At 42.6% G+C, this 288,358-nt stretch overlaps 6 protein-coding genes across 18 annotated transcripts; 1 reads left to right on the forward strand and 5 right to left on the reverse strand.

The window, feature by feature from the left end:
- Positions 1–31,733: 31,733 nt before the first annotated feature.
- LOC118770567 (pleckstrin homology-like domain family A member 1) lies at positions 31,734–33,628 on the reverse strand. Its single transcript, XM_036518315.1, has 2 exons — positions 33,007–33,628; positions 31,734–32,247 (listed from the first exon to the last, which is right to left on the reverse strand). Exon 1 carries the CDS (start codon positions 33,479–33,481, stop codon positions 33,035–33,037), a length of 447 nt encoding a protein of 148 aa, XP_036374208.1. The 5' UTR covers positions 33,482–33,628; the 3' UTR covers positions 31,734–32,247; positions 33,007–33,034.
- Positions 33,629–35,679: 2,051 nt separating this feature from the next.
- LOC118770267 (nucleosome assembly protein 1-like 1) lies at positions 35,680–58,976 on the reverse strand. Of its 2 annotated transcripts, none has more exons than XM_036517833.1 (15): positions 58,874–58,976; positions 52,431–52,469; positions 50,573–50,661; positions 48,693–48,795; positions 46,638–46,779; positions 42,872–42,964; positions 42,338–42,466; positions 42,003–42,074; positions 41,755–41,894; positions 40,831–40,976; positions 40,473–40,492; positions 40,169–40,291; positions 40,033–40,065; positions 39,845–39,895; positions 35,680–37,299 (listed from the first exon to the last, which is right to left on the reverse strand). In XM_036517833.1, exons 2-15 carry the CDS (start codon positions 52,445–52,447, stop codon positions 37,261–37,263), a joined length of 1,197 nt encoding a protein of 398 aa, XP_036373726.1. In that variant the 5' UTR covers positions 52,448–52,469; positions 58,874–58,976; the 3' UTR covers positions 35,680–37,260. The 2 variants fall into 2 exon arrangements, with proteins under 2 accessions (XP_036373726.1, XP_036373727.1); XM_036517834.1 differs by having other exon boundaries at positions 42,884–42,964; positions 58,874–58,975.
- Positions 58,977–79,787: 20,811 nt separating this feature from the next.
- Positions 79,788–160,603, reverse strand: LOC118770297 (oxysterol-binding protein-related protein 8-like). Of its 11 annotated transcripts, XM_036517885.1 has the most exons (24): positions 160,250–160,603; positions 155,886–156,056; positions 142,137–142,259; positions 116,136–116,276; positions 97,185–97,255; positions 94,263–94,340; positions 91,950–92,051; positions 91,060–91,263; positions 90,595–90,679; positions 90,084–90,255; positions 88,935–89,178; positions 88,126–88,310; positions 87,475–87,556; positions 87,240–87,338; positions 86,951–87,047; positions 86,593–86,691; positions 86,266–86,363; positions 85,729–85,818; positions 84,103–84,239; positions 82,787–82,972; positions 81,454–81,607; positions 80,694–80,799; positions 80,082–80,187; positions 79,788–79,983 (listed from the first exon to the last, which is right to left on the reverse strand). In XM_036517885.1, exons 4-24 carry the CDS (start codon positions 116,266–116,268, stop codon positions 79,848–79,850), a joined length of 2,664 nt encoding a protein of 887 aa, XP_036373778.1. In that variant the 5' UTR covers positions 116,269–116,276; positions 142,137–142,259; positions 155,886–156,056; positions 160,250–160,603; the 3' UTR covers positions 79,788–79,847. The 11 variants fall into 11 exon arrangements, with proteins under 11 accessions (XP_036373778.1, XP_036373787.1, XP_036373777.1 ...); XM_036517894.1 differs by lacking the exon at positions 155,886–156,056 and having other exon boundaries at positions 81,520–81,607; XM_036517884.1 differs by lacking the exon at positions 155,886–156,056.
- Positions 160,604–162,641: 2,038 nt separating this feature from the next.
- Positions 162,642–196,868, forward strand: LOC118770243 (palmitoyltransferase ZDHHC17-like). Its single transcript, XM_036517794.1, has 17 exons — positions 162,642–162,722; positions 169,849–169,952; positions 173,273–173,395; positions 176,028–176,105; positions 177,601–177,745; positions 180,414–180,478; positions 182,033–182,195; positions 183,083–183,208; positions 185,256–185,398; positions 185,614–185,714; positions 191,109–191,233; positions 192,205–192,267; positions 192,754–192,847; positions 194,091–194,174; positions 194,735–194,892; positions 195,550–195,644; positions 196,356–196,868. The coding sequence occupies exons 1-17, from the start codon at positions 162,660–162,662 to the stop codon at positions 196,492–196,494; spliced, it is 1,869 nt and encodes a 622-aa protein (XP_036373687.1). The 5' UTR covers positions 162,642–162,659; the 3' UTR covers positions 196,495–196,868.
- A 3,362-nt stretch (positions 196,869–200,230) lies between these two features.
- Positions 200,231–208,370, reverse strand: LOC118770308 (cysteine and glycine-rich protein 2). 2 transcript variants are annotated; one of them, XM_036517906.1, is made up of 6 exons: positions 208,296–208,370; positions 206,161–206,279; positions 204,444–204,612; positions 203,003–203,132; positions 201,565–201,658; positions 200,231–200,410 (listed from the first exon to the last, which is right to left on the reverse strand). In XM_036517906.1, exons 2-6 carry the CDS (start codon positions 206,270–206,272, stop codon positions 200,334–200,336), a joined length of 582 nt encoding a protein of 193 aa, XP_036373799.1. In that variant the 5' UTR covers positions 206,273–206,279; positions 208,296–208,370; the 3' UTR covers positions 200,231–200,333. The 2 variants fall into 2 exon arrangements, with proteins under 2 accessions (XP_036373799.1, XP_036373800.1); XM_036517907.1 differs by lacking the exon at positions 208,296–208,370 and adding an exon at positions 208,143–208,284.
- Positions 208,371–218,317: 9,947 nt separating this feature from the next.
- LOC118770684 (transcription factor E2F7-like) lies at positions 218,318–228,014 on the reverse strand. Its single transcript, XM_036518444.1, has 12 exons — positions 227,922–228,014; positions 227,163–227,447; positions 226,710–226,872; positions 225,564–225,806; positions 223,855–224,010; positions 223,309–223,443; positions 222,534–222,716; positions 221,953–222,037; positions 220,933–221,341; positions 219,656–219,815; positions 218,869–219,227; positions 218,318–218,467 (listed from the first exon to the last, which is right to left on the reverse strand). The coding sequence occupies exons 1-12, from the start codon at positions 228,012–228,014 to the stop codon at positions 218,318–218,320; spliced, it is 2,421 nt and encodes an 806-aa protein (XP_036374337.1).
- Positions 228,015–288,358: the final 60,344 nt, after the last annotated feature.

Raw genomic sequence — 288,358 nt, forward strand, 5'->3', positions numbered from 1 at the left:
TTCACTATAGACTGCTCATTCTGCTTGCTTCAGGGTGTCCATTTATTTCTAACATTTTACATTTACAGTACACAATGCGTTTTGAATAATAGACTGTATGTCTAATAGACTGTTTTGAATAGTAGACTTGTTCCCTTTGTATGCAAGTGTGTGTGTGTTTTGCTATTCATCTGTCATGTCATGGACATGGAAACGTCTGTTTGTACAACTGAAATAAACAGAATCCACTCAGGACATTCTCTTCAGCCAACAAAACACAGTTAAATTCCATCAGCATTCTGATACATCCACCGCATGGAGTGTGTCCATGAACCCTCCCCACAATGCGCATGTTTAATTCATGACCACTCAGATATTTTACATGATTAGGACTACTTGGCATACGTTCTCCACCATCTAAAAGAAGTATTTGAACATCTTTACACTGATTGCACTGCACAAATATACATACATTTTACATTCGGATATCTTTTTAAATAGAAACAGAATTATAGCAGAAGGGCACATTGTTTATGAAATACAGACAGTGAAAAGTGCATAGTGGACTTGATATAAAACCATGGATATATTTTCTAGTACTAGACAGGAAGCGTGAACTGGACTTGCAAGCAGACAGATGGAACATTTCAATCCTGGGTAGTGCATAACCTCAATTGCTTCAACAAATATCCAGCTATGGAACTTGACAGTGTGTTAAATGCAGGGTGTATAAAACACCCTGGATCCTGGTGTGTGCAAAGAAACACTGTGCACAATATAACAGAGAGGAGTCAATAATACATATTTGATATAGCACCCGATTATTAATGATGTTTTTGTACTGAACGGTCAAATATTGTCTGATGTGTTTGTCAGTTGTTTCAGCGAAAGACGACTTTGGTTTATTTATTCATGAACAGAAAGTGGGATTTTTTTCACATGCTACATCATCTGCATCATCTGATTCCTCTTTAATAAGAAGCATTTCAGTGTGAAGCTCACTTCTGAGACATTGACCATGGATCACATGACTGAAATGTATGAAACTCTTCCAACAGCACCTTTGCTAAATGCTTTGGGCACTCCGTCTACTCTCACAGCAGTACAGTATGGAGTCTGGTAGAGTGTCCTGGTGTTAGCAAACCAAAACAAAAAGATATATACACTGAAATGCAGTGAAAATTGCCAAAAAATGTCAAATATGCTGCTAATTCAGCCATGTTCCAAACACACCTCCATCTCCACATTGCTGATAAATTACATAATTAAAAGAGTAGTTTTTCTGAATCTATTTGTCTTCATTATGAAGAGGTGCCAAGCAACCTTATATTCTCTGTTGGACATGAACTAATATACACTTTCACATTGTTCATGCTGGTTCCATAATTGTTTTCCTGCAGAAAAAAAGGCTGTCTGCAGTCTTTGAGTGGCATGGTTTCCACGGCAACAGGAGCTACATATGGCTTCCAGTTCATATGTTTGGTCACATATGGATGCTGGTTCACAACGCAGAGATTACACCCTCCAGCATCAGGGAAAATTGGATAGCCACGGGCTATGAGAATCCATTGTTGCAGAAGGTGATTATTAAAATTAAATCTCTGAGTTCATATAATAGTTTACAGATCCTGATTATGTATTTATTTATGAAAATTTCAAAGGAATCACAATTAATTTTGAGATGGGGACTTTAAACAAAGCTTTCATCTTAGAGTGGCTCTATGGCTAGTCTGACATGCTGTATTAAATACATATCACGGGGCAATAAAACAATTAAAATATATATATAGTAAAAGGCAGTGACACAGTGGTATATAGCTGGGGGGGCTCTATTAGAGAAAAAAAATCCATATATCAAAAGTCTGAGGATCGAGTGAACACTGGAAGGAGCTTGTATGTTGAGTGTCTGGTAAGAGTTTGGGAGGGGTCTGTGGAGATGCCTTCTTGTCTAATCTATGAATGTAACTGTCCCGCAAATGCCTGTTCAAGTGGAAGACAGATCATCTTGAAACCTGGATACACTGAAGACATTTTTAATCGATCATTGAACACTGAGGTTATCCCACATACTCTAGCCACAAAAGGGGAATCTTTACACATGGCTTGACTGACTTATAGCTTTAGTAAGTGGACATATTCGCAGAATGTGACATGAGAGACATGAATAAGTCAAGACTGTATTTGTTTTATGACACATAATTTATTGCTTTTGACATCAATGGCACTCGCTCTTTTATTTTAGTGTTTAGCAATAAAATTCATGAAGCTGTCAATCAACCCCTTTGTGAATAATTGACTGAGGGGGGTAGATCAAACAGAAGGAGGAAGGGGTAAAGAGTCTACAAAGACTGTTATCCAATCTATTACTGAGGGTTTAAGAACACAGTGCATAATTTCCTTAGACATTCTAATGTAACATCTGCAGTTGTCTTTTAAAAATATTGTTCCTAATTAAAATATTCTTGAACCAACTCTATTGAGCTTTCAGTGCCTTTCTCATTAGGATCTAGTGGGCGGAAAAGAACTGCAGCAATTAAATAAGACAGGCTTAAAAAGATGCATGGACGGAACATCTTAGCTTAATATTGTAAAGAATATTTTCACACATTTTAAATGTTCTTTGAGGCAAAAGGCAGCATGTTGAAGATTTTTTAACAATCAAGGAACTGAATATTTAGCTCAGTTTGTACTTTACTATAATGTTCAATGTTCAGTAATACTTGGTATTGTCATTATCATTAAAGCATTATGCATCTAGATGAAATGTTGTGCTCATAGGTGACTAAGTTTATTTATTACTTTGATGCATGTAATGAAATAATGGCCAGTAATGCCAAGTAATGCTGCAGAAAATGCTAAAAAATCAAATGGTTCATGTTCTGGTCCTTCTTATTGCTCTGTCTGCCGTGTTGTGTTATTGTGATTAGAATTTAATTCCTGACAATATTGTTCATATGTTTTCCCATGAATCAAGTGAAGGCTTTCCTATTTAAGTACCATAATGCCCTTTAGATTGCTTTTGGATGCTGTTTTGATGAGAATGCTTACCATATGCTGGAGACCCAAGGAAGTGATACACTTTGCAGCCATTTTCATTTGCAGCTATTTTCATTTGCCATTAGAGTCTTAGTCCACACTGCACTGCAGTAATAATACCTGGGTCCTGTGCTTAAAACAGCTTCCAGCTTCTGCTGCTATAATGGTGACATTGCACCATATGATACAATTATAAGCCAGTAATTGTTCAATTGTAACCAATTCTTCTGGTATCATAAATAATGTATTAAATCAGAGCAGGTTTACGCTCTGTCCAGGGGACCCCAGCATTCCCCAAAGGCCGTACTGGTTCTCCAGGCACGTGAAACATTCTACAGTAGTCAGAAAATGAGTATGGCAAATATGGACTGCCTATTTAAAATCACAGCAGAGCGCAGAGAGCAAATAATGCAATGAACATTAGTGTTTAAGCTTCACTGCGTTCACAAGCAATTTATTCAACATCTGGCACTCTCTCTCATATACTTACATATCATACACACACACACACACACACACACCAGTCAGCTGTAAGCAAAGTCCTCTGAGCAACAGCTCCGAGTCACGTGCGTCATCGTCGCCATGGTAACCTCATGAAAATTCCATCTGGGCAGCATGAACTTCTGGGCAAGGAGTAAAGTCAAACAGAGGTGGGGTGGGGAAGAGGGTGTTTTTTTTTTTTTCCATTCTGGTTTCCTTGTTTTGGGGGAAAGGCTGCCATCCTCAGTGGGGCACGGCCGCGGTGCCCAGCGGGAGCTGTCCGTCTTTGCTCATTATCTCTTCCCCTCGCCGCGCACTCTCCCGACCTAACGAGGACTCTGGGAGGCTGGCAGAGAGCAGACCCTCCAAAGACACAGCCCGTGAAGCGATTCAAATCACGAAATGGACCTTTACGGTCAAATTGTTGTCCCGAATTTCAATAAGGAATCGCTGGGGAGCGGCAAAGGGCATCCAGTTCCTTTTTGTATTTGTGTTTTCTGCGCTTGTGAAAATGAATGGACATAGGTATGATTTATGGGAGAATGTTTACAATCTGGTCAAAGAGTCATCTGTTTCTGTTTGTTCATTTCGACTGCCCAAACACTTACCTCTTCAGTGATCTGATTTAAGGAAACTGAACTTACCAGACGAGCACTGTAACTGGTGGAAAATAACGTCATGCATCTTCAGCCATTGAGGGAAATCGGACCTTGCACAGAAAACAAGAGACTGGTCACATGGCTGTAACTGTGAATATTATCTGCTAAGAACAAAGCCTCAGTCATCAAGCACTGCATTGCGCTATAATATTGAATTTTTGACACTTACACACAAAACAGAGTATAATTATCAATCACAGCCACATTTAACAAAAATGAGTGCACCGGACAGCATGGATATATTGACCTGTATACAAAACCAGAAGCAAGAGTGTCAAATCCATGAAACCTTTGTGGAATGTACACACTGTGTATGTAATACATCTACATAGCAAGTAAAGAAACAAGCACTGTGTAACTATTCAGTGCACATGAGTGACTACAGTTAGTTAGATTCAGGGGTACACATGGTATGGGTCATAGATAAAGTTATAGGCAGGTATACAGTTATTCATCTCGGTTGTAGATAGCTACGTAATAGTAACACATTAGTTGCAAGTTTTATAAAGTGTCATCTTGTTGAAAGCACAACATGCTATGAATTGCTGTGAATACAGGTTTATGAGGGTAAAAAAAGTTGGGTTTTTTGTCTCTGTCTGCTCCTAGTGTCTGTGCTTACATGAACAGGAAGGTGACAGGCAGCATGACTGATGAGGTGTTTTGATTTCTGCAGAGCCAGGTGGCGTTTTGCTGGACAAAGTCCACCAATTCAAGGAAAGGGTCATGGCCTAGAGTTCCCTCCAGATTGAACCAGCAAACATGTGAGACAGAGATATGGGATTTCTGCCTTTCCAGCTATGTGTGTGCATTTTTGTGCAGACAGAGCACTATTGGATTAAGTTATTTATATCTGTTTTCAAAACACTGTGACTGTTGTGTACATTCAATAAGCCATTATGTAATAAATTTTCACTCTTAATTCAAAGTTTTTAATTTGTTGCTGTAAAGTGACTCTCCGATTCTTTAAAAGGAAAAGATGTGTTTGAAATGAATGATGTTGCCAAGGTTATACTGTGTGAATCAGTAGTGTTCGTTTTCTACACTACGCCTCCATTGAAACCAGTATGCCATTTAGCTTGCTCCTCAGACAGATCAGCAACGTGGTTATCGCCAGGCTTTCCTACTGGTCCCAGCATCACCAAACGACATCCACCACTTAAAGGTCAATTAGCAGTTGAGAGCAGTCCATTCGTCTTGTGTGGTAGATTGCAGTACACTGACAGGACAGTGAGAGATGATCTTCTCTGTGGTGTGTTTGCCTTCAGCAAGACAATTATGGATCATTAGAGGAAACAAATGTTTGGCTTTTGAGTCTGTGAGCTCAAGAAGAAGTGCAAAACATAGCTACAAGCAAGAGCAGAATAATCTGCAATAATTATGATGAACTTTTGGGAGCTGGGATGGCTGTACTGTGGGAAATAAAGCAATGGCACCTGGGGCCTGTCATTCTCTGACTTATGAGAGCAAACTTGATTGATTGTGTAATAGCACTGAAAAATATTGAAATTTTACATGAGGAGTATTTGTAAGCTATACAAGTCATCTGCATATGGGCTTCTGATACTAAAATAAAGTGCATTTAATGTGATGACAAAAATTGGGAAATCTGAAAAGTGTAAGTCAGCTGCTGACAGCTCCACCCATTGAAGACTGAAATAGCTATGGTTTCATGTCACCCATCTAAAAACCTACTGATTATTATATAAAACAGCACGCTTATAAATATCTGCATGTTAATTTTCCCCAAATCAAGGAATCAAGATCTTAGATGGAGTGAAAATGAGCAATCACAGCCCTCAGCTTCCAGAATGGCCTGGCAATGAAGGACAACTACAGTCTCAATCAGCAGCAAGAGCAGGGCCAAATGAATGCCCACATTCACCATGTACAGAAATTCATTATTTCAGGAAAAATAGGTTTCTATTCTCATTTTATGAGCATGACTGTGTTGCTGGTAATTGTGCTGGCTGGGAAGCTACAGTATGTAAAGGATACAAGAAGCAATATGGGTAATATACTGGCATTGTAAACACTATCATTCACATCATCGCTGATGCAGTACCTGGAAGCATTCGCTAACCATTACCTACAATGACTTCAAGGAGATGGCTGCTACACGCTACAAAAAATTAGCTATGACTTAACGTAACACTGCAATTTAGAGATCACTGTTAGGGTCTGCACTTACTTTAATATGATGTAAGCATGTTCTTGTTTTTACTATTATACTTTTTTTATTTTAGCATGATTGTTCAGCATGATTTGTTCAGTATTTTCCCTAATCCTGGTTTCTCTGTACAAGGGATTGATGTTCTTGTTGCTTCTGTTTGAGCTATTGAATGTATTGGCCTTGTACATCACTCTGCATGATATTGTTATCAAATAAATAAATACATATTTCATTAAAATGCTTTGGTGACTCCGCTGTTACGAGAAACATCAGGCAGCATTTTGAAGGAAATAAAATTGGCTTCTCGATTTCTTTGTTTCTTTGTCAGCAGCACATGGGGTAAGCTGTGTCATTTCCAACAGTGCATAATTTAAGTTTTTTTTTTTTTTAGCAAATAAAAAGTGAATAAATGAAGTGAGGAGTTATTTGTATAATCCTTGCTTATTTTCCCTTTTGTTCATGCTTTCTTTCCATCGCTTTAGAAAGAACACGGTTGTGGAATTATGAAGAAACAGTCACAATCAACAAAAGGATTACCTTTTAAAATTTATTGTAGATTATGCAGGGAAATGTTTTTTTTTTCTTTTCATTTTTAAGTGCTTTCAATTACAGCTCAGATCTGTCAGTTGGTGACATTTCAGCAATTTGTTTCACAGTGACAGCAGAAAGAATTGGATAAAATTTGGAGCTGGCTGAACAAATACAGGCCCCAGTCCCCATTTTCACAATGCAGCGCAATACTTGAAACCAGGTTTTAAACCTGATCATTGGTAATTAAATCCTATTTTCAGGACATGATGGTAAAGATGGAGATATTAGAACAAGATAAAAGCACACAGGGTTTCGTGAGGACAGGGCATGGCCATCTTACCAGAAGGACACTTTGTTTTATACATCAAAGCGGTCAAAGATATACAGCAGGGAATCCAGCAGTGAATACAGAAGGGAAAATTTGAAAATGAGATTTTTAACCAAGGCCAAGTTAGAGAAATCTAAAGTATTTAATACAATTATGCAACCCAGCGAGCAATAAATACTTTATTGAAATATTTAAAAGGAACAGAGAGTAATTTCGGACCTTGAGGGCATAAGAGTTTGGAGTTTTCATTTAACTTCTGATTTGAAAGCGGTCTTTATTTTATTTTAAAGCCTCATTAGGAAAGCACATCCTAGCCTAGATTACCTTTTACGATATGTCTTAATTTGTCACAGATTGAATTGAACCTATAAAACCTAAAAGTTGGAACATACTGATTTTAATTGCCTACCGCTGGGCAAAGCTTATAAACTCTCACAAACGGGAAGGCCAACAGCATCACTATCAGAATCAGTATAAAAGTGTGTACATGGTAGTAATAAAGTCCTAATTTGTTTGGTTGATTTTTTTTTTTTATTTACATGTGTTAATGCTCATTGCAGATATTTATTTCAGTGTCAGGTGTAACCAAAGAGGAAAAAATAGTTTGACGGTTCCCCTTTTAACTTTCAAGTTAAAATAAAAAATGTTTTCACAGAAATAGACTGGGACTTTATAACCATTGTGTGTATGACTCAAGTTACTGATTTTGCCAACAGTGCTTACTAACATGCTGTGAACTCCAAAAATCTTAATGCTTAATGCTTGATCATCATCTCTGAGGTCGGAGACCCACGTCGGTCATAAATCATAAATAATGGAAAATCCAGGTGAAATCAGAGGCTGACATTGTCCATTGGACTTCTGTTAGTTGTGTTTCACCTGTCATCCCCTGTAGAATCATGGCTCCTTGATTGTGGGGTTGAAATGCAAAACACAGGGTGATACCTTTGTGTTGTACTGAGGGTAGCATTAAAACCGAACAGTCTCATCCAGGCCAAGCCTACAGGCCATTTGCGGTGAATAACACTGGCATGCTCCAGCAGGATTAAAGCCGCCTCTCTTTGATTTATGGGCCCACTGCCTTCCCTCAGATTCCCATATGCAACATGTGAGAGCAACAGGGCTTGACCGTAAATAATGAGGCTGGTATAATGGTTTAAATCTCTGGGTTGAGTAAATAGGCATGAATCATCTGGAGTAGGACACTGTGGCTCTGGGCATTGTGGGATGATTGCTTGCTCTAGCACCGAATGTGTGAGATGTGTCATAACCAGGGATGGAATCCATAGACTGTTTGGCCTGCATTGGTGTTATACTGTACCTATTGAAGTGATTTTGAAAGTGGATACGTGTGCATTCCAGAGATTCATTTTAGTTTTGGAGATTTCAGGTATCAGTATTCATTTCTAGTTTAGCTTTCACGGAGAAGAGAGCACTATAACTAGATGTCTTTCATTATATTATCCATATTTGCATGAGCTGAAACTTACCAGTTTATCTATCAATAATTTGAGCATTCTTCCAACACACTGACAAAGATAAAGTGTGCGAATGCTATTGCTTGTATCACTGTATCAGCTGTGAACAGTGGTTATTACTTTAGATTGTGACACCAACATCAGTAGGAGAATTACCTGAATATAGGATTTATTGTCTCATACTGTATCCTAATTACCTGGATATAGAATATACTGTATATGATTTACTGTCTGCTGAGCTGACAGACTGACAGAGAGAGAGCAGCAAGAAGACTGTGAGTTTGCCGTAAGCCAGGCGATGCTGGGTGTCGCCAACACAGCAACGCTGCAGCTTCTGAAACAGAGAGGCTTTCATACACAGCAGGACCAAAATAGCCTGGCCAATCTAGTATAATAATGTACTTTTATGTTTCAAACTGAATGGGATCCCTGATCTTGAAATGTATTATGGGAACAGGAGGGAATGAAGCAAAAAAAAAAAAAAAACAACTAATGTAGGGGAGACCAAAACCACATTGCATGATACTGCTGAGATAACTTATGTATTTGAAATGATCCCTCATATTTACATATGTACATTTGTACATGAGGGTGTTAAAACTGGGAAAAACTGTGGCTCTTTAAGAATCCTTTCACTCTGCTCCTAATCAAAGTTGCAGTTTTAAGCAGTATTTCAAGACAGCCATTATGCAAAAATGTCATTAGCAATTTCATGCACCGCTGAAGGGAACACATGTACAAAATCCATCTGAGTCGATGGAAAGTAACACATCACCTGTAATGAGCCAATAACTTGTATTAAGAGAGAGAGAGAGGAGCAGGGGCCCATGTAATGGGTCACAATTTGTGTTGCTTGGTCCGCCTTTCTTTAGGACTGAGAAATGCATGCCTCTCCCGAGAGAGACTAAGCAAAATGGAGACAAGCCACTTAAACAGAATGAAAGCTCAACTGTTAGAGTGGAGTGCATCTGAATCAGAATACAATTAAACTGCATGATTCGGACTATTAATGAACCCAATGCACAGGCTAATAAAATGTGGGAAGAAATGTGAGAAGTGCTAAATGTAATGGGGAAAATTAACTGCAGTACATGCCATATTCCAGTATTATGTTACGGTGAAAGAAATAAATGCGAGTTTGATGTTTGTGTGTGTGTGTATAGTAGGGTTGTCACTTTATGTCCTGTCACTTTAGTATATTATGGGCCGATGATTGACTTGTCCATTGAATATTGAACACTGAACTGCCCAGTGACTGAAGTGTCTCAGACAACATAGCCAGCTAGCTACCAAGCTAGCTAGTAGAACAAATCTCTTGCAAAGTGGTTCGGACCACAGATTCCAAAATTCCACAACCTTTCACTCTGATGGAATGTCAGAGGCAGTGGAGACCCAACATAGCTTGCAGTGGGTGTGGGTTAGGCAAAAGCAAAACCCCAGGCCTGGCTTAGCTGGTATGAGTTTGGCAGAGTGATAGTGTCCAGCTCTTTTGGCTGGACAAAGTGGTGATTTATGGCTTGTACTGGCTCTTCTCCAATGACCAGGAAAGCCCCATAAATCAAGCCCCTGCAGGCCTGGTTATAATGGGAAAACTAGTCTCTGTCTCTGGAGGATGTCGTTGGCATCTCAGAGCCATCAGTGCTATCTGTGTCCAGTCTCCAACCAGTTCCTGCGTAGGATGTCACAACTCACAGATGAATTCATAAAATCCCACTCAAATTTAAATTGATCATTTTATATACAGAACACAACCTAAGGGTCACTGTGGTTATTTATGTAGATAACCCATAAAAGGGTCTAATTTTCAGTGCTGTACATGTGTGGGATATGCCCTGCCAACCTGTAACATATGCAGACAGCACATGTGCCATCCATATTGGTAGCTGGAAAGCAAGCAGTACAATTGCTAGTGTTTGAATGACACATCCACTTGACTGAGATGAGGTCCTCCTTTTTAGCATTGGTACTGATGAAAAGAGAAATGAGGCTGTTGTTGTTAAATCTCATTCATGTCTACAATGTCTTGAGCCAGATTGATTTACAAAATTGCATTAACTGATGAGACTGTAAGCCTTGGCTTTGTTATGGATATATTTTTACATTGCCCAAGGCTCATCTTTGTTTTAATAAATAGCCAACGTTTTCAGTTCCTTCAGATGATCTGAATTTATTCAGTGGTCATAAAGTAGCTGACACATTCCCTAAAGGCACCAATGTGATTGCCAAACTACAAGCTGATGTTGTAAATAACATGTATTCTCATTTACTAGAGAAGACAAGAAAACATTCTGGTTGAGATTTTATGTAGTCTTTTAATTAAAATACATTTACTACATTGGGGAAGAGAATTAATCATCAGTAAATTTAAAGAAAAAGCCTCATACAGCTGGAAAACCAATGATATGATTTAACGAGATTATTGGTACTTGCCAACAAATGATCTTTTATGCAACAGCCTCTTGGCTTTTATCTACTCAATAACAATAATGAGCTGCTATGGGCACACTCATTTCCCACAATGCAAAATTAACAATAATCTGGTTCCATTGTAGGCATTTAAAAGAGGACTTTCAAAGAGACCCTAAAACCTTATTTCTTTGGGCTTTATCTAACAAACATGATTCCCCACCTATTCTTGTGCCACCTCACTCCCTCTCTCCACTGGTTACTGATGACAACCCATATCTGCTTGAAAAGCCTCAGCCACACCTCCTCTGCCAAGAACCCCTCCATACAGACTGGTTCATGCATAAGCCTCCATGTCTGTTAGTTGTCCATCTACCCCTCCCTCCACTGTGAGACTTCACAATGAGGGCCTGCTCATTCTCTGGTTTGTCCCGCACTGGTGCAATGACCTACCTGCCTCATGTACAAAGAGGTCATGCTAAAAACAGAATTTCCATAACCAAACAACAGGGATTAATACAAATATGACATGTGCTTCAACTCCTCTCACACCATTCTGTGAGTTACCCCTTAGCACAATTATTACTCATTCCATTCTTAAAGGGTAATCAATTAACATACATGCATTCCTTAAATCATTTGAGCCTGTAACACTTACATATGCCAATCAAAAGTCCAATCAACACATTTTACAGGAACACCGATTTGTAATCGATAGCTACTGTTATATTGGCTCATCTGTCGTCCTTTAGCGTTCAACAGAAGGTACAATTACTCTGGTTGAGAAATGGCATGCAGTGCCTTCAGGCTATCTGAAACAGACCATTTTAGAGAGGTTTTTTACTATTAAGGCTTTTCCTGGTTCCAAGCGCCCAAGGCTTTTGTTAAAGTTCAGATTTAACACTGCAGCAGATACATGTCATCTAAATACCACCCCTTCAACAGAACCCAAATGCAGTATCAAAGGAGACAGCATAGTATATTCATTCAAGCATTCTGAAAAATAATCATGTCTTTTTTCATTGGATGGTCTAGCTGAATGCAAGACAATACCAGTGGAACATTAACAGAGTTCATTTATTTATTGATTATCTGTACCCCAGACCACAGGACTGAGATGGATCTACTCCATGCTTACCCGAAATCTTCCATATCTTTCTTAAGACATTGATGGCATTGAAGCGAAATACAGGTATGGATAGATACACCTTTCACTGCTTAGTGCAGTCAGGTTCACACACAGTATGGTTCCATATTGTAGCCACAACCACACTAGACAGTTTTGCTAGAAGCAAATAGCAAGAACTGTTGCTAGCTCCACTTTTGTATGCAAATTAACATGAACTTAGATGTCTGAACCAGTAAAAGCAGTTGATTATTGGAAGTAGTTGCACAGTGAAAAAATTGTGCAAATAATAATTCCCATCCTGCTTAGAAATGATAGCAGTGGAACCTCCATGCCATAATCTAAAATGAGGAAAAAGTGTTCTTCCTAGTTCACACAGTCAGCATCTGTACTTTGCACTAAACTGTTCCATGTGGACAGGTATACAACAACATTGTAGTGTTACTAGTTGTTGAGCTGCAATATCTGTGATTGAAAGTAGCCTTTGATGGAATCTCAGAGCTATGAAATGCTGATTCCAGTTCACAAATCTTACATCTAATACGTACAATCCAAAACTTCTAAATCACATTTTTCTGGAGAGCACCTGCTCCCTCCTGAAACATGCTGTTTCACAAACGTCACAGATGTACAGCCTGAAGGTCCATGCATTGACACTTCTGAGGTCAGTGATACATATTTTCCTCTTACAGCATTGCCCTGGAAAGGTAGCATCCAGCACTGTCTGCTCCACTGATCACCATCAACCTCAAGCTCCCTTATGAGTCAGTGAGGTTTTTAGAAATGAAAAACGCCTTCATCTGAATAAATGTTTAAATATCACTCACTTACAAAGAACCAATCAATTGGATGTGGCAAGTAAGGCTTTCTGATTCAAACCTAAATCTGACTTCCAAAATTTCTCTCAAGGTCTTAGAGTACTGCAGAATAGTATAGTAGTATAGTATAAATAGTATAAATCACCCATTTGCACAAATCTAAATAATTTATCAGGATTAACACTGGAGATGTCAATCTACAAATCTCCAGAACCCCCCCCCCCCCCCCAATAATAACAAAGTAGAATGCGAGAATGGTAATTTATTAGCCACAAGTAAATGCTGCTTAATTGGAAAGAGTGGTAAAGTTACAAACACAAACAGCAGGCCGGAGGCGTGGAATTCTCAGCTGAATTGAAATTCAGATGATACAGTTATGGAGATTTGTGTCTACACATCCATACAGTACCTCACTGACTTTATTCCCTGGAGACTGCAGGGTGGAAAAAACTAGGAGGTGAACATGGTGAGCAGGGTGAAGTTTTGGACATGTAAAAATGCACTGACGAATTTCCAATTTCGAGCTCGGTTACACCATGCTCATGAAAGTCAAGTCATCGTTTCTTATTATAGGTTATTTACAGGCGCAACTTTTTAATTTAACTGAGCACAGAACTGCACGGTTTGAGCGCAGCTCCTTAAAAGTTAAAGTAATAGGAATTAACTTTCCATGGTTGCAGTTTTACTATGTTGCTCATAAATCATGTAGGTTAGTGCCTACTTAATTTTCCTGCTGTAAAATAATTACAGCCAGATATTAAATTCATGAGAGCAAGGGAACCAGAGTGCTACAAGCGTTTACAGTGAACTGGACTACAATGATGCATGTTTATGACAATTAAAACTGCTGCAATTAATTGTTTTACAAGACAAATTCCTGATCCGCAGCAAGAGAGTGAAAGCAGCACAAGAGAAGAGCCAGAAAAAGCAAAGGGAGGAATAAAATCTGAAAAGGCAGTACAGTTTGCGTTAGTTTGTCACGCTTTATTCTTTCTTGTCTTAGTGTTTTTTTACTCAGTGAACCCTTGTGGGAGAGTTAAAGAACATGTATTTATTTTATCCTCTGTGTGTCTGCTGTCTCACTCACCCTTAGAATAAACGCTGATCCAAAGATCGTGATTTGCATCTTGCTGTTGTGTGAACTGTCATTCCCCAACAGTCACAGAGTATTTGTCACAATGCTAAATAATTATACTGTAGTTTTTATATGTAAATGTATGTACATATAGCATGTTTACACAGTGTTCATATCTTTTGAATATTAGACTTAACCACATATTTATGTATTAATTTTTGTGCAAGTGACCAGGACCCACTTCTTGAACATAAAATCTTAAAAATGGCCCTTTCCATCCCCATCAAGGCTGATAACCCATTGTCTTCTAAAAGTGTAATGCCTTATGGTCTTACCTTATCTGTTCAAGAGATTGCAAAGTACTCACAAGAAGAAGAAGTAGTTCAGCCTCAATGTGGTGTTGTCAAAGATAAATAGTTACTGTCTGTCATTGTACTTCCCCTATACACTGTAAATAGAAAATGATTTCTGTTTCTGTGCCACCAACTCGTAAAAAGATAACATTCTATAAGCTGAAAGCACTGCAGCCTTGCTACGCATGTGGTAGTAAGATTGTTGGCTTCCATATGCACAGAGTAAATACACTGAGAAGAAGGAGAACAATATAAAACAATATAAAATTTTACATATGAATTCCATGAACTCTCATACAGACACAGAGTACACAATCATCAACATATGCTGTATGTTGGGAGACAGCACTGATAACCTTCAATAAAGCCACTTCCGGCTTAAGCCCAAATGAACCTCAAGCATAAGCAGTAGAGAGCAGACTGCTATCGTTCACTGATGTCATTCTTTCCTCCATTCCCTCCAGGTAAAACAGACTTCAGGAAGAAGCAATGGATCCCAGATTGTGAGGGTGAATATGGAGATGTGATTAATCATAATACCCACTCCACCACCTGTTCCAGATGCACCTCATTCAAACTAGGGCATGGCATATTTGTTTTGTTAATATTTTGTGTGGATTAGAAGGGAAAGGAAAATTCATTAAATCCAGCTTTTTCATTTGGCTGAATTATTTATCGGGCTTTGTTTGGGATTTGTTTTGCCATCAAAGCAATCACTCACCCCTTTCCAGGCAGATTTGATCAGATATGGAAGACCTCCACAATATCTCGTTCATCCACTCTCAGAAAGAGGACCTGTAGGCACAACTCCAGCAGCAAATGAAAAGATCCTTCACACACAGTCAATGCTGACAGTCCTTATATCAGCTCAGACCAGCCCCTAGCAATTATTCTGCATGCATTGAATATAAAGGATTAGACAATTGCAAAACACTTTACAAAAGCTTTTTAATTAAAGCATTTGTACAGTCACAAATAAAAGGAGATCAAGGTTACTTAGACAGAGAGGGCATAGTATTTCATGTGAAGAATATAGTACTCATACAATGTATTTTTTTTTTCCACTAGCTGTGCCGGAAAGCAGATGCGTTATCAAATTGCCCTCTCTCTCTGTCCTGACACATCCGCCCACTACCTTCCCCTAAGGTCCATTTGTCACCATTAGAATAAGAGGAAAATCATCAGCATGCATAGGACATGACAGGGATGCCCATCCGGAACCGTCGGCCGAGGATGCTACCTGCATGCAAATAGTCTTATTGAGATCTCCCTCCTCCCCTCCCAAGCACACGCAGAGACAACAAAGGGGGAAGTCAATAACACCCCTCCATCAGAGAAGCTCCCCCTCGCACCCGGGGCCGTGTCAGTGCAGCGGGAAGGAGCAGCTGGGCAGACAGTGGGGCGCCGCGGCAAACAGGGGCATCTTAACACGAGGCCTCCGTCCAATGCCGAAATGAGTGACGCGCAATAATGATGGTGAAGGTGATCAAAGAGACTGGCGTGGGCGTCTGCTCAGTGACAGGGTTAGCCATCTGCTGTGAGGTCATTTTAATACACACCAAATGAGCGAGGACGCACTGCAGTTCTAAATAGCAGATGATGAACAGCTCTTATCAGTGTACCATACAGATGCTTACACATACAGTAAACACATAATACTGTGTAAATACTTGTCACATTGAAAGCTTTCCGCTCAGGCCTCTATTCAATGTGTCTCCAAAGCCATTTGCCAAGTAAGAGAGGCATGAAAACGTTACCTGTTTGCTTCTTACCCACCCTGATGAGTTTTTGAGAGACATAAAAAAACGTTATTTCTCAAAATGGGTTACTTCAAGTTAACCACAAAGCACATGGTGATTAGACTAGAAACAGGTTTCCTTTTGGCTTATGTAATACAGGATCATATCCATTCACAGGACATGTGAGGGTTCTGTGCGGCAGCAGAGGGTGAATACAGGGAAAAAGCAGCAGGTAATGGAAGCAACGCCCGTGGGAGAGAGGTCAAGACGGGGTGAAGATGCAGGAGGAAGGAGCAGGAGGAGACGCCTGCCATCCCTTCTTTGATGCTGAACGGTACTGACAGGAGCGCTCCACTGAGGTGCAGCAGACATGGGGAGTATAAGAGCTGATGGACAACTCTACTGTCAGCCGACTGTTCAGGGGTCACCTTCACAAGTGTGAAAGCAATCAAACTCCTTCATTATTTATTGCAAAAGGGCCTCGGAGCACGCCGTCGAGAGTCTCTTCCCAAGCAGAAGCTTGAACCACGTCTCGGATGGGATGCAGAATAATCTGAGAAATTACCCAGATGTAACACACGCTCACACACACATACACACACAAAAGGAGAGTTCCTGCACCGAAAGATGGAAAAGCAAGAGCTGAGAGCTATCTGTGCGTGAGGGCAGCTGCGAGTGGATTTCAGGGAGGCAGAGGGTGGGCCTTCTCCTCTGAGTGCCCTCTTTATTTTTGCAGCTATTCAAAGCTCACTTCAAAAGCGAGGCGGAAGCGTTGCGGATGTGTCGGCGGCGCCCGAGAAGAGGGGGAGGGGAGGAGGTTGGCGGAAGGAGCTCGACGACGCCAGGAAATGGAGACAATGGCGAAAGATAAAAGTGTATCAAACTCTGGAGGTCAGCTTTACCTCAGGTGCAGGGAGAGGCGAAGCTGTAGCTTACCTTCCAGTTTTCATCTAACGCCTGATTAGGACTTTAAATTTAATTTACAAAACTTGCTGCCAGCGAAATGCCACAAAGTGTTTGGAAATAGTCTGCAAGGTAAAGTGTACAGTGAAGAGATCTGCTTTTCATCTTTGTGAAGTGCACACACATCCGCCAGGGTGACAACCGATATGAAATATAAAGGGCAACACAATATTACAGGTGAAAAAGTGACTGCTGATTTGATTGCATTCACGGGTAATATGTATTGCCATTGAAAACTGAAGCTGTTAATATATCCTGGGAATCTTCCACTGTGAGTGAGTGAAAGTGCATGGACTTCATTATTTAATGGAGAATATTCCCCAGGGAGGTCCTGTCGTCTCGCTGAAGTGTGCTCACCGCTGCCAGCGAAATGTTAATCGCCTCCGTGTTCGGTTTCCAACTTAGTATTCAGGAGTTACAGCGTGGCCTGGCCCCCACAGCTCCTCTGTCTACCTGCTCTGTGATTGAAATTCCAACCAGCAGATCTCTCCCCCAGCACAGAACAGTCTGAACATATTCTCCAGCCCCAGCTGAAAATGAATGGGGAAATATTAATGACTTTGGGGGGTGAGAGGAGTTTATATTGATTAAAGTGCTGTAAAGGAGCCGCTGAATGTAAAAGACCACAGAGTTGCAGTTTACACACAAAAGGCATTAACATCTTTCGAGGTCAGGGTTAGCTATGGTTAGGATGGAAAAATAGAGAAATAAAAGTGACACATCAAGGATGTATTAAAACTTTCAATGATTAATTACATATTACTTATTATTATTCATAAGCCTTCAATTACATTTACATTTACATTTATTTATTTAGCAGACGCTTTTATCCAAAGCGACTTACAAAAGTATCTTTTGTCTTTAAAGTATATTTTATAAACAATTAATCAGATTGTTTATAAAATGTGATGCCTCTTTGTGTATTCCCAGTCCTTAGGCTTGGAGGACTGGAGAAAAATACTGCCTTAAGCTCATGAAAAGTTATTCATAGGAAGAAATCCCGTATTGGCAAAAACAAAATAAATCATGAAGAGGGATCTGAGGGCTGTTGCCTTGCGTCTTATGTTGAAATTGTCACTGTTTCAATGGATTGGCTTCCTGTGGATTGGGACACAATGACAGTGCTGTTTCTCCTGTGCTTTCAGAGACATGCCCGGGCATGCTGGAAACCATTACTGAGCACTAAAAAAAAAGGAAACGAAATGAAATACAGAAATCTATGAGTGAGAATATGACTTCAGAGCCTGAGAAGAAGCAGTCTGCCAGCAGTTATTTTGTTATAGACTGTTGAATTCAATTTAGTTCAGCTGTTCTTCAAAATATTTATCATGTATCTCTACTGAATAAATACACATGCAATGATCGCACTTTGGTTATGAACAATCAGTTCCTTGCTGGTATTATTATTATTGTTACATCTTTTAGCATATACCCTTAAACGGCCATTATTATCGTACAACTTTTTATATAATTCATTTTTATGTGCATGAAAACAAATGTAGAGGGCACACAGTTATGTGTGTTCAGCTAAACTAAACAAACTCCCACGCAGTTTATATGGGACATTATACAGTTTCACAGTTGTATTTGACTCTTTGGCTATGTACACACAGACGGTGCTTTTAAGGTGCAAATGAGGACACTCTGACACTCTTTTGGTCCTCAGTAGCGGTGATTGGTCCTCAGTAGCGGTGACTCAGCTGGCCCGTGTGTCCTGTCTGTGCCGTCCCTGAGGGACCAGTGCCCTACAAACATCTCTGCAGCAGATTGTCAGCTCAGAACTCTGTCTCTCTCTAACCCCAGTGCAGAGAGTGACTCCTCTGAGCCATGTGATCAGTCACCTATGAGTAACTTCCCAACGATGTTGCCCATGGGACCGGAGATTGCCTGTTTAGCTGCGCCCAACATAAACAATTCCAATGCCATTCAGTTCATTGGTATTTATTACTGGCGCGGTGATAAGGAACTGTTTGTCATCTTTGATATTTAAATATGAAATGGAGCCGAATAACATCTGCTATCGCAGATTGGAGTATAGAAAAATGAAATGCCACCGCACTCATAAAGTAGACATGGTTTCCATATGCACGTATTGCTACATGCAAGTGCAAGCTTGAATATTACATTCAAACATGCCATTAAACCAATGATCATTTGTGCATGCCCACATTCCTTAACAGGACTGCTGGCAACTAATTAGTCATTTCAGTTATACAGATAGAAAGTCATTTCAGTGAGGCCTAAACCTGCATTATTTACTTCATTACAGCTCTTTGTAATTCTCTGACAGACGTTGTCATATGGAAATACAACCCTAGGATGATAACAGAGCGTGTATTTAGCTCTGTATGCACACTTTCTCTGGTTCTTCACTTCAAGTGTTATTTGATATCAAAAGCACAACTGCACCCTCTGATGTTCCATTGAATAAAACCAAATCAGAGCCTGGGAACTGATACTGGATGATACTAGCAGAAAGTATGAAAAGGTCCACAGTAGCTAAAAAGTGAGGATCAAGGAGTGAGAAGGTAGAAAAAAATATATTACTCTGTGTGGAACCAGCCATGTGGCACAGTAGTTAAGAGAATAGGTTTATAATCCAAAGGATGCCCCATTTGATTCCAGCATAGGATGCCACTGTTGTTCATTTGAGGGTGCTACTTCACCTGAATGTATTCTGTATATTTCAAAACGTATGAGGAGGTCACAGCGAAATGTTGACTATGAAGGTCCCCCATTCTAAGGGCATCTGTCAAGCAGTTCAACGGTGATATCAAGGATTCACAAACAAATGGTGAAATGTAGGGGAAATTGTATCAGAGTGAGTTACTTTGTTCTAGCCATCCCTTTCAAAATGACTGTAGTGAGAATACCAGATTTCTCTATTAGGTTTAGTAACTAGTAATCCCCTTTTTAGTGGAACAAAGACAATGTCCTAAATAATGACTATGACAAGCAAATGTCCAGACATGTTCAGTTGTGATTAACTGTCTGACGTTTAATGTGTTAAGTTTTATTGCTGCGTCGCTCAAAGATGAAAGTAAGGTTTTGATGTTATTTGAAGACACTTGTTGATGTCATTGAAGCATGACTCTTCAAAGGCCAGATGTGAAAACAGGGCATTCAGCCCTGAACAGGCCTGCATCGCCCCCTAAGCAGGCAGCTGCCAGCCAATCAGCTAGCAGTGTAATTTAGACCAGGTGCTTTCTCAGCCCACACCTTTGATAGATGTCTGCAGCAGGAAGCTGGGGCGAGGTGCCTTTTGTTGGTTTAGCTTGTGTCATGTAACTCTTTGACATGGCCACACAATGAGACGGCAGCCCAGCTAAGGATGTGGTCAGCCCTTTTTTAACAGCAGCTGTTGCTGTTCCATTGATAAGCTTGTGAATGTCTCGCTCGGCTATTTGCTTTTCCGCCTAATCGCACGATAAGTTCCTCTTTCAGCAACCTAACAGACGGCACTCCCTGCTACCCCTACATAAACTCAAGGATACAGCCCAACATTAATCTGGGTGAGGCTTTGTCTGCTTTGAAGGGAAATTGTGACAAAATTCTGACACTCACCATAATTACAAAAGATTTTTGGTTTTCTCTGTTACATCATATAATGTACACTGCAATTTGTTCTGTCAAATGTATTACGGGTTTCTTCAGATAAAACTCCTCTATTTTCCCCCATCACATGGAGGGGGAAAGTGGAATGTTGTATTTGATCATGCTTCAATAATGTAAATCTGAACAACTTGTGAATAATTCAGTTATTCAGTGTCAAGATTTGGTCAATGTTACCTAAAAGTATATTTTGAAACTTCTCAATATGTCATTCAGAGGGATGGGAAAATGAACAGAACATTTACAGATATATCAGCTGCCTTTCTGAGTTCATCATTATGTGTTTTCCATTTATATAATTTATGAGATAATATCATGTGAGTGGCATCTTAAGGCTCACTGCAGAGGCAGATGCATTAATTATGACTTTGCATTGAATAATTCATCCAGAATTTGTTTTCACTCTTTTCCAAAGGAAGCTGCATTCTGGGTATCATCTTTAATGAATTCAGGGATAGATTTCATAGAGTCTCTCTGTCCAGCAAATTGTGTGTGGCCCAGCATGAATTAATCAATCTCCTTGAAAATGAGTTGCCTTTGTCATATGCTACTGGCTGGGGAAGTTGGTTGCTTGGATGCTTGTAAACATGGCACAGTCTTCAATGAAAAATAAAGGTTGAATGTTATCAACATATAACACAATGTAAGTGTTAGCTATTCTGAAGTTTCAGTTGACCACAGTGCATAGGGTATATGTTTCTCTGTTCTCTTTTAGGACACAACAATGTAATGTAATGTAATGTAATGTAATGTAATGTAGATTTCATATTTTATTATTATTATTATTATTATTATTATTATTATTAATGCAACCTGTATGTTACAATATTACTTTATATAATTTTTACAAATCAGTATAAGAAATAAAGTATTTTTTAAAAACCTTATGGTACATAAATAAAACATACCACTTTTGTGTAAAATGATTAATATATGGGCTCACTTTGTCTTCCCCATAAAAGATTCCCAAAGGCAAATGGATGTCAGCATCTGCCACACTGCATCGCACGGGCTGAGGGGACACTCTCAGGTTAACAATTTAGTTAGAGGTTGGTTCACATAATTTTGCTGCATCAAAACTGTCTGCCGGGCAAGTCTCCCCCTGTCAGGTGTCCTTTTCAAATGTTATCTCACAGCATCCTAGAACTATAAATACTACAGGTAAGTAAGACCGTCTACCAGCCAGAGACAATTATGATTTATGAGCTACAGCTCTGTGTGTCTGCCTTCAAGGAAAAGACATGAGCCTGTTCTTATCATTTTGACAAATCTTGACTGGGTCATGACAAAGTTGTATTATTTATTGTCTTTATTTCCTTATTAAGCCAGTCAATACAAAGGAAGTTTGTGTGAATGATTATGTGACCATATTTTGTAAAATTTAATCAGGACATGAAATGTCATCTCTCTATGGCAACAATCCACAGATCAGGGAATGTCATATGATCCTTCGCTTTCTATTTACACTGGAACTGTATTTTTGTCCCTCGTGGGACAAAGTTGTCATGGAATCAGGACCCACAACAGAATGCCTGGAGAAAATCTGAAATATTGAGAGTATAAACTGATCAGTCTCTTTGGCAGTGCTGACCCACCCAGAGTGTGTCAAGAGGGTTGATGAGAAAACAGCCCTCCTTAATAGTTGGAATGTTCGGATTGCATCACAAAAACACTAAGACTAATTCCTTTCCGTATCATTCCTGCGGGTATTTTACCCGGCAGAGAACTTGAGCTCACCCCTCCGCTGCATGACAGCGCTCTGTCAAATCCAGCATTGTCTTCTTTCACTTTGTTTCCATAGAAACGGCAAGCGGCAGAAAAGCATACAAGGAAAGGTCCTTTGAAGAGCAGAGAGGGGAGGTAAACCGAGAGAACAGCTGCTCCACACAAGTGGGAAAAAATGTGGAACTTAAATTTTCCAAGGGTTTTTTTTTAAATTGACATTGACAGACTAAGACTGTGAATGTGGTTCTTTCACTTTCAAGTTACTTGTATTTGATCTAGCTTCAATAAAGAGCACAATAAAAGTGTCGTCCACAGTTTATAGACCTGAACAGCTGGGTGTGGATTGGCACAGTATGGCCCTTTTCAGCAATCCTGCTGGGCTGCACCAGGCAGTCCAAAAGTCGGCACACAGTAACCTAAGTTACCCAGACAGCATATGCTGCGGGTGTCCTTTCCACCGCCGGTCATCTGCAAAAACTACAGTAAAACAGGTTGCATTTCAAAGGGCTCTTATACTCGCCACTGCTTTCTGCAGCCCTGATCTCTGATCAGCACCCTGGAAAATAAGGGTGACCTCACAAAAGTCAGAGGCTGAAATTCAGTGTACTTGAGGGAACAGCGCTAATATGAACAAAGCTGTGGTTTAGACCTATCTGGGCTTTAGGGTTTGACCAGGCTGGGTGATTCCCTCCAGGAGGGGTGTGCACACAGACACCCAGTTAAGCTTCACTGCAGATTGGTTTCTGATTAAGAGCCTCCGTTTGGCATCCAGCAGCCCTCAGCCCGGGCGGGCAGCAAGAGCCGCTCACAAATCCCCAGCCTGGCCTCACTCCAGCCCCATGGACCGGGTTCCAAAAGAGCCACTCTCTCCCCCCTCCTTTCCCTCTCCTCTCCATTGGAATGTCACATGAGCCTCTGTCAGCACTCGAAGGTGCCACAAACATTGTCCCAGGTAAATGAGGTCGTTCTTCTCCACTGAAAGCTGGGGAAGACATTCCTCCCAGCCAAACTTGTCTCTCTGGTAGCTAGTCGGGGAGCTTGGTGTATTTGTGAGCTGCCTTCCGACAGGTTTATGCAGCTGGCCGTCCTGATAAGGTTACTGGCGTGAAGCTGAGCAAAGCCAAGCCCTTCATTAACAAAGGGCAGGCCCATAATCTCCCAGGATTCTGATGGCCCTTGCAGTTTCATGAGAACTGATGCATTTGCCTTTGATGGGAGATTTTATTAGCTTGCGTGTCCCTTAGTAGGGCTTTCTCCACAGTTCAGTTCAATTTGACAAACGGTGAATTCTGACCCATAAAGTTTGTTGTCCATTTTAGAGGTGTAGAAGACAACTTTGATTTTGAGGGCACACGTGAGAAGTGCGCATAAAAATGGCTTCAATTGGAAACACGCTTTAAATATTGGTACGATCTTATCAAAATTAAGATGCCCAGGACATCTTGTTCCATAACTACAATTATTAAAAATTAGACACCTAATAATTATACAGTAACTATAAAAATTATTCCAACAGTACAACTTCATGAGGGACAGACCAAAAAGGGAAACCAGGTGCGCAACAGTTAAACTATACTCTTGGTCCAAGGCAGAGGCCATTTATTTTCATACAGCATTGGTTTTTTTATAGAGGTGCTCTTCTGTGGCTTCTGTTAGTTTTTGAAGTTTATTCCCAGTAAGGTCAGGTGGGGTCTTTCCAAGGAATATCTCTGTAGTACCAAATTTTGATGAATGTATATAAAGGGGAAATTTAGCTGTCATTAACATGAAAGCACGTACAGAAAAATGAAATTAGTAATGCACCTACCACCAACAACTGTTTGAGGGAAAGGTTCGGTAACAGCTAACAGTCACCTGCGCTCACCATGCAATTGCAGCCCCTTCAATTTCACTGTCAATCCTTCATCTGCCTCATGCCTGCACAATGAATACCCTCTACAGCCTAATCAGCCAGTGTTTGTTCTCTGTTGACACACTGGGCACAGCCAACAATGCTTTATTTATGGAAGAGAAATTTGTGACAGGATTCTATTGTTCACGTAACTGATTAGTTCATTGACGGAAAAACACGAGGCACTCCACAAACCTTTAGTTTGTGTCTAACCTAGGAATGTTCACAGCATGTGTCAATGTTTATCAGCAACAGCAGTTCATCTGGAGCCCATTCACTGCTGCTTTATCATTTTGTATCAGTTCCAAAGTTGTGTCTAACTCCATACACCATATGCTAGATTTTAGCTTTCAAATAATCATTAACTGTTATAACAGTTGACAACAAGTATTATTTAAACACAATAATAAATGAATGTTGCTACCTTCCCCCCCCCCCCCCCCCCCTACTGTTTCCCCAGAACTCCCATTAAAAACTCTGTGGGCTCCTTCAGAGTCACATTCTGCCTGAAAGGTAATGGATCAGTGTGGAATGCACAGCTAAAAAATGTTGAGTGCCTGCCTCTCCTCTCAGCAAAGTCAAACACAGCCACTTCATGTGTGCTTGATTCTCAGCTATCATGTCATTTTTAGCTGCTTGTTCTATTAGCACTATCCTGGACTCATAGTTCCAGAAATGCAGCTCAAACACCTACCAATAACAGCTGAAACCTTAACAAACTGTAGGTTATTGAAGTCAGAGAATACAAACTTAGGCAAACCATTATCTTTCTGATATTTCGGAGAACACTTGTTATTTACAGATGGCATTGGAGCTTGATAAATTGTGGAACATGCAGACAGATAGAAAAGACTGGTTTCTATGGATCTTTTCTCCATTACTTGCTATGTATTCTCACAAGACATCCTTTGACATGACATGTTTAAGGGTATGCTTGTGTGGGGTCAAACACTGAATATTGGTTCATTACGGAGCTCTATATTAAAGTCTATTTTTAAGACATAGTGTAAGACGAATCAGCAGACCTCTAATTAAAATGGTTAATATTATGAAATTTAGCTGATGGTTACATTTTCTGCAAAACTTTGGAGTCACACAGAGGTCAGATCCTTTGAAAAATGGTTTCATGAAACGCATTCAAAACTATTCAGATGAATCCAAGGTTCTGAGACGCCATGTGCTCAAAATGCATGCTACTATAAGCCAGATGCCTCACAAGGCTCTGAGAGGGTTTCCAGTGAGCAAGCAGCAGAGGAGAGACAAAAGCGAAGAGTGGTAAATAAGAAAATAATTCACTGGCAGCAGCCTGCTGACTTTAAGAATCAGTCAAGCTTGGCCGAGCCACTTTCTCTGCTGTCAGCAAAAGGCCCGTGAATTATTTCCCTGCGTGGCATTCACAGCTCCGTTATTTTCCGCTCAGGGTGTCATTATTACCCATCAGCCCAGAGACTGACCTGTGGTAAGCGCCAGAGAAATTACCGTGGTAAGTCGTACATTTGTACCAGTTCCTCCGTATTTCACAACAGATATTTCCAATTTTAGGCTTTCATAGAGCATCAGTGGTAACAGATTCATAGCAGACGATTTTCTTCTTGCCACCCACTTCTTTTCCTGAGATCCAGATTATATTCCTCATAGATACACAACCTGAAGCACAGTTCATTGGTTAATTGTTTCACCTTAAATGTTCCTCTGTTATGACATCACTGGCCACAGTAATAAGGTTTTCAAAGAAAAAAGTAATGACATTTTCTTCAGCATGAGAGCTTTATGAATTAAGACACTCTTGGTATTCTTGCACATCCAATGGGATAATTTTCTGCAAAATGCAATTTTCACACATGGACAGATAATGGGCATAGACATTACTTTTGCTTGATTCACTTTAAAGATAAATGCTCTGATGGGCAGCATTATTGTTTAACAAAGTTAGATGCAGCTGAACAAAATCTCAGAGGGTTGAAATATTATCAAAGTAATTTGTAAAGGTTCAGAGGTCAAAAAGCCTTAAAAGTCATGAATTATGCGCTTCCATGGTGTGTGGATTTGGTAATACTAAAATAATGACAGATTTCCTGTTCTGTTCAGTAGCATGCTAACAGGGCAGTGCTCTTGTCCTGACCACAGGCGTACTAACAATAGATAGAGGCAATGATTTATCTGTCATTCCATTGTGAATTGGATTCAGTAGAGATAATAAACAGGGCGTATCTTACTTCTCATGAAACGCTGTTACAAGGCACATGTGAGCATTTACCCTGAAACTACATTGATGTGAAATGTGTTGTTTTTTTATCGCGAAACATTAGTGTAGAATGCTTCCCCCAACCCAAGGCAGTTTATTTGTTCTAACATTTTTCCATTTTAAAAATAAAAAAATACCATTGTATGTTACTATTATGCTATGTTATAATGTTACTACTGGGAATACAACAGAGGACAAGCCTGCGTAAGACTTAGCTTTGGTATAAGAGAAAGAGGAAGCTAACAAGGTTTTAAGACAAAGAAGAGGCTGGGGAAAGACCAAAACTTGTCTTCCAAGTGACGCTGCCTTCCTATCTGTGACCTTGAGCAGCAGTGGGTGAGTTTGCTTTGGCAGGTGATTAAGCCAGAGAGCGCTGTGGAAAGCTGGGTCCGAAATGCCACCTGTGCGAGGGGGGAACAGACAACGTGAGATAAATAACAAAAAGGTTTTTAAAAAGGTTTCCTAACACAACCGTTTTTTTTTTTGTTTCTGTTCTATTGACTCAGCGGTTCTGCTAATAGTACAGAGTATTAAAAAAGAGAAAAGAAAACCCCTCTGTGGATTTATGCGTGGGTTATTTCCCATCTTATATGACAGCGTTTTTTTCTTGGTAAAGGCCTTACTGCTGCACTTTTTAGCAAGACCAGAAGGTAGGTATAATAAGGAAAGGGATGCTTTTCTGCAGTATGAATTATTGTATATGGCTCTACCAATCTGCAGTGTTCTTAAAGAATTTAGCAGGATTTCATTTTCAATAAAGTTGCAAATTTCTCCATATTTCCATTTCTCTCTCTATCTCTCTGTAGAGATGGTCCATGCTTGTGCAAAATTGTACATCTGTTCAATCACACCCCTTGTATTCCCCATACATCCTTAAACTTAAAAAACTTAAAACCTAAAACTTAAAAAGTTGGTTTATCTGCCTGTTTTCAATGCTGTTACAGCATTCAATTTAAGCTTTGCTCCTAATTAAGGAGTAATTCAAATAAGGAATTATTCATCAAGGTTGATTTTGTTCCTTTATTTTTTGTTAAGCAGTATACCCCTATACACCAATGCACCATCATGCATTGAAAATTCCTTGCCAAAATCATTGTTCCAATTTGAATATATATCCATCCACTATCTTAAGGTTTCAAGTTCCAAATTGCTTCACAGTACTCGCTAAGACAACTCTTTGATACGGTTTTCATTTTTCATTCTGGGCCACTGAGTTGGCTTTGCAGTGAGTGACAAGGTGACATGCCTATTATCTAAGACTTCCTGCCTAAATCTCTGGGAAGAGGTGACAGCTGAGATCCCTGACCTCTGCGAAGCTACTGGGTGGTCTGGGAACAGTTGCGAGGACTAACACGTCCCATAAGCAGAGACAACAGCACCAAGCAGTAGGTTATTTTTTTCTCCTTGCAATTATGTAGTGCAAGCATTAATAGTTATCATTTTGACTCTCTGCCTAGCAGGCACCTTTCTTAATTCAAACTTTAGTATAGTACAAATATAAAACACAAAAATAATAATTTAAAGACATTAAAGCAAAGTACCTTGTTCAAAGATACAACTGTCATTGTTATGAACGAGATAACTTCTGGTTACCAGTCCATCTCTTCTCCTTACTACTGATGGCAGGGCTATTATGCTAGACAAGATGAAGAAGTTCATACTTATCGGTAAAATGGCCAGATGTTGGGTATTTGAGGGTCCATTTTCCTTTAATGTTACACTACTTATCATGCATTCCATTCAAACTTGCCTACAGATGTCCGACATCAATACATAACGAGCACAGTGTAAGCACAGACCAGATGCAACAGTGACAGATGGAAGTGTCTATTGATTGCAGTATGTTACCTCTCCTGCATAAGTAATTACAGAAAATGTCTTTGTGTACTTCCTAAAATGTTCTCTTTGAAGCTGATTTTACGAGGTTTATAGCACATTCATGACCCAGATACATCATTATTTTTTAACAACAAAATATTTGTAAGGACATGCCTCTGTTTTATTGACTGGGAGAAGCTGCACAGGTTTCTTTTCAGCACACAGTGTAACTTCTTTATACAGTAATGCCCTCACAGCCTCCTGGATGAAACTGCAGAATATTCCCTTTAGCTCAAGCTGATGCCTATCAGTAATGGAGTTAGGACTGCTGCACCCAAGATCAAAACAAAGAAGTCCAAACACTGGGCTGTCACCATCTGCTTACATGACTCCACCACTGGCGCTTTGGACTAAACCCAAGCACAAACAACTCGTCTGAGTGAATGAAAACATGAACATGGCTCCCTTAATGTATGGTTAAGGGTAAAGAACTTCTCACACTCCCGTAATGTTTTGTCTCCCTCTTGAAGGTCTTGCAGAAACTTAAAGGTGGAAAAACACTGTATGGTGTTGTTAAAAAATGCATAGCTTAAGAACACAATTTTTATGTCAATTAGAATTTCCTGTTTACTATGTTATGTACAAATAATCTTCTTAACCGTTACTAAAATATAAAAAAACATGAATTCTTGAATTTCAAGATGAATTAAAAAACCAATACCACTGTTTTCTCACAAGAAACTTTGCATGCATTGCAGTCCGCATAAGGTTTGTCCTTGCTTTATTTCCAAGTCTTATTTAAAGGAGGCTTTTCCCCATGAGAGTGCATGTAAGGCTCTGAATCTACCCATCAGTTTTTCCAAAGTGTATCGCACATTTCACCAGAGAATAGAGTAGATAAAGCTCAAGGTTTTCCCCTCCTAAGGCACGAGAAGAAAGGCCGTTTATCCAGCGCTAATCTAACTCGCTCTATCTTACACCTACACAGCATTTCACAGAGGAGAGAAGGCAGAGTGTACAGTTTGTCTGGATTTCGTTCAGAAGCCGGTTAAAAAGCACCCAGGGTGGCTCTGTGAGAAAATGAAACCCCAAGAAAATGTTTGGCAGCAAGCACTGAGCATTTAAAAATTAGTCCTGCAAGGGCCAATGGTCTGTTGTCCGCTTGGTGCATCCATCCAAAGGCTTTCCCCGGGGTCCATTTCACATATTGACTGCTTCCAGAAAGCGTAGCATTCGTTCCAAGCTCCAGTTAGCTATGTGTGTTAAATTATATTCTTGGGCTGAATTACTGCCAGTTTTCTTTCACAGAGAACAGTGTTAGGTGCCCTTGAACTATTGCTTTCCCCACACAGAGATCTGGGAGAACACAGACTCCAGAGGAAGCTACAAGTTCAGTGTCTTGGAAGGAGAATGAAAAAATGTTCAAAATACTTCTGCAATTATCTGGCCTCTCAAGTTTACATCTTAGTCAGATCCTGTTTACAGAAATAAAGTGTTTTTTTAGCTTTTGAATATCCGTCTGAATAGTTCCAGTTCTGTAAACATTACCACAATGAGTCCTGAGACTAATTTATCTTATGAAGCCTAGGTATTAATAACAGCTTTCCTTAAATATTTATCTCGGACAAATAAACAAAGCTGACAGCTAGTGCCTGTAATTGAAGTTGCTGCATACACCACATTGAACACAGGCCTCCTCAAGTATCATGCTACTGCAGTCTCTTCAAAACTCCCTAAATGACAATGAAATGAAGAAAAAGCTTTTTTTATGCTTTAATAATCGCAGAAATCTTGTGGAACCCCAAACAGGAGTCAGTGTATGTACCCTACATGAATGAGTCCCTTATGTACAATCATTGTAGCTGCATTTGAGTAACTGCACAATGCTACAATGACAATCTACTGAGATGCTCTTCTCTCTTATAAATCATTTGTATACAGCGTTCCAGGGTCCTGGAAAAGCACTTAAATCACTGATGGCCTTTCGCTGTCCGCTGGAACAAATGTTGAATGTGAATCAGCCGGACGACTGTGTCCGCCTCGTTTCCCGCGGTTGCCCTACCAGAGCCTTCAGGAATGCCAGCCCTCCCCGCTGCCACACACTCGTCTCTCAGCATGACTTCATCATCCGTGAACTCTGGGCAATTACCCACACGCTGCAGCAAGGCAGCGCAGGGACCACGGGCCAAGTCATGAGTCTCTGGGCGCAGAGCGGCAAGAGGCACCGAGCAGCAGACATTTTAATGTGTGCGTTGACAGCGCGGTTCCAAGGGCCACTCGCTAGCTGCGTCTTTCTCTTTGGCAGGACTCAGTGCAGATATGGAGCGGAAGTGTGTCATGTGGTTGGCAGGTGTAAATTGTAATGGCTGCAGATCGGGGTAGGACAGTGCAACTTCAGCATTGGACTAGTTTATGAATCTAAATTGCTTCAGTAGCCTGTATATCCAGCTGTATAAGTTTATTTTATGTAAGATATGTCTGTGGAACTGGCCAAGGGCATCTTTTACGCAAACTTAAATAACGTAGTTACACATGTTATGATGACATGTACACATTTATGATTGGCTTGATTGTGAATGAACAGAAATATATTCACCTGCATGTAGAAATTAATTCAAGCACAGTAATAGTGTAAAGGGATATATGCTATTTTCAGGTTTGTGTTTCCTAAGTCTCAGGAGCAAGAAGTGAAAAGTTAGACAAAAGGGAACAGTTGTATATATAAGCCACAGGACGAGGATGCTATTCTGTTTCAATCTACTTCCAGCTGTCTCCAGGTTAAAGAAAAAAAAAGACACAAAGGAGGCGCTGTTCGTTTGAAATGGAATGTATATTTTAAAGGTATGAAAATAGCTCTCACATTAAAATAAGAAACACACTCATGCTGCATAGCACACACGACAGTTTCTCCGTAAGTGAAATGGCAACATTCCGTCTGAAGTGCACACCTCGCGCGGTGCATCAATCACAGCAGCTGCAGCTCACCGACCTCGGGCAAAGCGTGTTCTTCAACTTGACCAGATGACATAAATATAACGCTAATGTAACACAATTGGCATGGCAAAGCTACTTACTGTAACCGCTAATAAAATACACATTTCATGAAACTAACCACACCAAGCTTAGGTTTTTTGGCATGATTTTTCATCATTTCTAGCGTATTTTTTTATGTTCTGATGATACATACACAAACAATAAGAATTACAGCATTTAAGTCTTTGGTTCAATGAATTAAAAAAAAAAGTAATTTTATGTTTATCCAAAAAAGGCTTAAGGTCAATAAATGATACGAGGCCAAGAGAATGTGCGTTAACAAGCCACGCATTATAGACAAAGTCAAAAACATTTGCCGTAGATCCACTGAAAAATCATTCCTGAACTGACAGGTTTGTGCTATGTATATTAACAGTATATGCACATTGGCTGTTACAAAAATGTCCGTTGAAAAATTGCGTGAACATCGAGTCTTTCTGTACCTTAAACCACAGTTTTTTTGTTTGTATATATCCAAGAACAATCTCACATTCATACAGTCAGACGCAAGAGAAAATGTATAAAACTAATAAATAAATGAAATACCACACGGTAACAAGTTATAATACAACAATTTCCTTCCATGCTTCAAACTCCCCGATCCGTTTTTTTGTTCATAACAAAGTCTACGAGGAAATAAGGACTTCGTGGAGATGCGGTTGCCGTTCTTGAGAATAAACTATCGATGCATTTGCTGAGACATGACGCCTCTTTTGTTAGCTCAGCGAGGGCGACCACAAACCGTGCCGCGCACTGATCCTTCCGTAGAGTGTCCCATTAACCTGCGGATACAATAAATTAGGTTGATTCAGCCGTCGGAGCACTTGCCCGCCTCGCAGTAGAAATTTAAAAAACAGCTTCAAGATCAATGCTAATGTAGCGTACTCAATGTTTAGATAAAACGCGCAGATTTTGCAAGTGTTGCAATACTAAAAGTTAAGGCAGTGGTATTATCTACACTGAAATTTGAGAGAGATCACCCAAAAATGGTTCTATGTCCATTGGTAGTCTATAACTCATGCGTGATTACACCGACGGTGCTTGGACTTGGGTTTTATCACATATTTGGTAATATAATAACTTATTTGCATATTTGCGCGAAATATGATTTCATATGATACATTACGTTTCAAGAATAACATAGCCTACCTGAAAATGTTTTAGTATCGCATATTTCAAATGATAAAGTTGCTTTCGAGAAACCGATTTAATTCTAAAAATGATTTCCCATAGCTATGGCAATTAAAATTACTATCGTAGTTCACATTTAATATCATATTCACATATAACATTTCCATACGATGTACACTTTTAAAAACTGATTATTTGCGTGCTAATACGCAGAAATGAAACCAGTGTACAACAGAAATCAAGAGCTTGACGTTTTGATGTAGTCTGTCCAGACCACCGTCAACGTGGTGAGCTAAATCAAGGGTACACTGAATTCAGAGCCTTGCTTTGTATCGAAGTTTGTAGTAGAACACGACCCGTTGGTATCAGAAATAACTGAAGAAAGAAAGGACTTCTCACGGCTGACTTACCGGTGATGTGGCGCATCCTGGGTTCGGCTCAAGCTGCATTTTGCGAGTTCCTGGCGGTTTTGTGCCCTGGAAGCTGCACCACAAGCAGTTGCTGCTTCTGTCTCGTTGACTTAACCGCCAGGATAGCCTGTCTGTTCTTGTACTGCACCATCTGCAAAGTTATCTCGGCGTTCCAGACCTCGTCCTGCGGACACCTGAAATCAATCTCCTTGCCCTCTGACATGACCACCGTGAAGTAGACGTACTTGCCCTTCCTCTCAACGCAGTCCACGGTTTTCATGCTGGAGAAGTGCAGTTCTTTGATTTTACCCCCGGGCTCGCCGGTCGGCTGCTGGTTGTCGAGCTGTTTCGGGGGGTGCAGCAGGAGCCCCTCTTCCGTGAGGACGCAGTGTTTCTTCTTCCACAGCTGCAGCAAGCCGTCGCTCCGTTTCTCCAGCAGACCCTCTTTCAGCACCTTTCCCCCGCTCTCCAGCATTGTGAGAAGTGCCCCAGTCTCCCAAGTAAAGAGGGAAAAAACCGCTGTGGCTTCTATCGGTAAGGAGGGACGCGCAGAACCCGGTCCGCTGCCAGTGTTGTTGGCTATATATAGCTGCGCCTCCTATCTCCGGCGGAGCTCCTGTCGGCAGCGCTCACGGAATTGACTGATTCTCTCTTCCCAGCGTGACTGGGGTTTTCCTCGAACTCGTCTGGTGCACCGCCCCCCGACTGACACCCAGCGGAAAACCGGCTCAGATTGCTGGCCTTCGTAACACGTACCCTGTGTCAATGACAAAAGGGTAGTTTTAGAGTGTACTACCTTGGAATTGACCGTTTTTCATAGGCTATATCTATCATAAATGTTCCGATTAATAAATAATTTCAGAGTTGTAGGTGTTGGATTGAAATGCATTGTTCTGTATTAATATAGATATTTATAGATACTATACATATATGAAGTTCATACATCTACAATAAGGGACCTTCAAATTTAAAGTAGGCCTAGTATTTAAGAACATTAAATAATATATGTTTATTTGAACTAACAAGAAGTTGGTCCAAGCCTTCAGAATAGCATCAGTCCATCTTGGATTGTTGTTAAATTTTGAACTGTTTCTAATGGGATATTAGTTCTTAAAGAGATGAAGGGGGTGGAAGCCTACTCTGTGGATTGTTCCATAAAAATTCAATAATCTTAAGATCTGATCATTTGAGAGGCCACAGATGTTTGACTTCATTCTGGTGTTGATGAACCACTCTTGAATCAGTTTAACAGTCAGGGGTGTCATCAGCTTGGAATATAGGAACACCTTGGGTAAACAAGGTGTAATGGGCCATGTAAAATAGCATCACAGTTCTTGGCCATACTGCTACCATGCAAAGTAACAATTGGACCAAATGATTCCCACAAGATTACTGCCTGTACTATAACAGATCCATGTTTAATAGTTGGGAACAGACAGTGTGGGCTAAAGGATTCCTCTGGCCTTTCTCCAAACATAAATTCATCTGGATGTAGGGAGAAGAGATGACTTATCAGACCATACAACTTTCTTGCACTGCTCAGAAGTCCAAGTTTTGTGCTCATTATGACAGGTTATGCATCGTTGCACATTGGCCTTGGTTGCAAGGGGTTTCTCAATGGCAGCTCTACTGTGAATATCAACTTTTTGAAGCTCCTGATGTAGTTTTTGTTGAGACTAGTTCACAGATATGCAAACTCACTTCTGTGGAAAATTTTTGGTGTTTTTTTTTTGTACGCGGGTAGCTCAGTACCTTAACCACTCCTTGTCCACCGTGCTAGGTTCCGGCATCACTGAAAATTGCACTGCTCTAATGCGCTTAGTGAAACCATTCTAGGACAAAGGCATCCTCACACAGAGGGAATGGTAAACAAGCATGAAAAAGCTTTGACCGTGCATTTCTGTAACCCGCTGTGATCACACACAAGCTTTGCTACGCTGCCAATTCGGTAAATATGTGCAATGCCTTTGCTAAATTGCAAATCTTTGAGGCTTTGCACACTGTATATGGGCATAGTGAACATAAAACAGTCAACTAGTGTGACACCAGCACCCAGTCAATTGATGACGTATAATACTGAGATTAAATTGTTGCATTTCATAGTATTCTTTACTTCACTGTGTATAAGAGACCTTATTACAATACCTACTGTAGAAAATATAGCGGGGCAAAGCGATCGCAAATGTAAAAAACTAGGAGCAGAACATTTATGCTATTAACACATTGTTATAGCATAACAGGAAAATTGGGTAACACCATGCAAATTAAGGGATTAAAACACTAAATACAGAATAGTAGATATGAAATATTAACTTCAACTGAAAAGGTCACACAGGCAGACGCACGTTTATCCATTTTATTCATGAATATACATACACGTACAATTATTGAGTACATTAGTATTTTGTAGCATAGCATTTTGCTTTGACAACAGCTGCTCAAAGGATCCAGGCAGAATCCGGCTTTATTCCTACATTCAGACAGTATTGATCTCCCACCGCGCCCAGTCGGTAACTGTGGAGTTCCAGCATGGCAGTGGCTGGCAAGCAACTGTGGTGCATACCCATGCCAGTTCAGAACCGGGATTGAGAAACGGTGCAAGTGGGCCGCTTGATTTGATCCACTGACACTGGCTTCCTCCCACCCCGACCCCCCACCCCCCACATACCCCCCCATCCTGTCATACATTTCAGTTCACATCACAGTGATAACCTGGACATGGCTGCATTCAAGGGGAAACGGACAGGTCCTGCTCAAAAATGAACATCTGAGACTCGAACCTTGGCTGTCGCCTCTGCATGCAATTCGGCTGGCTGAAAGTCTGACCCGTGTTCCGCCCCAAGACTGGATTTGGCTAGTTTTTGGTTAACCATTCAAACCTATTCCTTCCACAAAACCAAAGTGCGTGCCATCCTCCCCCCCCCTGAACATTTTAGTTTGGTTAGTTTAGCTAGTTTAGCTGCATCCTGTGACTGACCCATCTGTCAGAACTTAGACTGGTTCCAAGTAGGAAATGCTTAACAGCTGCAATAATAGCCAATGGGCGTCATGCATCAAATACAAGCCAGTTGCCTTCATCAGTACATGTTCGGTGGTTAATTTATGACCAGGATTATCTACCCATAACAAACCTCTACAGAAAAAAAAATACAAGTGAGTGAAAGTTGTACAAAGTGCTACAAAATGAACAACAGCTCTGTTACGTTTCCTGGTAATATGTAGGTTATAGAGCCAGCAAAATGTTCAGCAAACACCCCTGTGAACTACCACCTGCAATCAACAATTTGGAATGTTAAAGGTATAACTAGTTCACACGTGCCACGTTTGCCAAAAATTTTGGGTCCACAAACGAGCCATCTTAACGTAAAGCAAGCCCCTCTGTTCGACTTATCAGGTTTTCCACCAGTCAGTTTATCCTCCCAATCTCAGATGAAATAGATCAATGTGGTTCCCAATAAATTTTTTAATTCATAATAATTTAATTTGTCCCATCCCATGTATACTGGAATGTAGAGGCTGAGAAAGACAGGATGCAACACTTCAGAAAAGACTGCTTCCACAGCCAAATGGTACACTGTTTAAGCAGTGATTTAAGAAGTGCAAGTTCACCCTTTTAGATTAAAAAAAAACAAGACAGGCAGAAAGTGCATTGAGAAGATTCCTCAGACCGCATCACGGGTTCAGTTAAGCAGAGGTTCTAGCTACGTCACTGCAGCACGGCATTTTCTACGACAAAGTGATGAAGGCACAGCTACAAGCACAGACACACTGAACTCACAGATAGCCAGAATCAATAGCTTTGTTTGGTTGCAAAGGAAAGGAATAGGTTGGAAAAAGGTACTGTGCGTCTCTCATCATTCCCCTTTCCGTCGCCCCATTTCAGTCTTTCCACAGCTGTTGTCTAAAGAGCAATACAACAAAAGACTTCACAAGACCCCAAACTACTTAGCAGTGAGGAAAGAAGTTCATGCTATTTGCGGGAGATTTACTGCATTCTAACCATTTGTACAGAGGGAGGGGGAAAAAAAAAAAAACGTAGTCTAGTAAAATGCTATGCAGACTGAGCCGAGATTTGGAACTGGCCCCCTGATGAGTTTTGTAACAAAAATTTGTTGAAACCTTTATTTACTTATTTATTTATTTTTTTTTATTTCTACCAAGAAAAATACAAAACATTATAAGGCGGTAAGTAACTATGTTTTGTTTGAGAAGCCGTTACAGTGCGGTCGATCCTCAAGGCCACAGACTCGGGCTTCACTGCTGCTTGCACTCAGCTGGCGGGTTTGCGTCCTTCTGTGGGGGGGGGGGACAGAGGGAGAGAGAGCGCGCCGTTATTGGCCCCGTTTTGTGTGGGCTCAGAGCACACACATTGTCTGCCCAACAATGTCTTCTTCAATTTCGGCCTTTCTGGCATACATTTGAAACACTGCCTCCTCAAATGCTCCGGGTTCACTTCCCTCATAAGCCACTAAGGGCAATTCTCAAAGCGGTCAGCGAGTTCACTTAAATTACTACTTAATATGTATTTGAAACTGGAGCTTGCCATGCACTTCAGGTTTTTTGAGGAAACAGTATGCATTTGGAAGTGAACCCTGGGAAAGCGCTTGGTCGGACAAACCATAACAAAGATCCTCAGAGGACCAACTTAAGCTTCTGGTACATTCAGCCCAACTCTTTCCCTGAGTGCCTATCCTCATATAACATTCCAGGGTTTCCTTTAAAGCAGTGAACTGTATCGTACCACTTGAGATCAAAAGGCAAAGACTGGCATTCAAAAATGTGTGCCTTTTCTGACATTCACAGCTGTTGAGCCCCTTAAGGCTTGAGAGATTTTTGAGCAGCAATGGCAAAGCAATCCACACTCAACATGTCTGGAATGCATACAGTAGAGGGGTGCGTCATTATGACATGAAGTGGCATTTGCACAAGAGGTTACACACAACTATTCTGGAAGGCACTGGAACACAAGGAAAATGGTCCCACAGAGGCAGCCTAGAGCTGATGAACTGTTTTTGAAAGCCAGAGACCATCAACAGAAATTTAAAAGGTGATGCTGAAAGTTTGAAACTGACAAAGAAGCGGGAAAAAATACTCCTTCCAGGATATCCAATAAAGATGCAAAGCACATCCCCCTCATTTTACACATCACGACAACTTAAAAATGACACCAGACTCGGTTTCGACTGCATCCTTAAATCCACGCAAATCCATAAACTTATGTTATGCCACCAACATCCTAACTGTCGAGGAACAATGGGTTATCTAATTGTAATCTGAATCAAATTTTAAAAATAATAATAATAAAAAAAGAAAAGCTTTTTTGAAGAAGTCTGACCAGCTTCAACATACAGAAGAAATACAAAATGTAGCAGCAAAGCATATGGCAAATAAAAGAGAACCCACTGCGTTAGTTAGGGGTGGTGAGGGGGATGAGAAAGAAATGGAGGGCGAATGAAATTAGGGGGTAAAAAAAGGCGGTGCAGTGTGCTTTAAGCAGACAATTCACAGGCTGTACCTACCAGGATAGGGTTATTTGTACACACACCACTTAAACCTAGTGAGGAGAAATTTAGAGAGCAGCTGACAAAGTGGCAAGTGATCGAGATGAGAACATTAATACAACGATTTAGGAAGCACAGAGCAGACGACAGGACTCAGGCAGGCTCAGTCAGCAGAGAGAAGGGAGGAAATTAAATATGCATTCATAAAATTTAATAAACTACACAGCTAAAAATATGCATGTGTAAAAACAGCCTGAGACACAGCAAGAAGGATCTAAATCTAACAGATTAAAGAAAAGAAAAAATGTATGCAAATAAAACTTTCATTCTACACCCTCCAGAAGTTTAGTTTTCAAAAGGAGATTCGAGCCTGAAGTCTCTCGAGCCCATTTACATTCCCACTTTTCCCCCCAAATATAGCAAATCAAGAAGAAATGCAGATTAGATTTTCTCTCCAGTGCATTAAAAGCAATGCACTGGAGAGAAAAAAAATACTCCCCCAGACCAATTTCTACAAAGCCTGACCAAAACGTGAAACGTTCCTAAGGAATTCATTTTACTTCAACAATGTATCAGACTAACTCTCCCGTGAGAGCGTCCAAGTCAGCCTGCCTTCCTGTCACTGCGGCTGAATTTACAGGAGGATGGAGAACAGCCAAGCCCTACTGCCACAACACACATATCTCACCTTAAACCAGAGCAGAGGATAAGAGCTTATGGGCAGAGCTTCAATGTAAAACATGAGCAAGCATGTGCATTTTTAATCATAAAATAAGAATGTATAGGATTTTTTTTCCGTTTGTTTTATCACACCGCTACATGGCTCCCACTTCTCTGACTTTGAGAACATTTTTGGTAGAATAAAAACTAGAAGGAAAAACTAAAGATGCCTAATTTAAAAACAAAATCACTACAGTAATCCCATACATTGTTATGTTTATAAATGATCTTGTTTCGAGTGATATCTCCTTGGATGGCAAAGTTTCAGTGTTGAAACAAGGAGGTTGCTTGTTCTAACCCCAGGTAAGTCACTGCTATAATACCCTGGGGTCAGTTTCAGTCAGGGAGCAGTCTGAGCGTTTTAGTTACGCTATGTAAACACATCTGCCCCCTTTCGACATTAATAGATAAATCTTAAGTTTCTTAGCACCTGAGAACCCATCCCCAAATAAGGAAAGAAGAATGGTGTTAATGAAATGCATTTCAGCAGTATGTGTTCTGTATGTTGAACATTTTTCATTTCAAGAAAGCAGTTAAAACTGAGGTCAACAGTTACTATATCTGTTATAACTACCTATTATGTCTATTGCATTCTGAAAAGTGAAAGGTTTCCCCACCTTGGGATCATACTCGGGGTCGTTCTCTTCGTCGGCTTCCTCTTCGCCTTCCTAAGTTAAGAGAAACAAAATCAGGAAAAACTTGAATGGAAAGCACCCATGCTAAAATACGCCCAGGCACAAATACTGATCAAACAGCCGGAGCATTGACACTCATACAGCAGCTGGCACAAGCGAGGGGCCCTTACCTCGTCATCGGCCTCCTCTCCCTCTTCGTCGTACTGAAAGTGACAAAAGAGGCGGGGATTACAGTTCGCCTGAGACATGCATGCCACGTCACACAATCTCATTGGCTCAAGGGGAGCACAGATACGCGGCACTCACGTCGTCGTCGTCGTCCTCGATGGCCTCGCCTGTGAAGTACAGCACCGCTCTGGGGACGATGCGCTCGCGCAGGAAGTGGCCGATCTCGAAGTCGGCCGCCAGGACGGCCTCCGAGTCCTCGTCCTGAAAAGGCAAGACACCTCAGGCCCCGCGCAGCGCAATGCTCTGCACGTCCGTTATGGATCATTCACGTTCACTATGCTTGACCAATACTTCCCCTCCTGGTGAACACTTTAACACATTAAACTGGATGTGACTCTGAATGGGTGATAAGAGCTGAACATGAAGAATGAATTTTACTCACCAACTCTCCACTTTCAGGGACTGTAAACAAAAAAGTAAAGAAAGCAGTTTAAGCAGCTTTACACACACACACACACACACACAGTTGTGTGCCATTATAAATACATACAAGTCCACATATAAACAGAAGCCTGCAACGAATTAAAGGCACACTGAAGTTATCGTGTTTGATACCCTCACTAAAGAGGTTCTTAGGAGAGAAGCGTGTAAGTGGATCTCAGGATGCTTTTTTGATAATCAAAAGCTAGTGTGCAACACGTAACACGTAACACGTTTGAAGCACTGCAGCCCGTGGGAGAACACGCGTGACCTTCACTGGCTCCTGCGTTCCACCTGCCTTCAATGAAAGATGTGCTCACCTTCTGGCGGGCTGAAGAAGTTGAAGAAGGAGTCGTTGGGGACCGTTTTGGTGACCGTCCGGACCGTGCCTCGCCCCTTGTGTTTCTGCTTCTTCTTTATGGTTTTCAGCGTGACGTTCTTTCCCTTCGTCCAGTCGATCTGGCATCTGAGGAGGGAAAGGAGCGGCTGTGGGGTCTGTTCCTGACAAAACGGGAACGTACCCACAGCTACATGCTCGCAGAACAGGCCTGACAGCACATCCTGTGACAACCATGCTCTAAAGTGAGATAATGCAAGTACAATGGCCCGGCAACCAAAAGTGGCAGGTTGATTCACCCACTCAGCCAGTCTTCAGCTGGAGGATCATGTAACATAACAGAAAGCAAGCTCCTCTCTCACATTAGGGGCAAACTCATCTGAGCATATTTATCTCAGTTAAAGGAAGCTATCGTTAAAATGGATATCAGGCTGTCTGATACACACACTCCACTGATAGAACTATCTGCCACCAGTATAATGAAGCTATCCAAATTTAGCTCGTATTGTGAACTTCAAACAAACACTGCCACTTCAATGGCTCAAAGTAGTTAAGCAAGAGATCGGTCTGGATCCAAGGAAATTTCATCCAGGATGTCACCTCCTCAGCCCAGGTTACACACACCAAGGCATACTGCACTCAACCGCAACACAGGAGGTTTTGTATTGTGGACGTGACAGAATTAATTTCTTATTAGCTATAACTACATCAACAGCGCCACCTACTGGTGGGTAAGCATTGAGACCAAAAAAGCAGTTCCAGCTTAGGGGGTAGAGTTACTGAGCTGACCTGAGATGCACATCACTGATATGTTTAAGCCAATCAAGACCGCTCTCTATGGGAAAAGTATCCTGGTTCGTTCAAATCGCTGTTGACAGGCATCACTAGAACAGGGTCCAATCCCTACCCTGTGCAGCTCATGATCTCAGGCCCGTCAAAGGAGAAGGGGTCCGTCTCATCCGGCTCCGACCTCATCTTGTAGGTTTTCGTCAGCACTTGATTTGTGAAGAAGTCGTTGGGTTCAAAATAAAATTCTAACGTGAAGCTCTGAAAAGAGGGGAGAAAAGCCAGAGCAACAAACCATGATGCTCAATCTAACCACTTTAGACGGGTAATTATAGGCAATCAAAGCAGAAAACATTCGTTCAACCTTACCATTGGCTGGCCTGGATCTGAGAATTTGACTTTGATGTCTTGTAAGTGCTTGAGAATTGGCTCGTCATGTTCCTGGAAGAAATGCATCAATGCTTGGTTAAAATATATACTATACATTTTTTAGGCGCCCTTCAAACCAAATCTATCTCAAGCGTGCAATACCAAGGAACCTGTCAAACAAATGAGACTCTGGGCAGGGCCAGCAGATGGCAGCACCTACCAGCTTTTCCCCACACAACGCTTTGTTTCTCTTGTAAATTCATGTTGCGTGACCCACATTCCAGAAATTTCTCGTCACCAGCCCTCTCCCCCTCCCTCCCTCCCTGCGAAGGTACCTGCAGCATGTCGCTGAGCAAGTCGACGTTCTTGAACACTGTCAGCCAGAACTCCGGGATTCCCTTGGGGTCCTCCTTCTCCTCGTCTTTCTTCTCTTCCTCCAGCTTGGCCTTTTCCTTCATTTCATCCTAAGAATCAGACAACGAGAACTAGGGCAATTAAAAAGGAGGCACTGGCGTACAACTCAAGTCATTCAATTTCTACATTTGTTCCCTGCGTAATTCAGCACATTCGCACATTAAATTCGTACATCTTTACATTACGTTGCTGCCATAAATCTCATAGGGGTTAACTGTGGAGGAAGCTGCAATTTTTAATAATAGTAATACGGACAAAATGGATAATTACACATAATGTTAGAGCTGAGCAGGGAGATCCCGGTTCATAACCAAATAAAATAATCCTATTTTAGCTTTACGTAAGCACTTCAGATGAGCTTTGATGGACCGGTGTATTTCGCACCGTGGAACAGCAGCTCCAGCTCCCTGCACCCCAGGTGAAGAGAAGCATGCAGGTATGGGAACCACCTGTACCTGCTTACTTACGGTCAGCTCTTCCTCCTCGTCCGCCTTCCACTCGCACTCCTCGTCCGTGGGCTCATACGCCGCTTTGACGATTTCACACCGCTGCAGAAAAGCAGCAGCATTATTCAGTATGACTGCTCAGTGTCATTATCAGTGCTAGCAGATACACATGGCAAAGCTATGGATTCAGTATGGGACACTACCATCACTGCTATCAGATTAACATGGCAGAACTACGGATTTGCTTACCATGGTATTTTGCAACACATTACATTTAGTAGATGCTCTTATCCAGAGCGACCTGCATAGGTTACAGTTATTACATGTTATGCATTTATACAGCTGGGACTTTACTGAGGCAATTCTGGGTTAAGCACCTTGCCCAAGGGTACAGCAGCAGTGCCCCAGGTGGGAATCGAATGGGCAAACTTTTGGTTAGAAGTCCTGCTCCTAACGACTACGCAACACTGCCACCCCAACCTCACTGCCACTTGCAGCACAATTGCCTTATTCAATTTACATATCTACCATTTCATACAACATTTATTTTTATTTTATTTACAAAAGCAAGTCTGGTGATGTACCTTGCCCCAGAGTACATGACAGCACCTATCTAGGACTGTACAAGCAACCTCCTAGTTTCAAACCCAGTTCTACCACTGCATCACAATGCCTCCCCATTACCCGTCAGGGCACCATGGGCTGAACAAGGTGCACCAACACTGACCACATAGTCAGGCGCGGTTCAGATCATGCAGACCGAGCTCTCTGAGACGTCTGTCACACACTGCACACAAGCATAGCAGGGGCAGGACACCAGAAACAGCCAATATCCCCTCAGTCTCTTTAAAGCAGGACCAAGCAAGCACACTCTTCGATTATGAAGCCCCACACAAAAAAAAAAACATTGACTCCACATCAAACAGGTTGGATTTCCCTCTGATACTGTTCCACACACCAGAGAAAGAACCTGGCACTTCGTGCAGGACGAACTTTGTGAAGGCTCTGGCTGAATTTTGATAAAGACTGGCCCAGATTAAAATGCAGATTCATTTATTCCATTTGCAGAAGGTTTAGGGTCAAACACGATTGTTACAGGATTGCTTAGAGGAAGCCTTTTTTGGACAGTTTTCCTTCCTGCACCAAAACAGAGACTTGTGTAGTCAGTGTAGTCTAAGTACAAACAATGTAAGCTGGATACTGGAAGATAATGTGGCACATATCTTGCCAAAATGCAGTATTAGTTCTCTAAGACAGCCATTTGGCAGGTTTCTGTATGTCCCAAAGTGACCGCTTTCAATGTGTTTCTGCTGGATTCCTGGAATGATCTTAATTCTCTTGCTTTGGGGGCAGCAATAATTGCTTGTCCAAGGCCCAGAATCCTCAGTCAAGAGTTCAAGCATAGGAGAAACAGTCAGGTGACCGGCAGATGGTGACTAGCCAATCGGACCACATTAAAACAAATATACACCCTACGTTTAGACAAATGTGGCATTCCAACCCATTCATCATCTTCCTCCACTTCCTCCAAATACGAACCTTTAACTCTCATTTAACATCCCCCCCAACACACACATTTAAACACCCATATTATTGTCATTTAGCAGACACACTTATCCAAATAGACTTGACACAGATAACCCTTTTTTATGCGTTTCTTATTTATATACCTAGATATTTACTGAGGCATTTGTGAATTAAGTACCAGAAACCTTTTGGATACAAGCTCTGCCCCTTACCACTATGCTACGCTACCTATATTCACAAGAAGAAACACACACAGCCAGTTTCTCTTCCAACAAAACAACAACTGTGCCCTGGCGCCGCCTCCCGACTCTCTCCACGGTCCCCAATGCCCCCGGGTACAACCACTTTTCTTACATCCCGCATCTATCCAATCAGCTTTCACATAATCTGCACAAATAAAAGAGCCCCTGGTCTCAGCACCACGCTGCTCCTCCCCCGTCCTCTTTTAGATACAAGAGACGCGGGGATGCAAGCATAAACAAGCAACCAAAGGAAGAGGGAACAAAAGTGGCAGTGCTAACGGGGGACAGGCGCTCGGCGGGCGCGAGCAGAGGGACACACGGCCAGCGCAGATTAGCGCGCTCCGTTCCACTACGTTTCCCCACAGTGTAGCGTAGCGGTAAGGAGCAGGACCGGTAACTGAAAGGTTGCCGGTTCGATTCCCCGTTGGGGCACCGCTGTTGTACCCTCAGGCAAGGTACTTAACCTGGAATTGCCTTAGTAAATATCCAGCCTTATAAACGGGAAACATATGTAAAAAAAAACACTAACGTATGAATGTCGCTCTGGATAAGAGCGTCTAAATGACAATATTGTAATGTAATGGAGGCAAGAGCGAGAGAGGATGGCGAACAAGGCAGACGATTTGGGGGAGAGGGAAGGTGGCGCAGAGTCAGGGTGTCTGGGAAAGAGGTCGAATTCTCTTCACGTTTTTTTTTTTTTTTCTTTCCATGGCTAAGGAAATGAGAAAGGCTTTGGACTGGTCGAGTGAGAGGTTTAGGTTGGATAAGTCCTGGCTGGGTAAGGACCAGACTTCACTCACAGCTGCAGGGTAGGGGGTTCCTGGTTTATGTGATGAGGAAGGGTAGGTCTTTAAACGGGTGAGAAGAACACATTGCTCTTCTAGCAGTCACACCCTTTTGGGGGGTGTGGGGATATTCATTTCACAGTAAGAGAAGGTCCTCACTTTCTTGGAGATGTTTTTTTCCCCTAGTCCTATTAATCGATGCCTTTGTTCCGTTTTATTGTTTCCAGTCCTATTAATCAATTGCTTTATCTAGTGATGTGAACCGGTTCATTTGTGGAACCAATACAAATAAGTGGTGAAATCTCAACAAAAATGGGATTCTAACTGTTGCGAACAAACCAATAACTGAAAACGGGAGACCCTTTGTCCAAAATCAAACAGTAAGAGAAAGATGAGGATACATCAGGCTGGAAGACAACAGAGCAGAAGCATCTAAATCTTGCAGCATTCCATCTTAAAAGGGACACTGAGCCTCAGAACACCTGGCTCTATGCATTTTGAGGCCCTGCTTCTGACTGGTACCGCTCGCCCAGAGCTGTGAATGAGGGTGAGCGTTAATGCTTTGTGTTAATAGGCCTGCGCGTGGGCGGTGCGCGGAGTAGCGCGCTGCCTGCGCGTAGGCTTTTTCTGTGCTTGATCAGGTCCGTCCCCGCACTGTGCCACAGCTCAGCCACGGCGCTCCGCATACAGAGAAGCAGGTGGGACGGAGGGCGTGCCTGTCTGGACGCTGGGATCAGCGTGAAGGGTGTGGAAATTTGGGCTGTTGGGGACAACTGCTGATGTCGGGGGAGAAAAGGTAGCCGTTTGACGCAGTTTTTTGAAGTTTTTTTCCTTCAAGAATCATTAGCGCTGGAGTACAAAGAAGAGAAAATGGCAGCCTACTTCTGCCCATCTAATGGGACCATTATGTGCTGGCCCACTGGTAAAGCTGAGAGTTTTGTCCCTTTCGCAACTCATTAATTCCGGGAACACCGTGGCTGCAGAAACAGAACAGCTTGGAAACACACTGATACACACACAGATGACTGGAATAACACCAGAGTGCCTTCCAGTATGTTCCGTGCACGGAGTTAGATACCAATTTTGATAATTAAAAACCGAAAAGGTCAGCTCTCAAAAAAAAAAAAAAAAAAAAAAAAAAAAACCCAGAACAGCACTGTTTCAGATGTTCAGCCCACATTTGGGAAGACGTCCCAAACCAAACGGAGCCGGAGTGCTCACCTTGTCGAAGAGAGGCTGGTAAAGAGCAGCGTACTTCCTTTCCAGTTCGTGGACTTCTTCGTAGAACTTGGCTTCGATCTGGGCGCATTTCACCTGGAGGTTCTTCAGGGCATTGACACGTCTCTTGACCACTTTAGGTAAACTGAGGAGAGAAAAAAAAAACACATTCAGCCACTGCGCCAGGCTAGCAAGGGCTCTTTTCGGATCAGAGGGACTGACCATCTCATTAAAATGTACATACACACTCACACTGAAGCTTGACATTTAAGGGCATTTTAGCTGACCTATAACAGTCCGTCCACATCACTAGTTTCATTCAGAATGAAAAAGGAAAAAAAAAAAATGGTACTTGAAAGTGATGTACTAAAACCGACTTATTCAGATAGTGATAACATAATCACAGGACCAAGAAGCATTTGGTTTGAAGTACCAGTAAAAAAAACAAGTAGACTCCTTTTCACTGCTGATGGAAGGTACATCCATATGACAATTTTAGGTGGGTTTATCACACACAATAACCTTATGGCTTGCTCTTCCACTGACCAACTGACTAACTGGCTGCATGGCTCATGCACTTCCCACTCTGGTGCTAAAAGCACTAGAGTACACAAGCCTAGCAGGTCTTCCATTATGTTTTACCACTAGTGGTGAAAGAACCCGGGGACTTCCTCAGCTGCTGCCGGCCTTAAAATGACATTTAGGCACTCGCTCGTTATTCCCTCAAGTTCTTTCTGTCACTACATGCAAATCAACTCCTTGTTAACAAGACTGCTGCCTGCAAATGGCAGGCCTCTGGCTGATGGCTGTTCCCCTAAAGCAAGGACAGATTAGCTGAAAGCTATCGGCATATCACACTGAGGCAGGTAATGAAGTCTATAAAGCATTGCTGCTACCTACTTTTTTTAAAATGGTACATTCCTTCTCTATGAACATGGAAGATGAGCCAATGTAACCCAGTGGCGCACCCCCCCCTCCTTGTATAATAAATGGTACATTCATCCGTAGCATAGTTCTTCCATGCGGGCACTGAGGATTCTATACACAACGCTTGAATCCTCTCCATCTAATGAGACACCTGGGTCTCAGGCCTCCTGAAGGCGAAGCCGAATCTCGCCTCAGGCGGGATGCAGGAGGGACACCGCTTATTCGTCATCACCCTGATCACGCTCGCACAGAGGTAAACAGCAGGCCGGGCCCAGAGCACCCCCTCCGTTACTGATGGTGTCGGAGGTGTCCTCCAGGGGACAGCAGCGGGGGACGGGGGTAAGCGAAGGTCTGCCCTCCCGGTCCCCGCTCCGTGATGAATTCGCCGGTGCGCCAGGTGGCTGCTGGCCTTGCTGCACACCTTCCTCTTCAGGGGAGGGGGGGGTTGATTAATGGCTCAGAACGAGGGGACACGGCACCGAAGTCACAACCGCCTCCTTGACTGGGGGCTGCGATGTCATGAATCTGCCCGGCGGTTTGTCATGCTTAACGCCACGCTTGTGTTATAGTCCCTAGCAATATCGCTACAATGGAGAGTACCTAGAACAGAGTGCCAAGAACAATTTTATGGACACATGTATGCTTTAATGGTAGAGAAAGGACAGCTTGTTTAAACAGGTTTATGGGTCTAATCCTGCTTGTACAGCATTTTGCCTTTATGGAGAAAATTTACAGAACACTCAGAAGAGTGACACTTCCAGAGTGGGGATGTTTGTTAAGTAGAAAGGACAAGTCTGCTTAAAGGGATATGAAAGAACAGCCACTCCAAGGCCTCAAACCCTCAGCCAAAAGGCACTGCTGCACGTTTTAATCAACACAGTTCTCCTGGACTGAGTTTAATGGGACAGTACTGTGTAAGGTTTCTTCTCTGTGCTGATGTAAGGCATAGGCTCATCACTACTTTACTCAGGTGGGACACGCATACATTCAACCCACAAAGGTTTGTGTGTGTAACAAGATACCAAATGTGAACACTATTCTCATTCACCTCAGGGAACCCAGGTTAGCCCATGGAACCCAGGTTAACACAGCAAAAGTGACCTGTTAGATTCGAATACTGTGGTGTGTTACCTCTCCATGTAGCCAGACGGCGACCCCACCAGCCCATCCAGTCTCTCCTGCAGCGCCGCCAGGATCTGTGGGTTCTGCATCATCTGGGCTGTGAGCTGACGAGCTGCGGGCAGAGAGGCCGAGTCAGACATCCCTAATCAACCCCACGCATTCCACCTCTAACAGGGTAACTGGGGAATCGGACTCAGGCACAACGAGCCAGGCATCTTAATCAATCCCAGAAACAGCACTTTATTAGCCAGAATTGATCACTGACAAATGGCCACAAAACATGAATAAACCTTAATGTTCACAACCAATTCATTTATCACAGAGAGAGCAGTCAAAACATTCTTACTATCCATTCATTTGTATGTGAACTCATTTTACAACTGACATGATGGGGGAGATGATGGAATGGGTAATTATACACTCCACGCCCGCTGATTTTACGCTTCTGGTGAGACCACATGCGCAACCTGAACACACCTTGCTCAACAGCGCCCCCTTGTGTGCAGCTTTCATATTCCATAGCACCCAACGACAACATTCTGAATCATCCCAGTAACCAAATTCATATGGGGTCTATACTTCAGACCATTTCCAGGGCCGCTGTGAGGGGCCACAGGCTTACTCAAATGGAACAGGAAGTCCAACCCAAAAACACTGACACCAGGAGGGGGCGGCTCAGAGGAGGAGAAACAGGATTCCTCAAACAGACCGGTGGGGCGATACATTATCAAACACACTTCCTGAGTGTGTTTGGATGCCGTGCACCACCTCACCCTTCTTTTCTGAGGATCTCTGAACTGTCACTCAACTCCACTAGACTGCCAAGAGGTACAGGAAGAAGCCGGAAAGGGAGAAGAGACAGGGGAGGGATAAGCAGATGAGTGGAAAAAAACTATGACAAAAAAGGTAGATAAAAAAAAGACAGTTTACAGGTGCATGCAGATGCAGACATACACGCACGCCAAGGCCAATGCCGAACACCGTGTTCGGCGCCTGTGGTTACGGATACCCTCATCCCTTAGGGCATAACCTTCCCCTACACGTACTGATATGACAATGTCATGGAACAAGACAATCGTCTCTGGGATACTACTAATCTCAGCCCCACTAGCTACTCTTCCCAACAGCCTATAAATAGGAAGGGAAAGAGCCGTTTTAATTCAGGCAGCAAACGGAGGCCAAATATTCGTCAGCGCAACCCGTGCGAATAAATAACAGGATGTAGAACAACAACTGTTTTGTAAGAGGAGTGTGAAAGAGAAGCGCAGGATCTTTTTGATGCAGGACCGTTCAGTCACAGAGAAGCATTAACTAACAATTAAACAGAAGGCCAGGCTTGATTAAGCTTTGCATATTAAATAAAAGTAATCAGAGTTCTCCCAGAGGGCATTAATGTTTAATAAACTCCTACCCTGCGCTGGCAAGCAATCACAGTCTGCGAAAGGAAATGCTTTTTTTGTTACCTACAAAAGGCAAATGTTTTGGGTGAAAACAAGAAATTCACAGTTGCTCCTGGCATATTCACCTCCCGCTTCCTGAAGTGGCTGATCGGAGGCTCTCATTTCCATTGACTGTCAAATATGAAGGAATTTCTGTCGCAATAGTAACAGCAGGTCCCGACTGCACACACTAACCATCGGAAGGACCATCCCAGGGGGCCCTTAAGCACCACTGCACACCCTTTGACACCGTACCTTGTCCACCATGTAGAGGTTCTCCACTTTTGTGTTACGATCAAAACAGATGTTGCACACTGTTCATTTGGAAGCCCCCCCCCCCCAAAAAAAAACCCATCCAGATCGCTACATTTTGCGGGTTACAATGCTCCTTTCATATCTCATTAATCCTGGTGGTGACCTGGATTAAGAGCAGGGGTTACAGGCTCCTACCTTTGTTGTTGACGTCCTCTCCTGCTTCCTCATCTTCCACCTCTTCCACGTCCTCCATGTCTGCCATGTCCAGCTCGGCCTGGTCTTTACTGCGCAGCGGGGGGGGCAGCCACAGACACAAGCGTCAGCTCACGATTGTCACCTGAACAAGCAGTCTCAAGCCTTCTGCAAGCAACTCCAACAGGGCCCAGACAGACCGCTGCAGAAATGTCTTTTCTGGATTTGTAATGCTCTGTTACATCTGTACAACATGTATGCTGCCACGGATGGACATAAAATGACAGGGTCATAGGAGGGTAAAAAATTAAACAAATATATATTTAAATGTTCACCATGTTGTCAATTCAATTCAAATGCATTTTTTCTGCATTTTTACCCTCAGGAAAGAACACCGTTTAATGTTCATTTCTAGCAGACAATCCTGTTCACATAATTACATAGTTTAGGACAGTCAGGTTTTGCACATTAACTGCCTACATTTGCATCATTTGCTTACCAGACACCCCTATCCAGAGAAGGCTGCATATCGTGCGTTTATACAGCTGTACCTTCCTTAAAGGTACAACAGCAATGGCCCACCCAGGAATCAAACCGGCAACCTCAGGGTTACGAGCCCTGCTCTTTACCACGACGCCACCTTGTTCATATCATATTGAACTGTTCCTCCACTAAACGCTCTGGACCCTAATATCATGCCATAGCCTGCGCATCAACATATGCACTGTTCTCTCTGCCACTCAGTGGCTGCCGAATTTGGATAAGCACTGGACTTGATGATTATGTACGTATTAATGGCTACCAAATGTCAGGCTCTCAAGGTAAAGGCTTTGCTCTTCAGAAAAACAGGCCAAGGCTGAGTCAGAGGCCTCGCATCCATGCCTTTCAGAGGCGCTGGAGAGACGCCAGCAGCGCGGCGGCAGCTTTGATTATTTTCCTCTGCTCAGCGCAGACAGAACACAAAGGGATCCTCTCTCTCTGCCTGCTCCAAGAGCCCTTTAATCCGCCTGCGTTTGTCAATCAAAGCCAACATTAACACGTTTAGATTCCAGAGGTGGACGCAGAGGGGAAAAAAAAAAAGAAAAGAAAACCACACGGTCTCTGCAAGGTTCTGGGTGGCATTTAAGGTCACCGGCACGAGATGTGCTCAGTCATTCTGTCTATACAGAGTAACTCCCTCTGCACGCTCGGTGACAAAGCACTGCTTCAGCTGTTGTACGTTAGGAGATCGGCCGCTCTGCGGACCAGACAAAGGGCTTAACTCGTGCCATGGTGTCCCTTCCTGTGGCGTGTGCCACTGACCCCCGCCTGCCCGGGTGATCTGGCCTTCGGTGCCAGTCAAGCCCTATTAATCAATCTCAGAGCGGCGTCACCTCGCTGCTCTAGGACTGTGAACAGCCGTGAAAGGAAGGCGCGCCAGGCTCCGAAACCGGAGCCGTGGCATCCCAACCAGTCCAGACACCCGCGCCCAGGTCACCCCCACTCTCCCCTGGTCAGGGACTGTGTCATTATTACACACCGCTGCTGCGTGAGGGCAGCGCAGCCTCGGCTCCTTCTGCCAATCAGATCTCAAATGAAACGTTCATGCCAGTTTGCACCCACCCTCCGCAGCTCTGAAAAGCTTTGGCTTTTCGGCATGGTACCCGAGGGCTTTCAGAGGCGAGAGGCCACCGTCACGCGACACCTGATCGTGTCATTTGAAGCCTTGGTGCACGCATGGCTGGGCCTCAGCCAATCAGAAAACAGTGGCGAGAGCAGCCATTAGGCCACTTTTGTGCGCACACAAAAGTGACACTTGAGCCGGGATCGCGTTGTTTACTCATGTCAACACGGAGAGCCCAGTCCAAGAAAAGGCACTTACTTGTCAATGTCTGCCATCTTGGTTCAGTCCAGGGAATTCCTAGAGAGAAAAAGGGGAGGGAGGGAGAACATTCATTAATCTGGAAAACAATTACTTTGGAGGCATTCTGAAATGTCAGCCACTTGACTGCTTTGCTCCAATTAAAGGCCTAAACCCTTCCGAACGCTTACTTTAGGGTCTGCTGAACACCGACACGTTCAGCCCTAATGCATTCTATGCAGAGAGCTTGAGGCAAAAGTATCTCTCATCTGAAAGCCACACTAATCCCCGGTCAAATCCCCACTCCATACATTACAATACCACCTGAACACCACTATCAGCCAAACAAATAAAGAAAACCTCTTTTAAACACCCCCGTGTGTATGGAAACAAATAATCCATAGGGGAAATAGCTGACTGACAGCACGTTCTATAGGAGACTACAACAGACCCATGTTAAATCTCACCGCTGTTTCCTCATCAGAATAAAGCCACACTGCAGATTACCCTCTTGAAGTGGGTGCTACTTTGTCATGGCCACCATCTGGGACACATCTTGTGACACGATATGCCTGGCCTTCCGATCTGGTCTGTTCACCGATACCCTCAGTTAGCCCGATGGTGTTGCTAATGCCAGGGCACCAAGGTGCGAGTGGGGATTAGGGCTCGTTTATGCCCGCCTTTCAGCGGCCGGGCACCCTGCCCAGGGCCCAGAGGGAGACACAGCCGCGTGGCGTGTAGGGAGAGCCAAAGGCTCAAACACAGACAGAGAGCCTGATTAAAATCGCCACTGACCCGGTGTCAAACAGCAAGCTCACTCTAGCACGTCTCCTAGCCTCCGATGCCCTGCTACATGTAAAGACTGTAAAATGGCTCTACATTAATAAGGACATAGATAATGGGTGGACACAACAGACCAGCTACAAAAGGTGAATTCCTTTTTATTTATTTATTTTTTTTTAATTAACTAAGGCCTACAGTTACTACACAAAGAGTTTTGTGACTTCAGTCTTCCTGTTTTCAGATAAACCAGCGTTTTGGGATTCGGTGTCATGTTTTTAAAAATGCAGGCTGACCCTGGGGATTTCATGGTTCAAGCTGTCCCTGTAGCACGGCTTACACCTTTCAGAGGATACCTCTGTTACATTCAAATATATAATTTAAGATGGTACCAGCCTCCAAGCAACTAGCCATTTCTTTCCTGCTGGGGAAGCACAACAGAACAGTCTTCTTATATGCAGAAACTACAAACAATGTTTTCCTAATGATATAAGGAAAACATCTCAACCTGCAGTTAGCTCTCACTTAATTACACTGAAATAGGTGATACAGGCATGCACTGCCCACTGCTCTAAGTTCAGGTCTCAGTCAGACAGAGGAATCCCATTCTCACAAACCAAACAAATCAATATTTTAAACAAAAAAAATGCCTTCAGGCCAATTCTCAAATGAGAGCATCATAATTAACATAAGTATCCAGCTCTGCAAGAGATGAAATATTCAGTGTACAAATGGCAACTTGTAAGATGTTTCTCGCTCGATTTATAATAGAGCCATGTAGCATTTCAGCAAAATGCACGCCAATACGTTTCTAATAACCTTAACTAAAATAAGGAGGAGTTACTGATCTCTGGTATTAGGCATATAATCCGGATAATTTGACCGCAAATATTTCTCTTTGTGAGCAGAGATCCAATAAAACTTCTGCAAGATTCTCGTTCCACCCTGATCACGGCTTATTGAGGTTGTGTCACAAGTTGGCCAACCCTTTCATCCAAAAATCAACCAACGGCAAAAAACATCCACGACAGCCTTAAGGCACCAGCTTTGACCACCGAGTCGCACGCTATTCACATATTTTACTTCTGAAAACTACTTTTGTGGAAATGAGAGCTGAGTTGAATGAACGCAGAGTTTCAGCACAAAATTGTTTCAGAATATTTTTGGTGTTCGACACTTAGCAGTCAAATCCCCAAAGTCAGTTCAATATGAAAATCCCAAGGAAAGGCCTTGCAACCGTGCTGATAAGAGGTCTACAGTCCAAGAGTCTGGAGGCCTTTAACATTAGTTCTGGGCTTCATTCCCCATCCGCACACAGCAATCCAGGAAGAAACACTGAAGCTTCATGCTGGAATAATCCTGCCCCCAAAGCACTGGCCCTGGTTCAGTTGAGTTAAAATTTTGGGTTGGGTGGTCCAATTCAAGAGTTATTAGGGGCGGAAAGTACCTCTGGTTCATGCTGCTTTGATCTCTGCGCTTGATCGGACCCGATAGGCCACTTCATCAATACATGTTGTTTCAGTGCTGTTTCCCTGAGCAGAAGAACTGAATAGAACCACACAACACTTCAAAGCCGTTTTCCTGGTATTTTTAAAATGGTTGAACTGGATCTGTTAAGAACGTTTCCCAAACAAAATGTTTGTCAGCAAAATTTACATCAGCTTCAATGCATGCCGACATATTCAAACTGCTTAAAGCTAGACATCCCCAGATAAAATGGCCAGCTTCCTATAAATATAAAAAGGAAAGACCCATCTGAAACTGACATGACTGTCTTCAATAGAGCATTTGCTCTGAGAGTGCAGCAGCTGAGTGCAACTGAATTCAACTGCGTGACAGTCTTAGAAAGTGCATCGTCAGGTTGAAGCACTGCAAACCTTCGTCTGGAATGCGGTCAGAGAAGCAAAGGAACATTTAAAAAGCTCCCGAGAGCACTCCCATTAAACAAATTATTCATGGCCAACAACAAAGGCCTGCAAATGTATTGCAACAACTGACTTGGCCCTTAAAAAGAAATAGCAGTATTGTCCTTTATTGTCCAAGCCCATCAGCTTGCAACATTTCAGACCTTTGGATGACTAAGTACCCCTACTGCAATACTTTTATTTAATGATATTCAGATTTAAGTTAAGCAATGCTTTACATTGCAATAATGTTAGAGGGCACAGGACATCTGAGGACCATTTTAAAGGAGAGTCATCTCACAAACTCAGCGTAGGTGAGGACAACCCTTACCAAGAGACATGCCAGCATTGACCCATTTTACGATGCCACTTCCCTTTGTGTGGGAAACTTCAGTTGGAGGCATATTCAATAGGTTTGGAAACCTCTTCAATGCCATTTTCATCTAGCGCCCTCAGCTGCCAGTATGAAGTTCACAATAAAAGTAAGGTTTCAAAGGAAAACCCTCCAGACCCGAATCCGACACACACTCTTCAAATTTCATCCGCAGCTGCGAATCCTGCCACTTTATTTTCCAGGGGAACATCCAGTAAGGAGGGACTGTAATATTAGAGTGGATGTTAAGTGTTACCTAAGCGCTCTTCAAGAAGTAGCACTTTTTAAAATTCAGTTTTCAAAATTAATTCATGGGCTTTGTCTCATTTCCCCTTAATTGTTCATTTCACATAACATCTTGAACAGAAATGTTATACCACACTGATGTTACTGAGATGTTGCTTTTGTTTGTGTTCATTTCAGAACGAGAATGGACGAGGCTTAACCATACGATAACCACTGAAATGGACCAGGGGTTTATACTGAATGCTACTGTTGTTACCACTGCTATACAGGCCCAAGAAGCAGCAAGAACCATACCACATTTGGGCTCTGGTGCTTGTCACACAGCCCGTTGGGAAGAAAGCACTGTTGGATATTTTACATTTACAATTAAAGTTAGGGGGAACATTTTACCGAATTGAGCTTGTCCTGCTGATTCTTACCATCAAAGCATTCATTTCTCCATGCAACAGAACTAATGGCCAAAATACAGGCTTCCCAACAAATCTGATCAACATTCCAGCTCTGTAGGTGGAGGTACCTGTGTAATGGTTTGCAAGCTGACAACACTAAAAAAAGTAAGACCTTAATACTGGCAGTGCTGTTCAACACATTCACTAGCCAAGGATAAAAACTTATAAAAACCCACCACCCAGTCTGTTCTGTCTAACGATGCCTGAACTTACAGCTGGAACAAGCTTGTCATCTCCCAGCAAAATATTAACCGGTCACCAACTCCTCACACCAGCACCCACTAACATACCAGCAGGGTTCTGCACTCTAAGACTACGCCATGTTCTTGCTAACAGGGAAGGTGTGTGGTTCACATGAGTGCTTGGACCATAAAATAAACACTTGCAGCAAGTGGCTGATGCTCTTTATTTAAATGTCAGCCTGCACTGGGCGCTGGCAAGTTTCCAAGATGGAGGTGAGCACGCAACAGTCAAAAGGTGTGGCCTGTTGCAGACAACAGCCTGGACTTTTGTTTGGAGAGCCCACAGCACAGTCAACAAAAGGGAAGACGTTAGCATTTCTGCCATCACCAAAAAAGACAAAACACAAACACACATCAAACACACACACACACATGCACACGCCATACACACAGGCTTCTAACTCCCGTCAACTGTTGTTCAGATGACCCTTTCACAGGGATCTAATTCACTACAAATGATAGTAAAAATAATATCAGTCACGATACTTAGTAGTGATTCACTGGGAGATGTTTTCTCCCGCTCCCTTTTCTGTGTTCCTACTCCTTCGACGTCACTTCCCAGACCTACATAAACACCTGTGCAAATGGAGCATGACTGGATTCCAACTGTGACACATGAGTTCTAAACACAGAAAAATCACAAGGCCACAGTCATCACAGCCTACACTATATCATAGCTGGGGCCTGAAGCTCTTTCCAAGACATTCTCAGTCAAGCTAAATCACAGCTCCAGTCATAGTACAAATAACACATACCTCAGCACTGGGGTGATTACTGAAAACCTTGACCATGCTACCCTGGGTAAACTGTGGTGATATACATAATATAAATAAGTTGACATACTTTTTCATAACTCATGAGAGTAAAAAACATCTCCACCAAGGAATTTCAGTTGGAATCACGACCACAGTCATGCCCACATGAATGAAACCCCATTAATGCCTGGGGATAAAAAGAACTGGTGGCTGGTATTTATGTCTGCATTACCTCATTTATAGCCGGGCTAATGTTAATCAAAAGAGCCATTTTCATTACACAGCAGAAAACCGGCCTGTGTGTAAGGCAATCTAATTTACAAAAAAAGATTATTTTTACGACGCTACTCAATGTGAAGACACTTCAGGGTATCGGCCAACTCCACTCCAAAACCTAAAACCGTAAACACTGCCAAGTTTATGAAAACGTACGGAGGGGAAAATAGGCTTTAATTAGGAGTACCAGGACACCAGCTCTGAAGTCAGGACAGGCACCCGCGCAGTATGCAAATCGCTTTCCTGTCGTGACAGTTCTCTTTTCATCGCTCAGAATCCACATTTACCTTACTGGCAATAGCAATATGATATGGAAATACAGTCAGTAATATAAAATATGTGAAAATAAGCAGACCTCGTTCCTGTAGCTACTTTTTTTTCGTTAAGAAAGTTAGACTGCTAGCTATAACCTTTCAGTCACCAATCAACCACGTGTTGCCCTACGCCCCGGTTAAAAAAACGTGTTGCTAGCTGGCCAGCTAGCAGTGCTGGGCATGTACACAAAATTTGCGAGCGTGCTAGCTGGATATTTACCTTGCATCCACACAGATAGCTACTTTAATGCCTATAATGACAAGATTTCGAGCTAATCAAACGTTCAAAAGTACTCTTGTCTGCTACCCAACCACACAATTCGCTACCAACTTTAAAACTACTCCCTACAAGATAGCTAGCGACAGTGTAAGCCTTCCAGCTACCTAGTTCCAAACGGCTAACGTTAGCTAGTTGCGTACTTGTATAACGACAAACAAATTAGTAAAATATCAAGTTAGCCAAACGTTAAGTAAAAAAGCGTCCCCAGTTTCTTGGTGGTAAACAACCGTGAGCTAGCATGCTGCCTAGCTATAGCGATTCTGCCGTGGAATATTAGAAGTATTATATAGCTAGCTATGCACTTGCCCTGACAAGCAGCCATGATTTCTATTCTCTACAGCATGATCCGATCTCAAAAACTCCGTCGCTCACACTCCCATCCCGTTACTCAAGAAATAAGGTCAAGTCCAGATTTAGGGGGGTTAATATGGACAACGACTGCGTTTGGATCTCAAAAATGTAGCCATCAGTCATAACCCTGTCGTCTCCCAAAAATATATATCTTTCACTTACGTTCAGTCAGAGCGAATTGCAAAATGAAATGCCTTTTTAGTAAGGTCCCCGTGCACAGCTAGCTTACATGCATCATGGTGGAGGTTGAGTCAATGGCTGCTGTCTCTGACTTAGCTCGCTAGCTACCCAACGTTAGCTCGCTACCACGTTAGCTAGCTAGCTAGCTAGTGGCTAAATTTTACTCGTTTCGATCATTATCACGAACGTGTCTTTACAAGCCGTCCACTCGGACCCACGTCGTAAAAACGGCAGCTATTAAAATCGAGCCGTTCGATTCACTGTAGGGGACTGAACTGAGCCGATTTAGCGGACGATGTTTTTTTTCCGCTTACCTTTTCCTGGCGGCTTCGCTCAATGGCAGTGCGCAGTGAAGCGGGTCTCAAGGCAAAGAGGTCCGCGCTGATGGCGGTAAAGGGAGTGAGATCCCGCCGCTCGCGCTCATATACATCTAGCGTCACCACGTAACCCGACAGTCGCCAGGGCAACGTTCTGCCTATGGGAGGGGCTGGGTGGAAATTTTAGGAGGGGGAATGTTATCGTGTTCTATACATGTGGCCGGTGGCACTGAATATTGTCAACTGCGTTGACCAATCGCCATATAAATATGTGGTGGTTATTGAAATACTTACCGTTCATCCAAGTCAAAAACTTGGTAATGGAGTGAAGTGAACGGGGCTGTTAATTTGTCCCACCGAATTAGCATGCCTGCGTTCTGGCTTGTGAAGAAAACCATGTTTTGGGGTAATGGAAAGCTGACTGAGTTATCTCCACAAAATAGCAAGACGTGATTTTGGCATTATTTAATATCAGACATTAGATCAAAGCAACACATCTCCCATGAGGACAGACTGTCTGGCACGTTTTGATGATGCAGGCATTTTGCATTTCTGGAGGTCTACAAATACCACAGAGAGTGTGTTGACTTTATTGGTCTGCGAAGGAAATTGGACATGTAAACGGTACCATCGTGCAACTTTCACCTCGACTTAAGATTAAGCCATATCTGTGAGGCAGCATACTGTGTGAGTCACAACGTACCCAACAGAGTGACTTATCGCTCAGATGGTTTTACAATTTCCCATTTTCTCAGTGTTGTGGTCTAGCCTTAATGGACTGAAGTTTGAGTCTTGGTTCTGTGCAAAAGGAAGTTTCTGCGTGGGTTTTTGAATTCCCCCAGAGACTATGGTTGACTGTCTTCATTGCGAAATACTTTTAGCCTTTTCTCCTGTAAATAGAGATGTTATCTGTCGTTATAAGCGAAGCCAGAAGCATGAATTTAATTAATAGTGAAAACGTTGCATTCTTTTTCACTTATTTAATCACGCTGGCCTCGAGAGCATCTGGCTCGGGAAACACGTTGTTAAATAGCGAAGACTCATCCTATGGTTTATTTGCAGCATGTAATATGTCCTGTTTATTTGTCTATTTCTTTCTTTGACATTGACCGAAGCTGAGCAACATTACAACCCATTGTTTATTTATGTCCTTTCACATTTTGCCCCCTGCATAAAATAAACATTTACATTATTAATGCCCCCGCTATAACATGCACTTTACTTTCATAGTATTTTGTTGTTGCACAACGCAGGAGATTTGACTCGTCAAACACATTATGATGCTTGTAAATTGAAGGAGTTCCATCTTACAGCAGATGCACACAACTTTGAAGAGTTGCCGTTACACCTTTGCCTTATGGAGGCAAGGGACTCTGGGAAACGTGTTAGTTGCACAAACACTCAATAAAGGGATGCTGATTGTTCAATAGAAGCTTACACAAATGTTGGGACAATTGCCACAGGCTTTGTTCTGTTCAGACTCCCACCTGAGAGAATCAACTGACAAGAATACAGGTCTACTATTCAAGAGTAAGCGTGATATACCAAGTACACATTATGTGAATAGCCAGCGCACTGCTAGCTTATAAATGCTTTGCATATTCAGCCAGTTTTATTCTCTCACAAACCAACCTGGGTGCCTCTTCAGGTAAAACATGCTTTCATAAGGCCACTGAAACATGCCTGGTTGCACAAAGACTATATTCTGTCATATGGAGCACAAAAAAAATCCCCTGTCAAAAAAAGTACCCATGGTAAATTCCCTGATTGTAACCCTGTTGGCTGATTTCATTTCCTTGTGTACTTCCTTTCTAATAGCCCATGTACATTGTTGAGGAAAACCCTGACGCTACCACACTGCTCAAAAGCAGCTATGCATGTTTTGCAAAGCTGTCGGACACCATGGGAGAATAGAGCAGCAACAGTTATGATGATTTTGAGTTTGGTCACAGTTGCACACTGCCCACAGCACTGTTTTCACCTAAATCAAACAATGAAACAAGCAACTTCCATTCATGCACCTTGTGTCAACCAATCCAAGAACATAAAAGCTTTCCTCAGAACAGTCTGTAGCATAATGCCAACAAAATAAAATATCGTAATTCACTATGATCAACCTGTCTCACTACAAAATTGAATGTAATGTGTAGTGCTAGCTCATTATTTACATTTACAAATGAAATTAAGGAGGCACTATTTGTAACGCTCTTAGCATGTTTTGCCTAGAGGATGATATTGTCTTCCTGTGGGGCACATGAAATTGAGGAAAACTCCTATTTTCAGCCATTAGCTCTGTATTAATGTACCCCATGGTTTTACAGTAGTTTAATCTGCCACTGGGTATTATTGGCATAGCGGAGACATAAGTTGGTGGCTATGGCAGTACTGTTCAGGGAAGTCTGCCTCAAACTATAAAGGTGAGTTATTGTTTGAACTTGGTATTCCCATTTCCTGTTTTCAAGGTTTTATAATGATGCATCTCAGCATTAGGTAAACAGGGCTAAAACATACCAGGTATCAAATAACACCATATGATTTTGTCTGGCGTTTTAACTCAATGAACAATGTGTTTTATTGTTAACACACAACAACTAGAAGATTGGGTTTTTTATTTTGCACTCTTATTGGGAATTGCACTCTATACCAAGCAAAGCAAAATGCTCAAATGAATAAATGTAAATGTCTGCCAAATTAATAAATGTAAGAGATACCAAGGTTTGTTCGATGAGAAAATGAACACCAGGGAACATTTTTGGTTGGATGTGGACTCCTTGTGTGTTGGTTTGTACAACTAAACATTTTCCCCAGGGTTAATTTTCAAAAACCTGTTAAGGTTTATAGCTATTCAGTAAGATGTATTAAATGATAATTGCCATGTAAGTTTTGATGTCCTTTCAGATGATAGCCCCTGATGCCTGTGAATTCATTTACAAATTAGCTGAGCTCCACTGGAATTTCAGACTTGATAAGCTTGTTAAGACATACATTTTACCAGCAGCTGCACTTCTAGACATATATATAAAGAAATAATGTTAAAGCTTGAACTTTATCTCTCACAGCTGTAACTAAACAGATGTCCCAGACACCGTGCCAATCATATCTATACAGATCAGAAGGATTAGAATTAAAAACTCTAACCTTACCTCTCACTTTCCTGATGCCATGGGGCCATTTTTAACTGTAATGTTTCCTTTCCCTACCATAGATTTGAATTGTTTTATGAAGCAATGAGGTGAGACAGAGGAGCAATGATTAAGTCAAGGGCGTTGATAGAGCAATTGTTTTTTGAATAGTTTGAATACAAATTCAGGATATTCATAATGATGCCGTGTATACAGGATGCATAATGTAGGCTTTTGTTTTTGTTACAGCTTATTAAAGATGCATGATGTGTCATAATACTTGGATCAGAATTGTAAGGGTGAGATATTCTTTCGTCATAACAGTCATAAATTCTTTACTGTGGCAAGGTTTTTATTTGTGGTGGTTTGAATTATTTTCAACTTAGGCTTTTTGCACAGTTGTTACACGCAAAATTCAATGGACAAGATCGTTTCTAACTGGACTGAATAAGACAAGTAATTGAGCATGAACTGCCACCTTCCTCAGTGCTCTTCCCTCAGGAGATTAAAAAGCTTTTCAGCCTTGTCTCCAAAGCACTGTTATTCCATTTTAAGAGTTACTGCAGTGTTGAGCCTGGCTGTTAAAGAGCTACATTGTGCTCAACTCAATGAGTCATACAAAAACGCTCAGTAAAGTCCACTACAATACATGCCAGAGCATTTGAGTATTTGTGATTCAGACAGCCTTTTTCACTCCTCGCTGTTTTATGAATGTGTTTGGAAAGGCACTTTTACAGAAACCCATAAGTTTGTGCGTTCTCACCAGTCATTGCCCAGTGGGTCTCTGTTTGGCCAATTCATTCAACAGCTTCCCACACTTGCTGCCCTTGCGTATCATGTGTTTACTGTGTTGAAGGGGTGGGTGGGCGACGAAATGACAAATGTTTCTTTTTCATCCTTGATGTTAAGCACCTGTTGAGAGATGTTTTCTTGAACGCCAGCCTAGCGATAATCACAGGAAGTCTGGGAGTGTTGTTGCGTTCTGTGCATCTGTGTGTAGGATAAGTGGCATGCCCTTGGCAAATAAACCGCAATCATAATTGGTGACATTATCGCTTCAGACATGAAACGCAGAAATGATGAATCACCACTAAGAATAGTGCCTTCCCCTGTAACAGATTTGCATTGCAGCGTGACGTGTACTGATGCGCGGTGTGTCACCGCTATCAGTTTTAAGGGTGGTAATTGGCCTGCTTTGTGCATAGAACTGTGACACTGACCTGGATGTGCTCAGCAGGAAACACCGGAGAGAACCCGCACAAACGCAATCAGTGTGAAAAATGAAGCTGCTGCCTGGCTCTCTATTATTAACGAATGTCCTTAGCTGCAAGGAGAAAAGGGAACAACGGAAAGGCAGGATAATTGTTCTGCCTAAAGTGGTTAACCTTAACGTCACTCTGGCACGGGTATTTCACGAACGGTGAATGCAGAGCTTCGTGCAGCGGTGGTCACAAGGCTTCACACTCCCCAAAGAAAAGAAATAACTCGCGGAAGTGAAGAATAACCGCAAGAAAAGAGGATGCCTCACGGTATGACCTTTGACCTTTTCGGTGAGCCCTAACCCTAAAAGGGACTTGCCTGTTGTGCGCTAGGCACACAAAAAGTAGATCAGATCCAGTGAGAAGCGCTGACCTGGAAAGAGTGGAACAAATGCGAGCTCCATGGAGGTGTTTTTTAAAGAGCGGGGATTCTGAGGAGTGCCCTACTTCTTATTCAGAGAGCCTTCATTTCCCAATAGAAAACTGACATGAATACTTAATAAGCAAAATACTTCTGCTTTTCTTAACCATGATGCAACCATCCCCCCAAGATTTCATCCCACAGTTGTGAGTACAGACTTCATCCCACAGCTGTGAGTACAGACAGCGCTCGTAACAACTTTTGACACTGTTGAATTTTAGCATAATGTGCTACTGATCTCTTAGTCATACAGAAATGTATAGGTCTTTTATACTAACATTGTCCTCTCTCAAAATCTGTGAGCAACAGCTCATCTGTTTGATATGGTCTTTGCACTTATCACACCAGCTTATACTGGTAATGAACCAGATACTCTTGTAAAAATGCATCCAAGCTGGACACTTGAGTGCCTTTAACGTCTACCTCAAGCTTTCAACATTTGGTCCAGGAGGTGAAACAGATCCTAATCCCTACATATCCTGATGTTAACATATGCAATGAACTACAACCATCTGACTGGATCAGCGATAACACAGAGGACCTGACAAGGTCATGCGATAAAAATGGTTGTGACTTTTAAGAAAATGAACTGACTTGACTGTTGCAAAGTGCTTTGCGGAAGCATGAGCTACAGGCAATTGGAGTGTGGGGAAATGTTCTTGGGTACACAACACAGCAGCAAGTTAGGACCTTAAGAGCTCATCAAAGTATGGAAAAGAATTTAATAACTCTACCCTTGTCTCCCAATTGGTAATGAGTCAATACAGAATGCTGATAACCAGCAATGCTCGTCTAGACCCCTGGGTTAAAAGGATGCATGTCTTTTCATACTTCGGCCTGACCACACCCATTCAGAATAATATTTGTCATTCCCTCTTGAGTGGCTCAGTCAGCCAACTGCTTGTCTTGAGTGCATCCCAGCCATGCTGGGTTCAGTCTCAACCAAAATATTTGGCTGATAAAAAATGGGGCCCAACAGCAGCGGAACAAATTAGCTCCATTATGTGTCAGTGTTTCCTCATCTCATCACTCTCAGGCACATTGCTATTCATCATGTGCCTTTGAGTCATTCAGATGTCAGTGGAGTGGCGTCCACCCACCAATTAGTGCTGTGGTGCAACTTGGAACTTGTAGTCCATTGGAGGATATGGCTTCAGCATAGAGCACAAGACAAACCTAATATACGATTGACAATTCCAAGGGTAGGGTAGCAAAAAGGTGCGAAAATGCATTAAACAGATTTATCATTCAGCACTAGAAGAGAAACAAATAAAACAATGATCAGATGACTATTTTGCCTTCCTCTGTCCCGTCATACAGTATATTTTCAGGGAGAGTGCCCCTCCCCCAACTTTCCTTGTCTCTGGCAGAACCTGCCATGTCATCCATTAGAAGATTTTAAAGCCTGACTCGTCAGCTTCCTGCATGTCAACTGTAAGAAGAGACGGCATATAGATCACCGATAGATTTAAATATTAATTGCAGCAGCCCACCTTTTAAACCTTAGCAGGAGCCCCGCTTTCTGGGCTCTACATCAGCGTCTTGCCAGCAAGAGGGCGACGGCTCTCCCCTTCACCACACAAGCTGCCACAGCAGAATGCCGGGGAGCGAGCCAGCGCGCTCAAGGCCGAAGCGTGCCGGAGACCACATGTCGAGAGAGCATCTACATAAATTAAATAAAGCCTGCAGAGCTCAGAAAGACCAATGTGCTCTGCCTCCATGGGGTGTTCACCCCCCCCCCCTTTTGGATGGAGGTCGCCTGTCCACTGCTCCTTCAGCCTTTTGGAGACTGACTCTTGTGGATGGAGTTAATTTAGATACCGGATGGCTCATGCTGGGGAATTATTGTGCGCGCCGGTGCCTCGGGTTTCATGCGGTGAGAAGGCCAGCGTCAGCTCAGGACGCCGTATCGGGTGCCCTGAGTGATCTGATTCTGGCGTGCCACGTTTCTGCAGAACTGCTATTCCCTGCAGGTCAGCTGTACCTGAGGCGACCTGGAGGCATTCCCGCGGCACATTTGTGACCGGGGTCAACAGAATGTCAGCCAATCCTGGGCGCGAAAATTACTTTCACTCCTTGCAGTTTGAGTGGGAATAAACATGTTTATCTTGTGCTGTAATGTGACATCGGTAATGTAATCAAATGGCCTATATCCACCTAATGGCCGTATTTGAAACCTTCGCAAACATGGCTCATTATACAATTAGCTATGAGAAATACACCTGTAAAACTCTATGGAAAGTCAAAAAGTAATTCTTCTCACAAGGTAGCATCTCTTATTAGTTTTTGGGTTGAGTAGGCCATTTAAAGTGACTTGTACAGAGCAGTGGTCAGTTTGAGGATATATGTCAAAATATAGCATTATTAACACAGCCATCACCAACATGGCAATTCAATGTTGGTAAAGGGATTTAAAAAAGGTAACAATAATAATGAAATAGTGAAATAACGTACATGGACAGTCTCTTTATTAATATGATACATGTACACACACAGGAATGACCACATGGTGATGAATAAGGTCTTAAATATAGTAGTGTTGTAAGGCTTTAAAGTGTTTGTTCAAGCATAAGCTATGGCATCATGAATGTCGGATTTATGCAGGAATATTAGGATGAACAGCTGACCATAAAATACCAGAGCTATAAGCGCATGAATTTCAGTTGATGTGCAGCATTGCCTGTTTCTTTTCAAACAAGAAGGTGAGACAAAATCAGACATCATGCTGACACCCGCATCAGAATGTATCAGAACTGTAGACATGCACGTTGGCCCAGAACATGGAAACACTCCAGGAGTACACCAAGGCTGAGACAAGCATTGCACAGCACAAAGAAGGAAAAAATATTTTCATGACAATGTTGACCTTTTAAATAATATCCCACCCTGCAAAATGAGTCTTCCCCGACAGTCTCTAATGAACATAATCCATTTGTCATCTTACACTGAGTATTTGGTACATGCCGTGTTGCTGGTGCTGGGGAACAGGGACAGCATCCATTAAGTTGACGCAGCTTGTGCAGTTGCAGGGCTTGTTGCTTTTTTCACTAAAACCTTGCAAGGAAAGACAGGTATTTTATCATTGTTGCTTACAGTTTAAGCTCTTTTTTTTGCTGTGATTAACTCTTTCAGAGATTCTGAATTCCCTTCTCTTTGCTCCTGCTTTGGTTGGCAAAGTGTAAGGCAGTTCAGCCAATTGTTTTTTCGAGAGGTAATTTTCTCACAGAATTGAATTTGGTGAGATGGTTACTGTCTGCCCATCGTCCATCTCGCCTCAGAACCTCAGACCATTTGATCTGTTTAAGAACAGCTTGGTTGCATTTGACACTGTATGTCCTCACTTCCCTTCTACGGCACCCGAGAGGTACAGCATAGAAACCAGGTGTTAGCTAAGTCCAGGCTGGTAATGGTCTTACAGCACAGTGATGCAGCGGCAATGGGTTTACCTGCTGTGCATTATGGGACTGCAGTGCATCTTGGCTCAGGGGAGAGCACTGTGTAATTGGTGAATGTCTGTACATGCAAAATTAAATAGGGAAAGTAAGGAAACATTAAAGGAGAGGTGTGCACAGCAGTAACAATGAGCTATAGCTGTTTCTGATGGATTCTTGACTGGGCTCCAAAATTAAGGGGATACTGCTTGTTATATAATTCAGAATGAAAGAGCTGGACCACACCAGACCCAAGTGGTCTGTTAGGAAGGTTCCACAGAAGGATCCATGAGCATAGAGGTAGAGCGAACCGTGACCTCTTTACAGATGGCTCTAAAGCCGAGCCGGAGTGCCCTCCCTCCAGCTGTGGGATAATCTTGAAACATCTGGAGCACCAGTGGGCAGGCAGACGGCAGCCCGCAATCCCCATAGCAACGCGCCTCGCCTCTTTAAACAGGCTGAACAGAGAGTGCTACCCGCAGCCTAATCGAGGTTGGAATAGAACATCCTCGACCAAATGAAAAGAATTTCCTCAGCCCCAGAAGGCGAGATGTGACAGTTCTTAAAAATAGACACGGAATGATGAAAGGTGGCTATTCTCTTTCTTCGGTTTCTTCTCTCAAGCAAATAATCCCCTTTGCAGGGACAGCTCCGTGTAGATATGTTTTGCTGGAGCAAGAGCAATCAGTTTGCTTCTGTCTGCTGCCACAATATCAACAACTGCATCATCACCTATTTATCCCTTTTTTGCTTGAAATGTACGCTCCAGGAAGGTGTGGCAAAGTCAGCAAAAAAATAGACCTGTCTTTGACCCTGTTTTGTGGGGGAGATAGAAATGACCATTAATTCAATTACATCTATTGTCCGTCTCTGCCATTCCATTCCAAGGAATATTTTGAAGTATTCTGATTTGACCTGTCTTAACTGAACTAATAAGCATTCTCATGAAAGTACTGCCTCGTACTACTGCCCTGCCCCCTGCTGGCTGGATGACTCATTTTTGTCTGTGCTCACCTCTGCTCTGCTACAAATAATAATGTGTAAGAGCTGTGCTATTTGTGTAATTACAGTCTGAATAATCTTTGCCTTCCTCCTCATCCCAACCCTCAATCTCAGCTCCACCCCTCACTCTTAAACCATTATCATTACCCCAGTCTGACATCTAACCACAAATCAACCCAAACCTTTTTGTAATTATGCACCATACATAACAATGTGAAACTAAATATTAGTTTAAAAGCACTTGTTTGCAGTTACATAACACATGTTCAATTTCAGTGTAATACTATAGAGCAATACTATCTGAGCAATTAAAAGAAAGAAGATGCTTTCAGAGCTAATATGCAGATGGAAGCAAGCTTAGTTTCTTGTAAAAAGAGAATGTCAATAACATGAATGTTGTGTTTGTAACTGGCTGAGAACTGCTGACTGCTGTCACATGAAAGAAAACAGCTTCTAAAGATTTTCAGACCTAATTGGTTCAGAACAGTCCTCTGATGTTTCAAAGTTAATTTAGTTCTGATAAGTAAACATTATTCATATTGAGTAATAACATACTGAGCCTCCATTTCGTCTTATTTTATACTTCAAGGATGGCCTATATTTTTTAATGCATGAGTGAAAATTAGTTGGCTGGCACTAATCAAGTGCATCTTACTCAGAAAAAGCCATTTTAGCCATATTAATAAAAGTATATAATGGCAGATGGCATTGTGGCATAGTGGTAAGGTACAGGGTTCATAGCCAAAAGGTTGCCAGTTCAATTCCCTGCTGTGGCACTACTGTTATACCCTTGGGAAAGGTACTTAACCCAGATTTGCCTAAGTAGAAATCCAGCTGTATAAATTGATAACATAAAAATTGTAACTTACAGTTTTCAGCATCTGCTAAATGACAGTAATGTATACATATATGGAAGTATTAATGACAAGTAGAAGCTAGTAGTTTACCCTTTTATATGTTGACACATATATCTAACCTCTATCTCATGTCTAATGTGTACCTAACAGTGACATTTAGTGTTTTAGTTTTTTAGAAAAGTTTCTCAAAGCCATCCCTAGCTAAAAACTTGGTTTTTTAAAGATGTAGATTTTCATGAAAATATGTCCATTCTCTGCCCTTTCTCAGGAGTTTTGGTTATTGTGAACTGTATTACAAAGGAGAAAAGAAAACGAAAAGGCATGCAAATATTTTTTGGGAAGCATGATCACATTTCGGGGGGGTCTCAAGCGCCTCCAGGAAGCCTGCTGACATTTCCCAGGGGCTTTGATCCAGCGGGTTGCTGTGGCGGGTGTGCTGCTGGAGTCGCGGCCTGACTTCCTGCCGCATTCCGGAAAGCCATGGGGCTGAGAGGCTGAGGCAGGGGAGAGCCTCCGTCACCACGGCGGTGACACCCGCCTCCCGGAGACTCATGTCCACATGCCGTTGAGTCATCCCATGAATCGATCTTCGCCAGCTTCGTCACCTTGATTTCCCCTGCAAGGCTCTCCTTTCCAATGGGCGACAATGGGCTGTCGGGGGGTTGGGGCAACGTATTATTATTTACAAACAGAAACATCCTCAGAGCTCAAATAGCATTAATGTCTAGATTAAACAGCAGAAGCAACAGAAGAAACATTGTTTTCACCTGCAAAATAAGGTCTTGTAAGAAAACACATCACCCTTGTTACCATGTACTGGCAGATCAGGAATTTGGCATGTATCTGTAGAAAAGAACCTGGTAAACTCATAGCCATGGGGAGATATAATAGTGACTACCAGCATTTTATTTTTTTTATTTTTTTGTTTGACCTGATATTATCTTGGGTGTAATACAGACAAATCTAAATGAGAAATAAGTCAAGGACTGTATAATAATCCATGGGAAAGAACAATCAGTTGTGCACTTGCTAAATCAAACTGCAGTGAATATCGAGCAAACAAGTCTTCTGCTGAGTCATACCCACAAAGACAGCAGTAACAAGCTCACGAAGCATATCAACCAGCGTCCTCAGCTCTGAAGTCATAAGGAAGTGACCCCCCCCTTCCATTGGAAGCAAGCACTGTGTCCTACAACAAATTGGCCGTCACAGTGAAGCTGCAGCTTTCACTCAGCTGTGCCGCAACACATGAAAACTCAAAACAATAGAGCAACCCCCCCCCCCCCCCCCCCCAATGCCCCCACCACTGCAGTCCCCATTATTTCGGATTCCTTCCATTTGCAGCAAATGTAAATGTGCCTCTTCAAAGCCATCTGCGGTAAGGAGCAGCTCGTCCCCAGGCACAATAGGATAAGGCAGAGCTCCCGTGAGGTTAACAATCCCAGAAAAGGGAGCAGAGAGAAAGAGAGAGAGAGAGTAACGTCTCTTCATCATAGACATCACAGTCCTCTCTGCACCAGGAGAAGTCCTACTAATCCATAAAAGATGGAAGGTAGCCAGCTGGTAGGTGGTTATTGCTGCATCTCTTCTGGTCAGTGGATCACCTGCAGTGCACGTTTCAGTGTTTTTTAACCCACCCTGGAGGCCTGCGACTGATGAAATCCATGTGTCCTGTAAAAGAGCTGCTCTTTAGAGAGGGAGAAGACTGTACGTACCAGCAGCTGGATTATCTACTTTTCCCTGCAGGGGTGGACTGCAGTGCTCAAAAGCTGGGGAACCCTAGAGGCCAAAATGGGCACAATGAGTTACAGATAAGGGGGTCAGATATCAGTGGCCTCCAGCCCTAGTTCTGGAGAACCACTGCTTATTTTCTTGTCTGTATCATCCTTAATCACCTGTCTGAGGCCACCCAACAAAGACCAACAATTAACCAGTTGCTTTTTTAAGAGATATAGGGAGGTCCAAACAGTACTATCTACAACAGAGATATATAGCCCTGGTGCAGTGCCATAAAATCTTATGTTTTTGTTCCATTTAAACAGTGAACTTCATATTGAACTTTGTAACAGTTTTGATAATGAGAATATACAGATGATGATGGACTCTAGGGCTGTGTAAAGATACCTAGAAGACCTTAAGGCACTTACTTTAGGACAGGTGAGGACTCACCTGTATGGTACTACTAAACTGAAAAAATGCAAGCACAGGGTTCATGATTTCATAGTTTCATTTGTGAGTTGGTCAAAATCCTTACACAGAAAGGGCAGACATAGCCTGTAAATTTGGTTTAGAGCACAATGGCAGTGTTCAGATGTGGAAGATTACGGGCTGGTGTTCAGTCAGAAGGACTGCTTGCGTGAGCTCCACAGTGAGAATGAATTTGTGGGATTTAGCAACATTTGCAGGCCGTACTAAAACGTGTCTGGTACATTATTTATTTCACTCAGTTGACTGCCGTTAATCCCGGCACACGTGGCGTGGCTTCATCCACACGCAAGGCAGTGTGGCGTCACCGATTGGGAACGTTAATAGAGTTACGCTGTCTGTCATCAGGACATTTACTATCTCAATCCAGTTTGATTAGCTTACATCTAACGTTGCTTTGGTTAATATGATGTCGCGCAGATGCACGACGTGTCAGAAGTGGGCTGGTGAAGCTGGCCCGAGTGGGGCTGTGTGTGGAACAGCTGTGTGTTCCCATGGACCGGCGGCCGCACGGGGCGGCGGCCCGGCTTTTCGGGAACTCATCCCTCCTGCGACTCTCCAGCGGGCGGGGAGAGAATGGTAATGCTCCCCCTAATCCTGCTCTGAAAGAGAGCTTGGCAGCAGCAATTCTTTTATCTGCAGCCGATTCCATAGGGGGATAAGTACTGTGCTGAGCTAGCGGTCCGTGTGCTGAAATGTTGTGGATTACCCCTTTTATGTTTGTTAAGGGCATTCCTGTGTGTGTGTGTGTGTGTGTGTGTGTGTGTGTGTGTGTGTGTGTGTTGGGGGGGGGCAGAGGAGGCACCTCTGAACAAAGGTGTGCGCAGTAGCTGCTCAAAAATCTGGCCCAGGATCAGCGTTGGATCAGCGTTGGATCAGTCCACGCGCTGCTCCTCTTGTCCTGCTATGAAAAGTGAATTTGATTATTACGCGTGCATTTTGAGGCGAGCCGAAGGACCAGATCGCAGCCGAACATCTGCCGTTCCCTGGCACCCTTGCGCCGGGGAAGCTGGCATGGGCGTGATCCTGGATGGCAGAGGGGAAATATTACGTAATAACGCACGCACAGCTAAGCATTTGGAGCAAGGATCTCTTGTTCATCCTTCAGAGTCTCCTGTGCTGCCCTGCTCACAAACACACACACACACACACACACCATAGTTAGTTTGGGTATGTGTGGAAGAGCTATTATCATTTCATAAACATAACATTTGAATGATGATGAATGGATATCTTCTTTCTCCTTTCAAAGCACAATCTCACCAAGTCAGAGGAAAAAGGACATCTGGAAGAACTACTGTATGTTTGGTATTAATTGGGAGGGGTCACTTGATAACAGTCACCAAGGTTATGGCAGGAGTTCCACACCTAATAGACCTATAGACCTGTCCAAATACAGATTTGTGTTGTCATAAGGGCACAAAATTTTACATTGATCCTACCAATCAGATATTTTTGATGATAACAGTGTGCTGCATTAGACCAATTACAAGGGCTTTCCTTTTTCATAATTTTGTCTTTTCATAGTATTTACTTGCTATATAACACTTATTTTACTCCCATTTCATCTTCAAATGAATATAGAACATGAATATGTTTCGATGTGCTACTTACTTTTTGCCATTCATTTTACAACGACTTCTCTGTCTCAAACGGAACGACGAAGGGGGACAGCCGAGACCTCTGACCCCTCTGATGTCACGGTCCACACAGCAGCTCTCTTGTACAGCACACGCTCGTAGCCACGGCAGTGCTGCACATGGTCCATCCTCCGGCAACGGTCTCCATCCGGGACAGAGAGCAATCTCTGGAGTCATGGAACATGACTCATCATCAGCTGGATCTGAATAAACTCCTGCTCCACTGAAATATTCAGGGCAAAAACAGTCACTGTGTAGCACTCACTGGTGCAGAGCTGGAGATACACATGCCTCTGGTCTTTGTTCCGAATCATTAGGGTCATTGCCTGGACATGGGCTTGAATCTCTGGCTGCTCCGCGTGGATCAACTACTGATAAACATCTCTAAACCCACTGGGGACTGTGGACTTCGAGGACCAAGAGTCAACACCAATCTGCTGTAGTACGTCTGATACATTCTAATAGAAGTACCAAATAATGTAAACATAAACTTTGATTTAAAAAGCATTTGTGGTCAACATAGACACTTTCTGTGTGTATATTGCATTGTTGTCATTTAGCAGATAGTCTTATCCACAATTTCTACATGTTATACATTTATACAGCTAGATATTTACTGAGGGAGTTGTGAGTTAAGTACCTTGCCCAAGGGTACAGCAGCATTGCCCCAGCAGGGAATCAAACCAGCAACCTTTCGGTTACAAGCCATGCTCCTTACCACTGTGCTGCACCACCACCTGTATAATCTGAATCGTTACATCTGGACTGTATAAAAGCTCCAGTAATGTCAATGAAATATAAATAAAATATTTCTACAGATTATTTTAGCTCTGACATGATATATTCACGCGATAGAAATATTCCATTCTCCTTCTACAAGCTTCGGGACAGACAAATTGAATTCCTAGCCCTCTTCATTTCCCAGCTCAAAGTGATCTGTGAGTGCACTGAAGGGCATTGCACAGAGAAAGCACAGCTTCAGTTTCAATCAAAGAGAGAGAGAGTCAGTTATCTGCAATCGTTTTCATTTATCTCTGAAATTCAAGAGACTGCTCTCGGTTTCATACCGTCAGCATTAAACAATACGGCCATCCTTTTTCATTATGGCGAAGCCAGACAGCTATTACAGCCGATGTGTTGCACCAACAGTGCCAGACAATAACTTTCCTTGTGGAATATTAAAGTTAAGTTTGCGCACAAATTTAAGCTATTTTCAGAGCTTTAAATGCAGAAGCAACCACTGTAGCATATTTTGTGATATATACAATATAGGAGAGAGCCCTAGACATAGTCAGAAAAGTAAAACATTTTGCTGGCTCTGTTATATATGATTGACTGTGTTACCCTACCACCTATTAATTTAAAGACTCAGCTGTACCATACGGAACTTAAATGTGTGGGAAAGGTCTTATTAAAATGGTTGTTTCAACCTGTACTTTGTTTAGGGAGGAGTGCAGCTAATGTTACCCAACAGCCATTGCAACTCTGCAGGCTGCAGCAGCAGGAACCTGTGAGTACGCAACAGGGGCCACTGGCACACAGGTACATTGTACTAGGTTCTGATTGACTAGGGGGAATCAGTGATTTGTAATCCTCATAAAGCGGCCGCAGATTGAATTGCTGTGGCTATACCGTGCTTAGCCAACGTTTCCAACCTGACACTCTCAGCCTGTAAGCTCACCATTCAATGCAGCTTCTGTGTTCGTAAATCGACTTGATCTGCGGCGCGGTGGCCGATGCTTTAAATCCAAGGCTGTGCCCGTAAAAAGTGGGGAGCACTGGGCCTGTATGCAGTGTGGGCCTGATCCGCTCCTAACCCAGCAACACCACTGAGTGAGGCACCGCTGCCACTCACATTCTGAGAGCTGTCAAGGTAATTTCATGAGCAAGAAAGGATATGTCTTTGTGTACAATGAGGAAAGTGAACAAAATTCTGCTAGAAAGTGATTTTTAAAAATGGAGCTATTGTTGTGATGGTATTGTACAGTCAGGGTGGGAACAAGGGCTGCCCTCGTCGCTGTCAGTAAGTCTGGATGTAATATTGTCACCAACGCACACCGAAGAGTCCGGCAACCCCAGATCTTTCCCTTCCAGTTCTCAGCGACCCAGTGGCCTCGTCCCTTCCGGCTCGCGGCACATGTGGTTAAGATGGTTCAGTCACGACTACAAAGCAAAGTGAGAGCCAGCAGTGATAACATCATCAAACTGCGACAGCACAAGCAGCTTGAACTGCTGCAATATTTCCACCTGCTGTAGGCTAGTTGCCACATTCATTGTCCCAAATCTGTACTTAGCTGGTACACGTGTATGTGATTTGTTAGTGAGTGACCCTTAATAGAGGATGTTCCATAGACAGAGGTCATGTTTCATGTTTAATGACTGATTAATTACATGCTTAATCGGCACAATCCACTGAACAGATTCATGTTGTGTTTAACAGCATGTTTTGCGATATTTGGCATGCATTTAAGTTTGTGTGCTGTGCATCAATATCTGCTGAATTCAAACCTCTGTCAAACAAGAGTATGGTAGAACTAGTAATATCATGTATTTTATCCTTTTAGTATTTTTTTTCAAATTTGTAGGTACAGAAATCATTACTGTTGTAAAGAGCTTGTTTATATAAACCCATTGCACACATTTACGCTAATACTGTACCTTACCCTAACATACCTTTTTATCAGGGCACTTGATTTGTATCATCTCTGAGGCTGCCATAAAAACAGGAAATATAGAGTAATGTGTTCACAGTGCCCCCCCTGCTGGGCATAATAAAAAATGAACCAGCATGTTATAATCGGTAACAAGGAAGGATGAGGACAGCCGACTATGGAAGCTTTTGGTGCCACACTGAGGATAAAAAAGCAAAGTAAAAATAAAATGCAAAGAAAATGTACTACAGATCTTCCACTGTACATTGTTTTTTTGAGCATTGATCACACATGCAAAAAAAAAAGAGAAAAAAGGCGAACACAATGTTCTAATCTGACTTGATTTTCAATCTGCCCGAGTGCATTGGTTTTCAGTGTACTATACTGAATTTCACTATGCTTCCCAATCTCCTCATCTGCATATCATTGTTATTCCTTTTTGTTCCTCTACTTTGGATAGGTTGTATATGGTTGTCCGAATTTCTGTACTCTCTAACATCATGACAGATTCTGTAAACAGAGATCAATAATTGTAAAACATTTGAATGTAACAACTTACCCAACGGACTTTATTCCAAATGTATATAAAGTATAATTACATAATCTAATAACAGGCAAAGCGTGATATCTGCAAATTCAAAATGTAAAATCTTCTAGGAAATTGCTTAGTGTTTTAGTTCACCATCCCATTCAAATGCACTGACAAAATCATTTGTGTGTGACTGCACATTGTGAATTCATCTGTACAAGTGCAGTTTTGGAACCCTTTCCCCAGGGATGCCGGACGAGTTTCTGTGATGTCACATACAATACCAATCACAACAATAGCTCCATTTTTAAAAATCACTTTCTAGCAGAACTTTGTTCACTTTCCTCATTGTACACAAAGACATTGCCTTTCTTGCTCCATCGTGAAATTACCTTGACATCTTTGAACAAGACCAAATGTTAATTGCTTAATATATTGTGCGAGAACGTGGGACAAATTCATCTGAGTCATCTGAGGGTGACCCAGAAATCAGCTGGACAAAAGAAGTCCTGCAGCCAAAGTGATAAAAAAGGAGGAAGAGCCCAGGCCTTCCGGCAGCTGTAAACACTCTTTACCTGCTGTCTCCACCCTGAGAAACACAACAAGCGCTGCAGCCATGAGTCACTTGAAGATGTCAATGGCAGTAACCAGGAAAACAGTTGGATCCCAGTGACGGCAGGACACAGCCAGGACCATAATGGCACAGGGGAAGTGGCAGGGCCGATCCAGAACGGCACGGAGTGGCTGTGGTATCGCCATCACTTCGATTTTTTTTAAGTATGAACCAGAGAAATTGAGATGCAGAGGAGATACTGTAATTGAATTGTACTGTAATTTGAAAAATGCTCTATTCAGTACTTACATTGAGCAAGGTCTATACAAGGTCAATTCATGTTTTGAAGGATGTTGAAATGTTGAATGAGCAAGGTCAATGGTAAGGTAAGAAATATATCCGGTGTTTGAATGAGGCTCCTTGTCATTAGCTAAGATGTTATCAGTGTATTCTGTCGATCCGAACTGCGGTCACATCTGATCCAACTGGCTTTCAACTTGATGAAATACTGATTGCACAGACACTAGACGGGACCTAGTTTCAGACTAAACCCTGGAGTCTTTCCCAGACAAACGTTCATTATATCTTTAGTCAACTACCTTCTGTTTTGTCCGTCTTTAACCACATTTTTCATGAAGGAAAACAGAAGTCACCCGTTACTTCAGTGCAACCTCCCTTATTGTTTAATGCAGAAATACTGATGGGTGTCCAGCAAAATCTTGCCAGTTTATTTCTGGAGTGTTAATGATGGATTTATGACAGTTGTCATTCAAGAGGAGTTGTAGTTGTTTCAGCAGTTTTCCAGAATAACAGAAAACCACATGAAGCTGACAGAAATTCTGCAGCTTTGGGAACTTTGACACAAAGTGCAATATCCTTGAACAGGTAAATCTCTCTTCAAACTGAGTTGATATTAAAATGGAATTGCAAACAGTTATTTGAGACAGGCAAAAAACTACCAAACAGCACACACAGCGGTAACATGTTACAGTGAAATTTTTATAATTGTTTTATCACAAACTAGATTCTAGATTCAAGCAGATGGCACAATGAACATAAACAGCTCCAGTATTATGTGCCTAATTTATCTGAGAGAACAGGACCCACATATGACACACAGGGGCCCTTCAACAGAACCGGTATTTCTGACAATAAAACATTTTCTTCTTCAGTCAAGCATTTCAACAAATATGTGACATCTAACAGCCTTTATTGACCATGACTCTGTGCTTGAGTATGAGAACTACCACAGAATAGCACAAGGCCCTTGTGTTCTGTAAACTTACCGTTACACAAAAATGGCTTAAACAACAAAGAGGCCATTTACTCAAGAAAAAGAGGACACAATTTGTTGATGATGCAGATGTCGGAGTTTATTTGATGACATGTTAGATGAGACAGGAAACTTACAAGAAGTCGCTTTATCGTATAAATAAGTATCTAATGTATGGAGAGACGAGGGTTTGACATTCACGTGAATTGGACGGTCCCTCTTCGTGTCGGCGGTCAACGTAACATCTATCATCAAAATACATACACAGGTATTAAAAACAATGAGCCACACTAGGAGCAAAATGTGTGATGTATAAAACAAAATTCATATTAACGACAAACAACACAGAGAAACAGACAATGGACTCTTCCCCTCCTTCTTGCCTTTTTGAATAAAGGACAGGGGTTAATATATAGAAAAAAACAGGCCGTTGCGGCAGTAGCTCAGCTCAGGGAATACGGAATAGATGCTGTGCAGATCCTAGCCTGTAAATCTTCCGGATGGCCCGTCCCACTCACCAAGCCCATTACAACAGCACCAATCCAAGTGATATAAGGATCAGGGATTCTGCACAAAATATGCACTGCACTGACTCAAAAACGAAACAAAACAAAAAAAAACACTGCTCAGGTGGTGGAGACAGGAGGAGCCACATTCGTGTCGTGGGAGACTCTTCTAAGGCTAGTTATGGCACGTCCAACTCCACACAGCTACGGTTAAGGAAAGCATCCGCGCTCCCATCAGCCTCTTTATAAAACCCACCCCAGAAGGCACTGTTAGACACACATTCTACGGTCTGGCTTTCTGCAATGGGCTAGGAGGTACGGCACGAACGAAACACGGAGGTCAGCGACGACACGTGGTTAGGGAGAGGAAGAGACTGGCAGATACAGAGATTTCTGTACACGTCTTAAAAATGCCACTCCTGGCAGAGTACCATTCTGTATAGTATTTACAGCTTGTGTACTAATGTACTATTCTACATATGGTACTTAGCTATTGTTTTCTAATAATATCGGAGTCGGGAACAAGTGGTAGGTGGCCACTAACCTTAAAAATCAATCATTCCCCTTCTCACTTAACAAATTCCAATGTTGGTACGGTAAACATTCGATATGAATTATATGGGATAATGAAGCATTCGGCATACTGTATATATTAGCCATACAGTAATAATAAATGACTAGATTTCATTGCACATTCAAACCTATTAAAAAGAGTGATATCTATGAAAAGAGGCATTCTTTTGTTATCTAAGATTATGACTTAATTTTTTGGGAAGTGAAAACACTTTCCAAAAAAAATGTAGATTTTCTTTCCGTTTACCTTCACGGAACAAACCTCAAGTCATACCAAATGACAGAAAGCAAAGTACTTTCTTCTAGTTTTTTCTCTCCCATCCCATTTTCAGAACAAGCGTTCAGGTGCACTGACACAGAACACAAATTCAAAATTGTAAAAAAAATGAGGAAAGAGAGGAAAAAAGTTAAAAACATGGTAAAAAAAAAAGTTAAGGGTGGGAGATGAAGCAGTCTGCAATGTGGAGGCCTGGGTGCAGTGCAGGGGACAGACCTTTCTGCCTCCCCCCCCCGCCCCTCCCCCTGCCACACATTATGTACTTCCTTACCTTTCACACACATAAGGTACTCCCTTCCCCCTCACATATTCTATGTAATTCTGGCCAACCAGAGGAATGAACTACTTTCACAACAAAACGTGGACTCCACATCCCACCCTTTAGCCACTGAAACGCATGTACCTTTCGGATTGCCACTATAACGTCAAATCAAACAGTAAACTTCATGTACAACCAAAACTGGGAATCCTTCCGCTTGTGATGATTGTGTGTGACTTTTTTTTTTGCAGATCTATGGGGCCCTTGGCGTGATCAGAGTAGGAAGAAGTTCCGGGGACTATACTCATAAAGGCCCCTCCCAGTCTGTCTCCCTCCTCTGTTCAGAACCCCCCCCCCCCCTTTCAAGTCCTGGTCCTCTCTCTCCCTCTGTCTCTCTGCAGATCGGGTCGGCGCTACTTAAAGAGGAAGTTGATGACGATCTGGAGGAAGATGAGGAGGATAATGACGATGTAGTCCCGCTGCTGCAGGGCGTGTCCCTCCGACGGCGGCGGCGAGACGGACGCCCGGGTGCGCAGTGTGGCGATGCTCCTGAGACGGAGAGAGCGGGTGTTACAAACTGCGCCCCGTCAGCATGACAGACGCAATTAGCCCCGAGCCGCGCCGTTATGCACGCGGATGCTAATTACCTGTTGATCTCCTCCTGAGTTTGCTTTATGGACTCAATGGCACTTTGAAGCTCGCTCAGGTCCGCCCCTTTTTTCCGTAATCGGCTGATGTGCTTGGTTTTGTGCCCTTGGGAAAGGAGACGCGACTGGCATCAGAGAGAATCCGCACACACACGCGCACGCACACACACACACACGCACGCACGGATGCGCTATACAGGAAAATGCAGACGGGGTCATTCCTACTGCCGCATCAAAGCACAGTAAATGTAGAAAAGATGATTTACATTACATTACATTTATTCATTTGGCTTGGGATTTATCCAAAGCGACTTACAAGCGAGGCAGAGTATAACACAAGTGAAAGCCATACACAGATTCACAATATTAGAAGCGCTCCACAAGCAAGTTTCAATAATTAGTCAGACAAGGTTCAACTGGTACAGACACAAATGCATTAAACCATTATTTTTAATTTTTTTTTTTTTAAAAAGATGATGTTTTCTGGAGATTTTTCCAAGTGAGTCCTTCCATTTATATAACACGTAACTAAATCTGATAGTCTGAATGAAAACTCTAAAGACACTCTGGATCTGTCCTGCGCCGGTGTGGTGACTGTGGAACGGAACTTACTTTCGCTGCAGGAGGAGTCACGGCGGTCGAGCTCTGGCGACGAGCAGCGGACCCCCCGGGTCTTGGGCTTATCGCTCTGTTTGTGCTTGCGTTTGGGGACAGTTACCTGTGAGGGAGGGGTCACTCATCAGCACAGAGTGCACACAGATGGCACTCACAACATCCTGACACAACAAACGCACATAAGCATGTACGCGCGATCAACTTCCACACGCATGCGCACACCAACCTTGTGAAACCAACCTTGTCAAAACCCACACACATACATATGACGACATGCAAATACACCCACACATCAATATGACACTACTCAGAACACACAAACACACACAAATGCCAACCTGACAACTCTGACCACGCACAATCACACAAACCAAGACAGAGCATCAGTGAACACGAACACGGGCAGGCATGCGCACGCACTCACAGAACGCCCAGCGCCGCTGTAAAGCATGCCGCATGCCGCATGCCCGGCCAGCCGGTACTGCCGTGCACATCTCAACGGACAAAAACAGTGCAGAATACAGAGCAGAGACAAGGGCAGCCTCTCTCGCCGAAACAAAGGACAGACAGGTTTGAAAGAAAGAATAAAAAAAAAAAGACCACGGTGAAAAGAAAAAGGACATGACGACGAGGCGGCGAGGCCACAGAAAGCAGCTGGGTCATGGCGGCCGGTGAACGGTTCGGGCGGAGGCACAGGCGGCGGCGGCAGCGACACGGAGGCACAGGGAATTCTGGGAGCTCGCTCGGGCCAACCTACCTGGCACTTGCAATTGTCCCTCCTGGAACCCTGGTTACTGAGACTAATTACACTGCCAGAACGTACCATCGGGGTGCGGTGCCGAACCTTGGTCTGGACGCAGCCGTCTTTCTCAAACTGAATTAAATCGTTCAACGGATCCCACGGCCGAGTGCTGGGGGAGACAGGAAATGGAAGAAAAGGAATCAGAAGAGAGCTGCAGTCCGGCATGTTTCCCAACTCTCTTTAAATGACTAATGCTCTCAGTACTGCGGGGATTGGTAAAACTCATTTCCTTCAGGCAACAACTGCTTGAAAAAGTACATATAATATACATAGCACATATTACATATACTTGTATATGCATTCACACGCACATCTGTGTAGTACAAGAGTATAGCTTGTAATTATAGCAGCTTGATACCACTGTTGCAGCTGGCTAACAATAACATGCTACTACATATCTTATAGCTAACATCCATACAATGAGGAATTCACATTTTGCTCTGCACTAGAAATTCAACTCAGTTTGAATCTTCTCACAATACATAAGAGGAAATTAGTTCAATTCTGCCTTGAACCATGGCTGTGTGTATTAAATGACTTTATTTAATTTAATATTGACCTGCAGTATACAGCCAGATAAGCGAAAGACCAAATTGTAAGAATGTCATTTTTCTGTGTGAATGGCACATTCTTCATTGTATAATGAAATTGGAAATTGGTACGCAGGTACAAAATGACTGTTTCTAACCAGTTTTGGGCAAGTAATATTCCATACTGTATATTCTCTTTATGATACTGAAAACTGAAACTCTGGAAGCATCATTCTCTTAAGTCACCAACACAGACCTTAGGTGTCTCCCATATTGTGGTCCCATTCACAAAATCTATTCCTCTGACCTGAAGAATCTCTGAATATCCACTAGGTGTCACTCTCTTATAGATTTTCACCCTAGGACTAGTACTAAGAAAACATTGCATGCAAAGCTGCCTAGATATAATGTATGAAAAGTTTAATGTAACCACACAAGCAATCTCAAACATGGGGCATTTTCAGAGAATGAGAACTTCATCAGTCTAAATAACATTTCAGAACTTTAAAAGAATAGTTACAAGTTACTATTTCACAGTCATGACGGGAAGGATGTCCCTTGAGCTGGTTGTTACTAATACTAACAGTTTCAATCTTGGGGGCCTATTGAAAGGTAATGATAACCTAGGCCTTGTTAAGGATATTCTAAACTTTAGCCACTCATGCAACCTCGTGCAATCCTCTTGCCATCCAGTAGGTGTCACTCTTGCGCCTGAGTGTTCTCTGTGGTGTGTGAGAGAGGGAAAGACACACACTCACTCGGCATATTTATAATGCCACTCTCCAGAGAGGGCGTCCTGCTCGAAGAGCGCCGGCATCCACTCCTCGCACTTAGCCTTGCGCTCGCGGGTGGACTTGCGCTGCGCCTCCTCCAGGATGAACTTCTCGTTGGTGGCCTCCGTCTGGTCCTTGTTGTTGATGGCGCGCGTCACATGCTGCCACAGCCTGTGGGGCGGCAGTGTAGTGTACCGGTAAGGAGCAGGACTCATAACTGAAAGATTGCTGGTTTGATTCCCTGCTAAGACACTGCTGCTGGACCCTTGGGCAAGGTACTTAACCCACAATTGCCTCAGTAAATATCCAGCTGTATAAATGGATAAGATGTAAAAATTGTAACCTACGTAAGTCGCTCTGGGAAAGAGTGCCTGTTAAATGACTGTAATGTGATGTAATGTAATGAGGACCAGAGCACCAGCAGGTCTGAGATTAGAAGGCATCTGTGTTCTCCATCCACTGAATTAATCACCAGGCGCCGGAACAGGCAACTGTCTGAGCTGCTATGTACCCAGACTGGATATCAGCCTGACACATGCTGAACTCACATGTGAATATAATATTTGACAAAGGCTATCATCAGAGAGAGCATCCCAAGATGAAACCCAATCTGCCTCAAAATCCATGTATAAAGACGATTTAGCCACAGGTAACTTGACCATAACTTGTCATGCCAGGATGGCATCCCCATTTATTTTTTTTCATGTGTTCATTGTCGATCTCTAAATTGCAAATTGAGTAGAATAATCTCTTGCTTCAGAACGATAATTTGCCATAGGAACCTGAAAATTTGTACTTCTGATTTTTTTAATTTAACAAAGAAAGTCATGGTAGGGTAAAGCATACCTGTCTGGATTAATCTGAATTCTGGATATGAATTAAATCTGATCTGTAAGATCGTATTAGCTGTCAAGATTGCATTCATGTTTGCATTTGAGTGCAGGATCTTTTGGCAGCTCTTGATTTCCCCTCATATGCCTAAATGAGGGCATTATAAAGCAGTCTTACCCTCAGCGATGCACTGCTGGAAGCAATTCACCTGAAATAATTATGAGGTCTGCCAGTGCAGTACATTTCCTAAATTAGATGCAGGCCTGCAGGTATATCATCATGATTAGAAAGCAATCGCATCGTAAGGACAAGTCTTAGTGATGAATATAAACGTCAAATTCTGCCCACCCTACAGCTGATATAACGATCTACCAGCCGCAGATCAGCAAATGCTTAACATGAGCTCTGTAAGCATAGCAATGAGAGGGCTCCCTAAGACAGGGCCTGTACAGTATCGATCCAGAACTCACTTCTCGGACTCGAAGTCGCCCTGCTCCTCGGGTGGAACCGTGCAGCGGGTCAGCCGGCTCTGTCGCAGCTCGGGCGTGGGGTTCCAGAAGGTTTCCACCACGCCCGTCTTCTTGTCATTGATGAAGATCTCGCTGTCCTGAAGGGGGACACAGAGCCCGTTCAGTACAATGAGACTCTTTTTATCACATCATTACATTCATCAGTACATTACATTCAATTGCATGGCAGAGGCCTCTGTTCATTAACGCAACTTTTACATTCTATAGTTTCTCTACAGCTCAGACTTTAATTGACAGTTGCATTAAGATACCTCCCTCCAACCCTTGACACCAGAGTCCTCCTCTCTAAGCACAGACTGACACTCACACCATCCCACAGAGTATTGCAGTATATCCCACTACGAAAGCACTAATGCATTTCTCCTCACACAATATGATATCAAATATAATATCAGTCCTGGGGCACTGGTATTCAGAAGAGTAAAAAGCAAGAAGCCCTCTCAGGGCACCCCCTGGAGGATTCGGCAGCGTCGGGTTTCCACCGAGCCTGTGGCCCGCATGCAGCTGGAGGGACATTCGATGCGTGCGGAGATAGATAAAAGGCTGCTGGAGTGCTCCTTCGGTGAAACAGAGACTCCGGACAGGGAGCGATTCCTAGCGGGCCAGGAAAGCGCACTGCAGCAGAGCATTGATCAAGGCTGTGTGGAACAACCTGATCCTCTGAGCCACTACTATTCTACTAATCTTTAACGAGGAGCACCGGAGAGCCCACAATAGACCCAAGCACAGCATCTCTAACCTCTGCGGTCAGACTCCCATAGCTGACGAAGGAAAGCATAAGGCACTTTACCGTCCTTTCATTAAGAACATTTGTGCCTGTGCCATGTTCCCTGTGTTTTATAATCCAGATGCTCAAATGGTTTATGCTTTTAGAAAAACCATTTTGTAATACATACCGAGAGGCAGAGAGAAAGTAAAATCAAGCCGTTAATCTGAAAGTGCATCAACCACTTAAAATCTGAGCATGCTCATTTTTTGCACATTAGGAATACGCTTGTTCTCATAGCGGTTTTGTAATGATTCAAAGCCCTGCACTCTCCTCAGTGATAATGTGTTTAAGTGCAGGGTGAGGAGTTTGAAGAGTGTTTGCTATGAAAGGAAGTCTCCACCCAAAAATCTAAAATGTACTAATCGTTTATTACCTTTGAAATAGTTTGGAGAGGTCTCCACTTGTTGCCTGCTTTTCAAAGGTAGGAGTTAGGCTAAAATCCAAGATATGTGTTCTATACAAGGCCAGGCTCTTGTTCAGTGTCAGTCACAGAGTGTGGTAAAAGCAATCCAGTTCACAGACAGCCGGGACAACCCAGAGTGGCTTTATTTGCCCACTTATGCCTGCCAGTGGCTGGACTGCACTGAATTACCGGCACTGAGGAACCAAAATTATGCACATACCTAAAATTTGGCAGCCTTCAATAACAGCTACAGGCTAATCTGAATTGTTTTAACAAAAAGATGATTTAATTAGTGTTTTTGGGTGGCGTGCTCCTCTGTGTCTCTGTCTCTGTCTCTGTCTCTGTCTCTGTCTCCCCTTCTCTTTCCACGTAGGGTTCAGTTGTGGCAGCTCACCCAGTGGCCCTCCAGGGTGGCCAGCACCTCCTTCCCCAGCTTGATCTTTCCAGCGATTTGATTGACGCTGTCATCACTGCCTAAAAATGGCTGCGGACAGAAACATACACAGGTCAAGCTTCATGAGGAAATGTAATTAAAAACAGGTTGCAAACGCGCCATAAATCTGCTTCAGTAACAGCTTCGTCTTGATTTTACAACTTCTTCTAGTGAACACTCATTAATTACTGTTATATGACTGTTGTCAGTTTTATCACAAAAATATAATTCTTTCTAATCTACCTTGGCATCTGTGTTGCCAACAGTCTTGACAAAATGTAATAATTTGTCACGAAACCTCGTAAATATGTCCAACAGAATCTGTCTTCTGGATGACTCTCAAACAGCTAAACGGAAAACTACAGCCTTTTTCAGTCCAGACACCATCCATACAGAAAGCAGGAAACGCGTGTGGACATACTGTGGCCTACCCAATAAGCTTACATACAACATTCTCACAACATTTCCCCAACCCTGAAACAATTGCAGTTGACGCACCTTCAGCTTGAATTCCAACTGGGCGCTATAGCCTGTCTTTTCGCAGGCAATGGTGACCTGGCCAGCCAGCTCCAGGGTCATAGTGCCATACAGGATTCCTGCAGGAAAAGATCAAGGCGATATGAAGCATTGCGCTTACCCTCAACACAGTGCATTCTAAGAAAAAATGCACAGTACATGTGAGAGGCCCAAATCTGTATATGTATAATGGGGCTAAATCTTGTGCTTTCAAAATTCAAGTGAAAAGGTCACAGGGTCAAAAATCAGACTAGTGAACTTGATCCAACTCAATTGTTTCAAAATTCGATGTAACAGAAACAGCCGTACCTTTACAGTGAGCATAGGGCATATTCATCACGTAGTCTTCCCCTCTGTTGAGGAAGGTTAGCCTAGCTTCCCCATCCAGTATGGCAGACAAGGAGTTACCTGTAGGGAGAAGGTGTAAAGAACATATCTTCATCATTCAGGACAGACATCAGCCAGTAGTTAGCAAAATCACAGTAAGTGTGATTATGCCGTTTCTTGATTCAAAACCATTACTTATATAACTGATGATACTGTTATGAGTCATTCTGGGGAGAGACAAAAGGATGCAGATGTAGCTGGGCTCAGGGTGGGATCCGTTACTCGGGTGAAAAAGGAGAAGTCATGGACTGAGGAAGTGGACAAAAGTTGCCTGGCTCACCATAAAACTTTGATTTGGCCAGAATGCTACCACTCAGGCAGAAGCCATCCTTCCTGTTGCTCACATAGAAGGCTGACACTGGAGGATGATGGGAGACCTGTCAGTAGAGAACCCGATTAGTATGTACACTACTTCCATGTATACTCACAGAGGGCAAAGACACCTCCCAAGCAAGTGTTAAGCGTAGATAACTGTTATTTATGGACACAATTTGGCAAAGTAAATGTACCCCTACTATACCAGTAAAACAAACTGAATGAGCTGAATTCCCCTTACACCCCCAGGTTACCTGCTCAGAGATGTAGAAGGTCTTGCTGTTGGTCTTGGTGTGTATCCACATGCAGCGGAATGTCTCGCCGATAATGGGGTTGTATGGCTTCTTCAGGCCCTGGATTAGAGTCGGGGGGGGGAGAGAGAGAAGACGTGTCACACCCCAGCACTCGTGAGCAGGGTCCTGCAAGGGTGCCTTGCAACGCCCCCAATGGCAGGGTGGTTGCTGTGGTAGCGAGCACCATTTTAATTACCTTTGGCTTTTTGTAAAAACCAGACAGGTACCACTTCACCACTTTCTTCATTCGGTTGTAGGCATTCTCCTCCACTGCAGCCCTAGCCACACAGACCAAGGCACAGCTTTAGACAGTCAGTGTCAGTCTCTTTGAAGCCACCACACACACAGAATGGATCCCATTGAAATTACAGACAATTAACAGTAATTTTATTTACAGTGAAGGCCATCTGACTGCAAAGCGCTCTGTCATTTCCTTGAAGCCCATCATTTAATCATTATGTTTGTCAGTTTCATATACAAAACACTGTTCAGTTCAGTGACCGCTAATGGTGTGTGACTTCTGAAAAGCACTTACTTAAGTGCCGCACTCAAAACCAAGAGAAAAGAGCACTCAAAGTCAGACTGAAGGCTGAAGCTACTGCACAGTAATTAATTATCAAAGGGAGCCCTGAACAGTTGCCTGTTTATACATTTACTCATGAGAATGACACATTTTAATTAATAAAGAAAAGCAAGACAAAGAGCAACAAAACATATTTTTCAAAGGACTGAACCTTTGGTTGAGCATATCAGAGAGAAGCTGACTTAGATATTGAGGGAACGGGGTTCCCCACTGCCTGCTACTGAATAACCAGTATGATTGTAGAATGGAGGAGGTGGGGCTCACTCAGACAGGAAGTCGGCATGGTAGTAGTAGTCGGAGAGCTTGTCCAGGAAGGAGCGCGGCTCCAGGATGAAGGTGGGCAGCACCACTTTAGACAGGTCCATCCCAGGCCTGACCTGCTTCAGCAGGGTCCAGATCAGAGACTTGTTCTCCTCAGACACGGTCTCTGTTTGAGACGCTTCTCCCGCCTGGAAAACGTGCACACAAACACAATGTACATAAGTGCCTACACAGCACTTCACACAGAAACACCATGGAGTGGCTTAATGTAGTAGTACCTACATACACACAAGTAACTACACATACACACCCATCCACATACACACACATCCTCATACATGCACACCCACCCACCCACACGTCCACACACAGACAGTTATGTCCATAAGTGCCTACATACCACTACACACACCCCCACTTACCCACAGACACGTACATACACAAACAGGTATGTTTGACACTGCACACACATACACCCAAGTAGTGGCTGCACACACGCACGCACGCACACACACACACACACACACACACACACACACACACACACACACGCACACACACACACACACACACCCATTAAGCCTGCTAAGCACTTTCCAATATTTTAAAATGAAAAGGTCACTGCATAAGGAGGAATGGGTCTCACAGGACTGCTCGTCGGGAATGGTGCGATTTTTAATTCAGCCCACCTCACACCGATTGGCTGAGAAGCACCACACGGGGGGGGTAATCCAGGCCAATCAGGACAGGACAGCAATTTAAAGGTCAGCCAGCTGCAGGCTCCGCCCATCTACACAAGGCCCCTCCCTCACCTCCCCCAGCTCCTCGTGAGACTGCTCCAGGTAGGACGTCTCACGCAGCGCCTCGTTGGAGTCCAGGTCAGCGTACGAGTCGTCCTGCCGCTCTGACGTGTCGCTGTCGCTCTCCTCGCTCTTGTCCGGCCCCTCATTGTCCGACTCCTCGTGGTCATGGTCGTGGTCGTGCTCGTGCTCGTTCTCCCGGTCCGACTTGTCCGAGTAGAGGTCCGGATCCTTGAAGTGATCGCTATCATTGAATCTGTGGGGGCACAGTGGATGACCTCAAAATCACACCAGAGAACATTTTATAATTTGGCTACATCCAACAATGATTACAATGGTGATTTGATTAATTTGAAATATAAATCTTACACAATACTGCATGAATACTGGTCTGACACCAATGCTCATTCAACTTGAATGGATACACTTGTGTTCTACTGTGCTGGAAGTCATTCTGGATAAGAGCGTCTGCTAAATGAATGTAATGCAATATATGTAATGTAATATAGTATATTACATGTAATACAATGTGATGTATTGAGTATTTTAACTGAGATGACTTGCAGCCAAAAACAAAGCAAGCTAGAAATGTTTCAGAATTATAGACACTTCAATTGGACATTCTGCATCCTGACAGCTCTACGCCATGTATTTCTTTCATCTATTGCTTAGACCTTGATACAAACGCATGGATTCATCCCATAGGATCTCTGTTTGGATATTAATGGATACAGTATTCTCACAGAGGAAAAGAAGTCAACTACAAACGAATTCTATTAAATCTCAGTTTGGTGTATTGGTGATGTGAAAATAAATATGTATGAAACACACAGACAGAAATCCCTTCCAAAACTCCCTTCCAAACTGTGAGGCATTGATCCAGATGCTATTTTGAGAGAGGATGTCCATAGGGTCCCTTGGAGTAGTTTTACAGCAGAAAGGCAGTGTCGTGTGCAAGCAACCAATTTGCAGCATGATGGGTACTTTCTTCCCCCCCCAACAACTGATCCAGGATCAGCTTACTAACCTCTGATCCTAGTCTCAATTGTTTTTTATGAAAGAAGGACAGTGATACAGGTCAGCGCTTGCTGGAAGAATCTCTGTATCTTGTGGTATGGTGGTGATGTGAGAGGTGAGAGGTGAGAGGTTGGGCGCGCTCACTGGAAGCCTTCGGTGCCCTGCATGTTGTGGGCGCGCAGCAGACTGTAGAAGTTGACGTGGGAGGGCTGCTCCATGCTCACGCCCCCCTCGTCTTTCCCCTCCCGGATCATGGTGCGCTTCAGCAGGCTGGAGCACTTCAGAGCCAGCTCTAAGGCGTCCATCCAACAGCGACCTGGAGAGGAGACACACCATTTTACCACCACACCTTACAATACTACACTAACTGCTCCAACCCATCCATTCAGTAACATCCTGGGGAACAGACACAATTACTACTACACCTTACAACGCCACACTAACTGTGCCCCTCACTTAATGCTAAAGTTAAAACACATATACATGGACTTACACTCATTTTGCACAAAAACAGGTACAAAACAGAGAGCCAGCCTTTCACTCTAATTTTGTTACTATAATTTAAATACAAAATCGACACCTGGCTCCTAAATTTCAGACCTGTGAGGGAAGCCCTGCAGGGGCACACCCATGTTTCTGGTGTATGAGCTCTTACCATCAGACTCGGAGGCAGCGCGGAAGATGAGATGGCTGCTGGGTAAGGGCTGTGTGATGGAGCCCACAGCTTCCCCTTTAGGACCCTGCGAATGAGAAAAAGCTCAGCTTTCACAAAGCATGACATACACACACATAACATTTACATCACACACACGCACGCATGCACACACACAATCAACCAACACACTCAAACAATCATACAGAAGCTTACTTTTGGCATAACACACAGATACACATACACATACACATCTTTGGCACACGTGTTCACGGTCACCTTTTACATAACAGAAAATATACATAGTTAACCTTTCAAATAACACGTACATATACACACAGAGATTCACACTCCCCTTTAAAATAATACATGAAGGCTTATCTTTTACATAACATGCATGCATAAACAAGCTGACCTTCACCTCAATGCACACACGACCTGACCTTTCACAGAGCAGTGCGGCCTCACCTTGACAGCCCAGATGGACTGTTCCAGCGGGTGGTAGAGCTTGAAGCAGAAGCCGTCCTTCTTGGAGGGCCTCTCGATGAGCTCGCAGGCGTTGAGCAGCACCGTGCCCACCCACTGGCCGTTCTTGTTGGTTTTGTAGATGAGCAGCACCCCCGGCTTCAGGACGCACCACAGCTTGGTCCAGCTCTTCAGCGTGCCTCGGATCTGATACACACACAAACACACACGCGCACACAGACTTCACGACTTTTTCAATGAACGCTGTGCCTGGCGTTTTGCAGGCCATACCCAGACACCCAGACCAGTCTCCATCTTTATGGCTTTATGCAGTACCAGTCAAAAGTTTGGAAACAACTTAAACAAATAAACACTATCTTATATATTAGATTCTTCAAAGTAGCCAAAAATAGTTTTTGAAAACAATTTTTTTTAGAAAGAAATTCATACATAGGCATGAGTGTCACTATTCATATTTGTGTATGAAACAAATTTCAAGCATTTAAGCATTTCTTTGAATGCATGTTTCTCATTATCTTAAACAGATATGGCCACACTTTTGACTGGTACTGTAGGTCTGTATACAATACACCAAGATTTTGGGTCCCAGCATTTGAGCTCAACTGTCAATGAATCAAAATTCATTTGAGCATTTGGACCTAAGAAGAGAGGTTTGGTACTCTATGACAGAATAAGCTGGAGAATAAACTTGGAAAGTAGTTTACTTTACTGGTACCATGCATTTGTGGTTGGTCAAAATTCAGATGTTATTCCAGCCAAGGTGCCATTTGAAGTGAAAGAAACAGATTCTACATTTACATTTACATGAAACTCATTTACGTTACATTCATTTTATCTCTACATGTGTTTACATTGACAGTGTGACCTCTGACCTTGAGCCAGTCGGCCATGACGATGACAGAGGGATCGGTGATGGTGCTGAGCAGCTCCTTGGTGGCCCGTTTCTTCTCCTCCCTGTAGTTCTTTTTCTGGACCTGCAGGACCACGGACAGCGACATGTAACTGACCAAGCTATTAAACCGGCCGAGCCCTTCCTGCTTTGCATTTTTTTCCCTTAAATTTCCTCAATTTACAGGGAAGTGTTTCTTTTCAGTTACTATTGTTGCTGACAAAAATGATGACTAATATTTGCTTGGTTTCAAGTGTAAAGACAGATCGACAGCAGTGAAATTGAACGTGGGCTCTGAAACTGCTCGCTATGAATACTACATTTTCTTTTTTTGGTTGGTGTGCAGAAAAACACTTGTACCAATGTGCAGATACACGTACATTTAAAGGTTTTTAAGGGAAGGTAAATACTATTGTGACAGGTCAGTGGTCACATTAGAAGTACATAAGAAGTGGAATGGAAAAAAGATCAAACTATGAGTTTGGGAGTGCCACCATGAATAACCATTTTCTAGCCAGCACTAACGGGATGTACCCTGTTATTCACTAGTGTTTAAACAATTTTGCGCACCTGGCCTGCTGACAGTATGAAAACACTGAAGTTAGAGCTTGGAGAAAAAATTAGCAAACCCAGGTGCTCTGGCAAAAAGACAGAAAAAATAAACTCTCTAAAATCCTAATGAGACATATCTCACTATATCATAGTCTATTCTGATTATCAACACCCAAATCTTTTTTAGTTCAATGTTTGGCTTTTATCAGATAAGGTTCATTAAATTCCAGTATTACTGTTAGTATTCTTAACATTAACAAAGAGAAAAATAGCTTGCTTGGCAGATGTCCTTTTGTAGGAGGACCTACATACATTACATTTCACATAATTATCTATAATTTGATCATTATATAATACCCCTTATTACGAAAGGGGTCTCGGAAAGGGGTCTCGGTTCTGCAATTTTCCAGTACCATTTTGTTATTTCCTTCAACGTTTCCGAGGGAGGACTGAACAAAGCCGGGCGGGCGACCTCAGCGACCGGTCATTACCAATCATAATGAGAACATAATGATGAGCTCGTCTGTCTCCGCAGTGGCTCGGGAGGCTGCGGGGATCACACAGGCCCTTTGCGCTGAATTACGGGACGAGGCGGACAAACGAGACCTCCGCAGCGTTTAGGACCCATCAGGTCCGGCTCCCAGGAGCCTCGCGGGCATTGCGTAACCGCGCAGTCAGAGCCCGGGCCGGCTGGAGCTGGGTCGTGAGCCTTTCCCATAATGCCGCGGTGACGGCGCTTCCATTTTTAGTCACCCAACAAAGATGCCCTGTCATTTAGGATAAAAAACAAACCTAGCGCTTCCGCCCCCACACTTCACGCCTGAGGCTAAGAGAATTGGACAGCCCGTTCTCCTACCATGCATTCTACCCTTACACCATCAGGCATCCCTGCGGCTACCACAGCAGAAGCAAGTGGCCAGCAAAATCTCATCAGAACATTCGGGTAGCAATTTAGCTAGCATTAACAATATCACTTAAAATTCTCACTACATTTTAGCAACATCCAGTTTTAAGTATTCATGTAATGCTACTATGTTTATGGGGTGTGTTTTTGGTATTAAGCATGTTCATGTCTATTGGTATGACATATAACACCTGGGAGTCTCATGTAAGGTATTGCTAATTTGAGGTGAATGGAAATAAATAAAACCTATGATCATAAAGCCAGAAAACAGTTATTGAATGCAAGATATTTGCCAGAAGGGAAATAAAGCGCAAATAAAGAAAATCTAGTCATGTGTGTTAAAGTAAAAGGAAAAGGAAACTAATCAAGGCAATGCATGGTTGGATGAATTAAGATGTATACATATATTGCAGGTGTTGTCAAAACATAAATGAAACTACTTGTTTAAAGCCATATACATCAAATTTGGGATACTGATGTAAAATGTTTGGGAAATGTCTGCAATAAATGTGGATTAACAATCATACATGTATACGTATATATTAAGTACTGCATATTCTGCTCATGAAACAACTACACAAGGCCACCCACAGTTTTATTATAACATTTCTTCTAGTACAAGTCATTGATAATGTTTATTGATATCAATGAGTGTCAATTCTTGAGCACAGAATCAGAATGACTGCAAGCCACTAATTGCTGATAATTACCGAGGTGAACTTCACTGCCATCTTGAGGACGGAGGACTGAAATGCAGTTTGAAAAAGACAAGGCGTTTGGTTCATTCATGCAAGACAACATGCAATGACGGCAACGTGAAATCTCTTTGAATATCCTTGCCTTGAGGGATTCCTTTTTGGCGAGTCTCCCGGCCGCTGAGAGGTCCTTGTCTGACCCATTGAAAAGTTTGGTCTCAGACTGTGAACACACACAGACATTGTGGGTTAAACATTGGCGTTATCAGACATAATACCAGAATGCACATCGACAACTTTCAACCACTATGCCACATTCGTGTCAGGATATCATAAAGAGCAGAACAGTGATCCTTTCAGCTTTTGAATTTAGAGTCATGTTTATGCATTAACTTATTTTATACCAGGATATGACAATGTTTGTGATGACCATCATGTTCCTGCTGTAATTAATTTCTGTGCCTGCATCATAATCAGGATGAAATCATTCTTAAACAAAGCTGATGGAAATTCCAGAGAACATCAGTAGGAAGCAGGGGGGGTAAGACACATTAAACAAAGCACAAGTACACATGCATCACGCCCCTGCACCTTGGCAAGACTGCTGATCTGAAATATTTGAGTATCTTGCCATTCCTCTTTTAAAGCTACAACAATATATATGCGCAGTGGGACACAAACCGTACCTCTGCGGGATCTTTCACACAGTGTAGGCCTAAATCCCAGCTGTAGCTGCAGGTTACAATTCATAGCTTTAAACCAAAGCTTTGACACTTGCTCATCTTTAATACTCCCTGCTCCTGCAGAGTAGCTGCATAAACTACATAGAGGTGTAACTGACTCCAGATCTAGCCTGCCCAGGTGCTCCAGCGAACAGGACTTTATAGATGTGTACTCTCATCAGTGCCTGGTTTAATGAGTGCTGTCCAGGGCTGCTTTGCTTATATTGATCAATTTAACTACTTTGTTTTCCTGCAGAGGAGCTGCATAAACCATGCACATGTGTACCAGAACTATGCCAGCGCTGACTCCAGATCAGTGAAGACGCAGGTGCTCCGGCAAAACAGGACTTTATAGATGTGTACTCTCATCAGTGCCTGGCTTAATGAGAGCTGTGAGGGGTTGTCCAGGGCCTTTAATTGATCTTAGACCCAGAGACCGGGCTAGAGGAGATAACAAGGTGTCCTCAATCAGAGGGAGATGACAGGGGAGAGAAGTGATGTCACAGGAGCTCCAAAGAGCACTCAAATGCCGAGGGGCAAGGCAACAGGACACTGGTGATTGCCAATGAATTATCCTCCTCCACAATGTTTCGTCCCAAAAATACACAGTACACCATAAGAAATATATTGAAAAATATGTTGTTCAGCCCAATAATATATTGTAAATATAATTAAAATATATTAATTCAAATCAGAAACATATTACAATACAGCAAAATGGAAAAAAATCAACATAATTTAAACATATTAATCAAGCTAAAAATATATTCTATAAGATATATTCTCAGTATATCTCTTTGTAAGGGCATATATATTTGCAGGTGGTCAAACTGCATCCGACAAACACACATATGAATCCATTAAGTACGTTTCCAGTATCCTGCTATTGAATGACAACTTCTTGATATTTCTAAATCAAGCTGTCATGTAACCAGTGCCAAACGCCAGTGCACTTATCCATGACTAAGCTCATACTGATGCAAGTTGAAAGGTATGTCTTCAGAGCCAAATTCAAGGAGAATACCCTGGGTACAGCCAGGCAGACACATCCAAAAAATAGTCCCTTTAAGCAGAGTTCTGTCCATGTTTGTAACTTCCCAAACGCTAAGCAACCCCGACCCAACCCGAATTTATGGAGACTGACAAGACAGTCAAATCTTTGGACAGGATCACATGGGCAAGGTTTCCTTTTTGATTGTGCAATTTATAAATACTGCATTTTACAAAAAAGAATCACTGCTGTAATTATTATAACTATGTAAATATGAGTCCAGCAGGATGCGGAAGACAAGGAGTGCTTGTATTTGTGCGGCTGTGAAGCAAAGCCTGACGCCGATATTTCATTTTTGTGGGCTGAGACTTCATCATATGCCTCTGTGGAGTTTACTGGTTGCAAGCGCAAGCTATGAAATTCTGAGAACGCTCATCTTGAAGAACTTTGAACAAACCAGCGTTGAAGGCTATTTTATGATGCTGAAATGGGTGAGCAATAATCTCTCCAGAGCCCAAGGCCCTGATTGATTAAGGAGTACAATGCGCATCTACGCTTTCAACAGGGAATCCGTCTGGGATGTGATAGCAGTTCTCTCGTTTGTGGACTCGGAAGGCCCTCTTCACGTAGTCTGTGCAGACCTTCCGCGGAGATGCTAACTCTATTAATGAGGCTGGGTAGCAGAGGACTCTTTACCTGATGGTATGACTCAGAGGTAAATGAGACTCAGATCTGCCCTGCCAAGACCATCAACTCCTTGCACATGCATTGCCTTAAACTAAAACCTTTAACTAGGATTCATTCCAGATGGGAATGTTCCATAAAAAATCTCAAATTCCAATTAGATAAACACGATAACGGTTAACATGGTCAACGGCTGCAAGGTAAACCACTGATCATTTGTCAGAGATCTTCCCTAGGTGCTTTTTAACTGCCTCTGGAGTACTAGATGATACAGGACTTCACAGTGAGTACCTACATTGTGCGGATGTTTTTTGGTCCATGTACAATGTTAGGCTGACACTTGGAGTGATGGCCCGGGGGGCTGCAGGATTGCGAAAGGCAAGCCCCGCTCACTCCCCAAGTCCCACGTCTCATTTCAGCCTTCACTTCAGCCTGCACTTCGGAGCGGTAACTTTAATACACTCCAGCCAGCGCCTCATGTTCAGTTATGCTTGTTGGCGTACCAAAGTCGACGGGGGTGAAACTCTTGACGCTCAACGCTCTAGACTGCTGACAAGAGGCGTTACAAAGTGAAACGTATTTCTTGCTTTTTGTTGCTTTACTGGAGGAGAACACAGAGGGCCACACCAGCAATCCCAGAATGCCTCACAGCAGAAACGGCAGCGCCTACCTTGCTCTTGGATATAGATAGTGTGGAGTCCTCTTTCAGCTGCAGGAGGTCTTCCTTTCCCCTGTCAAAACCTGCAGACAGAGAGGGACAGTAGTTAGTCTTAAAGGCCATGCCCCGGACACCGGGCTCAGGACAGCACATCTATCACCTGTCATGGTGTCCTCATCAGAGGGTGTCATCAGAGTCCTTTTATTGACAGAGAGAGTGACAGACTGTAATTAAGACACAACTCCGTCCGGTCATTCCAAGTGCCCTGCGGAACGGAGACACCCGGGGAGATATGAACTCTTTATATATAGCAGTTATTGGATTTCTACGAGAAGGAGTTTATTGATTCAGTGCAAAAATCTATCGCACCACTCTGGAAAAGGAAAGAAAAAATATTTTGGCTCTTCAAATTCCATCACCAAGGACACAAGAAATAGCTGAAAGGTCCATAAAAGGAGAAAGCGTGGTGGCAGTGATCTTAAATAAAAAAAAAATGGCTAGACTTAATTCAAACTCTGAGGCTTCTATAACAATCTGAATGTTGAGGGTTGGCTCAACATTTCAGAAGCTTTTAGCAATCTCTAGTCTGGACCTTATTCCCAAAGGTTATCCTTTTAAGTGGCACTAAACCGAAAAAATTACTCTAATATTGAAGGTTTTTAGATGCTCACTTTTCAGCAGAAATAAAGGTACAGCTTGCTCCTGTGACTGCAGCACATCTAATTTCCACTCCGGCTGGAGTGACAGAGGTGGGTGGAGGCGTGATTTTGGTACAGCCGTTTTGATGGTTGAATCAAGTGCATTTCAAGTACACTGATCACAAAGACATCTCCATGAAGAAATCCAGTTCTTCCACTGGTATAAGTACACTAGTATCAAATCATTCACAATGAAGACGAAATATAACAATGAGCAGAGGCCCCTGACTGTATCTGGTCAGATTTAGAATGCTGAATAGATCTATTGTATCATTTGTTCTCTGACCAGATGGCCTAAGCAAGCACAACTACATTTTTACATATTAACCACAAACACGGCTGGATTTTCACTAAAGCCATTCAGACACAGTGCTTATTCCAGCACTGCAACAGCAGTGCCCCACCTAAGGATCAACTGTGAAACCCTCTAATTAGTTGCCATACTTCACCACTACATCACACCACCGGCACTCTGATGCTGCAGTGTAGTATTGTGGAAAGGAGCAGGACTTGTAACCAAAAGGTTGCTGGTTCGATTCCCTGCTGGGGCACTGCTGCTGCACCCCTAGGCAAGGTAGTTAACCCACAATTGCATCAGTAAATATCCAGCTGTATGAATGGATAACATATAAAAAATTGTAACCTATGTAAGTTGCTCTAGATAAGAGCGCCTGCTAAATGCCAATAATGTAATGTAATGATGAAAAGGACCTCACATTCTAAACACTCTTTCATTCAGCATCAGCAAAGCCAGTTGAGTCTGAAACCCTAAGCTGACAGGTGATTCTGCAGGTAAAACACATGTATATCACACTTTTTTTCTTTTTTCCCCCCACAAAGGCACCATCCTTTTCCCACCCTGTTCAGCTCTGTTAAAAATAGCAAATCAACCGGCGTCCTACAAGGCATTAAGCCCTCATTCAGAGAAAAGTGGCCCATTAGCAGCTGAGGCTTTTAAAGATCGACTCCGAAGGCCTCAGGCATTATTCATAGACTTCCACCGGAGCAGAGTGCTGAGTTTAACTTCAGCAACGATGGGAGGATTTACGGCTCAGGCAAGACTTCTAAAAACTCTTGTGCCGGTGGACACGCACGGATGCAAAAGTGATATAAAGCAAGTGTGATCAAACGAAGGACAGCATTTATTATTCATAAATCTCCCCCCGTAATCAAGTGAATGTCCATTTTTCAATCTGATGTTTCATTCGCAGAGGTTCATAAATGTCACCACCATCAATAAACATGAACGTTCAAATAAACTGATCCAAAAGTAGGACTGAATTTCTCAGGAAAAAAAGTCAAAATCAATGATACACAACAAAAAAACAGAACTACGTAGACTAATATAGACTAATTAATATACTTAATAGACTATAGACTAATATAGACTAACTAACATAGGCTAAGTAATATAGATTAACTAATAAACTAATGAACTAATATAAACTCTACATCTATAATGAGATTTAATTCAACTTGGGTTCTTTTTGTTTTGATACTAATATGAATTTGCCTCCAAATACTGCCAACTTGCACATGCACAGATCAATAACTTTGTTATTGCAAACTGAGTCCATCCTTTCAGGTTTATTCACCTTGCTGCTCGAGTTCTCTGCTCTGGTTAAGATCTCAGCAGAGGCAGCTGCCTGCGTCATTTCCAGGCCCTTCAAAGGATCAGAGCCCCGTTATCAAAGCCCACTTCAGCGCTGATTTCGGCCGCGGCGAACGTCACACGTCAGTCAAGAGCTATCGAGAATCATGCCCCTTCTTGTCCGGCCATGCCCGTGCATTGTTTTCCCGATATTCAAAAGAAGGCCGGACGTTTGCGTGTCCTCTTGGATCGGATTAAAACAACACAAACAAGACGGGAGCTCTTGTGCCATCACAGCCTATTCATAAATATCATAACGCGCCGTCCGCAAAACAATGGCCATCCATGTGATGAAGGACACATGGCTCGGACAATGCTGCTAACAGATGGGGACGCTAAATGCAGAGTGCTTCCTGAATCTCTATAATCAAACCACTCTCAGACAAATGCTATAGTGGATGCTCACAAAGGAAATCATTTAAGAGGAGAAACAAAAACATTTTTATAATGTTGCCCAATCACGACACAACATATAGGGTGTTTCGCATCGGAGTATACCTAAGCTACAGGGTGGCAATGAGAGCTAGAATCGGCCAATCGTACTGATAACAACAGGGTGACAGTAATGGTTGTTATCGGCCAATTGTACTGAGGACTGCAGGGTGCCTGTAATGGTCATAATCTGCCGACCGTAGCAAGGACTATGGCAGTAATGGCTGTAACTGGCCATTCACAGTGATGAGCTTGTATATTACAGCGGCAGCAATATCCCAACAGAAGCCCATAAAGGCTAACACACAAACTGTAACTGGGACTTCCTGTGACCTCAGTGAAAGCAAGGATCCCTTCAGCAAAGCTGATGGGAGGGAGCAGGTCTGCACAGCTGGGGGGGGTTTGACCGTGTCGGCGATCAGCGGTGAAGGAATGAGGGCCGGAGTCCCGCTGTTCCGAGTCCAGGCGCTGGCCCCGTGCCCCGCGCTATGGGGACACAGATGGATGAGCCGTGGAGTGGGGTGGCTGTGCGCTCCTCTAACCCCCCCCACCCCGCACTCTCCGTCTGCTCCGTCCTCTCTTCTCCCGTCACCTCCCTCCCACAGACATAGCCACGGCTCTCGCCACCCTGCTGTCTGAAATCCGGGGGGGGGGGGGGGGGGGGGCAGCATCGCCTGCTATGGGGTGCTCATACCCATGCCCCCCGGTGGAGCTGGTAACACTGAAAAAGCTGAGGACCCATGCATCCATTTCGCATTCCACAGCCCAGAAAGGCACTACAGTACATGGTAATCCAGCCAGCTCTCAGCCACACTTCAAAGCACTACGCCCCTGCTTTTCTAAGTGTGATCCTTCAGCACCAATCAGGTCCGTGGAGAAGTCATGCTATCACTTCTCACTTTTCCTATGAGAGGATCTTTACAGTGTCTTCCATCTGGTTATTGATCCTCCATATCCATCATGACTCACACAGCTAACATTTTAGACAGTATCCACTGATATAGCCCGCCACTTAATGAAGGAATTCCTGTTAGGTTCTGTGCTCAAGGATGCAACTGCAGTGCCTCAAACAGGATTGAAACTGGCAAACCCTTCAAAAAAAAAAAAAAAAAACAAGATTAGTTTTGAAGCACATTGCTAGACCTATTCCTTTCACAGAACAAAACGAAAAGAAATTGGATGGTTTTGAAACCCAGGCAGGCGACGCTCCGCCTCCACAGAGACCGGATCTGGACTTGTCGATACGGGGCCGCCGGCGCACGTGGGGCTCAGCGGCGACGGGCGGCAACTAGCGCTCCCGGAGATTAAAGTGAGACGGGGCTTAGGGGCGCTAACGAAAGGCCAGCGGCCGACCACAGCTCTTTCATTAAGAGGATATTCACCGGTTCTGAGAGATGCGAGAGGTCGCTGGCACGAAAAGCAGGTGGCAGGTGACGTCCCCTGTCCTCCTGTCCTCTGTCGCTCAGTGTCCCACCCCTGGCATGTCCCAGAGGTACTGCTCCTTTACCACGTGAAAGGACAGGGCCAGTGCCTGCAGTCACAAAGAGCGGCACTGTAAGCACCTATGTGCCGATCGCTGCAGGTCAACATCACAGCCATGAATGATGTTGGGCAAGAAAGAGAGGAAATGGACTGACAATCAGTCACAGACAGAACGTAACCAGAACACTGTCCTCTTTCACATTTCCCCCCTCATCACTCCATTTCAATATATGTGCAGTGTAAAATTAAATGGCATTTCTGGGCCTTTTCGCTCTTCAGGTACATCTGGATTGTTGCAGTTTGACATAAAAATGTCACAGGGGATGCTAATGTTCCGTGTAAGGGCTTCCACGTTATCAACAGAAAACAGGCTGAGTAACAAGTGACCCATTTAAATATCCATTTTACAATGCAAATAAACAAATGGGGATTTGGGGGAATTCTGACATGATTCATTAAGTAAGTAAACCCACCTGTTTAAATGTCCCTGTCTCTGTTTGTACCAGTTTAAACAGACATAAAAGGTACAGTGGTATTAGGCAGGTGGGGCATTAACCAGGTTCCTTTCTTATAATGGGTATTGCCTTTCAGAGTAATGACTGCCATGTTGACCTGAGGTAACTGTGTGTGTCCACATGTTTTCTCTATGCCCTCAGAAGACTGTCATCTCTCTGCTCCACAGCGGTGGTGACAAAGAGGCTGAGCAGAAAAGGAACTTTTCCAGGATTCAGGCCCAGAGTTCAGAACCAGCGTTCAGGACCTCAGAGTTCAGATCTGAGGCCAGTGGTGAATATCTTGTGTAAAAGCTCTGGTTTCAAAGAGAGACGATTAAAGCCCGGGTGGACGAGGCAAATCCTTTCTGTCTAATCCATGTAACAGACAGGACTGGGGCAGAGCTAGACTTGAGGCCCCATTATGGTCCCTCTCAGAACAAGGTAACACCATTTTCGTCCTGTCATCCCCCTATGTATAATACCCTGTTAAAAAATGAGATGAAATGGAATCATGCTGTTCACATTCTGCCAAATACCACCTAAATTCTGACATTAAACAAGCAAACAGTACCTGTCTGTGGCCTAGTAATTTGCATGAAACAGGGACACATCGATTTTGTGATTGAATGTTCAAATAATGAAATAATGTCAGCACAGAAAGAATAACACTGCAGGACGTGATGTTCGCTTAATGAAAGCCTATTCCCTTTCTCAGCCGGTTAAAAAGTGAAAGATAGAGGGTCCTCAGTTACCTCACAAAGCCACTGAAGACTGGACACCAGCACTGGAGAGGGAGAAACCATGCTCCAGTACTCATAACGTTCTGAAACACTACAGGTTTGGACTCTCACAGAGTTCTCACCGAGGGTTTGGAAACCCGAGAACATTCTGGAAATTCAGACAGCTCTGGACACTCCTAAAATTCTGGACACACCATGGGATCAAACACTCAGAGTGCTGAGACACTCCAAACACACTGACACTGGAGGAGGAGAGTTCTGCACAAGGGGATTATGGGTATTCACCCCAAGATGACCTCCTGTCCTGTAAACATTCTATAAGAGTGGATACAGGAGAGTGCACTCAGACCCTGCTATCCTTTGCCCACATGCCTGAGATTCTGGCCTCTTATCCGACTTTCTGTCAAGAGCTTCTTACATTGAATGGATTCTTACATCCCTGATTGGCCTTCATGGAAATGGAATCTTAAACCATGGAGTGATTCACCTGTCTCCACTAGGAAGGAAGTATACTGACTCTTTCCACAGCTGTTTGCCCCTCTTTATTTTGTGGTCGATTGTTCTGAAGTAACTTTTACTGCTCAGCTTGGAAATCTAGTCTGTATGCAAATATAAGCAATATGTTGTATGTTAATCACACTGTCTCTGGGTATTTGCAAGATTGATAAATGATAATAAAAATGAAATCACATCAACACATGAAAGAACAAGCATTTATTCACTGGCTTAAAAGCCTTGTGCTGACATTGATTGATTTAGGGTGATGCTCTGGCCACAATTACTGTTTGCCAGGATGAAACGCAGAGAAAATGACTGGATGATTATGAATCCTTTCCATAATGAAAACATTAGCATTCATGCTCGGGTATCATCAACTCAAAGCATTCAAAAACAAATTAAAGTGTTCTCAACAAGAACAATGCTTGGCATGAATTGATGCTTCTGAATAACATTGTAGGCAATAGCGAGTAATAGCCAATGATGAGGGAAGCAGCACAGTAACTGCTTCATTGCAGCTGAGCCATCAGGTGTGTATGGGAAAGCTGTGTGATAATCACAGAAAGAGAGAGACCAGCAGATGTATGGTACTGCGGTGCTGGTGACGCCAGTCCACAAAGGGGAGGTCACTCTCTACTCCCACCATGGACACCTTCTGCTCTCTCCAGCTACTTAGACATTGCTGCCCCCCCCACCCCCCCCTTTCCCCAAACCAAAACTCCCCTCCCTTTCCCCAACCCAAAACCCCCCTTGAGCCCATAAAGCCCACAAAGAAGCCATATGGCCACATCCACGATGTCTTGGTGAGGAGTGTGGCATCATACACAGTCCTCTGGAGCCTTTTGGTCCTTATTCTCTGCCCTGGCCACTGGGCAGCTCAGTAGGGTGTGCTAGTGCTAATGACTTTGCAGTGTACTCTTGCACTTGGGTCCTGCTCAGTCTGGTCTGATCGGGGACAGAACGCTCAGTCCCAAACACGTGGGGAAACGGAATCTCCCGCCCACGGCGCCTCCGGCTGGTGAGGAGCCGTGACGCGCTACGGGGGCGGCCGAACGCAGCACACCCCTCCGCCTCAGACAAGCGGCGTGCTGCGACAGGGAGAGAGGCGAAAGACCTGTCACGCCACAGCGGGACACTGAGCTAGTGTTACAAGCCCTCGCCACGTGACACCCCGGTGACACACAGGGAATGATGTCACGTCCTTTTCCCATTGCGGTTAACACCCCGGTCAGAACTCCTCCGTTTCCTTCTGCTTCACTGCGCAGCGGCACCAAGCAACGGCAAGACCAATAAAGAATACCGACAACACCAGAAACACCAACAAACACCAACAAACACCAACACCTACACCAACACCTACACCAACAAAACCCCACACCAACAACAGCAGCAACAAAAGCATTATAAGCAACTTCCTGCACAGCCGCTGAGACCCCCTCTGCACTCTGTGGAAAGGGACGTCACAGCCACAGGTGTATTGTCCTCGGGGAGATAATATTTCCTATGATAACTCAGGAGATAGAGGTGTTAAGACAGCAGGTTTGCGCACGCTGGCTATTTATAAATGCATGTGGGTTAAGCTGCGGAGTCATGGTCCGCCTGCAAAGCTACCCTCAGACAGCCCTGTGGCTGGGAGGGTGGGCCCCACGCTGGGTTTTCAGAGAACCAAGACTTATATTGCTTATGGAGGTTCAATGTGGTGCTGCCTGATCACTAACAGGCAGTTGTGAGGCTAGGCGGAGGCACAGTCGAAAGGGACATGAAGCTTGGGCTTCACCACCATTCAGCATCATTATCGATACATGGGCTGTAAATTGATATTATTAAGGATGAGTCTTGTAAACTGAGAGCATTTCGATACAACGTCATTTGATGTGCTGTGAACTGATATCTCATTTGACTGGGCACTGAGTGGCCCACAGAGGGTCACTTGCCGACTGACCGAAGTCCCTCCAATAAAATAACTGTCAGGACTGGCCAATAAAGAGCAATCACTGGGTACACTATTGCTTGGTGCACACATACAACACTGACCACCATGCGACTGTAAAGTCCCTATCCAACTCACTCATCATCCAGAAAAGCAACAGTGTACAGTACTTCAGAGTGAACCGTACTTACTGATACAACAAGGAACCGCTGACAGAACTGTAGCATCAATGAGAAAGAAGTTTTGATTTGGAGTGCATTCTACCACTCTTCCACAGCATTCTTTACTTCACACCGAGTGATACACGAGCAAATGTTTAAGTGAAGCAGTGTGCACATTATTCTGAGCAAATTCACAGTGACAGTCTCAGTATTCCTGTACCTAAAAAACTACTACAGCACTATTCATCCAAATACATGTGAATTCATACTCCATTCATGTTTTGGTAATGATATCCTTTGACGTTGAGCAAAGCCCACTTTTTACAGTGTGCTGGAGATATAATAACGGTCTGTAACAATTTTACAGTAAAAGCACACATTTCTGCCTGGAAAACCAGGACAGCTGTGAGAAATATTCAGAAAGATTTCTCTGGGGAGACTGTGGCTGTAGCACAGTATCAGGATCTACATTTAATTATTTATCTGTTCTGTCGATTCCTTCATCCATTAATATGGCTTACATTTTACCTAGCATCCATTTCTGCAACTGGATACTCTCCACATCATTACAGGTCAAGCATTTCAGTGTCTCCACCCAAAATAAAAACCTGTAACCTTTTGGTGACACGTTCAGTTTCCTAATCAAGAATACATGAAAATGTGGGCTTTACACAAAGGTGCCTCCGAGAGTGAAACACAAGTGGAAGCAGAGACCTTTCTGTGTTCCATCAGATTCTAATTTACCAGATATGCACCGAAAGCTAAACTGTACAGAGGAACAAATGGAATGCATTCAAAGGAAACAAAACAAATTTGCCCAAATGCACATTGTTTTCTTTAACCCTATGTCTAACACAGGAAGTGGTCTTTAGAGAAAGTTTATGTGTTATTATTAAGAAAGACCACTACTTTTGAAAAAGAAAAAAAAAAAGACTCACGCTCTTGCAGGCATCTCTGTGGACGCCAGGACAGTTGGAGGACAGTGAGAGGACCCACCTGGCAAGACGAGGGGCAGCTCATTGTAGCCCCCGAAGGAGGCGTTGCGGATGAGCTTGCGGCCGTCGGGACGGGACGGGAGGATGGAGGCAACCCCGCTGCACGCGGAGAAGCGGCGGCGGAACAGGCCTCCCTCTTCTCTCCTCATGGGGACGGCACACGGGGGCGAGGGGCCGAGAGAGGGTGTGCGCTGAGAGGTCTACTGCCCCGAGATTCTGTCCCGCAGACTGACAGAGCAGCAGCAGCAGCAGCAGTAGTGGAGGAGGCGGTCGTAGTCTGCACCACACCAGCACTGCAAGTTCTTTCCTTCTCTCCCTCTCTCTCTCTCTCTTCCACTCCCTCTGTGTCTCAGAACGTGAGATGCCGCCGGATCCCTCTCTCAGCGAATCGGCATCAAGCCGGCTCCGCCTCCTCTCCCCCCCTTCCCCCCTCCTCCTCCTCCTCCTCACAGCTGGTGGAGGTGTACCATCACACTACCCCCAGCTGCACACCGCTCCTCCCTCCCCCCCACCCCTCAGCCACTGCCTCCCCCCCCTCCCTCTCCGGCGTCTGAATGAGTCCGTCCTCTGTGTGTGAGTGCGTCTCTCCCGATCGCGCGTGCCCTCCGCTACCCCGCTGCTCCAGCACTAATCCCTCGCCTCCTCCTCCAGAGAGCTTCGCCACTCAAACGACGGCACCCGTGGACTCGCTCACACACATTCACACGCTCACTGCACGCCCCGACTGACCTCCGGTTACTACACAGCCTCATTTAATTCTGTAGAGGAGGACAGCGGCTGACAGGGACTGCTCAGCCCCCTGATGGTACTCTCCCATGGCCCAGAGAACACTGGGATCGCCTAAATACATCTCTGCGTACTCAGGTCTTTTCATCCCCCGGGGGAGGAGGAGACAAAGCTGATTAGCGGATGCGTGATTCTTAGAGCCTCGGCGGCTATGCTGTGCCGCACACAGACCAACTCCAGCGCCACAAACTGACCGCTATCTGTTTATGTAACATTCAGCAAAGTGCCACAGCTCTGTTGCGGCGGTAGTGACTACTACGGACAGGGCTGCAGCATTTCCCAGAAGGGACGCGTTCGTAATCCAGAAGGGGCAAACTGCACAGACTGTCAACACGGCTCCGTCGCCAGTGAACAACGTTGCACATACTGAAAGCAGGCCGCCTCTTCAGCCTGGCAGCAGTCTGTCAGCCGGGCCTGTCTGCTTGCGAAGTTGACTCACTGTCACGACGGAGAAGCAGTTCAGAACACAGCAACAGAAACATCACTTTGACGTTTCCAAGGCTTCAAAGGCATGCAGCTTGGATATCTACACCCTATTGTCTGCTGCAGTCTGCATCCTGGTCTGTATTCCTTCTAAGAATAGCTTCCTTCAAGCTACTAAAATTAATAACACACACGCAGCTGACCAACATCCTTCATAATAACACAGCCATTGGGTAGTACTGTCAAATCCCATCAGCCGTGTTTACAGCCGCCTATGTATACATACGTACACAAATAAAGTTGCCAGGTTATGCCATCCTGCGGGAAGGGTTCCCAGGATGGCTCTGCTTGCCTTGAGGGACACCTGCATGGCGTTTTAAGTGCCATCCTAGGGACCCACGGCAGGCACTTAGCGTGACACTCGCCATTATGAGAAACACGGAGCCTGCAGGGAGACCGCACTGAAAGGCCCATCTCAATGAACACGTCCAAAAGGGGGGGAGGGAGCCCACGGTGCGTGACGGTGTGATTTAACAGGTCAGAGCGTTTTTTTTAGGCCCACCACGGGAGCACATTACTCAGAAAATATATGAAGGCCCAATTCTCAGATTTCATTGTTACCTTGCATGCTGCATCTTAGGTCCTGTCTGAGAGGTAGACTTTTGGAGTGCTTCTACTGTAGTGTAAGTTTAGTGGGCAAATACGTAGCTTTATTTAATTAATGCCATCATTCAGTTTCCTTCTTCCAAACAAAATAACTTACTAATTTGACTAATTGTCATGGGTTCCTAAATAATTTAAGGCTTACATGTTTGTTCTTGGTAGAGGTGCGGCTTCAGTATGAAAATTCCTGTCAAGACACTCACTGAATATAACAGAGATGTTTTACTGTCATGATTTACTGTCATTTAAATGGGCAAAAGCACTAGCTTTCATCACAAACATAAAATTCTCCTCCCTGTCCACCACAAACCCTGAGGAACAGGTTGCTTTGGGGACTCCAACAAACCCTAATTTCTTAACACAGGTGATTATATGGATGCTGTCATAGATAATTGGATTTCTTATTCTAATGGAACATCAAGTCATATGTAGGAACCTTCAGCAATCAATTTTTTAAAATGTTGAACAATCTGGTTTTTGAAGGGCAAAAACATCACTAAGTATAGTCATAAAAATGATCAGGGATGTAAATTCATGCACAACTTAAAACAAACCTGATGGTCACATTTTCTACCTGACACACAACTATCATATACAGAGTCTATGCAGGGAAAAAAAAACACCTGCACACCACACTGTTTGTGCTCATAGACCTTAAATCACACATAAAGATGTATACACTCAATGGTAAAATGTATTTTCTCATGTGGGAAAGAGCAGTTAAATTACATATAAATATCATAACCCCAACCCAATATCACTAAAATGCAGTACTAAACTGAATAACTGCAATCAGGCTGGAAGTGTCAGAGCCAGTAGTTTCACAGGCACGTTCTCAGGTGAGGGAATCTCATTAACATGGGGGCAGAGCGGAGTGGAGGGAAATTACCAGCCGCTGTTCCCGGATTACAGGCTCCTCTCCTTCATTCAGCAGGGTTTAACTCCCATGAATGAGCGTGGAGGCCCAGGTCGGCCCTGCTTTCAGGAAAGGCGGCCACCGGCACCCTGCACAGCAAAGACCCGCTGCGCCACAGAGGACCACGGAGGTGAGGGACGATAAGGAAATGATTTATTCATCGGAGCAGGAGGTGGCTGTCGGTGTATATTTGTGTTAAAGCCAGACAGCCCTCGATTAGAAAACGGCTGTTTGGAGAAGAGGTCAATAGGACAAGAACGCCACTGTTCCGCCCTGTTACCTGACTGAAGCGGCCAGCCTTTGCTGCCTGGCATTTTCAACGAGTGCAAGGCGCACATGCTGCAAATTCACCTCGGCACTTTTGGTATTTCAGTTGCCAAGCGAGCAACTGCGTGGTAACAAACTGACAGTGACCTCCCAACCTCCCAAAATTGGTTTACGAACCAATTTTTTTTTTTGGAAGCGTGGCAGAGGGGCCGTTTTCTTTTCCGGGCCAGAGGGAAGTACGGCGCACATGCCAAAAAGAGTCTTTTAATAAAGTGCTGTCCACCGGTGCAGCATACTGCCTCCGGGTCTGTCGAAGACAGAGGACAGCACATGATATTTTAACACACTCTCCTTTTTGTTTACTGAAGCAAACACACACAAAAAACAACTCTCACTCCTGATTCAGGCTTAAAAAGGTGAAAGAACAGGCCCGTTATGTGGCACATACTTCATTTCTGAATGAGAGTTTATTCTTGCCAATGTGGGAAATCAGCTGACCCAATATCACTTCCCCAACTGCCTAACAAGCTCGTTTGGGAACAGACCGATGAGCCGGACTGAAGGTCATAGGCTTCCCCTATGCAGCTGTTGAAAGTATGTGTTTAAGGATTAGAAACAGACTTACATTTGCTTATAAAAGAACTATGCTCCAAACAGCTACTAAACCAAATCACAGTGTCAAAAACTGAAGCTGTGGGGAAAAAAATGAAGCCTGAATATTTTAAAACACATTGTAAACTGGGTCCCTGTTGAAAAATCTCTAGAGACACTTTGAAATGAAATTCAAATTTACCTTTAAAGTAAAACACTGAGATATGGGTCATTACACCCAGAGAGGCAAATAAGCAATGCAATGACAAGCTAAGGAAGCTACACTGCAGGGGGGCTACATGGCAACTAAATTACTGTGAATTAGCATTAATTTCACACAAACACGGCTCCGTCTAACTACATATTAGCACCTACATTAAAACTGTGAGCCTGCTAGCAAGCTGATTTACATTAGCACTTCACAAGGAACAGCATAAAACAGCCCTACACTACACTCACTATGCACACTGTAGGTGAGGAAAACAATGATTTGTTTCCTTGCTATCAGTCTGAAAAGACTGTCAGGTGTCCAAGAGTGTCAGGTGTCCAAGATTATAAAGCATCCGGGTGATTGGTTTACATGGTTCCCTGCAAGCGTAATGTGATCCACCGATGCCGTGATTTTTAAAGAGACTGAAAGCTCGAAAGCTGGCAAAGCCCCAGCCCCGAGTCACAATTACTCTGATTCTTATCAAACCAACAGACAGAAGCTCAGAGCAAGTGCAATAACACTTGAGAGGTGAAGTGGAACATAAGAAACCAGATTTGTCTCTCCAGTGCCTCAGTGCAAAGCCAAGGGTGAAGCCAGGAAAAAGGCCAGAGGTCATTTCTAGTGATAGAGATGTAATGCCCCCCCCCTCCCGAGCACAGGGGTTGGGGGGATTCACCTCTGCCCTACAAAGGCTTGTGCTGGGAGTTAATCTCTGCAGACATGTGTTATGCCTTCATGCAGAGCTTGTGCCCGTAGCTGACCTCTGTCAGTGACCCCACAGAGCACCTCTGACTGCAAGGTCTCAGGTGCTCTTTAAACAACCTAGCTTTTTCAAGAGCAATAAGGTACATGTTTACCGAGATGAACAAAGCTGATGCATTCTATGAGCCCATTTTTTAAAAAATACACATAGCACATACTTCAACACGCCTTGATCGTTTAACTTCATTTCATACCACTGAAAAAGAACAGCACAAATAGAGCTGTTATAGCTGTAAGTCTGCCTTAACACCAGATGTTAACGGCACTGAATTCTTGAATCTGAAGACAGATTTTCTGTTTGTTTTAATATGAGTTCCATGTTAGCTGAGCTAACTGTAATGGCTTCACTGCTCGTGTCTCCTGAGTCCACCCTCCTTATGATCTGCACTGACAGCAGCATTAGGTGTCCATCTACACCTCACTTTAATCTCTGCCATTCGCACAAAATGTTAGAAGAGAGAAGAGAGTCAGGAGCTGCTTATTTAAAAGCGAGACTGGCATACCTCAGCAACAGTTACCATTTAGTCGTGTAAAAAATTACCTCTCTTATAATGACCCAATGTATTTTCATTGTATTAAATTGCTTCCAGTGAAGATTTTTCTGTGCGCACACACACACACACACACACACACACACACATACGTATATATATTTGTGTGTGTGTGTGTGTGTGTGTGTGTGTGTGTGCAGCAAAATCTTCTTAATTATGAAAAAACTGAAACTAACTGAAACTTAACTACTCTAGTGTGAGGGTTTAAAATTTTCACAGCAGTAGTCTGATGAAAAGAAAGCCTTACAATATTGAATGTATTTTTTTCTCTTTGAGGTTTGTGATCATGCGTTTATGATTCTTTAATACTGTATAACCCCGTCAGCACTGCAGTTTTTCATGTTCAATGTCAAAGCCTGCATCACATGACTGCTCCTTCGCTGGATGTGAAGGAAGAGAGCAGAGGCGGGAAGGGACCTGTGTTCCACTTTCCCTGCTCCACATGATCTGCTTCCTCCTCCTCTGCCCACAGACTGAAAATGGCACTTCCAAAGGGAGTTCCTTCTGAAACCCCATTATTAAAGAGCACACATGCCTGGGTTCCGTCCTGTTGCTTTGTGGTTTCTCAGTAATGTTTAAAACTAATTTTAAGCAGTTTTCTTTGTTTTGCTTTGGTTCTTACACAGTGAACAGTGCAAAAAAAAAAACATTGAGTAAGAAATGAAAGCACAAAAAAAGTTTGCTTATCAAAGTTAAGGATACAGCACTAGGTTTCATTGCTATTTTATTATTTTTGACCCCAGGCAGGGGTCCCAGTTTTACTTTTATGTAAGCTATAGCTTGCTATACTGAAGCAACACAACACATAAAAATCATACATTTTTGAACTTGCCTGTCTTATTTTGAAAAAATGAAAAGTGTTAAGTTGGTTGTTCCAAGCACAGACCAGCTACACATCCCAACAAGGCCGATAAAGCATGTAGTCCAGTCAAACACTTATCTGAGTTAATTGTTTGTAGAGGAACTCATTTACAGTTTCTTCAGTAGCAGGACACTAATTCAATCTGACAGAAAACTAGAGTACTGCGTTGACAATGGAGCACACAGAAAGCCTGCACTACACTCCCATCTCCTGCAGTAGTACAGTCATGCACCGCTTAACGTCCATTCGGACAACATCCGCTCGCTTATACATCCATAGACCCATGGATTTAAAAATCCCGACTGCAGAACAGGACGTGGCGGACATAACCGGACGTAGTGAAGGCAACGCTTCCCGCACGCAACACGTGTATCTCATGTCTCGTGGAAATAAAGCGATTGCGCTGCCAGGCGTATAATGGTACAGTGTATTAATGTGTATTATGTTTAGTATTAATGTGTAGTATGTAAGTACAGCGTAATATATGGGTTGTATTAACCAACCCATATATTACACTGTACTTTACCAGATACATTAGCTGAAATACAGTATGGTACTGTATGTTTACAGTATCTTGGCTACAGTAGTTTACTCCATATAGGTTTGCTAACTATATAGTATGGTGTTCACATAACGTCCTGTTTCACAGAACGTATCGTGGGCGTTAAGCGGCGCCTGACTGAGGGGCAGTAATGCAGTAAAGCGATCAGTGCCAGACCTCAGTCACAAACACCACCAGCAAGCACGCTCCAAGCATCAAACAAATAAATACATGCAGGCGGTGGCAAGACACTAAGTGCTAATCAGCACAAATGATGGTGCAGTGCTATGCATGAATCTGCTGTGTTTATTCAGCTTACATCATTGCTGGTAACTGTACGTTGGACACTGAACACTCATCTTTTTCACATTATGTGAGAATGTCCAGCATATGTAAGAAACTGTTTTCTTCCTGTCTCTGTAAGATCAACAGTGCAACTACAATTTCACTACAATTACAGTTTCACTTTGCTACATTTCATCGCAAAAATGATATACTGTCATGCATTTCTTAGATAAGTATACTTCCACCTTCAAGTCGAATTAAGCTATCCATATTCCTGCTTTATTATTGCTTATTTAAATAGTTTGTAAAGGTCTATTGTGCTCAAGAGGAACTGATACAAAGTTACCATTACGCTTAATAATATTACCGTTATTGTTGTTAAAGAACATAAAGTTCCTACTCTTACAGGGTTACATTTCTATCTTGTCCTTTTATTCACTGATTTCACCAGAGGATGGGTTCTTGACTGGCTGCCCCAAACGCAGACCCAGTCAGTTGTCCCATCCTGCATCCTAACCACAACCAATGTGTACAACAAAACTGGAACTGATCAGTAGCTACACCTTAATATCTATCAAATCCTATTCCCAGAACCGGGACGTCACTTGACCGCCTCCGTCAGCTAACTCCGTGGGATCTGAAGGAGACAGGGGAGATTCGGGCAGTTAAATCGAGAGCGCACACAAAGCCGATTGAGGGCGGTGAGTCAGTCAACAAGCTGGCCTATTTTTGTCCCACATGGTACTGGGAAAACGGCCAATAGCAAGATGTTTGAGTTTTCACTCCATGACTTAGAGTGGGCTCGGGCAATGCTGGGCATACGAGTGTCATCTGTTATGCCATGAGGGCCGAGCCTCCCCAAATGACGAAGCTATGTTCTGCCTTTATGCGTGCAGGGAAAGACCAGCTGGCTAAAGCAGCCCATAACCGCATGTTGCACAATGAACAAATTATAAATGTATTCTGTTCGGTAAAGACATAAACCATGGGTGAGCCCCTATAAATAAGTCACAACTGAGCTTGGGGTCTCACTGAATTACAGTTCTGCAACTTTTGTAAGTCAATTTTCACTTTTTAATTTTAGAATTAAATAATGCTCTTCGACTTAGATGAACACACCACTTTATCTCAGCCCACAGAAAATACTAATTGTAGCCTGCTTGATGGTAGCCTTTGAGTCTTCTGAGGAACAACATTAAGAACTAGATTAATACTCAAGTGCACAGCACAATATGAATGCCATGAAAGGTCTTTGCTTGAACAAGGCCCTGAAAAAGCAATCGAGACCTTCTTGCGAAGGACCTTACTGAAGATGCTGTTACCTATTAACTGTTTCTTTAATTCTTTCTGATAAGTATTACAAATGGCCAAGCCAACATAGATAAATAAATAAATAGAGCTATGCAATGCATGTTCATATTAGATGTAATATCCACACATAAAACAATATGACAGAATCACATCAAAGGACCTTCTGGAAAAGCTGCATTTAATCATTGCATCTCAAGCATTCAATAGAGGTAGTACTGTGAGTACCCAACTGTCCAAACACCTACCTACACAGTACTATAATGGAGTCTCACTAGCAATACTTTAGCGATTTGCTGGTTTTCAGTTACAATAACCCTCAAAACAGAATTTTAAATGAAACACCTGTGATAGAACACATTCATGGAAGGTTCTGTGGTGTAAAGTCCATAGCTCTGGGCACAGCTTCAAACTGCCACTGACCCTGCATTCTTAATCATTGTTCTCCAAAGTATGTGCTGCCCCAACATGCAACAGACCTTCCCCTAAACTGCGACCATGTCTTACCCTGTAGTGTCACAAACAGCACTGAACTCTGCAGGACAGACACAGCTCAGCTAGGCTGGATTAGCAGCCTGCCTCTGTTTTGGCGTGCAAGGAGATCAGCCCTGCAGATGGTCCAGTAGGAAACGGACTTGGAGCCACGTAAACACTCTCAGGGCCCTTCTCTGGAGCAAGATCAGCTCCTTACCTTACCCTTGTCATTTCACTTACATAACTGATTTGGCTTTCAGAGTGACAATAACCTCTTTGGCGCAATTTCCAGTAAGTATTTGAAAATGAACCCCAGGAAAAGTGTTTGGCGAAAGTATTTGGCCATACCAAGCACACACCAAGTCAGAGACTGGTGAGTTATAAATGCTTTTTACACTTTCAGGAGCTTCTATCATTTTCTAAAAGACACATGTCCTTCTTATGACTGCTTGTGGCTAATGGATGCCAGGTGTGAATGTTCTTGACCATCTCTATCCCACCTGTACACTAATTAACAAGCTGCCCAACACAGACTGAACAAAAGGATCAGCAACAGTGTCACTCACAGACAACACACACACATATTATGTACATGTACACATATATGTTGTCAGGTCAGTGAAAGTACAGAGCAAACCTGTCAACTATGTCTATAAACCTTATCATGTACTTTAGCTCCCTCCAGTGGAAAAGAGAAGAGCAAACAAAATAACTGGATTATGTGCAGAACTTTGCAAGCCTGACAGATAATTTTGTAATTTCAGTAATTTCAGTCCCTCAGAAATCAGAACAAAGCAACAAAAATTAGTTGATCAAGTATAATAATACTGTATTTTATGACTTTCGTTATCACAGAAGAGCAGCAACGAATCTCACGCTCAGCAAAATCCTGCCAAAGGTTTGAAGTCAGGCGAACTGAATCCAGGGACTTGGTTACTGACTTTAGTGTTTTGCTGTAAACACTGAAAACACCTAGAAATTCCCTCCCTCGTGTTTCATGGTAGCCTAAAATCTCAAATGTGCGCCATTTCTTCAGGCGAAAATGTTATTTTACCCAAGACTTCTCCCCCCCTTTCAGTGCCCTGCTCCCTTTTTGATGGACTCATCTTCAGAAAGAGCAAAATCAAAATCAAAATGTATGGAAAATAACTGAACGAATAAAGAAGCAATGTATACGCCCTCCCCAAAACCACCACTAGAGGGAGCTGCGCTAGGACGCTGCCAGTAAGCCTGTGACCTTACCGTGGCTGTAGCTGACCCCGGGGCTGAGAGAGGGACTGGTGAGGAGGTCCTTCCCGGGCGCGAGCAGCCCCTCCTTCCCGTGACGCTGGCTCATCCTGCCCGGGGTCAAAGGTTGCGTGTCATCTCCGGGCATTAAGGCAGCTGCGGAGGAGAGGAGAGGGTGAGGTGAGGTGAGCTGCCTCACTCTCATTCTGTTTCAGACTCTGCAGCGTAACACACCACAACACACATTTAAAAACACACAGCAACATGCCAACCAATGAGTTTCATCATTACACTCACTCACTTACAGGGATGGTTGGGATGTCTCCAGTAGCTACTGTGCTTGACATAAATTCTACAAAGGTAGACTCATTTAAATGTAAACATTCATAATTTGGTTTGTCATTCATGACAATTTTTTCATAGGCTGTAAAAGATTTAGAGCAACTGAAAGCATAATAAGCCATTCCTGAAATTTGCCAGCTGGAAAAGACATAGAGCCCTGATTTACCCTGCGTGCAATCACTACACAGAGAGAGGCTTCAATATACTGTAGTGATAATGTGCACTGACAAGAATACACAGACCATTAATGCATAATGACAGGGTGAGGCAATTAGGAAGTTTGGAACTGCAGTGCTACAACACAAAGTTACCACTTACTTTTTCTGCTTTAACACCACGCATACTGAACAAAGAGCATACAGTCTTCCTGCTTTATAAATGTGACATGGCTTGTCAGGGTAGCTGAGAGACAGCAGCACCCGTTTTGCCGATTGTGGCCCACCTATGAGAATGCCGCGACTTATGAGGCAGAATGCTTTCTCACTCTAGAGCTGCGTGTCAGCTGTTAGGACTGGATCCAGTCTGAAGCTCAGAGTTCTGATTCAAGGTCATTTTCCACTACTGATATCTTAAAGGCTTGCTTTACGGTTTCTCACCTTTCGCACATTTAGTGGTCAAGCACAACAGAGCTCGTGTTTCACAAACAGACATTGGCCTAAATCCAGTCAAGTTCCTTAGGCCGTTGTTCCTCATTCGGCAAGGTTAGATGTATGCTGCCCTCTAGTGGTACAGAGATAAAGTCTCCATCGCCAACGGACAGTTTCTTGACGGTTGTTTTTGGCATCAAACGATTGCTAAGTGACCAGTAATGAACTGTGTTTCTGAAAGCAGTCCAGTCCACAAACAGCCCAGAGCACTCCATTCCTTGTAACTCTGCAGGCTCTTTCCAAGCGCTACGAAAGTGAAAATCATGCAGCCAGCTGGAATGACTCAAATTACTGCCTTGCCTTTGTTTCAACCATCCAATGCCAATTGTTAAAAGGAGCTGGTCAGAAACTCAATGCATGACTGTGCTGCGTCTGAACACCTCCTGCTGCTCTGAAAACTACCCCTAAACCTTTTCTGCCTGGACTTCACTGGTAGCAGGTCTCCAGCGGATTACGGAGACACCGAGACTGATTCCACATCAGTGCCCGTCTTGAGTCCAGTGCGTTAAACCTGTACACCCCCGAATGCTGCTGTCATAATCCAGCTATGAAACAGATATCGGTGAGAGTAAACAAGCAGTCAGCTGGCTCTGACAGGTGTGTGGATGTGTTTGCGTGTCTGCATGTGTGTGTGAGGTCTGAAAAGACTATGAATCATATGCTTATTTACCGGTCAGACCGCAGGTCAGTGCATTTGAGTTTAGCGACTCGATATACAGCAGAAGCACTGGAAGACTGATCACTGCATATTTTGAGGAAAAATATTCCAATTAGAACAAATTTTGCAACACACTGCATTTGCATTAATTCAGTCCATTTTCGAGTTTATCGTTCACATTACATTATTTATTTGCTCAACAGGCACCCAGCTTACATAGAAATTTAAACAACTGCAAATTTGCTAAAGTAGCTCATTTCAAAGCAGTTCAGTTCGCAGCTAGTAGCTGGGTACAGCAGTTGCCTACCCAGAATTCAACACTGCAACATTCTGACTGCAAGTTTGTTTCGTTTGCAGCCATGCCATAATCCTTTTCGAAGGATTGATCTGATACAATCCACTGCTTAACTGACTGATTAAATTAATGATATGCTAAAACTATGATAAAAGCAACCTATTCAAAACCAATGGGAAAGAAGCTTGCATGTGAGGGCAGTGCTACATAGTAACCTCCGCCATCTTGGCTAAAACAATCTGAGCTGGCAGCGCTCCAGAGAAAGCGATTAGCATCCTAAAAGTGTAGCAGTCTCCTTGTTAGTTGTTCTTGCCAGACAGCAGTCACTGGGACTCGGTGGAATTTAGTGTCTGCTGCCACAAACAGAGATCCCGGCCACTTATAGCTGAGGGTATCCCTTAAATGGCTTTTCAGGACAATGAAGCACAGAGCTTGCAGATCATGTATTTTCAAACTCACATGGAAATACACAGATGACGTGCCAGAAAAAAAATTGCGTCCAGCACAACTACTGTGGGGTAATTCTTTTTTCTATCACTGGTTCACCACACTGTTAAAACTTCACTTCCGTATGTTAAACAGGCAACCACATTACTTGAAATGGTCTGGAAAAGAACTTCAGGGAAAGTATTTAGTTCTACAAGCACACCCTGGCACACTGTTGCATGGCTACCATATTGTCCATTCAGGCAAACAAAAACTGATTACTAGTTGTCCAGTCAACCGTATTTTAAAGTAAGCATTGAGCCCTTTAATTTTATGATTATCACATCAAGTATGAATGGGCTTCAAGAAATTAACTCAATCTTACTTAATCTAGTGCCGTAATTAATTCAGATTTTACATAACTTACTACAGTACGTTGCTGTCGGCATGCAATACTGATTTCAGTTTTGGATTCAGCAAATTTGGGGACATTAAGCTGCTGTATTTAAAGCATTTAAACAGTGCTCAGTGATCACACTGACCGAATGGGACTGCCTGATAAGCAATGTTAGGCCTGTAGATCAATCCCAGGTTCCTCACAACAGAATTCAAAGCACAAAAAAATAAAAGATGACAGTGTTATTTAAGAGTATCCAGGAGGACTCAGACTCAACGGCCTGGTGCTTTTGCTGCAAGGCGCGCCCGGCTTGGGAGTGGCTGTCTTAAAGGAGCGGCAGAAGGCCCTGCAGGACCAGCACACAGGAAGCAACTGCAGGGCGAGACGCTCTCATCCAGCTCGGGGAGGAGGGTGTGTCTCTTCCTGTCTGCACAAGGCAGGCAAACACTCAGTATAGTACGCTACAGACAATGCAACATCACTGCCCTCACGCTGGAAGTGAAAGCCACTTCTTATCCTACTCCAGTTCGGTGACTGTCTGATTGTTCGAGCAGATGCAAGATATAACCAATGTAAGCCTCCATAAAGCAAAGCAATGATGCTCCTAGACCTACACTGGTCCCTCTGGACAGAGTGTGCTGACCCCAGACAGCCGTTCCCCTCTGGCCAGTCTGTGTCAGTGCGGTTTTCCTCTGCAGAACACTTGGACACCCCGGGTACACACGTGGTTATTTATAGCCTCAGTACCGTCTGTCACTGTGCCAGGCACATTCATCACCCGGATTGAACGCCACGGACCAACAGGGAACTCTTACGCCTGGCCATTTTAAACTCAAACAAGTCCTCCTAAAGGCTCAAGCCCATCTTGTGTTGTCACTCACCTCTTTACCAGTTCTATGTGAAAGGTGCCTCAGACGTTTCTAAGAGAAAGTGAACCCCAGGGAACCGTGTCGGGTCGGCCGTGTGCCAAGCATCTATAAATAAACGCCAGAAGGGAGTCTGATTAAACGCTTTCCCTGGGGTTCATTTTAAAATTAGCTACCTGTAATGTCAAGCTTCAATTTAAATCGGAAACATTGAGCGGTGTAGAACGTACATTTTCCAGAGAACAGCCCTGTTTAAACAACAGTATGGTCCTAAGGCTTCCATCCAGGCTACCCACAATGCACTTAGCCCTTAAGTTTAAGCAGTGAGTTGAAACTTCATCTTCTTGCACAGTATTTGAGTATGGCAGTCACTGACATTATTCTGAAAAAGCTGGGACAGTGAAAAAGTATAATGCAAAATTTCCTTAAATTCACTGCATAGAGTTAAGGAAAAAAGCACTGTGCTTTGCACAAAGTCCAACTTGCCACCACAGTCGTCCCCAAACGTGGCATCAGTTAAACCACATGGTCAGACAGGCTTGTTGTAGCCTATGCAGCTGTCAGAGCTCCTAACTGCTAAGTCACCCAACACAAGCACAGAGGCCCCCTCATTACTCAATGTAAGGGGTCTGAACTCAGCCATTTCTAATTAGGCTTGGAAGAATGATCAGAGCCATCATTACATAAGTCATATACACTGTGACAGAGTGCTGTGCTCTGACTGCCATACCAACGTGCCTGGCTCTTTGGCGTCGCGGTCAAAGTCGCATGTTTGGTACCCCGCAGACCTGGGTTCGAGGCCAGGTGGGGTGACTGCTCTCACCCTCCACTACATACACAAAAGACAATTCATATTCACACTGTCCTTTTACCAAATTAATTGATCTGCTAATTAATTGATTTATTTCACCACCCAGAAGGAAGCTTCACCGACATGAATGAATGAAAATGCCTTTCATAGTCAACAGATACAACCTGTGACACAACAAAGCCCACTCATGTTCATATTTACCTGCGCTGTAAAAAGAACATTTGCATACATGGTTAAGGTCATGTATTGTTCACAACGCAGCACACACAGCCAGAAACAAATACCAAGCACGATAAATCAATAGAGGACCAATACATATGAAATGAACCAAATAAGTTACAATATGAATCTAACCAGTACATGCTATAGTAAACTAACTCCTACTCCCGCTGAAGGTGGAAAGTACAGTAGATGACACGGAGCCTGCAACATGTCAGAGCCGGTCACAGAAAGGCCACCAACGTGGCCCGGCCGCTGGCCTTTAGCGGGGCGCTGTCCCTGTGTCCCTCTCACCCCACCCTGCTGCTACCTCCAGCCCCGCAAAGGGCAGTCACTTACTTGATGTCCCCGGGTGGTCTCTGATCTCCGCATGCTGCCGCGGGCAGGGTGTGAGACAGAGCAGGTGAGGAAAAGGGAGAGAGAGGGGGAGAGGGGGAGAGAGAAAGAGGGTGAGAAAGAAGGAGAGAGGGGGGGAGGGGTAGAGAGAGAAAGTGTGTGGGAAAGAGGGAGAACAGGGAAAAGGGAGAGAGGGAGAGAGAGAGGGTAAGAAAGAGACAGACAGAGCAAGGGGCGGTAATTGAGAAGACAGAGCAACAGAGAAAAGGCAGACAACAAAAGAAACAGGAAAAGAGAGAAAGGAGGAGAGAGAGAGAGCAGTGGTTTTGAGGGGTTTGTGTGGGTGAAAGAGGTGAACAGCAGCAGCCGTAGGAAGTGTAGCAAGCCGTAGGATTGGAGGGAGGGAGGGAGGGATTGAGGGAGGAAGAGAGGAGGGAGAAACAAAAGAAAGACAGAAAGCATTAGTCTGCGCTCCGTATGCAGCCAGCCACAACCACACCGTTAATACACACAGCACAGCGGCGACACATCGGGGCAGGAGAGGACAGTACCGTAGAGTGCCACAGCCACATTGCCCGCGAACGAAATCCACTGGCAAACAAATACAGCTGGCCGCAAGTTATGGGGAACACAACCCTTACACACAGCGAGGCAGGGGGGGCGGATTAGCGGAGATTAGGGGAGGACCCAGGGTGAGGCAGAATCAAGGGACCCGGTGAGGAGGAAAGGGAGCGGGCGTGTCCGCCAGGCAAGTCCCCGCCCACCCCCAAGGGTAGTAAACAACCAGCGTGGCTCCCCGCAGGCTCCTCCCACCGCACTGTCACTGTCCGCGGGCGCTCCTGGTACAACGCCGCCGGGGGGGGGGGGGGGGGGGGGGTGGGGCGTACTTCAGACTGGTCGGCAGGTTTATTGTTCGATTAATAAGGCTTAAAGGGCTGCACTAGATTAGCTTTTCAGTTTAATTAAATCGAACGGCGCCGTTGTTCCCCTGCCAGCTGCGGAGGTGTGGGAGCCCGACCGAACGGCATTTCCATCGACCAAATATGATTTCACATAAAGCGCTTTAATGAAGCGTGGAGCACGCCACAGAGAATGAGAAGACAGACGCCGGCTCCAAGGTGCTGACGCAAGTGACAATAAGTACAATAAATAATCACAAATAATAATAAGCGCTTGCGAGAGCCATCAGACCGCAAATCAGCATTCCCTGCCATTTTGATTTTAAAACTCGGTGGCTTCTTGTACAGTATCAACATACTCCCTGTGTTTGCTTTCTCAAGATGATATAAGCCTAATGCAAAAAAAATGAACATATCAAAATTATATGTCACGAGAAAAACTTTTGATATATTCTCCAGGCAAACCAGTCAATCCAAACTGATTTCATATTGCGCTCTTCACAAAAGAATTGTCACAGAGAGCTTCACAGAATGCATTGCATATGAAAAATTATAGTCATAGCAGATGTAATATGAATATATGGGATGCTTCAGGAGCAGAGATAAGAAATCACCTGAGACAGTAGAATCCATGGGATGTGGTCAATCTGTGCTTGTCTTAAGACAATAAGATGTCCTAATGGAACATCCTAAAGTTACATTTATATAGTTATATTTAGTATAAAATATTTGCTCCTGAGAGTATGAAAAACACACACACACACAAACATTCTGCATTGTTGTGGAAAAAATTTCCCCTCAGTCCCCTGACAACAACCAAAGATGGGAGCAACTGTCCTGCATTTAGGCTCAGTCGGTAATAATGTGCGGGACCCCAATACACTATCTGCAAATCTGCAGATAAAATCTGCAAATGTTTAGTCATATGAATTTTAACAACCTGAGCATGATGTTGGCTTTTTTTGGTATTCACCCGCCCCCCCCCCCAGACCCAATTTAACACCAAGCCATCGTCCCGCTGATTCCAATTCATATTTCCTTCCTGATTAATCAAGAGCACCATTGAGAATCCTAACGAGCCTCCTCTCTTCACCGCGGAGTCCTCCCCATCCTCGGCGGGCGGGAAGCGAACGTGCATTGAACAGAGACGGATTGAACGAGGGGATGATCTTAACGAGGTGATTACGGGTGATTAACGATGCAAGAGGAGGCACTTCGTGCTGCTTACGATAATAAAGAGACAGGGTTAGAAAAATATCATTTTTCAGACGACGCGCGTGCCTTTCGGTAGGCATTAAGTGACCAGCCGACCGGCAATTTCAAAGCTGGTGGGCAACCAAACACTCTCCCGGGGTTTAATACTCAAAGTAAACAGAACAAGCTGCCTTTGGATGCATTATACCAAAATTTCCTTTTGCTTTCAAGAATTCAGGTCACATCAGCACACAGCCAGCCATGAAGAATATGCAAACAGGCTGCAGTTTAGGTTTCAGGCACATACACAGCTTCACACAGTAAAGACAGTCACTGCATTCACAGTGCAGGGCCCAATACACAGACATTTACCATCACTATAACAGCCATGGGGCCTTGAGGTAAATAGTTTTTCTGAATGTTCTATTGACAGCTACAGTGACCTGGCAATCAGATACACTGAAATCAACACAGATCTTCAGGAGGTCTTATAGGTAAGACTGCGGACTTAGCGTGTCTGGTCCCAGTCTAACACACTGCATTAGTGCCTGCCAGAAGTGCACACACCCGACGTCCTACCACTCACCATCATCCGGTTCACTCACACAGGCCAGCACCTTGCACCAGCTCTCACATTTACTTGCTAGAAACTGCAAAGAAACGCATTCAGAAACCAAGATCGGCAGCTGAGGGGAAGGAAAACCAAACATTAAATGACTGATGGAGCGGAGTAAAATCAGCCAGGTCTATTGCAATAATATATACTACCAGAGCACGGACAAATTTTAAACCATTGCAATAAAAAGGATTTGCTTTTACTCAGGGCACTTCACCACCTAATCCACCAGAACACCAATAATACAAGCATGGGGGGGCAAACATAAAGAACGAGGGGTTGGCTTGAATGAACCCTTTAAATCACCCGTTTCAGTCCAGTAAGATTCAGCCTTAACTTCCACAGCATACATTAGGAGAGACTCAGATTCGATTTAGCCCACTTGGACCAATATGCCATCTGCACATTCGGGTGCCACGGTCACCGGTGGGCGCGCTTCAAAGCGGCACGGGGCCACATTCCTTGAAGGACATGCAAGCACACCTGCGGCACTGCCTCTCCCTGCCCCACCCACAGAGGTTATCAAGTGCCGTGCGGTGCACCTTATCCCACGACAGAATAAAAGCAGGGAGCTTTGACTTTAAGAGTATGAAGAGGATGTTCAAACTCTACGTCCTCTGAAGTCATGCCGATTCCAATTTCACTGTGTTTCAATGTGTTTCGGTCTGACTCTTGATATTTAAAGCAATATTAAATTAGTGTCTGGACCTCCAGCAGTCATTTGGCGCTTCGTTTTCAGCTATGAGAATAGAGCTGTGCCATTGGCAGACATCATAATGACCCATAATGACCCTCTGATTGCTGCTCTTCACTGAGCTGAGACCGATATTAATATAAAAACATAGCCGAGCACGGAGCTGACTGACAAAGGGTCACATAATCTTTTCAATCAGGTGTGCAATTGGTAGAGGTGTCATTTCCTCTGCCTGAGGCATTTCTCCATCTTTTTCTTCATTCCCGCTCAGCACTAGAAAATGCTCCCTGCCATTTTGAAGGCTTTAAGACACAGTTTTCTTGACTTGACATGATTCTACATTACATTATTGTCATTTAGCAGACGCTCTTATCCAGAGTGAATTATACAGATTACAATTTTTTACATGTTTTATACAGCTGGAGATTTAATGAGGGAATTGTGGGTTAAGTACCTTGCCCAAGGGTACAACAGCAGTGTCGCAGTGAGGAATCGAACCAGCAACCTTTGTTACAAGCCCTTCTCCTTACCACCGTGCTACACTGCCGTCCCTCCAAGATACTTTATCTCAGCCATTTACAATTTCATTAAAAATGTTATCTTCACCAATTAAACATAAACAGGAAAACTTCATAGCTCCCAGACAGTGCCACACCCCAAAGTGAAATGGCCTGCATCTCTCATAACCATGCCTTACAGACAATTAAATGTTACAGAATAAATCACTTTGGGTGCATGCCACACGCAGGTCAAAATGTTTCCGATGTCTGATCTCTGATCTCAACACAAGAAAACACAGCCACTCAACTCATATACCTGACCCAGGAAACAAGTTCAAATGTTTTCCAGGGTTAATCCTAAAATTTAATTTGTGGCCGCCTCGTAATCCACTTTTGTCACCACGTTCACAGGTTGAATCACCATGAGCGACGGCGAGCTCCACACAAAGCATTACAGCTCAGACAATAGAGACACGTCTACAAATAAGCGTTTATACATCGTTACAAAAATCCTTGTGAAGCCTAACCATTTGAGTTTACAAGAATGAATAAAAGGGGAAAAATCCTAATGACCCATGTCTGACGCGTGGCTAACGTGACCTTTGCTACGCAGTGTTATACTGTGCTACATGCGTGTCTGATTGCAGGATCGGCCGCTTTTCCTCAAAAAAAACCCTCCCCCTCTGAGCTCCTTATGCCCGGCGTGGCCGTGACCCCCGGCCCGGCCCGGCATGGCCGTGACCCCTGGCCTTCAGTGCTTAGGCCTGCCGACACACCCTCTGCAGGAGACTGACTGCCGCACTGCGACCGCATGTCTCCCTCTCTCCCCAAAGCCAGGCAGCAAAAAGCGTTCTCATATTTTAGAATCATCAAAGTACCCAAAAAATATATTCTTTTTTTTTTTGCAAAGAAATACATACATAGGCATCAACTTCACTATTTATATTTGTGTAAGAAACAAAGTTCAAGCATTTAAGCATAAGTCTTTAGATCTAAATGTCTTTGAATGCATGTTTCCTAATATCTTAATCAGGTGTTTCCAAACTTTTGAATTGTACTGTATGTACTGAGCATATTCCAGGGTCCCGCCAGGCTATGTGCGTGCTTTAAATGGAGCAGTAATCTCACAGAGGAGAGTCGACTGGCCCTGGACTGCCAGGGCAGCCTCTGCTTTCTATCACTGTCAGTCATCCCCTGAATTAGGGAAATTAATTGGGATCAATTACTACTCGTTAAGTGTAATTGGGTGTAATTGCTCCCACAGACCATGCATTCTAAGCATATCTATGCAGGGCGACCGGGAGAACCCGTGGTATTTTGAGAGCTTGAATTTCCATTTGAGATTATCAATTACCAGACTAATGAGTAACACACCGCTTCAGAATGGATGTCACGGTGTTTGTATCCCAACTCACGTCATTAATAAGGACTAAAGAATCTTCCCAATGTTTTTTAAAGAGCAGGTGACACAGGGAATTGCTCACCAGGGTAGCTTTAATGTAATGAGTAGACAGTTTAATGTAGCATACTTCGGGGGACAACATTTGGATTTTCAATATGGTTAATACTGCACATCCATAAAATATATATTCTATGATGTAAATGCCTCTGGAATAGTTTCCCTGGGGCTTATTTTAGCATAGCCCATTTAAAATCAATTTGAAGTGTGAATATGATTTACTCATATGAAACTGTAAGGTAAACTCCTTACCATTCTTCACAGTAACAGAACAGGTGTAGGTGTCCTTCAACAGGAGACATGCCAAATAGAGGCATGCCAAAAAACGACCTATGTACTGAAGGATGTTCATGAACAGCCTCTTATCCAGCTCCAAAATTAAAATCCCAAAAAGAATAAATGAAAAAAAAAAAAAAATAATAAAATAATGAAATCATATCAAGAGGCACATTGCCATTGCCCATTAGGAGCTTGCTTCTCACTTCCTTTTATTAGCTCATCTCTAGACGGCTTTTCTGCTCAGCCAGCGCATGACTTGATTCCTCATCTGCTTTACCTGTGACTGCTCCCAGCCAAGTTTCATCAAAGCGCCCGGCTCTCTTTTTGTGTTTTACACATGAATGGGAGTCGCTGTAATTATGAGTCTGGCAGACGCTTTTATGTGAACAAAAGTCTGGCTCTGCATTCAGAATTCTTGGACGGAGCTCCTTGTATCACCCTGTTCCCGCATGTGCCTCACTGCATCACAGCCTCTCCCTCGTTTCTCTGAAACAAATCATAGTGTAGAGTAATAAAAGAAAAGTGTTTTTTTTAATATATCTATAAACTCAGAGTATAAAATATTTCCCTAATTTATCTCTGTCCAGACCTGGCCATGGAGATCCACAGTCCTGAGGGGTGCAGGGATGCTTTTTGACAAGCTGCTGATTAACAACTGGAAAGATGTGTAAAACACACTTCCATGCAGTTAAAATTTCATTATACTCTTACCCAGACCGACTTCCACAGGTTACAGTCTTTTAAATGTTATCTATTTATATAACTGGATATTTACTGAGGCAATTCTGGGTTAAGTACCTTGCCCAAGGGTACAGCAGCAGTGCCCCACTGGGGAATTGAACCAGCAACCTTTTGCTTACAACCCCTGCTCCTTACCACTATGCTACACTGCCACAAAGTACTGAAGACCTGAGTTGGAATGAAAAGTGAAAACCTGTGGATCTCCGCTGAAGACCACTGATGTGCAGTATAGCCTCATCCAGAATGCAGTGTGTTTTCATGGGTCAGGTAGCAATGCGTACGTGTTACAGTTAAACTATGTATTCATGGCCCCAGAGCTGGGTTAGCTAATTTAGCATTAACAAAATCACCAGCATTTCAATGGCATGTTTTACTAAACAAGGCACATACTCTATTCAAGAAGTGGAGCACTGTGGAGCACTGTCTCAATGAAATAATGAGCCCAGACTATTCAAAACTCAACATGTATTTGTAAGTTTGCAACACAATACATCTGTGAGAAGGTTACTTAGTACTGAGGCCTCAAGGATTTTTTTAGTAACACTGTCTGCAAATGAGGGAATGAGTAGGTGAGATCGACCAGAGAGCTCTTCACCCTGTGCTTGTTCTGATGACATTTCCGCCACCGGTCCTATCGAAAGCTTTGTCCATTCAACGGGTGTTAATGATTGGATTAAACCCAGAATCCTCAGCTTCCGCCCACTTGCATCTTACGGGGTGCTATGTTCACATTCAAAAAATCAGCTCACATGCATGGTGGAAAACTGACCACTGACTCAGAGCTGCAGGTAAATTAACTGATTTTCAAAATATAAATAAATAAAATACTATTATACAACACATGGGTCTAAGTGCATTCCATGAGGTATAGGCTTACATTACCAACAAAGACGTAACTGATACTTTGGTTACAAGGATGCATTTTAGAAATATAATAAGGGCTCTGAAATAGAATTACAAAGCACTTTGTCCATAAATGTTTTCCTGAATCCAGACATTTGTTAAATTTTCTTGACAGGAAGCTGGTGCAGAGGGGCTCACAGCTATTGCAACTAATAATTCAATACAGATTGCATTTTTCTGAAACCAGCTCTACAAAATCATGTTTATTATGTCTCAGTCCATGAGCAAACTGTTCCATTCAAATGCAAATTAAAATTTCACCTAATTATCCCAGTGATGGAGAAGCAAAATATTGTGGATTATCATCTGAATACAGGTCTAGATTGCTCCAGATTTTTTCCCCAAAGAGCAAGCAGCAGTGAGGCTATAAAAACTGTCATTCTCTATTGTTTTAAAAAAAAAACAAAGCATAAACCATTACCCCCCAAATGCTCTTAGTTGTTCCACAAGCTTCCAATGGCCACAGTTCATTTAATGAAAAAACATTCAAGAAGCTTCTCTGTTGAACAGACAAAAGAACCAGGGTAGCAAACACAAATCCCAGCCTGCAAAAGTCAACGGCACGACCCGGGCCAAAAGTGTCTCTCAATAAATAAACAGAAAGAGATGAAATCCAGCCACTTTGGTGTTCTACTCTGTGATCCGGCACATATTCTCTGTTCCAATTTTGTGTGGTCAGGGCAGGTCACTTCTGAGTTCTGCCCACCAGCTAAGGGCAGCGCTAAGGGTGAAACCACATCGAAGTGTCGACCTGCTGCCCAGCTGACTGATTTACAGACCCGGCAGCCATTGTGGCCTTTGCATTTAGAGCACAAATCCATTTGAAATGAGTCTGTCAAATGAGTCTGGACAGAAAGTATCCTTAAATCTCACTCTCACTCATTTTTGCTGGACACCAATGACAGTCTCTCAGCTGTTACCAATCAAAGCAATGCCAAAGCAGCAAGAAGCCCACAAATAAACACAGAGCACACACATTTTCTCTAAAATGCATTAGAGTATTAGCCTTTGTGACCTTTGATCCAGTGAGGTTATAATAGCTGTCAATAGAAAGCTGCACTGAGCTCTGAAAAAAGGTTAGAATCTGCTGTCCAGGGCAGAAGCAAATGGCCGCGGTTCACCAGCTAGGAAAAACAGCAGGAGTCTTAGAACCACTTAAACCCCAGAATATGAAAGGTTTTCAGCTGGTGGAGAGCGCTGTCGGGAGGCAATGGGGCTTGCGGAGAGCTACCAGGGTGTGAAGTGAGGTTTTGATTTTGATTTATTGCCTGTGTGGAGCCCTGGACAGGACCTGTAAATAAAAATTTCCCCTTAAGAAAAGAAGGGAAGCTTTGGGGATGCAACTGCCTTCGCAAATGTAAACACTATTCCAACAACAACCTAACAGTGATTCCCGGGCCCACAGCACTGACTCCTGGTCTCATGACAGTGGCTCCAAGTCAACAGTAAAACAGGCTTGCTTGTGCAGGGCTCATACTTATGTTTAACAATAACAGCTGAGACACTTAAAAGGCAAGAAGCGCATTGGATTTTTACATTTATTAACCAATGGCAAATTTTCATACTCACAAATATGAAAACATATTTCAAAGAAAAGGAAACATATTTGTGTGTCATTGTCTCTCATCATAAAGGATTACAGTTATTTCCAACTTTATTTGGTGTGGTTTAGCAAACACTTTAACATTGCTAAAGGAGGTTGTTAGTGTTTGTATGCAATAACCTGTTATGCTTGAGCAATCTGTTCCCATAAGGTACATGAATTAAATACCACAAGTGCAGGTCAATAATTCATGCTGCTCATGGATCAACCTCACTGCTTTTTATCCCAGGCCATGCAGGCGGCATTCTTCTCTGTCCGAAATGGACAGAAAGAAATTCAGGCAAATGTGCGATTGGCTGGAGGTCAACCAATAATAGAATTTGTGTGGACCAGAAAGGCGTGACTGAAATGTCAATATTAATATCGGGCAAAACAATTTTGCAAATGGGTCTCTCAGGCACAAACAGCTTTATATTTCGTCTGCATATTTCATATGGCTTAAACGATTGGTGAAGTGGCGCAAATGAATAGGCCTGGTGATGCAGCGGCACTGCTTCACTGTTTGAGGAGGGCTCTTGGCACAGAGCTTCCCTCTGCAATCCTCACAGCCTGGGTCCTGAGATTCCAGGTCATCGACCATCGGCCTGGGGTTGACGCCTAGCATTCTGTCCCTGGGATCCCCAGTTCTGTGTTCCCCTGTTTCGGAAGAGTCAGCACCCCCGCTGGGGAAGCCACACGAGGATGGGACAGCAGCCAAAACCACAGAATTGACTCAGGTATCAGGTTCCCCCGAACCAGATGCAGGGAGAGGGTGGCGTAGTTCCAAGGGACAGGAGGGAAACAATCACACACAACATGTGATGATACAGAACATTGCCCACCTGCACTGACTGTACTGGGGACTCAGAGAGGCCTCCTAATGACTGGGGTCTTTGTTTGCAGTCGAAGTTATTCACTATCAGAACCCCTTGCCTAGGGGACACTGACAGAGGCAGTAGGAGTTGATATCATGTATGCTACATCCACTCCACAGGCAGGTTCAATGACAAAACATGCTCTCAAACACTCCCTCCTCTGGTAGCAATCTTCTGTGTGTTAAAAGAAAAAACATCAGTTTTGTTGAAGAACCGAATATTTCCAGGAACAAAGCAAGATCATTACTCTGAGCCAGTCTCAAGTCTCCTGGTACTTCATATAGCAGCATATAGTGGTATCTGAGAGAGAGCGTGTTATATAGAGGGTGTTATACAGAGAGCGGGAGTCGCGTTTCAGTGCTGAAGAGAGTGGTGATGCTCAGAGGAAGGATACAGATCACAGGCACACCCACTCAGGCTGTGAGAGGCTGTTACAGGCTGTGATGAGACAGATAAGACAGATGGAGAAAGCCCAGGAAGATGACGCAGAAGAAAGGAATTACAGGCCAAAAGGCAGAAATAAAGGCCGCTAAACATTTTTCTTCTTGATCGTGGACCACATCAGGTCAGGTCTGTGCATGCAGCTGCTCGGAAATGAGAAAAATGAACTTGGAACCAGAAAGTTTCAAGTTACAAATCTGAGCTTTCAGTAAGGTTCTTCAATTGAATTGCTTCAGTAAAATATTTGGGCAGAACATAATTTGACAGAATTTTTAAATAAGCTGGATATATTTAGAGGCCAAGTCACCCTGACCTACACTCAAATATAGCACAGCATGTGGCTTCTAAGTATCTCATCCTGAAAGTAAGATGAGCTCTGTGGCAACATTCGAACATGCCAGGAGCCCACTGAGGTGGAAAAAATTGTTTTCCTTCTGTTGGGGTGGGTAGGCCCGCTGTAGTGCAAACACTTGAACTTGTCTCTAAACATTTCTGTCAAGGTCCATCACCACCGAACGAGATCACCTTGGCACTTCACCACTTGAACCCACAACAATCCTCAAAGCCACAACAGCGGGAACCAACAGACCAAGCAAAGCAGGCACAGCAAAACAATAAGCAGGCACACTAAACAAATATCTTTTAGACAAAACGACTGCTATTTTATTACTCAGCTTTAAGATCGCTATGCTACGCTACCCCAGAGGTCAATTCCATTTTGAAGAAAGGCCATCCACAAATGCACAGCAACAATGGCAAACCCAAAACACACCGCTTTCACCTTAATGTCATTGAACTCCAAAAGTTCATTTGAACTTTTGAATAAGATGAAAATTCACAGTAAATTGTAGGGATTTACGCCTCCCTCGGGTGCTTAATGGCTATTCCATCCTTCCTCGCGGCGACACTTTTAAAACATTGTTAGTAAATCACGTTTAGAGGAGAAACACTCAGGCAGGGCCTGCAGGAATGATTACAGCCGAAACTGTTCACAAGAAATTTACAGTGTGTCTAATTTGCACACAAGAAGTGACCTTGCCTTGAATTTGTAAAAAAAAAAAAAAAAAAAATGCCACGACCTCGTAGCAAACTTGCATCAAACTTACAAGAAGTGTGTGTCAGACTTTTGCTAAAGACCTCTATTTTGGTAAGGAAGCTGTGACTGGAATTTTTATCTGTACTTGGGTTGCGAATTGTTTTTTTCTAGGCACTTGTTTTTCCTGGGGTGTGCTGCAGTGGGGTATTTTGGTAGTCGCTTGTATTTGTGAAAGAATTCCATTAGTGTAGTTACGTTTGACAATTTGCACTCTACCCAGTACTCTGTACAAAATTTGTATCTTCCAGTATTTTGTAATCACCCTAGGTGTTGGCATGACACCAAAGTAATTAGAACAACTGGAAAATTGCATTGGTTAGCATGACGAAACAGGCAGCATTACACAGCATTCAATGGCATGTCAAACCCAAACAGGAAGGTCAAAATATTCACATGGAACTGGAAGCCTTTTCTTTTACAGCAAGCCTCAAAGCACGAAAGATGAAATACTGATACATGCATCGTTAACCAAACTGGATGCACATACTACATAAAACACATAGGTCCATTTCAGAAGAAATGAAAGCATAATAAAATTTGTTTTCATGAGTGTTTGCAACATGTGTACGCTGTTTCCAAGTCTTGTGTGAAACCAGAGATTTCTTACTATCCTTGGAAAAAGAGAAAAACATCTAGTCTGAGTCCAAGTTCAATGTCTCAGACTAATGGCTTCAGTCAGACATGATATCTGTAGGAGTTGCCTCCAGTACAAATCTTTTCTTGGTAAATAATGATTGCTGCCATACATGATCCACCTCAGAGATGCACAACGCCTTGAAAAACACAGAAAATAAGCCATCACTGTCAAAAAATCAATTTATACAGTAACTCTCCCCTAATGGAAATAATCTGATTACATGCACTCAACCAAAAAGCAGCTGCCTGAGACTTAACTCCTAAACCATGCAAGCAACCGCAGGCAAACGGTGAACAGTCTGTCATTCCTGGACTACACTCAGAAATTGAAAAGCATTGTGGGGTAGTGAGCATCTATCAGCATATTCTGAGCTATGCAGACAGCACATTACTTGCTAAACTACTAGTTATTTCTGCCCACCAAAGGGACTGTAGGAATGCACATCTCCACAGGGAGATGTGCATTCAGCAAACAGAAGTCTGCTAAAACTCATCACTCATCTCAGAACTCATCTCAAACTCGAGAGAGATTCGATGATCGGCAGGAGGAAGGAGTCTCCTCCTAAATTCGTGGGGCTTCTGTGCGCTCTGTTTAAGAAATCTCGCTCAGACTCTCTCCTCGACCCCCCCTAAAGTAGTTTGCCGCAAGATCCACACAATCTCAAGTCCAGTGAAGTGCCATTGTGGCTACAGGTTAGATGGTGCCACGTCTATCATTCATTTCATCCAAGCTGTGCCAGTCCGTCTCTGCTGTTCTTTGATCAGACTTGTTCTAATTCTTATCTTTTGGGAACTCTCATATTAATGGCAGTGAGTCCTCTGCTCTGTGAGCCAAATAACAGTGTGAAGAAACCGTTCTTCGGTTTCCTTCAGACACACTGTACACACAATATAAAAGTAACAAACTGTGCTAAATATAATTTTTTCTCACAGAGGTAACACCCAAATACTTTAGAAAGAAGTACAGCAGTTAGCAAGGAAAGGACTGCAGTACTGTATTTAGCAATAAAATCGCAATTCAGACAACCCCAAATGACAAATAGGAACAAACAAAACTCTCAGTCACAGACTAAAACAGAGAAACTTCAGCAACCTACCTCAACCAGCTAGTATTCCAAACTATTTTTAACATTTATGCAAACAGAAGTCAGATGGTTAAAGTAACCACTGGTACACAGCCATGGTAAGCCTCACCTTGTTTAGGATCGCTCCCTTTAAGAGGGGAGAGACTGTAGGTACTCAGGGTGGCTGTCTGTGACAGCGCTGCGGGCGGGGTCCTGAGGAAGCCGCTCTACAGGAAGGCCTCCTGATGCGGCCGTCTCCGGGGCTCTGGCCTGGCTCGTCCTGCCGCGGCTACCGCTAAGCTACGGGGCTGAGACCCGACACAGCCGCTCATAACTGAGAGACAGAGAGAACGAGCGAGAGAGGGGGGGGGGGGGGGGGGGGAGGGAGAGGGAGAGAGAGAGAGAGAGAGAGAGAGAGAGAGAGAGAGAGAGAGAGAGAGCATGCTCTTGTGCTGTCATACCACCCGCCGCTCTGACCAGTGCTGCTCACTCCCTCTCTCTCTCTCTCTCTCTCTCTCTCTCTCTCTCTCTCTCTCTCTCGCACTCCAAATCTCTTGCTCTCACTCACCCACCCTTGTTGTTTGCGCTCTCTCTCTCTCTTTCTCTCCATCTTGCTTTTCCCCAACTCAATCTTGTTTGTGCTTTGCCTTTATCTGTCCTTTTCATCCAACTTTTCCTCCTTGCTTTCTCTCTCTCTCTGTCTCTGTCTCTCTCTCTCACACACACACACACACGCACACAGACATTTTTGTCTCACCACGCATGCTGGTTAATTCTGCACCATAAACCAGTCAAGCTTTATGTCTCCATCAGGACATGAAGACAAAACACCAACCAAGCACTAAAAAAAAGCACTAAAAGTGATCTACCTTATTACAGTCCAGCTGGGCATTCAGCCTTTCAGGCGTTTTCCATTAATCTACTTCACATGTACATGTAGTTTACCCCCAAAACCTGGCAACCTCTTTTCTTCAATTAAACAGCCTGTGGGAAGCATTTAAACCAGTGCCATTTAAATCACAAAACTATGTGGGCTACATCTGCAATATTCCAGACACAGGTTAAGGAGCTGGGTTTGTGATAGCAGATTTACATCTCAGGAGGGTCTTTGGGTGCGTTAACCCAAACTGCTTCAGGAAACATCCGACTGTGAGTGTGTCCCGGCATGAGAATGTGGATCAGATTTGATATGTATTTTTAAACACCGTCGAGGGGGTGAGACGAAGAACATTCACTTGAGATTGACTCACAGGGGTCTCTCTTGGGTCCCAATCCCTGAAACCATGAGTCCCTGAAACATCCATCGCTGTGGCGTCCGATTATTCATGCAGAAGCGCTCCCACGCTTTCCCGGGACAAAATCCCCAAATCCCAGCGCTACCGGCCACAGTTGAGAGTTTCATCCACTGTTTTTCCTCACCACTAGACAGTCAACTGCATATAAGAGCTGAAGAATCGGGCGTATGCAACACCTTGCATCTGCGACCATATTTAGAACATAGAGTGTGAGAAATTTGACTCAAAGGAGAAGTTAGGATGAAAGGCATCAAAGGCCTGTTTACTTGTCTTTATTCATCGGCTGACCTGACCATCTCCCTCCACAGGCAGCACTTTGCTCAAACGTTCAAGCCCTTGTGGTGTGCACCTTTGAAAATCGACAGCTGGCGCAAACCACACAGAGGTAACTGCACTGGAGTCTGTTTCAATAAAGATTTGACAGTGCCATTTAAAAACGTGTACCCTTGAAACTACACCCGAAAATCAATTCTCTAATTAAACGGAGTTTGTGCTTTTGCAAAGGTAATGCAAGATAAGAAATTAACAAGTAGGTTTTATTCGGGCACATAAAATTTGAAACATTAATTATTTTCAACTAACAAAATCAAATCTTTCTTGCATATCCTGGAGATTCAATATGACAATTTATTGAGATCTGTTATCATATGTACCTGGTGTTGTTCAGCAGGCAGCTGTATAACAACTACAACAGTTTGTGGAAACCCCGAAGGAGGGTAAAACTGAATGTTTTATGCATCCAACAGAGGTCTATATCACAATCAGTTCCTCTCCTGTACACATAAGGAATATTGGAAAAGACTGCCATGGGTCTCTGCAGTGTTGTGTAAATTTACAAGTAACACTGTTGAAGGTTAAAAATGACAGTGCAAAAGCGTGACTCAGTGCATCAACTACGGGCTCTTTATGGTCTAACCCTCTAACAAACACCTTTGTATGCTTATGTTTCAAGTGTTCTCTGGCAGCATGTCATGAGTGCCACATGAGTGAATAATTGCTGTGGCATAGAGGACACTACCAATATGTAAACAAAGCAGGCAGAATTCAAAGAAAAATAAATATATAAACTTCATACATACATAAAAACCCTGTCGTCTGTGCTCCATGGCTTCAAGGTCCATGTTCAAAGAGATTAAACCGAGGCAACAAAGCATAAATCTGACCATCTACAGTAGCTGCAATTTAGCAGAAGGAAACATGGCTCTGGAGCGAGATGTATTGAATAAAGAATTTGCACCAGCACAACAACACTCTGCGTCTTGCACTCAGCCGAGGGGGTGTCAGACGGCCACGGGGCAGAGCTGCGGCAATATACAGAGCTACAGACCCGAAAACCCGAGGACAGGCTGTATCTCCCACGCTAACGAACCTGAGCTCACCTGCAAAACAGTGCAGACCGTCTCAGCGGGGCTGCAGAGCTGTTTGCAGGAGAATCCCAGCAGAAAGAGCAGGCTGTGTTGAATACGCTGCCTCCAAAAAGAGACACAAGAGGCCAAGCCGCAACAGCAACACCAGTGATGGGTTGCTTTAATTCCGTACATGTGTGCTGGGATTTATTCGCACCACAATGTTAATACAGTATAATTTAATTGCTGGGCAAAAACAGATAGGGATTCCTGGAGATAAACTGGTGTGTGAGGCTCTTGCAATACTCTATTGCTTCTTAAATACAACACAATATTGACAACCCATCTTAACTGATTTGCCTACTGGCAGCTCACATATCCATACGCTGCATTCTGATTTCCCTACCACGCTTGCATAAAGGGTCAGATAACAGAATCCACACCGAGCAGAATGCTGGAAAAACACTTGATCGTAATTACAGCAGATAGCCCATATGTTCTCTCTCATATGGCCTTGGCAACAAGGTGCCAGTCTCCAGATTTAGCCCTTTTTCCACAGCTGCACTGGGATTCACGAGCTCCTCCGAGTTCCGTCATCCGAGCGTGTTGCAAATCTAACACACGATCGATAAAACCTGTCAATATATAGACCAGGTGAGTTATGTGGCTCGATGCATCTCCCTCTTGTCCAGCTGAATCAATATGGCCTTCTGACACAGCATTTCAGCTGGTTTTTAAACCACTTACAGCTTTGTAAACTACTAACACTTGCAAAAATAGGTAAGGGAGATAAATTGGCACAATCAAGACAATCATTAGACCGGGCTGGTTAAGCACCCAGTTGGAGGGAAAGCCTAGAGACAGCCCGTTCCTCCTCAACCAGGAGGTCCTGCTGGCCCATTCCAATGCTTAGGCTGTAATGATTTTCGCATTGGTTGGCGCCCAGACCACATCCAACAAACACAAACTGAAACATACCTCAACATGGCATGTTAATGTTAAAAAAAAAAAATACAAAACAAACAGTGAAGTGCATGAACTCTCACATGGTGTAAGCTTCAACTATGCTTGCGCTCGGCATCCATAAGGTTTTTTGCTGGGAGTGTATCATCTCCAAGAGGTCTAATGCCCATTCAGAGAACAATCCCACAAAATTGATTTCTGATGACCTCATACCATAAAAAATTGAGAACAAAACAGCAATTACAATAGACAATAATAATCACGAGGGATATATGCAGGTAGCAGCAATAATAATTACTCACTGCTATTACTGGCTTGAAAGCGTAATGATCACAATAATTATCCTTGTAGTGGGAGCATAAAAAGATACTATATGGCCGCGTGGGCAAGGTGTGTTTTGTGGAGAGTGGATGAACACCCACAGCCCAAAATCACACACTGAGGAGCAGCAAGCACTGAGGAGTAGCCCTGCGTCCCGGGGGTGGTGTTCAGTTCAGTCGTAGTGCTGTGCGCTGAGGCGGCCGACAGCTTCACGGAGCACGGAGGCGCGGTAATTCACAGTGATGGACCGGGAGATTGAGGGCGGCCGTGTATTACTGAAAAAATGATCTGGATTTGGCGTTTATCTCGCCACCGCACTCAGGCGGAGGGGGGTGGGGTGCCGGAAGGAGTGGGGGAACCGCTTTTATGAGATTCCGATAAAGCGGGGTGGTGAGGTTTAGATTGCAACGCAGCAATGACACCGCAGGCTTGGGTCCTCCGTGTCCGCCGCAGCTGAGCTGGAACAATCGGAGAATGCCTCACTTCGATTCTGCCTCGGAAGGCAATCTGCGCTATCATAAGCAATCAATTAGGGGCTCAATCTTCCATAAACGCAGGGCGCTATAGATTTGTCATGAACAGAAAAGAAAGGTATAGATTCAGAAAAGGAACATCTTCAGTTCTCTTCAGAAAAGACAGTGATCTGATATTGCATTGTATCTCTGCACGCCCATAATGCCCAATAAGAACAATATATGGCAAGTACACCACAGGACAGTGACACAGACATAGCACTCGTTTAAAATGAGCTTCTCTGTTACTTTCAATAAAAACGTCCCTTTATTTGTAACAGCAGTATTATTTTATATTATTAACACCTTTGTGTGTTTTGCAACTGCGCATAAAGTGTCAAATTTAATATACGTTCATGAAAGCCTTTGAAACACAACTCCCGGTCGTTCGCAAATGGAGAGCTGAAAAGGCTGTTTTTGGACGGACTCCCAGCCGTTTGGAACTGGCACGGCCCTGTTTTATAGAGAAACACGCTTTTCAATAGTTGCCTTGATACAAAAGGCAATAAGGTTTTATGAGTCGTAAAAGAACATTCATTTTTTTTAATCAAGTCTCCCCACCTCTTTTCAAAGTTACCAGCTTTTGTTGAGGATAGTTTGCTAATGTGATAAAATCATTAGCATTGATTTGTTGACCTCGGTACTATACTTCATTAATAACTGCTATTCAATCCATCTGAGACACAAACAACAAGCCGCCTATGCAATGAAAATATTTATGTACTCTCCTTTCAATTTATACAGCACGGTGTTAACAGAACAAGTCTATTAGGGAGGTTAAGAACTGTATTAAATAATATTCTCAAATTGCTGAAAGCATCTTGCCCATTGTTAAACATTAGCTCCTTAAATAGAAGAATATTTAATACTATCAATTTTAATCGACACAATCGGAGGTTAAAACAACAGTATTACATTGTATTCTCCCATCTGAACAGGCAATGCAACATGCCTTCAGCGATTTGACAGGCAAATGGTTATTTACATAGCACTGCATAAAAGAGAAACATATTTTGGTGTTTCTCCATTATGTCTCATTTTTGACGTTTATGACAGCATTCAGAGCTGTCATGCTGCTTTCTCTGCTTCCAGCTCTTTGGCCTCCTGTACCTCACACATGAAAAGAACTGTGGAAGCAGAGTCAATTCTGCTAATGCTTCCTTGCATCACATCTACAGGGTCAAAAATGAAAACCTGCCAACCTGCATATGTGGGCAGATTTTGCTTTTGGTGGATTAAAGTTTGTGCAATCTTTAGTTGTCCAGTCACAAGCTAAATATAACAGTACAAAGCAATTTTTTTTACCACAGGAAGATTAGGCCTGATTCAACAAGGACAGAGGTAGTTACCCTTCACTGTGCCTGCCACATCGTATTTTGATAGCTGCCTCTACTACCGATTAAAAAATGTGGAGACAATAATTACACTGATTGAACAGATGGAGACAAATGAAGACTATGTTCCAAATGGTACATGCCATCAAAAAAAGGGGGGGGGGGCCCTCTTCAATTTTGAGTATTTTTTTTGATACATTGTCTGTCTGGATAGCTAACTAGCTAGGTAGTAGTAGTAGCATTACTGTGGTCTAGCTGTTACTAGCTGTAATGTTATCCTGCTGTTGTTTAGATCATGTACAGTGTTGTTGCCATACAGATATGTGCAGAGCAGGATCCAGTTAAAATTCATTGATTTGCAAGGTATGATTTTGGCTGGAGAAAAGTATAACTGGCTGGTGAATTTTTCCATCTATAAGCCACCTTGGCTGGTGAACCAAAAAGTTAATTTCAGATCTTGCATCTATTATCATTACTTTTTCCTCTGGGCCTAACCACCACCCTCTTCTTCAGATGACTGCTTCTGGAAGTTTCAAGTCTCATCGCAAGAAAAATCTCGGAAACTGCCGGACGCAAAAACTTACGAACAACCAAATTTCAAGCAGCATCGTTGGAACTGATCTGACAGTCCTGCTGCCTGAGCAGAGCAGCCTTTCACTCCGCTAATTCACATTCATCACGGTGATGTTGTGAGTAAACCTTCAGGGAGAGAAAAGCCTGCAGAGTTATCAATCCAATAATCAGGAGTTATAACTGCCTTTGCACTTTCGGAGAGAGCCAGTGAGGATGAATGTTGAACGACAGATTTTGAAAATCCTGTTCCTGTAGAAGAACGAGCACCTCGCAGCCAGCCGATGTCTTCTGACATTCAGCAAAAAAGGATTAATGTACATTTTCAGAGGCCATATTTTCCACACTATCCACCTAGACCACAGAACGGAGGAAACTGAGACAAGTCTCAGAGAATACTGACTGCCTGAGTCATGGAGGTCCTGAGTCTTAGTGAAACTGGGCTCAAAGAATGTAGCTGTATTTACCTCTGAGAATGTAGTGAACATCCTAAAATACATGTGAATATTCATTTTTCTGTTTCCTGCTTATTGTCCAGGAATCCTGAATCATTTTTCGAGAGAATGTGAAACCTAACTACATTCGCTGCCAAACATCCCCATGCGTGATGCCAGGCCGGCATTAACAAATAGAGAATGTCAGTCTCAAGCTTTATAGACTCATAATTTGTAGCCACAAGCATTATCACACCTTGAAGAGGGACTTTTACACACAATCCAAATGAAGCCACTGGTTTCGTCAGCATTTGCTTATAGGTGTTCTTGCTCTTTAAATACATGTTCACAGAATACACTCATAAGATCTGTGATCTTTACTCCTGTGGATGCGCTGCCTCATCTCTTGCCACAGCCTGTCTTTGTGTTTCCACGTGTCCGTCTGCAGGACTGACCTGAGCGCAGTCCAATGAGGGCCAGGTCTGCAGTCTTCTCTTGGGTGCCAGCCTGACTGCAGTGTCGCAGGTCTTCGTGTTAACACCGCTGAACGTCCATCAGACCCGGAGCACTTTGAACGCGCCCCTCTGTTTCCCACAGCCGCATTCCGACTACTCTGCTCTGCGTTCCAGCTGCGTTCTGGTGACTGTGATGTGTGGTAGCATACTTGCCTTCGCTTGTCTAATAGTGTTGTGCTCACACTCACTGGTTTGGGAGTGCTGCTAGCCTGGTCTGACACTGTTGCTCATTCAGCTTGAATCCATACACTCCTGTTCTATTGTGCTGGAAGTGGGTCTGGATAAATGAATGTAATATAAACCATGTCCGTACTTTAATCCAAATCCATGCTTCATGTGGCATCACACAAGCGCACACTTCAGGAGTGGGGGGTGTTATTTGGGAGCACATCTGAGACACACTCCGCTGCCATCATTCCAGCACTGGGGCTCATGACAAAATAAGAGAAAAAAAAAAACTTAATTACAAGACTCATTTTGCAGATTTTGATACCTTCAGCCATGTCATTCAATGACATTTTTAAGGGAAGCCTTTAGGGAAAATGAGCAGAGTGAGACCCAGCCTCTATCTCATCTGAACCAGCATCAAACAGGAAACACACATCTAGCGGGGTACGCTGTCATACCAGAGACTTTGAAGGGGGGGAGGAGAAGAACTCAAAGTCGGAGGACTCACTTCACAAACTGCGGCGGAGATGAGGAGGTAAATATACATATATACCCAAACACAGAGGTCCCTGTTCCACTCACCAGTGTTTTGTCAGGTTCCATCTGGGACTCGGTACAAGGCTCCATGGTTCTCCAGCGTCTGCTCCTACTCCCTCCTCCTCAGCGCCGCTCAGGCCTGCATGTCTGTCAGCTGAGGGCAGGGGCCTGCCGGAGGCAGATCAGGCAGACTCAATCAACTCCAAAGCGCACCAGACATGTTCAGTCAACATCAGAGTTCATCAGATAGTGAGACAAAGCCACGGCACATCAGACAAACTCATTCAGCCCTGAGAACGCCAGGCTCAATTACTCATTACCGGAGCACACTGGGTGCCCTCGTTCAGCATCAAAGTACACCAGGCATGCTCAATCAACACCAGAGCACCGCAGGAAAAAAAATCATTCTACATTACATCACACCAGGCACACTCCATCAAAAACCGGAGCGCTACAGGCACACTCTGTGTTATTGGCACAATTAATCAAAACCACGGCGCACCAGGCTGACTTAGACGACATCACGGCACACCGGTCAAACTCAAACCGCGCCGGGCGATTTCAAACAAACTCAGTGAGCGATGCAGAAATGCCGGCACATAAAACAAAGAGCCACTTTAGCTCCAGACGACTGATGTCACGGCTGGTGAAATACGCCGAAGATGGGAGATAACAGGGGAATCGTAAAAAAGGCACCCCGCTATGTGCACCCGGCAGGCAAAGAGATCGCCTCATCATGTCGCCCCCGTTTAGGTTCAAAATGAGCCCGGAGCCTTTTGCCCGTCAGGGGTGACGGCTGTGCAACACTAGAGCCATTAGGCCTGGAGAGATGGCCTTCCTCTAGTGTCAGCAGAGGACGAGACAGTAACCCTCCTGGAGCTTTTGAAAATATGCACCTGAGGAGCACTTCAAGATGACAGTATATATCGTGCCCTTTGCAAGGCTTTTCATCTCTGCTAACTGCATGTAGACTCACAGCCCAACCCAGAAGTGAAGCTCAGGGCCAAGGGCATATAACAGAGGGCAAGGGCATTATCATAGAGGTGTATTTTATTCTTCATTGAATTTAACTTCTTCACTACACACTTATGGCTAACACACAGATGACAGGTTTTTTCCATTTATTCACTAATTGTCTGAAACCATACACTGCACCTGTTCTCAGTGTCGTGTTCATTATTTTTATTGTTCTCGTTAACAGTTTTACTCTTGAAACTACTGTGCTCTGTCATGCTGGATAGAGTCATGTGCCAATCAAAGAATTATGCATGGGCTTATTGTTATTATTATTACCAGTAACAGTAATAGTAGTGCAACTACTAATAATAATATAGTCCACATATAATGCTCTCATTGTAAAATATCTAGTCACTTAAAAAGAACTCAAAATCTTCACAAGGACACCTTCAATTAATTCAAAATTACTCCTTTTACAAACCATCTGGTGAACAATCTGTCTTGAGTCATCCAGCATGTACAATGTGCCTCATAATAATTCAGTAACAGTTGCTTAGTCTCACATCCTTTGACTGAATGTCTTTCTTGACAGACAGAACTGCCCTCTCTCAACTGCCAGCACTTCACAGAAAGGGGTCCAACCGCCTCCAGGGAAGACATTCAACCAGCCTAGAAAAATACATAAAAGTATATATAAAATATATAAAAGTCTCAGAGAAAATCAAAATAAATATGGCTCTTTACGTGCAGTTTTATGAAGGATATAATGGCTTTTGTGAGTATGCTGGTCGAGGAGAAGGAGAAGACCCATATTTCGTTAGCTCTGCTCACGGCAGAGCGGGGCCTTTTGGCAGCAGCCCTGAATGATGGCCTGTGATATTCTGGGGAGCGAGCGCGGTGCTTCGGTGCTGACACACTTTATCACGGCAGGAGCAGCGCGTTCAAAGGTGCTTCCGTCATGCCGAGGCCGGCCCGTTCTCCGTGCGGGGGCCAGCCGTTTCATCTCCTGACTCCCGTCCTCCTGATGATACACAGCCGCGCTGCTGGGAACGAGACGACGCTGAAACCATAAAACACTGAGACAAAGGCGGGGAGGCAGACCTCTGCTCCCGCAGACAAATTGAATACTTCCGACAGTGAAGGAGGTTTGGGCCATTCGTAATGGTGCGCCCCGCCGCCACAAGACACTTCTGTGATGATGTACCAGCACAGAAAAGTTTCTTATTCTTAGGATTCTTACAGATGCACAGTATAGTTGCCATTGCTGTGCTGCTGGACTTCCGCCATGAGCAACAAACAGACACAAACACAGATGCTTGTGACACATTTTCCAGCCATTATCACGTTAACACCTTCCTACTCAGCAACAAGCTGTCACCTCAGCATGTGCATCTGGCTGTGGTGATAAACCGCACCATCTATGGCACCTAAAATTGCATTTTTTTCTTCTTTCAAAGACTGACAAGTGCTACAAGACGGCAGCGCTAATTTCCCTGCGTAACGTGTGGAGTATGATAATAACCATTTCAGAAAAGGCCAGCAAGAGCAAAGACCCTATAAACAGTGAGAAGACACGCTGAAAAAGCAGAAAACAACCAGGCCGCAAGGAATAGACAGGCAAGAAAAACAATCCATAGCGTTAGAGAAGTGCGTGAACAATGGAGGATAATGTAAATCTTAATCCTTTTGTCGTATTTGCAGTCATGAAATTGTATTAACTGCACACAATTTGCCTGGCTATTGCTGTAGTGCTTTGTACTTGGCATTTTAGGCACTGCTTCGTACTCCACCATTGTATCTCATAATGCTCTGCAATCTGCCCAGGTTAAGAGCACCTGCTACACAATAAACAAACAGTGATAATCTTGTGTGCACTGCGTTACTATATTACATTTAGCAGCTGTTCAGTTAAATAACCATATCTGGGCCATAGAAACAAACCAAACAAGCTTTACAGAAAGCAACAATGCCAATGCTCAAACATATCATGTAGTAAACGGCAATTAATTACTTTAAATGAGTTTTGGGTTACTTCCCAAGTTAATTCTTGACTACGGTCACGAGTGAATGCTTTGCCAGCACACTAGATGATTAGGCCTTAAAATTTTGAATGGATACTCTTAATGGAACTGATACCATATCCTTTGTCTTTGAATGACCCTGAAACCTACCACAAAAAAAACATGCTGCTTTTACACTTCTCTCACAGACAGGGGCTCCTGCCCATCAGACTGAAATCAGGCCTGATAAAAACCCCATTTAATCAGGAGCAGATTGTCTTCTGAACAGAACCGCGCATCACAGAGATGAGAACGGACAACATCACGAGGCCCGGGGGCATAGCAGGGACTCTGATACCACTTACATAACACATTACCCGCGGAGGAAACGAGCCATCGTTATGCAAGGGATGCGACCGTTTATCTACAGTAATGGTGGAAAGTCTTGATTTCTGTGAGCTGTCTTTCTCTGTAGACACAGCTTGGAAATCTATGTGCAGATATTTACAGTACCAATGTTCCAGTACCAGTGAAAAAGTTGGACACTTTTCTTTCTTAATATTTATTATTTTCCACATTTTAAAATAATAGTAAAGACATCAAAACTATGAAATAACACAAATGGAATTATGCAGTGACTAAAAAAGTGTTATAAACAAATCAAAACTATCTTACATTTTAGAATCAAAAAGTTTTTTTTTTTTTTTTAATTAAACATTTTATTTTTGTCTAAGAAACAAATTTCAAGCATTTAAGCATAAGTCTTAACATAAAAATGCATGTTTCCCATTATCTTAATCCAGGGTGTCCAAAATTTTAACTGGCACGGTATTTACAGTGAATCTAAACGCAGCCCCAAAGAAATTGCGGGTCTCGGATGTAACCATCCCTCTGCACCTTGAGAGTTTCAATAGTAAGCTGATTGGACACTGGGTGAGGTGGGGCAAAGGGTGAGCAGTTAACAAACCATTAAAAACCTGAAGCACCACAGAAATGAGAAGCTACGTATTTGACAGATTGAATTAAAAAGGTTATGTAATTTACGGTAATGTAGTTGATTTTTTTCTGGGAACAGCAGTGTTCCAAATGAACATCACATGAATGGACAGGACACAGCTGTGTACTGCGACATCATGAAGCAAGATGTGGAGCACAAGAGGGGAGTATGGTAACAAAATAGCCATCACTGCACTAGACAGTTTATTCAGCAGCCTGACACTGATTTCTGTAAACAGAGCTAGTAGAACATTCTCCTTCATTTTTGTGGTAACAGCACATCTCTCTTAACAGAAGGGGGATAAATTAACCTCATAATGACAAAGTTCAAGTCTAAGAACCAGCATATCTCCCCTGAAGCCATATGCCTCCAGTTGAATAAATGCAGCTCGATAATTTACTTGGCACCAGTAATGTGTTCCTGAAGATGACAGAGCGATCAATTCAGTGGCAATGTTTCAACTACTACTATGTTCCCCATTTTACCGCATTGCGAGTGATAAAAAGTTAGTGTGTGTGAGTGAGTGTGTGTTTGTGTGCCTGTTCGCAGACTCCGATGTTTCTCTTAACTTATTCCACAATTAGCCTTGCAGAGTGTACCTCTCACTCAGTCACCAAATAAGACGCAAAAGCTACGACCACCAGCATGTATACACTCATACCACAGAGGTCGCAAGTTCAAATCCAAGGTAACAATTGCATGGCTGTACAATGCGGTGCTTCACTTAAAGGAAACTCATAAACACCACCAGTTAACTTCAATAAGGGCCTCTGCCAAGTGAGATCATTACTACAACTCTTGCAAGGAATTTTATTTAACTCTATATAAATTTATAATTGGCAAATCTAAAACTCCTGGGTGCCTTCCATTTTTTTTAGACTTTTTAATGAACACTTTAATTTGAGGACACCCTCACTTCTGGTCCATGGGTCAGAGGGTTGCATGCCTTGTGGGCCACCACTGCCACCCCTTGGCACAGCGAAGGGGTATTTTTATACTGTCCCGAAGTGGATGGCCAGGAGTAGGGATTAATCATTCCCAAAGACTCTAGGAATCCCAAAATAGTGGCACGGCATTAGCGTTGAGACAGAGGAGATTACAATGGATTTTAGGGTAAGCCTGTTTGGATGGGACGTCAGCAAGATTTACTAGAAATTCTGGCCTGGAAGCAATCACCACAGGCCTCCCTGGCAAGGCATGCTAAGTTCTTCCGTGGCTTGAGTGGAACCAGACATTTTCCAGCAATAGTACCCTTGAGCCTTTTTATGCTTGACAACTGAAGTGGGGTTGGACATGCATAGCTCTTGAACGGAGACCTCCCTCAAAAACTGGATTGCTTCTGGATAAGGGAATCTGCTAAATGACAATGTAATGTGATGAACATGATGTGGGTGAAGCAGTAGGGGGCATTTCTGTATGGACCAAGAAATTCTAGTTCCCCTACAGTGAGGGAGGCACTCCATTATGGGGGAGATGTCTTTCAGATAATGGTCAGGACTCAGCGTGGCCCATTGCACTCACTGAGAGTATAGGGCTATTAATGCCAGTAGCCAGGGAAAACTGACCACCTACTCATCCTCCTCTCCAGTCAGCAGCTCATTTGCACTTCCGACCCAAAAAGGGCTTTCATTTGACCTTCTAGGTTAAATAAAGGTCACATAAATACTGCATTTATTGAACATAATATTTATTGCAGGACAAAACCCAGTCCTTCCATAGAACACAGTATTTTTTTAATTTATGTCTAAAGGATGCAGAAGTTGTACCCCTACAAAATAGTCAAGAACAAATGGTCACAATTGCTGTATATGACTGAACACAGTAGAATGGCAATTCTGCCAGAATACCTTCCCAAAAGATTGACTACCCAGCCTTTACATCAATACAAAATAAACGCAGTAATAAAAATGAAAACTTAGTAAAATGTACTTAGTAGGAAACTTGGGGCAAACTATGCTTCCGTGAGACATCACTTCCCGGCAGCGTGGACGGAGACAAATGGCTCGGCTCCAACACAGCGAGCCGCGCACGTCCAAATCAGTGACAGCGAGGGATGTCTGTCATTTCAGCCATCATTTGCGGGGGCTGACAAAACAGTCACTCAAAGTTGAGGGAAGGGTTGGGGTGAGTGTCCCCAGCCTGAATCCTTGCTGTACCTCTTTAGCATGAAACAGCATGGGGGGGGGACTATATCTTCTTCTTCCAGAGGAATGACAGTGTCATTGCCAGTAAATGAACTTTGTGGCCAGTCTGGCTTCAGTACATTACATTACATTACATTATTGTCATTCAGACGCTCTTATCCCAAGCAACTTACATAGGTTACAGTTTTTGCATGTTATCCATTTTTACAGCTGGATATTTATTGAGGCAACTGTGGTTTAAGTACCTTGACCAAGGCAACAACGGCAGCGCCCCAGCAGGGAATCAAACCGGCAACCTTACAGTTCCAAGCCCTACTCCTTACCCACTATGCTACACTGCTGCAGCACTTTGGGTTTGAGACTGCGGTATGCTGTAGCTCTTTGCATGCAGCTCATAAGTACCACATGAAGGAGGATGCTCAGAGGATGTTCAGAGAAACTTAATGGATCACAGTGTTGTTGCCTGCAGCACTTTTTCCAATGGCAAAGTGCCCAATTTATGCAATTTACACTGGGGGAGATGCAACTGAATATTTGATTATTTGAAAATAAGATCGCTAATGGACTACTTGATTCAGTTTTTGAATGTTTGTTAATTAACCAAAGAAGAAAAAGAAGAAGAAACTGTTTATCATTTCTCATCAATATTCATTAAGGATACCCAAACAGCCTTGCATTCAATAATAATGAAACTTATTTAAAATTGATTTAAACTGTCATTGCACCACTGATGGCCAGGCTAGGCACAATCCATCAGATGAGAGTGAGTGGTATAAAGATTTCTGTAAAAGATGACAGACAACAAGCAGGCAAATCTCAAAAAGGACAACAGCTTATTTAACAGGGACATTCGAGACCAGACGTTTGAATGATAAAATATTCAACCATGAGAATCTGAAATCAAACACACACAAAAAATAAAAGAGGGAAGGAAAAATAGAGCTCTTCCTTATTGATATTCATGAAGGAGAGACTAAGAACCTCGCAGAAAGTAGGCCTAAGTCATTCACTGATATTATTAATTGTCCTGCCTGGCAGAGTGAGGGAACACAGATCTCTGCAGTCAGCCATTAATTACACAGAACCAAGAGAGAGCTGGAGTTAGAGTGCTTGTGAAAAAAAGCACAATTTGATATTTGAATATTTGGTCTTGGGAATGAAAGAATATATGCCTATCCAATAAGTCAAAATGCATATCCCAAACACTGAATATTTAATATTTGATTTACTACCTCACTGATTGCCAGGATCAAAGAATAAATGCTTTATAAAAAGTTCACTGCTGCTATCCCTTATGACACAGGCCAACTGAAATGCCCCAGAGCTTGTATTTATACCTTTTAGTACACCCTGGCAGGCGGTATGTGATTTTGCTGATTCTGGCAAATCTCACTGCATACTCAGCTTTAAGGAAAAATTAAGGAAAGAAAAAAATACTTAAAGTAGATTCAGTGCTACCCTTAGTATACTCTCTCAGTCTGAGGTGACCTGAATATCGATTACATTAAATTTATTCATGGCAATCGACACATGGATGGGAGAGATATTGGCTTGATGTGCCGAAGTGATGGAATCTTTCATTTACTTGTGTGATCAATAATCAGGATGTTTTTCTCACTGACAACATCTCAGACCTCTAAACTGGTTCCAATTAGGTGCATTGATTCAGTGAAACGCTATGGATGCTGGTTGAATTTTAAACCTAAAGACTGATTCACAATGACTTGTTGCATCCTTAATGTTTAATGCTGATATTGATTTTTCTGGTGCAAGGTGCAGGTCACAAAGATATACAGCTTCCCAGAACCCTTGGCGATACTTGGCTCAGCAGTTGCTGTTATGAACAACAATAAACCACTGAGGCATACAATCTCAATGGCTGTAATCACGTCTGCATTAGTTGTGTAGAGAGCCAGACAATGAGAATACTTTATGTCTCCTGAACCTCTACCTGTACTGTAGTTCATTACTACTTTGTATCTAAGCCATGAGTTAGTTTTCCGAGACTTACAGTCATGACCGGCAGTACATGGGGCAGCAGTGTAGCACAGTGATAAGGAGCAGGGCTTGTATTTTACAGGTTTCTGGTTCAGTTCCCCACTGAGACACTGCAGCAGTACCCTTGGGCAAGGTACCAATAAGTAATTGCAAAATATCCGGCTGTATAAATTGATGACATGTAAAAACTGTAACCCTTGTAAGTCGCTCTGGATAAGAGCGTCTGCTAAATGCCAATATTGTAATGTAAAGTAATGCAACATGCATGTGTTAAAGATGTGGTAAAACAGACCTTCGTCATACTTTTACCATGCCCAGTGCAATGACCTGGGGGTTCGTGGGTGCTAAAAATGAGGGATGGAGGCCTGCTGATGTTAATATGACAGTGCTGACTGAATTACATAGACAGCAGCTTGTCAAGTCCCAACCTCAGTGCCTCACAGTCATTTACAGAGATCAATTCTCAAAACCAGTGGCACATTTCACAGGCAACACAGTAAAAAGAAGAGTAGGGGGCTGTGATTGTTTTAAGTTGAGTGTCATATAATATGGCTTGGCACTGTTCCATTTTTGAACGGGGCACACCATTTTTACCCTGCTTTGTAATATTTTATCAAGTCTGAATGTGATGTGTGCACCACCCTGATGATATGGACTGCTCTTCCCACTTCATGGAATGAAGACAGTGCGTGGATCCAAATTCAATCATTAACGATTTCAGAGGACTCCGTCTTAACAGAAACGTCTGTGCTCAAAGACAGGTTGAGCCAAATGCTCCAATACGTAAAGCCAGTAATCTTTACAAGATCAACGTTCCATGGAAGATCTTTGGTAGAACATGCCGTTTTGTAACCGATGGTACACTAAACACATGCGGGAAGCACTGTTACAAATATAGCACCCACCTCACATACCCCGCAGAGCACAAAGCTGCTTCTCACAAACAGAGAGAGAGAGAGATGACATCACAATGGTTTGTTTTCTCAGTATACCTGGCCTATCTGGAGGCGTGAGTGGAGTTCTGTAACACTCATGTTAGAAAGCGCGGTGTTTCCAGTCGGCTCTTTGGCAGAAGAGGCAGGCCGGCTTTATCGGTTCCAACTGAGTGGACATGATGTACTTTTCCTTTGGACTACCTCCAGAAAACACTCCTTCATCCTTCTCCACAAGGTCCTGTTTATCTAGTGGACATGGAGCCATTCAGCACATCAGACAGTGGGTAACAATGACCAAGACAGGGTACAGTGTACTTGCTGGGGGGAGAATGTCACATGTGTTCGGCAAGGACAGTGCAAAAGCAGTGGCTTTAGGGAGAGAGCTGCTTTTTTTGCAGACAGCTACTCATAAACACTGCAAGGCATACGCAAATGGTCCAAAAACATTAATATGCAACTGTGCCATTGGTCTTGTTTGCCTCTGGGTTAAATAACCAGGATCACTATGTCGGTCTCCTTCACTTTCAACAACACAGGAACATAGTGGAATAGTCTGCTCTCCAGGCAAGCTGATAAATTCTGGCATGCAAACTGAAACAGCAGATCACGTGGTCTCCGTGCAGATCAGAAAAGGGAAGATTACGTAATCTCATCGATTAGATCTGAAGTGCGGCAGGCTGGCTTCCTGTTTTTATGTCGTTTTTCCTCTGTTCCACCCTCTGTTATCTGGCGTAATTGTATTACACACTTCCACGGGTACCGAGCGTAGTGCCAGCACTTCCAGCTTGACACAGAGGCAGCTGCAGAGTGTCTGGAGATCTGGAAGCTGTGTCTCGGAAACACACTCCACAGCATCTCATTGAGGACCACGTTATTTCACCTCCAGCTCTCCTCACCCACTGTATTTCACTGCAGGGCAACTCGTCATCATGTGCCCAGGCTTGTGGCACATTCGCAGCAAGTGCAAATGATTTTATATGCGGGAAACTCCCCAGCCATCTATACACAGATCAAGCGAGAGCAGAGAGAACAAAAATGCACTTCTGTTCCATGTTACTGCAAAGCTCTACTGATGCGCTCACCCTAAAACCAATTTAGAAATACTGAAATGAGGTAAATAAGGTGGTGTGTTAAGAATTTAAATTTGAAATTGTTTGAAGGGAGGGTACTTCACTGGCCGGACCCTGCAAGTGGAAGGACAGTTCATTTCTGAAACGCTACATCTGGAAACGCTACATCTCCCAGAGGCATTAAAGCCCTGTTGCTTCGGGAGGTTTCCATAATGAGGCACAGTGATTCAGCATTAATGTTACTTTCCCCACAGCTCAGGTGAGCACAAGTGGATATGGTAAAAGAGGCAGTCATTGAATATGATCCTGTACTATGCCCCTGGCACCTGCTTTGACTTCTGCACTATTCTGCAGCATTTACATGGCCAGTACTTGTATCCCGTCACCAAATTACCTGCGTTAGCTCCATCCCCCCACTTTCATTTTTCATCAGGCCAGCCGACTTAAATGAGAGCAGTAACCAGACTGATTAAAGGCTTGAAAAAGCAGAACGAAGTCATCGATATCTTCTTCAAGATGTTACCCAGCAGCAAGTCACACACCGTTCATACTACGATGTTATTTTTTGCCTGGCGTAAGGGTGGTGCGAACTGTGGCAGGTGCTCTTTATCTATTCAGTGCTTATCTGCACTGCAGTGTAAATACGCTACTAGCTGTGTGTGAGAGCAGACCAGGCAGATTAGGAGGCGAAATGAAAAACTGGGCCAGCTGTGCGTATCCCATCTGTTTTGATGTGATTTGCACTCAGTGGACACTTTTCGAGAGTGTTTATCCCTGTAAATGCATCGCCGTCTGGCCACCGCAGCCCCCGGCGACGGGGCCGCCACGCCCGGCAGGACATCTGTCCCAAATTCTGACATCCCCCTCCAGATGGGAGCGCCTGGTGGTGCCACCAGCCTTGCACCCAGAGAGCTTCCAGGGGAGGATGTGCTGGTGTCGCTGTGATAAGGAAATAGCGGGGAGCTCATCTGAAGTGTAGAAAAACCACTTCACCTGTAGAGAACAAATCATGACACAGGACAGTCTGCCCGTAACAAGTGTGGTAACAGAAGAACCAAGCAAACAAGAAAAATTCAATATCGTATGAAAAACAAAAAAAATGTAAAAAAAAAGAGCCATTAACAAAATGCAAACTGCAAAATCATGAAAATTGTACTCAAAACAAGAGTAATCACCTGCCATAAAATGCAAAATCCTATCCAAGCTGCAAAATCAGACACAAAATAAAAATTCTTGTACAAAATGAACAGCTCTGCTTTGATAGAGATTCTTTCTTCTTCTAGAGGTTCTTCTATCTGTTGTATAATGTCTTGGGACACTAGTCCAGCAGCATTAATTGAGCTATTTAAAGTCTCTGAAGAGCAAGAACAAGCATTACACTCATTTAATGCGACTGCCTGGAGATTAAAATAACATTTAATACTAGAATAGAATGACAACCTGACACTCAGATTGTTGGGCTAAACCAAATGTCTCAAATGGAAAAAATATCTAAAATTTACCTCATTTCTAAATGACTTTTCTGTCTATACAAACATTTTAATCAATAAAAGCCCACATCCACCCCATGTTCACTGTACCACATATAACAACATGAGAGTATGATGATGTTTTCAGCTAAATAAAATTAAGAAAAAACACCACCAAAACGATCATGACAATGAAAAGGCCTGTCTGATAGCCAGTTATTTTCATAAACTCTAGCTAAGTGTAGTGAAAAATAAAACCATATATCAAATAAATACCTATCTTTATTGACAATATCTGCTATGTAGTGTATTCAATAGGTAAGGCTTCACTACATAGCCAAGCCTTGATTGGAGGATTTGAGGATTTATGAAGTGACATTCAGCTTTAGATATTTTTGTTATGACAAGTTAAGCCTCCCTTTGCTGCACTGATCTGTTGGCTAATGCTGCATTTCCTGTTGTGGGGCGTGCTGCTTACACATATTTGTTTTTTTGTTTTTTTTTCGCTTATCAGGCCACCATGGCCCTTTAAGTTCTGTAATTTACTGGACTGTTCGGGCCTGCCTTATTAATCATCTCACCATTGCAAAAACATTCCTATGCCCTGGTCACCTATAGCTCCTTAGTTTTCGTGGACAAGGCCCATCTAAAAAAATGCACTGCGTCTCAGTGGCATAATCTTGAGATCAAGCAATACCTTCTCTCGAAGGTCACATGTCAGTCCCTTTTCCACCCTGCCTCGCTCTCAGTCTAGTAAACAATTAACAGTTAATTGCCTGCTGGCAGCTAGCCAGGTGGAAAAGTATACTTTTTATACAGCTACTCACGCAGGTGGTAACCTACAGATAACTGTATTCTGTAAGATTGTGGAGTATATGGAGTATTTTGCTCTAATGGTTCTATTATAATCAGCTACTGTACACTGAAGAAAAAGAAAAGTTACTTAACACAATTAGTCAACACAATATTGATCCACTGAGTACATGCATGCAGGTTATGTGTGCAGTGTTTACACATGCTGAAAAGGAGACATATTTGTGATTGAGGAAAAGCACCATCATCATCCACATCACTTACTGCTCTCTGAAATGTCATCTGTCAGATTTTCTTTGTTCTCAGCCCAGTAGTTATGGTTTTGGTATTATTACAATCATCTGTGGAATACGACTGTGGTTTAATGCTGTCATTTAATGAATCATCGCTCTGTGTGGTTAACATTGATGGCAAAAATATATTTAAAAACTCAGAATAACCCTCCTCTCAGTTACACTTGGTCATGATGGCAATTGTAGCAATAATTGAGTCATCCATGTAGCCCTGGTAGCTACCTCTGAAAAAGATACTGGACCCTGACTCGGAATGTTTACATTTTATATTTATTAGATGTCCATACTTACAACTCCACAATCTAGTCAAAAACCCAGTAAACCAGCAAAAGTCAGCCATAAACAACCATATGTGTATGGGTAAGAAAACTTATCTGTATAAATATCCAGTTTCATTAATTCAATCTATACCCATTCTGGACCGGGGATAATTCTTCAACAATTACAGTACATGCAATCAGTGTTAACCTAATTACATCAGAGAGAGCTTTCAACATTTCCATTCCTCTAAACACATTCTTTAAATGTGAACACTTGAGAAGTCTTAGCAAATGAAAGCGAATTTCCTCATGCTGTCGGAGAATTTCAGCAACTGACGGTCAATCCAGTGACAATTAAAATGCATAAGCCTTCAGTAAGAGCAGTGAACTCCATCACATGAAACCCACACTTCCTGCAGGCAGCCTGTGGTTTAATCCTTTTCAGAAGTCACTCTGTGATCCAGCCAATCAAATTTGGACTTGCTCCTCATTCTGATAATTGAGAAAACAAGATATAAGACACAGAAATCTCTTAGGGTCATATTAAATGAAATATTATACCAACTTCAAAGAGCCTCTCTATGCTCACCTACAATCATCACTAGTCTGGCACTAAAAGGAGGACAATTCAGTAAGTGGAGTGAGTACAGTAGCTCTTACCGGCTGAAATAATTAATTTACACTGCCACTTTGCAATGTCTTTCATTTACATCACAGTAAAACAGGGCTTTAGGCCTAATTCATCTCGGAGTTCTAATACAGCTGGATAAGAGGACAGTTTGACCCAGCACCAGCGGGTTCAGATGGACTCAGCAATTACAGCAGTCAAACTGTGGGCATTTTATTCCCCATTTTTACCCTTCAAACGCTGCGATCGAGTTGAAAGGCATGCGGTCACCGTCAGCCTTAAGGGGAGATGGGGCGTGCTGTCGGCTCATTCCTGCACTTTCCTCCCCTAACCCTCAGCTTCCCGGGGATCCACTTTACTGCCTCGCCATTTAAAGATGGTCTGACAGGCTCTGCAGAGGACTAGATGGAGAAGTGAAAAGGAGTTACTGAAGTGGAGACACGGTAAAGGCACCAGATAGCAGGAGAGAATCAGCACAGCCCCACTGAGCCCTGCAGATCAGCAGACAACAGCAGACACCAGAGTAATCTTGACAAGTAGCAGGCTATTTCCATGCCGCAGGCTTCCCGGAGAGAAAACAGCAACACAGATGGTAACTGTAGCCCTACACGGGATGTCAGAATTCCCTAAGGCCGGGGTGCAAGTGCAGTAGGCTGCTTTAAGCCATTTTCCACAGCGAAAAAACTGCTTTGTGCAGTATACACTAGTCTCCCACATTGCAACAAGTATTTCTGGAGAGCAAATCCAACTGGGTGTAACTCTCTCCCTGTCAGGCGATCAGTAAGTGTTGAACTCACACTGCTCCACAAGTTTGAATAACCCCTGGACAAATGCATCTGCTAAATAATCTCTTATCTTTGGATAAGAGTGTCTGCTAAATGATAATAATGTGCATGTAATGAAATGTGATGTAACTCCCATTTAATGTGAAACACTCCCATGCCGTAGTGTAGGCGGCACTGCACACAAACCCACTGAGATTTACCCTTATCTGAGGACATGCTTTTGCATAGGCAGAATAACCAACTGGGTCATGTCACCCGAGTGGCAGGCCTCAAGTGAAATAAACCTTTCAGATTATTAAGAGCTGCCGACGTAATTTCAAAGTGACACTGCAGTGCAGAGTCTGACGAAAATTAACACTCTATGGTTTAGAGACTCCGAGTATTGATCGCACAGTGGCTTTTCTTGGGCTGTAAAACCAAAGCCACCTCCTGGCTAGGGATGTATCCTGGGGTGACATATTGCCTGTAAAACTATAAAAATGCCCTACAGTTTCCAATGCTGCACAACTGGAAGCATCTTACTGTGTCCTACCCGCTCTTTAAAACAGCACCAAGAAATAAGTCCAGAAAACTGGTTCCCTAACAATCCATTTACTCATTGGAGTATTAAAAATATATTCGCTGCCTTTGGTTCAGACCTGAAATTCTATATAAAAAGCCATAGAAAAACATTTATAACCACCAACTTGCAAAATGGATCACTAGCAGTAAAGAAATAGCCGAAAAGGGATAATAGGAATTAAGAAAGTAATCATAGGGGAAATATAACAGCATTGAACTGTAAATTCTAATACAGTGCTTAAAAGCACAGAGGAACGTTTAAATGAAAAGTATGTTCAAATGTGCACATTTCTGTAATACTATAAATGTTCCTCTTGGTGAGTTAAGTATTCTCAGATGACTTTATTGTGCTACTAGCTGCCTTCATCAGTACACAAGTATCCCAATCCAGTAATTCAATTAGCTCAATTATCATTGATTAGATATAGAGGGAAGCTGGTCAGAGCCATTGGAGATTAATCCATACCTTCAGACACTGTATTTCATGTAAGGAAATGTGTTGGTGATATTAACATCATGGATATATTTACCCTGTGTCTGAAAGAGAAATCAGTCTTTTTCCATTTTGCCCATGCGGTGTTCACAAGTATCAGTGATTAACAGCCTACCAATTAAACCAATGAATAATTAGACCAATTAAGCTGTAGCCTACCCCTCTTTCAGCACCTCTGCTTCATCTCCCTGGACACTTGAGTGCTGTAGCTATTCCTGTCACAGAAAAGATGCCGCCAGTGGACTTGTTTGCATCAGGCTGCCAGGTCAGTGAACACATGTTTACTGCCACTGTTATAGAATGTGCAGTGCCGCATTTAGAACATAGGTGGGCAGCTCTGCTCCTGCACCAACACAATCCCACTGATTTTCTTAGTCTCTCTACGAAATGCTGAGCCTATTCACCTGCATTTGGTTAGCATAACAGTATGATGAAATTATATAACAGCAGGTTTACGTGGAAGACAAACCAGGGATGCCTATGATGCTCTATAACCATGGTTAGCCCTAATATTTAAATATTTTTAAATTGGTAATACCCCTAATAAGTTAATATTTTAGAAGCATTCTCCACAGATAAGGCAGGTTGAGGCTTTCACTTAGACATCTACAGAATCCCCTCTGTAAATTAACAGTAACAATGAGATAACTAGGTCAATAGCTATGAAAAAATGAGTTGTACTGCCTTTTTAGAAGGTCAAGGACACGATACTCCTGTAAAAATCTAAGAGGAATCGTGTGTCTGCTGCATCTGGTGAACCAATCAAGAGACTGCTCCAACTGTTCTGGTCCAAGAATGACACTACAGGAGCAGGGGTGAAACGGATACGTTTTAATGGTTAGAGAGTACTCAAGGTGAAAGTTAGAACGTGAAATCTGATCCATCAACAGTTCGCAATTAACCTGCTGCACTTAAAACATAAAGATAAATAACGCACTACCAACGGCGGGGTTACACTATAGGCTCGGTCGGTCAAGCACTGTCTTGACTCAAGTGTGCAAAATCCCACAACGTATCTACCCCGTTAGGAGGGATGGGGGAAAAGAGACACGGATTCTGTCCAGAATACCTCACAAGATTCTCATCCACCCTCCCAAGTAGCTGGTCTAAGCAGACCACATACAAGACGGACATAATTAACGCTTGACTGGATAGATTGTTTCCAGACAGCTTGCTTTGACCATTCTGCCATTTCAAATCAACAGGGAAATGTTTTAATATTTGCTGCATCGTTTTACTTATGTTTTGGTATAACGCTCCCAACTGCAGCTAAAATCGTACTGCGTAAAGAAGGGTCCAGTATTACGGGTTCTCAGATGTCACTAAGCAAGAATTATTTATTTTGCCCCATGTGCGGCGTGTTCCTGGCGTGCTGCAATCTGGCAGACAGACAATTTCCTAACATTAATTTACGATTACTGATTTATTCCTGGCTCAGTATCGGTCCAACTGATGAAATAAATCTGATAAATAAAATGCATATACCGTCATGTACATTTGATTCAAGACACCTATGCAGACAGCTTGCAAGAGCTAGCCAAGTTAGCTCAACGTTAAAGCTTCATACAGATAAACACGTAGATTGCTAACTTAAATGAAACTTTTCAGAATATTTCGTAATCTTGATAAGTATCCTTGGACTTATATTTAAACATTATTATCTCCCATAAGAATAACAAACACGACATGAATTTGTTTGCCAAATCCGCATAAAACATTACTGACTCATTAAGGTAATATTACAGTGAGCTACGTAAAACAAACACGGGGACATACAAACATCCTACTACAAAGAAGAAAATGTCACAATTAATTTTGCATGATGAGTATCTTAAATCTTAAAGCTGTTCAGACAACTACGAAACACATTAGATGAATGTTACTCGAAACGGATAAATACTCCAAAATATTTGTTATCCAAATATTTGCTATAAATTCTTTATGAACTGCAGCTTCTACAAAAAAAGCCAATCCATGTACATTCGAACAGACAACGTAACATTCTTTCACATGGGTTCTACAAGGAGAAAGGGAACGGTGCTGGAGGCAGAACAGCGCTGCTTATAAACGCACTTATAAAGAGGCGTTGTCAGAGGCAACTTGTCATTGTGTCATTAGTTTTGTTTTGTGGCACAATGCTACAAAAATATTTTGAAAAATATTTTTATTTAGAATGCCGTCTCTTTGTTGTTGGCATTGCAAAGTGTCATGACTTGTTAAACTCGCTATTTTGACTTCATATGGCACTCCATCATGTAACCAATACCTGAAACATTTACCTAGCTACCCAACTGGTGTAGCTATGTATTCACTGAAATACTGTTGCATTAGCTAGTCAGCTAAATAGCTAGCAAGCCATCGAAATACATTCGACTGAATGATTAACAGGCGATTAATACTATTGTTGCATACATTAACCAGAAATGTAGACTACTTAGTCTACCTAACTTAGTTATTTTAACAAGCCAGTTAAGTAAGATCACTGGGATGGTTCATCTGAGACTGCGACAGTTGCTACTGTTAGCTTCATGATTCTCATTAATAAACATAAGCGTTAAATGCTCAATGCTCATATGTTCCTAAATATTCAAAAAAGCAGCCAACAAGCGAACGCATCAAATATGACAGGCCATTTTGTCGCATTCACAACTGGGTCACTCACACACTGACACGCACAACACAACTAACGTTAGATAGCAAATGTTAGCTAGTCTAATTAGATTATCGCAGCCAACAGGCTGGATAGCCAACTTACCTTTCCTTCCTGTTTCTAGCCTCTATTCGGATATCCTTAACGGTACAAAATTTTCATTGACGGCCTGTAACTTTTCAAGGCAAAGATGAAACGTGTCTCTGACAGTGAACTGAAACTGAAGAAATGGCAATGGAATTTAGTCCATCACTGAGTCCGTTAACTGACGGCTGGCTAGCTAGCTAGCGATCTACAACAACCAAAAACGCAAGTACAGTTGGCAGCAAGCCGTTCATCGAGAATGTTTCATGGCCCATGGTAGGTAGCTCTGCTCATTCGATTATGTTGCTTAACTGCTTTTCTACTTTCGGACGACTTCAGGTGGTTCTGCATTCACACGGTCTGTCTCGCTCTTCTTTAACGTCAAACCTAGCTCTATGATTGATTAGTATGCCTGCACGCACGCTGCTATGAAATCGTTGTTCGACTGATTTCGACTTTTAGATGTCTCGTAGTTACGTCACGCGTTACGCAATATGTGTGTATGGGAATGAAGGAGGTGTGTGATGGGCGGTTGGTGCAGTAGTGAAATGCGGTATTGTCACAAATGATTTTGTGAGAGAACCTATGTGAATGTTTTATAAGCATCATAAACGCGCCACAAGTGCCCATGTCTTCATATACTACTGTTGTATGAGAAAGGGAGATAATAGTCGATCGAAATTTGTTAATTAAATATCATAATCAGGTGTAGTGCGAGATCTACTGAGAGGCTAATACAGAAACATGAGGAAGGTTGATTACTATTGAGTAGTTTGATTTAATAAGCTGGTTCCTAATGTTCACATGAACAACAGAGCCGAGGTCTTTCTATTATGTCACGTTATAGAGAATCGCACTACATCAACAGGCACACCGAAGGGACTGGAATAGAATTCAGAAGTGAAATTCAGGTGTGATGAAATATTGAATTGGCAGTCATTTGGAAAAGGTTAAGATCAGAAGCTTTGGAATTGGATCCAAAGCGGAATTTAGAGCTTTGAAATCTTCGATCCTTAATTCGAATCAATTAAGGAATCTGAATTGAATCTTGGATTACATAATGTTAAGAAGAGGGTTTTTTTTCTGGTTGATGAAATTGTCAGCTCCATTTCAAATGAAATGAACAGCATCCTTTTTAGCAAAATCACTGCTTAAAATTAATTTTAAGGGAAAGTATCTCCAGTGTAGATTGGAATTTGATTGGAGGATGTTTTTGTGAATTGGTGAATGGTGTTTACAGCATCCGAAATTTAAAGCGGATTGATGGAATTGACCACGATTTGGAGCTGGGATTGAACAAATTGATAGTTGTCTGTAACCTTGTTTTATACAACGACACTGCTGTGTCATGAGCAATTCTGCATCTATGCTATTGCTCACCTTACTCATAATATACACTGTGTTGTTGCATTGTTCCAGATGAGAGCGTCTGTGAAATCTAAATGCAAATGTAGATTCCCAAATATGATTCATGTGTAATGATACAAATAATTCACTTGAATACAAAGCTACATCCTAGGTTAGGGGTTTATGGCGGCGTTTGTTGTGGGAGAGTTTTCAGTTGTTTTGTGTGGTTTTTGTAATGTTATGTAACAGCTTTATCTGGATTCTGTATGATCATGAATACCAGTTGTAAAATGATAATATGGCGACATCTATTGGTTGAAACATGTATTTCAACTGGCAATCGTTCGGATGTATTAGATTTTTCAAAACCATGCAGGTGACTAGAACTTATTTTAATAAACAGGTCCTTATCTTTACCGAACAACTGCAAAATAACAACGATAACTATACTTTTAAGGTACATTTTCATTTAACATTCATAGTGAGTATGTATGTACTCAATGTAACCACAAAAAATGTAACCACAACAAAATTCCAAACAAATGTTCAAACAAATAAACTTTATACGTGACTGGTCATTCTCTGAACCACAGGGGAGATTGAGTGAAGTCATCAAACTGTGCAATACCTTCTATAAATGCTTGAGCATTATTATCTTAACTGTTCGATCTGCAGAAGCTCGTATTTTTTCTCTGTGCTCATTCTTATTTCAGGTTTGCACAGATTCGCATTTTAATGTCATGCCAGAGTTTAAGCCTCTGAAACAGAAAGGCTTACCACAAACAGAGTGGTACGCTATCCGCAATTAATAAGATTGCCACAAAATAAACCACTGCACTAATGGAATTGTACCGTAATTCCATATTTGTTCTCTTGTATAAATTATTATGATGATATTAAGACTTTGTCTCCTTAGCCGTGGTGACGTGATGACGTAATGATAGCGGAGATGCATGCATTGAGTAGGCTACATATGCCATATAGGTGAGCGAGGAGCGCTCGTTCGCGACGAGCCCCCCTCCTGTTTTTTTCTCCCGACTGGAACCTTTGCTTCCCACAATGCTCAGCGAGGTTTAACAGCAAGATGGCTGACGCTATGGATGAATACGAAAAAGAAGCTGGCTGTGTCCCTATCCTCCATCCGGAGGTAAGTCGGTCAGCCGTCCAGTTTGTTGCAAGGCTGCGGAACGGGGACGCCTCGAGTGCGGGGTGGTGGAAAGTTAGCGATCGGGACAAATTCGCTCTGTGTACAAGGTGGATGCCCCATGCGCATTCACAGCTACAGCAGGAAGGAGGGACGAACAGCACCAATTAAATCTGTCAAATTGTCTCTTGTTGGGAATTTTGCAACGTTATTGGAGGACGGGAAGATGAATTCAACCTCCTATATAAAACACCGTAACGACTTTGATTGTGTGCAGTTTATAATAAATGGTAGGAAACGCTATACGACAGTAATCGTGTCGATAAATGAAAACCCGTAAAAGCCGCAGCAAGCTTGCTAGCTAGCGAGCAAGCGATGCACATTTCATTTCGGTGCAGATTAGCTTGCTAACTAACTGTACAGCAAATTCAGGGAGCCAGACGATAGAGTTGGACCGATTTATCTCGGCGATGTGACCAAGATCACATATTTTTGACAGGCTGTTATTCCTGGAGATGGCATTGTAAAGGAAAACAGTTGCCGCCGCCCAATTGCGCTTGTTAGCAAGTTAGCACAGTGTGTTACATTGTTTATCATTTAGCATGCAAGATAGTGAGATGGCTAAATGATCATTTAGATATGACTTAGGCCTGTATTTAGTCCAGTGCAATTTCTTACCATGACAAAGTTGTTTAGACAATCTTGCTAAGCACAGGCAAGATCCTGAAAAACTAGTTCATGACAGGCGTCATACCTGATAGGTAGATAGATACTCAAACTCAGTTGACACATCTCTAAAGGAACGGTTGTCAAGATTACCGCTTGGTTACCTGTCTTGAAGTGAGTTTGGTTCTATGTTGTCTGAGTTTAACATATTTAACCAGCACTCGGTTGAGTAAGAATTGGCCAGGAAGTGGAGTAATAGCAACATAGACAGGTGTTATCAAATAAAATAGCCAAACCACCAAGGTGTTATCAAATAAAATAAAAGTGTTATTTTTAAACATCTAGTTTGAATCACTTCTAGATAGCTAGCCAAGTAGCTAACGTTAGACCATTGATCCAACTGAAACGGTTGATTAATGGTCAAAACTTGAGGTTTAAATAAGTTGAGTGATAAAATCAATGCCATGGGAGGTAACGAAACTAATCATTGCAGCCTGCTCGCCTTTTTATTTAAAAGGCCCATAGCCTCGCTTTACTGATTGTCAGTCGTATTGTTTCCTTAGCAAAGTAGGGACTGATCGCCACACATAGCTTACATTTTCCACATTTTGTCCCTGCATACTTAGCTACGAAAGAAATTTAGGTCAAGGGTACAAAAACAGTGTCCCACCTGCGTTTGAAACATGCAGTGTGTACAACATTTCAACACCGTCTCAAAAGAAGCAACTCTGCGTTTTTGCCCCATTTTTTCATCGAGATATTGAAATAGGGGGTAATGGTAGCCACATGTTAAATGTGAAACAGAGCTAATATTAAGACACACGCCTGTATACCACGTCTTATCTTTACACGGTGTATTAAAAAGGTAAATTAATCAATTCCAGAATGAAATAAGATGTTTCTCTTAAGGCTCTCTGTGAAAACAACAGGCTCCCAGGGGGGTTTTCACCCAATCAATTATTCATGATTTATTTGCCTTTTTCCTTTTTGCCTGACCCAAGCCTGTTCAGCCAGTCTGGCCCTGAAAGCATTTTGAGGTCCTTTGTATCCAGTGTCTCTATAGTACCTAGACCTTCAGCTATATACACTTCACTGCATTAAAACTGCAACCATTGGCGCACTTGTTTAAAATTACGGCAATGAGTTCTGGAGAGTGAACATTTGCACAATCAGTTTTGACTTGACAGTGAATACAGGGCAAGTTGCATTTGTAGTATATTTGGGGAAAAAATCCTGCCTCACATTTGGGCCAATACAGTGGGGACTGGAACCGCACTTTCCATGAAGACATATTTTTAGCACTGTGTTTTCAGTGTTGAAAATTGTGTCTCTGTCAAGGTTGAAGCAAAAAATGTTCTGTTGTGCTTTCTTCTTGTGAACATGCAAACAGGGCATGAGGCAGTGCAGACATAACCGGAGCCTCCTATGACTAGCCAAAACCATGTTGACATGGAAGTCCAGAGAGCATGCACAGGGACGGCAGAGCAGACAGTGTCCTGTTGAGCAGTCTTTACTGGAATGCAGAGAGCATAGTTCCTCTGGTGATTTGGTCTCTGTTTGTTCCCTCAGATAGTCATTATGGTGTGTAAATGCGTGTCATCTCTCTGGGCAGCACTCCAGAAAACTGCTCCTCGGTTGGCTGGGCCTGATCACCCAGCTGATAATCCTAAAAAAATAAACCGAAAGCAACGACAGTGGTCATGGTTGTAGCCAAACTCGTTTTTCTCCCGGATCTTTCATGTGTAGCATCTATTGCAGGATTACCTCTGTCTTGCCATGGCCTTATTTCTAGTGTCTAACCAGCTAAATTCCTCTGGGATTTAAAGGAACATCTGTTCAAATGGACAGTGTTTTTAGGTTTAGGGTTTAGCTTGTAGATGAATTCATCATTTAATTGGCCCATTCCATGAACTTGTAAACCTTTGTTTCATTCAAAGGCCAGATTGTGGTTAACGATTAATTAGCTGTGCCTTGAAGCTGAAAAAAACAAGTTTAACATGTAGGGTTCTGTGCCTGGGTTGCTTACCATCCGCAGTCTGTTAAGAAGAGCCTCTCTTCAGGAGGTGCTCAGCTAACATCTGTTGAGGGAGACACCTTCCTCAAAGTCAGTCCCTCCAACAGATGTCTGATCGTCTCTTTTTACAAAGCAGCTGATGTAATCAGACAACATTTGGTTATGAATGCACTTTGCTGGCATATCATTTCACTCCCCTTCGAAAGTGGCCACGGTCAAACTGAATGGGTACAGGGCATCATCAAACTAAAAGTCTTGTTGTAGTTTCAGCAGCCCTTAAAAGCAGCAAGGGTTGAAAGCCAAACACAGGGAATGTTTTTTGGTTGAACATGCCAAGCATTTATAAATGTGCTGTGTATGGCCCATTGATGTGCTTGTGCTTGCAGGGTCCCTGGGGTTGTTTTTAAATTATCTCATTACCTGATCCTGATTCATCTTTTCCAGAAAAGTAAGTTAGTGAGAGGCTTGCATGTTAAATTTGTAAGATGAAGAACATTTTTTTTTTTTCAGGAACCAGTCTGGTGCCTTTTTGTAAATGCTGATCAGTTGTAATTGGTAGGCTACATCATACTGGTGTTGCAGATGTTATGCTCCAACCATTGCAGAGGTGTGAAGTGTATGGCTGTGTAGTTTGAGCCATTCAGGCAAAATAAACCACAAATGTGTTTGAATGTATTAGGTGCCAAATAGAGCAGCGTGTAAGCCCTGCTGTACAAGCTGGCAGTTTCCCTCTAAATCGAGGGTCTGAATTCCAGCTAGTTAGTCAGAACTCTTCCTTTTCCAGAAGGTTTTGCATCAGTGTACAGTAGTTGCAGAGTCAGTGGAGTTTGTGAAAGTCTTGAAATCAAAGTCTTGAAGAACAGAAGTTCCTGTATAGTATGCAGCTGCATGCATTTAGTAGTATGTAGTATGACAAACACTCAAGTAAAAAAAAAAACTAGAGCATTTATAGAGAGCAAGACAGTGTGTTGTTCTGATGTATGCTGTTCCAATGAAATTCCTAGGTTAATCTTTCTTAATTTTTGTAAATTTCTGGTGATTTGTGGATTTTGGATAGGCTCATAAATATGCGGGTTGTTTCCAAGCCCCTCAGCCTCAATGAAAGATGGGACCAGATTAAGTCCCCTTTTTACTGGCGTTTCATTCTTGAAAAGCACAGGTCTTTTCATTGATAAAAAATGAGCATTTTACTGTACAGTTATCAGAATACCATACTCTATTCTATCTTAGTATGAAATAGTTTTTTGGATTGTTGAAAAATGAACCCATATGGAAAGAGTTGAGTGAAATGTACCAACCTAAGGGCAAACTTGAGTCATTGGCTCTGACATGTAACACCTTGTTGCATCCAAGAAAGCACTTTCTCTGGATTTTATATTGTCACAGAATAGCCAGAGATTCATTGTAAGCCATTTCTAAGCAGGTGAAGTATACCAAATGTCATTTCCCTTAAGCAATTAATTAGCTGTCCAGGTCATGTCAGTGTAGATGAATTACAATTTTGTAGCAACCCCGCTAATTTGCTGAACGTTGCCTCAATATGTTTGCAATCTCTTCCTGTATAATAGCGAGAATTAATCTTCCAAAGCTTTTTTGGACCATCAGCAAGGTTTTTATTTAGTTCAATCTCAAGTATGTTTTTGAAATAGGAGTTGCTGTTATTTGGTTTGTACAGTTGTAAATTACTGCTAACATGTGGAGGCCCTGTTTGTTCTTACAGAATGAAAAAAATCTCTTTTTTCTCCTCAAAAAGTTTATTGGTTAAATTATTATCTTGAGTGACCATTATAAAGCTGTTTTCAGCTTAAACAAAGATAAGGCTTGGATGTTGACATAAAGATATAAGTGGTTTTGCAAAATCCAACTAGCGGGACGAGATCTGCCAGTGTGCAATGCAAATGAAGAGATTTGACTGGAGAGAACTAGAGAGAACAAATCTGGAGGTGTTTCTCAAGGAAGTTTTTCAAGTGCTCCATGCCCTGAGGTGGTAGTGTGGTCACTCTGTGAATCCCCTCCTTCCTTCCTCTGGCAGAGCTGTGGTTTGGATGCCAAATCACATGTCCACACAATGAGTCATCTTACACTCAACGCACGCCAGTCTGATTGGTTCTGACAAGTCACTTGGGCCATTCTGGTGGATTGAGGGAGAGTGCGCATTGTGTGCCGGTAGAAGAGTACTTTGCATGTTAGATAGGCCTGTCTCAGTAGGCAAAAAACATTGTGTCTCAGAATATTATAGAAAGTTCAAAGTTCAAAGTTTATTGTCATATGCACAGTAAAGAAACAAGTTCCCTGTACAATGAAATTCTTTCTTTGCCTTCCACTTATGAGTGCCGTTAGGCTTTCTGTCCAAGAAGACAACAAAATTAACACTTGGCAAATTAAATTGATTAATGAGATATGGTTGAGCCAGCAAATTGAAGAGCATGCATTTGGGATCTCCGAATAGTAACGATGAAATATAGCTTTACAGATATTCTTTCACCCATGTAATAAGTTCCATTATAAAATGTCTTCCATTGTTAAGCCATTAGTAAGAAGTAGGCTTCCGGAGCCATATGGCATATGTGCTGTTGACTAATGTTACCAAATTTTGGATCACAGCCTGTTCAAACAGATTCACTTAAAATCCAGACACTCTGAGGTTTGGAAAAACCTAACAAGCATTTTATCCACTGTGGCCTGTAGCCCTGTGTATAGTAAGATTAACTATACAGAAGCCCCAATGATAGAGCTCAACCACACACTGCCCACTGCAATTAGACACATCTGCACTCGCCTGCAGTTGTAATTAGCATGACTGGTGGCAAATAAGAACAATGCCAGGCCTGCTTAGTTCACTTAGAGGTCAGAGGTCGTCTTAAGTTCAGAAAATGACCAAGACAAGGACCACTTTAATCAACTCTTAGTCCTCTGTGTTGCTTTCTGTCCCTGCCAAAGAGTTAGAGCTGCCTGTATATACTTCCAGCAGTGGCAGCTCTTCCCCTCAAATCATGAATATTCATATGCAGTCAGGGCTAGAACACATCTGAATCCCATTGAGTATCAGCCAAATGTAAGTTGTTACCCTTCAACAATAGCTCACTATATGTCCAGTAGTTCCTACTTGTCAGTTAACTCAGTGGTTATCTAGTAAGGAGTAAAACATCCACAGTCATGCGGGGAGAAGCAATATCACAAAAAGAATGGTTTCTGTCAGATTCAGGAAAAAAGAGCAGGCAGGTTTCAAGACATTCAGAAGGATTATGGTTAGTGTGGGTTGTTTGAAACTGATTCTGACCTGAACTTCCGAAATGTTCTTTCTGTTATTTTGGGGATTGTGACCATAGTTAATGTTATATGTCTAACACAACTGGACCGAGTTGAAGTCAGGTGTTTCCAAGTGTTTGTTTCATTATATTTATAAAGGTAGAATGAATGCCAACTTCATTTATGATAAATGTGATAAATTATGAAAAACATACTGTGGCAAAAACGGTAAAACAATCCCAACTGAACAGTCACAGCATGTGTTTCACTCTTTCATTAGTTTATTAAAGCCATTAAAATCTGAATAAAAGCATAGGCGACCTCTCAAGTAACATGTAAATGAGAATTCAAAAGGATATAAAACACATTTTTTGGACTAAATAGTGACTACTTTGCTGCTTTTTGCTGGAGGAGACCGTTGGAGGGCTTGTGCTCCAGCTTTCAGCTGAGGAATGTGTCCCAGGTGGATCAGGTGCAGCTTGATGGGCGTCTCTAAATCAGTCATGAGTGTGGGTGTCCAGAACCAGATGGTGATGCCTCTGCATGACTGGAATGGATTTCTAGAAAAAATATGGATTGTGACTATATTTCTATATCGTATAATAAACATTTTTTTAATATTAAAAAATACAAAAGCAATATATGTAAGAAGTAGTGGTCTTTTATTTGGTATTGCCTGTTTTTTTTTTTACAATTATTGTAATGAGGAAGTGTGTGAAAATCAACATGGAGCAATAGTGTAATAGTGGGACAGGTCAGACAGACTGTGTCTTTTTTGCTGTGTCACATCCAGCTACTTCAGTATGTTTTTAATACATTCATAGACCTCATGTTGGAAAGAGTGACACAGAGAACATTACCGAGACAGCTGTTCATATCAAAGGGGAAAAAAAGGATTGGATTTGGAGGAAAAAAGAGGAGCTTTTAGCGAGGTTTGTTTACGGGAGGAGACAACTCTCACTGGGACATGAAGGTTAATTGCTGTTGCCCCGGCATCACCGCCGAAGGTAATTGAATGTGAAGTCCCGGGCAGCCGCGCTTCACTGCATGTCATATGTTATAGGTGCAGAGTGCTTGCCAGCTCACCGTTCCACCCTGCCCGAAGTGACACGAGGCCTTTGACATCTCGTGGGACCGGAGCCTTCTGGACAGGGTTAAGATTGATTGGTGAATTTGTTCTTTCTCTTCCCTCCCCCCCAGGAACTCAAACCTCAGAGTCACTATAACCATGGCTACAGCGAGAGTGTGGGCCGCAAGAGCCACGTGGAGGACTACAGCACCTGGGACATTGTCAAAGCCACACAGTGAGTACCTGGGGCTGCTCCAAGGCCTTGTGGGATTTTACTCTGGCGGTGTTTAATCAAGTCTGACTGTGCGTGAAAGCAGAGCACAAATAGGTATGCGAATATTTATGTATTAGTCATAAAGAGCTAAAATTGGTAATATACAGTTTAGCCTTATGTTTCTGTAAAAGGTAATATCCATTGAAGGTGAGAAAAATCAACTGGGAGTGACATGTCCTTGAGTATGTTGACTAAATTATTTCATATATTTTCCAGTCAATATCTTATGCTTCCAGGTTTGTTCGACTTTTTAATAAAACTCGGACTCAACCCCACAGTGGCGCTAAAAGGAAGTAAACAAGGCTATTCAAGCATTTTCTGTAAAGTGCCAGGCAAGCTGGCCTTCATACACCACTGTCCCTCATGGTAGGTCAGTATTTATTGATTGTAAAGACTAGAATGGAGATAAATTGTGAGCCCCCTCTGTGGACCTACAGTGGTGTCTCAGGAGGGTATTCCTTTTTGTATTTATTTATGTGCCCCCCCCCCACACACACAAACTGTTTCACATTGCCAGTGATACTACTGTTGGTTGGCTTGAAGTGTTTCCAATGGCTTTCCTCATTCCTTTATTTTCTCTAGGAAATAACATTGCACAACTGTCTACCTTGGTTTACAGGAGCCATACCACACAGTTTAACTCAACAGGATATAAATTGAAGCTGAATAACCAGTCCCTCTGGTTTGGACGTCTGGTACGCACTTAACATGCGTACCAGACATCAAAAAAGTAATCAGTTGAAGGGCTGTTGAGTGGCTCAGAGAGGCACTAGTTTCAAGAGAGGGCTAAACCTTATGTCCTTGGTTCAAAACCGACTGCGTTATCTGCTGACTGCAACCCGGGAGCCTACAGTGCAATTGGCAGTGGCAGGAATAAAATAGGCTTCATTCTGTCAGGGTAGGAGAGGGAAGGTTAGCCAGGGTCCAGATTATCAGTTATACCTGCAACAAATTCACCAAGTTATCATGAGGGAAAAATACAGAATCTCTATGGCAGATGCACCGACAATGATTTTGAATGGACATGCCTGGAATTGTTTTTCCATTTGTCTTGTAGATTAGGACATGCAGGTGCCTGTTTAATGGTTTCTGAGCCCTAGATGCCACACATCTTACCATCTACCCGCAAATTTTCAATGTGGCATTGCTAGCACATTCTCATTTCACAGTACTGCAGTATTCACACAAGTAACGTGAGGACACCGTGTCTTGTTACGTGTGTGTTTATACATCAGGAAGTGTCTGCAGGAAGGGCAGCAAGTGATGGCCCAAGAAGGATGTCCTCACTATAACACCATTCGTTCAGTGGGCCGTCAATCACTGCAGCAGAGTTCTGCAATGACTAGACGCTCCTCCCCAGAACAGCCCACTTGGTTCTCCACATCGATTGGTCCTTTGCACACGACAACTGGCAAATCATTAAGCAGGCCTGATGTGCTTCACTGTGGTCTGTACGAAATCCTCTCTCTTCACTAAAGAGGAGTTTGCTATGTTGCCAGCACATCCACCTGTGATGCTGACAGTCAGTCCGTCAAGTGTGTTGTGGTCAGTTGATCCTTGAGTACAGTGTATGCCTATACAGAATGGGAATTTGAGGTTTAATTTATGTTCGGTAGAAACAAGTAAACCTGAATTCAGGGGAAAAAGGAGAGGGAGAAGTTTAATGTATCTCTTAGACCAGTTCATAGATGAGTAGGAGGTGCCTTTTAGCTTTATGCTGGTTGTAAAATGGTGCTCAATGCTCCTTTGATTGCCTACCGTTCCCTGAAACGCTGGCAAGTTTTCCATCTATTGTATATGGCCTCATTCTGTGAATGCTGAAAACACTTCCTGTACGATTGGTTGTCATATCTGGAGGCGAAAACAATTTTGTGCTGAAAGGAAATCCTGAAAATATTTCACTCTACGTGCGACTCAGGACATTCTGACACATCTAATTAGCACAGTAAAGACGGTGTGCGTGGCTCCAAACTTTTATCTTTTAAAGATCATCATGGCTGTCTGAGCAAGGAATTGCCAGCAATTCCACTAGAGTTCTGCTCTTCGCCCTTTGTTTTTGGCAGAAGACTCTGTTCTTCTTTGAAGGTTTTTATTACAACAGTACTGCTTGTATCAAAATCTTTGGGGTTGTTTGTGAAACTGCTGATTCATAATTAGTCCCAAAACGTCAGCATTGTAAAAATATCCATTTGCATTGTCTGCATTGTCATTGTGAATAATAAATAAAGTGAAATGAAGATTCCTTAATTGCAAGGACATTTTGTAGCATTGATCAAAGCTGCTGTTACATTCCCATCTGAAATCAGAATAGAGTGGGAGCTCAAGAAATGATATCTTGCAGTGAAATTGCCAGTCTGACCTTCTCCATGAAGGGTGAACATGCAGTATGTCATTCATCAACATCTATTTTCCATCGCCTGTTTGCATAAAGAAATGGCAAGCCTCAGCCTGCAATATTTTTAAACAAATATGGAATATACCAAAAAAAGTATGTGTGCCGTATACATGTTTTCCATGCTATTCAGCCTTATTTCTGTTCAGTTCCCTTGCTAGTAACAAACAATAAAGAAATATATGGGAAACCAGAGTCTTTCTCCCTGGTAGGATCTCAGTGTTTCAGTCTCCTTCGTGCCTGGCAAACTGTGCCCCAATTCAGTGGTTCACATTGTAATGTTTAGCAGGGAACATTATGAGATGCACTCGCGGTCTCAAAGGAAATTCAATGTAGGCCAGCGGAGTTGTTTTGCAGCTGATTGGTTGATCTTCATGTGGGGGTAAAACTCAGTCTCCGCAGCCTTATCACCCACCAGTATTATTTCCTTAGAGCCCTAGACATTATTAGCATGTCCTCTCTGATGAGGTATCTGGACAAAGCACATATTAATCCATCTGTCCATAGAGTAAGAGAATCAATAAAAAGCATTGTGTAAGTCTGAGAATTGGGCAGTGGTGTGGTGTTTGCCAAAGCTTGCCAGTTCACTTACCAGGTGGGTCACTGCTGTTGTACCTTCAGGCAAGGCTCTTAACCTGAACTGCCTCAGTAAATATCCAGCTCTGTAAGGTGATAACCTAAGATTCTCTATGTACATTCTTCTTTTATGTAGATACTTAATTATCATTGGACCGCTGCATTTCTCATGACTGTAACAGTAGATTGACACCTGGGATCTGAACTCAGAACCATACAGTTATGCAGTTCTGGGCTTTAACTGCTAAAATTACGGTCATTACAAATTCATGTTATTGTGTGTGTGTGTGAAGCATGTTCCTCTGTGCTGCAGGTATGGGATCTTCGAGCGTTGTCGAGAACTGGTGGAAGCAGGCTATGATGTTCGACAGCCAGACAAGGAGAATGTCACCCTTCTACACTGGGCAGCCATCAACAACAGGATAGACCTGGTCAAGTGAGTACCGCAACACACACACACATGCATGCTTGAACACAACACACGCGCACACACACACACACACACACACACACACACACCATACACATGCTTGCACACGCTGTGAATAAGCTGGCTGATTATTTCTCAAATGAAACGTTTGTAAAAAAACAAAAGAAAGGAGAAAATGGGTTTACTTAAATAAATATGATGGGTAAAAACATTTGAAAAGACGTAAATCAAAGGGATGAAAATGGTTAAAAGAAGCAGTACAAAATTGTGTCCTTGCTCTCCTGTCTCGCAGTCCTGCTATTTATATCACTTCATATTTAATTAGGAGGTGTGACCATTCAATCAATTAACCAATTACCCAATTACTGCACAGGGACACTCACATGCACACACACACTGCCAAAGGTAGAACTGATGACTAAAGCCTTGCTATTGCATGGCTTGCAACCATTTGAAATGCAGGCCCCCTCAAAGCACAAGTGATTACATATACACTGTTTAATTAAAACATGGAGGAATCAGTCACTCATGCCAGTGAAGATTACATTATCCTCACACACAATTACATCAGACGCTCACCAGACTTGCTCAAACATACACAAACACACCAGACCCATACCAGACACACACGCTCAGCAGGCACACCTGCAAGCACGTACACACCAGGTGCGCTCTCCAGACACACACATGTGCACACATTCACAGTGCGGCTCTGGGTATCCCTCCACAACATATGGCATAAATTTGGAACAATGCAAGGCCCAAGCCACAAGCCTGTCTTTGTATATTTCTCTTATTTTATTCTTTCCGTTCTTTGCAGTCCTGTATTTAGTGGTACTTAGCCGTCAGAGTATTTGTAGTGCTTCATAGAATACCAGCTCACTTTCATTCCAGCCTGTGCGGCACTGTGTGCTGACAGATTAAAGCATTTCTGCTAATTGACATGGCCTGGGTTCTGATTTTTGGTGAGGAGAATGTGGTTTTAAATGAGCTCCATCTTTTGGCCCAGTTTTGTGCAAGACCAGATGGAGTCAGTAGACATTGTCGGTATGTATGTTTTATTTCCATCACAATTGTTCTGTAATTGCGGACCCTGTTAGGGGCGAATAGGAGAGAGCGTGTTTGAGTAGTGTTTGTTTGCATGTTGTTTTGAAACATGTTTACACATGTCCTCCTGCCCCCGAATATTTAGAAGTTAGCTGGCGCAAGACTGTAAACCAATAATTGACCTTAAATTTGATATTTGGAAGTCAGACTTTGAATTCTAAATAAAATTTAGGTTGACTCTTTTGTTCCGTGTTTTTGTATATGATGTTTATAAGTACCAGAAACGTGGGACCCAGTTTGTTTTGCAGGATCTGGTGATTCTCAGTTTGTATCACATCCTCCCACCTTGAAAAAGACCTGTTGTTTTGTCCGTTTATCTGGGGAGAGACCCTCTGAGGCGCACATTCACGGTGTTGGAGAGTGCTGATGCTCCATGCTGCTGTGTTGTTGTTGTGACGCTGGTTGGTGCAAAGCCATTACCAGGCTACCTCTGTATTCCAGAGGGAAGCTGGCAGCGTGGGCGGTGGATAGTGCCAATACATGGTTTCTCTCTGGTGTGTGTGTGTCTGCGCGTGTGTGTCTGTGTGTGTGTCCGTGTGTGTGTGTTTGTGAATGCAAACGCATTCATGTGTGTGTTTGGGAGGGCGAGGGAGAGTGTATGCATATGTGTGTGTGTGTGTGAAAGGTATTGTCATGTGAAGTCCCCCAGTATTAAACCTGTTGCCGGCCACCTGGAATATCCTGCAGCTCCTCTGTCATTCCGAGCGGATAAAGGAGCTGATAACATTTCCTCTACAGCAGGTGCATCACCATCAGGGGCTCATTTGTAATATTGGAAGTGGTGCACAGAGGGAGAAACCTGAGTTTTGCATTGGAGCAGGCGTGTGCAAAGAATAACAATGGCTCAGGGTCGGCAGCAATCTGTGAGGCACGCCACGGTTCTGATGGTGCTTATATGTTCACACGCATGCAGGAGCCTTTAACAGAGAATGTTCTGGAAAGACTTGAAATACCACAAGGTCATGTATTGTATGACCGCACACATAGCAGTCATCTTGAGCTAGTTTCCATTCTTTTTTCTGACCTTCAGAGGAAAGAATCCAAAACGGAATAATCCAAACTTCATATTCCAATCACTTTCACTTGCAAAAGCTTTCTCTCTGAAGTATACATAGTAATGAAGCTTTCAACATTTCCAGATCATCAGTGGCATCAGTTGAGTTTGCTACAAGGGGAAATTTTAAATGTAGCAGTGTATTTTTCAGTGTTGATTTGGCACTGACAGATAGAGGTCCATCAAACACTGTTTACATGACTGAAAGCACAGTGGTTTCTCCTTGTTTGGTGACATTACCCATTTTGTAGCTCTGTGTATCTCTGCAGAATGCCTGACTTTCTCAAGTTCTGACACAGCCTATATAAAACCCAATTTGAATCTGTCCCGCTGAGTTACCATCACCCATCTCCTTGTCTCCCTGTTTCCCCCATCATTCAGTGAGTGCTGTGTCAAGGAAGTTTGCCTGAATTCCAGTCAGCATTTTAACTGTCCTGTCAGTAGCGTACCTGGACACATTTCTCTCTGTTTTTGCAGATACTACATATCGAAGGGTGCCATCGTGGACCAGCTGGGAGGCGATCTGAACTCAACGCCATTACATTGGGCTACAAGGTAAGGGTCAGCGGGGCCATGTGAAGACGTTCCAGTCCTCCAGATGACATTGTTTATTTGCTTTGCAGATGCCCCTGTTTCTTTTTGGATAACTGCGTACAGATGTGCAGTGGGCGCATACTAAGAATTAGGCATCCATCGTCTTGGCAAAGTCTGTCCGTTCCGGGTCACACAGGGCCCTTGCCCAGTTCCTGACCCCACCAGTAATTCTGATTATTTCCACTTATGTTATGACTGAGAACCAGTAGCAGAGCTCATTTAGACCATCCAATGTGGACTGATTATCCACTGTTAGTAACCTGGTTGGGGATTCTCACAAATAATGAAATGATCAATGCAGGTACTGCTTCCCTACTTAATCATAATGCAAATCTTTCCTTTTCTCCTTTATTATTTGAACTACTGTAGGGTATGTATTACTGTGCTTTTTTTAAGCACTTCCATATTCACAATGTCACTAGTTGTTACAGCATTGTGTGATGGGTTGGCACTTGTTCCAGTTGTGGTCTGTTACGTTTTGTAATGTACCCTTGTTCTTGTGACTTTTTTAGATGCACTATTGTGCCCTTGTTCTGGAGGTCACTCTGGAGAAGAGCATCTACTTAGTGACTAAATGAAACATAAAGTGCTGCTGTTACTAATACTACAGATACTACTATTGCTACTAAGACTGCTGATAATACTAGTAGTATTATTGCTGTTGATAATATTGTCAATGCTAATAAAAATGTAGCAGTTGCTTAGACGGCATCAAAACATGAGAGGGAACAGTCCTAGATACCCTCTGTCCTGTAGACTCCTGCCCAGACACACACGTTTTCCGAAGGCAGTTTCCTCATTGCCCACTTACAATAAAAGCAGCTTAACATACAGTACAAGTATCAGTCTTCCTAAAGGCCATTGTGGACTCCGTAACCCCCACTCAGAGTAGAGAGGGGAGGAGTCAAATGCATCTGAAGATCCCTCACTGCATTATTTATTTGTTCAGCTGGTGCCCTTCACCCAGGGTGACTCACCCCGCTTCCTGTTTAAATGTTGCACAGCGAGGCTCTACAGGAGCAGCGGGGAGAAGCATCTCTCTCCAGTGTGCAGCAGCAGTGCCCTAGTCACCTGTAACTTAGGTCACATGACTCAGAACCCATGACCTCCTCCCTTGCCTGTGGGCTGGCTCTGTTCTGGTTACTGTTGAAATCAGTGGACCTACTCCTGGCTTTAGCCTGATATATTTTATTTATTTAATTATGACAGGAGTATCTTAACTGGGCCTTAAAATTCATGCTTTTAAAGTTCTGTGTATAAATTCAATAAGTAGAACCCCAGGGAAAGTGTTCAGTTGGACAGGGTTTTAGTTGGAGATATTGTATGAAGCACACACCAAGCCACTGACCCTTACAGTATAGATTCAGTTCTTAGTATGTATACCCAAACTCTTTTCCTGGGTTTGATGTTGTTGCGGTCGGTAACAAAGTGTGTCTGCCTTGCTTTCCCGCCCCAGACAGGGCCACCTCTCCATGGTAGTGCAGCTCCTGAAATACGGGGCCGATCCTGCCCTCATCGACGGCGAGGGCTGCAGCTGCATCCACCTGGCCGCACAGTTCGGCCACACCTCCATCGTAGCCTACTTCATCGCCAAAGGGCAGGTAGGTGCCATATACACTACGCCATCTGGTGGTTGGAAGACTCTATGACATCATTAAGACCGTAGTACAGAATAGACACTAGCATGAGAAGAGGCCAGATCCTGGAAAGAGCAGGAAAATGGTTTGGCATGCAGGGCTTTATTCTTCCATAGAATTTTAGGACTGTATGCGGTTTTGTTTGCCGGAATTTCTTTTGTTTATGAGATTTCCCCTAGCATCGTCAGTTACACATGCCTTGCAGAGCGGTATGTGTTGTTTAGACTATAACTATAATGTTCTTTGCTCCCATGTGGTTTTGTGCAGTGTAATTATCATTAAAACTTCCCTGTGTTTTGTAATGAGGGAGATAATAGACAGATTACCTTCTCTGTACCACACAGATGGAGGAATTTAGAGGATTGCAGGGCACCCAGGGTCATTCACTGAAGATGATCAACGTATTTCTCATTATTCGGCACACAAATTCTGTGTGTCACCATGTGAAAATCAAAACCTGGAATGGTGTTTGGCTGATCAATTAATGCATTTTTGCGTCCAGCCGGCACAGGTGCCTGGGTTTATGTCGTGTATCTGTCCCAAGCAGATCTGAGTTGGGATAAAACCACAATGCAGCAGTTTTTCTAAACGGCTTCCAGTAGTTTGAAATATCTCTTCAGTTTGAGTGCTCACCCCTCATCTGTTTGAATGCGCACACTGCCAGCTCTGTTACAGAAAGATAATGAAAGCTGTCCTTCTGCTGGAAGGCAATATATCAACTAATGAGGGAGAAACTAAACAGAAACAATTGAATTTGACTTTGGAGCATTTGTGTTGTTTGCCATGCAGATTAAAAAAAAAACTGTTTTTCATATAAATGCTGATTTGTCAAAGCCTGGGGGTTATGCATTTCAAATAACCGTACATCTCTACTCCGGGATTAAGATTGTTTCAGGGAAATAGATATACAAATGTATACACTGCCCTCCTTATTTATTTATATGCATGTCATAATAATATGATTCAACAGAAAAGGGATTGACTTTTTTTAAATTTATGAATAAATACTGAGGGCACTAAGAGAGGGACAGACACACATGCATTTAAACATGTAGAAGGTCATGTAATATATGGTCTTAAACCAGCGTGCAGCAATGGTCCTGAAACTAACACTAATCCCAGCCTGTCTAAAAATAGAATGTAAATGGAGGCAATCCCGCACAGTGTTGTGAGGTCTTGAGTAAGATGCATTCTTTCATGTGCTGCTGTGACATCATTGTGCAAGATCAAGGGTTGGTGGTGAATGGGCAGTGTCCAGCTAGGTCACGGCATAGCCCGGGGGAAATCTGTCTACCCAACCAGCCCACCCTGTACTGTACTCTGCACAAGGTGCAATACAATACAGTGCTACTTAATTAGCCCCCAAGGGGGAAATTAGTTTTCGGCTACAGCGCACATGATGGACATAAAAATAAACAAATATGGACAGATATACATGTACAGTAAATACTGCTAAAAGCAGTTGCTGGAAAATACAAAATATCTGTATGAATACTACCACTTTCTGTCATATGAAGTGTATTAAAAGTATTAAACGTAACTGTAAGCTTGTGTTGAGTTTCCCAATGTGTCAACCCCGGCTTCTTCCTTAATGACCCATTTACTAATGTTTTTAATGTTGGACTAAACATCAAATATGCATGTTTTAAATAATGTGCTGTGCAGTTATTAGTGCTGTATCAAGCATATAGCCGAACTGTGCTGCAGTGTGTTTATGAAAAGTGTAATCACTGCAAATGGGAACGGCTCGGAGTGGGTCCCCTGGGCATTGTGAAACAGCTACTGAGTACATCGTGCTGCTGCATTCGGGCAGTGTGTATGGGAAGCAAGTCAAATAAACCACAGATGCAGGGAAGCAGGTCAATAAACCGTTTGATATGCAGCAGGGGGTGCATGCATGTCTCATCCCGTACCAATTAAGCCGCACCAGACAGCCTCTAAATTGGTCCAATTTGCTTCTAATGACCTGCTGTCAAATTTGCCGTGGAAAAGTGTCTCTTTTGGCTGAATGCGTATGGCTCTCTAGCACTTCCCCTATTTTTGCTTCAGAACAAAAGTGGGGATAAGTAACAGATGAATCCAATGCACCATATTTTAGATCTTCTTAATGCACTCATTTTTATCACATTAAAGACAGGTAAAAATAGATCTTCCACCAACAAAAGAGTGACCCTGAATCTGTATCAGATTTTGTTCAGGTAATGGTAGAGATAATGATTGGGGTTTGGATTGCTGATCTTGGGTCAGAGGTTGGGGGCAGAAAGCACTGTGTCCAGAGCCATAATTAACTGAGGTGAAATACTTTTGAATCCACCAGAGGGAGCCATACCATATATTTTCCACTGTTTTAGTGACCTTTGGAAACTTTGTTATATTGTCCCTGTGCTGTCTCTCTGAGTCTGTGCAATAGTCCTAGTATCTTTCAGGAAATGATATCAGCTGGTAGCGGCTTTGTCTCATTTTAGGCTTTGACCTAAAAATGTCATTGCAGGCCTTTTATTTAAGGAACAGAACTCTCTAAGGCTTTCTCTAGGATTAATCTCTTGTAATGCATGATTGTTATTGAGGAGTCTCATTTGGCTGGCCTTGCTGACTGTCTCTGTCTGTTTCTCTCTCCCTTCTCCCCTGGAAGGATGTCGACATGATGGACCAAAATGGCATGACTCCGTTGATGTGGGCAGCCTACAGGACACACAGGTGTGTGTGTGTGTGTGTCTGCCTGCCGCCTTCAGTACTTCCAAGATATGTACTCCATTTAACCCTAATCTCCATCACTAGTCACTATCAAGTATATTCTCTTCACAGTAAAACCATGCTGCTTGCATTCTCATACTGTTTGTTTTGTTTGTTTCCAGTGTTCTCTAAATTTCGCTGCATTTGTCTATGACTTCTGTAGCTACAGTTGCATCACTGCCTCCGGTTTTAGTAGTTACAGGATATGCTATCAGAGAACTCTGTAAGTTATCCTCCACCAGTAAACCTACTACCCCGAGCTGATAATACACTGGAACTGGAGCTCCAAACCATTTGTATCCCAACCCCCCTGGATGTGAGTCCTCTTTAAGTGGAACTTTTGGGATATGCATAGCGGAGTGACTCAGTGGCTGCCACCAGTCTTACTAAATGACACAGAGAAGTGTCTTACAAGAGATGATGGCTTTTCTTCTTGCCGCCACTATCTTTCGCCCAGTGATCATGTCTGTTTCTTTTTTGATCCCATTATGGTTGAAGTGAGGATTAGGGTTTGTAAGCTGACCTTGAATCCATTTCTGAGATCGCAGAGTACTCAGACTGCTCCTTGAGCACATCTCTTGCTGGCTACAGAACATGTTTCTTCTAATGCGCACCGCAAACTCAAAGGCAGTGTGCATTTAGGGAGCAGATCTTGCCGCTGTCTCTGATAAAGCAGTCTGGGCTCCGCCTTGCTGTTTTAGAGGCATGAATATTTCAAGTAGATGGGCGCATCGGCAGCATGATGGCTCGTTAGCTAATCATCTGAAATCTAAGAGTATAAATGCTCTCAGCGCTGTGGCTGCTTTTGTGCTCTCTGTGGAAAAGCAAGTTTGCTGCCAGTATACTCTATAAAGCATGAAACGCTCTCCTGACAGGTCGCACGTGTGCTCAGAGAAGCAATAGCATACAGGCACATAGCAGGAAACATTCCAACCGCTTTCTGAAATCTTACTTCTGCAAGCCTTACAGTGCCAGGCATCATGGGTCAGGAGTTAGTCTGACAATTGATTCTGGCCTGACTCACGACTTGGCCTTGTCGGGAATTCTTGTTCTTGGTGTTCCAGAGATGCCTCTGTTTTGCAGTCTTAAGATGCTGTTGTTTGTATGCTTAATAATCGGGGAGAGTCAGTGATGCCTTGGAGATAAGCAGGTTTTGTACAGCGAGCAGAACTCGGGTAGTACTTCATCAAGTATTTGTATTCCTTGTGCATCTTCATGGCGTTAACAGCGATGTGCTAAGTGTTTGTACATTTCAACAATTACAGACACAATTACATAGAATGTCAGTAAATATTGGTGTATAAAATCATGAATAATTACTGTCTCCAAATCCTCCTTTCCCCTGTCCTCTTCCCTGCCTACTTCACCTGAACAGTCCTTATATCCAAATGTAGAAAACCTTCCAAATGAAAATAAAAATCAGCTAGCAGGCGTTGTGCAAACTGTGCAGACCTGTTCTTGTCCCTTGGTGATGACATCACATGCAAAGTGTTTAACGGCTCCACCTCTTGCCTTCAGCGTGGATCCCACCAGGCTGCTGCTGACCTTCAACGTGTCCGTTAACCTGGGGGACAAGTACCACAAGAACACGGCCCTGCATTGGGCAGTGCTGGCCGGCAACACCACAGTCATCAGCCTTCTGCTGGACGGCGGGGCCAACGTGGATGCGCAGAACATCAAGGTAAGCACGAAATGGCCGCCTCTACCCTACATTCAGCCCAGCATGGGGCACCCCAGCTAACATCAGGGGGCCTTTGAAACTCAGAGCCCCCTCTTCTCCCAGTTTCAAATCCAACAATTCCTGGAAGCCGTTTGATGATGATCCTTGATGATGATGTACTTTCTTTTTTACTGTACATACCCCCCTCAATTAAAACACAATGTGTGGAAACTGATATGATAAAATCACAAACAATACGCTGCACTCTAAGGAATGTAATTGAAAAATGCAGGCACTTTGAGGGACACCTTTTCGTAGATTTGTAGATGGATGGTGTTTCAGCATGCACAGCTTCGAGAGCCTCCAGCCTAAAGTGAAGTTGCTGATTTGCACTATTCGTCACGTTTCGCAATAGAGTGGAGTAAACACCTCATTTAAAAACAATTAGGAAGCAATAACACTGCCAGCCACTGTCACTTGAGAGGGCTAAATCTGTCCCTCCAGTTATATATGTTCTGATAATGAAATATCAGTGCACTCGTTAACTTAATGTTATTGCTTATTCATCGTTAGTCAGTGCCCTCTATTTTGAGATACTCAGGAACTAAGATTGGGCTAGAATGGATGTTTTCTCACTAACATAGAGTAGGCTGGAATGTTAAGTGAGGTGTTTTTAATCAGATTCATCTGTATTCATGAATGTAACTGGAGCGCAGTGATAAGTGTCTGGGCTTTATCTAACTTTTTTCAGGTTTGCGCATCGGCGCCTCCTGACAGTCGAGTCCACGAGTTCGTACGGTGTTTTGTCCCAGCGCAGCGACAAGCAGGACACTGTTCTCTGAACTTGGCGCTCAGCTGGGGTCACGGGTGCTTTTCTTGTTTCCGTGCCACTGTGTGCGATTTCCCAGGGCGAAACGCCGCTGGACCTGGCCAAGCAGCGGAAGAACGCCTGGATGATCAACCACCTGCAGGAGGCACGGCAGGCCAAGGGCTACGACAGCCCCTCCTACCTGAAGAGGCTGAAGGGCGACAAGGTACGGATGGGTCGCCCTCCTTGTGATTTGAAGGACCCCTTTGACTGTTCTGGGAGAATTTAGCAACCATTTGCCATTGTCATTTTACTTGAAATGCATCAATAACAATTTTAAAATGGGCAAAAGTGTTTTGTCGGACGCACCAAGAGCGCATCATGCCAGTGGCCCGCCAGAATGAATTTACCATTAATGAATTCTTGATATGTACAACAAAACACTTTCCCTGGAATTAATGTCCATACAAAAAAGGTATGTTTAAAAGTAACTTCATGAAATGAATGAAACTGTAGACCTGCTGTTTTTGTCCACCAGTAGTTTTTGGTTGTAGAAGCACAGGCCGTCAAGGAGCCCACAACAGCAAAACAGATTAACTTCATTTTGCCCTCACTGCTCCACTTTAAGCTCGCTGTGACTTGTTCCAGAAAGCTATGAGTTACTTGGATAACCTCAGATAACCTCAGGGAGATGTGCCTGTCCACTATTGGGTATCTACTTCCTAGTGCTCTGTGGGACTTGAAGTGTGGAAAATAGTCAATGTAGTTGTGTGTTTGTATCAGAGGATTCTATGCCCTACACTCCTGTGCAAGTGCAGAGGCTGTTGCAGTGAGACAGTTGTATTGTACAGTCGGCGATTACAAACATTTTGGTGTAAATGGGGAAAATTGCAAGAATGTGTGTAAAAAGACTGCTGTAATGCAAAGTTGTTTTCCCAGAAACCACTAGAACAGCACTTCAGATGCACAATGAGGTCAGTTTGTTCATTCTCACACTGCAGGTTTAGTTTTTGTTTTTTTTTTTCCCCCCATCTCTCCATGTTCCCTCCAAATAGTCCCAAGCTGTCATTACTCTGGCTCTCATGCCGCAAGTCCTTTGTCTGTAGAGAATTCCTAGTTTACTGTAAGACGTCCACTGTGAGGAAATTGCTGCTTTCTTGTTGACATGGTAGGTGCAAACATTCAATTTCCCTCCCCACTGTGCAGTCAATGGAAGTAAGTTTTACTTCAAGGTAGCGATTAGAGTCCAAGCCTATCTTTTGTCTAGCCGACCGCAGCTGTTATTATTTTCCCATTGTGAGCGTGTCTCCGGAATACAGATCGCAGCCGTGGTTGGTCGGCCCTCTCTGCCGAGTTGAAATGTAGATTCCAGAAAAGTGGGCTGTGAGGACAATGGTGAAGTCAGAAACTGTACTGTTGGTCAGTGCCGGTGGTGTATAGCTCCAGTACAAGCTGGTGGATATGTAAGAAGGGTCAGCAAACAAAACTGATTGTATGTTGAACAGAATGTTAAACAAACGTGAAATGCGCATTAGTATTAGTATAGATTTGCATGTGGAAAGAATGACTTCTGAGGCAAGAACAATGTGATTTATTCTGTGCATTCTGTGTCCAATTTGTATGCCTAATTAAGAATTAAAGCATGAATAAAGAATCCCTGGAAGTTAAGAATATCTGAAAGTGCAGATGAGAAATTGAAAGATTAACAGTAATCCCACAATGTACTTTTCCATGACTTGAAATGTAGATCTTGGGTTACTATCTTCAGTTGCAGCATTGAAAGAATGCATGTGGAATATGTGAATAGTATTTGTTTAATAAAATATGTGCGAACAATGCTCTCAAGGGTATCTTGTCGAAAATTCTAAATTGAACCATGTGCCTGGGTTGAAGTTTCCAATCTTAAAGGATGTTTGCAGAGGAGTGTTAAATGAATTTCCCCCTCGATTTGATATGCCAAATGATAATAGGTAAGCTAGCAAAATGTTAATAATGTTCCAGCCAATAAATCCCCAGATTCCCCCAAAACCCTTTTCTGTTAAAAAACCAGACCTAGAATTCCGTTCCGCCTCCATCTTTATCTCACTCTCTCCATCCCACCCTCTCTCTTTCTCTCCCAACCTCTCTTTACTCCTCTTGCCTTTCCACCCTCTCTGTCTCTCTCTCTCTGTCTGTCTGTCTCTCTCTCTCTCTCTCTCTCTCTCTCTCTCTCTCTCTCTCTCTCTCTCTCTCTCTCTGTCTCTCTCTTCTTCCCTCTCTTTTTCCCTCTGCAGGAGTTCAGGCAGAAGGTGATGTTGGGGACACCCTTCCTGGTAATCTGGCTGGTGGGCTTCATCGCTGACCTTGACATTGACTCCTGGCTCATCAAGGGACTGATGTATGCAGCTGTGTGGGTCACTGTGCAGTTTCTCTCAAAGTATGTCTTCACATCAAATGCACATATTCCCTTTTCTTTTATCATACCAAAAATGGACTTGCTGGCCCAGACTTTTTGTATGTGTTTGACAGCTGTAGCTATCCACATCTAAGCTAACTTTACACTTATCACAGAAAGCACGGGTGGCTGTTTGCTGGTATATTGCATGAGGTGTGGTAGACGTGCTCCACCCATCTCTCTTTCCTCTGCCACAGGTCCTTCTTTGACCACTCCATGCACAGTGCCCTTCCCCTGGGCATCTACCTGGCCACCAAGTTCTGGATGTACATCACCTGGTTCTTTTGGTTCTGGAATGATATCCTTTAAAGTGGTGAGAATGGGATCTTGCATATGTGAGTTATCTCATAAACGGGTCCTCTCTGGGAGTGACATGTTCGTAGGGCACGATGTCTGAGTGCTCAGCTTCCTGTTACCAAGAGAATACGAAGTTTCAAATTTGAAACTTTCACAGGCTTTCTTTGCATAGTAACTTGGGGAGATAATGTGCTCCCACCAAAATATTTCATGTGGGATATGTATACGGAGATTTGGCACCAACTCCCAGAGCCCACAGTTGGTGAATGTGCTTTTCCTTCTCTGACAGCTGTTCTGTTCTCCTCTAATCATTCAGTCTGCATTGCAGGACTGGGAAAGTGAAAGAGCTATTTCCTGCTTTCACATACAGGCTTTAATACAGTGTTCTAGGAGTAATGCACTTTCATGCTTGAATTAATATTTAGTCTTTTTACCTTTTGAAATTATGTTATTATATTCAAGCACTATTGTAGTTTTTATGTATTACTGTTTTCCCCTTTCAACATATTTTATTTTATAATTATAGCACAAAATTACACCGCAACATTTAAAATCTTAGTGATGTCAGTATTGTTTTGAAATGCTTTAAATGTCAAGTTGCTAAATGCTAGGAGCCACTAATAGGTATAATTTCCTGATTCTCAGAAGTACTGTACTAATTTCAGTCAGTGGATGTTTTTTAATCCAATGCCTAAATCATTCATTATGAGGGATAATAACTTCGTCCCATATACCCAGAAACAAAAGGCCAGGTTGGAAGCAGCCAATTGCAGATTTAAGGTATAAGCTAACTCAGGATTGACACAGGAAGCAGAGTCCATCTGAGAAGGAAGCCTCCTATGGGGAACTGCAGATGTGGAGAAAAGGAAGGGGGGGGGGGGGAAATATAACTATCGGGGTGCTGCAGGTGGTCTGGAAGGCACACTGCCACGGACAATCTATGCTACTCCATAACAATAGCAAATTAGCTATGAAGGAATAACAACTAGAGGAATAAAACTTAGTCCTCCTCAGCCTGAGAAAAGTTTACCTTGGATGTGAGGCAAAGCAAAGCACGGCTTAAGTGTGCAGTGTGCAGTGCGCTTGACAGCCGGGTCAATTCCGACATGAAAGGGTGACTCCACACAGCGGCGTTCCACACTGACCCCGCTGACAGGTTTACTGCAGGGGGCCCGGAGATGCTGCATCAGCAGGCCCTGTATTTGGATCTGCGGGGTGTTGAGCGCGCACAGCGGTTTGCTTCTGCTGCGGCTCAGACACCCCTTTCCTCAGTCTTACTCACGGAAAACTCGCCAGCAGTTTTTTAAATTTAGGTGTTTTTAAACTACATTTTACGCTTCTATGGCACCATCTTTATTGCTGACCCATACGGTAGGTTGTCTGGCCCTGAATTATTGCAGTCACGCTGTCTGAGAATTGTCGACATGGCCTATTTTCACTGAACTAAAATAACAGACACTGCCCTGGTAAAAATTATATTGTCCAATGTCTTCTGGTGATATTAGTCCCATCTGAGTTAGTACTATGTTGTAATTTTTGTGTATTGATTACACTGGCTCATCGTGATGGGAGCCAGTGTGACATTGCTTGGCAGCGTCCATATGTATCTTTATGATGCCGTGTGCCATAAATCTTCTCTGAACGGTTGGCTTAGAGCATTCATTAGTGGGGGAAAGTTTGATACTATGCAGTCAAGATGAGGTACAAGGGTGTGACATGAGAATATATTGTTGAGTATAGAATAGGAGGAATAATTATTAATAAAAGTGGCTGAGATGAGTTGCAAGCATTTTGAGTGATTTAGATGCCAAGTGCCCTGAGGCACACCTGGTCACACTTAGGTGTGTTTCTGGAATGATAATGATCACAACTCTACTAAAGTCACTTTGGGCTCTCTTGCTTTTTGAAACTTGCGCAAGAGATACAGGTGTCTTCTGAGGCGCCTCTGTAGCTGAAACGTCTCGTGCCAAAGCCCTCGTGAAATAATCACCACCTCTCTCGGGTTCCCTCCTGCGTCGAGCAGCTGTGCTCTGGTAAAGAGCCGGGCAGAAAGACCCATATTTCTGGTTTGTCCCCATGGCCCACAGCCATCATCACGCGTGTGAAATTTTTGCTCGCTGCTTGTCAGAACTCGCACGCCGTTTTTCTCAGCACGGCCGTGCCATCTTCGCGCTGTATCACAGATTTCTGCCTCTCCCTTAAATATCCATCCTTGTCTCGACAGCACAGCCAAGAATCCCCAAGTGCTTCCCAGGAGGATTACTCCGCAGTGAGCTTCTTGCCATGCAATGCCTCAGAAAGTGTAAATCACGGCGGGAAGGCGTTGATCCGAGTAGAGTTTTGATCTGCCGCCGCCTTGTTGGGCCAGTGCGCATCGTCTCCAGAATAATAACCCCGCTGAGAAAGGCTATTGTTGTCTGAGCTTTGAGTCTGGGTCCATTTCCAGGTGGGGGTTGAGGTTCACTGTAGGCGAGCTCCCGGTGTTTCTTTAGGACATGTAACAATAACATATATTCTCCAAACAGCCTGTGATTGAAATAGGATAAACTGGCTTGGGTAAGTCCCAGCCACCCATTCTTATTTTCCTAGTTCCCTCAGAATTGTGTTGAAAGCATGAAAGTGAAATAAAATTTCAGAGGAGAAGTTTTAGAGGAGAATTTTTGCCACCAGTCACTATTTTTGTCATTATTACCTACGGCAAGAGGGAAGCTTTTTGAGAGCATGAAAAGTTTATAGCCTTGAAGAAGTTACTGGAGTGCCAGTGTCCTGCTGTCTGTCAGCAAGAGAACACCAGCTCCACCAACATATCAAAATATCAAGCAAGAAACCAGACTAGCTTTGAGCTGGAACAAAAGCTGCCCGGAAGAATTTTTCACTCAAGTGTGAATCATCTGCTTTTTGTGTGCTCTTTGTTCTGTTATTTTCGAAGAAGCGGACATTCTTTGACTGAGTAGCTTGCCCTCTAATTAGTGGTTTGGAGGAAGATGTGTGGTTTTCAGCTCTGCAATAACCACTAGCTCAGAGGACAAGAGAATGAAGAACTAGTGTTGACAGTCCTGTCACTTCAATACATCACAGAACGAGTGACCTAGGCCCCACACTACACTGTGTCTGCAAGGTATTATTGTGTTTGTGAGTCGTTGTGAATCACCCGTGGATGTAAATCCCATTTATGTCCCTCTGTTTTTGGCTGTCTGCAATATCAGGGGGCAAGGGGTGGATCTTGTGTAATTTCCTCCACTCAACTACATTGATGAATGCTCTGTAGCGGCTCACCTGGGAAATATTCAGGCTAAGGTCTTATAAAAACCTGTCTGTAAGCCTGTCACGGTCTCCAGTTACACACTAACATTACCTGAGCTTATCTACTATACCTGCTGATAAAAGGTTTTATTGAAAAGCTCTTTTGTATTGTTGAGTGAAAGTTTTCACAGATTGTTGAGCAGATTGTTGACCTTGCATACTCCTCAAAGGCAGTAAGAGCTTCTTTCCCTGTTCTCATCAGCTGTATAATGAAAATCCAATGAATGTTGTAACCAACAGTAAATAGCGTCATTGGTCAACAGTTCTGAAGATCATATGGCATCAGTGCAGTATTCAAAGCATTCCATGTGGTTTATGTAAGGTTATTCTAAGTCCGCATGTCAAAGGGCCACAGCCCTTTGATTCATTGTGAATGGTAGCCAAAGTATTTCATGTCTTTGGCGATATGGCCTCTTTCAACATTTTTGTCCAGATGCAATTACAAGGGCTCAATAAATCTAACAGCAAAGAATGCAGATAAGTACAGTGGCTGTGTACAGACACTATTTCAATTTATTAGCCCCCCCCCCCAGCAACAAAGGTCTTCCAGTTTTGCAAGAATCCTGCCATGTTAATTGATAATCTATGTGGAAATAATCAGTGAACCACCAACTTTCAGGAAAAAAAGTCATGCCCTCAGTGACATGTGCAGTGTGCCCGTTATGACTACAGAATAATCTGCCCTATCTGAATTCCGTCTCTCTCAAGAATGACACATTATGGCATTTGAGAATTAACCTCTCTTAAAGGGTTGGTCTGTATGTTCAGATAGTCAGAGTCTAAGTGTTAGAAGATTCTTCTTGGATTTGCGTCATTCACACAAAATGACTGAAACACATGATTACTCCAAACAGAAATGAAGGAATTTCTCAACTACTGTAATAATCAGACACACTTTGAATTCAAGTGATGTGTGAGTGCACTTTTCCGTGTATCCATCTGAGTGTAATCCATAAACTCATGTACAAGACCTACAGGGAAAAGTAGGTTATCAACACAAATTCACAACCAGTTACCAACTTCAGGAGCTTATCGAGTTTAGATAATCAGGTATGTGTTTCTCACTCCTGCTTTGTTTCCCAAGGGTAGACTTACTTCCCTGCTCCTCAGACTGGTTGTAGTTGTAGGGAAGTGACCTCCCTTCTGTAGTGTGCTCATTTTTATTGGCGTAACCTCCTGAAAGATCTGGCTAATTTCCTCAAAAACACTTTTTACAAGAATGGCTTTTGAGTTCCTTTCTTCAGTCTAGGATGGATAATCCTGAAATGGTGTGTTGATAGTCCTAGTTGTAGCCTGTTGGCTAGTCAGTAGGTTTAGTTTCAGAGAAGCTTCATTGGGTCGTTGAGGTCATTGAGAAGCTTACTCACTTTGTGTTGCATCCATGGGATGTCTCATAGTTCCTTTACATTATCTGTGGTCTGATGGTGCGGCCCAGTAGGGTTTATATCTGGGCGACGTCATCCTTAGGGCCAGGGTTTAGGACAGAGTCAGACGGGAGGTGGGGGGGTAGTCATGTCTGTCAGCTGAGTGAGTTAGCTCTGTGACAGCGTAGAATTGTCTGAGCTGTCTGACCTCCGTGGACTGAGAGACACAGCCAGATGCACTCACAGCTGAGCCTCATCCCCGGAGTGTTTGTATCACCTTTCACAGATGGAGCAGCTTTTCCAATGCCTACTTTTCATCAGTTTCACACTCCAAGAATGGAGTAACACAGTGAGGAATACCAGACTCTTTCCCCCTCCCTGATTTTTAACTCTTTACCCTCTGTTTGAGTTAAATCTTTCCAAAAACAACTTGGATAATGCTGTTCACAAATTTAAATGGAACTGATGTGTGGCCAAAGAAATCATTATAGTTATCGCTGTGTTAAGCAAAATGGTCAGCATTTTGAATTTGCATCTTGGGTTTGTAATAGACCCGGTAGATGGAGAGTATAAACTGCAATATGAATGGAACAGTAGGTATGTCTGTGAGGTTGCTGCTGCATGGAAACTTACTTCCTTACAAGTTAATCCAAAGAGGGAAATAACCTGTGATGGTCCTCCTGTCACACAGTCATAGCTCAAATTGAAGGTTCCTTAACTCCTCACACATCTGCCCTTCGTCACCATCCACATCCCCTTCCTCATAAACAGCTTGGCGCTGTTCTATAACTTCGGCAAGTCCTGGAAGTCTGACCCAGGGATCATCAAAGCCTCTGAGGAGCAGAAAAAAAAGGTAAAAGGTCACATTGCTGTTCACTTTTGTGAATTTATATATTAGCCTTGTTAGGACTGCTGGCAGGGGTGGGGTGCTGAGTGCTTTCTTTGAGGGTTCATTTTTTGAATACTTAACTCATTAAATGCAAGCCCTGATTAGATCTCTATGTTATTTTGTGATGCCACAGAAACGTGTGTGAGGAGAAATTAAATTAAACTAAATCGTGTACTAAAGAAAGAAAAATGGTGTGCACAATGTATAATGTTTACTATTTCTCACAGATGTACATTGTAAATATTGGTCAGAGATCAACATAGTATGTTTACTATCCATCACTTTAAGAGACTGCATATAGGTACTGAAGGGGAGGAAGGAAAAAATATCAGCTGATGGACAGCTTAAACTTGCTACACAAATGTGATTTTTTTTTTTTTTTTTTTGAGGTAGACTGCAAGAGTGGGATTTGCATTGGATATGGACATTAATGATGGACATTTTGTTGAAAGACTGAAATTAATCTAAAAGGATTTTCTTTTGTTGTTTAAACTGATGTAAGTTTATGTGGTTGTTATATACTTCAGATTTTATGCATTCAAGTAGCGTATTTACTTGCATTGATGGGGGCTGTTCACCCCTAGTGATGGGTTTGAATTTGGTACAATTTTGTAATCTTTAGGTAGGGTACAGTTATTTCAAAGAACAGTACTTTAAGCGGGTGACTGATAAACACATGAAGCCCACTCTTGTGGAAATTCTAAATGTTGGGTTTGGGTTTCATCTTTCAGTCAAAATCCAGTGGTTGTGTTCTCCAATGGGCTTTTGGCCTAAAGAGAGAGGCACTGAAGATCAGTCACGGTATTCTCATTATCACACCTTTCAGTGCTTCTTCTCCCATGGCTGTCTCTCTGCTCCTTTTGAGAAACAGCTGCTGGAACATATTTGTGGTGTAAACGTATACCTCATCCTTTGCTGTTTTCTCCATCTTCCAGACCATCGTAGAGCTGGCGGAGACAGGCAGTTTGGATCTCAGCGTATTCTGCAGTACATGCTTGGTAAAAAAGCACTTTTTTATGAATAGAACCTATTTTTCTCTTGGACTTTGTTACAGCTCAGGTTAAAGCAATAATAATTTAGTAACTGCAATGTCAAGTTTCAGCTGCGTGAACTTTCCCCAGAATGTGTGAGTCAGTAGACAGCAATGAAGACTGGAGAATCAATTGCACTGCAATGAAGTGCTATCACAGCTGTATAGTAAAATGCTACCTGTTTTTCTTTGCTTCTAACAATGTATCACATTCCTTCTCCCTTGAGAACAAAGTTTATGTAGCTCACAGCATGTAATAGCAATATAAGAGAACCACAGTACTTTTAAGTTCACTTTTTAAAGGATGTAAAAGCCTCTGGTAAATTCTGCATGCTGTCGTTTTCTTCCTTATTTGTTTAAATAACAGCCACATACATTACATTACGGCCTTTTGCCTTGATGGGTCTGAGGAGTGTGTGATTTTTCACTCCATGCTGTTAAATTTGTCCAACAGATACGGAAGCCTGTGAGGTCCAAACACTGCGCTGTGTGTAATCGTTGCATTGCCAAGTTTGACCACCACTGTCCCTGGGTAGGCAACTGTGTGGGTACGTATCTGGGGCCCAGACACTCTGCAGCACTTAGTTGTACCCTGTGCATCACACCTACACAGGCCTCTTAGGTGGATAAACCTGGATGTTGTTTTGTTCTCTGTAATACACCTTCATCAGCCTAGAATTCCTGCGTAAGCAAGGGCACATGTTAGCATTAAGAATAGACCGCTCCCAGAATTCATTAGCAAACTGGCAAGGGATTGAAGGAAAGATAGGATTTAATTTAATGGAGGTTAGCCTCTCCAAAATGCGTAAGGTGCATTTTAGCTTTGTAGTAACGGCATTCAGACGCCCTTTCGGCCCAGTAACATGCTCTTGGTCCCTAATTGAGGAAATTGGGTTTGCAGTCAACTCTCCCCAAGGTTGTTTGTACATTGAAGGTGGTGGAAAAACAGCCCAGAAGAGCAATGTTTTGCACCAGCACACCAGACAGAGATTTCCTGAGAATTGCAGGGGTTGCAATCTACCCCCCCCCCCCCCCTTGCCTTTGGTCCTTGGCCTTTTCTTGGCTGGTGTCCATAGGAAATGCAAGGGGGAAACGGCAAAAGTGTATTGCACGGATGAGAGACTGAAAAGACTTAGGAGGCTGAGCTTTGGTCATTCATAAAGGGCCCAGAGGGCTGCATTCCACAGTCCAGTTCAAGCCTCAGTCCATATTCACAGGCAGCTGGTATGTTTCCTTGATTCACTGCGCAAACTCAGAAAGAAATCGCACTCTAATTTACCACACGGACGACAGAACATTTTTGACAACTATCTGCAGGTCTTCAAAATTGTTCCAGTCACTGTCCTTTTAAGTAAATATTAATGATTTTACAGCAAGAAACCAGAATCTATTTCTGCTTCTCCCGCATATGTGGCTCACATCAACAGCAATCTGTCAAGCCTCCTGCTCGGCAAGGAATGGCAAGGCCTCCTGTAGGTACTCTGTGCTCTGCAGGGCTGAAAAAAGTAGCATATTGTAAGCCGCAATTGAATACGACACCCAAAATTCAGTGTTGGAAAGGTCCCATCATTTTTCCATAGTTCATTACCGGTTCCTAAAGTGAAGGGCGCTTGACAGCTGTCAGAAACCCGTGAAGGCACCGTCGATGTTTGGCTTTCGGGGCCTTAACCATCTGTCTCCCCTTGGCTCCGGACTCACTTGGAGGAGGACCAGAGAAGGAAGAGCGTGAGGATGGAGGGGGTGGGGGAAGTGCGCTGCGATTCACCCCTCTTTCTCATGTGCCGTCCTCAGGAAGCGGGAATCACCGCTACTTCATGGGGTACTTGTTCTTCCTGCTCTGCATGATCTGCTGGATGATCTACGGCTGCATCTGCTGTAAGTCGCGCGCCGGGTTTCAGTCGTTATGTCACCACGCCCGCGCTCTCCGCTAATCTGCGCTGCCTGACTGGAACGTCAAACTAGTGCAAATGCTGAAGTACTTCATTCATATTTAGCCAGACAAGAGCATTTCCTGTTCCACCCACTCCGTCAGCTGGTGTACCACTTAATACATTAAAATTGCTGAGGTTCAGCAAATGATCTAATAATCCCTTGTTCTAAATTATATATTTTTTTTAAATTGATAAAAGCTTTGTTGTAAGCCTTTAGGCCACATTTGCACATTTTTATGGATAGAGAGTCAAAGTTTGACTTAATCCCATACATCTGAAGTTGAATGTATTTATTGCACTGAAACTGACACAATGGAATTTGTATTATTTCAGACTTGACTGTAGGGATGAGGGCAGAAAATAAATGTGCCGTGTGAATAGGGAAGAATATGAAGTGCCCAGCTTTACCAGTCACCTGAAGCGTGTGGAGAGAATGATTACGCAGCCTGGAGACCTGTCTGCTGGTTCCTAACTCCTGTGTCTGACGTCACTCATTGTCCTCAGACTGGAGGATCCACTGTGCCACCAGCTACGCCAAGGACGGCTTCTGGACCTACGTGACGCAGATCGCCACCTGCTCGCCCTGGATGTTCTGGATGTTCCTCAACAGCGTCTTCCACTTCATGTGGGTGGCTGTGCTCATCATGTGCCAGTTTTACCAGGTGAGCTGCTGCCGCATGTTGGAGTCCGGTCTGAGTCTGGACAGCGGCACTACAGCACAGCCTCCCTCTGATTGGCGCTGAACTGAATGACTAATGCGTGCAGTGGTACAGTGAGGTCATGGATATTGGAAATTTCCAGCAGTGGAAGAAGGGGGAGAGGCAGACAACAGTGTGTTTCCTTGGTGAATTCCTCATGTTATTGTCTCACAGGGGCACAGTATCTAGCACAGAGAAGCAGTAGCAACATATACATATATAGAATTTTAATAAACCTAATGGCGGGTCAGAGGTCAACAGTTAGACGCCTAATAAAATTATTTCTTCACTTGTCAGCGCAGAAGTTTTCATTGTAAATGGGGCAGCTTATTTGCAGAAATAGCCAGCTCTTTTATTCCCATTTAATGGGGAGAGAGTTTCTTGCTCTCATTATTGTTAACCACAGAAAGAGAATTCCTTCTACACCTTTATCTTGTAAAACTGTTTATGAGATCCCTTTTGAATTGAGGCTTGCAGCTGCCGGTAGTTAACAAGGTTTGTGAAGGTATTTAGGGCACTGGCAAGCGCTGTGAGCAAACAGGTGCCTAATGAATGTCTGTTTATTCTGATTCTGCCATAAAGCGTGATCTTGCATTGATGCGGCTTCCTCCCTCTCCCCAGATTGCCTGCCTGGGCATAACCACGAACGAGAGGATGAATGCAAGAAGATACAAGCACTTTAAAGTCACAACAACATCTATCGAAAGCCCCTTCAAGTGAGTACATGCCCCCGCCCAGCCATGGCAGAAGCATGGCTTCTCTGTTTGAGGGTCACAGTCCATCTGGATGGGACAACTCAGTTTCCGCAGGCTCTAAACCATAAATACCCAGAAATGTGGAGGGCAGTTAAACTGGTCCAATAGAGACAATGATTAGTAGAATCAAGTGATTATGCGCCTGGCTAGAACAATAGCCTGGATAAACAAAATGTATATGGGGCATGTGAAATGAACTGAATAGATCAAGCATTTAGCAATGAAATGAAGACATTTTCCAACCCTGCAGGACAGGGTGAGACCTTTGGTCTGCGTACCTTAGCTACACATATTCTCAAATTGATGCTAGCACCTAATCCCTTTGAATGTTGTGAACATTTCAAAGTCATTTGCTATTGCATTTGCATGCAAAGAGTTCAATGTATGTTTGATATGTATGCAGCATGTTCTCTTATATGAAAACTGAAAGTCTTCACATTTGTGTACAATTAAGTCTAAAGCACTGAAGAGCATATTATGAAAAAAGACTACTGTGTTAATGATCAAAAAGCCTGTAAACACACTAGCCCTCAAAGAATTGGGCATGACAGGCCAGTCCAAGACCTGGATCTGCCTAGTCTTGGCATTCAGTGCTGCACTTGAAGGTATACAGCTAACTTACACCCCACGTTCTCTCTCTCTCTCTCTCTCTCTCTCTCTGTCTCTCCACAGCCATGGGTGTGTTCGGAACCTCATAGACTTCTTTGAGTACCGCTGCTGTGGCCTCTTCCGGCCGGTGGTCGTGGACTGGACCACGCAGTACACAATAGATTATGACCAGACGTCTGGGTCGGGCTACCAGCTGGTGTAGCGGGCTTGTCCCGGGCGCAGGAGTCGTACCGAAGCGAGGCCGGCCCCGGGAACTCTGGCCCCGGGTCACCTCCTTCGCCGAAGACTGGAGTCAGCTGAGACGAGCATGCTGTTACAGGACAACGACGATAACGCCACCACCATACCCAGAACACAGAAAGCGCCTATCCCCACCAGATCCACCTCCCCCCCGGTTTTCCCCCAACACGGACAGTGTGCAACTGCCAACTGTGCAGGGGGGAAGGAGACATGGAGGAGGGAGGAGAGCAGATGTCAGAAAGGGATTTATTCGTTCTCTGGACAGGAGTCATACTCTGCAGTACATGCAATATTTCTTCGTTTTGTTTTGTTTTCCATCATCGGTTTTTGTTCTATTTCTCATTTTGTGAAGCTTTTTAAATTATTTCATGATTTTTTTTTTTATTATTTATGCTTTGAACTTTTCCATAAAATCGATAGAAGCCCCAGGAGATTGATTGTAAACGAGTTGTCAGTATTAAAACAGGATAGACAACCTTTCCGTGATAGGGACACTTTCAGGACGGGGACATTTTTACGTGTCTCAGCTTCTGATCCGTTAAGAGGGTGCAGTGGCAGTTGTCCAAAGACCACGTAATGTGATTGTCCCCAGTGGTCAGCTGTGATCAGTTTCACCGTTACCTTGATGTTTGAATGATGTGACAAATCAAGTCATGAAAAAATGACATATATTTGAAATCAAGAATGGGGATTTGGAAATTATGAGAAGGTGTAGGTCGGAGCTATATGAAACTATGAAAATATGATGCCTATCTATTTATTTATAAAATTCTCTGCTTAAAATTTTGTTTAAATCATGGTACGATTAGCTATTTTATGTTTGTATTCATTTTAACGTTACTGTGAAAGAATTTAGCTGTATTGATAACTTGACTTGGTGTATGCATATATATATGGATGTGCATATATGTGTGCATAAAATATATGTATAAAGAATCTCTTTTATAAACTAGACCTGACTCTCTGCACCTTGGTCAGGTGTTCATTGTCTGAGAAGTAACACTCGTGAACCAGAGAATTTTACGGAACGGATTAAGAAGGGAGTTTACAAGAATGGCTCATTCCACAGATTGTTTCTTTCATGAATTTATGTTCTTTTCATTCAGTTCTTTTGTATGTTTTTTTGTGATTATGACAATGCACTGATTACCTTTGTTTTTTTTGTTGTTGTTTTTTTCTTTGGCTTTTTTTTCCTCGTTGCAGTAAAAAAAAAAGACGGGCTGATTTTGTTGCTTCCAAGAACACTTCCATACGTTTACAGTGACTGGAGGGCCCCAGGGTTGTGTTCAGTGTGCTCTTTACAGCTTCCAGTTGTCCTCTTAGTTCTTTTTTTATCTCTAAGCAGCATCCACAAGATTAATACAAATGTAAAGAATGTGTATCTGTACATAAATTCTATAGTTCAGGCCTTTAGTTTTTTTTTTTTTTTCTTTCAGGTGAGTGATTTTTGTCAGTGTTAGTCAAAGCTGCTCATTTTAAGTTTGCCCCAACCCAAATGAGGGGAAAAAAAAAAGTCAATTCAAGTGTGTCACTGTAGCTTTTAGTGATGTCCGACACTGCTGTCTATAGGCATTTTTAACCTGCAAGTACCCTGCATGTGTGATGCTTGGAAATTGGGCTGTCCTGTACTGTAGGTCATTTGTCACCATCGAAGGTGCCCAGTGTCAGACCTGACCCTTCGTCGTACCGGAAGGGGAGCCATGTATCTGTAAATAATCAATGTTCAGCATCTGCGAGTCATTTTTTTTAACCCCAGTATGAGTACGTATCTGCAGTTATGCAAGTCCTATGTGGTCTGCAAGACACCAATATCAATAAGCCTGTTCAGGAGGTGTAATATATTTGAATGCTCCGTGCTGGAAGCCAAAACAATGGCGGTTCTCTCCTTTTCTGTGTGAAATTTCTGGGTTTGTTATGCCCTCATAATGTACAAAATTGGAAAGCAAAACCTGACAGAAATTGGGAAGTTTGTGTCTCGTTTGCAGTTTCCCATATTGTCCTCCTGCACTGATCCAGGACAAAATTCTTTGAATTCTTCGCGGCCTTTTAAATATACCGGCACAGCAAGTTTACATCATCAGTAATAGACACAATGTGTCATTGTGCATACCCATCGTTTGTTATGTTTATGGACTATGCACTGTAACACTCCGTTCCATGAGATGCCAGTTGAAACTAGAACCTTCGTTTTTCTTTTTTTAAGAATAAAGATTATTAGATGTGATACAGATAGTCCAAAGTAAACTCCCCCTCACCTCTCAACATGTGAAAAGCACATGAAAATATTTAAAAAAATATTCCTTGTTTTTACACTGCCCTCTCTCTGCCTACAGTAGAGTTCATCAACATAACTTTGCTTCAGACAAATGTTTTGGGCATGGTACAGTTTTAATGGCTTTGATAATAAAAAGTGTAAATGTGAAAATTCTTTGTGTTCATTTCTGAATGGAAAGATGGTCCCAACACTTTCTTGTCATGTGGCATCTAACAACAGAGGCAATGGAATCAGTTGAGTCTAAAAGTCCAATCTTACTTTAAAAGGTACAGTATTCTAACCTGTCCATAGGAATGCTTCTCTCACTTAGATGGACAATATTCCCATAATTATAGTAGAACATCTTTGGACAACCAACCATTTTGACCCGAATAAAAATCGCAGCAAAAGGTTAAGTGCTATTACACATTTTTAAGTGTCTGACATGAACCCATGTAAGATTCTGTAAATAATGCAAGCTGTGCAAGAGAATCAAAGCTCAGGCAGTGTAGCAACACCTGTAAAGCAGTTCTCCAAAAGCAGATACCCATCAAATGTACTTGGTTACATATATTAAAAACCTGTAAAGGTTGATATGATGATACCTTGACATGATGGTGTAATATGACATTGCACAAGTTTGAGGTGTTTGCTATTATAAACACATAACCAGAAATGTTCATTTCATTACATGGAAAAATTGAGCTGTGTTTTGTAATAATCACTGATGGTGGTGAAAAGTATTCAGCTACCATTATTTTCTATGAGAAGTGTAAAATTAACATGGCTATGAATAGCTACAGATTTATTTCTTGGGATATATGCCATACCTTCCTTCATATATCTTCCCTAAAGCTTTGGTGCTGACTGACACAATATCACATCAGTTTGCTAACCCCACCCCCAACTGCAGACAGATTCACAGTTGGTTCTTCCTCAGTTAGACCAAAAATACAGTGGAAAATGAGCAGCCTCACAGTTATAGCGCAACAGTGGAAAAACAGCACTAGTGTGTCTTTGGTGCATGCAAGAGCTTCTGGGAACCATGACCTGCTGAGAGAGACAGTCTCAGTTGACTGCATTTTTTTTCCCCACACCTTGGCTGGAAAAAGGCATAGTCTTCAAGGATTATTCACCTTGAAAAGGCTTAATTGAGCAACAGATGGCATGAAACACATTAAGCTCTCCAATCCCTCTTCTCTCTTTACAGTTATCAGTGAATGGAAAAAAAAAATCAATGCACTGAGTTTTTAGACACTAATGTCAGTATTGTCAAAATATGTTCTTGCAGCAAAACTCATGAGCTATACATGATCAGCTTTAAATGTTTGAGTCCTTGCAGTTTCTTGATTACAGACAAGTCCATAGTTTGGAACAGCTTTATTAATTGCAAAGTGGAAAAACAGACAAAACCAGTTTTTTTTTTGTTTTTTTTACAGCAACCCCCATAACGCAACTCATTAAAATGCTTTTCACAGTAACAAAGAAACGTACAAAGCTATGCCACTCTGGGCAGTGCCCTTGTTAACCGATGTTGGCATGCTTCATTATTGGGCGTGGACAAGAGCACCTGCCCCCTGACCATACCCAAATCCCTTGGGTCCAAAGTTCTTTGCATAACAAGCTGAAAAGGGAAGGAAAAAAACACCACTGTTAGATTATAAACCAAAGGCAATTTTAGGAGATAAACCTATGCTTTAGACAAAACATGTATATTGGTCAAACTTGCTGACACTCAAGAGAGTTTTCTCTGCCCCTCAGCAAAAGCTCAGTCTCTTTAGCTTAGTTCTGTACAGGTTATGTCATTCCATGTAATGTGTGATGGAAATATTTTCTATCAGAACATTCTCACCATAATCAGACACTGATATGGAAGAATACGGTGTTCTGAGCAAAGCCTGTACTACCCATCTGGCTTATTCATAGATCATAGATTATTAGAACTACTGCTGTGGTATATTTTAGTATTGCTAATTAAATATCCAACTGTTTGTGTATATTTATGAAGTAGAAATGGAAGCATGCAGAACTCGTACATCCATGAACGATTTCATGTTATACCATGTATCCCTAGCACTGTAGCGCCACAGACAGGGGGCCTTGATCCAACATATTACACTGTTCTCATTCTTTCCACTGAGGCTCCGAACCTTACACTGCAGTATTCACACCACAGGCACTGAATGCAAACTGGACACCTTTGTCTTTCTGACTGCACCACCACAAAAAAAAAAAACTTGGTTGTTTACAGGTGATTCATCCTGGTCTGTCTACGGTTTCATGGTGAACACCAAGTGCCAAGCAACTGGTGTCAAAGCCTGTCCTAGTAGGTTGGTTGCACTTCCATGTGTGCCTCAAAGCTTCCTCATTCTCCTGGCAACGTGTGCATCCCTCAATCAGCCGTGTAAACATTGTGCAGACGATTGCCATTTGGAGATGGAGTGTCAGGTGAAGCCTTTAATTTTTTTATCTGCGAGATGTCATTCTATACCTGTCCAAAAAGAATTATTTTTTAACACAATCACAATCCCCCACAATCCACTATCTAATATGCCCACAATTCAGTGGGCTGAGAGCACAAGGACTCAGTAAATACCAGGTCTGAGCACAGTCCTTGTCCTTTGTTTTTCAATGCCGCAGCACAACAAACAAGTTCATCCTGTTCCTCGGCCACAGGTTTAATCCTGTTATCTGTCTGGCTGCTGGAATGTGCCGCTGTCCCCCACGCCCTGGTGGCCGGGGATGAGTGTCGACACCGAGCCGTTGCGGGGAGCTCACCTTTACAGTAGATCTCTCCCTCCTTCTCTGTCTGAGTGGTGGATTCCAGACTCTTCCCACACTTGGCACACCGGAAGCAGTTCTTGTGCCAGGGCTATAGGGGAGAGGGGGCGGACAGAGTGTGTGGTCATGACCATGATATTGATCACCACAGGTAAGGATTAATCACTCCAGGCTGATTTACTTCATATCACCATGGAGAAATTAGATTCAGGCTGCAACCACCTCCATTTCCCTCACAAAGTGTATGCCCTCACAATGTATAAGACTTACATCTTAAGAACACCAATTTTCAAAAAAGGTTATGACATCAATATATGATCTAGACCAGCGTTTCTCAATCCTACTCCTGGAGGCCCACTGTCCTGCATAACCTCTCTCTATCCTTGCTCCAAACACACCCGACTGAAATTAGTGCGCATGCTCTTGATTAAATCAGGTGGGCTCAGCTAATCAAAAATGCCACTGATGAGTTCAGTCAGGCAGGTAGAGCAGGGAAAGATGGAAAACGTGCGGAGCAGGTGGCCCCCAGGAGCAGGATTGAGAATCAGTGCTCTAGAGCATGGCAAAATTGAGTATTTGGCTCCTTGATGAAGGAAAAGACATCTGTGGAGGTCACATACTGTAGCTGTCTTGTGTAAAGTTGGGCATTAACCTCCTTGCACCTGAATCCTAGATTGCATAGATAAGTACTGGCACAAAGAACACACCCTAGGAAGAGGGCGGTAACAGGTTACCATATTTTTGTAGCCATATACCGACTCTATGAGACCAACCAGAAGTAAGCTTCTAAAAAGTGAGATCACGTGCCTGTGCATAACATAGTGCATGACACAGTATTATCTAGCAATAATAGCAGCCATGGTATTTTGTACATTAAACAACAACTTGGAAATTAGAAATTTCTTTACAGCTTCTCTTGGGGCTGAGAGGCACCACCTCTTTCCATCAAGTTGTTGTCTACACAGATTGGTGGATGTGAATAGTTAATTTAATGGCATTTTCTTTAATTTTGGCCTGTAGGAAACATAAGGATAATGCTTCCTATTGTTTTTCCCTCAAATGCTATATGACATAATAAGTGCAAAAGCACAGCCTGATTTTTTGGGTTTTTTGCCCAGTTACATTTACATTGTTATTCAACCTGCAAAGACCAAGGGGGACCATTGCATCTGTCTGAGTCGGGCCTCCGGACTCAGGTCTGCACATTTCAACACCATCTGTTTGGAAGCAAGCCCCTGGCACAACAGTTTATGGTAAGCCAAAACTGTGGAAAATGGGATTGCCATCTTGTTAATATTACTAGAACAGAGCTGACTGACTCCATGTAACCTGCTGTTTAGAATCAAAGAAGGAGACTCCAGGTGGCTTGGATTTAAAGCTCAAATCCTCCTGCTCTCTGCCGCCTCCTCCTCTTCCTCCTGCTGCTCCTTCTCACCTTGCCTGCTCCCACGATCTTCTCAGCAGCATACACGGACTCGCCGCACCGGGCGCACTTCTCCGACCCCCCGAACTTCTGGGCGAACTTGGAGAAGTTGGGGTTGGTCGTGGGCCGATGGCTCTGAGTCCTAGATGGAGGGTGAAATGGGAACACTTGAGGCTTCCTGGCCAGCTCAGATTGGCAGCGCTGCCTAACGAGGGTGGAGAACCCTCCCCCCGCCCCTCCCCACCCCAGGTCCTGAATGGGCAGCATTGTGTGGATATTAGGGTCAGCAGTGCAGCGATAGGTGCCACTGTTACATAACAGGCCCTTTCATAACAGCCACCTGACACCATGCTCCGATTCCCAGTAAACAAGCCCCAGTGGGGGCGACTGTCTGCTCCTTGACGACAGGGAGCTGATCAAGGCCCTATGCAGAGCAACTTGCCCTAACTTGTGGACTGACATTAAGTGCTGACCCTGACCAAGGTAGCATGTCACAGGCTGTAACGCAGTCTCTTTATTCAGTCTTGATTAAAAGAGGCTCCAAGACTTGAACAAGGACAGGCACCCAGAGTTCCTGGCCGCTTTCCAAGACACCTATTCGTTCTGCACTCATATTTGATGAGCGCACAAAATGCTGTCTTGGTGATCACTGATCTGGGATCAGTAGGGTACAGTAGAACTCATGGGAGTGTTTGGGGATGCAGTCCCTGAATTGAACGATGTTGCAAACTACTTAGGTGCATGAGGCACATGACTGGAATTCTGGTCAAGATTACTTCATCAATAATACGAATATCCCCAGGTGCATTGCCAAGGAGAACTGCTAGCAACTTATGAGAACTGTATTTTCCCATCTGTGCCTCCAATTTGATTTAATTTTGGTCAGAACACAATCACTTTTTCAAACCATTAACATAACTCAAAATAATTAAATCTGGTGTTTGAGTTAAAAACAAAAACAAAAACCTTCAAGCAACCTATGATTCTTTCCTTCAAAAATACTTATTGCACTTCACAGCTCCAGACAAGCAGGTAACAATGTTTTTAAAATATTGCATATTCAGTGTTTATATTCCAGTTACCTGAACCTTCCTCAGTGTGTGCGGTTCACCACACAGACAAAGTGACAGCAGTGCTGAAATTAATTGCTACAGGAGCTGAAAGGAAAATGCTACCAAATGATCAGTGCCTCACTGTTACTTAAAATGTAAATCCAAATGAGGCTTGAAATTTATTTTAAATTCTCCTCCATTATGTTGTTAAGCTTGATAGCCTTTAACAGTGCAATATGCTAACCCCAGCCACAGTGGCATGCGCACCTGCGTGATGGTGTAACAAAGAACCACATTCAATAACAGCTCTCCCTCCGAATTATCTGAACATTCTGATCTCCAAGGTGAGCGACACTGCTGTGCCGAGTACATCTGAGCCGGCTGCCGCGGGAAACACTCACTCCTCCGGTTTGATGCCGAGCCGCTCTCCCCGGTCCATGTTCAGGGTTCCGGCCCCCTGACCGTAACCGTAACCCTTGGGCCCGTACTTCTTGCCGTAGCAGGATTTGCAGTAGATCTCCTTGTCGTGGATGGCCAGCGTGGTGCTGTCTAGACCTTTCCTGCAGACCACTGTGACCAGAGACAACAAGGTCAGGAGCGGTATGACCCAGCAGCTCAAGGCAGAAACAACAGCCGTCAAAGCACCTCTTTGTCTCCCCCAGTCAAGGACATTATTATGCAAATTATGTGAAAGGTCTATTCATCTGTGACTTGCACATTCAGCCTATGAATAACTGTTTCTTTCCCTTACAAAAAGGCTGTGATGTATAACATACAGGAGCAGGCAAAGAACCTATTAACATGTGTAATTTTAAAAACACCAATGGCAAGAGGTAAATCATTTTCCTTGGTTAGAGTTCTTCATTTAATCATATCAGGTGTATTTGGTTTATTTTGCATAACATCATGGTACTGCCAAGAGGCACAGAAACTAGTACTGTGGAGCACTGAACTTAAAAACAATCAACTTTTTTTCTTTGATTGCTAAGAACCGCAGACACATTACCTGACAAAATGTGTTGACAAGCTCAACAATACCTCATCCTCTGGATTAACAGATCCAGTGTTTTCACAATATTCCTGTCTGCCAGGTCTACATAAAATGCAAATCTCTCATCACGTACTGTACAGCATGCTGAAACAAGTGACTGGACACACCTCATCACTTCATCTCTTTGTTAAAGTCATTGCTCCAAGGAGCAAACAAGGCCACCAAAGTAAAAAAAACGCAAAAACAAAACACACCCACAGCCTAATCTCATACAGTAAAGCAAATGAGAGAGACAGAGAGAGAAAGCCAGGCTCAAGTTATTCATTTGCCTATCTTCTGATTGTGCAAATTAAGTAACCATTATAACAACTAGAGTCCTTCAAACATAAATGCTTCATGAGGGCTGGATTGTGCTGCAGTTTCAACAACCGTGTATCAATGCAAAACATGTACATTCAGCCTCTGAGCACTGCTCATGTCACTGTCACCAACATTTCAACAAATTTCACAATGACACACAGGCACTACACTGCTCTCCTGTCAGTGGTGTTCACTGTTAACCATGCTATCAGTCCTCGAACCTCACAGTGACAGCGAATCCGTACACACTTACTGCCAAACTGGGTCACACCTTTTTCATCCTCGATACATTGCTGTCACTACCACCTCAGACCCCATCCTTCTTTGTGTAATCATTGAGACCCCCTGTTAATATGGCTTCCCTTTTTAAAAACTCATGCACAAAAATATGGAATGAATAAAATAACTGCCTCACCTCCATTATGTTTGAGACTAACTCCCACAAGGACTGAGATATGCGTGAAGGTGTAAACTTCACTTCACCATGTTCAGTTTTCATCAATCGCACACAGTTACCCACAGTTGCATGCAATAACACTCTTTTGGATCCACTTTGTGAACATGCATAGTGCATACATAATGCCCTGGTGCTTTGGTCTAAGGTTAAACTAACGCAACCTTTCATCATATTGGTCCATTGAAACATCGTAGAAATTCACGGGGAAACCTTCCAGCCTTCTCAGACTCGACCTGTATGTCCCTGGTTGACTATCACTGGAAAAAAGCCCTTCTCAAAGAGTTCCCTAAACCATGAATCAGCCACTCACTGCACAGGAAGCAGCACTTGTGGAAGCTCTTCCCATCACACTGGACCTCTTCGGCGTGGTACACCGTCCCTTGGCACGCCCCGCACTTGTTCCCACCTCCCCAGTTTGGCATGTTAGCGCTGAGGAGAGAAGAGGGAAAGGAAAATTCAAACTTTGCAAAGAGGAAGTTGAGGTATATACTTCCTGTCTGAGGGTGAGTAGGATATTTCAGCGACACATTCCTGCCCTTGTGAACTACAGGCCAGGCTCAGTACCAGGAGAAAATACAGAAGGGTGCAATTGGAATCCATGGGGAGGGCACAAAACGTCATCTTAAAAAAGCGTGATAAATACTATGTACACATCGGGATATAAGGAGACATCTGGGGGTGCACTGAGGTCCCGTTGGGGGTGCACCCCTAAGCACCCCCAGTGCCAGCTATGCTACAGGCAAAAGGCAATAATGTATACCTGTTTTTCCTACACAGGTCTTCAACAACTACTGATCGTATAAGTTCTAAATATTGAATCCTATAGAGCATTTTCACAGGATGCTACCGTTAACAATGCACTACTTTTTACAGCATCTCCTTATAAATCACAATTTAAAAAGCAACTCTGCCATCTGTATGCCAGGACAGTTAGAGTACACAAATTACACGGCACTGAAGAAAGCAGTGAGGGTATGCGGCGAAATCAGAACACACATTTGTCATTATCCCAACCACAGGTCAGTGTGACTCATTAATCAAGCGTACGAACCGCTACACTGTGAGGCAATCGGTCTTCCCCCGTCTACGTTATTACAGACTGAGACGTACCCCAAACACCGAAGATCAAAAGCAGGAGAAGGAGTGTGCTCGCTCAAGGTTTTGCAGAAGCAATGCCTCTTTCTTCAGCAAACCAACGTGCAAACCTTTCAGGATTCTGTACAATTCATACAAATCATATTTAATTCAGATTTTGTGTCTTAGCATGGGTGGGCATTTCTACCGCAGTACATTTTACCTAATTGTGTTTAATTCATTCTGGAATCCATGACACTATATGTCAAAGGCAATAGCACAGACTGAACACGCAGTAGATTGCTCAAATGAGCCCATGTTTTTTGTTGATGAAATGTGGTCTCGTTTTTGCAGGAAATCCAAATTCTAAATGAAACAGCTTGCTCATAAAAGGCATTTCCTCCGTTTACAGTCGTGAAAGTCATTACGAAAATTTCAAATAGATATTAAATAACATCGCAGGAAACGATGATGTGTTTGTTTTACCGCTCCCAAACACAGGTGTACACTCAATCAATTTAGTGAGTCTATGTAGTGGACATCCTGTTGCTTCACGTTTAATCAATGGACGTTTTTAAAACTGAGTCCTTGTAGAACAGAAAATCCACGCTGAAGTGAAATAACTCGCTCTGCCTACTTTTAAGTCTACATAGCTCTGGCCAAGGTGTGGGCGATATGAGAGGCAAGAAAAGGGGAAAAATCCAAGCATGCCCTCATCTTGAGGTCCCCAAAAGACTCGACTGGGATTCTAGCAGTTTATGTAAGTAAAAACCGTGTCTGAAAGTATGAGGACAAAGCATTTTTCTAACAAAACTACCTGTCACAGAATCATAACTTGCTTAACAGGACACCAACTACAATCGCAAACGACTTGCAAATGAATGCTTGCACTCTCCCCACGTTTTATCGATAGGAAATCATGGAAATACAGAGATCAATGTGGAGTTATTAATGCAATGCTTAGTGGCTGTTTCAATCAAGAGTTCACACGATCCATTTCCTAATTTAAGTAGTCTAAATGGATAGAATCCCAGCTAATCTAATGTTCAAACCAACTGAACACTGCAGAATTGTTACATATCTATAGAATGAAACGCGGGCATGGCACATAGAAAACAGTATAACCTAACGGTGTAATCATAAAAACAACTCAAAAGTATAGGTGTACGATTCCGCATGCTGCGATCCTATGAGTAGTAGAAGAAAACCATTACGCACGCTGTTCACAAGTCTACCGTTCCGAATACGTGTCCAGGTAATTCCAGAATGGATCATTTAGTCCACCCCAAATGCATTCACATCATAAATTCATGCAAAGATGTATTCCGACAGAGGAAAAACAGCCCGAAACGATTTTTTAAAAATCCTTACATAGCTTGCAGCTGGAATTCGAGCGCACCCCCGACGGATCACTGCCGTCCTTTCAGTAAACTCATTGACACACAGTGTGAGTGTCATATTTGAGGTAAGTGGAAGGAGGGGGGAGTGGTTTGGGAGGCAGGGGTGGAGAATTTCACTTAAATCGTGCCTTGGGTTTGGCTCCCCGTGCGTCGTCACGCCATTACGTAATCGTTTCAGTTGATGAGCAATACCTCCTGTTCATCTGCCGCACCCGGCATACTACGTTGGCAATGAATTGCTGGATATGATGTAAGATCTCACATAGAAGAGAGAATATTTGGTTCTGCTTAGCTTTCTCATTTTTGTACGAAGTCGGCAAACTATTAACAAAGCACGTTTACCAATGGATACCCCCAGCGACAGTGTTGACATGATGTCACTGTGCCCATGGGATATCGGTACATTTATTTGGGAGAAAAAGCTTTGAGATGCATCTTGCTGTATCGCCTGGATCAAATGTGTTTTTGTTTAACGTAAAACTCTATACCGAATCCAACCTTGAAATGCAAACAAAAAGGATTTAATTGTACATGATGTTAATTGTGTCTTGTGGGTGTGGCAAAGGATACATTTCACAAAGAAACCAACATGAATTTCATTTCCTTACAGTAACACTAGATATGTATTGCTCCAGTGTAACTCTAACTTTACGTTAGTAACAGATGTCATTGTGGATCTTCAGAAATGTGTGGAAAGGAATGTGAGATAATGACGAGTTGATGAGCTGAGAGTGACATGAATATAAACAGTAATACTGTTCACACCAGTTATTTTTGTCACTTGTTTATTGCATGCTGCCTCTCATCGGTGTTATAACGAGGCCAAAGGAAATTCCTCCCTATCTGTACAGCCGTGTTGAATTTATGCACGTCCTTGCCAGCTGACATTCTGCAGAGTCAATCACAAAACTGGCTGCACAAATTTCAATACAATCCCTCAGCAGGCCACGTTCCAGCCCCCTGAACAACCACAAACCCTGCGCAGTCAGCAAAGCCTTCAGGCCTGCCATGAGATATTTGTACTAAAAAAAACCCCACTGTATAGTGTTACGGATATAATTATGGACTTTGGTCCATTTGTCATCACAAAGAATTAAAATCCTCTATTTTTGAAAGGGCTCTCAGATAGCATGCACAGTAAATCACCAAACATCCTGCAATATGAGATACTACCATCGACTTTCTACACCTGCGAATACTTAACATGAATTGGCTTTCTAGTATCTGTGCTTGTTCCCTTTCAGGTAGAATGATTAACAGTCCCCAGCGATAATAGCATTGTCTGATTTATGGCAGGGCCGTACACACTGTGGTCAGTGACATCACCGTCTTTGCTGTGAGTATGAGCAAAGGGGTCATGAGTGACTCACACTGAGATACATGTCTGCCCTGTCCTGTTTCTTCCATCATGACACACGGCTCATTTTTTTATCAGTCTTGTTTTTTTTATTACCTGGATCTGTAATAAATAACACTTTGAGAAATCTCATGTCTTTAAACACAACACCGGTGAGTCTGGTTCATAAGATGGAATTTTGTTTGGTTGACTTTTCATGCGTCTTTACCTGGAATGTATACTTACCCCCACTTTACCCCTCTTCGATAGGCCAGTCTTCCATTGGCAAAGTATGGGGTGTTTGTTTGATGGCATTCAAACACAATGAAATTGACCATACAATGTGTGATGTTACCAAAAAAAAAAAAGCAAATAGAAACACATTCATGTGTAGCGTGACTTTTTTGACAAAGGAGATGTGATAATGTCACAAAACATTTATTTTCTTTTCCAAAAGCACATTTGGTTTTGAATTTCTTCCTGTGATTTCTAAAGATTTTTTCAAACAAAATAAAACTTTTCAAATGATCAAAAATATAACTTTATTGTATAAAGAAGCTTCATCCTCTTTCAGAAGCTTCTGTAACAGAGGTATACCTGTATGGAATTATATTTTCAGCAGATTCAGAAACACACATATGTTGAAATAAAGAGGCATTCAGAGGACTGGAGCCAAATCCATCAGGATCCGTCAAGCTGGCTCAAAAGGACAAAAGCACTGCGCTATAAATTTATGGACTTGATGCTCCTCTTTGAAATCAATGCCACTGCGTAAGATTATATGCATACAGTTGCTCTTAACATGAATGCCATGGGCCATCACTTATACTTAGTTTCAGCAGTAATGCAATCAGACACAGATGTCTCAATTCCAAGCAGAAACTTTGCACAAGTTTCTAACTATGAATAACTTTTGCTTGAATCCTCAGTGGAACCTTTACCAGCTGAACTGGTATGCTTTTCTCTGTTGTCTCACACATGCAGTATTACTGTGTAAGACCCTGCATTAATGAAAGTATGCCTGATTATGATATGTGCACCGGAGGTCCTGGAAGAGTCTTGTAATGAAGTAGTGGTGAATCATGTAGATTTGAGGGGTGAAAAGTATTCAGAAGGATTTGGCATATTGCACAATGCAAAAAAAAAAAAAAACCTCTGACATCAGGGTAAGCCCATTTTATGTGCTTAAGAGACAGTGCTTTAGTCATACCTATGGCTCAGACTAACAATAAATCAAATAAACAGAGAAATGAGTCAAAGACTCAGACTGTGAATCTTGTCTGGGTGTTGAACCATATGCAATTTATATATTTAGACTCACGGGTGAAGCCAAGTCCCTCACACACCTCACTGCAGTCTGCGAGTTGTGTAATCCCTGAAACGTGTCTACAAAAACATGCTCAGGGTCTGATTAGACTATCAACAGTGTTACACAATGTGTGTGAGCCCTGCAGGAGATTTGGGCTGTCAGCCATGAGTTTGATCAGCTGGCAGTGACGGATGTAACCTGGGAACGAAATGTAGCAGGCCCTGAACTGCATCTGAAATGATTTTTTTGTGCCTCTGGTTGATGTTTATGCAGGCTAGGACTAAAATGTAGAGAGAGGCAAAACTTTTGCTTTTCTGTCAGATGTCCATGAAGTTGTTCTCAACAATCTCCCTTCTATACCAAATCACATTGTTTATTCATATCATGTTTCTGATTGCAGATATACAATACAAAACTACAACACTACATACACTAATAGTTGGTCCAGAGTAAACTTACAGGGAAAGCATATTTTTACAGTTTATGAAAGCAGCAGCTCTCATCAATGATGGAAAAAACAGTCAAAAAATCAAAATTATTCAGTGTGTATTGAAAATAATGCATCATTTGCTGTCATTTTTAATAGCAAATTACATGCCAAGAGCTAAGTTTATACGGGATCATTGTGTCCAGTTGTTCTGTTAATCAGTGAAGTTGCTTGTTCCCTAGATGAGTTTGTTTATATAAATCTAAGCTTCAAAGACATTTCATCAAAATGCATTAATTATGCTAGATTTTGAAAGATTCTTGGAGAGTTTGGTTTTCTTTCCTTTATTTATTATTTATTTTCAGGGCATTGTTTTGCATCTTGTTGAGGACATTCAACCAAATGACCTGGAAAGAGTTTTGCCTTTGCTCAATGAGAAATTAAGTGCTTTGCACACACTGAAATACAGTAATTACTTTGAAGTCAAAACACCAAACACTGTTACTCTCTTTGAAAAAACCAACACCCTTTTCAGCAATTTTTATATTTTCTTTACATATGATGGTTTGGTGAAGTTTATTTATTTTCTTTATACAGATGAGTTCAGGTATTTGACTGGAGACTAACCCACAGATGAACTAAAAACACATATCCCATAAAGTGAACAGGGGAGATTTGTTCCCCTTCAGATCCGTATTTAATTCTTGGGCTTTGGCCCAGCCCACTAACACTGCTAATGCCCAAGGCTCCCCATTTCCAGACATATTTTTGTGCAGTCTTAATAAATGCATTAAATATTGAAATATTCTGCACTAAGAATGAAACAATCCTGCTGTGTCATACTGTAAAGTCATTTATTTTGTTTTAACTGTCCCTTCACTGTGGAGATGTATTGAACTAGCCACTGTGAGTCAAACTTGATCCCTCTTATACTGCATGTCTCTTTCTCTCACACCTGGTTATGTTACTCGCAATGAAAACAATTTGATATTAAACTATCGCTGCTACACTTTGAATGCTGAGAAATTCTCTACTTGAGGACAGTGGTCTTGAGCATGTATGTTGTCTGTCCTGGATCTTCCTCGCTTAGTGGTCAGGGCTTTGCAGATGGAATGCAAATAATAAGTAATGTCATTGTGAAAGAATTTAGGATGGAGGGAAATGCATGGAGTAAATGATAATGGGGAACAGATGGGCCAGGTAGCTCTCTCTCTCTCTCTCGCTCTCTCGTTTTTCTCTCTCCTTGGTTTCTCCCCTTGGTTCCTTTTATGGTAAAACCCCACAAATAGTATTTCAAGGCTGTTATTAGGCTGAGCATAGGGCCTCAAGGGCCTTAAAGTGTCATGAGAGAGCTGAATTCCTCCAAGTAGCGGTTCTGTGGTTGCTCTCTACGCGTGCTGTATTCGGCAGCGAGGCGTGTGGCGTGTTTCTAATTTAGCAAATGTGCCGATGCTTCTTGAATTCCCCATTAATGCAAAAAGCAACATCATCCCGCCAGACAAGTTGTATTTTCTCAGAGCTGTAATCGCTTTCCGCAATGGGGATGCCAGGTTTACTAATCGCCATTCAAGCCTCTGCTACTTCAAATTCCCAACACCATTCCTGTGCTACTTAAGGTCACGCTTAAACATCATTTACTGAACTGGCAAATGTCTAAATGTCTGAGAATGTGAAATGTGTGTGGGAGGGGATGGTGGTGGTGTTTGTCTTTGTGTGTGTCTGTGGGGGGAGGGGGGGTGGACACTAATACTTTTGTGTTGTTCTTTAGTGTTTTTGAAAGAGCATGCCGAAAGTGCACTTCCTCATAAATAGCAGCAGTTATAAGGCCAGTGAATAGTGGTGTTTTGGTTTTATGCTGTCCTGTTAAAATCCCATGTGCACAATGCTAGATTTTACAATTTTACATTCCCTGCCAGTTTGAATAAAACTGTGAATGGGAGAATAATCCACAGATGATTAAAATAACTGTCGAATTCAAACACTGAAAAATCTGAGGATTTGAAGATTGTGAACCATTTTGTGTGAAATGGGACTGACTTTTGCATGACCCTCTGGGATTGTCTTGAAAGCTGGCACACATTTGAAAGAGTACATGAGTGAACTGGGAGTGAATTTTCTTTCATTCAGATGTAATACATCAGTTTTGGCACAAGGTATAGGAATTTTCACTTTTTTCTGAAAGGAGGGTGTCTGTTGATGGAGTTCAGACTGGCTGCTTGTTTCCTGCTGAAAGAAATTGGGTGACTTTTATTTGTTGTTGTTCACTTTTTGAACCAAAGCTCAAACGTCACACCCTACCACATCAAACATGCTCAGTGTTAGACAGGCTGTATAAAATGTGGGAAGCAGGGTAATTACACAGATTTCTTCCCCTTGCTTTCTGAAATCTGGAGCAATGCTAAGAATGTCAACTCCATTCTCCATTCTCCATGCACAGTTGAGAATATATTTTCCTCACAGTCCCAGACTGTTTTGCTATTTTAAACTGCTAATAAGACCAAGATGGAATCCTTAAGATTAGTGCCATAAACAAGGATGCATGTGAATTCATGTATTTGGACCTAGTGAGTAGTGACCAACATGCTAGTCATGGAAAGCCGAGAAAACTTGACCAGAAGGCGAAGCTGTTCGACAGCAATACACTTTGACGGGTTTAAGTTCATCTCAGTGAGCATTTGATGGCAACTGGTTCAACTAGTTATGGGGTTTAGGAAGTATTACTCCTTATCAACAAGATTTTCTTTTCTGAGTAGGTGAAAGCCCTTGCAAGTGTCCAAGGACATTTTATAATCACTTTTCTATGTTAAAGATTTTCCTACCAGCCTGTCTGCCCTTGAAAGTTACTGTTGCCATTGTAGGGTACCACAATGGTGGTGAATGAATGGATAAGAACACCAGGGCCAGACAGTGACTGAGAAGAAACAGAAAAACAAAGGGTTAATCATGTGGCCAGCAAGGCAATCAAAGGCTGTGTCCCAGAAAGGCCTTCAGTAGGAATGGGAAGGTCCAATATGTAGGTCCGAATCAGTGCCGTGCCTTTCAAAGCAGGAGGGTTTTGAAGCAAAGGTTCATTAACTGCAGGTTTTTGCTTCTTTAAGTTTTGGCATGTTGTCACTTATATGGGTTTGCCATATCACAATAATGGGGATTTCAGCGTGTCAAACCTGCATTCATTGTCCCCTCTAGTTCACATCTTGTGCTGCTCATCATTGGCCTCACAACTCAGATCACTAACTAAAATTCCTGATTAAAAAAGGCCCTCATGGAATGTATATACATCATTAACTGAGAAATATCCATATACTCTCATTCACATGCACGCACGCATTAGACACACTTAGAATATTGGAACATTAGGATAGGGGTCTATGTAGTTACAATACATAGTGCCTGTGAGAAATAAAATGTCTTGAGTAGCAGTGTGGTGCAGTGGTTATGGAACAGGCCTTGTAACCATATTGCTGGTCTGAATCTTGGTTTCAGTGGTAGCTCCCAGGAGAAAGGTCCTTAAGCTGGATTGTTTTATTATATATCCCACAGCACAGCTAGGCAATATGTACAATACAATCTGTGCAAGCTGAATAAGGTGTTCTGCAAAGCAGCTGAATAAAGTAATAAATACAGATGTATTCATTTGAATTGAATGTTGTTGCATATTAGTCAGGCATATCTGTTTTCTTTTGCAGTATTTAACTGAGTTAATATTTACATTTACATTTATTTATTTAGCAGACGCTTTTATCCAAAGCGACTTACAAAAGTCTAGGCCTGTATGGAGGTCATATTCCTCTGAGAACCACAGCTTGATAGACTGACCTAGTTTTTTAAAGTAGTAGAGTCCAGTTGTTACAGTTCACTCCTGGTTACTCTGAGTGACTGTAGACTTAAAAGGCCTTAGGCAGCTAGGAACCATTAGAGCTTGCTCTAGGTAAATCTACTTGCAAATTAACATGACAAATACCAGCAATAAAACCAATTCACACGGTAAAATAGATTAGCACATTTCACCAAGCTCTCGATTGACTTGCTGTAGATTTTCATCTGAGCCATTAAAACTGAACCAAATGGAGAGGATTAAATCTAAATTAAGGTCCTGCTTGACCATCCTATCTTCATATATCACAAAGTGTGTCAAGGGAATTTATGCAATGCTAACATGACTATACAGACCTGTAATTATGGAAATTATGGTATGTTCATGAAGATGTAAAGTGCTTCTGGGTCACAGCACATCCATGGGAAATCCTTCACCAAGCATAGAGAATCCAAAGTGAATTACTCTATACCTTCTCACCAATGTTCACAAGAACCACCTCTGGGACCTTCAGTTCTGAGAAACATACTGCCATCTATTGGACAGAGGGATGTAAATTACATTAGTGTCAGTGTCTGACCAGTTAACGTGTAATTTATGCAAATATTACATTCATACAATAAAGTGAAATATGCTGTATAGTTTAAGTTTAAAACATCATACCAGTAACACAAAAGAAACTGATAAACACTTGTGATCTTAGAAACTCAAATTATGTCGCTCTTCTGTCCAAATGCATTTTCAGAACATTAAGATTAAAGTATAAACTATCCTTTTGTAACTTTTTTTATTAAAAAGCTTTAATAGGTATATACAGGTGAAACTGGGTTGATCCATAACAAAGTACAGAGTACAGCTTCGGGGAATGGTTTGAGTTGTGGTTAAGAAACAGCTAAAAAGCAGCATACAACAGTAAACTATTGAAACTAGCAGTGCAATTACATTAGAAGCAGCATGAACAAACATTTAGCATTTCAAGACATAGGAATACAGGGATTTACTTTTACACAACATACAAAAATAGGTGCATATAAAAAGCACTGTATACAAACTACATTTGGAGTTCAGTTGATAATCAGCACCTTCTGGTGCAAATACAAAACAATGCGAAATTCATTCCGAAATGATTTGTGACATTAAATAATCAACCAACAGAAAAGTACAAATTACTGTTTATTCGCTTCTATTACAGTACAAAGATAGTTCACTTTACCCATTTAAACCTCTGAATATTTCTCACAGGTTGTGATTCAAGTATGTCGGTTCCTTATTTTGGCCTTATAGAGAGCTTGGCTGAGGACAATGTAGATACACCTGCTTCCAACGTCTATATTGTTTCGCCCCAGCTTTTAAGAGTGTCACAAGTTAATGCTACACAACCATTTCTTTCTGAAACCAGGTATATCCCCACACTGGTTTATACAGAAAACACCTTCACATTTTCAAGGTTCTAGTGGCATGTGTCATGTCACTTTTACCTTTGTTTCCATCCACACTGGGTACAATTACAGTTTGAGGCTGTAGACTAAAGGGGCCCAGGTAACTGGCTGGCATGGTTAACAGGTCACATTTTGAATGCGTTGGCTGACTTACCCATATTGTTGGGCAAATATCCTAATACTACACTCAAGTCTCAAGTCATATGTTAGTCTGACACAAAGAGTAATGTCAAACAGTAAATGCTATAACTGATGTCACAAAGGTGACCTTGTGAAATTAATTCATGTTAAATATTTTAAAAAGTGATTACAGAGTAAATATAGCATTAGAATCTCAAACAAAACAGCTGGTGTGAGCATCTCTGCTGATACTATGCACTCGCTTAGTGTTGTTTGAAAATAAATACACTAGAAATCTACTTTTGTCCTCTACATATTTACCGAAAGCTAATTTTTACAATTTTAAAGTTAAACTATTGTGCTCTTTTGGAAGCGTACTCATTTGTCCAATCATCCATCTACTAATTTCACAGTATTACTTTCAAGTTAAGTATGCAATTTTACATACATGTATGTAGTAGGCTATGAAATAGCTTTAGTGTCATTCATACAGGACAATCATATTCAAATTCATAAATGTGATAATGCAATCCTTTGGTATAACCATGCCACCCATCCTCAAACCTACACCACCCATCAGCCTCTTTGTCTGGTGTCTCCCTCTAATGACTTTTAGACAGTAGACTTCTACACATCAGCATCTCCATGTCTATAAAGGCACACAGGCAACAAATGACTCAACAGGCTGTACAGTGAAGGCTGCTCCTACATTTCAGCTAGGAGATGCCGGAGATCTATCCAGTTCTTCAGAAAGGTACTTCTCCTTGGTAACCTCTGGGGGTGCTAGCGAGCAGCACACCGTAAACATTAAAACAGCACCTAATGAAATACATCCTAAGAACATTTTTTTCAGTTACATACTCTTCATTCCTGTGATTACTGAATTTAATAAAAATGAACTCATTTTCCTACTGTCACCATTTCACTAAACTGTTACAGCATGACCTATACTGACACATTCATAAAATCACATGCATTTTTAAACATTAATACTTAGTGCTATCAAATCTGATGGAAAAGATCACATTTTCAAGTTGCTAAAGCATACCATCAGAAAAATTGATCTGTCCCACTGCTCAGCATAGTTTAAAATATATATAAATAATTTTGGGGATAACATATCTAAGGGCAATGTTGAATTACCCAGCTAGCTAACAGATCTCTACGAGACAGGAACTACTACAAATTAATTTTACCCTCCTACCACAAGAGGGCAGTGCAACAAACTGCAACCACTAGGGCTGGCAGTTGTGTAACATGTCTCTAACGTACCTAAAGAAAATATTTACAGTAATCACAGATGGAGCACCTGCAGCTTTAAACCAGCACAGCTAAGGTAAGAAACAATAATACTTGATTTAGGATGGGGTTTAATTCCTTGGTGTGCCTCAGAGCTGACCCAGCCTGACCTATGAGCAGTGCTGTTGAAGTGCGCTGTTTGTACTTTAAGGGAAGGACAGTGGGTGGTTAACACAGCTTTCCACACTGACATGTTGCAGCCAACAGCCTTGAGAAGCAGAGGCCTGCCCACAGTTGGCTCAGTAGCTCCTAATTGGCTGGCGGGTGCCCGATATCCAGCCTTCTCTGGGCGGAGCCTCGTTTGCGTGCAGCAGGGGGGCTGGAAGACCCCAGGGTGCCTGGAGTCTGGAAGAAAGCCCGGGAGGCGGGCGGGTCGGCCTCTTTTGGGGTCAGCGGTGTCTGTAATCAGAGAGCAGGAAGAAGATCATGAGTCACTCACTTTCATTGCCTCACTTTGAACGATATCCTGTACATTAAAATGACTCTACACTGCTCTCAGAGACTGATTTCATCAGTCCTACTGGGCCACACAAAAAAGAGAGGGTTAACTGTCTATTTATGGCACTGATGAGCTCCAATTGACTGACACATAAAATAGACATCTACACAGGACACCAAGTAACAATAACCCCAGACAGAAACTGAGCTGAAATGGAGTGAGAAGGTAGAATGACTAACTGGTATCTGACAATTCTTGCAGTCAGAGGTGGCTAAATGCTAAAAGCATTCCGTTTCCCTGCTGAATACAGACTACTATCACTGTGTTTGAGTGAGACTTTAGAACGGCACACATATCTTACCTGTGGTTCTGTTTTGAAGGGGGCTGTAGGCTGTCCAGGCTCCACCGGGGAATCGGCCGAGACTGCCTGCTCTGGGCTGGTGAGTGTAGGTGAGGGTACACCGAACCCGGGCACCCCTGGCACAGTGAAGGAACTCGCCCCCACCACAAAGTGAGCTGGGGACATCACCGCCGGCATGCCGAAGCTGATTTTACCATGAGCGTCACCGCAGGCCACGGGGAGGCCGGCAGCGACCAGCTGGTAGGGGGAGAGGGCCGAGGAGGGCACCAGGACGTAGGGCACGGCCAGGGCGGGCACGGCGCCCGGGGAAAGAGCCAGCCCGCTGGGCGCAGATCCAGCAGAGAGGAGGAGGTTCAGGCCTGGGGGACAGATGAGCAATATTATCGCTGAGAAACATCTGAGCTTCAAATTCAAGCATCAATATCATCACAAGCACACAGCATTCACATTACATTACTGTGATTTAGCAGAAGCTCTTGCTCCAGAGCAACTTACACGTTACAATTTTCACATGCTATTCATTTATACAGCTGGATTTTTACTGAGCCAGTTTTGGGTTAAGTACCTTGCCCAAGGGTACAGCTGAAGTTCTCCAGTGGGGAATTAAACTTTTAAACTGTTTACAAGTCCTGTGTCTCATCACTACGCTACAGTACCACCCTATTCTTTTAAGTCTAAGTCATAGCAGGACAAAAAAAATGAAGCACAAAGCAAGTACACAATGCGGTCACATCTGTTCATTATGAGGACACTGGGAATGTGTGTCTCTGGCCAGCTGGTGTTGTACCTGTGGAGTTGGGCACATAGAGGTAGTGTGATGGTGGGGGGACGCCTAGAGGCACGGGTGGTGCCTCTCCCTGCGGCAGCACGGCGGGGTGCTGGAGACCACTGCCTGGGGACGTCCTCGGGCTGGAGCTCTCCGACTCACTCTGTCCCCACCACCTCTTCTGCAAGAAATGGAAAACACACCTTCTTCAGCAGACTGTAAGAAGAGAAATGCTGCACAAAATGTTTTCACACCAGCTAAATGTGACCCTTACACAGCTACTGTGGCAACAGATTACACATTCATTCCTCAGATAGATCTGAATTTTTCCCTGTATTGTAATTACAATTATCAAAAAAATTCTAGATTAAATCTTACCATCAACCCCTCAAAAAAAAAAAAAAAACACTTTTCACCAATATTACTCATTTATTAAAATTACATTGCAGGCTGTTAAAAATGATCATTTTACATTAAGAGCTGCTTTGCCAGTTTTGCATTAAATATGCTGAAATATTCCCCAGGCAGTTTAAAATGTGCGATATGCATTTGGACAAACGAAAATAGAGAACCCTGTCAATTAGAATAAAGACAAACATTACTGCAATTGCCTTTTTAATTAGCTGGTCCCATATCTGGACATGCCATTGTGGTTAATTACAGTTGGCATTACTCATGCTAATTACTGAGCATATAGTACTTCATATTTCAATTTCATGGTCCCATTCTAGATATGTCCTCCAACTGTGATGGTGACATTATTCATACATATGAATTTAATCTGCTAATGGTGCAGTTTCCATTACCAAAGAGATCTCTAATGAAGGACAATTGATCAGCATAATGATGCCAAACCAACAGAGGAAAGGACCTTAGCTCTAGCCTCTTCACATATTACACCCCACTAAATGCAGTGATCCAAAGTGAAAACTCCCTCATGAAAACATTCTTGTGAATTGACTCTTTGGGAAATTGGAAGAGTGGTTTATGTTTCCACCAAGAAGAGACAATTTTTAGACTAAGTTAGGCTATGGAACCAGGGACGCAATTAAGAACAAGACGTATGATTGAATTATCCGAGCTGGACATCCAGACAAGGGTATCTGTTTGAACCACATCACATACTTACATGGCAACACTATTTAGAGAACTGTTGTCACCTTGGGAACTAACTGCACCAGTTATGATGATCGAAGAGTGCAAAATATAATTTCCCCTTCCTGATGCAGAAAATCAAATCAATGTGGTTCAGAAACAGACTGTCCCTTGCGACTGGCCCATGTGGGACTGGAGCTTACCTCATGAGATGGCTCTTCCTCCTTGTATGTCAGCCTTCTGGCCCTGTGTCCTTCCTCATCCTCCTCAGCACTGATCTTCCTCTTTCCCAGCATGCCCTGCCTTGTCTCCGATGCGGGCGACCTCTGACCCTCGCCCGCCCCGTTCATGCGCTCCAGCTCTCCTCGCCCGTACAGCATGACCACGGGCGCCTGGGGCGGATTTAGGGTGTGCGCCGGAGGGTGGGCCTCACTGCCTCCTCCTATTGGGGTGGGGTCCACGGGCGGCACTGGCGTGCGGGGTTGGGCAGTGCCAGTGTAGGGGCAAGGCAGAGAGGGGAGGGATTCTTGCTGGATGGGTACTGCCACGGGGACAAGGCTCACAGGACTGATCTTTGGGGTGAGGGTCCTTGGTTTCACACTTGGCTGGGCCCTACAGGGCAATAACAGGACAAAGTATTCATTATCTCTCTGTTTTCTAGACGACACACAGAGATTGTCACAGCTCACCAAGGAGTGTGAGGCCAGGAATGGGTGCCTTGAGTCCTGGTGGGTCACAGGGCCACACAGTGACTGTTTCTGTTTCTGCTCCACTTCTGCCCTTAATTGTCTCACTGAAGTTATTATATAGTTGATACAAAGTTGGCTCACTCTTGCTCCAGGCGTTTTGTTGCTGGCTAAAAACCAACTTTAAAACTGCAGGACTCTTACCCGCACCTCTTCACCTCTATATCAAACATACTAATGCTCGACACCTGAAGTCTAAACACAGAGGATCATGTGGCTTACTACTATTATCATGACTGAGCTGTTGTCATGACATCGTTTCTGTACGTAGCAGCATGTGATTGTTTGCAAATAGCTGGTGTCCATAGCTACGTTGTAAAAGTAAGCCAAATCGAAGGGACTTTAAATCATAATCTTTCTTCTGTGATCGCAATACTGTGCGTGAACTGTAACAGAAAGGTCCATGGGCGGACAGTTAAGGCAGAGTGACCCATTTGTGAATCCATCCCGTTCACAAGCGCCCTCATGTAAACTCACCCTCTGTCATCTCCAAACTGCAGTCTACAAACTGCGTTGCTGCTCACAGCCCTCCTGGAGTAATCCACAGGCTCGGGAATAAGACCTGGGCAGAACAGAAGACTAGATGAGGTCACGTCACAATACCGTGTAGCAGATCTGAGCTACTGGCAGTGACAGAGCGAACAAAGCTGGAGCAGCCAAAGGGAATTCCTTTCCCAGAATGCCCAGTCAACAGAGGGGACTGTTAGGAATCTGCTGATTGTAATTTCACACCAGATTATTTTAGATACTATGTCCCCTGGAATCTGTAATTGGTATATGCACACTAGTAGGCCTATCTATATGTATATATTCTAGTATATATGCTGTTTATGCGTGCTTGCAGCTTGGTCAGGGTTTCAGTACTGATTTTAAAAACTGTCCCCCGATGTATCTACTAATTTTCATAGAGACAATAATTACACAGAAACCATCTTATCATAGTGGCAGCAGTATGAGTGATGTCAACAGTGTCAGTGATGTTCCCTTGCTGTGATCATACTCTTTTCTAGTCTACGGTCTGCAGCCATGGCTGAGGGTGTGTGGGGGGCGGTCCTCACCTGTCACTTCCCTGTGTGGGCTGCTGGGGGCGGAGCTGACCCTCCGCTGGGTGGCGGCGGAGGTGGGCACCACGTTGAAGGAGGCGTGGCGCGCCAGCCTCCGCTTCCCTCCCCCGGATAACGGTGGCAGCGTGTCCTTGTGGAGCTCTGGCAAGGAAATGGCAGCCCTGGCCTCCAGCTCTTCTACACAAAACATAATGAGACCAGCCAGTGAGCTTCACACCAAAACTTCAAGGATGTTATCAATAAGCGGTGGCAGTGAAGGACCTCTTGGTGTGGGCAGCAGTGTAGCACAGTGATTAAGAAGCAGGGCTCGTGACAAAGGTTACTGGTTCTATTCCCTGCCAGGGCACTGCTGCTGCATCGTTGGGCAAGGTACTTAAGCCAGAATGGCAGAATGTATGGAGTGGCAGTGTAGCATAGTGGTTTTGGATAAAAGCGTCTGCTAAATGAATAAATGTAAATGTAAATATATTCAGCTGTATAAATGGATAACATGTAAAAACTCTAACCTATGGAAGTCATGCTGGATAAGAGCATCTGCTAAATACCAATAATGTAATGTCGTGTGCCTCATTGCTAAAAGCCAAACTAATGTTAGTTAACAGTGCCTGAATGTGGGATTTGTAATGGTTTACCAGTCCTTCCTTGGAAGTAATTCTGATACAGTATCAGCCCTGAGAAACTGGCTTTGAGGAAGATGCACCAGACATAACTGATGTTACAGTATAGGAGGATGGCTGATCCCAGATCTCTGTGGCATGGCCTCTCTTACCACAGGTCTGGAACTGGGCGGGACCGATCCATTTGAATGCAGGCTTCCTCCCTCTCTCCTCTTTGACGTGGACCTTCTGAATGAGACCCAGGCTGGTCAGGACGTTGGCAATGTCATAGAGTCGCCTGACTTTAGCTGAAAACACAGGCAAAAATGACAGCGCATAGAAAACACGTTAGACAATGAGAAGCAGATGAGGGTAAGACATCCTAATGTATCATTTACCTTATGCATATTTTCAAGAGGAAAAGGGCTTTTTCCTGTTTGCAGAGCGTGTATATGAACACATACATTGAGCTAATGCTTAACATTGTAACTAAATTTCTGCCACAATGTCAGTATGCTATGAAACCCCAGCTACACTGAAAACATCCATGAACAAGAGGAGATAGGTCTTGATTATAATGATTGATTTGGCAGACAGAAACAGAGAATTAGAATAAGTGAATGAGTGCACTCTTACAAAGACAACAGTGCTAATATGTCCTCCAATCTGTGCCCATGGATGGTTACTGTATCTGCGTTAAGGAAAACGGGCGCTCCTACTTTTGTACTTGCTGTGGTTGGCCATGTCCTGGCTCTCCTCGATGAGGATTTTGGCAGCGACGTCCAGGGTGACGGTCTGTGTGTCGGACACCAGGAACAGCATGACAAACTTCTGGCTCATGATCCGCAGAGACTTGTCTTTTCGCCGGCTGGCCGCTCCTGGGAAACAAAAACCAATCAGGGCTAGCAGAAATGGGACTTGGAGAGGACCACGCAGTCCTGCTGGGAACACCCTTCACACAGAAGAAATCCACCCACACAATTTCATGACCCCTTCATTCAAACTGATTTACAACCGTTTTACTAGGGAAATCCACGTTGTAACTAGTTCATTACCGGCTCTTTCCACGCAAGCAAGCAGCACAAGTGATTTAAACTTGCAACCCCTCCAGTCATTTAAGAACCCTTCCCACTTTCAAAGAAGAGGCTGCCATATACTTAAGTGTTACTAAGTGATCCCCCCCAGTCATCTGCTTGAGCACCCTGCATCTGCATCGTCTGTGCAGGAGGTGACATCACGGAAGTTCCAAAGAAATGCAGGTGGCAGCTGACCACAGAACCCACAGGCACCAAAAGGGTGCCTAGCATCCCTACCGCAAACCATTACCGGCAAGCTTCACTACTGTACAGTACAGAAGTACCGCATGCATGTAATGCACTTGGAGCTGAGAGCCAAACTGGTTTCCTTGAACAAATGACATAATCGTCAATAACACTAAATAATTCACAACAAACACAAAAGCACCAGCAGCAGCCTTTTACGTTATACATTTTATATTGTTCTGCAATAAAAGCCTGGTGCTGAAAGGAAGGCAGGAGTGACCTAATGTCTGGTAAGCTTGCAAGGTTTGAAGTCTATTTTCTATACCACTAAAGTATATTTTGTATAGGCCTAACACATTTTCTATTAACACACATCAGACACAGACAAACAGGATAAGAAAGTGAATTTAAACATTGCTCACTGACACAGTAATTCAAAGAGACCTTTTACTTTTCATGAAGCCTGATTAGGTCATTTGTTTAAGTGATTTGTATTGACTGGAGACTTGCTTAGTGATTCGTCAATGCATATCCCAGCTGACTGTGCTGCATAGCAACAGCTGTGGAGAGTATTAATACTCTTCATGAGAGCAGAGGAAGTTTGGTTATGGCTGTGGTTGTGCTAGTGGTTCGCACATCTTATAGCTGTAAACTAAATTCTATTAATTCTACCAGCAGCAGATTACAGTGGTAAATGAATCACTTGATAGTCTTGCTTTTTTTTACAAAATACAATAGCAATACATATGGGACAGAGACATACAAACACACACACCAACAGAAATTACTGTACAAACTATACAGTATACACACAGCAAATCTGAACAAGCACAGCATCGTGACCACCCAGACACAGGTCTACCCGTGCCGACTGTTACACACACACCAATAAGAAATTTGCCCAGAAACAGAATTGTAAACATGCACACAAACTCACATACACACACTTCCTGTGCTAGGGTAGTCCCGCACACATCCTGAGCACCCAGGACACTCTGTCTCTGTCTCTCTCTTTCTCTCATACACACAGAGCCTGGTTCCCCTGTCTGTCTCTGTCTCACCAGAGCTTGTGTCTGCATGGTCACTCCGCTCTGCAGCCTACTCTCACTCTCTCTCTCTCTCAGACTCATACACATACACACAAAGGTTTCCCCCCTCTCTCTCACCAGAGCCAGTGTCGGTGTGGTCGCTCTGCTCAGCGGCCTGTGCAGACGCCCTGGGCCTGCAGTCTCTCAGCTGCTCCATCTGCAGGTGGTAGCCCTGCTGCTTGCCCAGGCCCTGCAAGCCCCGCAGCGTCTGCCGCAGCTGTTGCCGGCCGTGCCACAGGTAGTGGTTTTTGGCCACCCGGCTCACCAGCATCAGGGACTCCAGCACGTTCACGATGTCATAGATCCTCCGGCGTTCCACGCCTGTCAGGCACATCGAAGAGGGGAGGTACAGATTTCTGATTACACCGGTGTGGGGCAGCAGTGTGGCACAGTGGTAAAGAGCAGGAATCGTAACCGAAAGGTTGCTGGTTCGATTCCCCACTGGGGCACTGCTGCTGTACCCTTGGGCAAGGTACTTAAGCCAGAACTACCCCAGTAAATATCCAACTGTATAAATGGATAACATAGTAAAATTGTAACGTATGCAAGTGGCTTGGAATAAGAGTGCCTGCTAAATGACAATGTAATGAGTATGTTGTCCACGGCAACTGCTTAACAGGTTACCAGCAGGGATGTGCGCCCCCACTCTTATGATGCACAACTGGCAGAATGCCTACAGAGGCAAGCATGCCTATCACCAAATTAATATCAAAATATGGGATATTATCAGTGATTATTTTACATTTTATAAATTACCAGTGCGCTCCTAAGGTGCAGACAGTTCTATACACGTTAAGTGCCTTAACCAGCTGGCAGCCTGCTTTGTTTGCTTTCACTTCCAGGTAGGCGGAATGGGGGTATCCATAGCAACCGTTTCCAAATTTAATGCCTCTGGAAATAATGCGGCATGTGATCTAATTGGCATTACTTTTATTGCTTTCTGTTAGATGACAGACATGCCGTTTCAAATTAAAGGGTGGTTTGAACTTGGTCACCATACCAGAAAGAAAGTAGCGTAAAGTAGAGTAGAGGGTGGACAACTCTGAACCAGAGGTTTTTTCTGTTTTAGTCAGTGACAGATTTACATCTTGAATTCTTGATAAGGCAACTTCCTGCCCAGATAATGACCTCAGTTAGCTCAGTTATGAGCTGACTGCAGCCCTGCATAACAGAATTGTCCATACTTCCTGCTGGCTTTACATTGGCCCCTTCCATGGATCTTACCTAGACTGGTGGCCACCTCATCCAAAGAAATGCTGGTCGTCTCAGAGGACGCTGGGTAATCAGGGTAGAGGGACAGGAACTTCTGGCAAAGTAGGCCCAGGCTCTTCTGCTTCCTGCTCGGCCTTTTCTCAAAATCATCTGGGTCTTCGTCAGCTGCATCAAACTGAAGGCAGAAACACGAAGAATCAGCTGACGGAGTCAGGGGACTGAACACACAAGGGATCATTGTAACAAACTCACTTTCTACCAATCTGAAGCCTTTACTGTTCTGAAAATAATGTAATGTAACGTTACCGTTCATTGGGCACCACATCCACAAGTGATAAATGTAATGTATATGGGGATTCATGCACTCATGGTAAGCATGAAACGGGGACTAATACACATTCACGTAGATCAGCTAGCTCAGGTTGCCTGCAGTTTTGGAAATCATTCACCACAACCCGTCATTACCTGGGCAGGGTCATCCAGCGTGGCCGCCTCCTCGCTCCCATTCTCAATGGGCCGAAATAGGATCTTCTTCATCTCGCGGTCCCTGATGTCCGGGCTGGCGGCGCTGATCAGCACCTTCAGGTTGGCGGTGGGAGTCCAGGGGTCGGGGAGGGCGCGGTCCAGAGGCTTGACGGGGGTGACGTTGACCTGATCCGGAGCCAGACCCTTCCTGCCGTTCAATGGTGCCGCGGAACCCGGCTCACCGCCGTGTTGGGGTGCCTTCCTGCGCTCGGCGAAAATGTTCTCCTGCAACGGACGGAATTGGCAAGAGCCTTTAACCTGGACTTTATGTTAAAATGTCTGGGACTTCTTGCTCCGCAATGGAAACGATCCTTGAAGACAGTGAGACATGTAATGGCATTGCAGACATCATTCTTAAATCATACCAGCACTCACTGCTGCAGTTCTAATGACATTATCAGATATGTCTGCTTGCAAAAAAGCCCATATCCTTTAAAATGCCAATATTCTTTGATGTATCATACTGCAGTTAATGCATAGTGAAGCTAGTTATAATTATCAAATTATCCAAGTCATGTCCAAAATGACTAACACATAGGAGAAACTACATTACTAGGAATAAAGATTAGCTACAACACCAAAACTGGCAAAAGATTAAGAGTAAAAATCATTTATGGAAATAGCAACACAATACAGATCTTTGAACTCAAATTACCCTAAATTATGATCCCATTCTAAATATTCAGTTAAATTACTTACCTTCTGATCATTTTTGCCCTCCTCTTCGTCCATATCTGCTATACTTCTCCTTACACTCTTGAGATCTCGTAAAGCTAAACATTCCGTTTCCATCTAAAACACCAACAAGAGATTATTTAAACTAAAATAACAGCTATCATTTACCGGCTTACCAACTTAACTGCCCAGAAATGTTGCTATTTTAATATGAGGGTATAGGTCATAAGAAAAGAATAATGTTACTATCTCTAGTTCTAGTTCAAGCTTTTTCCCCTTTTACATGTACCTAGCTAGCTTATTTAGTTTACAAAATTATTTTAATAAGCTAGTTAGCAAGATACTTAACTGAGTCATCAGATCGGCCAACCTCTGCGTTCAGTTTTTGGCGCAAAGACCATAGCTAGCTAGCAGCAAATTTCACTTTGCCCGGAAAACTGAACTTCGCAAGACTAACTTCGCTAGCAAAATACACAGATTCATACCAAGTAGATTCTAATAGCTAGAAAATATAGAGAGTGATCTTAATTCTAGCTGGAAGGTATAAATGAAACAGACAAACCATTTCTATCCGGTGATAAAAATCTTGTTGCCTAGTCTGCTAACGCTGCTAGCTTCCACAATATTTAAATTCAAGCGTGTCTCCACACGAAAAATCACTGATGATCTACTCTACACCTTTAAAGCTAATCGTGTGAAAAAATATCGCGAAAAAGTGTCAGTTCTCGCCAACTCTTCAATGATACTTGCACTAAGTTAGGTACTCTGCTTAGAAAGGTCACCTACCTCGGCTGGCTTCTTCTCCTTATAATAAACGTTACTAGCTGGGTTGCAAGCTAGTTAGCAATACGGCAATGTGTGCTGGTAGTTTACTAGTTTCCTCAAATCAGCATATTTTTCTTCCTGAATAAAACAGCCTCCTTGAAGATGCACACTTTGCCCACCCGAGTCTGGTCTGTCTGCTTGATGTTCGGAATTGGATCACTGATCAGAAGTTACAAGAACACCCGCTAAAGATTGTTTTCTGGCGCTCTGATGCATTTCGGTTGGCCCGGCCAATCGGCGTTTAGGATTATGAATGCGTAATAAGGCCGCGTCCAATGAGCGTGCAACAGCCTGCACGCCTCCGGGGGAATGTTGGCGGGGGAGTCGGCGCGGTCCTGGAAGTGCCTCTGTGAGTGGGCAGGGCTTACTCATTACCGGTATTAGAGCTCAGCGGCGTCGTCCCGCACCTTAGAAACCCCACATAATTAATATGGCGAACTAATCGCCCGGGCTTTGTTGTTAAGGTGTTAAGACCGCGGACAATAGCGGTTCGATCTAATTAACTAGTGTTTGAGGGAAACAGATGGGAGTAGCGGTGCGGTCAGATTCTGGCGCTGACACCGCGCGAAAAAAGGGGGATATAGCTGAGGTGTGCGTTCGCTGCGGGCCCCTCCCTCTGGCTTGTCCCAGGTCTGGTATAGTAGTTTGTGTGGTTACATAATAGTTCTTTCTGCAGAAACATTGCCGCCAAATATTACGAGGCGCAATTTCATTTTTTTTGGAAAGGCGGTAATGACTCACCTCGCTTGGAGATTATTTAACATGTATTTTAACTACGCGCGTTGCAGAGTAAGCTTATTTAAATGTAGTTTAGACCAAGTGTACATAATAAATTTTAAGCGAACAAAGTATCCTAAAGAACTTTATAGTTGCACCCCAAATCCGTCTGTTAGGAGCATAACCAAGTTCCTTCTTGCTTCTTTTCTCGCGATTTTCCAACAAGATAAAGGTTATGTCGGTTTATATCAGACCTTGGGTTTGCATTGAAATTCACAGACCGTTCCAGTAGCTTTGCAATGTGTCGTTATTTGCAAATAGCCTACCTGTCTAATACGTATTGCATCCAGAGCATGAAAAAATTACTCCGTATCAGCGGTGGTCGTATTGCCCTAATAGGCTACGTATGTGAAACCCGACTCTTCCTGCCCGTGTGTGTGTGCATGAGAGCTTTTGTTGCTTGACAGACAATAGCTCGTCGATGGCTTGTTTGTGCGTTCATGTCCTTGCATTGTTGTTTTCCTCCAGGGATATCAGGTGTCCGTCTTTTATTCTTTGCTACAGTAGTGCGGTACTACTAGGTAGGCTGTCTAGCAGCGCTGTAGTGATTCGGGCAGTGTACATTTGTCCCAGTTCTGGACGCTCGAGCAGCACTAGGGTATATGTGTCATATATGTCCTAGCAGTGGTAGAAGTTTTATTATATTGTGTAATGTACACACATGCAGTAACAACCCCTGTAAATATCAAAAATGTTGCAAGAACAAACCCAAATAAGCTCAAAGCAAATTGGAAGCTTAGAAGAGTGTGTCCGAGATAAGCCTGCGTAGCTAATGGTGTCCTTTATAATTGCATATTATGAAGAATGTCACAGAATGCCACACCCAGCTGTCATACTAAAGCACTGTATTTTGGTTACAAAAGTTACAGTAGGTGCTTGCTCAAGAATGTTCACAAAGAGCAGCTTCCACCCTAACCTTAAATGCCTGCTATAACCCTTTAACAAGAACAGACTGGAACCCAGAGCATAGGGTATTGCTGGCTGTAACTGACGGTAGTTAGAGCCTCTGTCCCCTGATGCCTGTTGTGGCTTCCATGTTTCCATAGTGACACAGATGGGACAAACAATCGAGGTTCAGGGAACGTACCAATCACTGAGGTGACATGAACCACAACAGCTGCCTGCCACAGACAAACTGCAAGAGGGGTAAACACTATGTTTACAGAAGCATTACCAAGACTGCCATCTGTGATTAGTTATGATAATGAGCATTTCATCAGGGCCATTCAAAAAGAGGACTTTTGTCTTAATGTCTAGAATGTTATATTTAGTACATTATATTTAGTATGTTGATAGGTTTAATGAACATGTAAAAGGACAACAATTGATAAGTGGAAGCATCAGTGTGCAGTTGAAGGTGCATTCAGCATGTCCACTGCTGCACTGCTGAATGGAAATTAACTGTTAAAAGAGCCACAGTGAAGGCTGCCCTCAGTAGCCAGTTGTCATCCAGTTTTATTTCATTGCAGAATTTGAGGAATTGACTCAAAACAGCTTTGGGTCCAAGGAATGGGCCATAGAGCACTGTTCTCTGATCACATGACTACAAGAGTGAAGCTCAGATATGTATTAGTCACTTGTGAGGGAGCCCTGTGGCAGAGACACAATCCCCTAATCCTTGTGATCTTCAGTTCGGTAAACTCTGCGGTAAACACAGCTGGTTTATTTCTACAATGCCTTCCTCTTGTGGAAACAAACTGTGTTTTACAGCAAAAGAAAAGGAAATGGTCACAGTTGATAGTTTCCCCAGGCATTCTGATTCTGGTCCTAAACCATGGAAAAAAGGTTATTCATTAAACGGTTATTCTGGTCATATGTAAGCAAAGGGGAGTAGGAATAGCACAAAGAGCAGCTACTGAAGGACTGTGTAACATACAGTACTCCAAGCTCTTTGTTTTGACACTATATAGTCATTCTACCTGCAGAGTCTTCAGCAATTTACTGGACACAGAAAGGCATACAGTATTGTAACAAGGTTCATTTGAGTGTCCCCTTGTGCATGTCCCTGAAGACTGACCCCAGGTTGACCCCAGTCTGTTGCTCTGGTATCAGACTGGAGGCTCAGACTACCTTTGAGAAACTTCTGTCAGCGATGGAAAGATATTTGTTCTTTGATAGACCTTTAGCCCCCTTATACTTAATTTCCCACAGTGGAATAAATGTGATTTTTTTTTAATTGAAATAAATTTTTCTTTAGTCTTTTCATGGGCACTGAAAGAAGTGCAGTCACAGTCACTTGAATTCTACAAGCCCAAACATGCATATTTTGCTTCAGAGTGGTGAGACTGTGGTGTTGATAATCTTAAGGTAATAATCACAGTCATTACGTCATGCAGAAGCAGACCTATACAGACCATCTTCAAGGGGGATTTACCAGTTCCACATTAAGTGAGCAGTCTTTCAGATACCTTCTCTAAGCTGTGTTTTTCATAGAACCATGCTGGCTGGTTCATTTAAAATTTAATGCTGGTATTTCTCATGATGTCAGCAGAACAGTAGGTTCGGTTTTCTCATAAGGTTTGAGGCATTAACCAAGAGAAAGCAGAAATTCAAATACAGTACACATACACATTGTCTGGAGGCAGTGTGGATGGGGTTTGGGAGGGTGGGTGTGTGTTTAAGTTTTATTTACTCATGCTGCAATGAATGGACAGGAGGGTAATCTGTTAGCCTGTGACAATGGATCAGGTGGTCTTCAGTGTCGACCCAGAGAAGGAACATGCAAGACAGAATTCACCAATGTTGTTCTAAGAGACAAGTTGAGACAGAGTTGTCGTTGCAACACTGAAGTTCTGAGGAATTCCCTCTGCATTACAGAGAAGGTTGCCACCTACTGGTGTCAAATACAGCTGACCAACTGGAGCTAAAATTTTCAGTCCTGGCATGCTCACAGGCAAATTTATAGTATTAACATGGATCTGAAGAATACTTTAAAAAATATATAATCAATTCACATGCAATCATACCAGTCTATATATGGGTTACTGTGCACATTGATTTCAGAATTCAAACTCCCAGTTGTGGAACAGTGATATAACCATATATATAATATAACCTATATTCTATAACCAAGGAGAAATGTTTGGTGGGGTGTTATATTGAACTACAGATGAAAACGGACCTGACATTTGTAGAAAACCAGAGCCAGACAGGTGAACTCAAGATGAAGTAATGTCTCTCATGTTTGTCATGCTGGTGCTCTCACATGAGGTGAGGGAGAACAGGCACAGTGACATGAATGTTACTGATACAAGCTAGGATTAACCAGGAAAGGCTGTGTTGCAGTCACCTCAAAACAGTACAATACGCTTTTCTTAGTTTGGACTGGATTCAATGCAGTCCCTTATCAAGTTTCAAGCATCGGAGTGGTAACAGTAATCAGTACTGATTAATGAGTAGAGCATTTCTTGAACACCAGTCTCTCCACACAGTGGGAAGAAGTATCTCAGAAACAGCTCACAGCAGGGGCTGATGAGCCATTCGTAGTTGCAGGTCTTATCAGAGGTCTTGCATTGCCCACCCTTGCCTACAGAGGTACTGAAGTCTAACCCTGACCTTAGGTTAATTAACAGAGTGAACAGACAGCTCCCTCTTAGAATGTTTATATCTTAGTAGCCAAACAGTATAAATAATTTGATCCCTTACAGTGGGTATTAATTGTGGAGATAGTGTACAGTGAATGCAGTCTATCTATGGCCTTGTGAAATCCATAATTACATTTTATAGCACCTTGCTTCCCATGACAGCCAGTTGTAGTCAGCATGCTGCAATTAACCTTTTTTTGGAAGTACAGTCCAAGGTGCCCTTTAGGGGTGCCCAAAATGAACCTCATTACCCTACGACAATAGCAGTGTTCATTCTTTACCCCCGTGTAAGGATAAAGAGAATTTTAAGAGCTCTTGATGATGTTTTGATACCCTTTGTCTAAATTACTGCATGTCACACCTTCCAAAATCACTTTGTCACATTAATGATGATGACTTTCTTTCCCTTGCAGGAAATGAAGGCTAATGAAGATGTGCTCATGATTGGGAAGCCGATAATATCAGGAAGGGAACGCATCCAAATGTCATGAATTTGTAATACATAATCATACAGGAAAACACACACACAAATGCACGTACATTAATTCTATATATAGCATTTATATTCAGTCCTGGATGGAATGTGCATTGCTTTCAATATTATCTGATCTGGGCCAAGTCTGTGAAGTTATTATCCGTCCAAGAGTCTAGACAGACGGAGCTGTTTATAGAACGATAAAGCGTTTGGGAAGGGAGAGCCACTATCAGTCAGGAGCATTAAAAGCTTTTTTGTTGCCATGCAAATGACTAGTTAACATTCTGAGAAACTCCAAAATGGGCTTTTAATACCATTCAAAAGAGGAGTGTCATTGGCACTGGGAGAACAGAATGAGCAGGTCTTGAGGAGGAGGGGGGCTGTGTATCCATGGATGGAAACATCTGTTTCGCTGGGTCTCCATATGCTGCGGCTTATGCCGTCTGAAGTGCAGATAAACAGTTTCATGGATGTTTTCACGAGTCGTATTTATGAAGTAGTGTCTCGTAAAGTACACAGCAGGTACTCCATCTGAAGCAATCAGGGCAACTTAAAGATGATTATATCAGCGAGATCTTTCCTGAGAGTGGAATATCAAGTTGATTCAAAGGTTTAGCGAGATGAACTATCAGATGTAATCATAAATGAATACAAAGATAACACCATCACCTTTAACTAATGCCTATAAATCTATTCAACATTCTTTCTTTTATATAATTTGTAGTATTGGTAGTAGTATTGAGTATTGGTATCTGGTAATTAAATTAATGAGAAATTAAAGTCTGATCAGTAGATACGTGTATCTGTTTGTGTGAAACTTTTCTGCGCAGTGAGATGCACCTGTAAAGTAAATGAAAGTTGTTAATTTGGATGCCAAACTGGTGCAGAACAACCTAGGTCTTGTATTACTGGTGTCAGCAGTAATACAAGCCCTAGCCTGTTATTGATTTGATCGATTTTCTGCACATTTGTCCAGGAAAATAAATTATGTCTAGTTGTCTGAAATAGCCGTGAAAACCGCAGCTGTCCTATTAATAAACAGAGGTGGAAGAATCATATCACTGTGATGGGAAGATAAGGAGACTGCTCTTCTCGCTGTCTCAGGAAACTGAAAAGATGTCAGGGACCCATTTTCTGGGACACTCACTTTTTCCATACAGACTGAATTACTATCATTACCTGTACCTGCAGCACAAGGTCATTGTCCCAGTCCTGTGATGTGAGTTCAAAGAAGTATTTTTGCAGCTCCTCTTCTTTTTTTGGCTAAGGTTTTGGCCTGTGTGTGATTCTTCATCCTTCATTCTCTGCACAACAGGGCAACATTCAAACAAATATGAATGTTTCAGCAAAGTACCACACATTTAGTAATCTGTTTATTTAGCTGGGACTTGTTTGGAGGGTTTGGGGGAAAATGCCTGTGTCTTTATGAACGGGACAGGGGCGGTAGCATCCCCCAAGCCCTGGTCTTCAGTCCAAAGTCCTCTCCATAACTTCACAAGGTTTTACAGTGAAAGTAAGGAGGACTTCATAATCCCCATAATGGCCTGAGCCATCATATGCAATTGATGTTGTTCTAATTTGTTCAGATCAATGGATCATAGGGCACAGCATCTCCTCCATCTAAGGGGTATGAATATTCTTTCATTAAAGGGAATATCACATGGTGTCTACAGTTAAGTCTGGAATACAGCGCCACCCACAGGCTGCACAGTGAAGTGTGAAAGCTGGCTGGACATGCATTGCCATCCAGACGTGTAATGGCCTCATGGCCTGTAGATCGGGTTCTTGTTCGGGAACTCGGCCTGTGGTGTTTCTCATCACGTGTTTGTGAGTCTAAACATAGCACTTTTACATTTACATATTATTATTATACCTGTGATTTTCCATATTCTGGAAACTGAGGCCTTACAAATATATCAGAATGTATGCCAGGCCTCTACTGTCATAGCCTGCCTATTTAGTTCATATCTGACTGATCTGTTAGCTGTATCTTTCAAAAATAAAAAGAACAGAGTTTAATGTTGGTTTCAGTGCGTACAGTGAGTCTGTTTTGAGGTAAATATCAGTGATTTATGTGAGCTTGCCGGTGGCCTTTCTTCAGGACTTTTTAAACCTAATGGTGCATCAAACAGCTCATAGAACCTGAAATGTATTTCATGACTGATTTGCTCCAGGGAGTAGTTTCCCCCTGTGAATTTAAAACTCACAGTACCCTGTTAAAAGCATAGAGGTAACCTTGAGGTAGCAGTGTCTGTGGCTATGTCCTATCAGGTCATTATCGGATCCAGGTGAATGAAAGCAGCTCCTGCAGTCAGAGGTTAGCATTGATTACGTCTCAGGAAAAGCCTTGCTGCCTTAAAACTGTCAAAGCTGATGTGAAAACACAAAATGTGAGCAGGCTGTCAAGTGTTCTTCCACTTCCTGTTTTGATAGAGGTGGACGATGTGTAAAGTTTGAATAAAAGTCACTAATGAGTGACATTCACTCACGGAGAATGGAATCCACTGATTTGCACACTCAACACCAGTGCATGAGAGGTATGTATAAGAGTTGGACTCCCTTAAAAAATCACAAAAGATGTCATGTTACCACCACCCAAGGACCTAAATGCCTGCATGTCTCACGACTTTAATGCAAATGATCTTTCGGCTGATACCTCAACTTTGTCTAAGCCAGTGAAAATATTTGCACATCATTCATTTCAACAGGAAAAGAGGAACATTCTCTATGCCACTACTCCTGTTATTGGCCAAGGTAAAGAGCTATTATCTCCAGTGTTTTATGAAAGATAGACGCACATTCATTCATGCGTGCAAATACGGACAAAAATGAAACTGATGAAAAAGCTCACTCATTGCAGTGTTTGTAGAATCTAGAAGGACCCTTCAACATAGTTCATACTACATGAAAACATTGAGGAATACGTTTGTCCATGTTTGTGAAGACTGTACCAGCCTCACAGTTGGGCTATAAGAGTGTGACCCATTCAGAATTTTTGTATAGTTTGAATACATTTTGTGTGTTTCATTTTGTCTACAGGTATGTGTGTGGGCATATGTGTGCCCACATTTTTGAGGAAAGGGCAATTAATTCATCCTATGAGAGCAATCTGAAAGTAGCCTCAGTGAAACAGGATGATATAAGGACTCAGTCAAGTTAAATACTCTGGTGCTCCTTCCCATAGATCATATTGGGACCTCTACATTTTCAATCAGTTTTTTATGAACTCTGCAAGGGAACACTAATAGTTGGAGCTTAAGTAATATCCTCTACAGTACCAAAGATGATTGCTATATCACACTATGTAATGGGAGAGTGGAGCACCTGCACAAGACTCTGCTGAATTAATGGAAGCTCTACCTCACTTGAGAGTTAATAATATCAGCTCATATATCAATGTGCTGGTAAAAGAGCTTTCTGTTAAACTGGCTATGGTTCCTTGCATAGTAATATTGCAGTTTAATATTTTATATTACTGATGAATGACTACATAATGCATTTAATGAGGATAATTTCAACTTCTAATATGGGGTTATATCATTGTTTCACTCTCATCGAAGAATGATGCAAAGGTCATTATCATCAATGTCACAGTGATTCCAAGTCTGCACACAGAAGCCTTGGGCTGCTCTCTGAAAAAATTATATTTCACTGTTTAATTATCGTTTAGCAGGTGTTTCTATCTAAACCCTGAAACTAACTTCATTTGTCTTGTAAACGTCATTAGGTACAGTATCTGAAAATGAGCCCCGGGGAAAATGTTACACACCAAATCAAAACTTCTCACTGCATTTGCCCTGGGTTTTACTTTCTCTGACAACCACCCTAGATGCTTTTTAAGTGCAACTACATCACATTAGTGTAGGGCTGACATGCATAAGCCTTTGGATGCCAGAGGCTACAACAAGACATTACACAGTTAGTTGCATTATGTCAATGTTGCTGTATGGTCTAGTTTTCCATCACGGCTGGACAAAAATGATCTCCAGCAGCTCTGAAACAAGGGAAACGCCAGGATGGGTTCTCTCGACCTCTTTGATTTCATGCTGTGCAGCAGGGGGGCGAGTGAGGTACATTGCAGTGGAACGGGGTTATTTGGGAGGAGCGGGGAGACACGACGGTCTCCCGGGCGGAGATTTGTCGGGATTGCCGAGCCGGGCTGACCTCTCGTCCAGATACAGCGGCGTGGCGGCTGTCTGCAGCAGCAGGGATGGCGGAGGGGCCGCGCCGCTCGTCAGGGGAGACAGACGGGTCAGGAATCATGCGCTCAACAGATTGTGAGATAGCCGGGGCTCCGCCGAGACAGCGCTGCTGGATGGAGGAGGGAAAGGGAGAGAGGGAGTGTGGGCTGCCGAAGCGGGCTCCGCTCTGAACTCGCCAGGTTCGCATCGAAGATGCAATCTGCTGTGCAAGACTTGGCTGCGCGAGGGTTCAGCTCTCTCCTGGCTGGTGTGCCAGAATTACATTCTTATGAGTTTTTAAGAGATAACTGGCCCTCAGCTGTTTGAGAGGAGGTTGTGTGTGTGTGTGTGTGTGTGTGTGTGTGTGTGTGTGTGTGTATGTGTGTGTACTGACATATGAACTACCAAACTAGATCAGCATGATGCATGTTTATGCATTTCAAGCACAAAGCTGTCTTGCTCTCTTTCTCTGAAATCCTAAACTTTGCTAAGAGTGCATTGAATATTCTGTACATAATCCAGCAAAATGCGATATTCCAGTCTAACCCATGGAAACAGTATCTCTCTTTCTCTGTGCAAGTGGGGAGCAGTCTGATGACCACAGCACTTTCTGTAAAATCACAGGAGATTCAGTGTTCATTTAATCTGCTGGTGTGCCAGAATTACATTCTGCCCCAGTCTGTGACAGTATGGCATTATTTTGTACCACAATGCTCCAGTAACATCAAAAGGTAAGCACTGTACATATAAAGTGTGTTCTTGAGTCTGTCTTGTAGACTGATTGATCTCTGATTATGTAATCCTCTTGAGGATCAGATATGAAGGCAGGGCCGTCTTATAAAGTATCAGCTGTTGTCATATTATCCTGACTGGTGCTTTCTGTGAGTGAAAAAACAAATTAATAACCCCAATAAGTGACTGCTGTTATGCTTTGCCTTCGGCCCCGATTAAAAGATCTTAACTGTGCTTGGATGCAGTAAGTATACTGGCCACTAGGTGCCACTCTTATCCCTCATGCCCAGCCACTCATGGGCATCTCATATAAACATGACTTGCACTCATGCACCAAAGCATGCCTCAGCGCTTCAGTGCAAGCATAGCCATGTCTCAGTGAGGAGAGTGCACCAGCTCACCATAGCACTTTGTGCTTTATGTGCACATGGTGAGGTATTCTTTTTCCTTATAATGAAGCATGGCATATTTAGTCCCAGCAGAGCTGCTTTTGCTAAAGCAAGACATAAGCAAGGCAGTGCTTGCAGTATGGTACACTTCACTGTGCAGCTTAGTAGTAAATGATACTGCATGTCTAAACACTGCAGCCAATTATTGTCAACCTTCTCTTATGGTATCCCTAGAATGCCATCACCACCTCTAGTCATATAGTCTTTAACAATGCCTCAAGTCTAGAAATGCCTGTTCTGCGCGCAGTGATTCTCGAGATCTTTTTCCCAAAGGCAGAAGGATTCAGCAGTGAAACAGGAGCAAAGAACCACCAGGCTTGATCATTTCAGCCTGTCGGTCATTTCGATCTGCGCTGGATGAGCCAGCAACGCTGACGTCCTCATTTTTCCCCCGTTCACCTCAGAAGCAAGAATGAGTACAGGAATGAGTTCACAGGAAACGGCGCCGTCGTCCCGGCCCACGAACGCAGCAGCAGCGCAGAATGACAGATGAACCGATGCTGTCGTCCCACCTCGCCCGTCGCACAGGGTATGAGAGACAGCAGTAATGCCAATGGCTGCATATGGCATCACGTTGCATCATCTGTTTGGGTAAAAGGTGTCCTTACCTATTGTGTACAGTTTCACACATTTATACAGCTGTAATTATACTGAAGCGAGCAAGGTGCAATGTATTTTTCAAGGTTACACCTGGCACTTCAGCTTCTTCACATCTTGAAGCTCAGGGTGCTTTAACCATGGAACCACGTGCTGGCCAGCACCACATGGAGATAGTCTCCTGATATTGGATGCGTGGCACTGGGGACAGGGGGAGAATGGAAGCGGCTACGTACCAGCAAATCTTTTCCCCTGAGGAGACCTAACTGGTGTGCTCTGGCCATTGAAGCCCCCTGGCAGTGCTTAGACTTGAGAGGCAGAGATGAAAGGGAAAGAGGGAGTCACAGGGGAGAAGTTGAGTCTGCGCCTCCGCCTGGCTTAGTAGGAATTCCCATCACGGAGTTCTAGAGACAGCTGGGAAACTCAGACAGCGCTGGGGAGCTTAGTTTTGGAACTCGGGTTCGATTAAGCCTCCATGGCTGGCATGGTCGCCATGGAGACCGCCCGGCATTTGGAGACCCGCTTTTGCTGGCCGGGCATCCACAAGGAGAATCATTCTGACTCCATTCAAATCCACACTGAGAGAGGCCATCACATCCACACTGGATACCACAGACATCATCAGAGAAGAAAGGGAGATGATGGTGTCAAAGGCCAATGTATGGTGTGGGCAATAAACTATTAACAGATCATTTTCTCCATTCCTATTGGTAGCATTAATGGTTTTCTCATCCTACACAGAATCTGACACAAGCTTCTTCGCAGGCTTTTGGTTAAAAATCTCAAGCAAGAATTATCATCATGCTTCTCCTCCACAGTAAACGTGTCTTCAAATATATATTTGTGAGGCTGCTTGAACTGTGGGAGTAATAAGCTGAAAAAAGAGACTCTTCTCAGAAAGCTGTAAGGGGCTGTTGTGATTGAAAGGTCACAAGACATATTTCAGAGGTATTCCTGAATGATATGAAGCCATCTAATGCATTCATGGATGTTTTTCATGGACGTTTTCACAGACAGATTCCAGAAGAAGAATGTGGGACAATGGGTAATGCTAAAAAAAATCAAACTTTTCTAAACTGTCACAAACTATCCAATGCAATCATTAACTCAGTATTGGCTGTGTAGTATCTAAATACTAACAGAGCTATCAACAGCATGAAAACATATTGTATAAAGCACTGGTATTTTCTCTTTTTGGAATTAGTACAGTCACTTGGTCTCATTACCACACCGAACTCAGTTACATCTGCTCGATTAAACCATTCTTGTTGTCCGTTAAACATTGCACTCATAAGTCAGTGCAGTCCCCTGTGTGGCCTGTGAAGTGCATATGCATGTGAATGCTATTATATCTTAGAAGAAATCCTCTCAGTGTCTATAGTCCTCAGGCCAGTTGAAGAAAACCTAAGAGTCAAATAAACATTGGCCTTACATAAGACAAAAACAAGCAGTTTCATAAAAAAATAAGTTTATGTTCCTTAAAGTTTGAGCTTACATCTGTTTAAATACCAAAATATTTTACAAATTTATCACAATGGTAATTCTATTCATTTTTTTTTTAGAAATAATACTTAAAACATATGTAAACAGATTAAAATGACCTTGAACTGACCACATACATAGCTCCACGATTGCTATCAGTGCTCCAGATTTATATTTATAGATTTATTCTATGAATGTAAATAAGAAAAAAAGCCCTTGGATAGAAAGCTTAAACTCCATTGCACTCCAGAGTGCTGATATTTGGAGTAGCATCTACAAGGTCACCTCTGAAAGGCAGTGCTCCACTGAACCGCCTGCAATTCTCCTACGCACTGCGTCTTTCTGAACTCATTCAGTGTTTGTTTGCCGGCCTTATCTTAAAACCAACTTATTTCGGCATGTGAAAATGTCTAAATCAATGTCAGTCGGTCCAAGAATTTAGCGGTTGACCTTTACTTTACAGCTCTGGGAAAAAGGGTAGTAATGAAATAATAATAATGGAATCTATCTATCTATCTATCTGTCTATCTATTTACCCACTCATGTGACTGTCTCTATGTGTCTCTCTATTAAGCTACCAAGCTATTATGGCTATATATTTAGCTGGTTAATGTAGCTATTGCTCCTGTTTGGCAACATTCATGACAACTGGAGCATGTTAGCATTGTTGGTCTTCCATTAGCTCATCCTGTACCTGTGAGTATGGGATGATGCGAGTCACCCACAGACACAGGCAGCAGCCACTCTGCTGCTGATCTGGGGAAAGTTGCCAGCTTTTCAGTGGGCTGCAGTGGGTATCTGAGCAGGGGGTGCTTAATGTCCCCCAGTTGCCTAGAGACCGGGTGTGCCAGCCCTCTCCTTGGACCTCTCACGCTCTCACGTATTTGAGGTGTTGATGAGTGCCAATTTTACCCAGCAGTTTCCCACCTTCTCACATCTCCCCACATCCTCTGGGCCAGATGAAAGCAAATCTGCAGGGACTTGGTTATGGCAATTCAGCTAATGTTCCTACATGAGGTTTTATCAGTGATATCTGAGAATGGGACTGCAGCATTTTGTGTCATGCACTAAGAAATCACATGCTTGCCGTGTTATGATTTAGCTTAGTGTATGCCCTCAGCTCGGAGCTGTAGGAGGATGTTATTAGCTGGGTAATGGTTTTTGAACAGGTGCTAAATTGATAACCTCTATCACCTAAATGAAAGTGATAGACTCACCTCTTCAGACTGCATCTCAGTTCCACCTCACTCCCCACCTCCTAGGATTCTGTAATATAGTGATTGTGGTGTATGGTAGTTTGTGTGTATAGCTTCCCTTTCTAGTTTCTAGTCTGTCTAGTCTGGTTGCATAAGTTAACTTGGGGCTAGGGCTTGAATAGTGTCAACGTAAATGGATACTCTTCTGTTCTTTTGGGCTGGAAGTCACTCTAGATAAGAGCATCTGCTAAATGTAATGTAATGTAATGTAATGCAATGATAACCTCATATATTGACATTATTTAGACACAAGCATGTTTAGGTAGGCATTTAACCATGACAAAATAGCAGTGCTTGGACGAAGTTTGACAATCTCCTCCTAGCCGCAATCACAGAGAGATGCTCTCCGCTGCTTAACCTCATTGTGAATCTCTGTGCTTAAAGCCTGGTAGGAATATGAGTGACTCAGCTCTCTCACTCTGTTCTCTGTATTTGAAAGGCCACGTGAAGCAACATAATAGCTTCTTTAAAATTTATTTCCCTATTTCTGATAGGACTCTCATGTGCATGAAGGACAAGTCTTTACCAAATTGAAAAATTCATATCTTTGCATGGAATTATATACCCTATGCTTTATTTCACTGCCAAATAACTCAATTAAATTCTATGAATGGTTAAATTAAAACCACCTGGAATTCACTATGACAAGAAGGTCGTCTTTGTTTGGCCTCCACACACATAACAATTTTTGTCCACTGATTCAAGAGTGACACTTCCTAGGAGATTGACCAAAGATGTCATATTATCATGGCACATTTAGCTTTGGGAGAATCTCTTGACTATTAAAGAGCTCCAATGGAAAGGCTAGACAATTCCAGATCTACGAAGGCCGACTTGCTACCGGATTGGTATGAAATTTAATCCCAAGAAAAGTACTGAGATTGCACTCCACAAAGTAATTAACATGAACTGCTTCAGCAAGTGGGTAACTGTATGGATTATGAAAGAAAATGTGAGCTATGTAAGTCATCTGAGGTAAGCTCATAAATAGTAAAAATAATGGGGAGCAGTGTGGTGTGTGGGTTAGGAGCAAGACTTATAACCAAAAGGTTGCTGGTTTCATTCCCTGCTGGAGCACTGCTGTTGTACCCTTGGGCAAGGTACTTAACCTAGAAGTGCTAGCTATATCAATTGATAAAATTGTCAGTCGCTCTGGATAAGAGTGTCTGCTAAATGACAGTAATGTAATGATAGCTGTATTTCTATACTTTGAGTACCCAGATTTGGTATTACTGACGAATGAGTCTGGTCACTCTCAGCCTCAGAGACACAGTGCACTTTCACTCTACTCCACTTTTGGCGCAGAGGTGATTGTGGAAGTGACAGAGGCCGTAAAGACACTGAACAGCGGGGACTGACTAAAACAATACAGGAACCGTTCCCAGCCGTGGAAAGCACTGAAGCGCTTTAAGCTGCTACACCTGACAGTAGTGCCCACACAGACTTGTGGGGAAAAAACCATGAGCGTGTTTTGTGGATGGAGGTGTGAACAAAGTGTGCTGATTTGCACCGTGACCCTGCTCTGTGGGGGAGAATCCAGGAAATCGCTGTGTGAGGAGAAAAAAAAACATCAGAATGTGTTTGACCACCTTGCAGAAAAAAAAGCCCTGATGAAACAGCTTTGGCCAAAAGCATGCGCGCTGTGTGTCCTGAAGGATTAGTGAGACAGTGGACTTTGGAGGGGGGAGTACAGAAAAAAAAACTCTTTCATTCTTTCAGTGGAGGTGGGAAGAGAATGTGTTGACTGCAGGAGAAGCGCCAGGAAAGAAAAGGAATTTTAAAGGCATATATCATATTTGCCTCTCATCTGTGCCTTGACTTTTGCTTCAGTTATGTAGCCACAACAACATCAAAGTAAGAGTTTTAGGAAACTGTGCTAATTTTTGCATGTGAGTAACCTGCAATGAAGTTCAGAAAGTCCACGATGCTACTGGACGAGGAACGTAAATGTCCTTATGGCTTTACGTCACTTAAAAGGAAAATCACAAGAACAAACACATCCAGACATATTTTATGTATCCCTGATCATGTGAGCAGGGGTTAAATCTTTTTGCTCCCATGCTGCACCACTTCGCAAACAGTGACACAGTGATGTCACAAAAGCCCCACTTCCCTCACTGAGGGGTTCGTTCAAACTCTGCTCATGAAGCCATGTGGTCATATCATGGCCTACAGTGGAGCTACACCTGCACTGAGCCCCACAATATTCAGAAATCAGTGCTGCTGGTAACTAATATTTTCTAACCTTTTGGAAGTTTGTTTTGTACTTCTCCTCTGTTAGCTTCATAAAAGATGTGTTGTTCCACCCTACTGAGTAATCAAGGAGTTTTGTGTGTTGGTATGGTTACAGAATTTCTGCCTAGGGCCTAAATCTGTCTCGCACACAACCACTAGGACACCAGCGCTGTCCAGACTCTTGTGTGGTCTCTCGGGATGGACTGTTTCTGGAAGGTGCAAATATTAGCACAGATGCCAGTACCAGTGTTCGTGATGTAGGATTTAGGAACTGAGTCACTGTAAATAAATAAACCAATTCAAACTGTTCTGACATACTAGATATGGAAAACTAAAGGGTAGTTAGAAAAATCACGTCTTAAGATGTGACCGAACAAGGCTTGTGTGCGTTTTAACCAGCGATGACCTATGAACAAGAAATGGTGGAAGAGGAGATCTTACCTTTAAGCTTATGTAAGGGGACAGCTCCTGACAGGGAAAAAGGACATGGATAGGATTTTGAACAGTGGACTAATGCACTGACTCTCAGAGCTGTAGTGATTTTACTGTAAATGATCTTTGATTGCCAGGGATAAAACTTTCTGTTAGGCTCTGAACAGCTAGGCTTTTACAGTCTTTTATAATGGTGTTTTTTGGCCAATATTTGAAACCTTTTGAACCATTGCAATCTCTTGGTTTCTCATGCTGTTTCCACATAGCCCACAGAAAGAACTCCAACCTCCCACCTCCGCCATAGTATTGATATTTCAGCACAATGGCATAGCCCAATAATCCGATATCCAATTGCAGCTTTTTTCCTGCTAAAATTCATAGGGCATTGCTGTGCTTTATAGTATTTTGCCTGGGGAAGTTATTGTGTTATCTATTAACTGATGTAAAGACTTACAACTCTTTATGATAGTGTTTCGGAATTCATTACAAGAACATTATGCAAATGCATAGAAAAAAAAAGAAATGCATTAGTGTACCAATATTAGATCATTGCATTTGTGGACATTGTCATTTTTTGGATTTACCATATAATGTTACTGTGGAGTGAATAGTACCTTTGCATTCCAATAAACAGGAAATGTGGAATATGCATCTATAAAACATGCACACCATATATGAACTGCACAGGCATATACACACGTTTCTGTGAATGGGGTAGATTAATGCTTTGCGTTATTTGCCTTGACTGTGGAGTTCTTTCAGTGCTTGTGATTTCCCTCTGCTGCTAAGCTCCTTCCTTCATTATTTCCCCGTTGCAATAACATACTGCACGTGGTCCTCACATTGTTCACTGACCAATGAGTCTGACTGGGAGCTTCCTGTTTGGAGGGTGGCTGCTGGAATTGTTTTCGCTCTTGCCTGTCTATTGCACCTGGATTGATTGGATTTGGCTCTGCCCTAATATACCTGCTGAACTGACACCTGAAGCATACTTACCAATTATGATTAGCCAGCAGTGATGGCCAACAGTTGGTAATTATGATTTATATTGAAGCTGTTACACTCAGGGCCTTGCTTTAACTGTATAATGTGGATCTGTGCTGACTTTGAGGTAGCTGTATGCTAATGCTTGTGCTGAACTCGCTTATTTTCCACTTCCGTGCTGCGCGGTATTCTGTGCTGTAAGTCACCTGGATTGAGTCCCCTATTCAATGAAGAAAGTTCCCACCCAGCAAATGTGGTAAGAAATGGCTTCCATAGCAGTTTAGTTCAGAAGCTTGCAGGCACAGTACACCCTAGGTACTTACTATTCTTATATGCTTAAATGTCTGTGGGAACTTTGAATACATTAAAATTTTATGGAACAATCAAAAATCTGGGAGAAAACAGGGAAATGGTTTGCTATTACTTTGCTATTATTGTGCCATATTTTAACCCACATACATATACATATACACATGCACATACATATACATGGGGTAGATATAGACATATATAGATATATAAAGAAAGAGATTTTTGAAGATGATCGAAAAAGTGGAAATTTACACATGCTTGGAACATCAAACAAAATGCTTTCCATGACTTTCATTGTTTTTTATTCTTTTTTCATAAAACCACTTTAGGTATCCTTTAAGTTGAGTTTCTCCGATACTTTAAGCCAGAGGTTTAGCATTTTCAGAAATTCTACACTTTTAAGCAGAGGATTTAACTCGAATGCTGTTTCATGATAGACAATGACTACTGCTGATAGTAACAAAGCCAGGGGGCTGTCAGACCAAGACAGGCTAAATTGTATAAGGCTAAAATAAGTATTCATCAAAGTCTAATTTGTAATACATCTTAGTCTCCTTTACAGTTAACTTCAAAGGATAAAGGATCAATTAAATGAAAAGATTCACGTTGATATAATTTTTCCTTTAAAATTTTTTTTCTCAGTCATAATAGGTGTACAGAATGTTCTCTCACCTGGATTGAGTCCCCTATTCAATGAAGAAAGTTCCCACCCAGCAAATGTGGTAAGAAATGGCTTCCATAGCAGTTTAGTTCAGAAGCTTGCAGGCACAGTACACCCTAGGTACTTACTATTCTTATATGCTTAAATGTCTGTGGGAACTTTGAATACATTAAAATTTTATGGAACAATCAAAAATCTGGGAGAAAACAGGGAAATGGTTTGCTATTACTTTGCTATTATTGTGCCATATTTTAACCCACATACATATACATATACACATGCACATACATATACATGGGGTAGATATAGACATATATAGATATATAAAGAAAGAGATTTTTGAAGATGATCGAAAAAGTGGAAATTTACACATGCTTGGAACATCAAACAAAATGCTTTCCATGACTTTCATTGTTTTTTATTCTTTTTTCATAAAACCACTTTAGGTATCCTTTAAGTTGAGTTACTCCGATACTTTAAGCCAGAGGTTTAGCATTTTCAGAAATTCTACACTTTTAAGCAGAGGATTTAACTCGAATGCTGTTTCATGATAGACAATGACTACTGCTGATAGTAACAAAGCCAGGGGGCTGTCAGACCAAGACAGGCTAAATTGTATAAGGCTAAAATAAGTATTCATCAAAGTCTAATTTGTAATACATCTTAGTCTCCTTTACAGTTAACTTCAAAGGATAAAGGATCAATTAAATGAAAAGATTCACGTTGATATAATTTTTCCTTTAAAATTTTTTTTCTCAGTCATAATAGGTGTACAGAATGTTCTCTGTGCTATTAGTGCGATCTGAGCTGTAGTCTGAGAGAAATTTTAATTCACTTTTTTGAACTCCTGCATCATATCTTGTTGGCTTTGGCCTTCTGTTTCCTGTGATAATGTGGCATTTGTGAGAAAGGCGCTTGAGAGAAACCTGAGAGCTATGAAACACAGTATATTTGGTCAAAACCCCTGCGATGTCAACAGTAAAATCAAAGCAAGTACTCTGACTAGAATGTAATATAAGCAGTGTGAGGAGAAGGCCGCTGTAAGGATAAAATTGTCCTTTTAGATTTGCACTGTTATCTATCTGCCAAGACAGCTCATCTCCGCTGTTTTCCGCCGGTGTATTTACTGCTGCTGTTACCCTGGTGAGTTTTCAGATACGTCCGATTCCAGTATTTTCTTCAATTCCTTTTTGTGTATTACTTTATATTATCTTTCCTTGGCCCACACTCTCAACAGCAGTAGCTTCAATAGCTTTTTTTTTTACATACTATTCATTTTGGCAACCTTTGGATTACGAGCCCTACTTCTTAACACAACAAACACACAGTTGCCTCACAAACATGATATTTCTTTCCTGAGAGAATTGACCACAACATTTCTATGTGGATAAGATGTAAGATATGTGATATGTGAAAACTGGAAACCTTAATCAATGCAATGTTCATTGTAATATAATGTCCTCAAACATACCGTCACATGATTAAAAACTGTTATTAAAAGTACTGTTATGGTAAAACTGGTTATACTTTTATGGCTATGGTGCTCTCATTTTGAAGGAAAGAATTAGCTTTCTGATCTTAAACATAGACAGTACAAAGCACTCTCTGTCCTTTCACCTGGAGCTTGACTCAATTGGCAGTCCCATTGTCTTCTGCTATTCAGGTGTCCTTGCTTGCTTACCCATGTATTTGTTTAGTTCAGGACTCCCACGAATACTCACCATTCTTCATGGTCAGTTGCCAGGTAACGCCATGGATGTCAGTAGGTACATTTCATCTCCAGCTGTTTAAGATTCTCACTGGTCACCCAAGCACAACCTCTCTGGATCTGATCCAGGGAAAGGCAAACAGTTTGGGAGTGGATTTAAACTGTATTTGAACTCATATGATACAGAAGGAGGCAGAGGTCCTGGTCTGAGTTTATTTTCAATGTGAAATTACAGCCCTATTTCTCTGATGAAATTCCAATGTTAATGACAATTTGTCATGCATCTGCAGCCTTTATATCATTGTGTTCTGTGGAGAGTTGGGGTAATCGCATCTCAGTGGTGTATCTAAGACATGACACAATGAAAATGTATCAGATAAATAGTTCATAAAGGTTTTATAGTAAATTTGGGGCATATATTGAAAGGCCTCAGATGTTATGCCAGTCCTGCTGTTCTTTTAGTCAATATTGTTTATGCGCTCCTTACAATCTGAAACAGATGTCTGCAATGAAGCTATTTATTCATCCATTTTCAGACTAATTTGTTTGTCATATTGATATGACCAATATGGAGCATAAAAAGAGCTGATGTAACCTCTTGACCACAAAGGTTCATGAGAATATGTGGGGTCACCTTACTGTAGAGACTATCAAATTCACTGCTAGGGGTATCCTTGATCCACCCCTGCATCTGTAAACTTTCAGCTTGATCATGTAAAGATTTTCTTTTGTGGAAAATGGGGGTTTACGAGCTGAAATGCAAGAAAAATATGTACAATGTGAAATTTTGTTGCAGTGGAGGAATGTTATCAATTTTGTCCTTGATATGAGACATAAATCTTATTTTTATAGCCCTCCGCCTTTTAATCAAGCATTCCTTTTGTTCATTTGGGACGGCTGTTTGTAGGGCAGAGAGTGTTCGGAGCCTTCCAAAGACAACTCTTTCAAAGGCGCAGTGATGGGATTGTAAACCATCACTTTCAAATCACAGTGAAAGACACTGAAATCCCCCTGATGGTTCAAACAAAAGGGACACATTCAAGGACAGCTACATGTAGCGCATCAATGACTTGTCCAATGAATGGCTAAATGATTATGTATGCATTAGTGAATTCATGCTAGAATAGAAACACAGTCCCTTGAATGTGATATTAATGACCTGAGCAACACATAGCTTGAAGCGTGTACTGTGAAGAATGTGGATAAGGACAATGACATATACTCACTCCCCTAAAACTCTTGTAGCCTGGTGTCAGGCTCATTCCTTAGAGGTACCATGGAAATTGTGCTAAAAGGAACATTTTACTAACTTGAGATATACTGTGTCTATCAAATGTGTAGGGTTTTCCTTACATAAAATCTTTGAGTTTTGAAAAAGAATGTACTATGCCAGTCTCATAAAAATGCAGACAAATTATGGAACACTCCTCTTGACGTTATGCATCCACTGACAAAACTTTTGCAAAGCTATTAACGTTTGAATCAAATATTACATCGTAAGGGCTACAACACCTATCCTGGGACTTTGAAAAACTTTATCAAATCACATATCCTGCTGATATACAGCTAATCATATAAGACTTCAGTCTGATGGAATTTTTGTCAGTTTAAGGAACAACAGGTAAATTCCTTTCAGGGCCCAATTGTCTTACTTCCTGGGCTATATTATGGGTCATGGATAAAATCTGAGTGCTTTGCAGCTGGAATAACAACCTAAATCATGGTGCTTGTCGTACATTTCCACACAGTTTGAGATAATCTCTGGCAATCTTTCACAAATTAGCTTTGTTACATGTTTCCCAGAAAGCCCTGTAAGGCAGCTTCATGCATATTGAGCACGAGATCCAGATAAAACTGCGGTCGGAAGCCACCCAGAGCTTTTGAATAAGAGCGGTCCCCATATATACTAAATTTACACATTTTAATGTCTGAGCTGTAAATAAACCATGAAATTCTTGATAACTGAAAGGTGTTAGACAATAGTAGAATACATAAACTTCTGCAGATATTCTTAAACTTGTAACAAGTCTTACACAGACATATATAAACTCTCAAAATTAATGACTGTAAATTTTCATGAATGGTTGTGAATGCTGCTCCAGTACATTATCTCATGAATGATAAAGAAGTGTTGCAAATTCTTGTTTTAACAAGAAATTATGCGTGTCAACATTAGATCCCTTGTGTTGTGCAGACATTTTCAAAATTTTAAAAGGTTTCTTAGAATGTTTGCAACCATTCATATGTCCACTGTGACAAACCAAAAGAGTTTACCAACAGCTCTATGGTGGTATTTGAGAGTGTCTCAGTGACGCTAGTGTTCCACAGAAAGTTGTTCTATTGGTTGTGCAAAATCAAGTATGACAAAATGGTTTAGAAACATGAAGCAGTCTGGCTCTATTACCTTTGTCTAATGTCACAGAAAATAACAACACTGGGAAACAAGGACAATGAGCTCCTCAATTAGTGCCTCACAGGCTTAACTGGAGTCAATGGTCTGGTTGGTAATGCAAACGCACCGAAGAGTGACGCTCAGCCCCTGTTATGGCCCGCACAGAGTATTCATCACAGTGGCAGGGGCGCGTCCGAGACATGCAACATCTGGTACAAACACATGAACGCATGACTGAGACATCTGGTCTAACATGGTGATCAAGGGTGCCCATTATATCACTGAGTCACATCTGGCAGACAGAATATGTTAGAAGTGATCCTAGTGCACTATTGGATTACTTTAACCACGGAGGTAACATTTCATTCCTTGAGGGCTATGTTACGTCGGTTCTTGTTGTGTTAATTGCAGTGATTGAAATGAACATATGGATGGAAGGTGCAGATCAAGGTTTTGGCATTGAGAGTAGAACGCAACCATCTAGCAGCTACTAGCTACATGGTTCACATTCCTGTTCACAATTATATTGAAGTGATTGGAGTGATTATGGTTATCATCGTCATTATATTACATTTGAAGACTATTGTAAAGGTAACAAGACTCATGGCCATGGTAAGTGGTAGGTAGGCATAGGAGATGAGCCACTTGATTGCAGGCAAGGGCGTCATTAACAAAAAGATGGGCTTCATAGTTTCAGTGATGAAAACCCCAAAACAAAAGAAAAGCTCAAGACTCAATAAATACTAAAGACTGTGGCAGCGTCAAATTTCTCTGTTAACAATTGGGTGGATGGGTCCAAGCAAACATCCTTTTCCTTAGCTGAGCTGTCTGAGGTGCTGAGATCCTTCTACACTGATTGTGTAGATAGAGATTCTCTGTGAATGCTCACTGATATTTAGAAGATTCTTCTATCACAGCAGGGAGGAGTGAGGTCACTACAGTTTGTTGGAGCTCTGTTCATGATTATCAATTTTGTTTAACAAATGTTATGCTATTCGTGAAGTTTTTCAGCAGCTCAAGAATAGTAAAGGGTAAACAGTGATCCTCTGGTAGCCCAGGGTGAGCAAGGACCTGAACACAGGCAAGGCTTAAATAATAGAATGTTTGCCGTTAGAGAGCTGCTTACATTACATTACATTACAGTATTGTCATTTAGCAGAACACTCATAACCAGAGTGATTTACATATAGTAAGTTACAATGTTATCCAGTGATACAGCTGGATATGTACTGAGGCAACTGTGGGTTAAGTACCTTGTGCAATGGTACAAGTGTTAATCAAACCAGAAAACTTTTGGTTACAAGCCCTGCTCCTTACCACTATGCTACACTGCTGTCCAAAAACAGGACACATTAGTGCGGTTCAGTCACAGATTATCTATAGTAAGAAGACATTGAGTTCAACATACTTTACTTTAATAACTCTGTCCCTGCCACTGCATGGTAGGCTAGGTAAACAAAGATGACCTCCATGGTGTGAAGCTGTGAATTGCATATGAACACCCCTATACAGAATACTAGCTTATCATGATGCCAGTTACCCGCTATCCATTTCATATAATACCAAGTGCCAAGCAGAGAGATAGTGTGCAGTGGGTATCAAACACACAACTACTCTGGTGTCTGGACAGACACAACAAAGTTACAGAATTTTAAAACAATATCATATCCAATCAGGGGACAGTGAGGGTTGGAGAAAATAGCTTACAGTATGAGAGGAGAAAAGTGACGTGGTTATTTATACTTAAGGAAAACCAGTAAGATAAACTGGTTCATTATGAATTATGTACTTCTCAGATGTTATTTCATTACCTTAACTCCATTTGTAAAATGTAGAGACTAGACTCAGTCCTTACTTATGGGTGCATAGGCACCAAGGAGAGAACAACTAGTAAGTAAAGGGAACTCGCACACCACAAGCATGATAAAGAAAAAGTCCTTCACAGAGGCTGCAAAAATATATTTTGTTTTATTTAACCATTGCTCATCTTCACAGAGCGTCTCCAGTATTCCTGTCAGAACCATGAGAGACATTCAGACATCTGCAGATAATAAAAGAATTTGAACATCACTCCCTGCCTAGAGGACAGAGGATCCTTGATTCCACCCAAACTCAGGGCAGCCTCACTGAATCAATCATTCATCGGAGTGAACAAGTGTAAATCTCTTTCCTCCCTCTTGTGGAGTGGAATAAAGAGGCCCGTCTTGTATCCTGAGCCACGGCCCTTGTGAAATGAAGTGTGGCTCCATTCGGAATTTTTTTTTTTATTACTATTTTCTGGAATCAGAGGAACGGACTTACTCCCATCGGAGGGCACCGAGTTCATTCTGATGGAAGAAATATCAGCTTATTCATGCAAGGCGGCACAGAAAAAAACTTTATGGAGATAGGACCCTACACAGCTGAGATTGACTTTGAACTCCTGGGGCATTAAAGTTAATTAAAGTCAGAGATTGTGATTAATTTTTCCGCTTAGTGATGAAAACAGTAAACAAGAGGGTTTTGCCAGATTTCCCAGTTGTTTGTTTGCAGAGCCAAACAAAAAGAAGCCTCAGACAAGGGTATGAAACAAATCACACCGTCACATTGCTTAAGATTAACTTAAGATCTGCTTAAGTTATTTGTTTGAATTACTCAAGATAACCACACAAATGATGGACATTTAACTACGTTCTGAATAATCATGACCATCAGTCATCTCTTATAATGAAGAGCAAGTATTTTATCAACAAAAAGCAAAAGAAGCAAACATTCTAAAAGAATGTTAAGTATTCTGTTTATAGAAGGAGAGAAATCCTGGGATGTCAAATTACACTGAAAAAATGAGTGTTTCTGTGTTTCTACAACATACAGATATGTTCCTTTCGTGTGTGTGTGTGTGTGTGGGGGGGGGTAGGGGGGTAGGACAGAGATAGTAAACCCTGACACTGATTTACCAGGCTTAGAGAGACTCGGGGAATCTGATGGAATATGACACCATAAGAGCAGGATCACCTGTCCCTCCTGAAGAGAACCCACTAATCTCTACAGGATGTGTATATAGTCTGCATTGCCCATTAATTCAGCTAAATGGGAAACTCCCATCCAGATTCTACAAAGATCAGTGAATCTGTGCTGCATCTGCATAACATTGATGGGAAAAAGAAGAGACCCACAGACAAGGGCAGCTGTTCCATGGTTTAATTCATACTGACATACTGACATTCATACATACATACAAAGACAAATTGCACTCGCTCATCAACGTTGCATACTACAGTAATATGGAAATATTTCTATGTTATGATGTATTATTTCACCGTCAATTGTAAAATTAAGTGAATATTATATTCTGATATAGTAGCAAATTTTAAAGGCAGCACGCAAGACCCACTACGTACGTTGTGCCTCAGGTTCCAATTCTTTTGTCCTTAATATTTATGTCCAAAAAAGTGTATGTTAAAAGCTGTAAGGTTACCTACATAAGTTGCGCAATTTGATTTTAAGAAATATCATGCGGTAATGTTGAACCAAACTGATGTGAATACCAGGAAAATCAATATAGAGATTGCGACTGTTTAATCAGTGTATGCTGAAAAGCCGATTCTGTAGTTAGCAGGCTAAACTTGGTCCATTTCGGCTTAGACAGCTAAACGGAGTTGTGCAACATAATACCTAGGATGGGTTTAAGGCAGTTACTTCCCCAGTTAGACAAACTGAAATGTATGAACTTCACATTTACATTTATTCATTTGGCAGACGCTTTTATCCAAAGCGACTTACATAGGTTCTTTACAATGTTATCCATTTATACAGCTGGAGACAACTGTGGGTTAAGTACCTTGCCCATGGGTACAGCAGCAGTGTCCCAGCGGGGATTGAACCGGCAACCTTTCGGTTATGAGTCCTGCTCCTTAACTACTATGCTACACTTCACAATGGTCACTGTTTTAGATCTTAAATTGCTTAGCACCACGTGAATTCAAGCGACCAGAATTCCTCTTAATCCAACCCCGAGATTGACATCATAAAGCGTTTTCAAATTCGGAAGTGCAGAACATAGATGCTTTGGGGTAAAAGGTCATATGACATAATCACTTAAATGTGCTTCACTCGGGATGCCTGGACTTTTAAGTTGATTTTTTTTTTCTTTTGGGAAAGACTAACATATCATGCAAATGAAAACGTACTAGTTTGGAATTCAAAGCACAAACGACGCATTTGCTTGTAATCTGGACAATATGCAAACCACATTTAACGCGTTTATTCCTCACCATTACACAGTTCTCGCCAGACACACTCACAGCTGAAGCTACGCATCTCTAATTCATGTTAATAGAGCGTCAATATATTGATCCGTATCTTTAAAATCAGCAACATGATTTGGGGTGTAACAGCGCCGCACATTGCGCAGGATGACAGCTGCACGCGGTGAGCAGTCGGTCTCCACTTCTGCGCGGTTTGCAGTCGATCCTGGAATAGATGGGCGCTGTGAACAGGCTGCGAGGAGCGACTGCCGCGTCTCGACTCTGCCTTCGCCTGTGCCCGTGGATACGGATTTTTTTTTTCCCCCCATACACCGGCTCCCTGGTAGTGTGTTTATCTGGAAAATTTAGCTGTCCGAGAGGAAGCCGCTGAGCAAAAGTGCGGGCAGGTAGGTGCATTTAATAGATTCTGGTGCCAGTTTCTATATGAGTGTCTGCGTGCGTACATTTTGAAAGGCGAAATTGCCAAATGTTGCAGTTGCGTCTTTGCATTGATTGATTGAAAGCGCAAGGGATTTATTTGCAGAACTGCACACACCTGTGCCACCGAAAAAGCCATCTACATTCGGCTACGGATCCGAGGAAAACATTTTTACCTGGAAAAGACTTAAACAAAAATCTGCATGTTCAGAGATGCTGGTTCGTGCTTCATACAGCATGTAACACATGTGCGCGTGTGGCGGCGTTATGCGCTTACATTGCAAAACTGAATGCCCACATTAATGTATCGGAACACCTGAAGCGCTGAGACAGAACAGGTGAACAGGGGGTTTTTGAAATGATAAAGAGTGGACATTTAGCAAAATATAATTGAGCGAACTGAATTATTTTATGATTTTCCCCAAATATGATCGACTTGCTACGTACATCTTGTTAATTTTGCTGTCAGTAACTTAGTGCGATTATTCAGCGATGCTATTGTAGTGTTGCAACTGCGTGCTTGGCGAACAGCTGGCCTAGCTATACTTTTCGCGTTGCAAAAACGGAGATGCGCAATGTCATTGCCTTTTCTCACCTGGAGTGAGAGAAATTGCAAGCCGCCACAGAAGGCGAAGAAACTCCCTACGCAGAATCACCTCTTCCGAGGGCAAGAGAATTGCGAGTCATGCAAGTGTCACGTATGCCAGCATATATCATTTGTTTAAAAATAAATAATAAAAACTCCGCAAGACCTCCTTTTTAAAATATATGAAACGCTACCCGCTCCCCGCCCCCATGTCCTTTCCTGCCTTGGTGAATGCCACAATCCCTTTCAGTTACCTGTGTGTGTGCATGGATGCGACGCTTGTGAAAGTGATGATTCTTTAAGTTCAGTGATAGCTAAGATAAATTGATTCGAAGCATGTTATTTACATAAGCGCAAGTGTCACGCACTACACTGCTAGCAGTGTCGGCATCGGTTCACCTAAGGGGAAACCGGGCAGCGAGTTTGGAGCATAGTTTTATATAAGGTTCGTGTCATGAAAGCCGAGGATTACAGACTCTTTATAATGTATAAACAGTTTATTTAAACTGAGGAAGTAACGTAGTTATTTAAATAAAATAATATTTAAAGTGATATATTCTGCCTTCGTTGAACATTGTCTGTGGGATCGTGGATTGTTCTGTTGCTTACTTGTTGAAATGCCAGAAAATAACCCATTTGAATCGCGGAGGTGTATGGAGTTTACAGGGAAGTCTCCGCACACACTTTACTGTAGGATAATCTAGGGGTAAGGACCTGAACTCTTCTATAACAAAAGTTTTTGGATTTTTACTGGAATTGTATCCTTTTTACCCACGGCTTCAACTCAAGGAGCTTTTTTAAATATTAAATATTTAAATATGTCTGCGACATTTAGTGTTCTTATTACCAATGATCATTTACCTTTATCTCAGGTACCCCCAGAAACCATTTAAGTGGATTTGCACTGCTGGTTGAAAATCTCTGCTCTATAATTCTGCCATTGGGCTCCAGGTGTTATGCAAAAATTGACTGTCATATTGAGCTCAAACCAGAGGGAAGGTTGTAAGGCAGATGAGATTAGTCCGGATCCAATATCATTTTGGTCTAATTTCAGCTGGTGAAGTAGGCAATTGTATTGAGGTGGTGAAACGTGAAGGGCCTGAAAATCTCTTTCCCCTTGCTCCTTGTTTGCTCTTTCTCTCCTTTCCTCACCTGTTCTACACCCTCCATCTCCTCTCTCTGCCTTCCTTTCCTTCTCTTCTTTCACTCTCTCTTTTGCTTTCCCTCTCTCTGAGCATGGGCAAGTTTGCACATCCCTCTCAGGAGTTAGGGATGTCTACCCCAAAGGATTCGGCTAGTCTTCTGTTACGTTGTGTGGGGATTCCTCTGTCAAAGAGCACTTTCTATAATCTCTAAGTGCATCACATAAGATTTGTCCCAGCTCTGAAATGACCCACTCATGCTTATCTTTGTGCTGTTATGAGTGATTGACCACTCTTCCTGTTGCACAGTGGAATGGGATGCCATAAATTGTTATAGAGGGATGAGATTGGCTCTCACATCAATTCCCAATAAATACTCAAACGGCCAGTGCTTACAACATACCTACAGCTTTCTCAGCGCTTCTTTGGTGATTGGCTGGTCTGGCTAGCAAGATTTAGACCTTACTGTGTCACTGTGGCATAGTAATTGTGAAACTGGATCAGAAGGTTGCAGGTTCCAACCCCAGAGCTTGAGCAAGTTACCTAGCCCAAATTGCTTCTGGTTAAATACATAGAATGTAAATATGTGAGTGTGAAATATATCAAAAATATGTACAATGTAAATGTGTATGTCGTTATAGATAACACGCAATATAAAATATTCAATGCATGTGTCTTATCTGAGCTATATGACCACAAATATTGCCTAAAACATCATACGTTGGTAGTTTATTGTTTGATCTATGTGTACTCTTCCAGAGATGGAGAATAAATGCATTGAGATACCAGCTGGTCACTCAGATTGCATCAGGTTGCACTCTGACTGTTTTATGAGCTCGATATCAGACAGGGACAGTCATTCTTTTCGGAATCAATCAGACCTGTTGTGGTTTGTGAAATTTCTTTGATTAATAACCTCTTGAGTGGTACCTGGAATGAAGCCATAAGCCTCTTTAGTACATTAGCATGGAACTGCCTTTTTGTTTTAATTGCTTTGTCGCACATATCAATGTGTTTGTTACTTGTTCTCTATGTACTTCATTTATATTGACTTAATTTCAGAGGGTGTTATCAGAAATCTTAATTTTATGAAAGGGAACTAAGGCTCAGACTGCAGTGCACTCTGTCTGTAGCTGACAGAATTGAGCCAAGTGTTAAATTTTTCATAACATGCACCGTATTACAGTATGAGTTTGGCAGTAACTGAAATTAATGAAACCATGGGTAAGCAATGACAGAATCGATCACTTGCTGAAGTTTTATTGCGCATTATTCAAAGTTGTTGTCAGAAGCACATTGTGGTTACATTTGGATTTGGACCCAAGTCAGTATTTACAGTGGACCTGGAGCTGTGGAAATATTTTGCCTTGAGAAGGTCTGGCTGGGACATTGATTCTGTGGTTTTCGTTTGAGGTTTTGAAACTAGATTTTGAGCCACTGGGAAATGTGTCTGGTACCAGCCCTCCACCCCTTTTTTTAACTCTGAGGAAGCACAATTCAGAGGGAAGATGACACACAAGCAAATGAACAAAGGAGCTTCCCCTGAAAGGAAGCGTTTAGGTGGGTCTGAAGTGGGAAGGCGAGCCTGGCGCTGCCGCCTTGCTGTGAGGCAGCTGATTTGTCACTTGCGACGGTTCGGTGAGAGAGAGCGCGCTGACACTGATGGCTTGCGATGTCGCTCTCTGATGCCCGTAAATGAGGTTGTCATGACAAATGACGCACTCCGCCTCGCCGCCTCCTGCCCGAAGTCCGATGCTTGCGTTGAACAACACCAACGGAAAAAAAGGAAAGAATCCCAGGGAGATCAATGCGGAGGTTGTGTGATCCTCACGTGCTTTAACTGGTGCCTGCAATTAACTTACAATTAGCTTGCAGTTCATTCAATATCCTCTACAAACAGGACACCTTATGCATTATGAAGCTCTCTTTGGTCCTCGCATGCTTGGCTTTAACTGGTGCCTGCAATTAACTTACAATTAGCTTGCAGTTCATTCAATATGCTCTACAAACAGGACACCTTATGCATTATGAAGCTGTCTTTGGTTGATTACTAGGAACATGATGTGGGTGCCAAATTGTAGCAAAGGGTGAGAGCAGTCATCCCATCCGGCCTCAAACCCAGGTCTATGGGGTAGCAAACTGTAGCTTTGACTGCATATGCCAAAGAGCCAGGCTTGCGCGTTGCTGGCGTTGCGCGGCAAGCCATCCCACTGCTGACACCATATGTAGCGAAGGGCGAGAGCAGTCACCCTGCCCGGCCTCGAACCCAGGTCTAAGGGGTACCAAACTGCAGCTCTGTCACACAAATATATACCGAGTAGCCCAGGCTCCACATTTTTTTGCCTTGAGTGTGTCTCAGTGAGCAAGTAAAGCCTAACCTAAAGCTTTTAGACGTGTAATAGAAGTAAATGACATTTATTTTATTATATTCAGCAGTTTGTTAATGTGTTTTTTCATTAGTATTATTGCCATATCATATCCTAGGGGACTTGCTGTAACTAAAACATTGGTGCTTTATGTTTTGCAAAGAGAATACCACTCAGCATTTCAAGCACTACGTAGTCAGAATGCATTTTTGTGACAGTGTGATGTAATTCAGTCACAGCAACGCTAATGTGTGAGCGACTGAAAGGTGTTATTTCCATAATACATCTGAAAAAGGGGCATTGATGGAGGTGCGATTTATAATTTCCATATAAATTTGCCCTGGATGCATGATGCTAGGCTGTCGAAAATGTGCAGCTTTAGCCCAGATAATGCACATAGTCTGACAAGGACCTCAGTGTGCCACCCTTGATGGTGCCTTGAAATCAGAACTGTTTGGGTTTGTTTACAGTGAATAATGGCTTTTTTTCAGGTTTTCAAGCTGGCCTTCTAATGGCAAAGACTCGAGCTTGCGCCAGTGCATATTTCCCATTTCTGAATGTGCCAAACGCTTGTAAATTACTATTAGGCATGAGTGAGCAATGTACATTGTAATGCTGTAACGTGAGAGAGCGATAGCCCATCACAGTATGACAGTATTGAGGACTATACTGTATGCTTATACATACCTTGCAACGCAGTTACAAAAAGGACATGTTCTGAAATTGCTGTATCATGAAAAATATTTTGAAACAAGAGCCATATCTTGCCTGGTTTCAAAACATAGATAAGCTTTATCTTTCTAACCCAGAAGAGAATCATAATTCACTAATGCATTCAAGCTTACTAATTACAGAGTGTGATGCTCTTTTTATAATGTCATCTGCAAAACTGTGGCTTCTCAAAAAGATTTGTGCAATTTTAGGTTTTCCTGTAAAACTTGAAAGTCATTATTCAGTCCCAAGATGAGACACTGTATGATCTTGTGAAGGTACCCTTTTTTCTATATTATGGTTTTGAAATCCATAATTTGACAAAAGACTGCCATGGACAGGGATTCACTCTGATGGATCTTGCTGAGCTCTGTAATCTACCCTCCTTGATATAATAACAGGTCTTTCTAATTGCAGTGCTTTTGAAATAGATTGATTTCAAATGTATTGAAACGAACATATGCTTGCATTAAATAGCTGTAAAATATTAGGTGTCAGAGAAAGGGAAATATTAGGTAGCATGCCAGTGTTGACATAATGGATGCTAGTTTTATCCACAAAGCCATCAGAATATATACATTAACTGTAAAGGTTGTTTTAGTCCTTGGAGCCAGAAAAATGTTAAATATGATCCCACATGGTGTACTTTGTCCAGATGTACCTCTTTACTGTACATGCAAAAAGAGCAGACATAGTACTAATTATGGTTATGTCCTTACTTCTGCCAACTTGACTTGATAACAAACAGCTATGCTGCTCACAGCGCCTGCCGGCTGTTAATGTGAGAGTGATAACCTGTGAAAACAGGGCTGTATATTTTAGAGATCTCGCCCAGTTGTGAGCATTATTTTCTCTTTGCTTTGCTTGGTTTTGCAAAATTGTCACTTTTGACCAAGGGAGAGTGTAATCCAAATCCCTGTGCCTGTGTTTTTACATTTGCTGTTAAAATTTGGAGCACTGACAAAGATAACGCGCTACAGACTTGAAACAACCTTCAGAACCAGTAAACCAACTGATGAGGCTTGCCTCTTAAGAAATGCAGGAAATATTACTTGGATTTGAATTTCAGCAAACCGAAAGACTTTCGAAGTCAGAAAATCTGATTAACTTTGTGAAGTCTTACAGAATTGCTCGGTTTAGAAATCTTCCAAATCTCCTCCCTGTTTCAAATCGAACATCTAGGTTGCAGAATTCCTGTTTAAAGAAGACCCATGGGGCTGTTGGTACGTAAGATCACTGTAAGATGATTGGTTCTTGTTTTTCCAGTGAAGTCCATGACCTGTTCCAAAGAAACCCCACCTCCTTCCTCCAACACAGGCATCATATACTGGTTTGGCCGTTGTAATTGATGTCTATCAGTTGCTTAGGCAACCAAACATCTAATTTTGGTTAAATCTCGATTCTTACTGTGACCTGACCAGGACAGTAAGGTTGAAAAGGCTGGCCAAACCCAGGGAATTGATCCACTTCTTTCCCCCTGATCTGTGTCCCCTTCCTCGGGATGTCAGAAGGGCTGCCAAACCTTAATCGCGTCATGTCAGGCTGCTTTTCCCTCTTTGTGCCACACAGTAAGTCTTGCCAATGATAGAGCATTAGTCTTCCCGCTCTCTGGGTTGCAGTGGTTTGGAGCGGGCCTTGGCTATGTTTGTTTCTGCGCTTGCATTCGATGGTATGTGTATGTTAGGGGAATTGGCCTGGCTTGGTTGTGGGAAATGTGCTGACGTTGAGAGAAAAAAAGCAGCGGCCTTCTTTTCCACAATAATCATTGCGGCATCAGTTGTATTAATATTAGGAGGGCTTGGAAATGCCTCTGCTCTGACCCACAGTAATGTGTGAAGCCACAGCAACAAGTCCACACTAAATGGTGTTTGATAGTTAGTTATGAATGAAGTGTCAGATGAGGTTTGATGTTTAATTTCACAGCAGTCACAGTGCCTGCCTGTTTGAGGATCCAATGGGAGCTGAGTTTTGGAGCTGTTTCACTGCAGGCTGAAATGATTGTTTAGTCTTACAATGGTTCATAATCCACTCAGGAGTTGCTAAAAGCTATGGGCATAACTAACTGCTCTTTGTACAGCACAGCAATAGAAGTTTTTTTATGGATAAATATTGTTAAGAGGATGATGACCTGGAGTGAAATATAGACCGGCACACGAGGGATGTAGATGTGGCAAAATTAGCCCTATTTATAGTTTGGATTCTTGAAAGTAGCTCAGCTGAAGTTCAGCTCTAGTTTCATTGCGGGAGGTAATATACGGTAAAGTACGTCTTTTAAATATGGCATGCTCTTCAAAATGAACATTACTGTACATTAATCAGCAACCTTGCATAACGTGTATATATAGCTAGTGAAACAGTAGTACTGCATATTGCGGGATATTGTATATTTTTTCAATGAGGAAACATGTCCTTTCGATTTATTATTTTTTTTTTGACACAAGAAATCAATATTGAACTTGTGTCCTTTGTAGTACTGTAGCTATCTGGCCTTTGTTGAATCATTTGTTAGGCATCACTATAATTAGTTTCTGTGGAAGGAAATGACGCTTTGACCTTCTTAATTATTCAAGGAAACTTGACTGTATGGATTCTCTTTCATTAAAGAGTGTTATGGCAATTACTTTCCAAAACACAACCTAATTGGAAAACATTTCATATGCAATTAGAAGTGCGGTACTTTGTTTAAACCGTAATTAAACGGCTGTGTTTGGTTTGTCATTGCAGGGAAAATAGAAGACAAAGCTCCAGGGTGATATTTCATGTGGTGCGCCCATGTTGCGATCCAAACGGGTCCCTTAATCCCTCCTCTCTCTCAGTGGCGCTGGTCTCAAACCAGCGCCTCACTCCCCGTGTGAAGCGCCCGCTTGGTGAGGACTGAACTGCTTTGCTGGAGGGAGTCGCGAGCGAGGCAGAGGTTTGGATCGCATCCAGGCGGGAGCAGGGCACCTCCAGCCAACTGTCACATAGCGGATAGTCCTTTTATTGTGGCAATTCGAAGTTCACAAAAGAGTTTATTGAAAATAAAGGGTCATGCATTTGCGATACAAATACAGTGAGCAATAGGGATGATGCAATATTTGATCACAAGAATACTAATGGTTTCCTTATATCAGTATTCATGGACTGTGGTAAAGAAAAAAAATGAAATAAAATCCAGAGATGAATGCTTTCTCATGAGTATTAATGAAGGAAAGCTTATAAGCTCTGTATAAAATAATAGATTATTCACTGATTAATAATCTTCCTGCCTGAAAGCGTGAGTGAAAGCAAATCTCCTTGCCATAGGTCATTACATACAGAGGAAAAAACAGGTAAAAAAGCAGGGGTCCAATATGAATATTTGATCTTAGAAGCCATACAATATTCAATACCCAAGTGATTGAATTGCATATGCCTTGTACTGGACTGGAGATGGTGAATGCAGTAAGAGAGCCACATCTTTCGTTCAGCACAGTTACAAAAGAAGCGGCTCATTATGCTTGTTGTACCAAATGAAACCTGTGAAAAACCCTTCAACCTGAAGGGCCTTTCAGGGATCTACCCATTATGGTAGGCCTGCATAGTACCCTGGAGGTCCCTACTAGTAGCCCGTAGCTTTCTGCAGTGTCCCATCTCAGTCTGATCAGAAAAAGAAAGACGGCCCACATTTAAATTTGTTTTGAAACTAAGACGACAAGTTTTGGAAAGAAAGTCATGCAGCGTGACTGCATATACTCAAAAGTGTATCAAAAATCAAGCATTGCAGGAAATTGCATGCTAATCTTGAGACTGAAGGAGTAAGAACTATATATAAGCATGCACAATGTGTTTGTGCTGAAAGAGCGGTGCACTGTCTTAATACAGGAAAGAGATGCAGGGCTGTCAGTTGCAGCTCTATATCTGATGTATTCGCTTCATAGCAGCATCAAATACCACCAGACGCAGTAGTGAGTGCTCTAACTGAAATCTCTGGTTGGACAGCTCATTAAACATGAAGGGTTTTTTTTTTTTACTGCCTGATGGTCCCAACATCTATAAGGTTACAGGATTTGTCAAGTGCAGATGTTTGATAACTCCACCCACATTGCTGTGAGCCTGCTCTATTACACCACATGTCCAATGTGCAGGAGCTTCAAATTTGCTCAAAAGAAGGGTGTAGTGCAGTACTTTTTTAAAATGCACAAATTTACGTAAGTGGCAAAGGTGGATCCAGCAATAGTAAAAACAGTAAAAAGTGTGTGTGTGTGCACGCGTGTGTGTGTGTATGTTTGGGGAGGGGTGGGGGGGGGGGGGTCATGTTTGCTTATGGAATTTACAGCATGGTGAAGTACTCAATTAAACCTGTGAAATATGGCAGTGATGAGATGTTAGTGCTGCATGTTAAACATCCTCTTCTTAACAACTTAATCCATTCCCAGCTTCTACATGCCAACTCTGTGCCGCTTGGTAAGACATTTGTAGAGCAATGAAAGCAGTGTGTAAACATACCAGAGGTTTGAATGGCCTTTCTCCTGCAGTGTTTGCTCTTCTGATTAATTGTTCATTATATGGTCCTACTGCCCTTCAGGCCGCTGTGGTACTACATCAGAGGTTCAGAAATGATGGATGCATTTTTTTTGTGCTCACATTTGTTTTAAGAAACTACTCATACTGTTAGAAATGCATTGCTACTGATTAATTTGGAAGTATTTAGTAAAAAGATGGTGAAGGGATAGTTGGCTGACAAAATTTCAATTTTTGTGAAAAGAAATTTGAAATGATTTTTTGAAAAATTACCTCTGCTTACAGATTTGTTCTGAATGAATACCAGGTTCTAATGTTGATACACACTAAAATTCAGCTGAACTGTTTTCCAATTTACAGCAACCAAGCCGTAAAAATCTAATTCCTTATTGTTTATTAATTATTCAGTTTTCTGCTTATGAACCTGAAAAGTCTCCATTGTTACATTTAGTACTAACATGTTTATTAAAGTTTTCTAATCTGTTAGACAATGTGACCCATTTTTATGACATTGGCATTTGAAAGGGATGCTTTCCATAACATTATGCACCACGGTGCGGAGTAATTGTGTCGCTCTGCAAACTTTCCCCATTGTGTCACACACCGCAAGCTGCCCTTGGGACTGACAAACGAGAGTGATACAGCTGTTTGCTCTCTGAGCCCCTTTCTTAGTTCTAGCAGGTAAATCAAACCCGTCGTGCCGCTTCTCCCCTGCTGCCTCACTCTAAGATGCGGCTCCGCTCCTTGCAGGTCTGCTCCTCAAAGACAGAGCCGGTGAGTGGTGAATGTCATTTGCATCGCCTCGTATCGCAAGCCTGAGTACGGCGTTCGCAGCGAGGTGTTTATTTGCACGAGCGCCGTGGGGGGTGTGATTATGCTGGAGAGAGGTAATTTTGCAGTGTGGGATGGAAGAGTCTACCCCACTGAGATTCTGTTGCTTGTTCTCCAGCACAAGGAGCATGTTGATAAAGGGAGTCTGGCACAACTGGCAGAACCACGCTTGACTTTCTACCTGCAAAGCAGATCAAAGGGTGTTTGTTTCCTGCTATTTTCAGAAAAAAAAAAACAAAACAAAACAGGAAGCACGTATGAATTTGTATTGTTAGCTGCATGACACATGATGGTCTCCGGCTTCTGTTGTGCAGAGGTGGAGGGGTGAAAAGGTCTAACAAAAGAGGTATTTCTCTCCTAGAATATATCCATCTCCAGTATTTCTTCCTCTGAAAGATGTGATGGTGTTCCTGTGGTGCCTCTTGAAGGGAAATGGCCCACAATCTGTCACCATCAGATTTAGCGCTTCGCATGAGCTGCTGTTGATCAACTGTGATCAACAGGTGTCGCATCTGTTGCCTGTTTTCTTCGAGAGAGGCAGTCACTCTCTAGCTTCATTAGGAGCCTGCAGTCAGTCTCTCAGTGGAATGTATATCAGCGCTTTTACTCAAAGTCATGAAACAGGGTTTTGACGGTAGATCTGGTAAACAGCAGGTCGTCTTGCAGTATTTGAATAGTTGTAGGATTTAAATTGACATACTGCATTCACTCCCGGTACTCAGGCAGAATGTTTAATTATTTTTAAAAGCTGTTATGTTAAAGTAGAGGCATGTTGGGTACTTACTGACAAACTGGAAACTGATGAAATCAAAAGGGAAATTTTATTGAGAGAATATGATGTGGTAGCGAAAACCGCAACAAGCGAGGATCTGAGGTATGGAAAAACATTTTTTGACCACTTTCTGACAGCTCTCTAGCTTTCTGATGCCTTGGTCTGTATTGCGTAACTTAATGATTGTGTGAAATATGACACCTGAAATTGACAATCGTTAAAGCTATGAGTACAGCATTTGCTTTGACGTAAAGCACACCATTTGATACAAAAATTTTTTGGTACAAAAATTTGAGAAAAAATTGTCATTTGAAATTTTATGCAGTAGGCTCAAGAGTATGAAAAATGAATCTCAGAATAGAAACAATGTGTTAATTTCACCAAATGTTGTGTTTTATGGAAAAAATGCATATTTATAATTATCAAAATGATGACTGATCTTTATGAATCTGTAGGGACCTTAGACTTAGCATAGGCTTGGTCATGAAGTCATTGGACTCAGGTTGGATTAGGATCTCACATTGTTAGGTCACTGGCATATGTTTCAGGCCCAATCATAACTCAGCCTCAACCTCACCCAGCTCATGGTTCATGCTGACTTAACAGAATTTCCCAGCATTCTCCTCCTTCCTGCCCACCAACCAGCTCCCATCATGGCAAGCAGTGCCGGCCAACCTGTTTGTCCCGACCCTGGTTTGCCGCCACGTTCAGCCAGTCGCCGTTTTCCTCTGGCACAGGGCTGGCCCATCTGTGACAGGATGTTTGTAATAGCAGCCGCAAGGTACCCATCAGCCACGTCTGTATTTACAAGTCAGGCCTGCCATTTGGAAACGGGCGAGGACACTGGACATGCGAAACAAGCCACCCAGCGCAGTTTGTATGATCCTGTTCGCTTGTCTCCTCTACTGATGCAAAACCGGCTGTCTCCCACCAGGCGCACTCCTTCTCGCCCAGGGGCCACAGCTAAACTCCTCCTACTCCTTTGCAACATTAGGCTAGAATAACCCACAGGGGCAGAATCCATACAAAGGCCTAATGCTCCATCTGTGGGATTTTAAAGGCTTTTGTGCCAATGACTCAGAGAACACCATGAAAATGACACCTATTTGTATCTGAACATTTGAGCCTCACAAGCGTTTTTTCATGCTAAATCAGCACCCTTGGGCTAAGGGCAGAATTGACTTATGAGAGATGCTGCATGTTAAACTCTTACTCTGGGTGAATTTACATTTGGAAGATTTTGAATTAGGTATCTTAACATTTCCTTGACAGGACAATCACACTTGGCACAACACTGATGTGAACTGTGGCACATTGCCTCCAATACCTTTGGTGATGTGTTGTGACTCTTAGCAAAGTTTATTTTCTAAATGTTGGAAAGTTGAGCACGAGAACCTTATATTGTAACAACTTGTAGAATTGATTCCATGCATATCTGGTGTAAGATTGAATTGTGCTGAGAACACAGCTCATTGGGAGTTTATCTGGCATAAAGCCAGACTTTAAACAATGTGCATCTTCTGACGTTCTTGCTGCAATCTTTGCAGATGAGGGGGATGTTGCTTTCTGAATCTATAGTAGTGAGTATGATGAAGCATAGAACAATACGGTTTAGTTATGCAGGATTTTTGAAGTTGAGAAAGGGCATAAGTAGAGATTGAAATGATTGCTGAAAAACAGGAGGTTGTTTCTCGCAGGTAAATATCAGTCTCCATATGGCAGACACTTTTATATTGCCTCATAATTAAAACTTTGGCAGACAGAATGTGATAAAGCAAACAGCAATGCATAATTTTGAATTTTAATTAGCAACTGGGGTTGTTAGTGTGAATACTCATTTCAATAATGTAACAGTTGTTACATGATGATTTAAGTGTCGTTTTTGAACACAGATTGTGGAGACTGTAAGTATGATCTGACTTACCTTGAGTAAAATATTTATAATAAATGCTTGGTTCTTTTTCTCAAGGCAGTAAATGGAAACGTTAGTGTAGATACAGACTGATTCTTTATCTTGGAATCAATAACCTTGTAGGCAGAGCAGAATCCTCTCAACTCAGTCTAAATAGAGTGCAGGACACCAGATAGGTGGTTTAAAAGACTTGCACTCTGTTGACCTTTAAAGGTGTTGCTGCAAAGGTTACGTATATACTCACCGCGTATAAATGTCTTTATTCATGGTCTTCGTCTGCTGGTCTTGAAAAAAGAAACACATGTTAAGCTCTGGTCTGTCTAAGACTTTCCATGCCACCTTTTTCCTCATAATTCATATCTCTGTGTCTTTTGGTAGGTTGAGACACATTTTAGTTACAAAGGGATGTATGGAAGGGAAATATTTCTCTGCGTAGCTTTGAGTGAGTGGTTGCAATTTCTTGACAACTAGCAAATGATGACTCAGTGAAAGTAGAAGTGAGTCAAGACTCCAGACAGCATGTGGATTCTTTGCTTTACTGTAAGAAATAATCTGTCTCCTGTCTGCTGCTCCATTGGCAATCTTTTGGGATTCACTAATGACTCTACAGAGACAAAGAAAAAGGACCATCAGCAAATATATAGCCATACTGAACCTTATTAAACTTCACCTCATTCTGAAATATCTCACTCATTGCACATGCTGTTAAAGGTTTCCATAAAAAGCACTACTTTGAGAATGTTGAATACTCGGGCTTGCTTTTGAACAGTTTTGTATGGACAGAATATGGAAAAGTTGCTTTTGCCAATATATTGAAATGAAAGTCTTTAGCCTTAGCTTTGCACTTATCACAGTCGGAGATGCTGTGTCTTTTTATGATAGTTGTTTGATTATAATGATGTAGTCAAGCTCACCGAATACATGTGGCCACTGTAGACATGCTGCTACCCCTTGAAAACATGTTATGTTCCATTTGTCCCAATTTGAAAGATCTGTGGCTTTTTTTATGACACTAAGTTATTCCTGACTCTTGTCAGGACATACACTGTGTGACAATCCCTATTTGAAGTAAGCAGGTTGTTATAATGTTCTGTCCTCTTGAGCTGAGTAAGATTGATTTATTGCCCATGCTAGGTAATTTGTCTTTTAGTACCGTGGACTTGTCACTCACTATAAAGGATGCTGGACATCGCCAGGTTCTTGGAAGTAAATGAGAGCAATATGTATGCAGTCATAATGTGCAATTATGTTTTCTAATGAAACCCTTTAAAACCAGGGGGTGGGCAGCACCATTATGAGTGTATACGTGATGGCTGTCAGTGTTAGCATTGGTCAAGGCAATTATTGATGCAGTGTTTGTTCCAGTTGGCCCGAAAACATCCCCATTCCAGGTGAGTTTTCTATGGCTAATGTTTGCCTCCTGTGGTAAAATGTGTGCTTTTGAGCACGCATGTGATAAAAATGAAGGCTTCTGGTATTTGTTTCTAATCTGCAGGCCAAAGCAGCTTCTCCAAGATATATACCTTTGTGGAGAAACACTCATGAGCAAAAGCAGGAGGAGAAATCAAGTAAATGGTCAAATAGATTTCTTTGAGGGCTGTTTTATTTTGTCCTTTCATTGCATGTGTGTGCCCTTCTCAAGGATTAAGTACTAATGCCTTTCAGGGAACGTAATTAGCTAGGTTTCAGGGGGTAAAGATTTAATGGAATTTATTTCACAGCAACTACTCCTGCTTGATTATTTTACGGTGTTTGATTGGAGGTAATGTTAACAGTTTGGAATTAAGAGTAACTAAAGAAATGAACAGATTATTGGTCACACAGAGAATGCAACACCACAATTAATTATCATTCATTGCGCCCTTCTCCCTCTTAGGAGTGTCCTGGTCACAGCCTTGTTGTCGCTTGTGGCTCGATTCAGCTCAGCAGGATTTTAAACACAGATTTGCTTTGCTGTGATCTGGGTTTGATTCCAAAAGTCAGGGCATGCCAATGGGGTATACTCCTAGGGCTTCTTGCTATGAAGAACCTGTAATTAAACAAACCAATGAGCAAGAACAAGTTTTCTGAGGCTGTTTGTGAATGAATTGCATATGGGTTTCCCCGCTGCTTAAATGTTCTTTAGTTTTTTCAAGCACATTAAAAGTGTTTGCATGCTTTTAGCTGCACACATTTATAATGCTTAGCATTTCAAAATGTTGTTAATGGCATTCAAAGGAAGCTTATTTTCTGTTTCCATACACTATTAATGCCACTGTCAGAGTGCACTGTACATGAGATGAATAGAATGTTTTACCAGTGGTAAAGGTAATCATTGCAATCAAGATATTTCATCTTATTGCCAGTATTGTCAATATTATGCATATTTAAGCAATAAAGCAAACAATAAATATTAAGAAGGCACAGTGCCAACACAAATAGCCTAATGCCAATATACATAAATACCCTGAACTGCTCTGACATTAGAACAACAAATATTTAAAGGGTAAACCACAGTTACCATTGTAATTATAGCGAGTGGCCTTTGTCTGCAGAAACTGTGATGAAGTTATTAACATTCTGGAACATTTTTTTTTATGGAATGTAGATGGTTTATGTGATGGTTATTTCAGATGGTTGGAAACTTTGCCATAAGTGGTGCACATTCACTGGTGGATTGCCTCAGTTCAGGTTTTCTGGAAATTAACATTTTTCTGCACTCTTCCTTGCTCTTTCACTGAGGTCCTACAATTTCAGCACCAAGGAGTGCAGCACAGCACTTCGGCAGTGCACCAAATCTCATGTCTGCCCATTTTAAACAACACGTCTTGGCATACCACTCTACAGGTCTGTGGCCATTTTAGGCACCCTTATAGACACCCTGTCTGGATTTTTTGTTTTTTTTTTGCTCACTTGGTGCACGGTGATAAGGGAATGAGCCAGAAACAATGAGAATTCCATTTGCTTCTTGATTCCCATGGTGTCGCACTTTGCTGCTTCGCAAACAGCTTTGTTTGTTTGTACAGGCTAAATTAGAGATTGCACATTCAAATTGCTCTGGAGTGCATTAGCATTTAAATGTGCTACAGACAGTATTTTTTGAAGGACAAAATGCACATGTTGATTAATTCTTAACTTATTAAAGTAAATATGCTTAGATAGGACATGAATAAACTATGAATAAAATAGTCTTAGTGAGAACAATGTAATGACCCAAAGCAACCAGGTTATGCTATAACGAGATCCAGAACACAACATGAAATGTAATGAGATGCCATGAGCAGCTATTTATAAAAAAATAAAAAAACAACAACAGTGAATCAGTTATAGATAGACAAACAGTATTGTTTCCCTTGATCACTGCTTACAGCTGTCAAAAAGTGTTCCTCCATATTACTCTATTGGCTCTTTTTTGTCTTGATTAAATTTCCACCACAACAGCAGACCTTATCACTCCAAGGCATAAACACGAGAGTTACCCAAGCGCACCTGTTCTTCTTAATGTTTGCATTCTTTGACAGAAAGGTGTTACTTTTAATGGACACCCAGGGCTGTTTTTTGAAGAAAAAAAATCCTGGTATAATATCTTCTTTGACATTATGTCTAATTGTAGCTTGCATTTTAAATTTTTACAGAAAAAAGTTGATAAGCATTTGAAAAGAAACCCTAGGGAAAGTGTTTATTTTAAGCACCCCCCAAGTCAAAGTGCCTGACAAGACATTTTTATGAACTTTATGATGTCCAACTAAACATTTTCTCCAAGGACAGCTCTAGGTAACATGTAAATGGAGCTGATTGAGAATATCATGAAGTTAACATTTTCAGTCAGATGCCTAGCATCTGATTCCTTTAAAATTTAGATTTTTCAAAATTATTTGATTGAAATTAATTGATATTTTAAATATACTGGACTTTTCTGTCCAGTGAAATAATGGTTAGGGTTTGTAGGTGTTCCATCTGGATCAAGATTTTAACATCTAACTAGGGGGATGGAGGAGTCACTAGCTGTAACAACGGGCACAACAGCCTATTTATAGCACTTGAAACATTGTGGAGGGAAGTGTGAATTAATTTAACACATGGAGAGTGCTAATGCTACTCTGAACGATAGTGCTGTAATGCTGTAGACAGTGCAAAACAGAAGTATTGGTCTGGCCTGCTCACTTAAAAAAAAAAAAAAGGCGACATGGTAGGAGGTAGGGTAGGAGTGTTATAGCTTCATTAAACAGGACGGGGCATCATTACAGTGGATTAGATGGAACAGTTGACATGATACTTTGTCCTCTTGGCTGGCTTGCATATTGCATACAGACTGGCTCGGTCTGAGCTTTGTAGCATGGTGCAGTTTGCACTGTGTGTGTCTCTCTCTAATTACACGATTAATCAGTCAGAGAATGGGGGAAGATGCTCCATGCCTTCTGTGTCTATTTGAAGGTCTGACATGCTGTACAAGTGCCATATTGGTGCCTTTGAAACTGATAGGGCCTTGTCCTTAAAATGGCACAGATTTTCTTGCCTGTGAGGTGTGGGCTCTTAATGCAGTATCATTGATTACATCAGCAGAAATATTTACAACAGTAGAAACAATGATAATGGTAAAGCATGGCTTTGTGATTCCTTTTTATGCTGTCAGTTACTCTCTGGAAGCTTCCATTTACCTTGTTAAAAAAAAAATCGTGCCCGATCTGTAACTTGGGCTTTTTTTCCTTTTAGACATTAAAACAATTCAGCCAGCCTTGGACACACAACCTAGGTGTAATGGGTGACAGGCCTCTCTGAAGCCTAAGATCTGACTGCTTGTTGGCAGAGAGAAGGTAAGGAAGCTTCAGCCCTCTTCTAAAGAGCACTGTGAGGCCATGTCTCTAGCACCCCTCTCAGATCTGGTGATTTGGAGGTAATAAAAAACAGCTTTGATATGTTTTTGCCCTTTATTACTCGCCTCACTGAGCTATTCGCAAAAGCGCTACCTTTGCAGAAACAAATGTCAAAAAGAAATTGGCGAGACCTCTCTTACTCACTCCGGGTGCTGGGCCAATTTAGAATCTCTGCAGCTCGACGAGACCCGCGAAAGGTCAAACCCAAAAGGACAACCGAAACATCAAATGAAATTGAAATACGGGTCAGAATTAGAAGTTTCATATCACCGAGGAGGTTAACCAAAACACTGCTCCTCGAGGTTGCCAAGGTTAAAAACATCATCACAACATTTCTTGCTCCAACTTAACAAGTTTAGTTTGGAGTGTGGGCTCCGATGTAGTGGGGAGCTGGTAGACAAATGGCCTCAGCAAATGCTACACATTGTCGTAGCTTGAATCTGTGACTCGGGTGGTATTGGGAAATCGCTATGGCTACCAGAAGGAAAGTCGTTTTGTCAGTCGTCGTGCAGGTTAGGTGAGTTTCCCTGCTTGTCAAGCTTCATAGGTTGATTTACGTGTTGACAGCTCAGCTGTGATGGATAGCCACATTACTGCCAGGCAAGTCACCCAGAAGCACTTGCAGTAGGGGCCATTTGTGGCCGAGAAGGAAGGGTGGTTGACTTTAAGGTGGCCGTTTACTGCGGCCATATTCAGCCCTCCACTCTGTCAGTGGAAGACCTTGGGCTCTTGTCTCCGTGAAGAAATGGAAATATGTGGGTCGGTATATATCATGTAGGATCAAGACTATTACCTAGAACCGTTTGTCCTGGACAGCATTATTTTGCCGTGCCCTTCTTCTTGTCATTTTGTGTCACATACTGATCATCAAAGGACATTTGCTGAGAGAATTCTATGCTTGTATGCAGTCAACATTAAGTTATGGTTAAGACGCATTTAACGCCTTTGATTAATTACTGTGTTTTTTTTTTTGTTAGTTAGATAGATACTGGACACTGCAAACAGGACAGAACAGTCCTAGCTCCTTGTAGTCTAGTAAAGCTGTAGAACACGCTATTCCAGGATTACTGCACTACGCAGTGTGATTTCAATTCACTGTTAAGGCCCTGACTGTCAGTGCAAGTGTATTGATTAGTAATGGAAATGAAGTAATGTGGGGCTTTGACCTTTGGCTCAATTATAAGTGAATGAAGCCTAGCAGAGTGGAAGTGATGTCAGTATATAAGGAGGCTGTTGGATTGTTAAGGATCCTGCTGAGACCATGACAAGCAGCTTTTATGTGTCAAGCTGGCAGGACTGGTTAAGTCAGTAACATTAATTGGATTTACATGACATTTGTTTATGTTGGTCTGAGAGAGGGTGAAAGGGAGTGACACAGAAAAGTTGGTGAGAGGAAGCAATTGAGAATAAAAAGAGAAGAGAGGGACAGAGAGCAGGGAAAGGGAGTGAGGGGAAAGGAGAGGGTGAAAGAAAGAGATAGAGAAGCATCTTGTTTTTGATTTTCTTTTGATTTTTCTCCTCCACAAATCGATTGCCTTTGGTGGGATCTTAGCCATATCTGCTGTTCTGTTTTTGGGAGAAACTAGTAAACACACTCTGCAAACACAGATGGAACTTAGATCCCCCTAAATGCACAACTCTGATGGGGTTGTGGTCTCAGAAGAGTTTATTTTTAAAAACTGTACTCAAACACAACCTGGTGAACAGAAGCGTGGATCTACAAATCCCATGATGCCTTGCAGGGAAGGACTTGATTCAGACAAATAACATACTGTACGTCCTTCAAAGGAAACAATTCAGTGACATTGGCAAGCACCAGACAAACAGTAACAACTTTCAGGAAGTGAACGTTAAGCACAAAAAAACAAGAACACAAAAGCACTTTGTATAGAAATGTCTCTGATGTATTCATAATGTCAGCAGTTTCATAAAAAATAATTCTATGATATTATGTATGCGTATTATCTAAAATTTGCTATGGGGGAAGGTATTTCCGTTGCAATCCGTATAATTCCTTGTGCATCTAAATATTCATGAAACTTCTGTTTGCTTGTTTTTCTTGCTGTCTTGGTCATAATCAGATTTTGTAATGACAAATACAAATGCAATGGTGCCTGTCTGTGTGATGAGGTCTAAATGATGTTCAGCAGCTCAGCACACTGTCAGCAATGTCAGTTTAATGACTCTGATCTTTATATCTCGCTGTATTGACTGAGAGCAGAACCAATATTAAGTAGCAGACGGCCAGAGAGCATACTGATTTCTATCAGCCTCACTGGATCTTTACCTGTTCACACCAGCCCGGGGGCAGCAGAGAGGCTGCATCCGGTGGCAGGTCTGGAGGAGCAGTACTGACTGTTAGAGGTGACTTGACGAAAGGTCACTACCATTGTTCCCAGGGGATCATTCAAGCCCCATGAGATCCTTACATTCTTAACCTTATAAGTCTACTTCTCGTCATCTGAAATTGGGTACTTATTGGTTTGTAAGTTTTAATTAACATCTGTGAACAAAAGCGAGAAGGCAAAAAATGAACCATGCTACTGGGCTCATACTTGGTATATTTCCCGAATTCCCGCAATCTCGCCTGCTCTTTCTCCCGGCCTGTTTTCTCCTTAAGCAGGCTTGCCTGAGGCTTAGTCTCTCTCTGTAGAGATGAAAATAGGTTAGCTCTTCCTTGGCGTCAGGTCTCCATGGATCAATACAACTCTCTGGCCAGTTGGAAGCTGACCTGCAACCTATTAGTTTGGCATCTTAAGCCCTTTTTATGGCCATGCTGAAGAGCAATTGAAACGGCTCTTCTGCAAAGTGGAAGATTGAGCCCGAGGTAAGAGAATGCAATGCTATGATGCTCCTAGCACAGTGTGGTTTCATTTCTTGCTGCCTCATCAAATTTAGCTACCTTAGCAATACAGCATAACGTAATGCATTTCGTAAAAGTTAAACATTAGGGGTTTGTACCTGTAACGACTGACTCGCAGTGTGAACCTGTGTTGTCTGGTAGCATGGATTGATGGACAGCAGGAAAGAATGCTGCGGGGACAGTCCATAAAGTTTGTGTGCGTAGTCAGGAGTGATACGATTTTCTAAGTTTATTCCCCTTGATATCTGTTAGTAATTTCTACCCATGCTTATTCTGCTGACAGATTTCTGCACCAGTCCAGGAGGGTGGTGTCAGCACGTACATAATCTCAGAAATTTGAGAGTTGTTGCTCCTCATGACACACAGGTTGGCTGAGAGGCATATCTTCGCTTGCAGGAGCACCGCAGTTATGAAAGATGGGCTAACAGTCTCTCCTGAGGCTGTGTGATGGGGTTATTATGGCCTGTAGTAGCAGGGGTGTCATCCTCGGGGCTCAGGTCTGCTCAGCCTGGATTGATGAAAAGCAGAGGCCCTAATGGGATCAGGGATGTCCCAGCTGCCTCAGACAGCTCGTCGCCATGGAGCCCGCATCCCAGCATAATCTTAAAGAGGCGCAGCCGTCAATGGGGGCACGCTCTGACTATGGCGGATTTCTAGCTAAGCAGTCAAAAGCACTGTCTGGCATGACGGGTGCCACTGTTGGTGGAGGCTATAGAATATAGATGTGTGTGATGAAATTAAATCTGGTTGTTCCTGCTGTTTATTAATGTTTGACATCTGACCCTAATCAATGGAAATGCAGACGTGAATCCTGTCCTGTAGGGAGTAAGATAATCTGGAGTACAGAAGAAAAGAGGCCAGGGACATTATTTATTGTTATAGAGGTGGAAAGCTGAGATTCTGTGAGTTGCAAAATCAGATCAAGTTCACTTACTTTTTTTTTTTATTAAATGTACACGCAAGTGCTTTTCTAAATGCTACCTGTAATAAAATGGCTCCAGCTGTGTGCCACAAAATTTGAATGTTGTGATTAGCATTGTACTGCCCTTTGTCAAGCAAACAGGTAGAGAACTGTCAAACCTCTGTGTCTTTACTCATGAACCCTCTTGATCAAGAAATAACTGCCTCTGGATTCCACAGAAAGATTGGCTTCCTCTCAGTAAAGAACTTTTCAGCATTTTTAATGATTTAACATTGCAACAGGCATTTTAAAAAAGCTGCCTTTATCTCTCCCTCCCTTCTGCTACTAAATTAATGAACATAATTTCTAAAATGATAAATACTTTAAAACTGTTGAATATCAATTTATTGAAATCATATACCCTTATATTTTAAGATATGACCCAGTTTTAATGGGGTGATTTTTGCAGTTATTTGCAACTGATTATTTGCAATAGATGTTGTTAAAAGAAAGATTTTAAATGTTACAGATTTCTGTAAAATTGTATTTGTAATGCATGTATTCTTGTTCTGTCCCTAGAGATATAAAGATATTCTGTGATTAAAGACTTGATTAGTGTAAGGTAATTTAGACAAAACGGAAAACATTTCACAACAGAAGGCAGTCAGACAAAGCTGTGTTGCAGACCACAGAATATTTAACAAAAAATTGTTATTGTAAGTCACAATGATCAATTTATGACCTGAAATAAAACTTATAATGAGGTTTATTGACCAGAGGTGAATTCAGTAGTTGTAGGCTGAGCAACATTTTGCTGAAATGCTGACGGGAGTTGAAATCAGAGGTTTGAATTTCTTTTACATGAGCTCTGCAGTTCGTTTCACATCAGAACTGCTGTCGAATGGTGCTTAACATTGTTCCCTAGAACTACACTTGTCACACATGTAGATGGACATGAGGTGGAAGAATACTGTTTTTACAATAGGTCTTGCCAAGAAGTTATAAATATGCTTGCATGCAACTGTGTAACTATGTGAATAGATCCAATCCATGTGCACATGGCTTTAATATATCAATTGCTGATTGAAGTTGAAATTCCCTTTTTGTGTGAAATATGATGTTTGGAAAGGGTATTTAAAGACCCCTGTCACCTCGACATTGAAATTACTGCCTATTTCATAATACTGTATGTAGTGGGACACAAAGCTATTTGTATTGTAAGCCTATTCTTGTGTGGTAATTAATTTTACTTCTGATTACAGTGTACTATGTTATGATAGATGTAGGCTATGTTTCCTGGATTTCTGATTATATTTGATTTATGTTTCCAGAAATGCCCACTAAGCTGTTATGATGTAATGTTTTGGCTTTTCATTTGATTCTTTATCAATGAAATTAGGAAATGTGCCTTTGTTTCATAGCCATTGAAGCCCAGGTCAAAGCTTATACAACAAAAATATATAAGCCATATACTGAATTAGTATTTTTTCCCAAAGTTTCATGTTTTGCATGATGCTCAATTTGTGTTACCCAAACCACAGAGAACTGAAAGAAAATATATTTTAATCATTCACACTTGTGTGGCAGCTGTTTATTTCATATTTAAATGTGAATAAATTATTCTCAAATCGCCTCTAGGCCTACTGTTCTGCTGGAATAATTCTCACAGAAAACTGCTTACATGTGGAAGGCTTCATAGAATGGGATGATGGGAAATTAGAATCCCTTTGTGGAGGGTAACTTTGACTTGCCTTTGTGGAAATTGGGTCCTAAGGCGACCACAGTGGAAAGGAAAACGCACAGGAATAGCGGGCTTGAGGAAGCACCGGTGGGAAGCTGGGTTTAATGGAAGATCCTGTAATGGCTTCAGTGTCTGCTCAGTTTCTGTGTGAATGCAGGCCAGGAAACGGAGCCTGTTGAGATGGCAGACGTTTCTCTGGCTGTCCAGCTGTTTGAAGGAATTGTATTTTATTCATGTCCCATTCCTTTCTCTAACTGCTGTAATGAATACAGTACATACAGTACACGGAACTACGTTGGTCAGGAAACACGCTTCTCAACAGCATTCCTCACAGTAGGAATTGTTAAAACACTTGTTGTCCTGGTCCATGTTCTTGTCTCTTGGGTCATGTGTGGGTGGAATTTAATACTGTTTATCTGGTAATGCGGCCTCAGAAGCATAATGTCAATTTCAGTAATGTGACATTATTCTTAAATCAGACAAAAGCCATTCATCTTTTTGAGTCCTTGCTGAAATGAGTGAAAGGTCAGAGAACTGTGTCTGTCAAGGGGGCAGGAATGTTATGTATCATTGAAACATGCTGAGGGGAAGAAATGCAGATGTACAGTACCAGTCAAAAGTTTGGACACACCTGATTAATTAACAGGAAACATGCATTCAAAGACATGTTGATCGAAAGACTTATGCTTAAATGCTTGAAATTGGTTTCTTAGGCATCAGCGCAATCAATTTATATTTGTCTATGTGTGACTTTTGTTCCAATAAAAAATAACAGAAGAAGAATCTAAAATATGAGAGTTTTGATTTAACACATTTTTGTTCACTGCATACTTCCTTTTGTGTTATTTCATAGTTTTGATGTCTTCTAAAATGTGCAAACTAGTAAAAATAAAGAACCCTTTTATGTGTAGGTGTGTCCAAACTTTTGACTGTAATAATATGGAACCCTTTTGACATTGAAGGATTATCAATTCATCTCACTGGGTGTGAAGCTACAGGCAGGACTTGAAGGCACTATGCCTCTCCTCCTCCCGCCGGAGGTGTATGTCCTGGGAGCCAGCGCGGGTAATTGCCGGAGCGCAAGAGGTATTATCTGTGCGGATCCTGTAGAACCTGTTATTAGAAGGGTAGGAGGAGTCCGACAGCTGGCATTTTCGGACCCAGGGATTAGCTTCGCGCCTCCCTTGTCTGATTCGGGAAGGCGCTGCGTAGTAGGAAACAGATGCTATCGCGCCCCCGTCGCCGGAGCTGGGCAGGAGGGAGCGGGCAGCTGCCGCCGCCGTCAGTCGGTTCTCGGCGAAGACTTGGAGAGCGAGATGAGAACGCCGGCGCAGCAGTCTGAGAGTCCTTGATGCCATCTGTGCCCACCGTGGCGGGGGTGAAGACGGGGGACGCCTGCCCTTCCAGCGGAGCCTAAGAACAGAGTGGGGATGACTAGGAAAGGAGGGGGCGGGGTGTTGGCTTTTGTTGCATTTCCATGGCAACCCTCCATTCCCCCCCACGTCGCAGCAGTAATTATTTGATCATCAGCTCTGACCTTTCTGGTAAAAGGGGCTTACCTCTGGGTTGTTAGCAAGCCGTCACAGTTGGCTCATGGGTAGCGTGTACCCATATGCCAGTGTAGCTCTTCCACCTCTGGATGGGCTGGAGGCCACCACACCATTCAGACCCATTGCAGATCAGTTAATGCCCCCAGTCATTGTTGTCTGTTTTTGTAAAAAGCATATTGTATTTGGTGACACGTGGTCTGCATGACAAGTAAACAGCTGAATGAGGGGTCTTGGATGATATACTGATCTGAATTGCTATAGAAGGTAAAAAGGAACTGCAGGGATTGAAATGTAATGGCATGTTAAAACATTTTCTTCTGTTAGTTTGGAATGATACTGTCTGCTAGCAGCTGCTAAATATGAATAAAGAAATGTATGAATAATACATTTTTGGAATGCAGTACTATATAATATATGATTCATGACATGGGCTTTGTCAGCATTTGTCATGAAACCCTCAGCACTGGCAATGATTGTTGCCAGTTGTGTCTGTAGGTCTCCAGAGTGCTATGTTCGACTATTTTAAGATCATCAGATGCGTAATTTGTTTGGGGTTGAGGTGTGCACAACAAAACTGCCAACAGTTGCATTTTATAACGCTTACAGAGCTTAGAACCATATCTTTGACGTGTCCATTGTTAACCAGCAAGCCGCACTGTGGACGAGCAGAAATGAATTCTGTACTCCATCCCTGCAGACTACCAGCCCAGCGCCTCAGGCCTGGGTGGACAATGGAGAAGGCAGCCGGCATCTTGGAGATTAGCCTAATTAGCCGAGAGAAAAGCCCACCAGCTATGAGATATCAATACCTCTGCTTGCTGACGTCTGGGCAAAAAAAAAAAAAAAAAATCACAGGCTTCTCACTTTTTATGCTCCTTTGCTGGCCGTATGGTCAGCGCTCTCCTGCTAAATCTGTTTAAAGTTCAAACAGGCCAAGGCTGCTCCCCCCGTCTCCTGCCCATGAACTAGCATTCATCATCTCTGTCGTCTCTTTCGGCTCGTGAGTTTTTTTTGTGGATTTCATAGTCCGTCGAGCATTGCTTCAGTGCCGCTGTGTATTTTTAGAGAAAGTGCAATTTGCGATGATGTACCTGCTGTGTTCCCCGGGCCAGGTCTGTCTGTGAGCTGGATTCGGGTCAAGTTTGTTGCATTGTTTGATTCTGACATGTGATTAATTAGAGAGGGGGGTGAATAAGAGAGCGGTCTCATTTTCAAGCCAAATTTACCGTGAAAGAAAAGATTTTTTGCTGGTTGGTTTATTTCTGTCCACTTTACGATTACTTCCCTGACTGAAATAGGTAATGATTTTTGTTTCATTCAAACAGGAAGCTATGCCTGCAATTCCACTTTCATTAGACAAACAAAAACAAATAGAATGTGAATAGAATTTGTCTTTGTTTTCCTAATTTATTGAATTAGTGGGATTTGATGTGTGATGTGACGTATCTTTTTTCACATAGGCATTTTATGGATAGACCTCTAAGGGCAGTGATGCTTCACCTATCCCACCTTAACGTGAGTGAAAGCAGCTTTGAACACAATGACAGACTGATCTGTCAGCCATTTATCTGTCCGTCTACTGTCAGTCTGTGAAAGGAGGAGGGTTTTGAGGTTTCACTGCTGGCTGAATCAGTTGCTGCCATGCACCATCGTGGAATAGCGGACAAACAGCGCTTTTGAAGTTGCCATTCGTGACTAAACCAGGTATCAGTTTAATTTTGTGTGAAATCTCTGTGAGTGGGAGGTGATGCAAGACGCAGGGCAAATTACAGCTTGCAGGACTGGCAATCGAACGGACCTGTCATTTCCTTCTTGTTGCATGACCTCTCTCTTTTTGAGAGAGTCCCCCCCACCACCCTTGTTTCAAGGATACTGAACTTGAATTGGAATATGAGGATTCAAAGTGCCTGGATCAGAAAAATTGTTATCCACTCTTGCTGTAGTTTTTAGGGCATGAGACCAACCCCTTCCTCCCCCCTTCAGCGTGTAAGTGTGTGTGTAAAAATTGATTGTTGTCTTTTGTATTTTTGTGAGGCTTGTGCGAGAGTAGCTCCCTGCAGTGGCACACTGAGACTGCAGGTGGCAGGAGGAAATATGACTTTAATACCTCCTGCCATTTTAACCCTGCTGTTTACACGAGCTTTGGCTTTAGGGGAATTGCTGGGCCATTCGCCCCTTTTTGGCACGTTACATGGCGATGACAACCGACAATGGCGAAAGCGAGGTGTTTACAGCGCTTGCTGAGAAGAGGTCTCGATCTCAATTTACCGTCTGGGACTCCCTTTGACGGCATTGTTTTACTGCGATGCCGTATTTTTATTTTTTTTGTTGACCATCTGTTGATGGCGATTATGATAAGGCTTCAGATGGAACCGTTGGCTCCCGCGATGCACACAGTTGGTAACGGTGATTTAACGACGGCACCAAACCTCCCCCCAGCGCGTTTGAGAAATTCTGAAATGAAATGCGGAGCCGTTCAGAGGGAACGCTTTTTATTCCTTACAAGCAAATTATTCCCTCGCTAAACATTCAGCATTCTGGGTTGCTTTCGTAGACGCGCTGAGAATGAAGTATTTTCTGCCGTGTCCTTCACTGGTTATTGAAGCTTATCTTTTGGACAGCGAAATGCGACTGGGCAGAGAAGTAATTATTTAGCTGTGTTTTGATGTGCTCACGTGTTATGCTTTGGACAGCGTTTCTCTCGTCTTTTCTCTGGCAGAAAGAGAAGGTCCCTGCCCCAAGAGAGGTGAGCTTCACGCAGAATGTGAGCCTGTCAGACAAAGCCTGCTTATGCACACGCAACAAACATAACGACATCTTTGGGAGACAGATACTGAACGACGACTGTTTTGACTGAGAATAAACCTCTAAAGGCTTTTTCACACTTCAGTTCCGAATCATCAAGTTCTTGACTGGATGGCTTGGTAATCTGCTCAGTATTTCACAAGCAACATCAGGAATGTTTCAGACCGTTGTTTAACTGCAGCTGAATTTAGAGTGGGAGGGAAGGGGAGTGGGCGTATCGCTGGGAGGAAATCTTGATTTATCACTGCTGTCCGTTAAAGAGCTTCATTTGCTGATATCATTCGATCCAGTGCTTCTCACTAATGTTTTTGTGCTCTCATCATCCATGAAGGCCTCACTGCTTGACATGGCAGGTCAGTTGGTGCATGAACACCAACTTATTTCCGTTATTTATTTTCTACTTTCTTCTTATTTAGCTTTAATTCTATCAGTTTATACAGATGAATATTTATTTACATTATGCTCTTTGGCCAAGGATCTGGCAGCTGTGTTCCACCCAGATTTGCCTCAGCAGCCTTCTTGTGCCTGTTTCCTAATGGTTAAGGAACAACTGACAACTTTTGGAGCCCTTAGTAATGGTTTATAAGTCATGTTAGTATTTAATGTGGCACTAAGCCATCTACAAGTTTTGTGGAGTGATTTAAGAAAAGGTGAAAGGTAAATATCCAGTTTTTCTCCAAAGCTCTATCAGTTGCATAACATGCACACTGCAATCTGTCAGACCCTGGATGTTCCCCAGGTAGCGTGTAGGGAAATGGCACTGTCACACCTAAGTGACCAGTGCACCTGTTTTCAGTTTCATGGGAGACAGTCTTAATTGTTCAAATACTCAAGTACTTCACATCTCCAACAATATACTGGACTATTGCTGTGATAGCGCAACCACATTGTATTACATTGCGTTTACATTACACAGCATGGTGTTTTACCCTTTAACACAGCTAAACCATGCTGTAGTATTCCTTGATCTGATCTCTGTAGCCTGGGTATGCTCTCTTGTAGGTTCAGCTGATTTGGACACTTGGCCAAAGAAGGGAGACGAGTGAACTTGCAGTGACAGAGTAAGCAGAGGAACTGACGTTCAGTATGTGAGTCGCGGGGGATTTGAACAAGGTCACACCATTGATGGACTCGTTCAACCCCAGGGGAGAGGACTCCACTCCACACCATCGGCAGTAGTGTTTGATGAGGGATGATGTTATATGTCTCAGATCCTCAGGGGGGTCTATCTGTTGCAGCAACTCCGGTCTCTTGAAGGCTAATGTGTCCATTTCTTCTCACTGGGTCAGCTAAGGGGGCAGTCCATGCGGTTCTCATTTGAAAAATGAGCTCATAGGAGACCAAACGCCAGCGGCAATAAGGGTAGGGTCTAGATCTGCAATAAGATCTAGATCAACAATTTATCTTTTGCTCTAGGTTGCTTTTGGCATTCGTCATTTTTAAATTAAACTGAATTATAAGCTTTAACACAGAGATGTCTGTTGAGCATTCGTCTGCTTTGGCCCTTGTGGGCTGTTGTAGAATGACTGATTACCAGGATTAGGGAGTAACTGAAGACATGTCATGGCGTTGTGTATTCAGAATACTAGTACGATAGCTGTGTTTCTGTATAGTTACACTTACAATATTAATGTTCAGATTCATGAAGCTTAGTAGGATACTTTAAGGATTAACCTTCCAGTCGTTGCAGAAAAAACAATCCACAGTGGGGTATGAAAATCAAGCCTGTCTTCCTCTCTGTAGCACAGCAGGTTAAGCGCCACTCCCACTCAACTGGTTTTGCTCTGCATTTTGCGGAATTGTTTCTTTTCTTTCTTTTTTTCTGTTACTTGGGCACAACCTACAGTTGATTGCTTCCATTTTAAAACTGGGCCTCACAGATGCTGCAAGGTCAGCTGTAGGTCTGTGGACGTAACAGGAAAATTCTATTCCACAATATCACAGGAAAAAATACCTCACAGTCACTTGCATCTTCCAAAGGAGGAAATGGCACTGATATCTGTAGATTCCACATTGAATCTGAAAGAAAAATAAGCACCAGTCAATGACATACAATATTCTTACAATATTCCCCAATTTTGAAAAGACATTACCTAACTGTCAGATTGAATCTACAAAGCAAAACTGACAATTTCATATCCTAAGCATTTCCTCATTTTTGTAGATGTTGAATGCTAACAAGGTATGAACTGGTGATCTAATGCTGAGCTACTAAGGCCCCCATTTAACTGGCAAATGTGAAAGATTGGGGGTCAAAAACTGAGAATTCTCCAACAGTCACTTCTATGTCTCCACATGGTTAATTACTTGACAGGTGAGTTAAGAGGATAACTTGAGAGTCATTTTTTGTATTCGACAGGAACAGTGACTTTGTTGTTTATAGAGTTTTCATGTGGCCGCCATGTACCAAACGTGACCGGTACCTGTGAACACGATACTTGTTTAGTGAATGTACCTTCACTGAATGTCATTGCAGTCATCTGTTGACAGAAATGTACTGATTGCTGTACATCTGTGATACAGAAGCAGTGCACTGCATGGGATTCAATCTTGCAATAAATCTGGGGCCAGTTTTTAATCGAAGTGTGATGAAGTGCAGGGGAAGTCATTACAATGCAGACTCACACTCACTATGATTGGCTTGTGAAATGAAGTGGGATTCCAAAAACTCACAGCTTAATTGCCTGCTATCCCACTACGGACAACTAACTGATCTGAAGCTAGGACCACTTCTTTTAAAACCCAAGAGCTCGATATCTCAAAAGAAATTAACCTTTCGATCCCTCCTAAAAATATGTCAGGAAAAATACCTGAAGCCGGGATTCTTCAGAAAGAGACTGATTTGTTGATGGATCTTTAAACTGTCTTCTGTGTTGGTTGAGTGTTTGACGTAGCTGAGCAGTGCTGTCTCGATCTGTCTCCCCTACCCCCCAGTGGTTTCTCCCTCTGATCACGTCCCAGTCTGGCAGACTCTGTCTCAGAAGGGAGGGAGAGCTTTAATACAGAGTGCTAATTGGGGAATCTGCAGACTACCTAATAGAGAATCGGTGAGAGGCTCAGTCTGACACACGATGGTCAGCCCTGGTGCTGATGTATGTTGGTTTTTACTCTCTCTTTTACGTCTGGAAGGGTAAAAAAGATGCTGCTTTTTTGTCCAAGCCTCAGCTTTGTAAAATTACATTCGTTTGACCTTTTTTTAATGTTTTTAATGTGCACTCGATGGAAAACATTTCAGTGGTTTTGTTGAATCCTTTCAACACAATAGCTTGTCCTCAGATCCTCACAAAAATTGGAGTTTAAATGCGGCATCTCCTTTTTGTAAAATTGCCAGCTGGAATTCCATATGCTATTTTAAAAAGCCCGGCCTCGTTTTGTTGAAGAGGCTGAAATACACGCCAGACAAACCATTTTCCAGAGACTTTGTGACCCTCTTGATTTGAAGTACGTGTTTTTAGTAGGTCAGACTGACTGTTATGTGGACACAATCTACTACTTGCCCTGGGATTCACCTGTGGCCAGACTTACTTGTGATGATGACTGAGTCGACAATGTCCAGCTAATGCTTTCCCCAATGGTATGTCTGTGTCCGTGCCAGTCGTGTCTGCCAGCCAGAACCTAATGCAGTTCTCCCTGCCTCCCTTTGCAGAGACCAATTTCACAATGCCATCCTTGGCTCCGCAACAGACTGCTTCTTTCCAGCCCTTATCTGGCTCGCCAAGCATGGGTTCACTAACGTAGTCAACCAGTGCGATACGCTCCCTTGCAAAAACAACGGACTCTGATAGTTCACATGATAGCTGATCGCTCGACGGACTCTGATAGCAGCGGCCGCGCAGACGAATAGCTGCCACCACTGCGGTGCCTTTGCCTTTGTCCCTCCTCCCCAATCCCAGCAGGTAATTCCGCGGCCCAGAGATGAAGCGATTCCGCTCGATTAGCGTCGCGACGCTCGCAGTAGAGGGCCAGAGCTGCAGCTGCTCCTGTTCCAGCGGAGCCAACTCTGTGATTCTGCAGTGTGGGGGTCAGGCTTCCTGATTAAGTCAGTGGCGTGTAGCTTGGTGGGAGCAGTCGCAAACACACTCATGTCATAGGCGGACCTGCCTGTTCCGACTGAGCCAGCTCTGGGACTTCTGCGGTGTGGCGGTCGGGCTTTCTGATTGGGCGGCGGCATGTATCTTGGCAGGAGGAATCGCACTAAATTCATAGATGTGTCCCCGCTTTGCACGTCTGGATTTTTTTCGCACTGCCCCCCTCACCGTGCTCCCCCGCCCCAGATCAGCCTCGGGTCGGAACTAGACGGAGATGGAACTGTCTCGTTATCACTGGCTTCCTCTCGCTTCCCCCTCCAGTGTATCTGCGGCTCCGTGTCTGGCTCTTTCGGACGCAGTTCGGGGGCCTTTCATCTGTCACTCCCACTGGATGTCAAGCAGCGCCTTACCCCTCTCCTTCATACTAATAAAGCCAATGCCTGGCCTAAGCCCCTCTGTCACTTTGCACCGTTTGGCTTGCCAGCCACTGGGACGCCGGGGCAAACATTTTCCCTTGATTCTGAGTGGGAGCACATCAAACCTAATAGCCCCAGACAGCCCCAGGAAGCCACCACTTATTTAAATATGAAAACATTCGTTCAAACTCAAGGTTCAACTAAGCTCTTTTGACTACTGTCATCACCAGCAATTAAATTCCAGTTGGTTAAGCTCTTTATGTTTCATTATGCCTGTGTTTTGAAACACAGTGAAAAACACAGCCCCCTACAACCAGTCAGATTAGTCCTCCGTCATTGGAATGTCCACATTTAAGTGGAAGCATTAAAGGTCTTTTTGACAGCCTATATCTGGAATGCATTCTGCAGTCTGATTGGATTGGGCTTCTGTTGGCTTCTCTGAATTAATTAAGCAGGGCAAGAGTAAGGTTTATAAATACTTTGTGACACAATACAACACTCTAATTCTGTCTCTTTGGCTGCTTACCAACCTGCGATGTATACCCTCAGTTGAAGTCCAAGCTAAATTAGTATGAGTCAATTATACTTTATAGTTTAACTGTTTGATCTGCTGTAAGTTTATCAGTATCATTCAGAAAAGTGTTTTGCTTTGCTTTGTTCCTGACTGTTCTTAAGGCAAGTTTCCATAGCAATGAGATATGCAGCAGCAAAACCTATTCACTTGTGCAAGTCTCACCGGGCCTTTTTTGACAGGTA

Source organism: Megalops cyprinoides, chromosome 23 (assembly GCF_013368585.1).
Source record: "Megalops cyprinoides isolate fMegCyp1 chromosome 23, fMegCyp1.pri, whole genome shotgun sequence".
NCBI lineage: Eukaryota > Metazoa > Chordata > Actinopteri > Elopiformes > Megalopidae > Megalops > Megalops cyprinoides.

Bases quoted from the DNA above. Each gene is read 5' to 3' on its own strand.
- LOC118770267 (XM_036517833.1), bottom strand. The intron at 48,796-50,572 runs GTAGGAGCCTGT...CTCTGCCCGCAG, and splicing joins AGAGGACGTCAACAACAAAG to CTCGTCAGCTCACAGCCCAG. The intron at 40,066-40,168 runs GTGAGTGCCGCG...TGTCACTTTCAG, and splicing joins TCGAGGACGACGACGACGAC to TACGACGAAGAGGGAGAGGA.
- LOC118770308 (XM_036517906.1), bottom strand. From the start codon at position 206,272: ATGCCAAACTGGGGAGGTGGGAACAAGTGCGGGGCGTGCCAAGGGACG. The intron at 204,613-206,160 runs GTGAGTGGCTGA...CTCTGGTCACAG, and splicing joins CAAGTGCTGCTTCCTGTGCA to TGGTCTGCAGGAAAGGTCTA. The intron at 201,659-203,002 runs GTGAGAAGGAGC...TCTCCCCTATAG, and splicing joins AGATCGTGGGAGCAGGCAAG to CCCTGGCACAAGAACTGCTT.
- LOC118770684 (XM_036518444.1), bottom strand. From the start codon at position 228,014: ATGGAAACGGAATGTTTAGCTTTACGAGATCTCAAGAGTGTAAGGAGA. The intron at 225,807-226,709 runs GTAAGATCCATG...TGTGCCTGACAG, and splicing joins TGAGGTGGCCACCAGTCTAG to GCGTGGAACGCCGGAGGATC. The intron at 219,816-220,932 runs GTAAGCTCCAGT...CATTTCTTGCAG, and splicing joins AGGAAGAGCCATCTCATGAG to AAGAGGTGGTGGGGACAGAG.
- LOC118770297 (XM_036517883.1), bottom strand. From the start codon at position 106,402: ATGAGGAGAGAAGAGGGAGGCCTGTTCCGCCGCCGCTTCTCCGCGTGC. The intron at 94,341-97,184 runs GTAGGCGCTGCC...GTGTGTTCACAG, and splicing joins TATCTATATCCAAGAGCAAG to TCTGAGACCAAACTTTTCAA. The intron at 81,608-82,786 runs GTGAGTGTGTGT...TGTCTCCCCCAG, and splicing joins TGGCATTATAAATATGCCGA to CACTCGGCCGTGGGATCCGT.
- LOC118770567 (XM_036518315.1), bottom strand. From the start codon at position 33,481: ATGCTGGAGAGCGGGGGAAAGGTGCTGAAAGAGGGTCTGCTGGAGAAA.
- LOC118770243 (XM_036517794.1), top strand. From the start codon at position 162,660: ATGGCTGACGCTATGGATGAATACGAAAAAGAAGCTGGCTGTGTCCCT. The intron at 180,479-182,032 runs GTGTGTGTGTGT...TCTTGCCTTCAG, and splicing joins GCAGCCTACAGGACACACAG to CGTGGATCCCACCAGGCTGC. The intron at 191,234-192,204 runs GTAAAAGGTCAC...TCCATCTTCCAG, and splicing joins CTGAGGAGCAGAAAAAAAAG to ACCATCGTAGAGCTGGCGGA.